General features: G+C 37.8%; 14 protein-coding genes across 37 annotated transcripts; 11 read left to right on the top strand and 3 right to left on the bottom strand.

Annotated features, from left to right (window-relative positions):
* Positions 1–7912: 7912 nt before the first annotated feature.
* On the bottom strand, positions 7913–29394 carry lmbr1l (limb development membrane protein 1-like). The gene is made up of 16 exons (XM_084098944.1): positions 29048–29394; positions 21411–21495; positions 19531–19564; positions 18609–18748; positions 17703–17806; positions 17483–17606; positions 17241–17309; positions 17053–17117; positions 16451–16523; positions 16145–16228; positions 15984–16060; positions 15819–15896; positions 15422–15586; positions 15230–15296; positions 14170–14331; positions 7913–9140 (listed from the first exon to the last, which is right to left on the bottom strand). Exons 1-16 carry the CDS (start codon positions 29108–29110, stop codon positions 9055–9057), a joined length of 1476 nt encoding a protein of 491 aa, XP_083955070.1. The 5' UTR covers positions 29111–29394; the 3' UTR covers positions 7913–9054.
* A 935-nt stretch (positions 29395–30329) lies between these two features.
* Positions 30330–33598, top strand: dnajc22 (DnaJ (Hsp40) homolog, subfamily C, member 22). 2 transcript variants are annotated; one of them, XM_084098849.1, is made up of 4 exons: positions 30330–30480; positions 31847–32413; positions 32702–32994; positions 33122–33598. In XM_084098849.1, exons 2-4 carry the CDS (start codon positions 31873–31875, stop codon positions 33302–33304), a joined length of 1017 nt encoding a protein of 338 aa, XP_083954975.1. In that variant the 5' UTR covers positions 30330–30480; positions 31847–31872; the 3' UTR covers positions 33305–33598. The 2 variants fall into 2 exon arrangements, with proteins under 2 accessions (XP_083954975.1, XP_083954976.1); XM_084098850.1 differs by having other exon boundaries at positions 30335–30480; positions 33138–33401.
* Positions 33599–34251: 653 nt separating this feature from the next.
* Positions 34252–45133, top strand: ikzf4 (IKAROS family zinc finger 4). Of its 10 annotated transcripts, none has more exons than XM_084098839.1 (8): positions 34252–34489; positions 36524–36578; positions 37083–37187; positions 37301–37606; positions 37718–37900; positions 39282–39434; positions 40554–40685; positions 41497–45133. In XM_084098839.1, the coding sequence occupies exons 1-8, from the start codon at positions 34295–34297 to the stop codon at positions 42291–42293; spliced, it is 1926 nt and encodes a 641-aa protein (XP_083954965.1). In that variant the 5' UTR covers positions 34252–34294; the 3' UTR covers positions 42294–45133. The 10 variants fall into 10 exon arrangements, with proteins under 10 accessions (XP_083954965.1, XP_083954967.1, XP_083954968.1 ...); XM_084098841.1 differs by having other exon boundaries at positions 34253–34489; positions 37733–37900; XM_084098848.1 differs by having other exon boundaries at positions 34374–34489; positions 36524–36583; positions 37087–37187; positions 37733–37900.
* Positions 45134–46034: 901 nt separating this feature from the next.
* rps26 (ribosomal protein S26) lies at positions 46035–47327 on the bottom strand. The gene is made up of 4 exons (XM_084099678.1): positions 47271–47327; positions 46500–46677; positions 46283–46413; positions 46035–46127 (listed from the first exon to the last, which is right to left on the bottom strand). Exons 1-4 carry the CDS (start codon positions 47271–47273, stop codon positions 46092–46094), a joined length of 348 nt encoding a protein of 115 aa, XP_083955804.1. The 5' UTR covers positions 47274–47327; the 3' UTR covers positions 46035–46091.
* Positions 47328–56129: 8802 nt separating this feature from the next.
* Positions 56130–62014, bottom strand: wnt1 (wingless-type MMTV integration site family, member 1). Its single transcript, XM_084098595.1, has 5 exons — positions 61397–62014; positions 60679–60784; positions 59292–59545; positions 58871–59136; positions 56130–58627 (listed from the first exon to the last, which is right to left on the bottom strand). The coding sequence occupies exons 1-5, from the start codon at positions 61404–61406 to the stop codon at positions 58136–58138; spliced, it is 1128 nt and encodes a 375-aa protein (XP_083954721.1). The 5' UTR covers positions 61407–62014; the 3' UTR covers positions 56130–58135.
* On the top strand, positions 58948–71742 carry wnt10b (wingless-type MMTV integration site family, member 10b). 4 transcript variants are annotated; one of them, XM_084098593.1, is made up of 5 exons: positions 58948–59083; positions 59395–59574; positions 67005–67267; positions 68565–69016; positions 69545–71742. In XM_084098593.1, exons 3-5 carry the CDS (start codon positions 67105–67107, stop codon positions 70034–70036), a joined length of 1107 nt encoding a protein of 368 aa, XP_083954719.1. In that variant the 5' UTR covers positions 58948–59083; positions 59395–59574; positions 67005–67104; the 3' UTR covers positions 70037–71742. The 4 variants fall into 4 exon arrangements, with proteins under 4 accessions (XP_083954719.1, XP_083954718.1, XP_083954720.1 ...); XM_084098592.1 differs by lacking the exon at positions 59395–59574 and having other exon boundaries at positions 59011–59083; XM_084098594.1 differs by lacking the exons at positions 58948–59083; positions 59395–59574 and adding an exon at positions 65526–65658.
* A 2185-nt stretch (positions 71743–73927) lies between these two features.
* arf3a (ADP-ribosylation factor 3a) lies at positions 73928–80334 on the top strand. 2 transcript variants are annotated; one of them, XM_084100018.1, is made up of 5 exons: positions 73928–74062; positions 75245–75411; positions 75599–75709; positions 76675–76799; positions 79025–80334. In XM_084100018.1, the coding sequence occupies exons 2-5, from the start codon at positions 75264–75266 to the stop codon at positions 79184–79186; spliced, it is 546 nt and encodes a 181-aa protein (XP_083956144.1). In that variant the 5' UTR covers positions 73928–74062; positions 75245–75263; the 3' UTR covers positions 79187–80334. The 2 variants fall into 2 exon arrangements, with proteins under 2 accessions (XP_083956144.1, XP_083956145.1); XM_084100019.1 differs by having other exon boundaries at positions 74035–74062; positions 75250–75411.
* A 3993-nt stretch (positions 80335–84327) lies between these two features.
* phf8 (PHD finger protein 8) lies at positions 84328–96560 on the top strand. 3 transcript variants are annotated; one of them, XM_084099268.1, is made up of 23 exons: positions 84361–84651; positions 85613–85739; positions 85893–86000; positions 86099–86184; positions 87125–87245; positions 87483–87643; positions 87755–87896; positions 88186–88372; positions 88704–88866; positions 89013–89100; positions 89189–89295; positions 89408–89499; positions 90436–90525; positions 90609–90914; positions 91207–91298; positions 91399–91565; positions 91673–91758; positions 91842–91960; positions 92082–92398; positions 92511–92606; positions 92684–92793; positions 93973–94354; positions 94436–96560. In XM_084099268.1, the coding sequence occupies exons 3-23, from the start codon at positions 85903–85905 to the stop codon at positions 94522–94524; spliced, it is 3099 nt and encodes a 1032-aa protein (XP_083955394.1). In that variant the 5' UTR covers positions 84361–84651; positions 85613–85739; positions 85893–85902; the 3' UTR covers positions 94525–96560. The 3 variants fall into 3 exon arrangements, with proteins under 3 accessions (XP_083955393.1, XP_083955394.1, XP_083955392.1); XM_084099267.1 differs by having other exon boundaries at positions 84328–84651; positions 85613–86000; XM_084099266.1 differs by having other exon boundaries at positions 85613–86000; positions 91375–91565.
* A 604-nt stretch (positions 96561–97164) lies between these two features.
* On the top strand, positions 97165–106988 carry troap (trophinin associated protein). The gene is made up of 16 exons (XM_084099801.1): positions 97165–97278; positions 97494–97568; positions 98315–98534; positions 102047–102569; positions 102704–102834; positions 103027–103075; positions 103251–103390; positions 103503–103566; positions 104377–104507; positions 104590–104653; positions 105279–105346; positions 105425–105523; positions 105615–105722; positions 105819–106128; positions 106331–106506; positions 106608–106988. Exons 2-16 carry the CDS (start codon positions 97513–97515, stop codon positions 106680–106682), a joined length of 2214 nt encoding a protein of 737 aa, XP_083955927.1. The 5' UTR covers positions 97165–97278; positions 97494–97512; the 3' UTR covers positions 106683–106988.
* Positions 106989–107560: 572 nt separating this feature from the next.
* pfkma (phosphofructokinase, muscle a) lies at positions 107561–121582 on the top strand. The gene is made up of 22 exons (XM_084099365.1): positions 107561–107731; positions 108489–108562; positions 108656–108733; positions 108969–109158; positions 109307–109472; positions 109573–109617; positions 109785–109893; positions 110480–110575; positions 110693–110785; positions 110891–111016; positions 111325–111389; positions 111500–111563; positions 111647–111793; positions 111970–112040; positions 112126–112213; positions 113273–113425; positions 116654–116818; positions 116923–116984; positions 119869–119980; positions 120056–120155; positions 121083–121188; positions 121279–121582. Exons 1-22 carry the CDS (start codon positions 107641–107643, stop codon positions 121418–121420), a joined length of 2343 nt encoding a protein of 780 aa, XP_083955491.1. The 5' UTR covers positions 107561–107640; the 3' UTR covers positions 121421–121582.
* Positions 121583–123413: 1831 nt separating this feature from the next.
* larp4aa (La ribonucleoprotein 4Aa) lies at positions 123414–137256 on the top strand. 5 transcript variants are annotated; one of them, XM_084098940.1, is made up of 17 exons: positions 123414–123989; positions 126894–127020; positions 128332–128475; positions 128644–128731; positions 128852–128988; positions 129080–129183; positions 129295–129405; positions 129491–129544; positions 129627–129839; positions 130486–130589; positions 131206–131247; positions 132086–132295; positions 132432–132483; positions 132573–132731; positions 133458–133582; positions 133673–133865; positions 134165–137256. In XM_084098940.1, the coding sequence occupies exons 1-17, from the start codon at positions 123876–123878 to the stop codon at positions 134549–134551; spliced, it is 2364 nt and encodes a 787-aa protein (XP_083955066.1). In that variant the 5' UTR covers positions 123414–123875; the 3' UTR covers positions 134552–137256. The 5 variants fall into 5 exon arrangements, with proteins under 5 accessions (XP_083955066.1, XP_083955065.1, XP_083955069.1 ...); XM_084098939.1 differs by having other exon boundaries at positions 128641–128731; XM_084098943.1 differs by lacking the exon at positions 131206–131247.
* Positions 137257–146928: 9672 nt separating this feature from the next.
* asb8 (ankyrin repeat and SOCS box containing 8) lies at positions 146929–152990 on the top strand. Of its 3 annotated transcripts, none has more exons than XM_084099795.1 (4): positions 146929–147066; positions 148957–149163; positions 150550–150654; positions 151235–152990. In XM_084099795.1, the coding sequence occupies exons 2-4, from the start codon at positions 149035–149037 to the stop codon at positions 151868–151870; spliced, it is 870 nt and encodes a 289-aa protein (XP_083955921.1). In that variant the 5' UTR covers positions 146929–147066; positions 148957–149034; the 3' UTR covers positions 151871–152990. The 3 variants fall into 3 exon arrangements, with proteins under 3 accessions (XP_083955921.1, XP_083955923.1, XP_083955922.1); XM_084099797.1 differs by having other exon boundaries at positions 146935–147026; XM_084099796.1 differs by lacking the exon at positions 146929–147066 and adding an exon at positions 147477–147846.
* A 1328-nt stretch (positions 152991–154318) lies between these two features.
* On the top strand, positions 154319–186081 carry atf7a (activating transcription factor 7a). 2 transcript variants are annotated; one of them, XM_084099793.1, is made up of 13 exons: positions 154319–154397; positions 163609–163680; positions 171934–172030; positions 173427–173557; positions 173754–173918; positions 174820–174977; positions 176128–176221; positions 178584–178673; positions 180161–180280; positions 180881–181030; positions 182482–182670; positions 183445–183550; positions 183637–186081. In XM_084099793.1, the coding sequence occupies exons 2-13, from the start codon at positions 163633–163635 to the stop codon at positions 183870–183872; spliced, it is 1584 nt and encodes a 527-aa protein (XP_083955919.1). In that variant the 5' UTR covers positions 154319–154397; positions 163609–163632; the 3' UTR covers positions 183873–186081. The 2 variants fall into 2 exon arrangements, with proteins under 2 accessions (XP_083955919.1, XP_083955920.1); XM_084099794.1 differs by lacking the exon at positions 178584–178673.
* Positions 186082–187214: 1133 nt separating this feature from the next.
* On the top strand, positions 187215–236855 carry dip2ba (disco-interacting protein 2 homolog Ba). Its single transcript, XM_084099792.1, has 38 exons — positions 187215–187465; positions 214902–214973; positions 217324–217461; positions 218025–218150; positions 220049–220288; positions 220572–220709; positions 221969–222088; positions 222541–222738; positions 222962–223053; positions 223144–223254; positions 223331–223454; positions 223556–223665; positions 223753–223855; positions 224730–224794; positions 224908–225001; positions 225127–225246; positions 225337–225451; positions 225538–225677; positions 226142–226278; positions 226376–226456; positions 226796–226923; positions 227016–227130; positions 227351–227552; positions 227907–228019; positions 228986–229066; positions 229153–229276; positions 230081–230202; positions 230495–230606; positions 230693–230802; positions 230919–231049; positions 231200–231368; positions 232083–232253; positions 232336–232397; positions 232480–232537; positions 233000–233074; positions 233222–233396; positions 234787–234910; positions 235045–236855. Exons 1-38 carry the CDS (start codon positions 187381–187383, stop codon positions 235295–235297), a joined length of 4734 nt encoding a protein of 1577 aa, XP_083955918.1. The 5' UTR covers positions 187215–187380; the 3' UTR covers positions 235298–236855.
* Positions 236856–237424: the final 569 nt, after the last annotated feature.

The raw sequence follows: 237424 nt of genomic DNA, 5'->3' as shown, positions 1-237424 counted from the left end.
AGCGTTTGCTATTAAATATGTCAGTTGCTTATTTTACAGAATATATAAATGGGTAGTTTTAAGCACTTCGCTACATAGATTTAGGTTTTAGTCTAACCAAGTCAAATGAAATGCAAGTCATTAGCTTGTTGAAAAAAATCTAAATGTAGAGATGCTCATCAATTGGATACTATGTTTGTTAAAACTCACAAAGATATTTTAACCCCTGTCATCACTCATTTAATTAACTTGTCATAGTGTTTTTCCTACTGCGTGGAAACAAGCCATTGTTACTCCTATTTTTAAATCTGTAGATCATTACGAAGCTAGTAATTACACTACAGACCCATAAGCATACTGCCAGTATTCTCAAAGGTTGGAGAGAAGATTGTTTTTGAACAACTGACATCCCATCTTAACACAGTTAAGTCTGGCTTACATTGTATGCAGTTTGGTTTCAGTGTAAATCTACTGAAACAGCTACTTTACATTTAATAGAGCAAATCAAATTTAAAGTTGACAAATGAGGATTTGCTGGTTGTATATTTTTAGATTTACGTAAAGCCTTTGATACAGTTAATCATGCAGTTCTCCTTTCTAAACTGTCTACATTTCAGTTTTCATCTGAAGCTTTAGCATGGGTAGAGAACAATTTGTACAAATTAAAGGGGTTAAGTCCTGCAATTTACATTATACAATGGGTGTACCCCAAGGATCAGTGTTAGGTCCCTTATTATTTAGTCTGTATATTAATGATCTCCCGCAACAGTGTGAAGGGACACAAGTACAAATGTATGCTGATTATACTGTTATTTTTACACATGCGGGAACAGCAGAGTTAGTAACTAAGAAGTTAAAAGCTGCTACAGAAAGAATTACACAATGGCTGGAAAAATCATGTCTTAGCTTGAACATTATTAAAACAAAAGGAATTTTTTTCTCAAAAACAAATGTTAAATCTCCTGATGTTGATATGTTTATTAATGGTGAAAAGATTATCTTGGCATAATATTGGACTCAAATCTCAGTTTTAAAAAACACGTAAAGAAAATGGTGAGGAATATTAAATATAACTTGCCAAATTTTAGACAAATTAGACAATGTCTCTCTGTTGACGCTAAGACTTTATACAATCCTTTCTCACATGTATCATTGTCTGACATGTTGGGGTTAAGCTGGTGAAACTGTGACTAAACCCTTAAAATCCCTATATAAACAGACGGTAAAAAGTTTAGATAAAAAACCAAACCATTTTCATTATTGTAGGATCATAGAGAAACCAAATTTTTTGAACTTTGACAATTTTAGACTTTTTTCAAAATTGTGTATGGTTTATAAAATCTTAAATGGCTTGGCTCCTTCTGTATTATGTGACTTTGTTCATTTTCGCTCTGAAAACTCTGTGAGATCTACCAGATTATCATCCATGAGTAATTGTCTGGTTCGTCTTTCGCAGTGAAAGCTACTAATCAGTGGAATGCCCTACCAGACGATATAAAAGGGTGTAAAGCTCTTGGTCTTTTTTTAAATCGAACCAACTCTGTAAACATTGTTGCCGTTTTATTTATTTATTTATTTATTTTTAATAGCCCTTATAGTATGTGTGTGTATGTATGTTTTTATTGTATGTTAACACATATGTATCATACATAGTCTGTGTAATTTTATGTTAGTGTTGACCTGCCTGGGGACTACGGATGAAAATATGCCTTTGGCTAAATCCGATGCATGAAATGGAAACATTTATGTTAAAAATTGTACATGGTCACTTTATAAATAAATAAAGAAAAAAAGAGACTGGGGCTATAGTTGTCACAGTTGGCACAAGGGTTTGTGTTTCAAAAGTCCAGTTACACAAATGTGTTTTTACTTACATTGGTGTTGTATGTTGTATGTTGGTATATATATATATAAAATAACATAACATACATGAGACAACTTGCCCAGGCTTCATATTTATGAAAAATACTGTCGTCCTCCTGATAACGCAGTTTAACCTTTTTGTTAAAACCTACCTAGACCCTTGCATAAATTATTTGAATTCATTTAAAAAAATCAAATTATTCTAAGAGGGGGTTTTCAACAAAAAACACATTTGAAACACAAGCCCTTGTGCCAACTGTGTGACAACTAGCCCCATATTGTAGCAAAGTGCTTAAAACTAACCATTTACTCTCAGTCCATCAGCTTGTATTTACTTGCAGGTGAGGTTCATTGGCATGAATGTACGAGAGATAACATAGTCATTCGCAACATTTCTATTAGTCATTCATTTCTCTCTCTTTGTTTTTCTCCTGAAGCAGAAGACACTGGCTGACACATGCACCCCGCGCCGAGAAGACCTCTGGGCTGTTAACACCCATATTTTATCAGCATCGTAATTTTAAACCACCTCAGAACAATGGCTCAAAATTAGAAGACAATACAAATATCTTGAGTCAATATGGAAATGCTAGCGAGAGGAAGAAAAATAAAGAGCAACAAAATATCAAAATGATTTCCGCTGACCTGCGATGTGCATTCAGACCTTTGGCATCTCAGACCATTAATTCACACACACAGATAAAACATGTAAAGGTTAATGCTGTTCGGAAATCTCTCAATCCTTCAGATTTAAACATAATGTTTTATATTAATTTTTTCTTCATAATATTGCTGTTTTAATGTTTTCAGGTTTAAATTAGATGTTTTTACACAAAAATGACTATAATAAAGCTAGATATTATTTTGTGTTCAGGTGATTTAGTTATGCAACATGTTTGATAAATGTAAACGTAATATTTTATATTCATTTTCCTTCAAACATGTCTTTGTTTTAAACTTTTAAATTACATTTTTAATTTACCAGTTTTCAATGTGGTCTCAGACTCTCAGAGATACAAAAATAGCATTATGTTGTGTTCAATTATGCAAAATGTTTAAGAAAAATAGATTTTTTTATATATTAATTTCCTTCATACATTTTTGTTTGAAACTTTTCAAAAACTTTATTTTCAGGTTTAAGTTACATTTTTAAATGACCCATTTTCATTATCTCCGACTAATATACAAAAACCATTATAAAGTAAGATAATTTTGTGTTCAAGTAATATATTTATGCAACATAGAATAAATCAAAGATCCAAGATCATGCAGTAGGTCTTCTATTATGTTCTTCTGGCAGAAAGATCTATGGTTCAATCACACGTCCCAGACACCACAAATAACAGCAAATGTGAGGAAAGGCTTAATCACAAGTGCAAATGCTTTCAAGAGCACAATCAGTGATACTGACATTCCGCCAAGGGGAAATAGAGAAAATAGCTGCCATTAAACATTAAAGGGAGGAGATGACAATAAAAATAAACACGACTGTTTCAAAATGGTAACGGTGTAATTGTTATTAGTATTTCTGCATCCCCCCACCCCGTAGCCTCTTAAGCGACCTCACTCCCCCACTTCAGGATGGGAGTATATAGAACAGTGAATGCCTGAGTTTCCTGAGCAGCCACAGCACAGAAAATGAGATCTTTCCTGCCAGAGTTACTCCAGCCCTCGTTTTCCCGTCACAGACGAATCGTGACTACACCTGGCCTTATAATAGTAAAGTACCGTTGAGCTCATGCTTTACTTGGCCTCAGCTAAATTAGATGCTGCGTCATTCGCAAAGCCCTCGATTCCAAAACTGCCTAGAATAGTCAGCTGATCTTCGGGGGTGATGGTGTTCAATCAATCATGTCAGACGTTACAGAGCACGTTTACATAACACGGGCTTGTAAATAAGGTAGAGGCACTTAGATTTAGTAGGAAAATGCTGACTAGATGCTTTAAAGAATATGTTTCCTGAAACAAAAGCTGTTGGGGGGACCGAGATGAGGGGGTCGCCGAGAAGAGTCAAGGAACTGACATCCATTATGACCCACCACCATCGGTCAATTCTATCGTCCCTCACCCTGTTATCAGTGCAGGAAGAGGCAGGGTGGTGTGTTGTACTGTGCTATGCTAAAAGCACATGATTTCTGGCTTCAGCGCCAACATACAGCTTCATAGGCTGTCCCTTACCTTAAATAACATGCTAGGGATCATGGATAAACAGGATGATGGGTGTACATGGCTACACAGTACTGCATTATGGCCTGGTTTAGTTGACACTCATGCACGTCAATGTATGCATGCTCTGCGCTTTTAGAAGATATTGAAATTTGCCTATATAATAATTGTAGTAATACAACAACTGTGACAGAACAATAGCAGATCAGGGTGGAACTTCCTGATCCGAAACAAACAGGTTAAAGGTCAAGAGAAGAGAATATATTGCAGATAATGTACTGTACCTGCTATCATGCTGACCAGATTTAGAAACATGTTTTTATAGCAGTATACTCGACCAGGAAAATGAAAGATACCATGCAAAGGACAACTTCACGTTTCACTTTTGTATGGCTAATACTGTTTAAGTATTTATTGTAAAAAAAAAAAAATGTGAAGAGCTCTGTACTATAAAAACCTTGTTTAGAATGTCTGTAAATATAACAGGTTGACAGAGACTGTCTTTATGGGTGAGTCATTGAATCAATTACTCAACCTATTTGTTCAAAAACACTGATTGATTCAATAAATATTTAAGTGACTGCATGACTGCATCTGAAATCGCATACTTCATTTAGAAGGCAAAAAAACAGTAGGCTATGTGACAAAAGATGTCAGAATTCACAGTATACTCATAAAAGAGTAGGCAAAATGTACTCGGATGACCTACTACCAGCGAGATTATGAAGCGAGCATACAATGGACACTTTACTATCAGCCACAGAAGAGGATTTGTCACATGATAATGACAACATTGCGGCTGTTACATTACATATAGGCTATTAGAACATACTTATTTAGTGGATACAAAGTAATTCTTCAAAATAAGTAGGCCTACCTGTCTTTATGAGTAAATCATTGAATCATTCACTCAAACAACTCGTTCATAACCCTAATTCATTCAACATTTAGGGCTTTCTGTACTGGGTGTTGCTACGGTTGATCGTGTAGTGGCGTAGATTGGAGCTGTATTTGTTGGAGAAACATTGTTAAATAGTGATGTCTTAAGCTTTGAAAAACACAGAGGTGTTCCTCTCAATTGTATCATAGGGTTCATTAGCCTACTCAAAGCTTGTCGACATGGTGGGCTACATACATGGTCAACAATATGAATATCACCACCTACCAAAAATGCTGTGTCCCATTACAGCTGGTATTTTCACCTCTTGTTCTGCAACCGATTCTTCATGAACATTTTGTAAGGCATAAAAGTCAAAGTGATTAGTTTGGGTGATTGGCACTAAAATACACGAAACACGAATAAAATCTGTGATCTATGTTGGTTTAACCTAACCATGCATTATTTTATTTTATTTTTCACCACATTACAATTCTTTTTCTTTTTTCTTTTTTTACTGGAGTAAGGAAACCTACGCTAGAGTTCTCTCCGCAGTCATGTGGTTCAAGATTGGCGAACACGTGCTTTTAGCAAAAAAAAACCTAAGTTTTTTTTTTCAAAAACTTTGAAACGGAATCCGATTCAAAATATATATAACCAAACTCTCATGTCCTTTTCTTGTTTTATTATTTTTTTTTCCCCGGTTATGTCGGTTCTTTTCTTACAAAAACACCTCTTAAGGTCTATGTGAGAAAGACTCTAGTCTTGAGTGTGTGAAGGGAGTGTGTCATGAGTGTGCAAGGTGGGTGTGGATGTGCCGTTGGAGGCGGGCAGCGGCCCATTATCAGTTGATTAGCAAGTCTTTTCCGGCCGAGAGTTTTCTATTTTCCAGAAGGAATAATATCTTCTAATGCACTTTGGCACACACTTCAAACAACCGCCAGGAGCTAATCTGCCTATTTCCCCCTTCATTCTTGTGTTTTGACAATAACGATAGCCTATCGCAACCTGTGAAAGACTGCCTGTCTTCCTCTTGTCTGATATGATTAAGTCATTTTGGACCAGTCAAAAATGCCCTCTGCGGACAGTGGCATGCGTCCACCCAATATTGTTGAACTAAATGTTTCTGAGGTAAACTAAAAGTAAGAAGACAAGCTTTTACCTGCCGTCATTATAAGCACATACGTTTGTTAGTTTGAGTTTTGATCAATGTCACAATTTGCTTTAAAAAGTGACTCAAATAGTGTAGAATCTTAGACATTTTCTAAACGTTTCCTTCATACTATCTTAATAGGCTATTTACATATTTATTTTTTTCATTAACTAGATTTAGAAAACTTAGAAAACTAGATTTTTCATCCCACATTTTCAATGTCCCTATACTTTTGTTAAAGTAAATAAACAATTTGCAAGATTATAATATTAAACAAAGGTGTAATATTTGATTACACAGTGGTTTAAGAAATGTTAAATATTATTTTAGCATAAATCATAATTCAATGATGTTATTTTAACTCTTGCTTCTCATGACTTAAGTGTAGGCTACTTTATAATACATTTTCAGTAAAAAAAACCTTTATGGTTTAACTGTTTGAGCAGAGGAAATTCAACATTTTAGGTCTATCAGGACATCCATCAAAGAGCACAAGAAATGGCAAGAAAACAAAAATCAAGACAGACAAATCATAATCAGAGGCCGGGATTTCTTTTTCTGTTTTAGGAGAAAAGAAAAAAGGAAAAGGAAATGAACACTCAACGAGGACAACGGATGGACGATATAGAGGTGGGGGGTGAAAGGGAGAAAGCGAGTGGCTTGCACTCTCCTGATGATGTAGGGCTTTTATCTGCCATGGGCATCCGTGAAGGGAAAGCACAGGATGGGTCAGCAGCGGCGTCTCTACGGGCCTGCTGACAGACCTGGGGCAAAATAAAGACCCTGATTAAAGCCGGCCAGCTACGGGTGGAGGGACAGCTGGGGGAAGATGTATGGACAGACAAGCACACTAACACCAGAGCTAAACATAACCACCACGGCGCCATTAAAGCAGTAGTCAGGTGCTCAGATGGCAAGAAATGTATGCTGACCTCCATGGAAAGGTCATGGAAAGCAGATCCAGAACCAAAAATGGGTTTAAAATGACTCAGAAAATGACGCACTGGTTGGAAAAACAGGTGTAAAAACATTTATTGTACTTTTCTCCTGTGGAGAAATTGTTTGTCACAGTCCCTTGCTATGCTTTAAGGACGCAGCTGGAATTATTGAAAGAAATTCAACATTTCTTTTTTTACAATTATTAATGCTCACTGTATTTTCTTTGTCATCCATAAGAGTTCTCCATTAATAATGAAGTAAAAAAGACATCCATATATGATCTATCAGTGCAGGACAGATAGTCTGACATCATGTCACTCTTGAATCCAGTTGTTTTGAGCTGTAAAAATGCTTTTTTGTGAGTGTGGAAAAACACTTAAAAGGATAGTTCACTCAAAAAATTAAACGTTCCAAACTGAATGAATGGAAAAGATATCTTGAAAAATATCTTAGTGATCATTTTTGGCAATACACTGAAAATCAATGGGGTCAAACATTTTGAACCTTCTTCAAAATATCTTCTTTTGTGTTCCAGAGAAGAAAGAAACCATACAGGTTTAGCACATGAATAATGAATAAAAGATTATTATTTTTGAGTGGACTATCCATTAAGAAATGATTTACATCCATAATTGACTTAGAATATAATTTACAGTCATGTTGCTAGATTAAAAAAATCTGATTTATGCAACTATCATGTTATTAAAATATAGTATATAAATTTTGTTATAATGGATTTGTGGTACACTGTCCTCTACTGGCCACCAGTTGGAGGACATTATAATATGTATGATGCTTCTATGTATATTGTGTTGTTATGGTACATTATGTGACCTTGTAAATTGCTCCCTGGGGACAAATAAAATGTTTGACATGAAATGAAATTGGTTTAAAATGATGCTGATACAGAAACAAATCCATAAATAAAACAATCATACAACAGAATAAACAACATCTTTATCAGCAAATAAAATGTGTACATCATAAATACTGCACTTTATAAAACTAGCGATTATCGAATCAAAAAGTCCACATTTATCAATCACATTCTCGTAGTGTCCATGAAACAGGAAACGGCCATGTGCGTTGATTGTCCCGCCACACAATTCAACCCAAAATGTATGAACTAACCAAACTGTGACCTTATTGCCCAATTTGGGTGTTCTTAATCAAAGCAAAAATCTTTTGGTCATCTGCACAAGTTTCTGGAAGGCAGTAAAGTCACATTTGCATAATTTTGTGTTAACATTTCAGAATATTATATTGCACATTAAAGTTTCACATATGAAATAACAAAAACAGGAACAAAATCCCTAAACATTCACAGTATTCTTGGCCTAAAGCTTGAAATCAATGGCAGCCATAGTCTAACTTTACAACATACATTTTAAAACCTAAACTCTTCAAAAAGTGTCTTTTTCAAACTAGAATCCCTCCATGTTTTCTCACACCGAACATATGATCTCCAAGATTAGTATCACTTGTTCCACTTTCATCACTTTTCTCAGGTTCTTCACTTTAGCTCGAAGCAGACAATCCCCATCATAATGAACTTCCTCCTATAAGGACCCACAGTACAACAGAGATTGGATTCATTGGATGACACTAAAAATAGTGATATACAAGGGGAAAGTGTGGGGGGCCCACCAGGACAGAACTCAACACTCTCATTCCACCACCAGGAAAAGGAAACGTGGTCATGGCTGTGATGTCATCCTCTGAAATAGCTCTTCTGGATGCATGTCAAAGTCCTCCAAAGCCATTGTTCATTTTTCATAAGGTGTTAGTTCAAGGCGTCCAGTGATTTGACATCCCTTTTAAATGCAGTTATATGTATAAATATTACTGAAGTAAACAACGCATAAAACTGCAGTTGCAGAAACCCACTCTGGAAATTCCATCAGTCGATATATATCGTTCAGGCAACCTTTGTAAACAGGTTTGGTGACCATTGACCTATCATGGACGCAAAATAGCTCTGGTCCAATAGGAGAAAGCCACAGAATGCGATCCAGAACCATCTCTAGAAGGTAATGGGCTTCAATATGAATGAATGAATGAAAAAGCTGATCGCTCTTCAATGAATCTTTGAGAGCCCATTGGCCAGGAGGAGTTTGAGGGGGATGGTTGAACGAGACACAGTCTGAGGCAGTCTGTGGAGACCTGGAGAAAGGAAACAGGAGAGTAAACAACATTAGAGCGCTAAACCTGCTCTAACAACCAGAAAAGGTAACTTTGGCGGGCGATGTTTGGGTTAAAAGCAAATCAATCAAAGAACAAAAGCCAGTAGGGGGAGTAACGAAAAAGAAATGCTATCTGAAGATGGTCTATGAGAGTGTGTGTGTTCACATTCAGCAGTGTTGTTTGTGTTGGGCGGAGGGCGATGGGTGTGTGTCTTTCAGAAGGAGTTTGACGCCCTGAGGTCCCCAAGGAACCCTGCTTCACCCCTTCTGTCCCCTCTCACTTTCCTGAGAGAATTGTGCTTTTTCTATCTGAGGAAAGAGACCTACCCATAGAGAAACATGGCCTGCGTGAGGAACACCTCACCCAAAGACTAACTACAAACACTGGCAAATGGCAGCATAGTGCACACCCCTTGTCCTTTCAAGATACAATGTGTACATGCACAAATCTTTCTCCTTGCACATTTTCCTTGAGATAAATATTAGAATTAACCGTTAAAAAAGGTCAATACAAGTTAAGGTCTATCGACAACATATGTGGTGTGATGTTGGAAATAAAAGGCATTAAAAGTCCAAATCCTAAAGAGTTATATGTATTATAGTGTTGTACAAAAAAGTAGTTTACATACATACATACAGAACCAGTCATGAGTCACTCTTATTCAATGGTTTTTCTTTATTTTTATTGTTTTCAAAATTGTATATTAAACACTGAAGACATTGACATTATGACAGAACAATTATGTAATTATGTAGTCAACAAAAACTTGTTAAATAACCCAGAATATATTTTATATTTTTGATTCTTCAAAGTAGCCACCTTTTGCTTTGATGACAGCTTTGCACACTCTTGGCATTCTCAGCCTCATGAGGTAGTCACCTGGAATGGTTTTCCAACAATCTTGAAGGAGTTCCCAGAGGTGTTGAGTACTTGTTGGCTGCTTTTCCTTCACTCTCTGGTCAAACTCATTCCAAACCATCTCAATTGGATTTAGATCAGGTAATTATGGATGCCAGGTCATCTGATGCAGCACTCCATCACACACCTTCTTGGACAAATAGCTCTTACATAACCTAGAGGTGTGTTTGGGGTCATTGTCCTGTTGGAAAACAAATTATGGCCCACTAAGTGCAAACCAGATGGGATGGCATGCCGCGGCAAAATGCTGTGGTAGCCATGCTGGTTAAGTCACCAAAGCCCCTTTCACACAGCGCTTTGAACCCAGGAAATTGCCGGCAAATTGCCAGAGTGCCTTCTGTGTGAACGCAAACACGACCCGGGATTGATGCCGGGATCGATGCCGGGTTGGGGACCTAGTAACATTGCCGTGTTCAGTCCCGGAATGCGCGCTGTGTGAACAAAAGCCGTAATAATGCCATGTCGTAGTGATGCCACTGAAGCCGGGATCGTTCGCCAGCTGTGAAACGGTACGTAATGCGCAAGTTTATGATCGAATCAGAGAAAAAAAAATGCACAAGCGTGGTTTCTTGAGAGAGAAATCACAGCTCATAAGCAAACTTAAGACGCTGCTGAGACATTACAAGTCACATCGATGTCACATGTCTTTACGGGATTTTTACGGGTTGTGTGTGAACGCACTCTCTGATTCCGGAAAATCACTGGCAGTGTGAATGAACCAAAATCAAACGAACCCGAGTCAAATCCCGGGTCACTTTATCCGTGTATTTTCCGGAATCTCTGTGTGAAAGGGGCTCAACAGTGTCACCAGCAAAGCATCCCCATACAATCACACCCCCTCCTCCATGCTTCACAGTGGGCATCACATTCTGGAACCATCCGTTTACCCTCTCTACTTCTAACATAAATCTCATTTACACTAATCTAATGTCCATTCTTTGTGTTTCTTGGCCACTGATCTATATTGAGAACTGGATTGCTCATGACGTTAAAAGTGAAGCCACCACGCCGCCATATTGGTATTCCCTAGTATTCACTTACATTCTATTAAATTAACAGGAAATCATCTAATCCCAGATAGAGATATATATATATATATATATATATATATATATATATATATATATATATATATATATATATTAGGGGTGTGCAAAGCAGCCGGTATTTGTATCTGTATTTGTATTTGTTGAGGGGTGAAAAGTATTTGTATTTGTATTTGTATTCGAGTAAAATTCAAAATAGGTGTAAAAATCCAGTTTTTTTGCGTTACACTTCTAATTTACGTTATAGTGTAAGTATTCTTTAATTATATCCATTATAATAATTATGGATATCCAATATTGGTTGATGTTTTTCCACAAATCCAGCAATGAACATGTAACAAGGAACTCATTGAAAAGAAAATAACATAACAGCCATTACCTACATTAACGTTACTTTGTCAACAGCCTATTGTCTAAATTACCGAGCTAACAGAGCTACTAGTGTTGTCACGGTACCAAAATTTCAGTATTCGGTACCAATACCAGAGAAAATCCACGGTTCTCGGTACCAATTTCGGTACCAAAGCTTAATTTAGATTAAATTTACATATATTAAAGTGTATATCACGGTTACAAAGATGGAAACTGTAGTATTAAAAACACTTTACAATAAGATTCCATTTGTTAGATAACATTAGATAAAATGACCTAACAATAAACAATAGTTATTTCTCCTTGGGGTTAATTTAAAAATACATTTTAAAAATCAAAAGTTAACATTATTTATGTTAACATTATTTAATGCACAATGAATGAAATGAACAAACATGACCAATCAAGTGTTTGTATTAAATAACATTCACAAACATTAATTAATGTTGTAAAAATATATTGTTCACTCAATGTGTTGATGTTAGATAAAGCATTAAGTAATGTTAATGAATGGTATCTTATTGTAGTGTTACCAAACTATACAGGAGATAAAACATGTTTTATTTGACTTGACTGTCCTTTTATTTAATCCAAAACTGCATTCATATTTAATTTTAAAAGGGCTTTTTAAACCTGCTAAGAGTTATCCAGCCAAGAATAAGCCTAGCCCTAGAACTGCTTTTCTGACGGACTGATATTAATGACATAATAACGGCTTTTTATTTCATTTCTCATCTCCATAAATATATCTAAAGCTAATGCAAGGGCTAGAAATCAATTAATTCTTTGCTGATACTTCCTCGTCATCATGAAGAGCGCAGTTCGCACCGCTTTCTCCTTTCAACAAGCGCTTGTTCTCTCGTGGCGTCTGTCGTTGCTATGCAACATGGACATAGGCGCGCCTGGAAAAACGAGCGCGCTTACCGCGCGCCTACATTTGAAATCTGCACGCGCAAAAAACGCGCTATGTGAACGACCCCTATGGCAACGTGACATTAGCCTAATCCAAAATATTTCCATATGTGGCTCTTTCCTCCTTTCTTATCAACAAGTGGATTAACAGCCACCACATCAGCAGCGCCGCCGGTCGCCATGTCTCATGAGGAAACGCAGATTTTTGATATAAAGTTTTGTTCGAAATAAGTATTCGTAAAAAACACATTATTTGTGCCTTTCCGAATACCGTATTCGGGTTCGGCTCCACCCCTAATATATATATATATATATATATATATATATATATATATATATATATATATATATATATATATATATATATATATATAAATAAATATATATATATATATATATATGTTCATGGTTAATATTCCCTGCATAATTATGTACATAGACTATTTTGATAAATGTACATTTAGATCTATTTTGAGTTACTTCAGTTATACGTGTCGGCAGTGTTCCGTAGACACACCCATCTTAATGATTACTATATATCGCTTATCCTGCAAAGTATCAGTCATATACAGTCAAAGTATCCATTAATGTACATACATACATCTTAAAAACTATTCATGTGCGATTGATACGCTGCAAATCAGGTGATTTTTGGTCGATGTTTTGGCTGCAAGTTAATGATGCACTCTGTCGGTAGGGAATAGCAAGATGGCCGCTCGAACACTTCTGGTGGCTTCACCGCCTGCTGGCAGTTTAGAATTGCAATGAGCAATCCAGTCATTATACAAATCAGTGTTTCTTTGCCCAAGCAAGTCACTTCTGCTTGTTGTTCTTCCAAAGTAATGGTTTCTTTGCCGTAATTCGAGCATGAAGGCCTGACTCACACAGTCTCCTCTGAACAGTGGATGTTGAAATATGTCTGCATTCAACTTCAACTCTGAGAAGCATTTATGTGGGCTGTAATCTGAGGTGCTGTAAATTGGCAGTTTCTGAGGCTGGTAATTCTAATAAACTTATTCTCTGCAGTAGAGGTAGATCTTGGGTCCTTTCCTGGGATGTTCCTCATGAGAGCCAGTTTCATCATAGCGTTATATATGATGTACATACTGTATATTATACATATACTGATACTGATGATTTTCTGACTGACTGACCTTAATTTCTTAAAATAATGATGGACTGTCTTTTTTTTTTACTTAACTGAGTGTTTCTTGCCATAATATAGATTTGTACAGTAGTTGTAGTAACACTAATAGGGCTATTGACTCTGTACCCACTTTTCCTCTGCACAAGACAACTGATGGTCTAAATCACATTAAGAAGGAATGTCACAAAATAACTCTAGACAAGACAATTAAAAACCATTCCAGGTGACTACCTCGTGAATTTGATGAGAGAATGCTAAGAGTGTGCCAAGTTGTCATCAAAGCTAAATGTAGCTACTTTGGCCAATCTAAAATATAAAACATATTCTGGGTTGTTTAACACTTTTTTGTTAACTACATAATTCCATACGTGTTCATTCATAGTTTGGATGTCTTCAGTATTAATGTACATGTTCAAAATAATAAAAATAAAGAACCACCACTGGAGAATGTGTGTCCAAACATTTGACTGGTACTGTATTTTCCACAGAATATTTTAAAAGAATAAAAGCATCATCAAAATAAGTGGTAAATAAATAATTAATAAATAATTAGCATATGGATCTTCCCCCAAAACTTAAACTAAATACACAAGTAAAAATATAAAAGACTAACCAAAGGCACGGATGAGTTCTCGTTGCAAGGCCCATGTGACGGTGTTGATGAGGCAGGCGGATGTGAGTCCAGCAAAAAGCATGTTGTACAGGAAAACAATGTGAAAACTGCCGAGCCAGTTAAACCGTCCAAAGTCTCCAAGCAGATCAAACCTTGTAATTCCTACATGTAGTTACATGAAAGAGGAAAATTATTAGTATTATAGTAAGTATTAGTTCAAATTGTAATACACAATGGACACATCTTGCTGAATTATTGCTAACTACTGCCGTCTTGTGGACAGACAAAAGATTACAAATTAGACTCTTGTTATTCATGAAGATTGACACATGGCCTTAAGAGTTCTTTTATTAAACATTTTCACTAAATTGAATATGCTTTGAACCACCAATACATGTGTAGTACACTCAGCTACATTTAACAGTTTAAAGCAACACCAAAGCACTTTTCCTCTTCAGTCCCCTACAGGTTGGAAGCGGAATTGTCCATTACCGCTGTCGTAAATAATTTAGCCTACCGCAGCCTACTGTCGCACACACGCTATTTGTCTATCCAGCTTTGGAAATAACGATGTCTACAGACAAGGTAGAGTATGTTGCATGATTTTATGAAAGTATGACGTATTGCGACATCAGAAACGGCTATTTTTTATATAGGCTCCACCTATCGGCTATTGTAACGCTTGCCGTAAAGCAAGTCAAATTTGTAGATTCTTATGTCTCATTCGAACTACAGATCCGCTACCCGATCTGGCAAACTTGCATTTGTGGTTATAGCCGATAGAGGGTCGCAAAGTGAGCGCAGAAGTGCCGTTCACCCTGTTACGAGTTGATGAACCACTGAAACGATTTTGGAAACATTATTTTAAGGTACAAAATAATCTTTGGTGTTGCTTTAAATTCATTCATAATAATTTAGCAGATTTTTCTCTAAAATCAGCACTGAAATTTTTTTGCAAATTGTGTCTTGGCCTACAACAGACCTCAAAATCATGCTGCTATTAAATAACATTTTACATATAAAAACATTAAATAGTGACTAATCATTTTAAAATACATACCCAATGTGCGGGAGAAAACAGGCAGGGCTGAACTGAGTATTAAAAGAGAAACACAGTTCCCAATAATCTGTGGAGAGATGTAAACAATTCAATTGAACTATAAAGAGCCACAGCATCTGAATGCGAGATATCCAGCACTATTTCTACTGTTGTTTCATGACGAGTATAGGAGATCTCTGTGTTCCTGTGTACCTGTGTGAGGGTAGTGTCCTGTGCATGTGGCAGCAAACTGGTGAAGAGTGGAGAGCTGTAGAAGCCGACGACAGAGGAGACCATGAGATACAGGATGATGACCACCTGCACTACAGCTCCCAGAGAACCGAACATTGAGAACGAGGCAAGCCCCAAGTGAGGGTCCTGCAATAGAGAAAACCAACCATTGTGAGATTATGATCATTAATGATTGCTGCACTTCTTTTATGATGTTTTGGGATGTTTTTAGTACTTCTTTTGTGTTTGCTCGATGGTGTTTTAAGCCCCCAATGGCTCCTTAGAGGCAGCTAACCCTACCCTCAACCTTAAACCTACCCATCCCCTCGCTGCCTGGAAGGCGCCATTGGGGGCTTAAAACACCAAACACCTATCTCACCTCCATCCCTCTAGGCATAGCAGATTCATCAAAGAGCAGTTCCAGCACATGGAAACAGACCATCAGCACACACACCGCCTGAGAAACACCATACATTTTGTTTTAGCACAATGGTTTAATCGTAGCCAGTATAAGTATTCTGAATTCCATAAGGTTTACTCTTACAGTCAAAGCTAAAAGTAGCAGCATGGCCACTGGGTATCCCAGGTTGCGTTGCCATGGAGATACTCTCTTCCTCATCTCTAAATTAAAGAAATAAGGATGAAAAGCAATTCATGATAGTTCAATTATCAATGTATTTAACAGTTTGACAAGTGTGTTCGTACCTAGAGCAATACGTTTGGACTTCACACTCAAAAATTCCTTGTTGATGGCCTCTATGTTTGCACTGATCCAACAGGAGGCGTTACCTAAAACATCAGATAGAGAGAGAGAGAGAGAGAGAGAGAGAGAGAGTGTGAGTATTTATAAGTTTAGGAAACCATGTTTTGGCAATGTAAATCCTAGTTCATAATGCCAGAAAAAACTGCTTTGGCAATAAAAAGAAAGTGAGAGAAAGAAAGGGAAATCTTTATAAGGTGGGCCCACTTCCTTAACAGCAGCCAGTTTTTCTCTCACATCCTGACACTCACTTTTCAACTTCCTGGACAGAGAGGCCTCTTCAAAAACTGTGCAGTTCATTGTTTCTTCCAAGTTCTCCAACAACTAAAAAAAAAGGCGAGAACACTCTTAACTTCACACTTCTAATTTCTCTTTAAATATATGCACTATAATTTAAAAGTGAGATTTTTTTTTTGAAAGATTCATCTTTTTATATAGCAAGGATGCATTAAATTAGTTTACAGTGACAGTAAAGACATTTAATGTTACAAAATATTACAGTATCAAATAAATGCTATTCTTTTAAAATTTCTAGTCAAAGAATCACAGTAGTTTACACAAAAATATAAAGCAGCACAACTGTTTTTAACATTGATAATAAGGAATGTTCATTTAGCACCAAACCAGCATATTATGATTTCTGAAGGATCATGTGACACTGAAGAATTACAGTTATATATACAAAATATATTAAAATAGAAAACTAACTAACATATATATCCATATACATACATACATACATATATACACATATACATATATATATATATATATATATATATATATATATATATATATATATATATATATATACATACATATATACACACACACATATATCTTGTCCACCTACCCGAGGTTTGACCAATAAGCTCCCAGTGACACTAAACATACGTGAAAGCCCCAAGGGTGTGCACACTGTTACAAGACAAAAAAGGCAACAAATCTATATATGAGAAGACAAAAGCAATGAAATACCAAACTACATGTTAATCATCAAATGATTAAAAAAAATATATATAAAAATGCATATACACTTACACAAAAGCAGCAGAACTCCAAAAAGTGAGATTCCAGAATAGAGATAGGGCAGGTAATATTCCCACAGGTCTGAAAAGCACAAGAAAAAGAGCAGAATATTACAAAACCTTTATCTTGCTCTTATACAATTAAGAGGACATTTGGGAGTCTAGCTGGCATTAAAAACTGTGATGTGATCCATTCAATCTAAGATACTGAACAAGTGCAGCACATAGTCTCTAATGTTGCATTGCTGCCCTTACCGTAAAGACTCTCACGGGCGGTGTTGTGATGGAGAAGAGCTGATGCCACCCACACAATGCCCAGCACCAACAGACTGAGGAGAAGCAGCATCACTGCAGTCTCATACACCCGTGCCATAACGCCCTTTAAGAGGAAAACACACAACAACTGAACAAATACAGATCTGAATTCAGATGCAATAGAGATGTGTTTACTGTTAAACTAATTACATCATTTTACCTTTTTGGACCCAGCAAATCCTTCTGATTCAGTAAAGAAGTAGGCGAATGGCATTAGGAAGACCAGAGAGAGGTTTGAAAATAAGAAGACTAGGTTCCACAAGCCTGAAACAGAGACAGAAGGAGAATGAGTGATTAAATGAAAGATGATTTTGTACTCTTCCCACATTAAAAAGCAAAAACCCCAAACTGGCATGATAAAATTTGTCTTAACACACAAAAATATTAAGCAGGACAAATGTTTTCACCAGTGCTAATAATAAAAATGTTTCTTGAGCACCAAATCAGCATATTAGACTGATATCTGAAGGATCACGTGACACTGAAGACTGCAATAATAATGCTGAAAATTCAGCTTTGCCATCACAGGAATAAATTACATTCTAAACAGTAGTACACATCAACAATATTTAACCATGTATATATAATATTTTGTGCTTCAAAAGAACTACCAGGTTAATAGGAGGAATACAAAGAATACAGTACACTTACAAACCACTAGGGGGCAACCATGTGCAGCGTATGAGATCTGGTGTTACACGTGCACTATAGAACAGCATTTCACCAAATGCCAGCAAATTGAATAAATCTGGACTTTCAACTAAAATGTGGCCTTGGATTTACAGCCAGAACATCTCATACTCTTGGCAGACTCGCTACCATGCCCATCACGTGCTAACACAGACCTGTAAGACTTATTAGTTTGTGTTTCCAGACTAAGTCCTTGTGGGAATAAAAACATTACCATTTCAGTTCAGATTGGGTGACAAAATACTGCTTGAGAACCTAATGAAGTTGTAATTTATTATATTGATAACTCTATTGACTCTTTGTAAACCGATATGGTAGACACAGAATCCAAATGTACAAAGCAAACTTAGTTTTTCATTAGTGTGTGTGTTTGTACCGTGGATGAGCGAGCCATTGAGCCACTGCATGTAGTAGCTGTGTGGGAATGTGAGCAGAACTTCATTGGACAGGATAGAGATGGGCAGAAGCAACACTGCACACGCGGCCACCGAGAGTGTGAATGTACACAGCCACAGCCTGAGGAGTGAGAAAAACAATCAAAGAAAGGCGAGGAAATGTTTTTGCAGCCATTTACTTTGACATAGTGCCAGCTGTGAAGGGAGGTGGATGTTAAACGCCACTCTGGAGACCAAAGGGCAATTTGTTCATTTACAATCATTCAGGGCAAACTAATAAAAAAAAACAAAATACTAACCAGCAGCGTGTCCTTTACTTAAACTCAGAGTGAATTACTGTGCAATGCACCATTTTACTGCCATAATGTGACATTCTGAGTGAAATGAGATATATAATTACTGAAGTAAGGTGAGAGCTGATTTTATGCATTTGGAATTTATTGGATGTTAAAAATGGGAGCCAGACTGAATTCGAGCTTGCTGAAATAATGGCTAAATAAATTTCTGGCTATTATTGTGCATTATCCAACAGTAGTGCGGCCCACAATAAGAAATTAAATTTCCATGTAATGTTGATACTTTACTTAAAGGAATAGTTCACCCAAAAATGATTTTACTCACCCTCAAGTTGTTCCAAATCCGTATGAATTTCTTTCTTCGGCTGAACACAAAAGAAGATATTTTGACGGAAATAAAAAATACTATGGAAGTCAATGGGGTCCATTAACTGTTTGGTTTCTAACATTCTTCAAAATAACTTCTTTGTGTTCAGCTGAAGAAAGAAATTCATACAGGTTTGAAACAACTTGAGGCTAAGTAAATGATGACAGAATTTTCATTTTTGGGTGAACTATCCCCTTTATTCCCCCCTTTTTTGTGCTTCTTTAAATACTGATTACTTACGCAATTTTGTTGACAGTGGCATCCTCAATGTCATCTGTGGGCAAAAAAAAAAGGAAAAGGAAATAAGTTTCTGTCCACAACACTATCCCACTGCAGACATACTGATGACTCACAGTTCAACCTTGAAACTAAATTGAACAAAATAAGATCCCAGAAGGACCCAGATTTATTATGAAGCTATTCCATGAAGGAAACAACTCAAAAATGTATTTGAAACATTTTGGGAAGCCTTCTTTGTTTGATCATTCATTATTGCACGTGCAGGAAAACAATATACATTTAAAGAGGAATGTGTCACAATAACAGGGACTGATTGAGAACATGAGGCAGAGAGAATGAAAAATAAACCTAAAACATTCTCCTGCGACAAGAGCAAAACATGCCCAGTGTGACAGAGCTCCAGGGTAGATATGAGTGACATTTCCTGGGAGAGCCCCAAACCTAATGCAGAACAGGTTTTCTGCACATATCCTTCAAAACAACCAATATGCAACTGAAGAAACAGCTTTAGCCCTCCACGACTGGTACACGTTTAGTCTATCAAATGGACTGAGTTATAGAGGTGTTAAAAATACACAAAAATTGAGCAACAAATCTTGTGCAGTGATTCTGTTTGTGTTCCTAAATTAGAATATGTATCATACCGATAATGGTTTGGCTGGAAGTACACAATGTTCCCCTTGTCTAACACAAGACATGTTCGTATGTTCCTCTGCACTATTGATCATGTAAACGTGCTAGCCGAACGCTTTTACAGGCTGCCATGACACAGGAGCTGCTGTGCTCACGGGGACCCAGATTCAAGACAGAACCAATTTCTCCTATCTCTCCTTACACTTTCCATTCCAGAGTCTGTCTCTGACCTATATAATTATTAACTTGTATAATTTAACAAATTGTAAAACAATTCTTCAACCATCTAGCAGTCTGGCTAGAAGTTATGTACAAAATGTTCCCCAAGAGTGTCTAACACGGGACATGTTCTTACTTTCCTCTGCACTATTTTTACATTTTTGATCATGTAAACATGTGGTAGAATGGACATTTCTAAAGGTTGCACTGACACAGGAGCAGCTGTGCTCACAGGAACCCAGGTTCAAATTCGAAATGATTTTCCTAATCTCTCCTTACACTTTCCTCTCCACTGATAGGAGTACCACTGTACCTAGCTGTCATAGATCAATAAATAGAACAATGTAAAAAGCCAATACATTTCTAAATATTATAAAATGTATTTCATTAAAAATATTTCAAGACCCCTGCATTCTGTTCTGCTGTACCTGTTTTTGAACAACAAGAATGCATCCTGTGTGCGCGGCTCCTAACAATTCTTCAACAGTCTAAAAAAGGCATGAGAAAACAATCCCTCAGATTTTCCACTGAGAGCAGGTTTAGCCGAACCAGGAGAGAACAGAGAGTTCAATTAAAGGGGAGTACACCAAAACATGAGGTAGAGTTCTCCTATGAAGCCTCAAGCAGTGCTCGGGCAGGGGGCCTATGTTTATCTCACGGGAACATTCCTCACCCACACTGCTGCCCTCCCTCAACGTTACATTACTGCTGTCAACAGCAATCAGAAACTTCGACTCTTCTTTTCTGAAGAAGACTTCATTTTCACAGCTAAAGAACACCAAAACTATTAATCAAATAACAGAGGAAATACAGTAATAGTGAACTATGTGAAAATAATTAGGTAAGCATTTTTGTAAAATGCAGGAGAATGATCATGTCAGGTCGTGCTGACCAACTAATAGTCAGTGTGTGTAGAAATGTTGTTCAGCTCACAGAGCAGCTGCAGTAAATCACAGGTGTGCTTTAAAGGACTGTAATACATTAAACCAAACAAGTGCTGAGGGTCCTGGGTGTCAAATTTAACTTACCGGCGACAAACTCAGCATTCTTCTTGAAGTGAGTGAGAATGAAGTGTGACAAGATGTACAGGCAAATGAAAAGCAGCACGCAAATCTAAAGCAGAAAAAAAGAAGAAAATCAGTGCAATTCGAAAACATGAAATTTGAAACATTTACAAATACACTGAAGCTTGTCTTTCATGAAGCTTTCAGATCAACCCCTTCATGGCAAGCATCTTTAGTATTTAGTAGAACACCCTTTGCTATTATGACCTGCTGCAAATGAGATGTATAACCAGACACCAGCTTCTGGCAGCGTTTCTGAGGAATCTTCGCCCATTCCTTATGAGCAATGGCCTCCAGTTCAATAATATTCTTGGGTTTGCGTGCTGCAACCGCTTTCTTCAAATCCCACCAGAGATTTTCTATGGGGTTCAAGTCAGGTGACTGATGGCCACTGTAGAATCTTCCAGGACTTCTTCTGCAACCAAGCCTTGGTGGAATTATTCTTGGGATTACCTGATACTTCTGTATACTTTTTGTATACGGTTCCTTGTTTGTGAAGGGCGATGATATCTTCTCTTAACTTTTTGGACCATTCTTTTGACTTTGCCATATTTCTAACATGCAGTCAAACGTGACACTCAACAAACCTAGCTAGTTCAGATATTTCATGTGTTCTAGTTTAAGCACACCTGGTGCAACTAATGAAGCCCTTGATTAGTTGCATCAGGTGTGCTTGAGACTACACCTGTTTTGCAGATTTGTGCTGTTGTGAGGGATTCTATTCAGGGGCTTGAATAATTTTGAGACTGCAGAAGTCATTAAAAGTTGAATTTTTAGTTGAATTTGGGGAAACCACTTGAAACATTTGTTGTGTTGAGCTCTTTCAATTACTTTTGTTTGATTTGTTCATTGCAAACAGCTGAAAGTCTGCACATTTTGCAAATAAACCTGATTTGCAATGGGGTTGAATAATTTTGATTACAACTGTAACTGAAGTGCTAGTTTTCAAGCACATTTTATTCTGAATGAAAATATTTTCTTCTTGTAAGCTCACATAAAGCTAGCTTTTCAAGTCTTTTTTTTGTTTTTTGTTTTTTTTTAGGAACTAAGATCCCCACCCTTGGCCTGCACCCAATGTCATTACACACTCTCAGGAAAAAAGGTACAAAAGCTGTCACTGGGGCAATACCTAAAGAGTGCAAATTAGTAGCTCAAAGTAACATTTGTATCAAAAGTGTACATATTAGTGCTTAAATTGTATGTCAGAACCTTTTTTTAAAAGTACACGCGTCCCAGTGACAGCTTTTGTAAAAAAAAAAATCTGAGAGTTTATGGAAGAGAGCAGTGTGAACATTCTTCAATTGAACGTTTCCTTTTATGTTCCATGATGGAATAATAACAATCTTTCTAAGAATATTGGGTGTAAATGCCACTTTGCAGAGTATCAGAAATTACATACATTCTCACAGGCATCTGCAGTATGAGTCATGCAGTTAATATGAGCAATATAGTCGTGAACAGGCAGCTACAAGACGTACTATGCAAACGCGCTGCTTAGATGTGTTGCCTGCCAATTTACGTTATCAAGAACACGTTAGACCGAGAGCATGTAATGGAGCAGAGGTCATGAGACACACTCCAACATAGACCCATTATCACTGATACACGCTGCTGTGCACAGTCCAGAAATGCCTTTATAGCTCTGTGACATAAGAACTCCTAATCAAGGACATTTGGTTCTTAACGATAACACACAGTCCCGGTGATGGGACTAGACCAGTCAAAGATGTTATAGGTGTAGATTTCGTAATATTGATAAAGATAATGGGAAGAAAGGGGTATAGCTGTGTCCTAGAATGTCCTAGCTTTTGTGTCCTAGAATGTAAAAGCAATAGAAAGTGAATCAATAGGTAGAGTGTCCCTTTTATTTTATTTTTTTTAAGCCAGCTGTCCCCTTTCTGAGGAATCTGAATTCTTAATTAATGAACACCCACAATACAGATTTAAAAATAAGGGTAACAGCACCAGATGGAGGATGAAGATTACAGCTCAAATGCAAATGAAGATTTAAACCATGCAGTTACGACTGGGATTAGATGAGTGATTACAGTAAAGATTTGGTAAAATGTAGAGATTTATCACAAGAACTTAATAATTTGTCATATTTCTATTGTATATTACTGTCTTACATCATTATCTATATAGCTATTTATATATACATAAACATTTTATATATAAATTGTCAATTGTCATAGGTGCATGTCCACTGTGAGAGACATAATCTAAAAAAAAAAAATCCAGAAATCACAATGTATGATTTTTTAACTATTTATTTGTATGATACAGCTGCAAATAAGTATTTGAACACCTGAGAAAATCAATGTTAATATTTGGTACAGTAGCCTTTGTTTGCAATTACAGAGGTCAAACGTTTCCTGTAGTTTTTCACCAGGTTTGCACACACTGCAGGAGGGATTTTGGCCCACTCCTCCACACAGATCTTCTCTAGATCAGTCAGGTTTCTGGGCTGTCGCTGAGAAACACGGAGTTTGAGCTCCCTCCAAAGATTCTCTATTGGGTTTAGGTCTGGAGACTGGCTAGGCCACGCCAGAACCTTGATATGCTTCTTACAGAGCCACTCCTTGGTTATCCTGGCTGTGTGCTTCGGGTCATTGTCATGTTGGAAGACCCAGCCTCGACCCATCTTCAATGCTCTAACTGAGGGAAGGAGGTTGTTCCCCAAAATCTCGCAATACATGGCCCCGGTGATCCTCTCCTTAATACAGTGCAGTCGCCCTGTCCCATGTGCAGAAAAACACCCCCAAAGCATGATGCTACCACCCCCATGCTTCACAGTAGGGATGGTGTTCTTGGGATGGTACTCATCATTCTTCTTCCTCCAAACACGTTTAGTGGAATTATGACCAAAAAGTTCTATTTTGGTCTCATCTGACCACATGACTTTCTCCCATGACTCCTCTGGATCATCCAAATGGTCATTGGCAAACTTAAGACGGGCCTTGACATGTGCTGGTTTAAGCAGGGGAACCTTCCGTGCCATGCATGATTTCAAACCATGACGTCTTAGTGTATTACCAACAGTAACCTTGGAAACGGTGGTCCCAGCTCTTTTCAGGTCATTGACCAGCTCCTCCCGTGTAGTTCTGGGCTGATTTCTCACCTTTCTTAGGATCATTGAGACCCCACGAGGTGAGATCTTGCATGGAGCCCCAGTCCGAGGGAGATTGACAGTCATGTTTAGCTTCTTCCATTTTCTAATGATTGCTCCAAAAGTGGACCTTTTTTCACCAAGCTGCTTGGCAATTTCCCCGTAGCCCTTTCCAGCCTTGTGGAGGTGTACAATTTTGTCTCTAGTGTCTTTGGACAGCTCTTTGGTCTTGGCCATGTTAGTAGTTGGATTCTTACTGATTGTATGGGGTGGACAGGTGTCTTTATGGAGCTAACGACCTCAAACAGGTGCATCTAATTTAGGATAATAAATGGAGTGGAGGTGGACATTTTAAAGGCAGACTAACAGGTCTTTGAGGGTCAGAATTCTAGCTGATAGACAGGTGTTTAAGTACTTATTTGCAGCTGTATCATACAAATAAATAGTTAAAAAAATCATATATTGTGATTTCTGGATTTTTTTTTTTAGATTATGTCTCTCACAGTGGACATGCACCTATGATGACAATTTCAGACCTCTCCATGATTTCCAAGTGGGAGAACTTGCAAAATAGCAGGGTGTTCAAATACTTATTTTCCTCACTGTATAAATAGTTGGTCATTTATATTGTATATTACTTGTCATACAAATATAGCCATAGAGTTTCATGACAGAACTTAAAATAGGACTATAATAATAATAATAATAATAATAATAATAATAAATAAAATTGCAGTGCTGCAATATAACAACTCTCAACATTTGAACAGAAGAGACATATGCAAGAGAAAAACAGTAAAAATAAAATAAAATCTCATTCTCATTCCCATTCTCATCCTGCCGGAGAGCTGCAGTGGGATCTGTCCACATGACAATAACCTTCTAATACCATGATTAACCTCTAACCTAATTTCAGATATAAGAAGTGAGAAGTGAAACATAAGACATGATGATTATAACTACACTTATAAGTGAACTAAAAAAAAAACATTCTGAAGCACTGTATGTCCCATAAAAGAGAAGAAGAATCTCTCTTTTCAGGAAGGGAAAGAGGGACAGGAAGCTGGGATTTTGTCTTCAAAGTGCCAACAGCAGGGAAAACAATGGATCTGTGGAATATATATCTCTGGAGCTTTGAAAGGTGTTCTCACTCATCTGTGTGAGTTGAAACAGCCAAGCTAAACTACAGAATATGTTAAAACTGAAACAAAAGATTGCTTAACAGTTGAATATAACATGAGAATACATGTCTGGTCTCAATGTATTACCAGTCAAAAGAAATTTTGAAAAATACAATTTTTTTTGTCTACACAATATAAGCCAATGGGGCCCAAAACAACACTGACCTCAACTGAAAAAACAGTTCTTGAAAATATCTTTTGTGTTCCACAGAAGAAGAAAAAATTCACACAGGTGTGGAACGTCATCAGGGCGGGTAAATGACGACAGAAATGTCATTGTTTGGTGCACTATCCCCTTTAAATCCTTTCAAACTACCACAAGGGTGGACAATGACAACATTTGACAATAAGTCCCTGTAATACCCTGTCTGTCATAGGTCATTAAACAAAGAAACTTTGCCTTAACTAATATGCAGGCAATGGTGGGCATGTTTTCAAAGCTCATCATCATCAATGGTACTGAGACTGGCCGTAAAATGTGAGTGTAATCGTAGTATTAACCAGCAACCAGTGTATTTGCTGACCGATTTGGCAGGGCTGGTTAAACAGCCAAGCTCAAACATTTTGAATCTTAGGGCTGATTCAGCTGCTCTGGGTAATCCTCGGCCCACAATACAAGACCTGGAACGAAGCCCAAGTTATTCCTTGAAGTGAAAGCCTATTTAACAAAACAGTCAGCTATAGAGCGACCACGAACTGACACAATGAGAAAACAACACTCATGGTGTGCTGGGATAGGTTGGCAAAAGACATATAGGACAAAAACACTAATAACTTGATTTTAACCGGGCCATTAAGGAGGCGAATATTTGGACTAGTGTCAGAAACTTTATGCTTTTTAAAAATGTTAGTTGGCCCCTAAAATTTATTTTCACAGTGCTTTTATTACATTTATGATATACAAGCAACACAGTGTGTTATTAACTTATGACAAGCGCATCAAATAAATCAAGTGATTTATGCCAAATTACTCAATCTGAACAATTGTAACTTCAAATTAAAATCAAACACAAAATCAGTTGTATATAAATGCACAATATATCATAATATAATACTACAGTGTATTCAGAGATACTAAACTCATTACTAGATATAATTATAGTAGAACATTTAGTAATTTCAAGACTCAAGTTTCTTTTCATGAGGAATAAATAATACAAGTCCAATCATAAAGAAGATACCTTCTTAATATTAACCTCTGCAGACGTAAATACAAAGCCCTCTATTGTTGAAGGCCAAGCGGCATGTTCAGATACGCACCTTAATAAAGTCTATTACACACACACTGCATTCCTTGCACATCTACATAGTTGGAACCGTTCCAAATCAGCTACTCCCTCTAACACGTTGGCTCTCTTGAAGATCAACCAAGTACAAAACTGTGACATAGTCATAAATTTTGTGTTGCTTTACAAGTGGGAATTCAATACTTCTGACTTCCACCCAAGAATCCACCTTCAAAAAAGTTTTTATCTGACATATTAAATCATCCAAGTGCATTCTTAGTTTAATTTAGCTTCTAATTTAAATTAAATTAATTTTATTTAGGTGGTAACAATTTGTGGTAACAATCGTTTGATATTAGTGTAAATAAATATCCGGAAATATCGAAAGAATCCGTTAAAAAGTATCACAGTTTCCACAAAAATATAAAGCAGTTGAAAACTGTTTTCAACAATGATGATAATAATAAGAAATGTTTCTTGAGCATCAAATCAGCATATTATAATGATTTCTGAAGGATCATGTGAAACTAAAGATAGTAATGATGCTGGAAATTCAGCTTTGCCATGCCATCAGGGGAATACATAATGTCTTTTTTAATGCATTTTAAAATAGTAAACTTTCATTTTAAATTCTAATGATACTTCATAATATTTTGGTTTAATTTTGCTCTATTTTTGATCAAATAAATGGAAGTCTTCAAAATACACACATATTATTTAAATCATAAATCAGTTGTTGTCATAAATCCAGTCCTGACTGGACTGGTCAGTTGCAACACAGGACATAAACTGATTTTCACACAAAAGCAAGAAAAAGAACTTGAACAATGAACTATATAGCATGGAAAAGTAATGAGGAAGAAAAAAAAAATGCAGAAGTGATTTATCAGCATAAAGTCAGGCAACACAGAGTCAAATATTCTATAGGTATTAGTCATATTACTGAGTGACAGCCTGACTTTACGCACAATCTTTGACGTCAACAAAAGATATGTGAAGCATTTTCTCCACCTATTTCTAAAGTTAAATTGATATGTTGCTACCCTAACACCAAACAACTGAGATTAGTTGCATTTTAGTATTTGCAATTTTACATTTAACGCTGATTTTCCCTGTAATCCGTGATCCTATCAGAACAGATCAAAGATGCATTTTTGGGTCAAAACCCACAAGTTAAATCACTGATTTAAATTATAAATCCCAGATAAGCATCAGTGACCAAGGGATCAATAACCATGACAGCATGAACTCGGTGGTGCCCAAGGCCTGGGGCAGGACAATAGTAAAAAGAATTTACATGATCTAGTGTGATGATCCATCTGTGCATTTCACTAAGAGAGCCATTTCACATTTTTTAGGAGGATTACAGAAGCTTTGCATCACAAAGCAGAACAGAAGCGTGTATGAATAAAAGTGAATGCCCTTAAAATGTCTGAAAACAGACTTTAAAGAACAGCTTGTTTTGACACATTATGACACATTAATATTATACACCAAACTGTTTGTTTAAAATGCTGAGTAAGATACATCATTGTGAAGGAGTAAAGGTTATCCCCCAGTGTCTTGCTGTAAGGTCCTTGAGGTCTGAAGTTCAGTTATAGTTGTACAGTTGGTGTTGACAAAGACATTTTCATACACGAGAGTGCCAAAAACTCAGCTGTTGTTCTCCAAAATGAGCTCCGGATCTCACAAAGCGGAGAAGGCTCATCTTGTGCCATTTAAAGAGTGTTCAATTTCACAACGAGCAGCTGCACCATGTCATTGTTCGCACTTAAGTAAGAAAAATACTGCCTCAGAGTCTGATTGTGTACACGTTACTCTACTTAATAATTAAATGTCTTATAAATAATAAGCAAAGATAACACTTGCACACTCCAAACTGTCTAATCACAGTGAAATCAATCAATATTTTATGAAAGAACATAAAGTAGGCTACTCGTGCACAGTTCACGGTATAACGTCACACAATCATCTAATCAATTAATTATTATTGAATACCATTAGGACAAACACAAGGGCACATTCAGATTGTAACACTGCAAACGGTACTATGTAAACAAAAGCAGCAAAGAGAGGGAAACTCACAATGGTTTCTCGGACTCGGTCGTGGAATAGTTGCTCTCTAACCGTCACGTCTTCTGTTTCCATGCTTTGAAACCATGTCTTGGCGCGTGCTGGGTTATAATTTGGAAAGCATTTGAGTCTCCGAGAAGATAATAGCTTACGTGGAAACTTGTCTCAAGTTTCGAACGAACGCTTTCCACCTCTAAACGTATTGCAGTTACTCCTTCTGAAGTCACTAAGTCAGCGAACTACTCCTGTTTTACTTCATTTAGGTGGATAGAAACTTCTTAAATGATTATTCACCAGCGAACAAGCAGCTGAACTCATCGAGTCAGCGTGTTCACAGATGCTCCTCAAAATGAATCTTCCAGTCTCTCCTCAAACTCCATCTACTGGAGAGGCTGGGCTGTGGTGGGAGGAGGAAGAGGCGGATTTAACACTAATGAAACTTGATCAATGGTGAACATTTGCAGACCATTATATTATATAAAATAATACAACGTTATAAACATGTAATAGTTTCGTTTGAGGATGATGTAGGCCTAATAGAACATATGAAATTGTAAAAATATATGTATTAAAAATATGAGCGCACATGATGTTTCTAATAATAATAATAAAAAAAAGTTATGAGGGTGATGCGATATGAGCTATGAGCGCAAATGATTAATATATCAATAGCATATTTAAAAGTTTGAGCTGTTTTAACTGAAAGGAACTTGCACTGAATATATAGCCTATATTAAAATATATCAGTGCTTTTGTTTTGTCTCGATATGCACACCAGTAATGTAATGTTTTAAGGCACATTTTGAAAATCTTAAATGTCCTAAATTAACTAAGGCCTAATCCTAGCTTAATCTAAACCCTGTCTGTGAAACCAGGCCTTTATGTCCTAATGATGGAATATTTCACATAAAAAAAAAAACATTTATATTTTAACATTTATAGCAACATGGCTGTTCCTCTATTGTTCTCTATTTAAACCAACAAAGATGGAAACAACAATAATCCAAATGTACCAATGTATACTGTTTAATGTTTAACAGCATTTATTTACAATGATTCGTACTGGCCCTTTTGCATATAGTGTATATTAACAGAAATGTGTTTAAGGTTACAGTATGAGCAGCACATGTAAGGGTTACTCTTGCAAAAACAGTTTAGTCCAATGCATTTTAGCAAATGTCTAATGTTCTGTGTCTTATTTTGTGTCCACAGATATGGTAAATCAAAGTTTACTCTTTATGACCCGTGTCATCATCAAACCAAAGTCCATACAAGCGCAAACACGGAAGTCCATAGGTTACATTATTTTCAGAAAGTGAATGATTAAAATTTTAAGTTAACTTCAAAGTTGTGATGCATTCTTACATTTTTAATGCTGACCTTGTTGTAGGAGTCGTCTAAAACTATTTGATGTATGAATGAAGCTTGATCTCTCAGTCCCGCAGGTAAGAGAACAGTGACCTGTTTGATTTTATAACTTGAAAGCCAGTGATATTGGTGATATGAGAGAGAGACAAGAGAGATTATCAAAACCATAATTCACCCCCAAAATAACAATTCTGTCATTATTTACTAACCGTCATGAATTCCAAACCTGTGTGACTTAATTTCTTTTCTGGAATACCAAAGGAGAAGTTATATACCAAAATATGCTCTTCTCATTCAGTGGAAATAAACGCAGACCAAGGATTGTCAAGTTCCAAAAAGAAACAAGCACCAAAAAAGCAATTATAAAATAAGTAATTTACGATTTATATGCTATATTCCAAGTCTTACATAAAAGCTTTGAATGAGGAGCAAACAGAATTTTCATTTTTGGGTGAACTATTCCTTTAAAAACTGTATAAGATCCACATGACATGCTTGCCCCTAATTTATCATAAAGCACTTTTCATTATCATGTTATAATCTGCTTTAATACACTGGAAAAAAAGGCCTTTTGATTTTACTCAGTTTTTTAAGGCAAGTGTTTACAATTTATCCTGATTTTAAACATGCATTTTTAGTTGTACTTAATCAGCTATGTTTTAGCCTAGTTATATCAGCTCAATTATATAGAGTAGATTTGATTTATTCAAGTCTGTCGTTTAAAGTATGGAAATGACATTCATGCTGTACATTTAAAAGTTACTGGCCATAGTCTTTGCCATAGACCTTAGTCATGTTAGACGCCATATTGAATTTAACGCTGATGAAAACGAGGCTGTGAGGGATAGACTTTCCGTCTTTACAATGGCACGCATTGCGTAAAGGTCCTAGATCACATAATTCTCACAACTTCTAAACTTGTTTAATGGAGTTTTTTCAGAAAGGCGTTTCGACAGCTGAACAATCGGATTGTTGTTAAACAACTGTACAATCCATTGAATGCACTGTATTCTATCTCTCACAGCCTCGTTTTCTTGTCAAAAATTAAGTGCTGACTAAGATCTGTTGTACAGTTATTGCTCACTGAGTGAAGCAACACTCATTATATTAATTAATGTAGCCACCTTCAACTAATTCATAAACTAGTCTTGATGATAAAAAACACAAAAACAGAAACTCAAACTGAACATTAAACATTAACAGGTATTTCCCTTTACTCAAAAACACATAAAATAACAACATTTACTCTCCTGATCCAGCCATATACAAAGCATCATGGGAACTAGTTTCAGTAAATTCAGTTCATGTCCCCAACACAAATTGATTAAGTAAACATCAATTTGATATATTTAAGTGGATTGAACAATGAAATTAAGTTGAACAAGCAGCAAAAAAAAATCATATTTTTCAGTGAAACATTTTTTCCTTAACTTCTTTTTCAAGTTCCTGTGCGCAGCTAGAATGACCTCATGGCTAAAAAGCTCCTGATCACATATGCCTTGTGGGCCATGGGTGGCCCACTTGGCCTTCATCACATTTACCTGGGCAGAGACAGCCATGCCCTTCTTTGGATACTGACCTTCGGTGGTTTCGGCATCGGCTGGGCAAGGGAGTTCTTCCGGATCCCATCGTACGTGAGCGAGGCCAACCATGAAGCAGAGAGAGCCCGTATTAGACATCCACGTGCCACTCCGCCACCACCAGTAGGCCTGATTCGATTTGCTGGTCAAATTTGTGTTGGTATTTACTTTGGCTCGGTGGCTTTAATAAGCCTCAGTTCTCTTAGCTTCTTCTACTTCCTAGTGCTGCCATTGAGCATAGGTGCAGGTGTGCATCTGGTGTCCTCTGTGGGCCAGCAGACCTCTGACCTTCAAAAGACCTTTGTTACGTGCATCATCACGTCTTCCATCTTCTACGGCAGCAATCTCTCACCTCTGCCCATCAGCATAGCTGCCAGTGTCACCGCTGCGCAGCACAGCATGTTCAGACCTCTGAGGCCAGAGCCACTGGGTGAGATGCACTATGTACATTTTGGTAACACTTTATTTACAATAAGGTCTCATTTGTTATAGTTAATGCATTAACTAACATTAACATTTGTTAAAGTCACCATGAAATCAAATTTTGCAGATCTTGTTTTAGTATGTATATAAACATATTTTGATGGTTTAACTTGTAGGGTCATTAAAAACAAATATCCCCTCCGGTCATCACTTTTGGGAAATATGTGTCAATCTGGTCTTACATCATGTGCAATAAATGTGTTTAATTAACCCGGTTTGTGTCAATCTTCCCAAGGGCCTCGTCTGTATCGTCTAAGTTTAGGTGTGCTGGCTTTCTCCGCTCCGCTGGGATACTGTGTTTTCCACAACACCACAGCCACATTGTACTACATATCGGACTGTATAGCGGCCCTGCTTGATTTCTTCTGGTTCCTTCCATGGCTCAAAGGACTTCTGGAGTATTTTCTGCTGTTGCCATATCGTCTGTTATGTATCCTGACAGGAGGGGGTTTCTACGAGGAAAGCTGGAGGAAGATGCTGGAAATAATTCTTAATGAGTATAGTAAAAAAGAAAGGGAGGCACTGAAGGTGAGTTCAGTACAGTTTTAAGTGGTCAACAGGGAATCTAACATTTATACTTTTCACTTTGTAGTGTTTTACATATAATCACAAGGTAATTGATGTTTTTGTCATTATAATGTTTTCTTACAATCAGATACTATCATTGCCAGAAGAAGCTTCTCTGGAAGAGGTCACTCGTAGCTACAGAGAACTGGCTAAAGTGTGGCATCCAGATCACAACCCCATGAAGCAAGAAGAGGCACAACAGATGTTTATTCAGATCCAGGAGGCATATGAGATACTTCTCGACAGACACAAGACGAGACAGAAAAAATAATCTTCTGAGGAAGAGGACATATACCCTTTAGAAGGCTCAGATTTAACTTTCACATACCCAAGAAAAACAGGATTTTTTATTTCATAAAGCCGATTTGAAACAAAAGAGTTTTTCATTTTTGTTCAGAGAAATTCTCCTCTTAGGACAATTTAGGATTCTCCGCCATCTTGTGGTAACAGTATGAATAGAGTTGTTTCAAATACAGGGGTCTTCCACAGTGATTCGGCGACCCCTGGAGGGTCTGTAGTGATACTGCAGGGGGTCGGACAATAATTGTTTGTCAAACAATTTTTGAAGAAAAAAATGAAAATATATTAAACAATATACATTAATAGTAAATATACCATATTAAATTTCATTGTCCCCCCACATTAAAATGTATTAAAATAAAATGAATGTAGGCTATATGAGAAAGTATATATAAGTAAATAGTAGAGTCTCATAAGTATATGACTCTACATCAAAACAGAGTATTTTGCAATGTACATTAACATTGTACTATATGCATGTTACTACAGGCCAGGCTTAAAATGCAACACTCTAATACAGTATGTAAAATGGAGCCGGTCACTTTGCCACTTTGTAGTGGATCTAAAATAGAATATGAATAATGTAGGCCTACTATAATAATAATAATAATAATAATAATCACACTAAATATATTATCAATGGTTTTACAATTTTTTAATATAATAATGTATATTTTCTTTTACATAAACATATTTAAAATAAACATAAATAGACATATATTACCTGTTTGACACAGAGAAAGAATTAGGCTAAATTCCTTACAAATTGCTTAAATAAAGGAAGTTTTATTCATGATAAATCTTAGTAAACACATACGCCACTTTTACTGATACTACCATCGAAATAGCAACATCAACACTAATAATAATAATAATAATTATGATATTAATAATAATATCATATTTGGTATTTGGAGCTTTTTGCAGGATTTTGTTTTTCTAACCTGTAGCATGAGGATCGATGCATTCGATAATCCCTCCCAATCATGGATTTGAGAGGCAGTTTTTCGGTTATAGGTTATTCGGGCCTGTATCCCGGCATGGGCCCGGAAGTTGTTTGGGGTTTCAGGTAAAAGATCCCGGAGATGCTGCCTTCGCTAGAGAAAACAAACGGCGCTTCTGCTGTATAAATATTGCAATCACAGTCGATCGTCAGGTAAGAAAAAAGATTCACCGTGCAAAATCAATGGCAGTTATTCAAGGAAAGTGACATTAGGTCAGGTAACTATGTTCGGATTGGGAGGGTTTACACGGCTAGACTCATCTGTCGAGTGCTGGGTGCCATAGCAACGCCAGCGGGCTCTCAGGAAACAGAATTCTGCTTTAGTTTGTCACGTCTAAAGATCGACTGTATTTCACGACCGGAGGCTGCCGATCGGATTGCGTTTTCAGCAACACTTGTTCTCTCGTTTGTGAGTTAGTTTAGCGACGTCTTTGCCTTATTGTGAGCTGTCACGTCTCGTTAGCTGGTTAGCAGCGGTGGCTAGCTAACGTTAGTGTTGCTCCAGACAGACCGGATTGACATGATTCTGCGTGCTGTCAGTCCTCCTCTACAGCACGGTGGTGTATGTAAAGTTACTAAACATACGAGAGCTCGTGTTCTCGTCGTCAGGCGTTGTTTTCTGGTATGACTGCAGACAGACAGGGCTGTTTCGATTATTGCGTTAATTAGACTCATTGACAGCTCTGAATTCATGAGATCTGCCTGTTGCAGCTGTGAATGGTTTAACGTTATGTCTCATACGACACAATGAGGTCTTACATTTCTGAAGGCCTGTTTGTTATTAGATCATGTAGTATCCATAAAGCCGATATAACATAATAACTCGACTCTGTAAGAGTCCATATTTGTTATTTATATGAGTCCATATTTATTCATGGCTGGAAAGAACTGAAAAGAAAGCAGTTTGTCATCTCATAGAATAATAGCATGAGCCTGCACCTGCTCTTTGTGACATCGGAATGTGTTTAAATTATGTTTTTTTTTAATCTGTGATCAATTTTGAGCCATATTGTTAACCATGAAAAATTCATAAATTATTGAATTATGATACCATAGGTCTGAAGTCATTCAGAAGGAGTTTTAAATCTGGTTCCAAAGTGTATTATAATGCATAAACAAAATATTTTCAATTTAAATATTCGTGGATAAACACAATCTGTGTAAAAAGAAATGTTGAAGACTTAGTGTTGGTAAAAGTGTCACTTTTCCTGTTTAGTTCAAACACCTTGTGCATTATTTTGCTATTAGTAAATGTATGATGTCTGTTTATCTCTAATTTTAGTTTGTGTATTTCATAATTTTCTGTTGTGAATGGAGCAGTTAAAATGAGTCACTTTTCAAATTAATTAAACAAATTAATTTATTCACACTTACGTTATGTTGTTTAGGAAAGTGCAACGGTGGTTTTTGTTGTCTTTTTGGGGTTTTATGAAGAAAAAAATTCTTGTACCACAAGTAGTCTTTAGCCCTATTATTTCCTATCATCTAGAACTGTTTGTGTGAGGGGGTAAACCTTAAACAATATCAAAGTTTTTAGGGATACATTTGATCTATAGATGTCCAGAAAACATGCTGAAAGGATGAAACTGGTTCTTCATATGCAAGTCAGATGTGACCACAGATGAGTCAAATAGTTATTTGTATAAAAACGAATTATGTAATTTTAATATGTGTTGCATTTAAAGCCTATTTCCAATACCAAAGCGATAATATGTGGAAATTTCTGAGTAATAGCAAATCATAACAACCCCTGCATTTTGTTTAGTATCATCATTGCTTTAGATGTCAGCCTGTGTTCTGATAGGTCACAAGATAAAGGGAGGGCAGTTTCTTGCACACTGCGCTCTTCATTTAAGACCAGAATTCTATAGAATGGACACTCAATTCAGCTGTTGAGTTAGAAATGAGATCTTGACCAGTGTGTATATCAATTATTCAGCTACTTAAACCGTGCAACCACACAGGAAAGGGAGAAATAACAAACTGCAAGTGAACTACCAAGTTTCTTTTTTCACCTGAATTCAGATGAGCCAAATATATATATATATGATTTAATGTTTTTTGATTGCACTGTATTATTGTAAAATGTACCAATGCATATCTTTAAAAACTTGCTTTCCTATTTGTTGGCAATGATGAAATTGTAAGTTGGTAAAACAAATGTTTTTGCATGATTTCTTGGTACAGGCAGCTGCTGTGATGATGAATGCTGACGATTGCAATGGCCGTTCGTACATGTCAGGTCAGGTATCTTTTTAAGTTCTTATTTTTTTGTTATTTTTATAGATATGCATGTAGCTAAATATAGTCGGTTCCAAATGTCAATGACCACACTGAGATCTGGGACATTTTTTATATATATCCACTGCTGTGATCCTCATGAAAGAATCCATCCAGTATATCTTAAACATATTTTATTGAATTGTGCTGGTTTAAATTCTCTTAGGAAATTATATTACTCAACAAACTGTTTTGAAGAAATTTTTTGACAGGGTGAACTCCAGAGTTTTTATTCAAAGCAAACTTAAAAAAACGTATTTATGTTCTATAAACTATTTTTTATGTTCTATATTTTTTATTATAATATTTTAAACACATTGAATACAAAAAATCCTGAGACTTTTAAAAAAAAAATTCACTCAAATTGTTATGCCGATAATATAATTTCTAGCGAAAATTTGGCATGAAATAAGAAAAAAATACAAAGGTGTATTTTAAGCCCCATTGTACTTGTACATGTTTTCAGGTAGTGGAGATTCTTCAACAGAGCGGGAGTTTTTTGCAGGGCTGAGAGGTCCCACCGTGAGCACACCAAACAGTCAACAGTCCTCACCCAGCCGCTCACTCAGTGGTCAGTGTCTGTCCATTAAACAACGCACTTTAACATCTTAGTATGAACAAGTTCTGCTTTAGGTAAAAGCATCTGCCAAGTGAATAAATGTATAACTTTATCTCCATGCCCAGCTAACTCCATCAAGGTGGAGCTCTACAGTGACGAGGAGGCAGGTGGTGCTCCACTGGCGGAAAGGAGAGTCGGGGAGAAGAATGAAGGATGGAAAGATGAAAAGGGCGAGTTGGCTGAAGATGGTGGAGTGGAGATGGTCGGAGGTACAAGAGGACAGGCTGGGAGCGGCTGTGGAGAGATGGCCAGCTCTGAGCCCGCATCCCCTGGTCCCATTCGACTCCCCAATGGGAAACTGAAATGTGATATATGTGGGATGATCTGCATTGGACCCAATGTTCTAATGGTGCATAAACGCAGCCATACAGGTAAGTGCTTTTTCACTGACCCTTGACAAAAAAAGACCAAATATATTAAAAAAAAATGTCAGTTTGAAGATATGTGCTGCTGTTTTTTTGCGCCGGTGGGAAAACTGGTAGTCTTGGTCTCGGTAGGTGAGCGGCCATTCCAATGTAACCAGTGTGGGGCCTCCTTCACTCAGAAGGGCAACTTGCTGCGTCATATCAAGCTCCACTCTGGCGAAAAGCCCTTCAAATGTCCCTTTTGTAACTACGCCTGTCGCCGCCGTGACGCCCTGACAGGACACCTCCGCACCCACTCCGGTGAGCCTTTGTGGTTTGAGAGAGGCCATTTGCGAGAAATAAAGAGAAGGAAGGAGAGAGAACTTTGTGGCTGGAAAATAAATGGATGGAAAAGTGTGTGGGATGGAAAAAGCCATTTTGATTTGCCACTGAGCATAAATGAATAGTCAAGGTCATGTAACCTACTTCTCTTTTAATGTAAGTGGTGATTATTTTTGCTGCCTAGAATTTCCTTTTAAACCTGTTGCTCTACTAGAGCTTGTGCAAGCAGACTAATAAGTGTGAATAAGACAACATCGATCGGTTATATAATCACGTTTTTTAGTCAAACTAAATGCAGCGGTCTAGTATGACATTTAGAGTATTATGAAAACAGGAAATCCTGCTTGTGTTTTTGAATGATGAAGAGCATTCACCTGTAGTGCCTAAGGTCCTTTGAATGAGAATATTGCAGATATTCAGAGAAATGACTTGATAGAATAATGAATTTCTCTGAAATGACGCACATCTCTAAAGCTAAATGGACAGATGTGGTCTGTAGTTTTTTCCTCTTCTGTTAACGTCATAGATGAGCAGCGTCATTTCATTTTTGGGGAAATTGTGACAAGGGAAATTCTGTGGTCTGATGAATCCTGTACCAGTAATTAGAGTATTCTAATGTAATTATATTGGAAATATATTATATATCATAATATATTATTATTTATATTTATATATAATATACACTGCCCGGCCAAAAAAGGTTGCTGTTTAGATTTAAATAGGCAAATACTTTATTATTGCAGTGATTATTATGTTTCTAGCGTGTTATATGTTTGTCAACGGTTCTTCTGACCCTGATTGATGGAGTAGCTTTTCATTTCTTAAACAACCATGTAGGAAGACACATCATGGCCATATTCCAAGATGATAAAGTGACAAGATGCATCAGGCTCAAATTGTGAAAGAATGGTTGGGAGGGAGCATGAAGAATCATTTTCACACATGAATTGGCACCTCTGAGTCCAGACCTTAAATTCATTTAATGTGCTGGAGTCGACTTTACAGAGTGCTGGACACTCTTGCTTTGTCAGTACAAGATCTTGACCAAAAATAGATGCACCTCTTGATGAAAATGGATGTTGTGGTGTTATTTCCTTCAATTAGAGTTAAAAGAACTGTTGCCAAACATATAACATGCTAGATGATCATGGCAATAATGGTCAAATTATTGACTCTTAAGCATTTCCCTATTTAAATCCAAACAGCAACTTTTTTTTTGGCCAGGCAGTGTATTATTAAATAACTTTACAGGGTAACACCTTAAATTAACCACAGCATCAGTACTGTGTTATTGATGTTTGTTTACATAACACATAAGCTGTGTGAAATGCATTCATATTCTCCCTCCACGTTATTTCAGTGTCCTCCCCTACAGTAGGGAAGCCCTACAAGTGCAGTTACTGTGGCCGCAGCTACAAGCAGCAGAGCACCCTGGAGGAGCACCGTGAGCGCTGCCACAGCTACCTACAGAGTCTGGACCACCAGCCTGCTCATAACACACAGCCTGCGCACGGTAATGCCATATTTACTAACACAAATGCTTGGGAGGTCAAAACTAGCAGTACTTTGGGTATCAAGTTGACACTAAATTGGATGATTTTAATGGATGTCTTTCTGCAGTAATTCGTCCAAGTGCTGCCTGACTGGCGGCTGCTTTTGAAAGCTCACCAGTGTTGTTATGTGCATGCTCTGTGAAGATCACAGCTGGTGATGTAGCTGCACACTTGAACGGTCCAAAGCACTTCTTGATTAAAATACATGCCTTAGAGAGGTATTATTGTAAACACAGAGAATCTAAACAGGTGGTTGTGTGTAAAAATATTACTGTGCTGTAGGCCTTGCAGTATGAGCTAAAATGTAACCTAATATAACCTAACCTTATGTTGTTAATATGCTGAATTTTATTCTTAATTTAAATAACCTGCTGCTCAGTCAAACTCTGAGAGCATTGAATCAATATTAATGTACATAACCAATAATCATATATTTAAGACTCTGCAAAAAGAATAATTTTAGTCATTTATTTTACATTAGACTACTTGTGATTTTCTTTTCTTTTTACTCTTATTAATAAAAGTGTACACTGGCGTTCAAAAGTTTGGCGTCGTTACAATTTTTACAATTACAATTACAATAATTTTTCACTCAGAAAAGTATCAAAAGTGACAGTAAAGACATTTTTATATATTGTTAGACAATTTCAAATAAACACTGTTCTTTTGAACTTTTTATTCATCAAAAAATCCTGAAAATAATACTAAGAAGAAGAAATGTTACTTATGTGACACTGAAGACTGAATTAATGACTTATGAAAATTCAGCTTTGCCATCACAGGATTAAACTGTGTATTAAAATTGAACAGTTATTTTAAATTGTAATAGTATTTCATAATACTGATTTTACTTTATTTTTTTATCAAATAATGCAGCCTTGGTGAGAGATTTCTTTCAAAAACTGACCACAAAACTTATTTATATATAATTATAAATTAATATATTAATATAGATAATTAATATAGTTTCAATACCATATTAAATGCTGTGGTATCAAAATTGGTGTGATATACTCAAAAAAATATAATAGAAACACCATTCTATTATAATCATGCTTCTGCGTGTGGATTGTCTTCAGGTGAAGAGTCCCATAATGTGGAGATGATGTCTGAACCACTGATCCAGTCCTCCTCAGAAAAGATGACCTTCATTGATCGGCTGGCCAATAGCATCACCAAGAGGAAGAGATCTACACCCCAGAAGTTTCTGGGTAGGCCCATTTCTTTGAATACCTATGCAGAACAGTGATACCCGAGTTGTGAGCTTGTGAACTGTATGCAGCAAGAAAGACATGAGTGATAAACATGCAAATTTGTAAGGTTCGTAAAAATTGAATCAGTCTGTTTAATGATTGGTTGTCAATATGACAACGTGTTGTTCAAGATATATATAACCTATTGTTCAAATGTTTGGGGTCTGTAAGTTTTTTATGTCTTATGGTCATAAAGGGAATATTATTACAATTTTAAATAAATATTTTCTATTTTAAAATAATTAAATAGGCAAAGCTGAATTTTCAGCATTATTACTCCAGTTTTCAGTGTCACATGATCCTTCAGAAATCAGCCTAATATGCTGATTTGGTGCTCAAGAAACCTTTATAACTATTATTATCAATGTTGAAAACAATTATGTTGCTTTTTTCTTTTCTTTTTTTGTGGAATCTGTGATACTTTTCTTTAAAGTTAGGATTCTTTGATAAACAGGAAGTTCAAAATTCAAAAGTCTCTTGTAACATTATAAATGTCTTTACTGTCACTTTTGATCAATGCAATGTATAAAAGTATTAATTTCTTTTAAAATAACCGAACCGTTGAACGGTAGTGTATATATTTTTATTACTTTTTAAAATATTATATTTTAAATAATTTATTTTAAAAAATCTCAGAGTTTTGTTTCTATGAATTAGATTTAGAAATAGTATAGTAACAATATTATTGGTTATTGCATAGATGCAAAAACAGAATAATTTCAGTGCAATCTAATGATCATTATGATTATGATGCTTCCTGGCTTTCTAGGTGAAAAGCACATGCGACTGAATATATCCGAAGCACCTTATGATCTCGACCCCAATCCTGATAAAGAAGGGGACATGTTGCTGTCGCACCCCGAGGGTGACCCCGCTGCTTTAGCAGGCATGGCAGGGCGTTTCCTGCGGGGGCCGAGAGGAGGCAGCAACGATGTGGATCCTTCCCGGTCGCTGCGGATGCCCCCCCACTCCACCTGCATCTCAGAGTTCACCCCAGTCATCAGCTCCGTCTACCCTCATATAACCTCTCTAGGGCAGCGTCTTAACTGTGCAGGGGGCATCTCCATGGGCCTGGCCGGGAGGGAGGCCGGCGAGGGTCACGAAGATGCACCTTCCACCCGCAGCCACGCCGCCTCGCCGAGCAACGGTTACCAAGATTCGACAGACACTGAGAGCATGGCGGAGGAGCAGTGCGTCATCACCTCGGTGCCACCGGGAAACTTGAACCACCGTGGGCGCGAGCGGCACAGTCCTAGTCACGCCAAAGAAACGGACATGGAGGGGGACAGGGAGAAAGGGATCCCTGGGGGTTTACCGACCAAGGCGAGCCCGCGCTCCCCGCTGACGAGGGAAGCCATGCAGGTGGTGGACGGGGAAGGGCGGCCGGTGCGCTCCTTCCGCTGCGAGCACTGTCGCATTTTCTTCCTGGACCATGTCATGTTTACCATCCACATGGGCTGCCACGGCTTCCGCCAGCCCTTCGAGTGCAACATCTGCGGCCACCGCAGCCAGGACCGCTACGAGTTCTCCTCGCACATTGTCCGCGGGGAGCACCAGGTGGGCTGAGGTGGGCGGAGGTCAAGACTGGGGGGGAGATGTACAGAGCGTTGTATGCTGCTTTGAGATGGCGTCATGGCGTCTAGTTCGGTCTGCACCAGACTGGGGCACATTAGCACTTGCTTTTATAATTAGCGGACATCAGATTTTCCGTCGACGGCTAATCGCTTAGGTACGAGCATAAAACGTGTAATTGCATCCCGCGTAAGAGGATGACAACTAAGTCATATCCTCCGATTGCACTCCTACACCAAGTCATTCATCGCAAGAAGCAGCTGTTTTGCTTTAGAAGTGCCTTACTTCGGTGGGGTTTATTTTTTATCAGTTGGGAAGAGAAATTCGAGATGTGAGATTAGGTCTATACCCATCTGTTTGGTGGCGTTTACATAGAGTCTGCCTCTTGAAGAGAGAAAGACATTGAATTGCTTAGACGTCCAAAGTCTGGACTGTTTTATCCAGAGTGGTTTTCCAAAGTTTCTGAGCCTGTTAAACAAGAAATCTATGCCTAAGAGTATTCACACTAACTTTGTGCTCTTTTAGGATACCTCGGTGGGACTGTTGAAATTAGGCGACTCAGGGAGGACACTGCTGACAGAGAGGGAATGGAGAGCAAGCAGCGTGAATTGCAAAATTGAGGCTGGAGCATTGGTATGTTAGCCATATAAGGAGCACAGACACATATTGCCTTAATCGTTGCTTTATATGAACCCTGTACGAGTTAGTTTTAGAATTGCACATGGTTTTTAATGCTGGACCATTCCGTAGGTACAATGCAGCCTGAATTCGGGTAACTTCGAAACAAAGATGATACGTCACTCTTGGGTCAAATAGGATTGTGTTTAGGCTAAGGCTCGGATAATTTTATTGCTTTCTAAAATGTATGTCAATGTTTTATTTAAGAAAGGAAATGAACTTGAAACATTTGCCTTAGTTTTTGAGTCTACAATCTCTGTCCAGAAAAGAAAAAAAAAGTTGATTTCCTTGTGCCTCAGATCTTGATTGTCGTTTCAACTTTATCTCAACCTCACTTAAGTGGCGATAAAGATTTTGCCTATCAAATCTATTGAGGTTTTTTTAAATAGTTTTTGTAGTACGAAGTCCCCGCCATCCATCCTCTGCCATGCTGCGAACACAGTGAGCCACATTATGTTTTTTAGATGCGGAAAAGAAGCCTTAATATTCTGGTGCAGACCAAACACAGACCTATGTTGCATTCCGTGAATTTGAAGACGAGTGAAGGGGAAGGGTTTTTACCTCAAAAGGAGGATTGCACTTTTTCTAATTCTGCTTAAATGTGAGTGTTTTTGCTGGGGCTGTTGGGAGGGTTCCGGACAGGCGGGGCGGCACCGGGCGGGAGCGGGATTTTATTCAAAGGCTTTAGGGGAGCAGACACAGTAATGACTGGTAACTGAGCTTTGAAACATATTCTTTTGTTTTCTGAAATTGCTCTATTGCACTGATTTCTGATAAAAATGCTATTTAGAGAAAACAAGAAACAATTTGATACAAGAACACGTTGGTTATAAAGACCAGATGAACAGTGTGGTGTTTTTAAAAACAATTCTATAAAGGCTATTTTCCTAATCATAAAAGGGGTCACGGTCATTTAAGGATTCAGAACTGAACGTTTTCTCCTTGTGTTGTAAAATTTGGTGCTTGGATGTTTGTGTGACTTCTGCCCTTGATATTGGACTTGTATCCTGTACGCTTGTCCTGTGTGGTCATGTCCCATATGAGTTCATGCATACGGTACTCTCGATCCCCACTGAGTACAAACTGCTGCTTGAATTTGAAGGAAAGGACTGAAATATTGTTGTAGAGTTACGTACCGTCCTGCCAAGATATATTGTGGCCTGTTTTATCAGCGGATCTCACTTGCACAAACTGAAACGAAACTAAAGCACCAATGAGAGAATTTTGGAGAATCTCAAAGAGTTGTTTTGTTTGATTGCTTGTACATCTTTATGTGACGTGGGCTGTGGTTAAGGGTACTTGGATGTTGTAGCATGTGTGTATCACTTGACCTTGGAGGTGGTCAGCTGTTTCCAAAACTTGCTTGTGTGTAATCCACTGACCCTACATCTTTTCAGTTACTTTCACAACATTTGTAGGCCTCTTAATACGTATGCTTGGATTCACTCCAGTGCAAGCCTACAGAGTACAGTATGAATGGAAGAAGAAGTGAAATTCAGTATTTACAAAGGTTAGTCAGTGACTTTGCACCCTTCATAGAATTTAATTTTTTTTTCTGCTGACATAAATTTATTTACTTGAAATTATGGCAAAAACCATATATGACACTTAATGCACTTATCGGTCAAAAAGAAATTATTTAATGAATTCTACCGAGTGTGTGAATGAGAGAGTTTGCATGTGTACTCGTTTGTTTGCTGGGGTTCTGCAACTGTTCTGCTTGTGAAATACTAGCTGCAATTTTCCCTATTTCCTCTAAACCAAACCAGGCTCTTTTCTGCACCATTTCATATTTCTTATCCCCAAGGTGTGATGAACTCCATATTTTTAAACGAACTGTGAAGCAACCATAATGAGCAGCAACCGAGAAAGAGAGACCTAGCATTTTGGGGAGGCAGGGATCAAACTCTCTGTCATTCTTGGGCTTTATCCCTGGGTTCAATGTTTTTAAATATTTTGTGAGAAAAAAAAAATGTATATGACAAAGAAAAACTCTTTACCTCAAATTTGTTAAAATATAAAAAACTGCCTCATGTTCTATAAAAAGGTGTGTTGGTTTCAAGAGGTATTGTTTATTTGATCTTGTTTTTAAAGAGTGTAACCCAACTTTAAGTTGAAGTAATTTTTCATGTCCAATAAAGTAATATTTGTTGTAACTTCTGTCTGCTTACAACTCTAAACACTTGTTCTCTAGTTTCCCTAATTCATGTCCAGTCTTGATCAAGTCAACAAATAATCGGTCCATGAATTGTTTCTCTACAGGTTCAATATGTGGTCAAGGTGGACATTTAAAGTGACTGCTCACCATCTTTAACTGCATTTTTTTATTTTTGTATCTCTAAATTAATATAAGGACTAAATGAAATAAAAACAATTTTAGAAATAATAATTTAGTATAGCATGTACTATAAACTATTTAGGCATTTTTTCCTCAGTTCAGCCAACTTGTTTCAGTGCAGTATTTCAGTATTACTATATTATTATAGTATTTATTAATATTTTGAATTACCTTTTGTGGAGTTGTTTTCACAATTTTAATTAATATTCAGTTTTTATTAGTATTTTTGTAGTTTTTAGTTTTAGTAATTGTAACTCTAGATTCTAGTTACTGTTAGATTCTCATCAAATTAATGTTTTTATAGTTTCTTATGATAATGCGGTTTCAATTCTATTGTAAAAAATATTGCAAGCCTTTGCTTACATTGAGCAATGTATTTTACAGCATTTAATATAACAGATACATTTGATTTTAAAATGGTTCGTGGTTAATGGTTAGTAAATGTTAAAATGACCATTTAGATTAATAAATCCTGTAAAGTATTGTTAACTAATGAACAAGTGTTTTCCTATTGAAAATGGGTTTCAGCAAACTTAAGACCACTCATGTTTTACACCATTTTTGCCTTAAATGTAAAAACTTAAAATTCAAGTTCTATTTAAATGACTAACATCAAGCAGCTTTATTTTTCCCAAAATGATACAACAACCTCAAAAACCTTCTCGTACACATTAGAGGACAACATTTTCCATTTTTGATTAAACAAAGACAAGAGAACATTTTAGGTTTAGTCATCTTTATTTCTTTACAGAAACATGTATGCAAATATCTCCAGATTACATTGGTTTTGGAGGGGGACGTGGGGGACCACCCTGAAAGAAAGAAATCAGAAAAATTAATATTGTATTGATCAGTATTATTATTGACAAAATAGTCAAAGAAGCCAATTTTTATGCATGTAATATCCATTAAGCACAATAGGCATCCCTATGCCCTAATTTAAAATGGATATGGATGCATCACTTACAGCGGGCCTGAAGCGTGGAGGAGGGGTACGGTCCTTCCTGGCCTCGCGAGAACGGTTCCTCACCACTTTGCTGTGGATGGCACAGCTGACACAGTAGTGCAGCTTCACATACAGTTTGGGCAAAACGTAGGCTGTAGAAGGACAAAGAAACAAGTTCGATAAACGTTTTAACAAGCCTGTTTGTTCCCCTCCATAAGAAGCCCAGTATCTTACTCACAGTCAAACACACTGGCTTCAGAGATGTCCCTTACAGCCGCAGCCTCCACAATATTTCTGATGACAAACTTCTTGATGGCTTTGTCCTTGGGCACACACCGGGCACAGTTTGTGCAGCGGATGGGCTGGACATGCCCACGTCCCTTCTTAGCACGACCGTTATTCCTCCTCTTCTTAGTCTAGGAGATGGAGAAATAAAGTTAGCACTGGTTTGCAAATGACAACCTTGAAATCATAATCTGTTAATGCACATTTACAAAACATTTAGTTTTATTAGTGGAAATGTAATTGTAATTGATGGCTTTGCACTTGATACTTTATACAATTTAACAATTCTGATGTGTTTTGTAATGTGTATTTGATTTATAAACCGTCTGACTCTGTACACCTATAGTGCAAACAGGCACAGTAAATAAAATACTTTGCTGTAATTTGTGGACAATAGGTAAGTCAATCCAAATTAAGATAGCAAGAAATGGTAATACGAAATTTCTTAAAATACAGAGCTATTAACGGGGGTAAAAGCTTAACTCATCGGTTTAAGACAAGATAAAAGACTGTAATGCGTGTTTAGTGTAACGTTACATGCGTGATACTTCAGGCGTAGTATCGTTAATGAATTATTATGATCAAAAACTATGAAAAACTGAGTGGTGTTTGGTTGTATACGAAGAGATATTACTCCGAAATGTGAAACGAATGAGAAAACGCACTTGTCGCAATAATAACAGGATAAAAGACGGTGTTTAGTCTGAACGATTGGTAGACTCACCATCTTGATTTAGAGAAGCATGAGAGAGGACCGGAAATACTTTTACGTCATTTATATAGTGCGCGCAGCAGCCGGACGTCTTTGGGTAATATAATAAAAGCCATTATTAATTTTAAAATAATTTAACATTATTTTCTTTGTTATTATCCTAAACTTAAGTAGAAAAATAGATTGTAAAAATTGAGTGTTTTTATGTGTTTTCAGGAGTGTTTTGTGGTGTATTTTACCTGTGATATTTGCAATAAAGACAGACGGTCTTCAACGTAAACTGGTGCCATTTTGTGGTTTACAGCCGCAAAATAACCTGACTGAAAGAACAATACAGTTGATATATTAACTTCTTGGTAAGTCCAAACAATGCAAAGTATAAATTCGTGTGCGTAGTACGTTTGTGGCCCATTAAGACTACCACTAGATGTCAGTAAAGGCTTTGTTATAGCACAGAGTACCAAGTCTCTCACCTTAATGCTTTTGTCAATGCTCAGAATTAGTCAGTGCAGATAAACCATATACCACTTAATAGCTAAACTAGTGGACAAACACCGAATATTGAGAGATACCAAATATAGAAGTTTAAGAATCAGTCATTGAGACACTTATATTGATTGACCACTAATCTAAATGGACCGGTCCTTCTCAGTGTCTATGTATGTTGGTTAGTGCTCAGTGCACAGTGGATTTCTTTATGAACACTTTTGCTGTTTAAAATACCAGTCATCGAAGATCAAACCACACCTCTGTATGTACCAGTGTTGTAATTTTTTAGGTGGATTTCTGAGATTATGGACAATGATTGACATTTGGCTGATGTCCTCTGGTTTGCCTCTGGAAGTGATTACAGAGTTGGGTTGTGGAGTGGAGCTCTGGTGAAGGGTGGGGGCAAAAGAGGGAGGTGTTCTTATGCAAGCAGCTCCCAGCATGCATGTGCAGTCTGGAAGAGTGAATGTGTAGTTCCTGCAGTTGACTGTCCCCTGTGTCACTGCACTTAGGGAGCTGTTGCCAAGTCTTTTTTACAGGGTCGCTGATGGGAATTGAAAGGATAAAACTAGGGCCCACCTACGCAAAGGTGCATTCAATCAAATATACTCCCTCTCATTTTACTTTGACCTTGTAATATGGCATTTAAGATATTCATTTCGGTGCTGGGACTTAGTCATACTTGAGGGAAAGTTTGCTGTGGCTATAATATTTGCATTGGTAAATTGAATTTGAGAATGGAAAGTGCCTGTCAGTGTGTGTGCAGAAGCTGAATAGTGTTTTAAGCTTTCATGAGACAGAGAAAAAGGGAGAGATGGTGACACAGGAATGTGTCAGTGTTCCTGTAACCACTATGCCCTTAAACTGCAGCAAATAAACATTCCTCCATTCATGTGTCAGAGCTGAACACTTGCCCACTGTTGCTGTAAAAACATAGGCAATAATTAAAACCAAAAACCCAATACTTTTTCCTTTGTCTTAAACAACATTTTTCTTCCAGTGGATTGCATTTCGACAATGTAACATTCATATATATTTTTTACCACCAAGACTGGATAGTATGGAAGTGTGCAAGACACTGCAGATTACTATATATAATTTGCATCCACACAGGCAACTTTAGTGATGGCCATGCTGGAGGATTGTTAGAATCCAGTTAAAACTTATTATGCAACTATTTGGGATACTTGATTCTGATTGGTCAATAGTGCCATCCAGCGGTCAGATATTTCCTAATATTTACCACTGTCTGTGGTAACACTGTATATATCAAACTACTTATCGGCTAACTGAAACCGTTACTTTTATGTCTCCTGTATTACACCATGTATTCTTGTTTTACAAAAAGACCTTTGAGATAATATACAGGTAAAATGATAAAATATTTTATGTCTATATATTTTTGGTAAGTAACAACATTGCAAACAACGTTGGACCCTTATTGACTTTCATTGTATGGACAAAGTTATGTTCTGAAGAAAAAAGTTATGCAAGTTTGAATCAGGGCACATAACTGATGAAGGAATCTTAATTTTGGGGTGAACTGACCCTTTAAGACTTTTTTTCCCCCTGAGTCAACAGTAACAATTCACTTTTTTACAGCCATCAAAAAAAATATGGCACCATTATATTTGAGTTTTGTCTCTGTCATCATGTGGTTGCAGAAAGTGATTTAGCCTGGCTGAAAAACAGGCCTACTGAGAACCGCCCGTCGCCTCAATAGACTAAATCAAGAGGTCATGGTCCATTAGTGAGGGGGGTCGATATTGCCACCTAAATCATTACTACATCAGGCCTGTTCGCCCACACACACGCCGACGTACACACTTGCACAGACATACAGATATTATCATGCAGACTTGTACATTACACAGGCAGACTCCACTCACACATTGCTCAGTATTAGCCACAGATATCAGTCTAATATTTTATACCACAGACACATCCTCAGGAAATAAGTGGATTGAAGATTGTCACAGCTCCTATTTCTGTGGATATAGACTACTCATACACTAAATAATGCAATACACTCTCTCTCTCTTTGACCTTTCATGTCAATCTCATATCCTCAGCTCTGTTAAAAGCAATGTTATGTGTCTCAACCTCTTGATTTGTGCATTTTCTTTCATATGCTCAAATATTTTGTACTGACACAGGAGGTTTGGACAGACATATCAAAGATCTAAGTTACGTCACAGTCATCAAACACAATTTGGTATTTGGTATTTAGGGATGGGGAAATGTGCGTGTGACCCAGAGTGCAAGATAAGTAATCAATGTTTTCGTTTGTTTGTTTTTTCTATAAGAGCAGGAATGTACATTTTAAATGTGTATATACATTAATTTGGTCGATATTTATGAGTCCACTAGCATAGAACTGGCTTCCGGCTATCAGATACAGTGAGGAAAATAAGTATTTGAACACCCTGCTATTTTGCAAGTTCTCCCACTTAGAAATCATGGAGGGGTCTGAAATTGTCATCGTAGGTGCATGTCCACTGTGAGAGACATAATCTAAAAAAAAAAAATCCAGAAATCACAATGTATGATTTTTTAACTATTTATTTGTATGATACAGCTGCAAATAAGTATTTGAACACCTGTCTACCAGCTAGAATTCTGACCCTCAAAGACCTGTTAGTCTGCCTTTAAAATGTTCACCTCCACTCCATTTATTATCCTAAATTAGATGCACCTGTTTGAGGTCATTAGCTGCATAAAGACACCTGTCCACCCCATACAATCAGTAAGAATCCAACTACTAACATGGCCAAGACCAAAGAGCTGTCCAAAGACACTAGAGACAAAATTGTACACCTCCACAAGGCTGGAAAGGGCTACGGGGAAATTGCCAAGCAGCTTGGTGAAAAAAGGTCCACTGTTGGAGCAATCATTAGAAAATGGAAGAAGCTAAACATGACTGTCAATCTCCCTCGGACTGGGGCTCCATGCAAGATCTCACCTCGTGGGGTCTCAATGATCCTAAGAAAGGTGAGAAATCAGCCCAGAACTACACGGGAGGAGCTGGTCAATGACCTGAAAAGAGCTGGGACCACCGTTTCCAAGGTTACTGTTGGTAATACACTAAGACGTCATGGTTTGAAATCGAGGAAAATAAGTATTTGAACACCCTGCTATTTTGCAAGTCCTCCCACTTAGAAATCATGGAGGGGTCTGAAATTGTCATCGTAGGTGCATGTCCACTGTGAGAGACATAATCTAAAAAAAAAAATCCAGAAATCACAATGTATGATTTTTTAACTATTTATTTGTATGATACAGCTGCAAATAAGTATTTGAACACCTGAGAAAATCAATGTTAATATTTGGTACAGTAGCCTTTGTTTGCAATTACAGAGGTCAAACGTTTCCTGTAGTTTTTCACCAGGTTTGCACACACTGCAGGAGGGATTTTGGCCCACTCCTCCACACAGATCTTCTCTAGATCAGTCAGGTTTCTGGGCTGTCGCTGAGAAACACGGAGTTTGAGCTCCCTCCAAAGATTCTCTATTGGGTTTAGGTCTGGAGACTGGCTAGGCCACGCCAGAACCTTGATATGCTTCTTACAGAGCCACTCCTTGGTTATCCTGGCTGTGTGCTTCGGGTCATTGTCATGTTGGAAGACCCAGCCTCGACCCATCTTCAATGCTCTAACTGAGGGAAGGAGGTTGTTCCCCAAAATCTCGCAATACATGGCCCCGGTCATCCTCTCCTTAATACAGTGCAGTCGCCCTGTCCCATGTGCAGAAAAACACCCCCAAAGCATGATGCTACCACCCCCATGCTTCACAGTAGGGATGGTGTTCTTGGGATGGTACTCATCATTCTTCTTCCTCCAAACACGTTTAGTGGAATTACGACCAAAAAGTTCTATTTTGGTCTCATCTGACCACATGACTTTCTCCCATGACTCCTCTGGATCATCCAAATGGTCATTGGCAAACTTAAGATGGGCCTTGACATGTGCTGGTTTAAGCAGGGGAACCTTCCGTGCCATTTCCAGCCTTGTGGAGGTGTACAATTTTGTCTCTAGTGTCTTTGGACAGCTCTTTGGTCTTGGCCATGTTAGTAGTTGGATTCTTACTTATTGTATGGGGTGGACAGGTGTCTTTATGCAGCTAACGACCTCAAACAGGTGCATCTAATTTAGGATAATAAATGGAGTGGAGGTGGACATTTTAAAGGCAGACTAACAGGTCTTTGAGGGTCAGAATTCTAGCTGATAGACAAGTGTTCAAATACTTATTTGCAGCTGTATCATACAAATAAATAGTTAAAAATAGATTATTTTTTTTTAGATTATGTCTCTCACAGTGGACATGCACCTACGATGACAATTTCAGACCCCTCCATGATTTCCAAGTGGGAGAACTTGCAAAATAGCAGGGTGTTCAAATACTTATTTTCCTCACTGTATAAATGGACCCCTGCACATGATATGCAGGAAAAAAAGCGAATTAAGAATTTGTTACCTCTACTTAATAATTTGTTCCCTTGTATTAGGTAAATCCTGACCACGTTGAATAAATTCAATCCTTGTCTTACAATAAATCATTGAATTCTGAATTCTTAATCAAGGCCAAATGACATATGTGGGGCTCCATAGCTATAGACTAAAAGCCACAAATCTCTTTGTAGATGGATATTTTGGACAATTTCATGTGTTTTTGTCCATACTATGAAAGTCAACAGGGTCCAGTGTTGTTTTGGACCCCATATTTCAAGATATCTTATTTTGTGTTCCACGGAAGAAGGAAAGTCATTCAGGTTTGAAGCGACATGAGGTCAAGTAAATGACGACACAATTTTCATTTTGAGGTGAACCATCCCTTTAAATTAAAGTTGTGCCCATATGAATCAAATCAAATGATCTGTTAGATCAGTGATCATACATCTAATTGCATTATGATTTCTAAACAATGATGCCAACTAATGCCCTGTCATCTTTAACATTTCTCCTCCTCAAGGAGCAGTTGCAAGGCAGCGTACGAGCGCATGATGGAGATGTTACAAGACTAGAGCCTTTGTGATGTAAGATGGCAGTTTCTCTGGAGCCACCATCTGCTGAGAGGGTCAGGCAGCGTGTAGGGTTCAAATCTCCTGGATTCTGCCTGCTTCCCAGCTGCCATGCCCAGGCACTCCGAGATCCACACACAACCACACTTACACACCTCGCAATTATCACACACACTCGTAGACGCGCATAATCCCAGGCATGCTGCGCTGCCGAAACCATTCTCATCAGGGCTGACACTAAAGAATGTTGGGATTCTTGTCTTGAGGTACCAGTGTTTTTTCCTCCCTCTTTGGGTTTGTGCAAAATCCACACATTCTGTTGAACCCATGCGCCCACACTGCATCAGCCCTGCATGTGACCACTGCTCCACTGTGCTCCATTCAGCACGGTGACTCGAACTTTGCTCACATTCCATCTCTTTGGTCCATTTTGCCCGTCAGCCTGTTCCTCAACCCTTTGAATAGGCCCCGAGCTTAGAGGGAAAACAATCTCCCCGAATTTTTGGAAGAAGCTGCTTGCCACGTTTTTTTTTTGTGGTCCATAATATCATGTACCTGTTTGCTGTACTGTTCCTTTGAGTTTAAAGTGACTCTTTTCTTTCCTCAAATGGAAAGTAGTCATTCTACAACAACATCGCTTAGCCAAACTCTTACTCAGTCCAACCCAGTGAGGTTTTGTTTTGGATTTTTATCAAGTGATTTAATTTTTTGCCATTATTCTATTAGCTTCAAACCACGACTGGAAGGTTAAGTTTCTCGAAGTTCTTCAGAGACTCTCAAGGGCACTTATCGAATTAAAACTTTATTGCTCAGTTTTGGAAAAAGAGCAGAGCGCTCCAATTAAGGAAAAAGGCAATTCATAAACCCTCTCGACCATGTTACTAAATGGAGATGTAGAGTGTTAAAGAGTTTTCAGCTTGCGGTTTTACATGTATCGCAATCTGCGACTTTGTGCTTTTTGACTCGTCGGTTGCATATGTCCATCACGCTCCTTATTGGCATTGAAAGAGAAATGAATTTATTTTTTTCTTGTGTTTCGAGATGCCTCCCTTTCCCAGCCTCCCTCCCTGCTTGCCGCCTGGCAGGCCCGTGTGTCAAAGGTGGCTGCTGCAGAACAGACTGTGGGAACAGCCGGTCAGCCTCCCCTGTCCCCTATTCCCTAACCAGAGGGGCAGCCATCAATCCAAGCCTGCTCGAACCCCTCCCGGCGCACACATCTCCGCAACCCACACACTCGCTCCCCAATAATCCGCGGAAGCAATTTCATCTCGACTCGGGTGGCGGCCCATTGTCGCCAACTCCTTCAATCTTTCCTAATTAACTCTCGCTTTGTCCCGCATCCGAGCTTCTGGACTCATCTCTACGACATTCCGATCGGGGCCGGTCTTCACACTCCCGGGCAACCCTCGGACCCTAATCCCACTGCACCCCTCCCTCCCGAGTAACTCTTTCCATTTTTTTCTTTCCCCCAACCTGCCGATCACCTACTTACAGAGTTAGGTAGGGGCATTAACTCCTTGGGTTTTTTGAAAGAAGAGGACGAAGGAGGGGGCGAGGAGGAGATGGCCAGAAAGCGACTCCAACCCAGACAATTAGAACAATGGGCCGGGCCTGTAGGAGGCTAACTCGCAGCGTCACGCCTGGACGGTGGGGTATTTTGTCGGTTTAATGAATTGTCCGTCAGTCCCTGGCTGCATCACAGGCCGTGTAGAGAGTGGACAGCAGGGACCCAGACACTAAGTCGGTATTTATTACACTGCCTTTGTCACTAATTGAGCTAATTATCAGTGACTCTTCAGCACTCCCACAATGACAGTAACCCTCCACCCTCCGCCTCCCTCATCCCACCAGTGCCTGGGAATGCAGCCTGACTTTGCTTCTTTATCCCCTTTTTTTATCCTTCTCTCCTTATTCTCACTATATCTTTACCATTTTTATTAATGCTTCGTATTGTTTCATTATTTTGCCTTATAATGCACATGCATACAGAAACTTCCTGTAAAGTCAAAGATCAGTTTCATTTGTTATTTCTATTTTATTCAGCATTATTTACCATTCAAGTAGGGAAGCTTTTTAGTTATATATTTTTTGGCGTGTTGAGACAAGAAGTGAAAGGACTATGATTGGACATCGAGCTAAGATCCAAACTCAGATCGTCGGAGGCGCTACTATGCAATATGTAGAAGTGCAGCCCACAAGGTTACGGCTTTCAAAGAAAGTATGTATAACGTGCATTGTTTTTGTCTCGTATAACTACACCACCAGTCAAAAGTTTGGAATAATTCAGAATTTATTTATTTTTGTTTTTTTAAGAAGTCTTTTATGCTCACCAAGGCTCCATTTATTTGATAAAAAAAAATACAGTAAAATAGTAATATTGTGAAATATTACTGCAATTTTAAATATCCATTTTCTATTTGAATGAATATATATATAATTTTATTTATTTTTATTCCTGTGATTGTAAAGCTGAATTACTCACATGAATGTCACATGATCCTTCAGAAATCATTATGCTGATTTAATGCTCAGATTTGACCAATTATTATTGCTGCTCAATTGTTAATGATGGTTCTTATTATTATTCATGTTGAAAACAGTTTTTGCTGCTTAATATTTTTATGGAAACCATGGTGCATTTTTTCAGGAATCTTTGATGAATAGAAAGTTTAAAAAAACTGTATTTATTTTAAAATAGAAATCTTTTGTAAAATTATAAATGTCTTTGTCACTTTTGATCAATTCAATCCTTTTGGAATAAAAGTATTTGAATCTCAAACATTTGAGTGGTAGTGTATCACGGTTTCCACAACAATATTACGCAGCAGGACTGTTTTCAACATTTATAATAAGAAGGAATGTTTCTTGAGCATCAAAGCAGCATATTAGAATGATTTCTGGAGGATCATGTGACACTGAAGACTGGAGTAATGATGCTGAAAATTCATCTTAGCCATCACAGGAATAAATTGCATTTTAAAATATATCATAATAGAAAACAGTTATTTTAAAATGTAACAATATTTCACAATATTACTGTTTTTACTGTATTTTTCATTAAATAAATGCAGTCTTGGTGATCATAAAAGACTTTCAAAAACGTTTTAAAATTTGTATTTTATATCATAAAAATGTTTAATCTATGTTTATATTTATTATATCTCTGTGTTTTTTTTCCCCCCTTTTCTTTCTATCAGTTATAAGCTTTCTCTTTTATCCTGTCAGCATTCCAGATCCTATTTCTCCTCTCATCCTCTCCCATCGCTGTGTGTTCTGGGATGCGGATGTGACGACTACAGCGGTGCTGCACTCCGTCTGGCTGACCTTCAGTGGCCCTGCGATATGTTGCGGTGGGTGAGAGAAAGAATCGTCTGCCTTCATCCAAACTCTTGCGGTCGCGCTGGCCTCGGCAGCAGGGCGGGGACAACGCAACCTGTCATTATTTCTAATACCATTTCTTTATTTTGTTTCTGATATTAAGTAAGTGAAGCAAAACCGCTAGTGTTTTGAAAACATACAGATTTAACGCTGTGTTACACCACTGCCCAAATTCCCTCAGCGGTTACTGTGGATTTAGGGTGCTTAACTGTTCGATGAAGAGGGCTGGTCTTGTGCTTTTGGTGGTGGGAATGATGTTTAGAGGAACGGATATACTTTGCACACTCACATTGTTGATTTTAGGTTAAGTGCTTTAGACATACCCTGTCATACCAGGTTGTGGTTCTGAGAAATGATTGATAGATCATAAACTAAGCTGAGGAGAATATTCTGTGGAACATATGGAAAGACGAACCTGTTATTCTGCTCAAATGAGGGGTTCTCTGAAAACACAGATAATGAAAATATAAACTTTATTGTGCTATTACTCTATATGAAAACAACTTTTCTAAACTGAGCTAAAATATTTCATTTTATCAGCGTTTTTACCTTTTTCTAACAAAAAAAGCCATCATACAATAATAAATACTTTTCATTCACAATATTAAAAGATGGTGTTCAGTGCATGTAAAACACAAGTGTCAAGAGACAAGCAAATCAGGCATTTGACAAAGTAATCATGTCTCTGAGATGTATGTGGCCTCGTTTTGATCATCCATTTGTGACCATCTGTATAAGTTAGCACACAACTGGATGGAATTACTCATAAAATTGTAAATAATAATAGTGTATTCACCCCACTTTCAGATTAAGTCATTTTCTCACATTGCAAGTTGCTGCATAAATATATAGATCATATCTATTTATAATATTTACAACATTTTGGTCATGTTAGCTGATATACAAAATACAGTTTCCATAATTGTGGCTCTTTCAAAAACATAAATGTGAACTGTTTGTCCACTGTAAACTAGGTAGTAGGGCATTTACAGGATTATCTTTACACACTTTTTTTAAAACTAGTATGTACTTGTGCGTAATCGATGTAGTGTCTTTGACAACTTCTGACAGAAGTCTTCTTCTGTAATAGTAAACATAATTCTGTCAAAGCTGAATCGACGAGTCAATCTCAGGTCAATCTTAATTTTTCTCTTCCCAATACTTTTCCATCAGTACAATAACATGGTATACCACATAATAATAAATGGTATTAAAAAATGGCAGGAGACTCAAAGCAGTGACGGGAAGTATGGCAGGTCCGAATGGGAAATCACGAGAGGTTGGGCCGAGTTCGGGATTCCGCTACATAGTAATCGGAAAAGGAAGCCCCATCCCTTGAGAAGCACTTCACACAGTTTTATGTGAGACGAGTAGGACTGCAGCTAAAGAAAACAAAACGCTAAAATATTTTAAAGAACCGCCCTCTTGTTAGAATTTTGCACTGGTTTATGAGAGAGCATGCTTGTGGTTCGCTAACCACAGGAACATCTGTCAAACTGTGTCCAGTTACTACTTTCTAGCTTCTATGTTCCCCAGAGTACCAGAGATGGAGATCAGGAGAGGAAAAGACAAGCTAGAACCTCAGGACTTGGTGGTTCAGCACCCTAAATTTTAAATGGGGCCTACGTGAACGCTTTTTTCTGCTCATAGTTGCGCAGTGTGTAGTGGTTCTCGACCCATTTCTTACCATTTGAAGCCCTATGCTGTAGTAACATCACCAAAATATTGTTTTTCAAGACCTACCATCAGCTAAGAGTTCTGCTCATGAACTTTTGAACTGTTCTCAGTAGTTAATACATTGAATATACTTGCCTATTCAACCAACAGATTGTGTTCAGTCCCTTTTAACCTTGCCATCCTGTCTCTTTTCTCCAGTATTTAAACTTAACATGTTTATTCATTCCTCTATAACCTCCAGATACCCCAGTGGCCCCTTTTTTTTACCCAGCTTGGGACCCTTTGTCTCTGGTTTCTCAGTTTGTTGTGTTTGTTCATCATAGACACTGATGGACAGTCTGTGTACTGGTGCAGTTGAGGCAGCTCACGTGACAACACCAGTGGAAAGTACAGTGGCATCTTTCTGTGACCTGCTCCATTCGAGTCTTGTATCCCCTTCCACAACACAGCAGCTCGCACCCATCCAGCGCCGGCGAGGAACTGTTGCAGGTACGTCCCGATGTGCCATGCGTGCCTGTTTTGCCATTGTAGGAACAGAAGTTGGGCGACTTTTCAAAGTAGACCAGGTCCCGAACCGAAGGGAGCTTATGTGCTGGATTCTCCGGTTCCAGGTGGCGGGGGTCGGCTCGATGGGATGCACGATTGCTGCCTTTGTTGCCGTACACGACTCGGGATGCGCCATCGAAACGGTCCTTGAGAAAGTCTCCCACTACGCGGAAGCTGGGCAGTCTCATCCAGCACGTTCGCACAGTGCAGGACCCGGACATCCCATGGCACTTGCACTCTTGTTGCATTTCTGATGCGACTGTCTGTGGGGAGAGGAGAGAAAATGAATGAATCTGTTGAATACAAGAACAACAACAGCAAATACTGTAATAATTTATACATTTATATTGAAATTCTGGACATTTTGAACTGATAAAACTGTTATTTTAGTAGCTTTCCATCTGTACTTTTGGAAAATCCATTTATTGATAAATCTATTTCTGACATACTGGTAATTTGATGAGACAAATGGCCTCGGAGACTTGAGTGTTTAAGGGGTCTCTTACCATTCTTCCTGCTTCATTGTTGTGCAGGTTGGTCAAATACCGTAGATCTCTGCCCTTCTCACTGGAATCCACAAACTCTCGTCCGAACATCCTGCCAAATTCCACATTGTCGCTGCAGCCTCCCCAGTGCCAGTCTGGCCCTCCAGGACCTCGGCGCCGGTAGTCGCAGGTGCAGGACTCAATGGCCCCCTCAGAGCAGGACCGAGCCACAGCGTGAGTAACACCAGCACTTGTGATGGCAAACACAAATGCAGTCTCACGGCAACCTAACAAAACAATAAGCACAACTTACAATCTCGTCTCCATCCAGATAATATTAATGTGTAATTATATATTCTCTTATTTCACGGTATGAGATATGAACAGTGTTCAGCACATCGTTTAAAGCTTTCATACTGCCACTCTGAGAAACCATGCTCACCTCGATTGACAATTTTGCCAAAGACGTTGGGGCTGTGGGTGGTCGGACAGTTCCAGCGCCGGTTACGAAACTGCCATTTGCATTCCTTGATGGCTGTATGCAGGCCTGCTGCAATGGCGTGCAAGATGCCAGGGTTTTGTCGGATCAGTTTTCTCTGACGACGACTTAACAACGCCAAGCTTGGGTCCAGCACCAACTGTACATTCTTAGAGTTGGTGAGGAGATTGCCTGAGGATGCCACATTCACAATACCCCTGGTGGAGAAAACGAAAAATTTAATTTGGTAAGTTGGAAAAAGGCCATTTCTCATCTGAATGGACAGAAATGCTAAAACTTTGTAAATTAAGGTCTTGGGGCTTTAGACCATTTTATAAGATTCTCATTTATTCTGTATGTTTGCCTTTTGGTTTGTGAGATAAATATATATAGCCTATACGTATGTATATAGGCTATATAATATATATATATATATATATGTATATATATATGTATATATATATATATATATATATATATATATATATATATATATATATATATATGTATATATATATATGTATATATAATCAAACTGATTATAATATAAAATAATATATACATTTTTATTTATATAGGTAAAAGAAGGAAGAAGAAAGAAGAACTTCATCCTTTGTAGTGTATCAATCAGCGTTTATCATTTTTAATTTTTAATTCCCCCTTGACCGCTATTATGCCATATACGTACAGCTTTAAGGCTTTGGCTCATATGTCGTGTCTAGTTTTAACCTACTCCGGAACGCTCAGCACATTACACGAATTCGACCCTGAAAACGACCTGGAAAGGAACTGCTCCCAGCCATAAAATAAATCCGCATTTAATTTATCCCACATTGGATTGAAAAATCTTGTCCCGTGTTCAAGCCACACTGTCAAAATGACAGAGAGAACCCGAGTGAGGGAGAGAGAGAGAGAGAGCGTGCGCGCGCAAGCAGTGGCTCTGAGTAAACAGGCTGAGAATGCATTCATTTGTTTGGGAAATTAGTTTGACTTATAATATATACTTATAATATTAATAATATGTTTTTTTATATGGCCTATATAAAATAAAATAACAATGAAGCTCCGCATATGCCCTTCGCATGCTAACACAGTGTTTCACTTCAAACAACGGAATGACATTATAAATCTTTAGCTTGTCTAATATCTTTGATTGTTTAATTCGGGCCTACTACCGTATAATGCACTAAGCATCTAAGAGACTTAGATATTTATCATAGACATTGTGCACCAGCCAAAAGAAAAAGAGCACTAATTATTCACATTCTAGGATGTACATGCTATACAACTATATATACATGACACTAAATGTCATAGTAGCTAAATATATTAAAGGCCTGCTGTATCTTACCACCACCGGCCGCTGTTGTTGACCGCCCCTGTGCCAGTGAGAGAGGAGACCAGGAGGACACATGCCGCTTTGACTGCGAGAAGCAACGCGAGGACCCGCATGATATCTGAAAGGGCAAAGTTAACCAATTAACCTCAAATGACATTCCTGCAATAATACACGATGTCAGTCTATGTTATGTCTTAATATATTAGAGGAGCTGGTGAGCATCTTAACAATTATGAAATTAATAAAAATAGCAAAATAATTAGTGTAGTGCAATGAAATTATGAGATTTATGTTTTATTTTAGCCTTTTAGCGCATGGCGAATTTATAGAAATACGCTTTTGTTTACATATGTGTTTTATAAGTTTTACACGAATATCAAAATACTAATGTCAGGATTCTGTATGTGGCTCAACTAAAAATAGTCTGCACTTATAAAGAAAAAACAAACTTTAAAGGTTTAGAGCCAATATAGTCCAGATGCCATACATTTCTTTAGTTCTTTCGAACACCATATGATGTTTTAAAGAACATAGGAACTAATATGCTTATCTAAAGAACCCAACATCAAGAAGTTTTTAGTCTCCAAAGAACCATACAGCAACACACGAAACCCTGTACTGTCCAAAATGATTTTTTTGGTGCTATAAAGAACATTTATTTTTGACATTCTAAAATTAAATAATAATAATAAATAAACAAGCAATTTGGTTGCATTACGCATCCACTTACCACTCCACATTCCAGTGCGACTGACAGCGCGGGTCAATGTTTATTCATAAAATCAGTGTAGAAGTCACAGAAAGGGTCCTGGATGGGATGCCAGTGCAACTGCTGCTGCTGCTCTTACAGTCTGTGTGTTAGTGATGCTCTGCTCACAGCACTGAGCGCGTGGGACAGTCCCGAAGACCTGATCCCCTCGGTGACTGATAGGCGACACATTGTTCACTTATTGAACGCTACAAGATGAATAAAAAAGGGATTTGCTGCTCTCATCTCCCTCTGTTTTTTTTCCTCCCTCCTTTTGAGTGGAACTGAATGGACGGATAGCTTAATTCTTCTCATTGGGCACAATGAATACAGGAGGCAAAACCCGACATAAAGGAGAGGAGATGAAGAAAAGATCCGTTATAGGCGCTTTAAATTACATATCATTTTGTAATCCTCGTCTAGAGATTCCTCAGATACATTCAAGCGAAATCATATAAAATACAGTTCCTTCAGGCGTCTTCAGTATATGCAGAGCAGATTTATTCCTTCTCATTGCAGTGAGTGTGCGCGCGCGCGCCATTTGTGTCTGCAGTTCCTTCTGCGTGGATGCTGTCTCGACACGGTTACTGTAAGAAGGGAATATAAAACATCTAAACTGGCTTTTTTTTACCCGGAGTGCATGCATTACTCCCTTAACTGCGTCTCCTCCCTCTTTGTGCGTAAAAAGTGTTTTTATAGATGTCCATGCTTGCGCTCTGCACTCACCCGTTAGTACTTTAGCCTGAATAAAGCACATCAAGTGGAAACGTCATGCTATGATTATGGTCAAAAATCTGGGCTAAATGAAACGGAGAATATTAAAGACATGGGGCAGTTCTAATGCTGCTTCAGTTTCTCATTTTAAATGAGGATTGACCGGAGAGTGTAACAATCTTTTGTTTCAAACAACTACTTTTTTGTGTTGTGTCTCAGATTTTTATATATTTATGCATATGCCTATTGCCTAGGCTATATTTGTTTGCTACAAATTAAATGGGTTAGATGTCTACAATTTATCACTAAACTTTGTAAATTAATGTCAACTTCAATGAGGGATGTTGGGTTGTAACGATACGTTGATTGTAACAGTAATAGAAAACGTGGACATTTTAAATTTTGCACATTTATTTATTATGGTTATCAAATGTATTTGTTCAAAATAATTATTCCATCACCACCCCATCCTCATTTCATTTTAATCATTTAATTCAAAGGTAAATAAATGCTAAACATTTTATAAAATATAGGCTATAACTATACAGACGATGTTACACACCTTTTAACCTCAAAATTAATTCTATAAATCTTTAATTGTTTTCAGAGTCTTACAACTTCTAATAGTAATTTAACCCCATGCAAGCTCATTTCTAATTGGTTACACTGATGGTGTTACAACACTCAGTAATAGGCCATTCTTCGTCGTTTGCGACAACGAATAAAATAAGAAATTGTTACAGATAAATAACTCAACACATCTGAGTTTACAGTGTGACACCACAGGAGAAATAGTCATGATAAAACTGTTCACCATCTGGACTGCAGACCTCCCTTGATCGCATATGGTCACTAAAGGCACGAATAAAATAGTATCTTGCTGTCAGTTTTGACTCCATACATTTGTGGTATGCAGTCGTCTGCACAAAGAATTATGATCAAGTGGCAAATATTAAATCAACGTGTTTTAATCATATATATAAGGTGTTTGATGTCGCCATGAAAGAATCTGGGAGAAAGAGAGCGCACTTTTTTCTCTGAGGGATTGAAGTAAATGGCTAACTGAAGGAAGTGCGCTTTTGTTAGTGGTATTTAATGAGGGCTGCTTTTCTGGGCTTAGCCTGCTCTTATACTCTTGAAGGATCTTAAACAGGTTTTCCTGAAACACTCATGCGCGATGCGGCGCAGATTAGCGGCAATCCGGTTAAAGGGACGCCTTTTATATACAAATCAACTTCAAATCACTTTTTAAGCCACTTAGATATACACGCCATGGCAAAATGCTAATGCACTTTTCATTGCCAGAGCTTAAGAAGAGGAATAGAGGTGATTAGCTCCAATACAAGAATTGATCTTCCAGAATAGGAGGTGATTAGCCCAAAACCAAGAACTGTTGTCAGGATTCTGTGTTAAGTATGGTTAAGGGTGGATTTAACTCAATTTCATGACATTAATCCCAATTCTACTACTGTTAATAGTAATATTAATAAAGATAAGACGCAAGATGCTCCTATAGGGTCAGTTAAAGAGTTTTTTTTTTCACCTGCTGCGCATAGTGCATAGCTGACCACCAACACGATAATCCCTTAATCTTGTAAACTGCTAATGCCTTAAAAATTCTGGTTTATTCATACATTCAGTGTTCAGGTCTTCTTGTATCATATCACGTCTCAACTAGAAAAAAATAAAAAACACTGACAGCTTGTATATTGAACAAACTTATTATGTGCATTATGCATAATTTGTTGGCCCACTATGTAATTGCGCATCCCTTTCAATGAGTCTTAACAAAAAACCTCTCCATCATGGTCAGTTATGGGACTAATTATACGCACAAACTCAGACGTGTAGACAAACAAACGAAATAAGTCTATTTTCCAGTAGTGCTCTAGGCTATCTCCGGCAGCAACAGTCAGCAAAGCCTTCTCATTAAGAGTGTCGGGGAAAATGATGAATGTGGGCCTAATTAAAGTGAAACGTCACTAGGGCTGCACGGTGAACTGTTGAACTGATTCGGAGTGGGAGGATGGGCGGACACATGAACGCGCACACGCACCTCGCATTGTTCGAGAAGAGTCGCACGCCTGCCTGCTGCTGCCCTGCTCATTGTAGCCTATATGAATGACTCTTAGTTTAGTTTAGCTTATAGTTGACAAACATGTTTACGGGGTAGCAAAATGTCTTTTCACAAGTTCTGCAGTATTGCAGGTCAGATAATAGGCCTACACTGTAAAAAACAAAAACAAAACAAAAAAACAGAAATAGACAGCGGACAATATAAAAATTAACAGCTTGCAAATGGTAACACTTGACAACGGACAAGTTCTAGAAGTGTAACAGCGATGCATCAAGTTACACACTAGAGGCAGTGTACACCATCAATTAATGTAAATTTACTCGATTTAATGAGTTTGCATAGTTTCAACTCAAATGTTCATCATTAATTCAATTCAAAAAACGGAAACGAATTTATTGCAGATTGTCATTGGGCACCAAATGAATGTTAGCCTAGCCTACTTCAAACTTAAAGCTGCAATTAAAATCTTATTTAAATTTTTTAATTGACTATTTATTTATTTATTTACCTGAATTATACTTTTCTATTTAATCAGGTATACCGATACATGGCATCATTTGGGGGTTCTTCAAAAACGGCACCCGAGAATGCCATTACAACACTTTAACAGGAAACAACAGTAATGTAAAGCAAATTGCATATTATATGTGGTTGGCATAAATTACTTACATAGCAGCCATTTATTTTCAAGTGATCAACAAGGAGCCTATTGCCCGAAACAAAGATGACAATAAATTCGCCGTTTAGATCGTAACAGTTTTGCATAAATGTAATGGCACAAATAGCCTAGTAATAATAGGCTAAACAAAATGATAATCTATTTAATGTTTTTACTGTGTAAAAAGTAGAAATAAATACAACCAATTAAAAAAAAAATAGGCTGTGGTAGCCTAGGAAAAAAAAAATTGGATGGTAAAAATAGGCTTCCATTGACAACATGTCTATTGTCAGTCACGTGTTGTTCAATGCACTTGATACCAAACAAGATTTAAATATATTCAATGTTGTCAATATTGTTTCAGTGGCAGTGTTGGAGTGTGGCTACTGAAAACAACCAATAATTGGTTTATTCATAGCCAGATTTATACTCTTTCAGCATGAATAATATTGGTAGACATCACATCACATGCAGTTTCAGGAATATGGAGAATTTGACAGGCCTCGCTACTTTTTCATCGTGTTTAAAAACAAGCGCCTCAGGCGATGTTTGCCCACCCCGACGGCGCCCCCTCCTCCTCAGTGACATACACGCTCCAGTCCCAAGCTTCATCAAATGCTGCTTGCTCAACTCCGCTCCTCGCACAAAAGTCATTTCCAGTTCGCCCATAAAGCGATCCCACAGGTGTTTTAATGTCCCGTCGAGAAAAGCTTTCAGCGCAATGGAGTTACCTCACAGACAGTGTTTGGGACGAGTCCTGATTGTGACTGCTGCGCTTCTGTCACCTGCGTTCACGTAAGTAGAAAGGTATAGATCCCTTTCATGGGATCTGCTGGAGTAAATCATGTTTGTTTTGGAAAGCCAGGGATTCAAAAACATGATTATGTACAATAGCCTCAAATTGTCATTTGCATGATTATTAGCTATTATTATTTAATAAAATATGTCAGGTAACGTGTAACAGCGGTAGTAGGCTGTCTAAAACTAGTAACCTCCTTAGTAAACTACTTATATCTAAAACCAACTAGTATCTATTTTAATGTAACTTCGGTAACACTTTGTTTTACAGTGTTATTGTTACACGTTACATGTAGTTTCTAAAGTAATTACTATAAATGATGCATAATTACATGCAAATAATCCCAGCCCTAGTAAGTACATGTAGTTAATTAATATTACTTAGTACTTAAATGTATTATTACACTGTAACAAGGACACCTTAAAATAAAGTATAACCGTAACTTCTATATTAATGTTACTAGTATTTGTTTTTAATTATATTTTAGTATTTGTTTTTTCCAAGTATATAATTTTCAAGTCAATAAAAGGCTACTGATTTATTTACATAGTACTTATTCCTTTGCTACTAGACAAGTGACTCCTCCATTGTTACTGGAAACAAATTGCACATGCTTGCTTGGCATTGAATAAATGGGAATCTGTAGTTCAGATACTGTTCAGTTGTATTCCAACTGTTGCTGGTACCTTTTTCACTCATTTTAATAGTAACAATTCATTTTGGTTTTCCTACTAATAGAATAGACACAATTCTGGTAATTGTTACCAGAAAGAGTTTTAATTTTACTGTAGCTGTGAAACTTATGTAAGCTCTCTCACTTTTCTCAAAACTGTCAGTGGGCATAAAGTATTTATTAACATCAGTGTGTTATGATTTGGATATAGTACTTCCCACAAATCTTTTCCATATAGTCATTTTCTCATCAGATTATCTTCAGGCATGCCAAGACACTGATAGAAACCAGGGCGTTTGAATATTCATAGATGTTTTATGTATGCCTCTTGCAAGGTCACAGCCTTGTTTGAGTGGCAGTGCACTTGAACTGCTGAATCTCTAGAATTTGTCACTTCTTTCTTTGCCATATTTAAAATGTTCCAGTAAGCATGTATTGATCACATCATTTGAAATGAATATGGCACCATAAAAACATCCATTCCTTTTACAATCTTTCCTGCGTCTCGCTAATGACTGAATTCATTGTCATAATTTCTTCACATATGTGAGTCATTTAAAAAAGACCACATGTGATGCTAAGTAACACCAGCCTTCTGCAATATTTACTGCATGCGGTGTTACTTCATAATGATATCACTGCTATAAAATTAATTTTCTCCTTTCTCAGGGTGCTGGGCAATGACATCCTTGGCCTGAAGGTGGCAGGAGAGCCAGTGCTTACCCCCAACGCAGTGTGTTTACGACTGGCTGGCCTGACCAAAAAACAGATGCGTCTGTGTGTGCGCAGCCCTGATGTCACAGCCTCTGCTCTGCAGGGCATTCAGGTTGCTATTCACGAATGCCAACACCAGCTCAGAGACCAGCGCTGGAACTGCTCCTCCTTGGAGAACCATGGCAAGTTGCCCCATCAGAGTGCCATTCTCAACAGGGGTGAGTGGATGGCAAAAGGGGCATGGGAAGTGCTGAAGCTGAAGTTGTAGAGAGAGCCAATACAGTCATAATCCGGGCATTGAAATGCTACAAATGTCAGAGAAGCAAATATCAGCGTTGAGTCATTGTTTAACGCATTTGCGCCATGGAAAACATATTTTATGAGATTTTAGATAAAGATCATATAGATAATTATATCACCAGCTGGCTCGTGCGCACTTCACTTTCTGAAGGCTCTGTTTACTCTCTTGGCAGTTTTATTTGCTATGTAAAGGCCCATTCACACTAAGGACCATAACTATAAAGATAGTTTTAAAAATCGTTCTAAATTTATTAGTGGGCACACCACAACTATAACGTCACAGAGGAACTATATCATTGGAATCACTTTTCAGGAAAAAAAACCCCCAGCCAATCAGAATCCATCCAACTTTAAAATTCTTAAACATTTAAAGAGGCAGACGACAAAACTGCAGCACAGCTTAGTCAGGTTAGACGCCATATTGAATTTAATGAGGATGAAAATGAGGCTGTGAGGTATAGACATTGGCTGCGTCCGAAATCGCATACGCTGTTGAGTAGGTACTTATTTTGAATAAGTAATTACTTCACAGCTGCTAAAAAAGTATGTTCTATGTAGTATAAGTGTGTGTAGTATGAATATAATCTGCACATACTACATTAACCATGCTGTCATTATCATGTGACCTACCAGCGTCAGTTACTGTACGTCACTTCACTGCTATTCATAAATCCTCTCCCGTGGCCTCATGGGAGAGTAAAGTGCCCATCGAATGCTCACTTCAGAATATCGCCGGCAATTAGGTCATCCGGGTACTTTTTGCCTCCTCTTTTATGAGTACCGTAAATTCAGACATACTTCTTTTATCACATACTGTTTTTCGGCTACTATATAGTGGGGAAGTATGCGATTTCGGATGCAGCCTTAGTCTTTACAGTGGCACACACAGTGTACAGGTCCCAGATCACGTAATTGTCACAATTCACAACTTGTAAAACTCTTTTTAAGTTTTATTGTATTTTATTTTTTTAGATGTTTCATCAGCTGAACAATCGATATGTTGTTAAACAACAGTACAGTCCATTGAACGCACTGTAATTCTATCCCTCACAGCCTAATTTTATTTCCTGTCAAAAATGAATATGGTGCTACCCTGACTAAGGTCTATAAACAGCATGTTATCGTCCATTAATGTATACGCTAATATCGTTGTCTTATCGTTGGCTAATTGTCCTTGGTGTGAACGGCCCTTAAAAGTGCTCTCTTTCATCCCAGGTTTCCGAGAGAGCGCCTTCTCGCTGTCGCTGCTGGCTGCAGGTGTCATGCACTCGGTGGCTTCGGCCTGCAGCCTCGGTAAGTTGCGCGGGTGTGGTTGCGAGGCTAAACGTCACCTGGACGATGACAAAATCCGTCTCAAGTTAACCCAGCTCCAACTTCAGACTTTTCAGAGGAGTGGAGTGTCCATAGCAGGTGCAGGAGAGAACACACCCGAGTTCAGTTCACTCCAGGGCGGTCTGCCGGCCAACCTGCGCTCGTCCCACCCCGTCAGTCTCCTCAAACCCTTACCAGATGAGGTCACAACGTTACAGGACAGCTGGGAGTGGGGAGGCTGTAGTCACGATGTTCGTGTTGGCGTGCGGTTCTCTAGGGATTGGCTGGATTCCAGAGGATCTCCTCGTGATATACACGCTCGTATGCGGATTCACAATAATAGAGTGGGCAGACAGGTGTGGTTTTATATGTTCAAATCTAATAATCATTTCTAATAATCTGTATTGCATTATATGGTCTTTCAAACAATGACAACTGTGTCCTAAACGGGCGTGAAATAATAAATGTATATTGGAGTTTTGGGTTGGGATTGTGGGTCAATGACACTGTTTTTTAATCTATTCATTTATCCAAAAACACATGCAAATGCAATTTATACATCCAAATGTTTTTAATTTCTGAATTTAAATGTAACTTTTTTTGGAGGGACATGAAGTAAAAAATGCATTTTTTAAAACTTGGTGCATGTGTCACTAGATTTTTAATAGATAGATAGATAGATAGATAGATAGATAGATAGATAGATCTTGTTTTAAACTGCTGTCTCAAACTTTTTTTTCTTATTGTAGACACTATCACTAGTACTTGTCAAATTGCTTGTTGGATCACTCATTCCTGGTTAGGACACGGTGTTAAGCATTTGATTACTAACTTTAAAATACACATATACTATATTATTTTTATTATGTTTTTGACCTTAACAGGTAGTTACTGACAACATGAAAAGAAAGTGCAAGTGCCATGGCACATCTGGCAGCTGCCAGTTCAAGACCTGCTGGTATGTTTCTCCTGAATTCCGGCTGGTGGGGTCACTGCTACGGGAGAAATTCATGACCGCCATCTTCATAAACTCTCAGAACAAGAACAACGGGGTATTCAACTCTCGAACTGGCGTGAGCGTCGGCTCAGATCAGCTCAGAGGCGGGCGACGCAGCATCTCGCGCGAGTTAGTGTTCTTCGAGAAGTCCCCTGACTTCTGCGACCACGAGCCCGAGGTGGACTCGCTGGGCACGCAGGGTCGCATCTGCAACAAGAGCAGCCCCAGCATGGACGGCTGCGGGTCGCTGTGCTGCGGCCGCGGACACAACATCCTCAAACAGGCACGCAGTGAACGGTGTCACTGCCGCTTCCACTGGTGCTGCTACGTGCTCTGTGAGGAGTGCAGAGTTTCGGAGTGGGTTAATGTGTGCAAGTGAATGACCCACCTTGGTCCAAATCTCCATTTCCTTGTTTTTGCACCGGGAGGCAACAACCTGTAGCCTGCCATACCGAATGTGACTGCCTGTGTGTTTGGCTCTCCCACGGTGTGTCTGTTTATCCATTTCTCTCCTTCTTTTAACCTCCATCATCTGGGATCCATTTGAGTTGTGTTGCTGTTGTTATTCTCAAAATGCCAAGTCAGAGATTGAGGAGGAGGTGACTCATGTCATTTGTCTTTTTTTCCTCACTTGGAATCTTCAGCCTCCAGCATGCAAAAGGCCCAAACGCCATCTGCACTCCTCCAAATAACAAGGCACAACAGCAGGAACAAATTATTCCTGCAAAATATAGGCACTGCTACGGTCTACCTTGAAATGAGTTTTTTCAAAAGTGCACTTAATGTATATTCCTTACTTTTGGCAAAATGTTTGAGAAGTTTATGTTGTAATCATTTACGATGGTGAAAAACCATCTGAGTTGGGTTGAGGTTTCAAAACATTGTATCTTGCAGCGTTATGATCTTTGCCCACGTTGATCGTGAAGAATCAGTGGCTCTGATAATTGAATGGAACATTTCAGTGCCATTTCATAAGAAACTTTCCCAAGTCTGGAGCAAATCTTGGCCATCGACAGAGAATGTGCCTTGTGTAGGGGTCTGAGTTTGGTTGGTTTTTATGAAAACCAGGACAATTGTGAAGTTGATATGCTGTGTAACCCCATCCTAACCTTTATAGAGACAGACCAATCAGAAAACGGAGATGGATAGAGTGAAGGAACGACTGGAGAACACTTGTGCCTCCCGTGGATTTTTTGCAGCTGATTAAAAACAGTCACATCTCATCTCATACTGCTGAACAATATTGGATGCCAGATGCCTTTGATGCAAGAATGGAAGACATTCATACTCTAAAGTCCTGTGTTAAGCTGTATTTAAACAGTTGCCATTACTATCTTATTACAGTGAAATTGATGTATACAGTCTTAAAACTTTCATTTTGATTAAGCGATGCTTAGGAAATCAAATGAATTATATGGATAAATTAACTTTCATATATTGCCGCCTTTTGCATTTTCAAGGAGAGTGTAGAGAATTTATTGTTGTAATATGTTAAGAATTCAATCCTCAATTTTAATGTTAAGGAACCTTTCTTGGTTTATTGTGTGTGTATAATCACACTGGTTTTAGAACCATAAAAGACCCTCTAGAACAGAAGAGGGGTCATAGATCGCCGTTTTAGATATAATTCTTCTCTTCTGGAGATTTTTTTTTTTTAACTGAATCTGACCTCTCATAATGGACAACAGGGATAGGCTTTCATAAGAGTTCTATAAGCAGATTAAGGCATGAACCTGTCTTACAGGGATCAGCTGTCCAAAGTTGTGCCATGTGCTGCTGAGTACTGTTTGTCCTTGTCTGTGAATCTGCATCTGCAGCCGTCAGAGACTGGACCACTGTGATTTCCTAACTAAACACAGGCCCGCTTCTGATGTCTACACTCTGTCTGAGTTCTGTGATTGCACAACAATCACAAACACCTTAAGAATAAATGAGTTTTTCTGTACGTTTCCTCACGAGACTCTCTAATGAGGATGCGCTGTGGCGGCTGGCGATTGAGTGACGTGACCACCTACGGTCTGCTGGCTTTATCGAACTCGCTTCTTGTGGTATTTCCTCTGGCAATAAACGATGGGAGTGAAAGAGAACTGGAGAAAGAGTGGTGTGGAATGATAAAGCACTAGATATCTGGTTTGTATTTCTTTATTCCTTTATCATTTCACCCTGGAGCTGCTGCAAGAGGGAATTTCCTGTCGCTGTTTCTCCCATGTGTGAGACAGAGAAATTGGACGGCCATAGACACCTCCCCCTATAATGCAGTGCAGCCAATCACACATACAAAGCAACATACTGACAGCATCAAGAATAATGACAACCAGACTGCCACAGTTAAGACAAAAGGGCATTGAACTAATGTTGGGTCATATGAAATATTTCGGTTAGTTACCATACATACAGATAGATAGACAGACAGACAGACAGACAGACAGACAGATAGATAGATAGATAGATAGATAGATAGATAGATAGATAGATAGATAGATAGATAGATAGATAGATAGATAGATAGATATGTGCAATTGAAATAAAACATGAGATATTGGTAGAAGCGGAAATGGAAATATGTGAATATATACTTATGGTACATCAAAAGAGAAGGAAAAGGGAAAAACAGCTGGAAACATCTGCTTCTGGGCTCCTTGTCCAGCTACCCCTTCCATTTTTGATGTGGGATAGAGAGAGAAAGGGAAAGAAAAAACAAGGAGCCAGTTACCCAGAACATCAAAGCCATTGCCTAAATGTGCAAGCCCTCATTAGTTCTGCAAGCCTAACCAACCCGACTTATGATTGTGTTTGCTGGGGTGCACTTTGGCAAACACTTCAGAGGAGAGGCTCCTTTAAATTATAACTCCCACCACCCCCACCACCCCCCAGCCCAGCTTTCCTGCTCCCACCCCTACCCACTGTAGCCTCTTCTGCCCACCCCATAACCCCCAAAACTCCCAGTGCACACAAACACAGCACTCCCCCCCATACAGCACTCCACCCTATAATCTGGTGTGCAGCTGCAAGCATCTGCTCCACTCCCTCTCTCTTTTCCTAACCACTGAATTGATAAACACATCGATCATAAACCCACTGACACACGGTGGACCAAGTTTCCTTTTCATCTGGACTAGGTCTGGCCAGGCACTGTGAGCACAATTACTGTTAAAAAATCTAGATGAGCACAGGCATTTTAAACAAATGTATTGATGTACAAGCACAACGCAGTGACAAGTCCTGTAATAATTAGACCCATTAAGATTTTAAGCATGTCATGAAGCTGTGTGTATTTCTTGTAGTATTATATGATCTTTACTCTATAAAGAGTGATATTTTGCCATACTGATAATCTGGCATGCAATCTCTAAGTAAGTAACTACTGAGTTGGCAGCCTGAGGAAATCAGTTACTGCCAAGTTCTGTAATTTGGCAGCATCTAGTAGGTTACTTATTCATTAGGTTCAGTCATAGCTGAATAATTAATCACAATATGGAAATGTGCTTCCAAACATTTGCAGCAACAGATCCTTCAGTTGTAAATTATCACATAATACACATTTCTGGAGGAAACATTATGTACTAGCTCACAGATTATTATTTTTTGAGACATGAAACAATACAACTTTACCTGCCAACTTAACCGGATAAACAACATTTCCACTTTAAAATGATTTAGAGATCATCAGAATGTTCTTTACTCACATGCACAATTTAATTTGATTTATTATAGTTTGTTTGTATCAAACTTATGCCATTTACATTAATTTACTAAAACCACCTGTCCTTAAACCAACTCAATGCTTGAGATAGCCTATATTATTAAACCTAACAAAAAAAAAAAAAGGCATCTTCCATAGGAACAATAGTAGGCTACTATTTCCTGCTTTAACAAAAAGTACTTACACCTCTTTTTATTTATAAAGTTTCACAACCGTGTCCTCTTTACCGGTATATATTTATGAAATATTTGTAAAAAATCATAACATTCAAATCTGCTTTCATCATGCAGGTCCATGATCTTCTTTAAAATATAATTTATCAGTTTAAGAAAACACATGTCACATGTTAGTGAACTCTGGTGAGTTTTCTAATCACATTTAATGACATGTGCTTATATTTTGTTACAAGCATTGTTGGCTATATCAACAAATTATATTAAAAATAAAAGTTTGGGTAATTTTCTATACTTATAGGTAAATAATAATTTTCCTCTGTTCATTTGTAGAGATCTTACATCCTCGTTCATATAGAACACCGCTTGCATGAGTTAGGCTCGGCTACATTCATTGACATTTTGAATGCACATACTAGGATGTGCCTCAAAGATATCGCGAGATATCATCTAACACACTCTTGCTCGTTCCGCTGATATCGCGAGACTGGAGTGACTTGCGTGAAATTATCCGGTGTTCGTCTCCGAGGTGAGTAGGGATGCTGGAAAACGTGAAAGAATAGGCTATAATTTCGTCTAAATTACGTAGACATTGCTGGCGAAATGGTATATGTTACATTTAATTTACATTAAATACCTGAGTAATTTATGATTTGTCAATACGCAGGCCGGCTTTTGCTGCTATAGTAGGCTATTTACGTCGTGACAAAAAAAAAAAAAAGATGTTTAAACAGTATCACTGCCTGATGTGACTTGCGCCGGTTTACCATATGAAGGCATTTCTGTTTTGTAAAATATACAATGGAATTTGAGCATCTTTTGCATAGCCTATTCATCAGCAGCCCACATATGTGTAGGCTGACATTAGGAATCAATTCTCATATCAAGGTTTTTCTGATTTTAAATAATTGTGTCCATTGTGTTAAAACCATATCTGATTCTGAAACCTGAATGTGAACTGATCTGGGCTTCAGTAGTTCTGTTGGATTTAAATTGTGATACAAATCAACAGTCTCAGATTTTCTGGCATTTAAATACTCACTCATGATGTGGATGTCATCACCATTTTATGGAGGATGACAAACCCCTCCCTTACAAACACATTAAGGTCCATGGTGCGTCTCAGTCTGTCTAGCAGCACCTGAAATAAAGTAATACTTTGTTAGTTTTTCTAATATAGGTGTTTCAAATTGGATATTTTAAAAACCGATGATGCCGGACTGGACTAGGGACATAGTCTTGTATTTATTGTAGGCTACTAACTGAGTTTTTTATGTGTAGTCTATTGTCCTTGACTCAGTGTTCCATACACATTTATTTAATCAGTGCATGATGACAGTTATGAGTCATTTGAGATGAATTTGCAGATTAGTGCTCTCACTGCAAGGCTAGTTCAAGATGATCTTACATTAACATGACATCTCTGATATACATGTGCTCTGGTTCTGTTATTTTAAGGATTACATTTTGTTGCAGGCTCTAGTAACAGCTATATTTTTCCAAATACAAAGTAAGCTTTATTAGTAACGTGTGCAAATTCCGAGCATGAGTTACCATACTTGGCCTTCACGTCATGCCATATTTTCATCTGTACTGCTATGCTATTCTAGAAGAGTCTATAAGTGGAACATTGTGATATTTGTAAGGGTCAGACAGGTAAGACAGTTGTCATTTAAGAAAACTGACCCAAGATTTTGTCTTTTTATATAAGTAAAGGCTATCCAGCTACGATGGGGAACATTTTTGGCAACCTTTTGAAGAGCCTCATTGGGAAAAAGGAGATGCGGATTTTGATGGTTGGGCTGGATGCAGCTGGGAAGACCACAATCCTGTACAAACTGAAGCTGGGAGAGATAGTGACTACCATTCCTACTATTGGTAAAGCACATTTTCAGGCTTAAAATGTTTAATCGCTTAATTATTATTGTATTATTTTCCTCTTACACAGAGACAAAGTCTATGTGAAGTTATAGACAATGTCTACTCTACTCGTAAAGAAGGAAGTCATGTTTTACGAATCTTACCAGCTTGTAATTTGTATCCCATTGTGCTGTTTTGTTACTAGGTTTTAACGTAGAGACTGTCGAGTACAAAAATATCAGTTTTACAGTGTGGGATGTTGGTGGCCAGGACAAAATCCGACCTCTGTGGCGTCACTACTTCCAGAACACACAAGGTGAGAAGAGGACTCATACACGCACACACTCACACACACTAAACACAAATGATTTTAAATAAACAGCCAATACACTTTGCAAATCATGAATCAAGGATGTGACATAAACTAAAGCCTAAAAAGTGTACAGTCAGTAAGAAAGTACGTTTTTTAATACACACCAAGGCTGCATTTATTTGATCAAATATACAGTAAAATGATCCATCAGATATCATTCTAATACTCTGATTTGTTCAAGAAACATTTCTTATTGTTATCAATGTTGAAAACAGTTAATATACTGCTTAATATTTCTGTTGGAACTGTGATAATTTTTTTTCATGATTCTTTGATGAATAGAACTTTCAAAAGAATAGCATTTATTAGAAATAGAAATAATTTGTAACATTATAAACAGTCGCTACCTCCATTTCATCTCTACTTAAATATCCACCATAACGTAAAAATAATTATTGGCTGTATCAAATCTCAATAGCAGTGCATCCCCAGGTTCCTTCAGGGAAAACCCATCACTTCACTCCAGAAGGTGTGTATTAACCCACTGGAGTTTTGTTATGGACGGATGTGCTTTTTGTAGCTTCAAAAATTCGGGCACTATTCAATGCCATTACAAAGCTGAGAAGAACCAGGATATTATTCAATATAACTCCGATTGTGTTCGGCTGAAAATAAAAAGTCATAAACACCTAGGATGGCTTGAGGGTGAGAATTTTCATTTTTAGGTGAACTATTCCTTTAACTGTCATTTTGATCAATTTAACGGATCTCTGCTGAATAAAAGTATTCATTTGATTTGTAAAAATTGTACATACATCAATAGAGGAAGGAAATACCTAAATTTTGCATTTATATTAGTATAAAGATCTCATATTGGGGTCCACAAGGGTCTTCATTGTCCCCTGCCCTGTTAATAATTACTACCTCTCCAAAACCACATTTCACATAATTTCCCATGTATTTTGAAGGTCTGATCTTCGTGGTGGATAGCAATGACCGCGAGCGAGTGAATGAAGCCAGAGAAGAGCTGATGAGGATGCTGGCTGAGGATGAACTGAGAGACGCTGTACTCCTCATCTTTGCCAACAAGCAGGCAAGAGCTTCCTTATGCTTCTGCTGTGGTCTTCAAATCAGAGACAGTTTATTAATGTTAGCATTGTGTTTGCCATCTACCAATATAACTTTCAAAGCACCCCTAAGTGCATCAGTTTCTATAACCTATGTTGTTGACAGTGGAAACCCATTGAATTATTTGGTGATGTCCCTGCTGTGGTCGTACATTAGTGGACTGGTAGTTAGAAGGGATTATTGTAGAAAACGTCAGTGATCAACATTTGTAAGATAGAAAATGTTCCTCAGCGTGCCTGTGTGTGTTTGCCTCCATCTTCCAGATGGCAGAGGTGAAAACAGACTATTTTTGGACTGGATGAGCTCTCTGATGATTTGGAGAGCTCATTGCCGGTAGTGGTTGTTGAGGTCTACCGCTGATGTGTTGAGCAGTTTTGAAGGTCTCTTTGATCTGATGATGTGCAGCTGGTGTATCATGGTGTGATGCAGTAGGACATGATGCTCCCATAGCTCCCACAGTAGCACTGATTCTGTAAAAGTTCTCTAGAGAAATGTAGGCTTTTCGGTGTGTGCAGGAATTATAGACACATCCAGGAAAATGAGTTGAGGAACTATGGGAAATCCTCTTTGATATGGATGCTGAGGAACTTAAAGCTGTTTTCCTATATGCTTACTTGTTAACTAAGAGAGATAGTCAGACTGTCTGAGGTAGGAATACTGATATTACATTATTTGAGAGCTATTATGAAGGTTCCTTTACGGGATGCACAATATATCCAACGCTATCTCACGACCAATTCGTACGAATTCGTACGAATGATAAAAAGATGGCTAATTCGTACGAATTCGTACGACCTCACTCGTACGAATTTGTACGATTTGTCTAAACCCACGTGATGGGTAGGTTTAGGGGTGGGGTCAGGGGTAGGTCATTCGTATGAATTCATACGAATTGGGTAATTCGTAAAATATGTACGATTTTGCAAAAATCGTACGAATTCGTACGAGTGAGGTCGTATGAATTCGTACGAATTAGCCACCTCGTAGAATTTGTACGTTTTCCCGTGAGATCGGGTTGATATATCAGTACAAAATATATATGCATGCTCATTTCACTCTATTGTTACACTTAGGCCTGGTTTCACAGACAGGGCTTATATTAAGATAGGATTAGGCCTTAGTTCAATTAGGACATTTAAGTAGCTTTTATAAATGTGCATTATTGGTGTGCATCTTGAGACAAAACAATGGCACTGACATATTTTATTTAGGATATGTCAGTGCAAGTTGCTTTCAGTTAACATGCAGTTTAGTCTGGGACTAGCTTAATCCTAATCACCTAATACTCTCATAATGCTAATATTTAAAAACATTAATATTTTTAATAACAGTTAAATGGTATCTTTAGCTAAACTAAAAAAAATAATATCCATTTTCAGACTGCACATTATAATGTTGTGATGCCTTAAATCAGTGTGTTTATTTAATTTTTTGTATTTTATATGTAATCATTTTAAATTATAAATGTTTATTTTTTTTGTTTTATAATTTTAAATGTATAATTTATTTAGACAAAATAATATAGATTTTTTTATTTCCACCATAATATGAAAATAATTATCAACTATGCTGGCCAGAATTTTAAAAGCAGTGCATCCCTAGTTCCTTTGTGATTCGTTATAATTTAATTTATATTTAGACAAACCAGTATAGAATTATAGTGTAGAAGTCGGTATGAAATTAACCTTATCTATTTTGTAAATGCATGTTATAGATTTTATTGTGAATCATTCATCCTTCCATTTATATGATTCATTTTTCATTTTCTTGTAATGTTTAATCATAACTAGATCTTCCGATGAAAATGACTTCTCTGTGGTGACACATGCCGGACTTCTCCAAACATTTAGTCCGCTTAACCTTGCCCATTTCTTATAATCAACTGCGAGCTCACAATCATTTTTGAGTACAACGGCCGAAATCCAATCAACGACCGGTGGATAGAACCAAGTCTCCGCCTCACATTTTTTCTTTTTCTGCTAGTCCAGACCCTAACCCTAACCCTAACCCTAACCCTAACCCACTTGTCACAATGCGGAAGAAAAAATCAGTCGCTTTCTCCATTTCATTTCTACTTTAATGTCCACCATATTGTTCCTTATGTCGCAACTAAATCACAACTAAACTATCTATGTAGGCTGTGTACATAGTAAGATGTGTAGTTGTGTATGTTTCTTTCTCACTCTACAGGATCTGCCAAATGCAATGAATGCTGCAGAAATCACAGATAAGCTGGGTCTCCACTCCCTGCGCCATCGTAACTGGTACATCCAGGCCACTTGTGCCACCAGCGGAGACGGCCTATATGAGGGTCTGGACTGGCTGGCCAACCAGCTCAAGAACAAGAAATGAGGCAGGCTGGATCCATCCAAGTGGAACCGGTGGGAAGTGGCAGCTCATCAGGGAGCACCAGTGGTTTCAAAGATTCTTTCATTCCGTTTACAAGTTATGACCATCGGGAGTCGGGTCATCTCAGACAGTGTAACCCCTCGCTACGCCCCACCTAACAGATCCGTGAGATGACTGGGGTAGCACTAGCACCCCATGATTCATATTCATTCTTACAAGTGAAGATGTTTTACTATTCTTATGTGATTTAAACATCTCCGTTTCTTGTGTCTGTACACTGTAAATGTATAAAAGACAGGGAGTGAATGAAAAGCTTTTACTTATATACTTCTATGGAATATGGAGGTGTCGCTTAAATGCAGGTCATTTAAACTATATTAACTGCACTGATAGATGAGAAACCTGTTGATTCAGTTTCCTGAAATATTTAAATAAAATCAAGTGAAATAATACTCTGAAAACTGTCGAGAAACATGTTGTGATTTTTGCTATAGTGTTGTTGTTTTGCTACTGAAAATGAAATAGAAATGCATTGTGATTTATTATTAGCATATCAGCCAGACTTCATGACTGTCAGTGTTACACAGGGGTGATGATGCTCTTATTGTACTGTATGTATCCACACAATAACCGGTGTCTCTGCACAGGTTGCTGAGTAAGCTTTGGTTTGTAAATATATGCTGTGGATCTCTTCCTTCGGCATGCGTATTTAATAGCACAGTGTTCCATGCACAAGAACTACATTTCTTTGTGTAGCTGTTTCTTTCTGTTGTGTGTAGCTAAATGCATGTGTTTGACCGACTATATCCGCTGCTATTACATGTTCGTCTGTGTCGTGCCGTGTACGTGTAGACATGCTCATTGAACGCGTCATCACTTGTGTTGCATTTATGTTAGTGACTTTTTGCTAGTGTTGCATGGGCAAATCTGAGGAGAAGAACAAGGGTAAATCTCTATAGCCATGTGACTGGTGTAGCTGATTCAAAAGCATTTGGTAACTTCACACAAATGCTGAAAAGAGTGTCAAAGTGACAATACAGTATAGTCACAGGTACTAATAGACTCAAATATGGTTGTGTGTGTACGCTCATGAATGACTAAGTGTGTTTATATATTGCACGCTTAATAAAGTATGCATTTAGATAATTTAATGTGAATATCTATTATTTCTTGTAAAATGTGTCCAGTGTCTATACATTTTTTTTTAATGTTCATTGCATTGAGATACGGTTCATTCTGCAAGCATTCAAATCAAATTCTAAATCAACTTAAATAGTTTTCCCAATTTTGCATCTGCACACAAAATCATTTTCAGTTATCCATACTTACATTTATCCATTAATTTGAATTAATTTCAATAAAGCTGAAATAAAATATAAATAATAAATAAATAAAAAACAGGGTTTTTTTATTGCCTTGGCACAATATTCACAAGCAATCGGTCCAAACTTGTGTGTGTGTGTGTGTGTGTGTGCGCATGAGAGAGAGAGAGATTTGCAATTTGTGGACTGTATAGCATTAGATTGATCAGAGATACATCAGAAGAAGGGACACAAACAAATGGCATCAAATAACAGCATTTTACATTACAGTATGCCATGTGATACTGTAAACAGATTACCATGGTAAAGACGGCCACATTACTGTAACTCACCCTTCCTCTGAAAAGGTCAACTACAGATTCAGTCAAATGATACAGTGAGAACATTTACTGTATTGGCTTTATTTCAGCATTATGCAATTCTGTTATTCCAATTTAATGTACTTACGTTGGGTCAACTTAATTTATTAAGGTTGATTCAACTTATTTACTGTGGTTGGACACAGCTTAATTTAATAGTGTCAGCCCAACTAATTTACTTAATTTGCATTCAACTTATGTGTTTGTTATTTTCATTCACCCATTCATATTTTATTTATTTTAGTGACACATAATTAATTGAATAGACTTTAGCTAGCTATTTGCTAGCAGTAGCACATATTAGCATCTTAAATGCTAAGATTTACATGCTTCTTCAACCAAAGCAGTTAAAAGTAACCAAATCAGTCCACAGCCAAACAAAATGCTCCACACTTCTCCACAATGGTAACCCACTGTATTTTAAATGGTTCTAATAATTCCAACGTAATTGAACATTAAACACAATTACACACTATCAAGTCTTCCCCTTTTCTCATTTTCTCAAAAAAACATAAAATAACACTTAATTTGAACATTTATTCTCTCTTAATTCAACCATATGCAAAGCATGCTGGGAACTAACAAGCACTGCCCAGTTTCAGTTAATGCAACACAAATCATTCATGTAATCCAACACAAACGGATTAAGTAAACAAGCAGATTGAACACAATCAAATTAAGTTAGGGCAAAATGGCAGTTGGCGTCGCACTATACTGCTACCCTCTGGATGTAAGAATTTTTTTACTTAACATAAATGGTTTGTGTTTAGACAACACGTTAGGATTTTGTACTGTTAAGTTGAGACATAATTACGTGGACCTTAATAGAAAAAAACATTTCAAGTCAACAAACACAATTATTATAAGTAAACTAAATATAAATATATTATGTAAAGTGTACAACCTTCCTAGTTCATTTTTTTGAGTGCACAAAACCTCATGGCTGTGTCATACACCTTTTGATAACACACTAGATAGATACTATTACAAACTATATGGATTCAGTTACATAAGTTAGGTTATGTAAATGTATTTCTGAAAAGAAGTTTTGAAAGAATGACTAGCTGTGATCATTTTGGATTTTTGTACAAAGAGTTTTGAAAATGTACACCTTCCTTGTGAAAATAGTACAAAAGTGTTTTCCAGTTATTACTCTCCAAAATGAATCATTTTAATATATGGTGGAAAATATGGTGGAATAATTATATATAAATTCATTATATGTGATTTTTTCACTATAATCTCAACACAGCCCGCAATCCCATTCAGTATTATTTTAGTATTGTCTATACACTATTATAGTATTTATTAATGTTTTGAATTAGTTTTTATTTTCATATTTTATATTTTCATAAGTTAAGTCATTTTTTATGTGCTTTTGTCATTTGTATTAGTTTTTGCTTTTTTATGTATTTTACTTAATTTTTTTAATTTGAACTTATTTTTTAGTTTTAGTTAACGACAACACTGATCCCATTTAATTAAAATTAAAGTCAGAAGTGTTTAAGAGTTAATATGACAGGTGCTTGAGTACAAATTATAGCCTATGAGAAAAAAAGGTATTAAATAATACAACAAAACCACTCAAAGTCTTGAACCCATATGGCTGACGAAGTTCATCTACTATAATTGCTTCCATTCTAAGATCTTTTTTTTTCTTCCAGAATTCAGTTTATACACAGTCTCTTCAGTCATTCAGTGGTTTAGTATACAATTATAAAATTTGTTTCTGCATTCTGATAACTTTATCTGACACCACGGATGTGATAAATCTTATCTCTGTGCGGTTTTGGGTTTGTGGAAATTTAGAGCGTATTGACAGTGCTTCATCTGCTCCGTGTGAACACTTATGGCTCAGAAAAGCCTAGAAATAATAAGAAGGGAAGTCTGTTTGTTTAGCAAGATGCCCAGTACCTCACCCCCTTATTCTGTGGCAAATCCCACACACCTCCCCGCCTGCCCTCACAGTGTGTGTCTCCAGGGGCGTGACAGCAGTATGTGGGTCAGGGCTGCTCCCTGGGTTGCCAGCCCCAATGGTCCCCTGCAGGCCGCTCATAATAGCGGCACCATGGCGGGTGCCATAGCTGGGATTCCCTCCCGTAACCGGGGCGCCCTCGCCCAGGGCACAGACTCACTGGCAGCAATGCTGCAATCAATTCATCAATCTGTGATGGGAGCTGCGACCGCTGAAGCCAGGCCAGCCCACTCCTCATACAGGCCGGACTGGAGAAATCAGGAGCTGGAATGGCGTACGGATGATTGTTTAGGGAGCTGTTGAGTGTGTGAGTTGGTGTATTCAATCAAAGTGAGTCAAAGCCATAATGAGAGTTGTTTCACTTTGGGCAGGTCCTGAAACAGGTGAAATTAGTACATGGAGTGGCAACTGGCAAGCATTAACAAGACCAAATACACACGCATGTGAACACAATAATAAAGTGGTTTATTAATTTATTTTTGTTCCCCCTAATCTTGAATATTTGGTGACTTTCTCCATCAAACAGTAAAAAAAGTAAATAATAATGAATAATAGCCAATAATAATAATTATTATTTATTAAAAGTAGTATTAGTAATAGTTTGCTTATTCAAACGGTAACAAACACAAAATGTAGGCTATAATAATAATAATAATTAGAGTAGTAGTTTTGCTCATTCAAAACACTAAAAGTAAAATAACAGATGGATGGATGGATGGATAGATCAAATCTTAAATCTTTCTCTGTAGTCGCTCCAAGCAACCATTATAACTACAAATTCATCTCAAACTGGCGAAGATGTCTTAGCTACATCCTTCAACATTTATCCGATGTCTCCATCTGCTGGACAACAGACTCTAGTGTGACGTCACTCAATTGGCTCTGGATATTTACTCATTTTCGTTTATGGATTGGTCTACATTTTGGAAAGAATATACAGTATTTTGCTTCAAATCTTCCACATAATAACTACTGCTGTTTGCTTCAGACATGATATAACAGCCCTTAAGAAAAGTTACCTTGGTTTTACCCACTGTAGCACACTATGTAAACAAACAGTAATAAAACTTAAACTATGATAACATTTTTGGTAGTAACATTTTAGATTCGTGATTTAAAAAATCCCTAGCAGATGTATAGTTTTTTTTCCCATAATGAACAGGGTTTTTTTTTTTAACACGGTTACTTTGAGCTAACCATGGTGGTGAGCTATGCATGGTTATAAATAAATAGTTAATGGAATAAAAACATAAATTTGTAGTTGTTTCTATATTGTTTAAGCTGTAATAAACACGATTTCCATTTTTGGAAACAATAGTTACATTGAGCAAACCTTGATGAGCTATTCATGGTTTAGACTACTTAACTTACTTTACAAGAACCAAATAAATAAAAAAATTAAGTGCTAATTAAATAGATTTTCCCCCATTTTTTTTATTTGTATTTTTTGGCTCATCTGAAGTCTCTGCCGTCCGAAGGAAGACCGACAATGCGAAGCAACTTTATTGTTCCCTCTCCCGCAGACAGTGGTCGCTGCACGGGCGGATTGGGATGGATTTATAGCAAGGGAAATCGCTGCGTTATGAATTTCATAAAATCTTTGCTTCTCGGTTGTGGACTGTATTCTTTCGAGATCTTTCCAGATTTGTTTACTCACTCTCCTCTGTTGAATACGTAAGAACGGAAGAACTGTACGGTTTTTGAAAACATCTTGTTGTTTGTAAAGCAGGCCGCGCAGTCCTCGGATTTTCCAAAAAATTCGTCCGGCATGGTGCGCTCGGCCCTCGGGACACTCGCGGCATTTCACACCCGGTAAGACCCGATACTGCGCGCGCTGCAACAAGTCCTTTTGTCTTGCTATGGGTCGTATAATCTCAACTCCATATTTCATATTTTGGCTACATTTGAGGTTAGATTAGTGAGTTTGCTCAGTAACGTATCGTTGTTGTATTGTAAACACAAAGATTCATGTAGTTAGACGTTGACGAGCATGCTAAAATATTAGCAGCTAAGCTAGCTACCAGCTCTTATGTTTCAACAAACTGTTTTCTGCTATCACAGACCGCGTTTCTAAACACTTCCAAAAATATATATATATTTTTTTTTCATTTACAAATCTAGGGGATAAAATTAAAATAAGTATGCATTGCAAATTATAGCTTTTATACTTATCGTTCGCATCGTCCCAGTGGAAGTCAGCTTTATCTCTGCAGCTTTAAACTATACGATTTAACAAGTAATACAAAGATGAATATTTAGTGTTTATATTATTACTTTGCTATTTATTTGATTATTAATTAATTTTAAGTGTCGCTTTCATAAAGGTGTAGTTTTTTCTACTATAATGCATAAAATGTATATTGTGCATTAAAGTGTTATAACTCCAATCCCAAATACCTCTCTATCTGTAACTCTGTGTAAATGAACAACAGGACCAGATAGTCTAGGTCCAGGTGTTTTAGGGATAATATTTAAAATTCTGTACAATTTGATCATACAGTATGTAGTTTGCGCTGTTTGCCTTCATTGTATAGAGGCTTGTTTGAGAATGAATAGGAACTTGCTTATTTTGAGTCTGTTAACCATAGTAAGGCAGCTAGTGCATTTATGTAATATTTTAGCCAAGCAAATGAATTGGTTAACCTCTGACTGAAACAATTTTGCCAGATTTTACTATTTAATGTAAAGTGCACTTAATTTTTTTCTGCAGTTTGGGTACAAGAATGATATTTCTTATTTTTTCTCAGCAAATTCTCCTTTGCTCTCTCAACAGGCGCCGAACCATGGTATGCACCTAGCGTCCAGTTCGACTGCAGTGGTCGTACTAGTGAAGCTTTCTAATCTACAATTGACTGAGAGCTGTTGTCACTGCCAGCATACTTCATATACAACACTCTTCTGTAAATACAACAGTCTTTACAGCACTGCAAGCTGATTTGTGAACCGCTCTGAAGTGAAGTTGACTCTCCACAGAGGCAACTAACTGAACTGTGGTGCCAAAACAGAAGCAATACTATATTATTTAAGACTTTTTTATATTGACATTTGGCCAGGGACTTTAGAATGGCATCTGTTCCCGTTTACTGCCTGTGTCGTCTCCCTTACGATGTCACCCGATTCATGATTGAGTGTGATGTTTGTCAGGACTGGTTTCATGGCAGGTGAGGTTGCCTTTTTGTAAATTACAATTTAAAAATAAGTCACCTTTTTTTTCTGATTTAAATGATTTGTATTGCATTTACTATTTGATCTTCTGTAGTTGTGTTGGAGTGGAAGAGGACAAAGCGGCTGAAATTGATCTGTATCACTGTCCTAACTGTCAGGTGTCACATGGACCCTCTGTCAGTAAGTGTGGCATACGTCATAAAATCTGTAAACATTGGCTATATTTATTTAAATTCGTCATGAAAATAAAGTTCTGATTGTCTTTTCTTTCCTATTGTGATGTATGTCCATGTAAAATGGCTTATTGAACAAGAAAAAATGTAGGGTGGGACTTCATTTTGTCACTTGCTATTGCTGTGTCCCGCCCTCACGGCTTTTTGATTAAAGATTACGAGGGAACATGAATTAAAAAAAGTATTAATGATGTGCAACGATAAAGGATTTAAAATAAACTGCAATATTTCCTAAAAAAAATTGTCAATTTTGATATCATGGTGACTTTAAATCAAGCGTAATGTCAGTTCTGGCAGGTCACGTTAGTCAAGCTCGCATCAGCTGACTCTCAGCTGATCCATGTCTACCTATAGGAATACGACGCCTATCAATGTATACATATATAAGCTCCTTCAGTATTATCAGCAGCCATCGCATTTCTCAGAAGCTAATTACCCTCCTCCTCTCGTCAGTCAGGATTTGGCATTCTGATTACCCCTGAATCAGACTAAAATTCTCTAATTATTTTGTACATTAAAATCTTGAATTAATGATATCTGCATACATTCATGTTGGTTCTTTTCTGTTTACCCTAAGGGGGGTTATTGCTGTTCTCCCTGCTCTTATCCATGCTAGGCTGCATGGATGCGCAGAGAGTTCTTGCGCAGAGAGTTCTTGCCCAGAACAGAACCATACCGCCAATCCTAACTGTATGCTAATTGTCAATCGTATTTGACGATAGTGGTCCTGGCAGAATTGGTATTTTGTTGACTTAACTTTGTTGTGATAATTAATCAAGCTCAGCGAGTACTAAAAATAGACAGCAGAGCCATTTACACCCTCATTGTGGAACACAAACAAAATAAGCTTGCATGATTGGTAACTATGATATCTTCTTCTCTCTAAGTGCGCAAACGACGGGGGGCTCCTAAGCATGCTGATACTAGTGTGGGGAGAGAATCAGGACGACCTGTGAAGACGGGCAGTGCTCAGTTTGTCAGGGAGCTACGCAGCCGCACTTTTCCCAGGTATGGTTTATTCATGTTATCTCTTACTGAGTTACAGGATGCTTATGCAAGGTCAAAATTAGGCCACTAGGTGACTCTGCTTTCTTAACCCAGATTAATTTAGCTCTGATCAGACTTGAAGCGATGATTCATACCACTCAGATTGGGTTTGCAGTCTCTGGTGTTATTTGATTAAAAAAATGTTTCAAAAATGCACAGTGATGAGTATGCTGATATTTTTAAATGTTTGTATTTAAGTGCTGATGAAGTCCTGCTGAAGCCAACCGGGGCCCAACTCACCGTTGAGTTTCTAGAGGAGCGCTCTTTCAGCGTCCCGGTCCTGGTCCTCAGGAAAGATGGCCTGGGCATGAATCTGCCCCCGTCGTCCTTCTCCGTATCGGATGTTGAGCATTATATTGGTAAATAACTCTAATCACATCTGCAGTGCCATTCTGTGCTACGTTTCCAGTGGTATGTTTGTGAAAAGTCATGTTTAGATAGGAATTTAATGTCTTACAATTGTGTCATAGGAGCTGACAAGGAAATTGACGTGATTGATGTCATCCGTCAAGCAGACCTGAAGATGAAACTGGGAGAGTTTGTGGAGTACTATAACAGCCCAAACAGAGACCGAGTGCTGAATGTGATCAGCTTAGAGTTCTCAGACACCAGGTGCTTTTTTGGGATGTGTTAATTTAATCTGAATGTGTACGGCTGTAGCAGCGGTGCAAGTCAGTTTTCTAAATGCATAAATTAATCATTACTGCTTTTTTCTTTTTTACCTTGTAATTTTTAACTTTTCTTCCTGTGAAACGACAACAAAAGAAAAATATTTGTTGCTGTTTCAGCTACGTCTTTAAAGGGGTTGAATTTAAAGAGTTAAATGAAAGAATTTAAAGGCAACTTTTCCAAGCGGATTTATCTGTGCAAACTGTCTAACGGTTTTTGTGTCTGTTCTTAGGTTGTCAAATCTGGTGGAGACACCAAAGATCGTGAGGAAGCTGTCATGGGTGGAGAATCTCTGGCCTGAGGAGTCTGTCTTTGAGAGGCCTAATGTGCAGAAATACTGCCTGATGGGAGTGAAGGACAGTTACACAGACTTTCACATTGACTTTGGAGGAACCTCTGTGTGGTACCACGTACTCCGGGTCAGTTATTCTCTTTAAATCGTGTGCATTACGTTATCTGTTGAGACGGCTGGAAATGTTTCTATGCATTTGAGAGGAGTAACTGCATTTCACTGCTATAGAAAGCATCAACGTTTGTCTTCCAGACATATAAGGAACTCCCGCACACTATCTTAACTTGCAATTTAAATTATTTTTTTATTAATGCACAACGTTTCGGTCCGATGTTGAAACAACCTATTTGGTCTTATTATCCTACGCATCTATTACTTACAGGTGTGTGATGGAGTTCGTGCACTAATTGTCTTCCAGACAAAAAGAGGTCTTATATATTTGTTTTTATACATGTCAGGGTGAGAAGATCTTTTACCTCATTCGTCCCACTGCTGCTAACCTGTCCCTTTTTGAGTGCTGGAGTTCATCCACCAATCAGAATGAGCTGTTCTTTGGGGACCAGGTAGACATGTGCTACAAATGTTCAGTTAAGCAAGGAAACACCCTCTTCATCCCAACAGGTACGATGTCTGTTTCTGCCAGTAGTAAGATGCACTGGGATTAATTTCAAAATAAACTTTTTGTTTTGATATCCTTTGTGACTGAGAAACTACATTTAGATTAATAATGTCGATTCTTTCTTTGTACCTTAATTGTTTGCTGTCAGGGTGGATTCATGCTGTCCTGACCCCTGTGGACTGTTTGGCATTTGGGGGAAATTTTCTACACAGCCTCAACATTGACATGCAGCTTCGGTGAGATGATGCGTCTGTTCATCTCCTTACGCTAAACAGTTGTGCTCTGGGCTTTTTCATTGGTCAATTTTCCCTTTCTTTTCATCAGAGCATATGAGATAGAAAAGCGTCTGAGCACGGCAGACTTATTCAGGTTTCCAAACTTTGAAACGGTGTGCTGGTATGTTGGCAAGCATCTGCTCGACACCTTCAGAGGTGAGGCTTCTCCTCATAAAGCAAATGGATGTCTTCTTTACTGCTTATTTTTGTTTTTAAAACAACAGTCTTTCATGTACTTTCATTTTTGTGTTTTTCCAATCCACTTAAGGTCTGAGAGAGAATCGACGGCATCCTGCCACTTATTTGGTCCACGGAGCCAAAGCTCTCAATAATGCTTTCCGTAGCTGGACACGGAAGGAAGTACGTTTAATTATATTACATGTAGGACTTGTGATTAGTATGGTATATACATTATATACCCATGATATATTCATATATTTAAAGTCAAGTAAAAAAAAAAACCATGAATCAGTTCAAACTTTCATTTAGTTGATTAAAAATTGTAGTTCAATAATACACTGTGTGAATATATGTTGGTAAATATTGTTTATATTTGGAGCCTATAAATGGAATATTAAATATCTTTTTTTTTTTGTTCTTTTAGTGAAATTTTACTGTATTTTACTTATTTTCCGGTGTAATTCGATTGGGTGTTTGGCTGAAATTGTTTCTTTTTATTGTAAAAACTCGCTTATTAAAGGGATAGTTCGCCCAAAAATGAAAATTCTGTCATCATTTACTCACCCTCAAGTTGTTTCAAACCTGTATGAATTTCTTTTTTCTGCTGAACACAAAAGAAGATATTTTGAAAAATGTCGGTAACCAGACAGTTGATGGACCCCATTGACTTCCATAGTATTTTTTTTTCCTACTATGGAAGTCAATGGGGTCCATCAACTGTTTGGTTACCGACACTTTTCAAAATATCTTCTTTTGTGTTCAGCAGAAGAAAGAAATTCATACAGGTTTGAAACAACTTGAGGGTGAGTAAATGATGACAGAATTTTCATTTTTGGGCGAACTATCCCTTTAATATTAGGATTACATTAAATTTTGTCAAAAGGCTAAAATATATATATATATATATATATATATATATATATATATATATATATATATATATTAGAATCATATCACAAAGAATATCATATCTGTCAGATAGCCCTGAATTGGATACTAAATTTATGTAAAATTAAAAGTATTTGTTTTACCATTGTTTTATACCATCGTAAACCATTTCATTGCAATTATGTGTGAGGACACAAAGCTTATGTTGGTTGTTTTTGTGATATTCAGTCCCTGGCTGAGCATGAACATGAGATACCGGAGACCATAAAGATCCAGCAGCTAGTGAAGGACTTGGCCAAGGAGATACGGCTGGTTGAGGTGAGAGTAGCTCTGGCCCCGATCTTCAATGAAAAAGGTAGTGATTTATGTCCTGCATCTAAATTTTGTGTCTCTTTTTGCAGGATATCTTCCACCAGAACATTGGCAGGAGTGGGGCACCCTTTGGTGGCTCTCAGGGTCTTCCCTCTCCTCACCCCAAAGCTCCATTGAACACATCCTTCACATTTGGCCAGCACCCAGGTAAAAAGAAAGGTCCCAAGCTGAAGGACGGATTTGGAGGAGTGGGCATAGGCCCTCCAGGAGCAAAGAAAAAGAGCCAAAAAGGCAAAGAGATAAAGACAGAAGCCGGAGAGCTGGACCTACTCGAGATTCATACTAAACACACGCTCAAGAAGTTCCAGCCAGGGTGCAAAGTCAAAAAGAGCAAGGTAGAATTTCTAAAACATTTATATTTATTAATCATTATAATGTTTGTTACATATTACAAGTACTGATCCCAAGCTTTTGAACAGTAGTTTAATAATCATCATAATACTTTGTATTGTATATATTCTGTCTAATATAGTATTATGTTGGGTTCAAATAAAGGATGTTCAGATATTTTTTTTTTCCTTTTTAAAACAGAAAAACAGATTAACAATTGTTTTTTTTGGGCAGTGTAAATCTTTAGGATGGGAATAAAGCTGAAAAATTGAATTTTGTACTTTTTTGTCTTTTCAGCTTGAGCTGCCTGATGACTGTCTAGATGACTTTGAAGAGAAGATCAACAAGAGCAAGCTCAAGCTCGTGCTGACTAATGGAAAGATACAAGGGTAAAACAGTTGTCTTCACCCATTTCCCTGACACACAAGTATATTTAATGTTGTGCTGTGACACCATTATTTTTAGTATCTCCTCTTCTTCCTGTTTTAGGAAGAAAGGTCGTGCTGGCAGTGCAAATGGAGCCGGGAGTTCACTTCAACAGTTCCAGCCCCACATGGCTACTTTGTCCGACTTTGATTCTGAAGATGAGCTTCAGATTGATGAAACCCCTCCACCTCGCCGTAGACCATCTCTACCAAGCAAGAAGAAATTAGCTGGTAAAAGATTTCCCCCATTTATTTTTTATGTTTAACTAATAAGGTTAATTTAATAACATCAACATCTTGGTACAAACTAGTCATCTTGGCTCAATGGTCTCATTAAGGTCTACCAAGGAAACTACCTCGGGCCAAACCATGCAGCGACCCCCACAGAATCCGTGAGCCGGGAGAAGTGGACTTTGATATTGAGGTATGCAAGTCTCTTTTAGGCAAGCTTTAGATTCATCTCTAGATGTCTGGTGGTCACTGGTTTTGTATCTTGTTGTTAAATAGGAGGATTACACCACAGATGAGGAGATGCTCACAGTGCAAGGTGTGAAAGGTGGAGCAGGTGGGATTTTAGACTTGCTCAAGGCAAGCAAACAGGTGGCGGGTCTTGATTCTGCACTGAGGTAATTCATATGCACACTTTATATACTGCATACTGGCACTTATTAGTCTTTATGCCATAGTGAAAGCTGAAGATGTTTGTTTTTTATATTCACTTCTGCTGATTCTCTTTGTGTAATCAAGTGAGGAAGCACCAGCCTCCCCCAGCACCCGTGATGCTATCCAGGGCATGCTCTCAATGGCCAACCCTCCATCTTCCTCATCTTCTTCCTCCTCCTCCTCTCCTCTCTCTATCTCCGGAGGAGGTGAGATGCTGGGGCTTTTGAAGGAGAAAGGCGGGAGAGCTGGGTGGATAAGTGGAGGAAAGAAGAACGAGAAGAAGTCCACCATTCAGAGGCCAGGGAAACGGCCCATCAAGCGTCCAGCACGGCACCTCAGTGATGAAGAAAGCTTGGATGAACAGGAGACCTTGGGTACCTGTTTTAAAGACTCTGATTATGGTGAGTTCACAGATTCTTGAATATTTACACCAGGGTTGTTAAAATGCGTAGCAGAGGAAATACTGTGAATCAGAGTGATTCAGTTTAAAAGATCATTTCTACATGTCTACAGTGTATCCGTCACTAGAATCGGACGAGGAGGACCATTTAAGCAAGTCCAAAATGAAAAGAAAGAGAAACTGGGATGATACACCCTGGAGTCCTAAAGGTAACAGCATGAAATGAAATTTTTGTAGCATTTTATTTCTAAACATTTCTGAACATCATTTCTTCACACGTCCTCAGCCCGTGTGACCCCTACACTGCCCAAGCAGGAGCGACCGGTAAGAGAGGGTGCCAGGGTGGCATCTGTAGAAACTGGGCTTGCAGCTGCTGCTGCCAAACTGGCACAACAGGTGAGCTTCTGTTCCACACTATGCCAGAACCTACAATTAAGTTGGATGTGTACCTTTTATAAGTGTTCATTTTATCTTTTCAAAATATCCTTTAAATGTAGTCAAGTCGTATTCATTCAAGTCATTCATTTTACTGTAAAATGACATCTAATTTTAACTTTAAGTTGACAAGGACATGCAAAATTAAATTTTTAAATATTTTTTATATAACATTGTATGTATATTAATGAATAAATTAAAACACATTTAGCAAAAACAACAATGTTGAAAACCTGATTGATTGATTTATTAGTTTAGTTATTCGCTGTCTGTGTTTTATGTGTTTTAGTACATTGAGGAAAGAGCGTGTTCACAACATGAGCTACACATTCTGATTAGCATGTTTTGATTGGATAATTTGAAACAATGAGATATATATTTTTATACCAAAAACATGGCAATGTTTACACTTTTTTAAAGGTTTGGGGTCAGTTTTTTTTTTTTTTTTTTTAAAGCTACACTGTCATTTTTAAGTTAGCAAAAAACACTTTGTTCTTTCAAAATGATATGTGCTCATTAATGTGTAATTACTTCTACCAACTAATCAAGTATTCTCGTAAATGTAGAATCTGCCATTTAGAATACATACGAGCGAGTCGCTCGAATGGCGGCAGCCATGTTGTGCCTCCACCTTGAAAATACATTAGCCAAAGAGGGACATACCTGGAAATTCAAGCTTCGCCTTTCGCATTTTTACACTCAGTGGCACCGTGACGAATGCGAGGGGGAGATTACACGCGACTGCCGGCAGATTTGAAATAATACGACCACCGTAAGAGTTAAAACGCCCTCGGAATGGGTTCCTAAACCTAAAAAAGGTTACATAGTGTTCCTTTAAAATACAATTTTATATATTTTTATATAAATATATGTTTATTTATACATATTGTTAGCATTTTCAGCATCATTACCCCAGTCTTCAGTGTCACATGATCCTTCCGAAATAATTCTGATATGATGATTTGGTGCTCAAGAATAATTTATCATCATTAATGTTGAAAACCATTGTGCCGCTTAATATTTTTTGGTGGAAGCCATGATTTTTTTTTTTTCAGGATTCTTTGAATAGAAAGTGCACAGCATTTGAAAGAAAGAACAGCAAAGGATTGAAATTGTAATCTATTGTTGCTTTAATATCAGGAACAGCAGAAAACCATAACCAAGAGAAGATACACCAAGAAGAAGGTCCCTCAAGAGAAAGTACATTCTGCAGCTGCCCAACTCCAGCGTCAGCCGGACTCTGCACCCGTGTCTCCTCCTCTGCCCTCTGAGCCTCCTGTGGACTGCATAGTTGAAGAGAGGAGAGTGGAGGTGTACTCTGCCAGCCTGCTGGACCACGAGTACACAGCAGGACCAGGTCCGTTCAGCCCTGGGGGTCCAAGAGGAAGCGGTGCCATGGCCCCTGGCGTGTTCCTGACTTCAAGACGCCACTCTCTTTCCCCCCAAAACAGCAGCAGCTACTCTCCCTCTGCCCCCTCACCCGGAGGTCTGGCAACTCCAACACCAGCAGGAGCGTGTCAAGGTATTTAGAATTACAGCACGGTACCTTTAACGGTGATGTGCTTGGAATTACACTGAAATATTATCTGTTTCTTTCTCACAGGGAAACGTCCAAAGAAAGGACTTGCCACAGCTAAACAGAGACTGGGAAAGATTCTGAAAATACATCGAAACGGCAAGCTTCTCCTCTAGATTGATATGGAGAAGAGACTGCAGGGAACAATAGAGGTGGAGAAAACAAATGAGGATGAGAGGACCTGAATGATAATGGAGTTAAATTATGTTCTGCTTGACTGGCTTTATTTGCTTCATCTGGGCGGAAAGTGAAAAGAACAGTAACTTGCTGTGAGAAAATTCAAGTGAAATCCATTTAGCATGTTTTTTTAGAATAGAAATTCTATTTGAAAAGCAAATAGAGCTAAACAGACGGATACATTAAACAATTAACGGATACCAGTGAGTGATGGCTGTATTGCTAAATTGCCATTTTTTCCTCAACATTTTCAGTGCTCCACCTCTAAAAATGCGAACATGTACACTCCACCTAAACCCTCTTTGTTTCATAGTTCATTTTTAGTTTTAACATTGTTTATTTCTAGAAAAAAGCTCAATTCTGAGGAGCACTTGATGTTAGATCAATTTGCCTAAGGCCGTCGGAAAAAAAGGATTAGAACATTGTTCAGAAGATGTTTGAATGGTTTCTTTGGAAATTTGACTTCCCAAAATTGTCTTTTGGTCTGAATTGTCCCATGGAGGAGAGATCATCTAATTCTTCAGTCATCAGCTCACCCATTCTCAATGCTATCTGTCGCAGTCTAATCTCCTCCGAAAGCCATGCATATTGTTTGTTTACATGCTTCATTTAGTGTGTGTTCATATCAAATTGTTTTATACCATAGAAGGCAATTTGATACACCATCGTAATTGCTGTAGATGAAGTCCTGTAGTAACGTCTCTTTGCTTGTTAAATAATGTTTTTACCATAGTTTACTAACTCATTTTTATCAACAAATGTATTTTAGATGTGTATATATATTTTATATAAGTTTGTCTTGTTTTGTTTGTTTGTTTTCCACTCAGCATGGGCAGTATAATGTCCTGCCACCATTTGGCCATGGTTGTCTTGTTGGCCTTTCCATCTATAGTACAGCTCCGAGTTTAACTAGGGTTGAGTTCAGTGGTACACATTTTAGTAATTGTAAAGAACACGGAAATTGATTTTAGAGCAGTTTGAGATCTGATGGCTGATTTTTGTAGGTTCAGTGTATATATTTGATGTTTTATTTTATTTTTTCCTCGAAAGAAAGAAATTGCATTGGAATCTTTCTTGACACACCTTGTACAAATATACTCACATGTTTGGGTAACGGCATAAGAGTTGTTTAGTCAGTTTTATTTGTATAGAATAATTATGCTGTTATTTTTCATCGATGCTTATGATATTAGCAATGTGATAAAGTTAATGTATTCTGTTGCTATGTCAATGTTATTGTTTATTTTATTTTTAACCCCATTTATCAATAACATTAATTGTATTGTCAATATACTTTAGTTTTGCTTTTTTATATATAAATACTCCATTCTAGAAGAGTTAAATATAACATTTTCTTGTAATTTTAATGTAATGGCAAAATTACTTTTTTAGTCTTCTCCCTTGACCATTATGTCCATAATCAGCACCAAAAATATTGATAGATCAATGGGCCAGTGTAAATATTATTTTACTGTATTTTTTTTTTTTTTCTGAAAATGTCACAAATCTTCACCCTGCCGAACTGTCACCATACCATCTGAATGTGATTAGAAACTTGTTTTAAAGTGGTTTGTAGAAAATAGTATTGAACATGAAATAATAGAAGACAGTTGTTAGAATATCCTGTTTAAAATTTTTTAGACGTTGTATTCAGATGGTTCTGAAATTCAAAAGGATATTTCTGGAATATTTTGAGGTTTTTGTACATTTGTTTGATTTGACTATTACTTCACATCATCTCTAAATGTACACTCATATTTTACTAAACATTTGTGCCTTCAGTAATGTCCCAAACATAGCAACCTCTCTTACTGAAACTTCTACTGAGACGCTATTCAGGATCTCTAGAAATTGACAGTGAAAAACAGGAATGATGTGAAGCAAGCTGCGCAACAAAGAAAGTGTTCAAAAATCTCAAAATATAAGAGGACTGGCTTTTAAAGATGTTTTTTATTAAAACATTTAATTAAGTTATTATCTTCTTTATCGTCTTGAGTTAATTGTGTGGATTTTAGGATTGAGTTATCCTTTAACCTTTTTCTTGTATGTTGAAGTTTATTTTGAACAATTAATGTTGATCATACAGTTCCTCTCAGGGTTTATTTTGTATCTAATATCATTTTGATAGAGCAACAGTAGTGTTAGGAGTAAACATTCAGGACCACTTAAAAACCAAGTCAAATTTCAACCCATTTAATATTTATAATTGGACGTTGTCTTTTGGTTTTTGAAACGGCTTGAGCAGTTTTTTCCAAATGACCTCTATTAAAAAATATTTTTAAAAAATTGTTTGCATTTTTTTCTTTATAAGCCTGTTTTCATCTACAAGTCTCTCACGCGCTTAGTGGGTCAACTCAGCATTTACCCGCTTCTTTGTCTCTTTCAATGGTCTATATTTCTATTGTGTGCCAGACGTTAAAAATAATGAACCCCTGCAAATTGAATAAACGGGAGTCACGTGATTTAAAGCCGCATCTCTGTTGCCATAGTGGTGTCAATGGCGGTCAGCTATTGGCTGATGGCACGTCTCCGTCAGCCAGTCAAAATGCGCGCTTTTTACAAACTACTCCGGAAGTCAACACGCAACTAAGCGTTTTCCCTGTGCCAGTGAAGAGTGGCTTGATGTGGAAAGTCCTGTAGCTTGAAAACAACATAAAAGAAGCTGCAGTTTTTAGATATAAGCTGATTTCCTGGTACGTATGTGTGTGTTAGTAAAATTGTATGCCTATCGATTTATTCACATGAATACATAACAATTAAGTTAAGTACGAAGAGCTTGCATAGTAACTTACTTTGCTGTTTTCTGATGTTGTACACTGCTATAGTGTTATTTATGATTGAGCGAACACTTCTTCGTTAAGGAAAAAAAACATTCTTATTATTAATCTCAAGATCCGTCTTGTTACAGGCACTGAATCCCTGTCGAGATGGCGTCCTCTAACCCTCTGCGACCCCAGAACAGAAGTCAGCAGGATCAACCAGGGTGAGTGAGCTGATCATTCACAGTAACGTTAACTTATATTTATATCAGCTTTCTCCCCCTCAAGAACCAGTGCATTTAAATGTAACAATATCGCTTCCTTAATTGATTATTTGACGGGACATTTCAGAATAAAATTTTTTTTTTAATGCTAATTTTTGTTTTTGTCAATTTTTTTAATTGTTTAACAGCTTTAAATGTATGTCTTTAATCCATTTAGCAAGTAATTATGTAATTATATGGGTGGATCTTTCTACACTTGTCAAGAAATGTCCATGGCAAGCAGTGTTATTTTAGTATCTTTGAGATACCATACCATAATAGTTTTTATTTATCTTCTGAATTTTTATTTTTATATTATGTTTTCACTTCAATCTTAGTTAAAGTTTTAGTAATTTTGTTGTTTTATGTCTATTCTTTAAATTTATTAAATTTTATTTCAATTTTATTTATTTTAGTTCTAAATGTGAAAAATAATAAATCATATTTGACCTATTTTGCATTTTAACTATTTTCAGGACAATTAAGCCCTCAATTCTCATTACTATAATGGTTCTTGTACTGTCTTCATCATTATTATTTTAATGATGATTCAATATTTATATTTTTCATTTTTTGGAATTATTTTTGTAAATTCAAACCAATAATAATCAATTCAATTACTGAAAAAAATATATATTTTAAAAAAGTTTTATTTTACAGTGATGCTGTTTTATTAATATCTGATCCATTATATTCAATGCAATTAGGACCTTGATGAATCAGGATTTGAAGACTAAGCTCAGTGCTTCCTCCTTTAAAAGAGGATCTGAGAATCTGGACCCCAATGCTTCTGCTGAAACTGGAAAAGGAGTCAATAAACTGAAAGCTGTCAGCAGGCTTCCAGTCCTCGCCAAATCTCTGCAACCAGCCCTAAGTGAGCTCTCCCAAAATCCCAGTCTCAACAGATGGGAACAGAGGCCTCTTACGGTAAGGACAAGTGTTTCTGATCATTACACAAATCTGAAATAAATCACATGTCTACCAAGCAATTTTAAAGGAATAATTTACCTAAAAAATACAAAATCGGACCACATAAGTATTATTTATGTACTATTATAGTATTTATTACACTTTTAAATGACAAAACATTATTAAATAAATTTGTTTTTTTTTAATTTATATTTATTTTAGTTTAGTTTTAGTAATTTTAGTACTTCAACTTCTACTTATTTCAGTTGAAAGTTTTGTTTATATTTTTCTAATATAGTATATATTTGAATATCTATATTATACGCTCACCTAAAAGATTATTAGGAACACCTGTTCAATTTCTCATTAATGCAATTATCTAATCAACCAATCACATGGCAGTTGCTTCAATGCATTTAGGGGTGTGGTCCTGGTCAAGACAATCTCCTGAACTCCAAACTGAATGTCAGAATGGGAAAGAAAGGTGATTTAAGCAATTTTTAGCGTGGCATGGTTGTTGGTGCCAGACGGGCCGGTCTGAGTATTCACAATCTGCTCAGTTACTGGGATTTTCACGCACAACCATTTCTAGGGTTTACAAAGAATGGTGTGAAAAGGGAAAAACATCCAGTATGCGGCAGTCCTGTGGGCGAAAATGCCTTGTTGATGCTAGAGGTCAGAGGAGAATGGGCCGACTGATTCAAGCTGATAGAAGAGCAACTTTGACTGAAATAACCACTCGTTACAACCGAGGTATGCAGCAAAGCATTTGTGAAGCCACAACACGCACAACCTTGAGGCGGATGGGCTACAACAGCAGAAGACCCCACCGGGTACCACTCATCTCCACTACAAATAGGAAAAAGAGGCTACAATTTGCACGAGCTCACCAAAATTGGACAGTTGAAGACTGGAAAAATGTTGCCTGGTCTGATGAGTCTCGATTTCTGTTGAGACATTCAGATGGTAGAGTCAGAATTTGGCGTAAACAGAATGAGAACATGGATCCATCATGTCTTGTTACCACTGTGCAGGCTGGTGGTGGTGGTGTAATGGTGTGGGGGATGTTTTCTTGGCACACTTTAGGCCCCTTATGGCTCGTTTCCACTGAGCGGTGCGGTACGGTACGGTACGGAACGGTACGCATTTATTTGCGTTTCCACTATCAAAAGTTGTGAATGGTACCAAAATGCCGAACCGTACCGTACCACTTTTTAGGTACCCTTCCATTGGGGTACCTAGCACAGTGGTACGGTACTAAAAGGTGGAGCTAGACTCACTGCAGGACGTTGATTGGTTGACAGGGAATCGTCACTTGCGCGTGCCACAAGGGGAATGACAACATAAGAAGCGCCATTTTTTTTAATATACAGTTTAATATAATACTACTGTTACTGTATCACGAAATGTAATTTTAAGAGTTTTTCAGGTGAGAATGTAGTTGTTTAAAGCTCAAATCTGTGGTTTATTTATAAAGATGTTTTTTTTTTCCCCCGGTTGTGAGATCCATGCGGTCAGCGGGCGCTCGGCGCTCATGTTTCCCGGCTGGATGAGCCTTTCCTCGGCTAGTTCTTCTGACGTTCGCCGCTGACGGTAGTGGTTAAACATGAGATATAATTCGTCTTGTGTAGACCTAACGGGCGATCTTTGGTCTCGTGAATATATAATTCGTTCCCTGTCAATCGTTTTGGCTGAGGGCTAAGTTTAGTTTCATATTAACGTTATAGGCTATTTGTATTTAACTTTACTGTTGTAATGTTAGACTAGAGCGCTGCATTTGGATATTTGACTGAATTGTTTGCTTTATGTCTTATTGTATAGCTTCTAGTACCTTTTACTTAAACTTTTATATTGGCTATTATTGATAAAACTGAAATTTTACAAAAAGAAATATGGTTTCTTGTCATTTTTTTATTACAAGATTATCACTGATGTTTATTGCAACATTTGTACAAATGCATATATTGCCTGAAATATGTTTAATTTTTTTTTTATTTAAACGAAAAGAGGTAACGTTAGGGTTGTGTTTTAAATTTCGTTTTGTTATAAATAGAATAACGAATAACGTGCAGTGAATAATCAATATGCGTTGCGCATGAACCACATTTGTGTCCCTATAATGTTTAATTTATTTAAATGAAAACGAAAAGAGGCAGAGTGGTGTTTTATAACATATTTCGTTTTATTGTTGCTTAAAATGTACATACAGAGTAACAGAGATAACCGGAGTAGCAGAGCGACGCTTTAAGAACGCGCTGTACCATTTGCATGTAGGAGTCGCACATGGCAAGTACGAACTTTGCATACTTGATACACAAGTTTGACCCATGGTTTTTTGCTTAAGGGTGAAGATCCAACTCTATGCATGTTTTGTAAAATTCCCTTATCTGTTAAACATATTTTATTGGATTGTCCTGGACTTATTACAAGCAGAATGCTCTTTTACAAAGTTACTTCACTTAAGGACATATTTAATGAGATTATGCCTGAAAAGGTTTTGGAATTCTTATCATGTGTTAATTTAAAAAATCTCATATAATATGACTTGCTGTGTTTAATTGTTTTGTTTTTTATTGTATTTATATGATATTTGTATTTTTGTAATTGTATTTTTGCCATGAAAATAGCTTTGAGTGCTGACATGGCATTAAATAAAATAATCTGAATCTGAATCTGCATACTTGATATTGAGAAAAGCCTAATGTCGGCGCTTGTCTTCTTGTGACAAACATGTCGAGGAGCAAGAACAAGATCTGCTGTATGTCATCCATTCTAGTTTACTATGTTCTTCTTCGCGCGAAAATGACGTCGATCGAAACACCACGCCAATCAAGTAAGGGTACTGTTGGCAGTGGAAACGCTAGCCAGATCATGGTTAACAGACCCGAACCGTACCGTACTGTCCCGTACCGTACTGCTCAGTGGAAACGAGCCATTAGTGCCAATTGGGCATTGTTTAAATGCCACGGCCTACCTGGGCATTGTTTCTGACCATGTCCATCCCTTTATGACCACCATGTGCCCATCCTCTGATGGCTACTTCCAGCAGGATAATGCACCATGTCACAAAGCTCGAATCATTTCAAATTGGTTTCTTGAACATGACAATGAGTTCACTGAACTAAAATGGCCCCCACAGTCACCAGATCTCAACCCAATAGAGCATCTTTGGGATGTGGTGGAACGGGAGCTTCGTGCCCTAGATGTGCATCCCACAAATCTCCATCAACTGCAAGATGCTATCCTATCAATATGGGCCAACATTTCTAAAGAATGCTTTCAGCACCTTGTTGAATCAATGCCACGTAGAATTAAGGCAGTTCTGAAGGCGTAAGGGGGTCAAACACAGTATTAGTATGGTGTTCCTAATAATCCTTTAGGTGAGTGTATATTTATATATATCTAATCTAGTATATTTGATCTTATTTTAGCTTTATTTTAATTACCGAAAACTATTTTTTAATCGTTTTAGTTTATCAATAACAACACTGCTACATGCATAATGATTACTTTTTTTGTTTTGTCCCTAGGGTAAAGTGCAGAAAAAAAGGACCTGCACCAAACCAATCCCTTTCAATCTGTCCCAGTCACGCTCACGCGGTCAGAGAAACACAGATATTCCTCAAGAAAAAGCACCTCTGACGCATTCTGCCCGACTAACACCTGTGGCAAACATGAGGAACTTAAATCCAAGTGCCAAAACTGAAACTCAGAGCCATAAGGCTACTACACCAGGTGTCCTCAGGGCCCCAGCAAACAAGTCACAGCGATTGCAGCCTGGTAGTCATGTAGAATATGTTGCATTAAATAAAAACTTCACTGATGTTCACCCACCTTCACAAGAATCCAGATGCTGCAGTCACACTGATTTAAGTTCACGTTTAGGTAGCATCACTCTTGGACAATCTAAGCTTCCTGAAGACTTAGGTTGGAGTCATTTATGTAAAACTTCACTTGTTAAAGTAGATGTTAATTCTGATAATCAAGCACCAAAGGACAAGTACTGTTTCCAAACTGTCCCTTCAACTACACAAAGCCATATAAGCTCTAAAGGTGAGTGGCATACTATCAGATATTTTCTCATTGTGTCAATCAATTCAATGTTCAAATTGTCTTAAGTGTTCATGGTTCTTTGTTTAATTTATTCATTAGTTGTTTATCATTGATGTATGTGCATGTGAGTACAGGATCATCATCAGATCTTCCATCAGCTGTACGCAATGTCCTTCCATGTGAGGGATCGAGTGCTGTTGGAGCACAATGCATGATGCCGCGTTTATCTACCTGCCCCCCTGGACTGGGAACCTCCAATCATGTGGTTAGAAATTATAGAAAAGCCCCCGTAATGAAACCAAATTGTTTGCTGACCCTTCATAATGATCATGCCAGTTATCTTTTCAGTCTAGTATGATGATGTAATGTTAATTTATTTGCTCCAGATAGCATTATGTTGATCTGTATGTTTCTGGATAGTTGGTACTCAGGTTTTTTTTTTTTTTTTTTTTCTTAGCCTCAAAGAGTTGTGAAGAAGAGTCATCATGGTGTTGATGGCACCGCAGGTTAGTTCACCTTTAAAGACTTTTGCCCCCGGTTTCACAGACCCGGCTTAAGCCTAGTCCCAGACTAAAATGCTAAGCCTAATTCTGACTTAATCTAAACCCTGTCTGTGAAACCAGGCCCTACTTTTCTCACCGTCCATAGAGGGTGAGCTTTTTATTTTCCTTTCATTTCAAGACAAAGCTGGGCCGTTTTCCCCTGACCCATCAGCACTACGTAGTATTCTACAGAGTGATGGAATGAGACTGGAGGAGCCTGTTGGAGCAACACCCAGAGTATCAGTCTGTCCCACTGGCAGAGGAACTTCTATTTATTCAGTGAGTCCAGTCCAGTGAAATGTCATTCACACAGCGTTTATGATATTTTACTTCTAAATGGTCCATTTAGGCACAACATGTTGTGAAATAGACATGACCATGTCCACTTTAGGCTCAAAGAGTACCTGTCAAAAAGACTCAAAAAGAAGCTCCAGCGGAGGCCAAAAGCACTACAGGTATGTATTTTTGTTCATCATAGTGATTTTAGCAGGACTATTTAGTCTTATACACTAGCATACAAAATGTTGGCCTCAGTATTTTTCTAAATGTTTTTGAAAAGTCTCATGCTCATCAAGGCTGCAGTTATTTGATCGAATACAGTAAAACAGTAATGTTATGAAATGTTACAAATAAATTAATTGTAATATGTCATTTAGTCTGTGAGTCTGTGAGTGTTTCAATGCAGCTTCAAAGGGCTCTACACGATCCCAGCCAAGGAATAAGGGTCTTATCTAGCGAAACAAATGGTTATTTTCAACAACAACTAAATTTATATACTTTAACCACAAATGCTTGTCTTGCACTAGCTCTGCATTAGCATTACGTAATCACATTGGAAAGGTCACGCGTTACATTGGCTGGAAAAATTCCAACTTCAAAATCATCCGACATCGTTGGTTTCCTTTTTTTTTTTTGTATTTACCATTTGACTTAGTCTTTGCATATTCGCTTTGTAAACAGTGGGTCGATTCTCTCTCTCTCTCTCTCTCTCTCTCTCTCTCTCTCTCTCTCTCTCTCTCTCTCTCTCTCTCTCTCTCTCTCTCTCTCTCTCTCTCTCTCTCTCTCTCTCTCTCTCTCTCTCTCTCTCTCTCTCTCTCTCTCTCTCTCTCTCTCTCTCTCTCTCTCTCTCTCTCTCTCTCTCTCTCTCTCTCTCTCTCTCTCTTTTGTACTGTGTATTCTGTTATAAAAATATTACAGAACTTTGTCAAAATTATGCAGCTCTTTTCATCCAATAAGATTGATTTGGATGTTGTGTGATCCTTTAGGAAGTGCCGTGTCCTTCTCCCCTGACCCTGCAGCCCTGTGCAGTATTCTAAGGAATGAAGGTGTGTGGGCTGCTGGAGCAACACCCAGGGTTTCAACCTGTCCCACTGGCAGAGGAACCTCCATTTATTCTGTGAGTCTGTTCAGAGTGATTCAACTTTCAGTTTTGCACTAAAATTAAGGCATTTTTACTAATGGAACTGTATTTATCTCAGGCCCAGAGAGTCCCAGTGAAGAAGAATAAACCAGAAGCCACAGCGGCATCAGCAGCATCTCACTGTAAGTTTCACTAGCTATGCTTCCGTCCACCTTTTTTCAAGCTCATTTTGGGAAATTGCATTAAAAAAGCTGAATGGAAATGCCCAGATGTGTTTAAACTACGATGGAAGCACATTTTCTGAATAAATCCCTCGATGTGCAACAAAAAACTCACATGACTTTGCCTCAACAGTGGATGTGATTGGATAACTGGACTAACCAGCAGACCAATTTCATTCCACAGCATCTCAAATGTTGGTTTGATCATTCTGAAATGCCTGAGCCAAAATCTGTCATCAAAATGATTTGGATTAATTCTCTCCCAGAAGGATCTCACGTGATTGCATCCGATTGTAAGATAACATGACAGCGTTTATTGTGTTTTGTTTGTGCGCTCTGAGACACAAGTCATTTATAAAAGAGGCAGTGGCTTCCCCGATTGCAGCAACTTCCATTTTTATTACAGATATTTTGTGCCAATTTTTCAGGAAGTGACTATTTATTTTCTCTTAAACACATGGAATGGAGACGCTACTTGATTCGGATTTTTTTTTTTAATGTGATATTCCAATTTTGCAAGATTCGCAACTTCTCCTTCAGCATCATGCTTTCATCTCTATGTCACTGTTTTTCTATTGTGATGCAGGTGCAAATAGAACACCAGTGATGAAATGGACACCGCAGCGGGTTGCAAACACTAAACCACAGTCAATGGTGAGTGTTCTCTTGTCTTGGTTTGTATTTTTTGTTTTGAAACTATCCCAGGCTAATGTTTACTGTTTCTGTTTACAGAGGAAGCTCTGTACCGGCCAAAAGATGTCCAGTGTAAGGGGCTCTCCAGGTTTGCGTGGAGCCCACGACCCCAGTACTGGACTCTTGATGTGTCATGAGGTAAAACAAGCCCATGATGCAGAACCTTTGTCGTTTACTTGATCTTCATGATAGAATGGCAGGTTAACACTGGGTGTTGATTGTGTTGTAGGGGGAGGATGTTGTTCAGAGGTTATTTGAGGACCAAGAGCAGATGGACGATGACCGGATTGACCAAGATGACGTTACTTCGCAACAATTACTGAAAAGTCACCAAACTGTATGATTGCTTTAACTGTAAAACGTCAATTAATGCATCACTGGGCAATTTTTTGATGGTTTAAAAGTAATCTCACATGGTCTTTTCCTCATTCAGGCTGAAGCTCAGTCAAGAATGAAAGAAAATTCAGATTCAAATCATTGCCACACTGAGAACAGAGGCAAGAAACCAGCCCAGCCGTTCATACAAGCAGCACACAGAGGGTCAGTCATTGTTTTCTCATCAAGCCAAAGACTCGGACCAGACCGGTCTCAGGATACTCTGAAGACCACTGGAGCAGACGTCCCTTTGCAGCTCTATGTAGACCGGCCTACATCCCATAATGCACTACCACTGCTATCAGACCAAAGAAATGGATCACAGATCAATCCTAGCTTAGACCTGACTAAACAAAGCCAATCAAAAGGTAACCATGCCATCTAAAGTGAAAATAAAATCAACCTTTTTGTCGGTTTTCTTCCACACAGTGGTGTAAATGACCATATCGGTCTAATGTTGTAATTAATGATGCTTAAGCAGACATCCTGAAGACTTTAAGCGTTTTTAGTAGTGTGTACTGCATTAAATGTGTCCTGATATGTTGGTAATGTGTATCCATCTGTCTGTAGCTCCTACTGCCGTACACTCTACCGCTGTGTCTGCTCTGCGGCGACGTCATACGCCTCTGGAGGAGATGATTCTGGATGAGGAATGTGCTACGTACACCTCTCGCCTGCTTTCCTGCCCACTGCAGCCCCGCTGTGGCAACCCGGTGGCCACCACACTTCTGTTTAAAGACTGTTCTGTGAGTGATTGGTCTGTTCTGAATTGTGCACAACAAACTAAGCTGGTTGTCAAGTTGAATAGCTGTTGATGCATCTTGTTATTTCTGTCCTCTCTTTTTAGAGTTTTTTACCCATTGGCCTGTCCTCACCGGTACATTTGAATCCAGTCCCTTCTGGTTCCTCAATCAGAGCATAAAGGCAGATGTCCCACAGCATATTTCTTGAGTAGCTCTGTGTAAAGTTATGTAATACCGTCTGAAACAGTATTTCTAGTTACACTTTTGAAATGGCATGTTGTCATACAGTTAGATCAGCAAAGTCTTGGACAGATACAATGTTTGATGTGATTCACTGTTGACAGCGTGACTGAACTCTCTGTATACTGAACACTTTCATAATTTTTACACTGAACTTGTCACTAACTAGAAACACTGTGTGCTTTCAACTTGTCTCTTGTGTAAAGTGTATAAAAAATCTATATATAAACACAAAGTTTTACATTAAGTTTTTTCGATTTGTTCAATCATTCGTTCTTTTCCTGAATCATACAAGGTTCTACATGCAATCACAAATGATTATGATTTTTATATATATATTAATATATGCATACATACATGCATGCATACATACATGCATACTTGCATATGAGTGCTTTTTTTTGTAATATGCAGCTTTAAAATGTAAAGTATATAAATCCATTGATATTATTTTGTGAAGGAGATCTAAAAAGAAAAAAAAAACATTTTACATTACATTATGTAATTTCTTTTACATAAAATTATTTCAGTTGTGTAAAGTCTTGGTTTTTAGTCAAGCCACATTTAAATAATCTATTATAAATAAATACTCAAATAAAACATAACATTGAGACATGGTAAACTTGATAATAAAAAAACTTTTATTTATTGAGCATGCAACCTTTGCGGTTGGTAGCATCCAACCTTTCAAGTTGATACTTTATATTTAGCTGAATCAGGGGGTGTGTGACTGTGGTATTTGTGAAATTAAATCCAGGGGGTGGGCACAACTTACTGGACCACTCCTATAAAACCCTTCCTTCTGGAGCCCCTTGCTTTGAGAGACTGTGCTAGCACGTCTTTCATTTGCCTGCTTTTCCAATTCCCTCTGCCACCAATTTCTGGAATTCCTGGACCATGTCAAACATAAACACAGCTGTGGTGGACCCAACAAACATGGGGGTCGGTCGGGCCATTGCTGTACTGACGTCAGGTGGTGATGCCCAGGGTAAGTAATGATCTAGTTTTTTTGATATATGGTGGTTTCCAAGAGGGTGGTAAAAAAAACATTCCTGTGTGGATAATTAGATCATAATACTTTTGGTGCAATTTTTGGAGTATGCTTATAGTATACCTAATGCAAAAGAGGGTTTCCCCCTCTGATAGACAATTTCTATACATATATAAACTATGGCGAGGAACTGAATATAACAAGAACTGTACTGATTTAAATAAATGCCACAAAAAATTATTTACAATTAAATGAGTTAAATACATGTTCTGAAGCAGAACAAAAGCACAAAATGTACTAACAAAAATAAATCTTCTGTAGTATTTTGATTTGCTCAAGTCTGGTCCATTAATGTTAATGCTCTTGTAGCCTTTAGCTTTAGCCTCTAGCTCTTGTACCCTGTTGCTCTTGTACCCTGTCTACCTATTTCCATAATTGAAGGCTAAATTTATCTCCAGTGACCTTTTTCTGAAATGACATGAGGTTATGGAGAGTAGCAGGCTGTTCCACAGCTGCTCACTGTTGAAACTAGAGACACTGAGAAGGTTTTTTTTTCTAAAACACCTTGAGCTTTACTGATGAGTTCACAGAATTAAGATACCTCAGACACTTGCATAATTCCTCAACCTGTGGAATGAAATGTCGTGAGGTATCTCTTTACTTTCCCTGCAGCCCAGTGTAGCTTCTTGTATCTCTACAGTTAAAGATATGATTATGATATGAGAACAGACAGAGGTTTTCTTGTCTATTGCAGGGATGAATGCAGCCGTGAGGGCCACTGTCAGGGTTGGTCTTTACACTGGAGCCAAAGTCTTCTTTGTCCATGAGGTATATTGAACTTTATAAGAATAAAAACAAACATGTAGCCAATCATATCAGTTAACAATGTTGTTACATTTCATGTCTGTTCGCTGTTTGTAGGGCTATCAGGGATTGGTTGACGGAGGGGATCACATCCGTCCCGCTACATGGGAGAGTGTGTCCATGATGCTACAGCTGGTGAGCCTGTACTTTCAGATGACATTCAGTTTATTTATTTTAAGTTCAATTCTAATACAATACTCATTTGCTAAATGAAAAAAAATATATATGCTGAAAGAATATATACTCATTAAAGATGACACTGGTGTTGGTCATTGATGGTGATAAGATAACATCCAAATTGAGTTTTTCTTTCATTTGCACTATTCTTTATGTAGTGTCCTGATTGTCTGAATTCTTTCTGTGTCTGAAGGGTGGCACAGTCATTGGCAGTGCCCGCTGTATGGATTTCCAGGCTAGGGATGGGCGTTTGAAGGCTGCCTGCAATCTCGTGAAGCGGGGCATCACTAATCTCTGTGTAATTGGTGGCGATGGCAGTTTGACCGGTGCCAACATATTTCGTACTGAGTGGAATGACTTGCTGAAAGATCTAATCAGCAAAGGTAATGAACGATCTGTGCTGAAGGTACTATTGAAACAACTTATTGAAACACATTAAATCGTGTAAACATAGCCTGTGTACATTTGTTTTATTGCTTAAAGGCTGGAATCCCTAATTCTGATTAAACTGAATTGTCCCTCTGCGCACAGGTAAGATCACCAAGGAAGAGGCCAAGGCTTCATCTCATCTGAATATTGTGGGTATGGTCGGCTCTATCGACAATGACTTCTGCGGAACGGACATGACCATCGGCACAGACTCTGCCCTACATCGCATCATTGAGGTGGTGGACAGTATCACCACAACAGCACAAAGGTCACAAATATGTGTAATTGATCAAATATCAGCAATCAGTGTTTTTTTGTTTAGACATTTGTTGCTAAATTGTGATTTTGAACTCTGCTCACACCCACAGCCACCAACGTGCTTTTATCCTGGAGGTCATGGGAAGACACTGTGGGTAAGAATGTGCTTGTGTATGTGTGTTTGCTTATACACTGAAGTCAGCTTATGTGCGCAGACCCTCTAAGACCCAAACCCAGAGCAAAACCAGACCCCCTTACACCCAAATCAAATGGTTTAGATGCTGGAATCTCACATTTAATTATGTGTGTGTTTCTGTTTCAGTTACCTTGCTCTAGTTACTGCTCTTGCATGTGGTGCTGACTGGGTGTTTATTCCTGAGATGCCCCCAGATGACGGATGGGAGGAGCACTTGTGCAGAAGACTGACTGAGGTACAAAGCAATAGATGAAAACACACATTTTTGACAAACCACACACAAAAATTATATAATTGTCAGTCACATAGTTCAACATCCTTGACATATTTAACCATTTGGGATTGGTTAGACTACTTAAAGTTTTTGAAAAAAGTGTTATTTTTTTTATTTACATGTCTTTACTGTCACGTTTGATTTAATTGAATGTTTCCTTACTGAATAAAATGATTCATTTCTTTAAAAGAAATTGTACTGACCCTGAACCTTTTGAATGGTGTAGTGTAAATCTACTGGAAAAGCAAAACTGAAAAAGTTTCATTTAATTTAATTGTATTATTTTGATCAATTGGAAATAGTTTTTTAATATATGTTTTAAGCATAAATCTAACTAAATGTTGTAAGGTTTGTGGTTAAATCAAGATAAAAACAAGTTTTTTTCCTGTAGGGCATTACAAATAGTTTAATTCAAGATTTTCTTACAATATCTATTATTATCTTGTTACATGTTACATAAAACACAGTACTGATAATAATCAAAGACTTTATATACAGACTTAAGGAGACTTTGCATTGATTCATAATTTTATTTCTCCTCAAACAGACCAGAAATGCAGGTTCTCGTCTAAATGTGATCATTGTAGCTGAGGGAGCGATCAATAAAAAAGGGGAGCCAATCACCTGTGACCAGCTGAGAGATGTAACTTAACTCCTTAACTTACTATACTAATCATGCTCTTGAAAGAGATGCTCTAGCATAGCGATGTAACTGCTGTCTATAAGTGCACTTTGATTATGTTTTTCTGTTCTCGTTCAGCTGGTGTCAAAGAAGCTGGGCTTTGATACTCGTGCCACTATCCTTGGACATGTGCAGAGAGGTGGCACCCCCTCAGCTTTTGACAGGGTGCTAGTGAGTCCCTCCCTCTTCACTCCTTCACATTTTCTCAATTTTCCCTTTGTATATTCCACCCTTTTTGTATTTCGGATGAGTATGTGCATGTCTGTTGTATATCAGGGCAGTAGGATGGGTGTAGAGGCTGTAATGGCTCTGCTAGAAGCCACTCCAGAAACTCCTGCCTGTGTGGTCAGTCTCTCTGGAAACCAGGCTGTCAGACTCCCCCTGATGGAGTGTGTGCAAGTGGTGTGTATACGCATACATTTTTAAAAAATATTTATAATAATTTCATGACTTTCTACTTGAAATTAGGTCAATTTTTTTTTAGTAATGTTTACGAACTGTTTAATTCGTACAAAGTAATTACATTTTTTAATGAATTAAAAAAAATTATAATAATAATGCATTAAAACTAAATCCATAAAATGATCCCATGATGGTAACCCCTAAAAAGGTTTTATATCTGAAGCACCTGACAGAACCCTTTTAAGGCTCTATATAGAACCTGTTCTTCTAAGAATGTATAGATTTTTTTTTTTTTTTTCAAAATATAGACCAAGGATGTCACTGTTGCAATGAAAGAGGGACGATTTGACGATGCTGTAAAACTCAGGGGAAGGTATGTTCAGAAATGTCTCTTTTGCTCTATTGTTTTATTATTATTAGTAGTAGTAGTAGTAGTAGCATTGTAAACTTGTATTGTAATAGTATTCAGTGATTGGTTTGCAGGAGTTTTGAGAATAACTGGAACACATATAAACTCTTAGCTCATGTGCGCCCCCCGGAGACAAAGGTGAGGAGATTCATTCATTTATTCTCATTTCTTATCTTTTTATTCTCATTTTTAATCATGCGTTTCTTCATTTTGTTGGCCAGGGTAGCATTAATGTGGCTATTTTAAACGTGGGTGCCCCCTGCGCTGGCATGAATGCAGCAGTACGTGCAGCCGTCAGGATCGGACTCATCCAGGGTCACAACATGCTGGCGGTTCATGATGGCTTTGAGGGTCTGGCTCAGGAAAAGGTAAGCAACATCAACGAATCGAGCAGTGTTTCAAAGTTTTGGGATTGGATTTTTTTTTAAAATGTATCTTATTCTGACCAAGGCTGCTTAATTGATCAAAAATATTGTTCAAACTATATATGATAGTATAACAATTCTGTTTTTCAATTCAATATTCTGTCTAACATAATGTTTAGATTGAGCCCATCACTTGGAACACTGTTGGAGACTGGACAGGGAAAGGTGGATCTGATTTGGGAACCAAAAGGTACTGATCACTTTAGATTATTTTTCACTTTACATCATTTATAGTTCTGCAATACTTGAAAGTATTTCATATTCTGTTAATGCAGAGTGTTACCTGGAAAGTACATGGAGGAAATCAGTTTGAATATTGCCAAGTACAATATTCACGCTCTGATCATCATTGGGGGTTTCGAGGCAAGTGACTAAATATGTCCATGTCCTATTCTGTCCACATTTTGTTCAGGCCACATTATAGGGTTAGGGTTAATGAAAATTCAGTCATTTATTACTCACCCTCATGTCAGTCCTTTCATTCAGCTTCGGACCACAAATGAAGATCTTTGAGATGAAATCTGAGAGCTTTCTGTACTCTCAATTGACAGCCTACGCAACTGACACTTTGACCCTTTAAATCCATATGAATTGAGTGGTGTTGTAAAGTTTTCTTTCATCGAAGCAGAAACCAGGAGACAGTTGGGATCGCGTTCAACGGAAGTTATTCTTTATTGAGAACTCCGCTGTACGTTGCTGCAGTACTTCCAACATTATCTAACTCTAATACAGTATGCATTGTAGTTATATACATTCCAAGGGGGAGGGATTACATAGAGGTGGAGACTCTGAACAAAGCATGCAAATTAAGTATACAGGTTAAGGAACCTTAAAATGCTAACTTCAATGTACTCAACTTTTACTGTTGCAAACTAAATTAAACATTTAATAAATTTGTAATCCAAATTTGACTAAGTGGTTTAGTCCCAATTTTCTGAAGAGACAAAATCGCTTTATATGATGAACAGATTGAATTTAGGCTTTTATTCACATATAAACATTGATCAGCGAACATAAACAGAAGCTCAACAGAACCTGCTTGACACGCGAGAACAAACTGGTTCTTGCAAAAGATCAAACGTTCTGCGTAACACAAGAATAAACCTCATTGGTTCTCGCACGTCAAGCGGACATGCTTGAGCTTCCGTTTACCACAACTGATGTGTGAGTGGATGAATGTTTATATGTGAATAAAAGCCTAAATTCAAACTTTTTGAAGCATCAAAGGGGTAGTTGCGTAGCTGTCAATGTAGGGACATAATTTCCTCAGATATTGTTAAAAACTACCTTCATTTGTGTTCCAAAGACGAACGAAAGTCTTGCGGGTTTGTAACGCCATGAGGCTGAGTAATTAATGACAGAATTAAAATTTTTGGGTGAACTATCCCTTTAAAACTGCAGTCTTCACATTCCCGTTTGTAGGCATTTTCGGGTGGACTAGAGATGGTTCAAGGCAGAGAGAAGTATGAAGAGCTGTGTATTCCCATGGTGATCATTCCTGCTACTGTATCTAACAATGTGCCTGGCTCAGACTTCAGCATCGGAGCCGACACCGCCCTTAACACCATTACCACGGTTAGAGATACAGCACACACACTGTCTACATTTTAGGGATGCACAGTATTTATCAGTACCGTACTGATTATCAGCCAATATTTTAAATTAATTTGTTCATTTTTAAAAAATATATTTAGTTATGTATTTATTTATTTCAATGTTTTGTTTTTACTTAAATGTAATCTTTAGCAAATCTCAAAATGAATATCTATTTTACATGATGTACATTATAAGGCTGTGATGCCTGAATGGACTTGATGGCAAGACACTACAGGCAAAACCATTGTTTTTTGTTGTTTTTTTAGAATTTGGGCTATTTTGCTTCTATAACTTGTCTTCTTTCAGACTAGTGGAAAGAAAACACCCAAAATACACAATTAAGTGTTTATTTTATTACACTATTACATCTATTTGCGCCTTTATTTTCAATGACAAAACTTTGCACATTTCTCAAAATGAGTTTTTTTCTCATGCACTTCAGTAGCCCTTACATACACCAAACTTTACAGTTTGATTTCTATCTATAATCTGAAGTTTTTTACAGAGGGATTTGTTAATATATCATTCACCTGATATTTTATTTTTTTATTTTTTTTACAAGGTAAGAAATCAGTGACATATAAATACAGAAGAGAGAGAAGAACAAAAACAGAATAACAACAACGAAAGAAAGAGAGAAAAAAAAAAGAAGCTCAATATCATTGTCAATATTTATAATCAATAATAATATATCAATATTAGTGGTGTTATTATCGATGATAATAATAATCATGACAATAGTAATAGTGTTAGTTTTAGTAATTTATAAAAAATAAAATAAAATAAAAAATAGTAATGATAGTATTAGTAACAGTAATAATAATAACAACAATACATTAAGATCAGTCCATAAGCTATTGTATATTAGCTCTAAACTCTAGGTCAGGGGCTGATCCACAACTGCCAGTGAGCACAACCAGTTTTTTTTTTTTTTTTTCTCCATGGCTTGGACCATGGTGTGCACTGGTTAGCTACCCAGCCAGAGACACCATATCCAACCCAGGTATCAATCCAAATTATTTTACATGAGGGAGGGATTTGGCCAGAGGCAGTGAAAGGGAAGGGTCAATCAAACCACTGAGACTATAATGACCATGACAACAGGGCATGCCAATCGGACCCACCAACAGCACTTAGAACAGACGCCCGACCCAGACCGTTTATATAATTCAAATATATATATATATATATATGTGTAACAATTTAATATTTATACTTAACATTTTGTTATTTATATAATAAAGAGAGGATTGACTAATAATTATATTATAATATTACCAATATCACTATTCTTAATACCACCATCACAAATAAAAATAATTAGTAATAGCAATAATATGCAGATTTAAATAAAAGAAAAGTATAGCTTATTGAACATCATACATATATCTACACACATATATTGGGAGAGTGCGTGGGTCCGGTTACAGGCTGCTGAATTATATGAAGATGAGTTAGGAATGGCTTCCAGATATCAAGAAATGTAGATATAATATTCTTGTTAGTGTATGTTATTTTTTCTAGTGTGATGTATTCTATAAGAAGATTAGTCCAGTGATTGATATTTATACAGTTTTTGGACTTCCAGTTTTGCAAAATTACTTTCTTGGCGATAGTTAGAGAAATGAGGAGTGGATTTTTGTATTTAATTGGGAGATGATCAACTTCCATATAGTTATTGAGTAAACAAAGTGACGGAGATGGAGGGATTCCACAACCCATGATAACGGAGAGTTTTGTGGTCACTGATATCCAAAATGAGTGAACTGATTGACAGGTCCATAGGACATGAAGATAGTCGTCTGTGCTCCCCATTGTGCACTGTGAACAAATGTCTGTGTCCCTCAAGCCCATTATAAACATCTTTTTTTCAGTGATGTGAATCCTGTGAATAATCTTAAACTGTATGAGCTGGAGGTTAGTATTGTTAGTCATTGAAAATGTATTGTTACAGATTTCCTTCCAGAGGTTGGTGTTGGGGGATAAGGCTAAATCATTTCCCATTTGTTCATGGGTATTATAATTGTTATATCATTATTTAATATAAGTTTACGTAGTTTGGATATTAGTTTGTTGGTGTTAGTAATTTTCATTATATCTTCCATTAACTTAGAGGGATTAAGTGGGTTATTAATTATGTTGATCTTGGATTTAACTATGGATTTAATTTGTTGGTATTGTAGAAACTGTTCTCCCCCAAGACCGTACCTCTGGACTAGTGTTTGGAATGATACAAATTGATTATTTTCAAATAAGTGATGGAGATGAGTAATTCCTTTTTGTTTCCAGGATGGAAAATTGATAGGTTTATTGCATAATTGGAAGTCAGGGTTGAACCAGATGGGGGTGTGTCTACATGATATTAGTGATGAGTTATTAATTTTATTTACTTTCCACCAGGCTGTCAGAGTTGATGCAATTGTAATATTATTAAAATAGTGCATTTTTTTAATTTATTTTGGTAGGAAGGCGAGATCTGAAATTGAAGTATTTTTACATTGATTTTGTTCTAATTCCATCCATGAATTATTGTGATTTTTATTATGGATCCATTTATATAAATATTGTAGCTGGTTTGCTAAAAAGTAATATTGAAAATTTGGAGCTTCTAGGCCACCTTGTGATTTTGTCTTTTGTAATTTTTCTAGTGATATTTTAGATGTTTTGTTTTTCCAATAGAAGTGAGAGATAAATGAATCAAGTGATTTGAACCATTTATCGCTGGGAGTTGTTGGAAGCATTGAGAACAGATAGTTGACATTCACCTGATATATTTGTAACATTTTATTCCTAAAAACATGGCTGTTGACAGCTTTCTTGAGTGATGAAAAGAGAAATCCAAAATCTCCAATGTAAAAACCCTTAACTCTAATGTCAACAAAACGAAACAAATTTTTAACCTGGCTTCATCCATTGTTCAGATTTCAGTTCTGGACGTTTATGCAAAATTGTGCCTCATTTGCATATTTAAGAAAACTTGTCCTAATGTACTGTGATATCTATTAGTTAAATATTTACCCTATTCACCTGAGGTGTCTTGCCTGAAGCGTTTTATCTTTAATTTATTTCAACAAAACGATCATTTATCGGCTATTGAACTTAACATGAAAAATAATTATTGGCTTATTAGTTTCAGCCAGAAGTGTAATACTGGTGCATCCCCAGTATATGGTTATTCTGTAGTGTCCTCACATGAGGCCTCTGTAGACCTGTGACAGGATCAAGCAGTCGGCTGCAGGAACCAAGCGCCGTGTGTTCATCATTGAGACTATGGGAGGATACTGCGGCTACCTGGCCACCATGTCTGGTCTCTCTGCAGGAGCTGATGCTGCTTATATATATGAAGAGAAATTTGGCATTCGTGACTTAGAGGTAAACAAGCAACTCGGAACAAATAGCAAAGAAAATGGACTTAATCAAATCACTCAAAACGAAACTGTTCAGTTTTAATTTCTCCAAATAATTCATGTTTACAGACAAATGTGGAACATCTTGTTGAGAAGATGAAGACCACTGTTAAGAGAGGCCTAATTCTCAGGTTTGTCCATATTCGTAATATGAAGACTGTTTTAGTTTGTTTTTACCTTTGAGGTGAGACTCTTTAAAGGGGGGGTGAAATGCTATTTCATGCATACTGAGTTTTTTACACTGTTAAAGAGTTGGATTCCCATGCTAAACATGGACAAAGTTTCAAAAATTAAGTTGTACGTTTGATGGAGTATTTCTGCATAGATATCATATATAAACGCTAGATGTCTTATGGCGCAGTCACTTCCGGCATCACCGTTCGGCCATCTTATGTCAGTGCTCTGTGCATTAAGGTGAGTGATCAGCATGCACACAAATCCTCATATCTCGCTGAAATATTGACGGATTTACAAACGGTTTGGTTTCTTACAAACGTTATTAACGTGGCTATAATTCCGAATGCTTGAACATGTATGTTATAATTTTTCATATGTATGCAGTGTATGTATGTAGTGTCATAACTACATCTCTGACGTTTATAACAAACCAAACCGTTTGAAAATCGGTAGAAAATTGGGCAAGTTATGGTTATTTAAAAGTATTTGCACCATTAAATGAGTGAGCGAGCGCACTGCCGCAAGATGGCCGCCACGTGCGGACGTCGACCTCCATTGGCCAGCAGCGCGCACGAGACATCTAGCCTTTATATATGATATCTATAGCTGTGTCTGAAATCGCTCCCTATCCACTATATAGTGCACTATTTAGGGTGTCGGCCATTTTGTAGTGGTGTCCGAATTCTGAGTGAACGACATCATTCCCTACATTCGTTCACTACTTTTACCCACAATCCTCTCTGAATTTGAGTGTACATCCGATGTACACTTGCTGAGACACTATTTCCCACAATCCAACACGATAAGGCGATAGAGCGCGAATGAAAAAAAAAACAAAAATGTCACCATGGCAACGGCGCACGCGAGATAGAAAACAATAATTTATAAGACCAGATGCCTGGTTATTTATTTATATATATACCGTTATATCTATATTTGAATAAACAAATGTGCTGTGTAGTGTTTTGATCTCTTTTATTTTCACATATAAATGTAAAAAGTAAATAAATATGATAAGTGTTTTTATTATCTTTTTTTTTTTATCAAATAACGCAATAAACGTGAAAAATACATACATACAATTGTTACATACAATTCATACAGCCAAAAAAGGAAATATTAAAGATGGGTAGGTAATGTTTATGACGAAATTGTCCGAGCTCTCTGGCGCGTGATAATTATGTCAGCGTCCGAATTCGCTCACTCATTTTCGTTCACTCTTTGCTGATGTAGTGCACTCAACTGCCATTCACTATGCAGGGATTAGTGAATGAGTGAACGAGTGAGCGGTTTCAGACACAGCTAATGTATTTCTGTACCAAAAATACTCTTTCCGGTTTGTCACAAGTTTCGGAAATTTTTTTTCGAGTATGGGCATGTGTGACGTCAGATGGGGCGGAATTTCCTTATACGGTCCTAAGTGCTTTTATCCTGGAAGGGCGCGCGCGCACCCGTAGACCAGAGCGAGAGAGCGAAAGCAGTACCTCATCTAAGCGCTGTGCTCGCTGCAGTCACAGGACTTTGTTTGTTCCCTGCATTTCGACGATGAATGTTTTATAAACAAGGCCCAGTTCGACGCCGGATTTAGCAGTCCCAACGATAAAGGTTCACGGTCGTGCGTTGGAACCGCAGGCGGTGAGTAAAACTCATAGACAAACTGCTTCAAATGTCTGTGTTTTGTTAGCTATCGGCGCGTAAGCTCCGCCCACACGGCACGCCTCCAGCCGCTCGTTTTTTTCCGGAAAGACTCGGTACAGCCTATCTTTCTTTTATAAATATAATAAAACCAGAGCCCGTCTACGGAGAGCCTACCCACTCCCTATTAAGCTCTATTGTACCGAATTTTGGTTGTAGTTCCACCAGAGTTCCACTGGGGGCGATCGCCATGAGTGCAGAATGAATGGGAGTCAATGGGGCTAGACAGCTAAATTTGTCTCTTTCACCCGATTGCCGTTGAGAAATCTCAGATCTGATTGTAGATTTTGCAAGTTCAACATGGGGTTTAGGTCGAAAGTTGAATGAACGAGTACTTATGTCCTTTCGATTTCTTACAGGCTGAGTTGTTGTTGCCCATAACACGCTAGCATTCTGCTAATGAACGCTGATTGGTCAGTGAAGGACTGATTACGACCAGAGATACCGCTTGATGGCATCGTGGCATCCGAAGCGGGACCAGAAACAAACAAAACAAAAACTCTTCTAGCACGTGTGTTTACCTGTGTCAGCTGTGTTGTCGATGCCTCGAGTGAAAAGAAAGTGCAGAGCGCGAACGCACCAGAGTGAGTGAAGGATTGCCGTGAAGCAGTATCTCTGGTCGTACATGTGTATGACGTCATTGACACTTTAAAAGACTTTTTAAAGCAAATAAGTGACTCAAAAAAATCTAACACCCAGCAATGTGTAATTTATTTGCATTTCCTTTCGAATACAACATTCAAATTACTAGACAAAAAATTATATCCTGAGAAAAGTGGATTTTTATTGGTATAGCGCCATAGACCTCCATTCATTCTGCACTCGTCCTGTGAGCGCCCTCATATGGAATCAGAGAGGAACTGCAGCCAGTTCAGAAGCCGGAAGTGTACTGAGTGAAACTTCTCGCCATATTAGACATTCTCTGATAAAACTAAAGACTTTTTGGAGATATGAAGGATGCAATACTACTCTATAGATACTCAAGATTAACATGAGATTGACTGAAACTGAGTGCCCCCCCCCCCCCCCCCCCCCTTAAAGGAATAACTAAAAACAGCATCTTTAGCATGCATCGGTTACTTCAGCAAATAATAGTAGAACATGAATTGTCAAAATAAACCTTTAAATGAACATGTCTTGTAGAAATGAAAACTGCAATTCCAATTACACCACTGATTTCATCTTCAACCTGTATTCAGAGGAGGGAAAGGGTGTTTTTGACTGCCGTAAGAATGTCCTCGGCCATATGCAGCAGGTTAGATGTAATAAGCCCTGTTTATTTTAAGTATTTTTTTTTAAGTATTTTGTCTCACATTCATTCTTTTTATAGGGTGGCACCCCGACACCTTTTGACAGAAACTTTGCTACCAAGATGGGTGCTAAGGCTGTTCTCTGGCTGACTGAGAAATTAAAGGATTGTTACAGACATGGTGAGAAATAATGCAGTCTGATATTTCCTTATATTTGCTGTCGTCCGTGGCAAAGCTATAAATCAGTCTGCTGGAAACCACTGCTACATTCATGTTGCTTGTATCACATCGCTCTCTTGTTTCATACAAATGCACCATTAATATTATTGCAAAATTGTTGCAATTGTGTTATTTTTGTTGATTTGGCCAATATTTTGTACAGTTGAATGGACTAATTTTTCTTAGCGGAAGATTTAATATAATATACACTATGACTCATAAGTAAAAAATAAAAAAACTTTTATCAAGTAAGGATGCATTAAATTGTGACAGTAAAAACATTGATAATGTTCAAATAAATGCTGTTCTTTTAAATTTTATACTTAGCAATATATATATTGCTTCATGGTTTCCTCAACTTTTCAGCAGTATTACTGTTTTTAACTAATAATAAAAAGAAATGTTACTTGAGCAGCAAATCTGCATATTAGAATGATTTCTGAAGGATCATGTGACACTGAAGACTGAAGTAATGATGCTGAATTCAGCTTTGCCATCACAGGAATAAATTACATTTTAACATGTATTATATAAATAAAAAAACAATAATAATATTTCAAAATAGTACTGTTTTTGCTGTATTCTTGGTCAAATAAATGCAGCATTAGTGAGCATAGGATACTTCTTTCAAAAACATTTAAAAATCTTACTGACCGATGATCGATTCTAAAATTATTTCTTCTCAAATCAATATTTCATGTCCACGTATGTATTTATTTGGTCAGAAGCCATGTTATAAAGTTCAGTCAGTCAGTCAGTCAGTCAGTCAGTCGCAAAGTAATATTCATTTTTATTCAATTATTATTTATTATTTTGTGACAATGACTGGCTGGCTGTACATTATCCCTTTAAATAAAACATGTATTTCTGATTTGACTGTCTGTACAGGGCGAATCTTTGCTAACACCCCAGACTCTGTGTGCGTGTTGGGCATGAGGAAGCGAGGACTTGTGTTTCAGCCTCTGGCTGAATTGAAAGAACAGACAGATTTCGAGTAAGAATCTTCCTTTATCATGTGCATTTAAATGCGTATCATTCAGACGTTTGTGACCCCACTAATTCATTTTTTATCTCTTTCGCTCAGACACCGTATTCCAAAGAGCCAGTGGTGGTTGAAGCTGAGGCCTATTATGAAGATCTTGGCCAAGTACAAGATTAGTCTGGACACCTCTGAACATGCTAGTATGGAGCATGTCATAAGCAAGAAGCATCCAGTGCACATGTAATCATAAGCAAAAATGAGGACAGACAGATGTGACTGACTACACAGAGCATTTTAACTATCGTGTGAAATGACGGGTGATCATGTCTGTGTATTATTCTTTCATTTTGTTTGTATTTATGGAAATACTGTGTTGCAATATGCAAAATAAAATACTCTTATCAAATGCCCTTGGTTTTCTTTTATATATATATATATATGTATCTATCTTTTAATTTAGGAAGGGATTTAAATGTCAATATACCAACAGCATGTAGTAACATGCATTTTTCTAGTCTAGTAAACCTTCAATGATTATACAAACAAACACGCAAACCAACAATTTTTTGTGTTATTTATAAATATGTTTATAAGTAATATAAGAATGAACAACTAAAACCATAACGTACTATTTCATCTGATACCAAAACTGACATAAGGAATATATAGTGTAAATTTAAATTTTGGAGACTCCTAGTCCTATATAACAAATAAACTTTCCCACAAGTCTCCAATCAAAGAACTATGTTCACCACCAGGGGCCCGTTTCAATAAGGAGGTTCAACCAACTCTGAGTTGACTTACCCTGAGATGGGAAACTCTGAGTTTTCGGTTACAGAACAGCTGAAATGAGTTAGTTCAATCAACTCTGAGTTGACTGACTCTGAGTTAAGCGTGTGCACCACAACTATAAAAATCCATTATCAATGGAGCGCAGATATTGTGAGTCACCATGGCAACAGCGCCAGACAAAAAGAGGTCTGCATGTTTCTCACCTTTACATTTTAATTAGTTATACAGTGTTGGGTGTAATTAATTACCAAGTAATCTAAATACTGTAATTTAATTAAAGGGATTACTTTTAATTCTTCTGTAATTTAAAGTAAAATCTGATGTAATTGCATTAGACTATAGAACAATTCTGTATATTTAACATACATTTTTAAAAGGTAGGCTATATTTGTTATGTAACCTTCTCCCTCTTGGTCAATTCAAGAATAATTCATGCAATTGTATATTGTTTATTTGAAAGCATTAAAAGTGCAGTTTCTTGTCTCTCCTTGTATTGTTCAAGTGGTTGAGGTTGATATGGGATTTAGTAATTAGTAATAAGTAGACATTAATCTAATTACACTGTTGAATATGTCATTTGTATCATTGAAAGAAACTCTGGGTTTACCGAAGAAAACCTGCTCCTGACCAGGTTAGGTTCACAGAGTAAGTTACCATGGTAACTGACTCCGAGTATAAGTTACCTCTCTTTCAGAAACAGGCTTGACTTACTCTGCTTTCTCAGGTTTAACATACCTCCCATTCTGAAACAGAAAACTCAAGAGTTTCCCTTATTTCAGGGTTAACATACTCAGAGTTTTCACTTAACCTCCTTTCTGAAACAGGCCCCAGATGTCATGAATAGATTATCTTTGATCTGCTGTATTACATCAGTATGTTTATACATTTTCATCCTCAGATTATAACAATAATCACCAGTTTGGTGAAATGCTCCTTTACACTATTAAACTTCAGGCCTACATTTTTTTCTGATTGAAGAGCCTTTGATTGATTAGTGTCTGCCTGTTAAAGCACCTCTGTATTTTGATGGGAAGAAGCAAGAATGTCTATCAATATATCTGAATAAAATTATACTATTCTAATGGCATTTAAATTATCCCAGTCACCCTCTCTCATCGGTTACTTTTACTGCGTAGAAATAAATGTCATAAAATTGAACTGAGGCTGTCAGTTATTCTGCCTAACATCTTTTGTGTTCCACAGAAGAAAGTGATGAGTTTGAAATAACATGAAACTGAGTAAATGATGACAGAATTTTCATATTGACTATCAAATAAAATAATAATAATAATAGACTAAGTATAAAAGAAATAAACAAGAAAACGTGGGACTGTTGTGAAATGAAACTTTTATTAAGAAAAATACTTTTATTTTGGCAGACAACCCGCAGTCAGCCGTTGCTCCAACCGGAAGCTGAGCAGATCAGCTTCAGAGGATATCAAGAGGTCGCAGAGGAGTGTGGGACGGTGGCGGACTGTGTTAATGTCTGTCTACTCATTAATAAGGTGCGTGTCCCCTGTGTCCGCTTCGGTCGCCCATTTAGGAATGTGCCCTATGGCACTGGAGTTTGTGTAAATCGCGAGGAAGGCGCGTTTGGAGCGAATTCGCTATTTTCGGCGCTTGCGCTGTCATTTTCACCCATCGGTTGCCAAACGTCGGAGCCTGAGCCGTATTTGTCGCTGCATTGATAGCTAGTCAGCTAGTTAGCAGGAGAACTAGCTCATTCGGTAGCTAGCCAGCTCGCACTCTGAGCTTTCATTACCGAGCACTCAATAAATTCAGCTTATTTAACCGGACCGTCATCTGTGCGTATCCTGGTGTACTAAAGAACTACTCGATCAGCAAAAAGGGTGAGCCGAGGGGGGCAGGGAGAGAACGACGGAGGCGCGGTGAGCCAGGAGCGGCCGATGAGTTCAGACCAGGGCGGAGAGCCGCAGCTGCAGGAGGAGGCTGAGCCGGGACCCAAAACCCGTGGGGAGGACGAGATCACACCCGGGACCGGGGGAGACTCAGGCGTCATGGTGAGTCGGGGCCTCATCACCCCTCCCCAACAGGACGATCGGTCTCTGGCCGTTGCCCTTCTTAAAAATAGGGTCATAGGAAGTATGATCGCTCGCTATATAAGGCCATCGGTCGGTTCACACAGCTTGCAAGCTTGACATCACCTAAATTGCAAGCTGGCCATCACCTAAATTGCAAGCTGGCCATGTTGTTGAAGACGCTTCTTGTTGTCAATTGAAAGGATGATTCATTAATCTCTGAGTTGGCCCGCTTACAAAAGACATTTCTAATCTGCGGCTGAACTTTGCATCATGTTTGTGGTTTTAAGATTGCTCTGTCGCTCTCAAAGACGACAGTTCGCCCAAAAAAAACGTAATTTCGTCACCATCGTGTTGGTCAAATCCCTCATGAACACAAAATGAGATGTTAGGCAGAATGACAGCAGCATTCACTATTCGCTTCCATTGAAAAAAAAAGGTGCAACGCAAGTAAATAGAGACTGAGGCTGTCAGTGCCTCACATCCTAACCAATATAAGGATTTGTTTTCTAAGATGGGCCCAGAAAACAATTTTTTATAGCACAGACGCATTTCATCTTTTCATTCATCTTTTATAGAGTTGTTTATACAAAATGTTCTACTGAGTTTATTTTTTTAACAACGTTTTATGACATTGTGCTGCTTGTATCTGTATCTGTCATGAAATAGCAAGCTGATATGACAGTAAACTTAATTCCTTGGTAAAGGTTGGTTGTTTGTATTATAGGAACACGACAGAATTTACATTTTTGGGTGAACTGGCCCTTTAAGGCATTCGAGCATGACATGAGTAACCGGGTAAATTAGCCCACATGCTAGCGAATGTTCACATATTAGACGTTTGTTAGTTATAACTTAATTCACTTTGGCTTAAGGACACTGATTTTAGTCAAATTCTCCAGTAAACCCCGCTGTAATTCGGCGACATTCATTCAGGGGCCTGCTTTCATAAGCTTATTCACGCAGTCATATGACACACGTGAGCTCACACGGAGTTAAACCCGACTAGAACAGACGAACTCCAAATAATGTTTATAACATTGGCTTGGGAAGTTGATATGGTTTTCTGAGTATTAAGTAGCAAATATTTGTTTAAGCTTGAATAGTTGTGAGCCGACGTCCTTCTCTTAAATATACCAAACATGTCCTTCACTTCAGGTTGCGAGGACCCGTAGCAACTGAGTTTTTCAGAGAATGACAGTAAAGACTGCTTTCGGCCAAAATTATGTCGTCTTCTGGCTGACATCCTCCATAAACACTTAATCCTAGAATCCTAGAGGATCTTTTAGTGTTGTTTGTGTTACAGGCGAACAAAGCGTAACAGCTGTTTTTGATAGTTTATGTGGAGGATGAGGTTTAGGAAGCAGGTGGCTGTTCCCAATGGCGCCCCCGTGGCCATGTGAAATGAGCAGGTATGAATTATTTTGGATGCACAATTTGTAGCCAAAATATTAAACGTGCAATAAATGTGCACATGGGAACCTTTTACATTTCACCTGCTTCAGTAAATTCCTTTTAAGTGGGAAGACTTTAGATTCACTTAAATGAATGATATTTTAGTTTGAAGGGGAGTCTGTTAAAAAATAATTCTTTTTTTAACAGTTTTGCGTTTCAGTTCTTTTTAAAGTTTGTTTTTCCACAGTGTGTTAAAATAGAATGAAAAATGTTAATGACCTGTTATTACAACACTGTTTTCTGTCGCTTCGAGATCACTCGTGTGTGGGGGGAGTGAAAATTGTAAAACTCGGAGTGGAGCTGGAGCAGAAACGCTCTGCTTTTCTCACATATGCTGTTCCAGACCGGCTTTGTGACACAAAACTAAATTCTTTAGTTTTTTTTTTTTTTTTTTTTTTTTTTTTTTTTAGGTGGAAATTGGAGAAGAATTCTACAGACTATCTGGCCAGGTTCTGTCTGAAATGCAAGTTACTTAATATTAATTGTTTATTGAACTGTTAAATAATAGCAAAATCACACTCGCCATTGTGCTGTTGTACTAGATCAGCTCTTATTGTGAAAGCTGTCTGTTGTTAGGATGAAATGGTCAATCTTTCCCTGTCTGGCAAGCAGGGTGGACTGGCAGAGAAAGATTCAAGCTCTTTTGCAGAAACTGATTCTGTCTGTATTGACAGGCCTTGTGTTGTGACCAGTGGGTAAAATGCAGTTTTGGTCGTTCATGTGTTGTAGACTCGCCTGTGTGCTTCTGCTCACTTGTGCTCCCTTTGTGTCTATATGTATTGACTGAAGGTGGTGACTTTAGTCCATTCTCTCAGCAAAACATACCACTAACATCTTTTCTTTTACGTTTGCTGAAGTTTAAAAAAAAAATTATTTCTCCAGGACCAAGTAGATTCAATTTCTGTGCTTTTTTTGAGAGGAGAAAGAAATGCGTAAGCACTCTTGATTTGCCGCAAAGAGAAATCCCAGCACAATATTCATATCCGTGAGAAATAGGGTCCCATTTTCTGTGTTATGGTTTGTGGAAAATGGAAAAATGTAACATTTTCAAATTATTGTCATTGACTGAAGTAGCATCTCTCATGTCTGGTTAAGCACTTGGCTTTTTCTGTGGATATTTTAGGTTGCTTTTGAAGGGTAAGTGATGTGGTGTCAAGGAAACTTGGGTTAAGTTGGCTTGTCTGTCATTGCTCTTAGTGTCACTCAAGACATGTAAACAAACCTCAGTGTCATGGGAACGACACAGGAAGCGTTCTACACGTCATGTCTATAGAAAGAGACCTAAAAATGTTATAAAATCAGTTATCAGGGCCTTTGAATGAGGGATGTCAATATTCTCTAAACATGCTTGTATTATAAAATGTCTCCTGAAGATTTTAAAACACATCTTCCAGTTTAATGATTTCATTGCATTTCCTTCTGTTGTGCTAGGTCACTGCTAAAGGAGCTGGTCTGAACCCTAATGCCAAGGTGTGGCAGGAGATTCCTGCAACACAAAATGAAGCTCCTGTGGATGGCACTGTGGCCTCCCCCTGGTCCCAGAACAATACGACTGAAGGCAAGTATATTTCCAGACATTCTTAATCTTAATAATTAATCACTGTGCATATAATAATTTATAAATAATTCATTACATTTATATAGCGCTTTTCTCGGCACTCAAAGCGCTTTACATAGAAGGGGGAATCTCCTCAACCACCACCAATGTGCAGCATCCACCTGGATGATGCGACGGCAGCCGTAGTGCGCCAGAACGCCCAATAGCTTATTGGTGCCAATTAGTGTATATGTTACCGGCAAAGTGTGTAATCCGGCATTCTATAGAATGCCTAGGTAATGTATAGAATTAAGTAATGTATTTTTTGCAAAAAACATCAGGAATTCTATACATTGCCTAGGCATTCTATACAATACCGGGATTTCACACTTTGCCGGTAACATATATATATATATATATATATATATATATATATATATATATATATATATATATATATATATATATATATATATATAAATGAATGAATGAATGATTAGGAGGCCATGATGGACTGAGGCCGCTGGGCAAATGTGACCAGGATGCCGGGGTTACACCCCTACTCTTTCGAAAGACATCCTGGGATTTTTTTGTTACCACAGAGAGTCAGGACCTCGGTTTAACGTCTCACTATAGTGTCCCCGTCACTTTACTGGCGTTAGGACCCACACAGACCACAGGGTGAGCGCCCCCTGCTGGCCTCACTAACACCTTTTACAGCAGCAACCTGGTTTTCCCAGGAGGTCTCCCATCCAGGTACTGACCAGGCTCAACCCTGCTTAGCTTCAGTGGGCAACCTTGGGCTTGGGCTACATGGTGATATGGCTGCTGGCCATATGTGCTAACCATATGTGTTATGCAAAATCTGTAGGTTTCTTTTTTGTTAAGACGGTTAGTTCTGGGAGGAAAAAGGTTATAGATAATTAGCCTTTTTACTTTATTCTTAATTCCGTTCCATTCAGTTTAATTGTTTTATTTTTTTGGAAAGATTTTTGAAAAATGTCTTCTCTGCTCACCAACGCTGCTATAGTGCAGAGGAACAGCTTTAAAATCAAAATATTTTCTAACATTATAAATGTCGTTGTGGTCATTTGACCAATTAAATGCATCCTTGCTGAGTAAAAGTATTACTAGCCAAGTATTTGAACGGTAGTGTCAAAACATTTACCTGCTACAGATTAGCAGATTTTTTTTTGACATCCTATCATACAAAGGTTGCAAAAACAAATGACAGATGCAAATATATAAATATATTTATTTGTATTCATTTATGTATAAAAAAAAGATGTATTTTGATTTGTCTTTGTCATTTTTGTTTCTGCATTCACTTAGATACCTCTGTAGGTAAACAGTACACGTCTGGCTTCTCTGCTCTCGAGGACAACAGCACCTCTAGTACAGTAGTAGGTGTGGTGAATGGTATGGACCCCCCTGACCAAAGCTTCCCGATTTGTGAGCGCACTACAGCAACTAATGGTAAGTGATTTTCATAATTGTGAAATATGATAGTTCACATCAATCAATGCACTTGTTAGCAAGATCAATAGCCTAAATCCATCACTGTTATCTATTATTGGTGTTTTCAGTTAGCAAGCATGTGCCACACACTTACCTTTAATGTTTACATACATTGTTTCCAAGCAGTGGAGTCCAAGCTCCCTGAGGAACAGCCCGTCTCTGAAGAGACTTTGCGTGAGTCTCTCAAGAAAGAATTGGAGTTCTGCTTCTCCAGGTAAGTGCAGGCCTGTAGTGCGACGTAAGCTTTCAATTTAATGCAAATAAGTAAACAGCACTTTACAGCCACTCTCCTCCCATCAGCTGCGTTTACTGATGCTCGTCTTTCATCCCACAGGGAGAACTTATCTAAGGATCTTTACCTAATATCTCAAATGGACAGTGACCAGTTTGTCCCCATTTGGACTATTGCCAGCATGGAAGGAATCAAGGTCCTCACAACTGACACGGACCTCATCTTGGATGTCCTGAGATGTACGTGCCTGTTTTGCATTTTACATCTATGCTCGAATTTATTTTTTATTTAGTCAAAGTACACAATTAATATTGCTCTGACCGCCCACAGCATCTCCTATGGTCCAAGTCGATGAAAAAGGGGAAAAAGTGCGGCCAAATCACAAGCGTTGCATTATCATTTTGCGAGAAGTCCCTGAAACAACACCTGTTGAGGTAAAAAAAATAATAATAATAATATCATGAAATGGGATTGCTTGGGTTATTTTGGATATTATTGGATCCTCTCATAAATGTATGTGTTTGTTTGTTTGTTTTTCTCACCAGGAAGTGGAAGCCTTGTTTAAGAATGACAACTGTCCCAAGGTAATAAGTGTGGAGTTTGCACACAACAACAACTGGTACATTACATTCCAATCAGATACAGACGCTCAACAGGTATGAATTTCCATTATGATTTGGAGATGCAATAAATTGCTTGCCCTTGGATTTTAAACTAATTGTGGGTTTTGCCTCCATCCAGGCATACAGATATTTAAGGGAAGAAGTGAAGACTTTTCAGGGAAAACCAATCATGGCAAGTTCTACACTAAAATGTGTGGCATTAAATTTGTTTACATATCAGATGGGTTCTTACTTTTTGCATTTCCTATTCTTAGGCCAGAATAAAAGCCATCAACACATTCTTTGCGAAGAATGGTTATCGAAACCTGGACTGCAGTGTGTATCCTCAGCAATCTCACACTCAGTCGCAGTATAGCTCCCCGCTCTTCATGCAGCCTGTTTACAGCCCCCAGCAGCAGTACCCACTCTACGGCATAGTACCTCCTACTTGGACGCCATCTCCTACTCCATACTTTGAGACTCCCCTGGTAAGACTTGATATTTTGACTAAGGATACACCCGATACAATAAGCCAATAATTTTTGTTGTTATTAGTTGTTTTTATATTTCATAATTTTAAAGTAGCCCTGTTATGCTTTTTCGAATATTACCTTTCATGTAGTGTGTATTCTATAGCTGTTTGTGAATATAAAAGGTCTGCTAAGTTTTAAAGATCAAAGTGCATGGCAAATAAAGTTATTGTCTCATAAAAGAAAGAATTGATTCTGAACTGCCGAAATGAGTTGTCTCGTCAGCCATTCCACTCTCACTTCCTGTTACATACCCATGTAACAAATTTGCATAATTCCAGCCGAAATTCAGATATGGTAATAAGCGTTTTGTTTCTGACACGCACTGTAAGCTTTAGACCAATCACAACTGACTTGCCCGTCTGACCAATCAGAGCAGAGTATGCTCGTGAAAAGGAGGGGTTTAGAATCTTCAAACAAACCGTTTTCATACTCTTTGAGAAATTAGATGATGTGCAATGTATATTATGAGACAATTGAAGCATTTTTTGACCTTGGATGCAAATAAACCTATTGTAGGAGACCTCCAGAACAAAATTAGGAACTTTTAAAACCACATAATAGAGGCGCTTAAGCTGATAGTGACATGCTGTGTTTTCCACAGGCACCTTTTCCCAACAGTGGTTTTGTTAATGGATTTAGCTCACCTGGACACTACAAAACTGGCTCAAATTCTCTAAACCTCAGCCGTCCCTTCAGCAGGAACCGGTAGGTTAAGTTGGGCCCTTTCATTCTACCACCTGTTTATTTTGCATTAATTGACTGTATAGCTCTAACCTCACTATAGAATAAACAGCCGGGTTCCGGAAAGTAAAAATCTCCCATTATTTCCCATTAATTTTTAACGATAACTTTTATAAACCTTTAAAGACAGACCTACTGTGAGCTATGAGGTTGTTAATCGATGGTGTGTGATTTTATTGAATCCATCAGCCCACATTATTTCAGCTTCTTATTTTTCTAAATAAAGTTTTGTAGTGGAATTCCAAATACTTTTTGTTTCAAATCAGTGTTTGTAATATTATGATTCAATTTCTGTCTGTCTGGTTGGTTTGGTTCATGTCTTGTACTGTAACATTTTAAAAATCCCTATGGGAAAAATGAATGGAAAAATTACTTCCGGAACCACGGTCACTTAAAAAAAAGTGGGCAGGCACTGTTGCACTCTATTGTAAAGGAAAATGAAATCTAAAATTTGAATTTGCATATTTTATTTGTTACAAGAAGTAGGAAAGTTTCATTCAAGTACAAATTTCTTTTCTGTAGTGTAAGAATGTAGGCAGTCATAGTAGATCACTTGGATATTTTTTTACTGTTCCCACAGTGTTCCGCTCTATTCAAGAAAGAATGTAATAAATGCCTTCAGGTACAACTTCAAATGTCATGTATCAACAATCATCAAGCCATTCTTATTGTCCTCTCCAGACAGCTAAATTACCTGCTTTGGTGTTCAGCTCTTCAGCTCAGAAAATTTCGGTTAACTAACAAAACAACTTGGGAATGGTTGAAGGAAAATAATAAATGAACGGGGCGACACTACGATGATTATCGACTTAATCCAAACAATCTTTCAGTCACACAAAATGCATATTATGCAACTTCTGTCAGAAATAGAATTACCCTTCATTTATTAGTGCGTCTATTTCACTCACATTAACTTTTCATAATTTCATTAACATTTTTGTTTAAGATGTATTTTTACTATATTGGTGCTCAAATCATCACACTAACAGCTTTTAATGTTGAATGATCTACTTCAGCAGTGTTCAAACATTTCTGTCTCTGTCTTATTAATTTAAAGAAACATTTAGATTGAGGGCTGTCAGAGGTAATGTGATTTGATTAAATTGTAGTGCATGCAATTTTGCATTTAAATTAAATGTTAAACTTACTAAAAATGCTAACTAATAAATGTTGATATTTACAGCCCTAATTTAAATGCCTGAAGTGGGTTTACTGCAGACAATAAACATAAAACTAATGTAAGCTTGGATACTAATGTAAGCTCACTGGCAGGAGGAAGTATATTGGTTTTAAAGCCAGAAGTTTGTCCATTTTTTGTTTTGGAGCCATTGCATGCTGCTTGTAACTTGAAAGACCGTCATCTACATCCACGCTTGTACATGTTTAGTGAAAAATGTTTGTATGGACAGGAGACACGGCAGCAAATCTCACGTAGGGTTCTGTTTCTGCTTTTCGAGTAGGAACCATGTGAAGCCTCAGACGAGGGCTAATGATGGACTCTCTTCCACTGTGTCCCCGGTGGCTCTTGTGGATGGACTGTCTGGCCTGCACAGTCCCCAGCCTCCCTCCAGCAGTGGGCCGGTGCTGTCATCCACCGAGATCAACTCCTCTTTTTCACACCTATCTTCCAACGATCCAACTGATGATGGCATCATGGCGGGACGTGGAAGGTTTGTCACCTTTTTCTTTAAACTTTTGGCTCATTTTAGTTTAGTTTAGCTAAAAAACTATTGTGGAGCGTTTCATTATTAATTTAAATTCATTCAGATTGCACATTTAGTAAATTGGATTAATCTTTTGTTTTAGGAGAACAACATACAGAGGCACTCGAAGGCGGCGAGACGATGATCGCACAACAGTAATTTCTAATTATGTGTTGCCATTTACAATTAAGACCCCTTTCTATTTATGCCCTCTTAATTTTTTATTTTTTATTTGTTTGCATAGAGACCAGTTCCCCTGTCTCAAGTGAAAGTACCACCCCCCAAATTTGACCTGGCCGCCTCCAACTTCCCTCCGCTGCCTGGCTGCTCTGTCAGTCCGCAGGGGGAGCCTGTGCTGGAGAACCGCCTCTCCGATGTCGTACGGGGCCTGAATAGGGAAAAGGTTTGTTAAGCATAAGACAATAGCATTTTCACTAGGGCTGAACAAATGTGGGAAATTATCTAATTGTTTTTTGTTTTTTTTTACCAATATTGCGATTTGAGATTTAATATGCGTTTTTTTTTTAAGCTCTTTTCTTCCGTATTATTCAACAAAGACAAGCAATAAATCAGTTAGTAGGGGTGGGAATCTTAAGGCACCTCACGATCCGATCCTGGGAGTCATGATCCGATTTCAGAACAATTCTTGATCTAGGCTACTTTTTTATTAATTAACCTTATTAATAAAACTTAATGTCTTTGTAATTCGCTTCAAGCTTTCCGAACTTTATGAAAGATTATTTTATGAAAGATGTGTGTGTGTGTGAGGAATTGGAAGCAAGCAGAATACTGGTGTTTCTAAAACACAGCATCATTGTGCATCTGTGGTTAAAAACTAAGCTCAGAATCGTTGGATAGAGAATCTTTTTTTCCCCCACCCCTATTGTATAGTATGACCAACATAATATTTAATTAAACATAAAATGTTCTTTCCTGTAGGCCAGGCCTATATGCATAGTGTGCCAAGTTGATGGTCACGTGACCAGTGTGTAATTGCAGCCTTTGCAGTTAAAAAAAAATCGTTTTATCATATCGCAATACTATCGCAAATGCAATTAATCATTCAGCCCTAATTTTTACACCACTCAGATTGGTTTTGTTCATTGCTTGTCATTTTGTTTCTCTCCAGCACCAGGATTCAAGCAAAGAGTCCACTGCGTGTCCCACAAGCCCAGCCTCAGAGGAGACTGTCTCCAGGCCCACCCAGCCTGTAGCCAAGATGACTGCTCATGTTCCTGAACCCGTGACCTCCAGGTAAGCGATTGTTAAAAATGGCTAGCATACAAAAACTTGTTTCTATCAGTGTGTGATTTATTTTATTTTTTTGCTACTTGTGTTCTATAGCTCCAACCACCTGGAGAAGAAACCGGAGAACGTGGAGCCCCCGGTCTATAAAGAGACGCCTGTGACCCCTACTCCCGTCGCAGCCGTGCTGCCCACCCCTGCCCCAACAGCACCTGGTCCAAAGCTTCAGCCTAGCTCGGCAACGTCTGCAGCCCCTCAATCTAACACTGCCCCCTCCAGCACCCCGGCGCTGGTGAGTTATAGCTTCCCTCAGGCTGATGATTAAAGTTAGAATGGACAACTGGTCAGTGTCTTGGTCTTCCTGAATTCTGGTTTCTGTTCAGTGGGATGCAGGCTCAACCTCCCTCCATCTTACTCGAACCTAAAAGAGACACAGATTCAATTAAGTCTTTAAGACATTTTTACATGCCACTGCTTTCTAAAGTTCTGTAACCCATCCTTGATAATGCCGATCCAATGCGTCTCCCGGTACTTGAAGACTAATGCTAAGTGAGAAACCTTCTACTAATTCTTCTCTTCTCTTCTCTTCAGGAACCTCGCAAGCTCAGTTACGCTGAAGTATGTCAGCGACCACCTAAGGATCCCCCTCCTCCAGCATCCACTTCCAGCCCTAACAATGCAAGTGCACAGCCTTTGAGAGAGCTGCGTGTCAACAAGGTGGATGAGCAGCCCTCCAGCCCTGCAAGCAAACCGGATCGGCCTCAGGAAACGGGGGTCAACTGCAAGGCCAGGGAGGGCCGGCCGGCCCGCGACTCCCAGGGCTTTTCTCGCAGCAATGGACCCCCCAGAACCAGTACGGGGGGATTCAAGCTACGAGAGCAGCAGAGACGCCCCCCTTTCGGCCATCGCGGCTCACCCCAGGGAGGTTCCAGACACACTGGAAAAGAGCAGAACATCCCTCCCATATCGCCAAAGTAAAGACTCTGAACAGAAATGCTTAATGTATGAATATTTACACACACACATACATACACATGCGCACACACATACACACACGTGTGTGTGTGTGTATATATATATATATATATATATATATATATATATATATATATATATATATATATATATATATATATATATAATGAGATGAAATATGATAAAAGTCAAAATTTAAAATGGTATTCACCTCTCCTGCCTGGAGCACTTCCAGAGGAAAAGTCTCATGAAGTGACAATGCACAGACTGGGGTATCCAGGCAAAATGGGCATCAGAAATTGGAAGCATTTGTTGCTTGCTGAAGGACACCATCAAATAGGAAAAAAACAAACATTTTATGCTTCTAACTTGACAATGTCCCTTCAGAATGTAAATCCATGTGAATTTTTTTCCTTGAGAGGTGGGTGGCCTCTCTTAGCCCTGCTCGGGAGAGGTGTGGAAGTGGGCAGTTGGGTGGCCCTGATGGTGGTCTGCAAAGAGCTTATGCACTAAGAAAAGGAACATGCATAAACAATGTCATGTACCTATACAAAGATATCACTTTGACATGCAATGATTCATCTTTCTTTTCTTTCATTTTCGGTTGATTGATTCGCAATTAAAGGACAATGGGCGCTCGACCCCTGGGGTGGTTTGACTGTGTAAATGAACCTGTGTGTGGAAGGATGTGGTTTGCTTTAGAGTCGATTCATCTGGGATTTAGATCCCGTGTAGAATATGTGGCGCGTGCTTGAAAGTGGATTATTTCGCGATTATCTTTAGGGCTGACAGTGCGTTTTGGTCTGGAGTTTTGCATTAGTTTGCGTGACATACTGTAGCTCGTGATTAACTCTGTAATGGGCGCTCGGTTTTACTTACGATCAATTTTGGAGCCTTGTTAATGATTCAAATATATAGCCTACTGTCACTTCATGAAGTCAAAGCCTGCCAATTATGATGCTGTTATGTCACAGATTTGCTTATGGGTGAATCTTTTTTTTTTCTTTTTTTAATTTTATGTGTGATTTGTCATTGTTTTGTAGTTAGTTTGAGTAATCAACAGCCTGTGAATGATAACTTTAACAGTCAGGTACATAGGCACTCATGAACTTTGTGTCATCTCAGATTTGTTTTGTTTTTGTGCATTCTCCTTCCTGGACTGCTTTGAGCATGCTCAAATATCCTGATGATTAGTCAGGTTATGTTTACAACAAGGTGATGGTGGTTTGGGCTAATGCAAGGCAGAGTCAAGAATCATGATCATTAAGTGGATTGGTTTCCTGTTTTCATAATCATATATTCAGAGTTGATTAATTGGAAGGAGCTGTTGGTCATAATGATGATATAGGTCAAGCAGGTCTGACGTTTAGTTTCTATCCATTACATTTGAAATGATAATATGGTTACCACTGTTATATAACAATCACATAAGTGATTGTTTCTTAAGGCACATTCATCACCATCACCTCTTTGTTTCAGTGGAAGAAATCTGGTGATTATGACCTATTGGGCATTCGAAAACCAAAATCGGCAGTACTGGTCTCTTTTGAAATCATTTTTATGATGATTTATCTGTGGAATGAATGCCCAGAGTGGGTTATCTGGCTCAGGGGTGACATGTCTCATCTCATTCCTGTCAAATTAAATCCGTTTCTGGTCTCACATTTATGTGAACTTCCAATTCGGTCATTTCATGACGTTTTATATTTTCAAGGAGATGATATTTAAAGGAGAATTGAATGTTAGATGCTTGGTATCACCTGAATGTGTCCTCCATGAATTGTAATACACACCCCTTATTTAAACGACGACATTTCTTCCCTAAACAGAGCGTTTTGACTGTTGGATAAATGACAATATCAGTGCAAAATGCTCTTGTAATGATTGCTGCAAGGTTTCTTATAGCTTTGCCATGGTTAATGTGAGCGTCGTCATTGCTATGCCAATGCCAGCGTGTTCTTTTGATGGGGTGGCATGTGTATGGGTGATTAGAAATTGTTGCTTTGGTAGATGGTACCTGATAGTGACTAAGTTGGGAATATGAATAGCAGGGATGCGTTCACTACAAAAAAAAAGTGCTGTGGTGAATTGGTGCTGTAATTTGAACGTTTAATCAGGAGGATACAGTATTGCTGTTCAATTCAATGTAAAGTATTGCTTTTAAAAAACTGATTTTTAATTTATTTTAATTCTGATGTCCCCCCCCCCCCATGCAACCCCCCTGTCCCTTGTAAGTTTATCATATGTACAAAAAACATTGGGAGAGAGTCACAGATTTAACATATTTGTATATTTTTTTTTGAGATTTCAGCAGAGAAAATACTTGATGCATTTACTAGAGGCTTAGTAATGCGGTAAATAACAAATCACTGGGGCTTTTTTTTTTTTTTTTTTCATTAATGAATTTGAGCAGCTAGTGGTTTAGGATAATGAAATGCACTAACTTGTTTAAAAAAAAAAAATCTTGTTATGTAATGTGAAATTATATTAGGAGCATAAGGTAATGATATTGATGTTGACAGGCTTGCAAAAATCTACAGAAAATAGCAAATTTCTCTTTAATGTTTGGGTTATTACTGTTAATTGATTTAGGGATTGGTGTGGCAAAGGGAAGAATTATATAACAATGGATTGAAGTGAGAGACTAAATTCTAGCTGTCTGCATAAAATGTCACAAAAAGAAAATAAATTATTTTGTTTTGGCCTTACTCTTGACTGGTTCATTTGCTGCATTTTTTTCCCCCAATTTATGTTATTGAACTCTTTTGTGTTGCTTTTTGTCTGGTTAAGAAGAGATTTGTAGTTAGTAAAAAACATTTACGGATCATGGATTTATTTTCCCTAAGAAAGAGTGTTTAACAAGGTACTGAATAAAGTACTTTATTTAAATTATTTAAAATATTGGTAAAGCGTGAGTTTATTACTTTTTTCCCACTTTGTTATCATACACCACCACAGCCATATCACACTGTAGCCCAACACTTGGTGCCCACTAAAGCTAAACGGATACCTGTACCTGTCCTGGATGGGAGACTTCCTGGGGAAAAATAGGTTGCTGCTAGAAGAGGTGTTAGTGAGGCCAGCAGGAGGTGCTAACCCTGAAGTCTTGCTCAATTATGGTGATGGGGACATTATACTGTACTTCGGATGAGATCTTAAACCAAGGTCCTGACTCCCATGGCACTTCTCGTAAAGAGTAGGGGTGTAACCCCGGTGTCCTGACCAGATTGCCTCCATTGGCCCTTATCAATCATGGCCTAATAATCCCCATCCATTGAATTGGCTCTATCACTCTCTCCTCTCCACCTATAGCTGGTGTGTGGTGAGCGCACTGGACCATGTTTATACGGTCCACTTGGATGCTGCACACAGGTGGCGAGAGACCACCTGATATGATTGTAAAGCGCTTTGGATGTACAATAGTATATAAGAAAAGTGCTATAAAAATCTGTTTGTTCGTTTCATGTCTGTAAGATATTTTTATATCTTAGAATTTAAGTCTCTTATGTGACACCAAGGCTGCATTTATTTGTTTGAAAATAGTAAAAACAGTAATACTGTGAAATATTAATAATTAATAACTTTTTTCATATATATATTTAAATATGTAATGTATTCCTGTGATATTAAAGCTGTTTTCTACAGCCATTATCCAGTTTTTAGTGTAGTGTCACATGATCCATCAGAAATCATTTCAATATGCTGATACATACGCACGTACGTATATGTGTATGCATTAACCAAATGTAAATTCATGTCCCAGTTACACTTAATGTTGTCAAATGTTCCTGGTTAAATAAACATTACATAAAAAAAGAAAAACCAAATTTGTCTTTTCACATGAACTATGTAATGAATGTTCTATTCATTAAAACCAAGTATAAATCTCAAGTTCGTTTTAAGCATTTTTACATTTATTCCAAAATAACTAAAGGCACAATTTAACAATTTGAACAATATTTTTTATTTGTGAACTGTTGTTCAGCTGTTCTTTTTATCTGTCAACTTGTAACACTGTCCAACACTGCATGTATGCATGTGTGTGTATATATATATACTGTATATAACATTAACTTTTTTGCTCACCATCCACTGTGGCTAGTGGTTTTCTCTCTCTCTCTCTGAAAAGTGAAAGTTACATTATTGCGCCATTAGATAGCAGCACTCATAAGTCTTTATGAGTGAGTCAATAGCAAAGTATTTTATATTGAAATGGACTGAAACAAGAAAACAAGGACGTTGTTTTTGACTTTAAACAACTCCTTAAGACGCAACTTGCACTGACAAATGGGATGTAAAAAAAGAATCTTGCATCACAATAAGTGTATTGTGATTGTCAAAACATTTTAGTAACTAAACTGAATTTTATTAGGTTTAGAGACAACATGTTACAATGTTTATATGGTACAATTTCTGGTAAGCTATGTTTTTTTTATTATTGCTTGAAACAAATTTCAGGATTTCAATTCAATCCAGTTCTTGTGATTTGATTTAATATTGACTAATTTGGATAAATATTAGGTAGGCCTACACAAGATAGGCGTTAATTTTTCTCAAGAAAAAAAAAATCTCACCTAATGCTGTAAACATACAGAGAGCCTTATCAGCTGGTAGTATTATTTAAGGTTAAAAATAACTCAAATTAAATATAATGCGTTTTTTTATTATTATAATAACAACTTTATTTAATGATATAAGTAAAAAATAATAAATATGTAATATAGTACACATATTTAGCAAAATACTCTCTATAGCTCTTTTTTTCTAGCCAACTAACGTGCTATAGCCTATATTATGGTCATCAAATGGCTTTCCTGAGGTAAATGTTATGTGACATAATTGGTCTCCAGCTGTTTTATTGACACTTTCCACGGTTGAAAAACACTGATTGATCGATATTATGTATGATGAATATACATTTCTGTAAGTTGTACTGTTTCTTTTAACATTGTTCATTCGTGTTTATTTACTTTTAGCTATAGTGCAGCAGATTAATGGCATATTTCAAGAGAATCGTTCAAATTGGTATAAAAGCATGAAATTTGGCACAGATACTCTCTAAGGGTCACTTTTTGGGAAAAAGGCGTTGGCCACCCAAAAATTCAACATGGCGGCCATTTTTTCAAGATGGCCGCTATTTCTGTCAAATGCTCATTATGTCAATCGTTCAAACAGTGATGTAGGCATAACATTTTGTGAAAATACTCTCTTCAGAATGTTTTTTTGGAAAACGGTGCTTGTCCCTCAAAAATTCAAGATGGCAACCATTTTTCAAGATGGCCGCCATTTTTCTTGAATCCTTAAAAAAAAAAATTCAAATGGTGATGCTATCATGAAATTTGGTACAAATACTCTTAAAGGAACATTATCATGGAAAAAGATGTGTGCCACTCAAAAATTCAAGATGGCGACCATTTTCAAGATGGCCACCATTTCTGTCAGAGCTCAATTTAATGTGTAAAGGAAGTTTTTGTTTAATAGAGTGAACGTCATTACACAACCAGTGCACACTGGTGACTTCACTGCTGTGGAACTCAGCATGGGGTTCAGTGTCAGCTGATCTCTGGTGTCACTGTAGTTCTTGACTAGTAGTAATAGTATAGCTAAGTTTAGTGTCCCAAATGCTGTCTAACAGCCCCTCATCAATTAGCTAGTAATAGATGTAGTTAGATAGCCGCACCTGAATTGACAGGTTGTGCCAGTGCGGGAGAGCCGAGCCAAGGGTAAGTGGGGCAATACATGACTTGTTCATGTATGCTTACCTGGAAGGTGTACAGATCACATGGGACATAAATGGCACTGGATGAATGATTGGGCTAGGTGTAGGTGACTCGTACTTAGTTGTATCCCATACCTGAATATGAACTATGTCTATGATTGAGGTGGTAAAAGGATAACCCCTCGGCCTTAATCAGACAACAAACCTCCAAAATGGCAAATAAAAATCGGATTGGATGAAATGTTGTCTTTGTCAGACAGACACAAAGGAACCCCTCCAATCACCACCTACCCATCATGTTTCTCAACATGATGGCTATAAAATGATTGCCACCAACATTCCACTCTTTCACAAGATGAACAAAATGCCTGGAACGATTGGATGAAGGTGGTGGTATAGAAGCTACTTTGAGAAGGAACCAAGCGAAGTATCACTACAATTGTCGACTTCAGTTCAACAACACAAAGTTACTTTGTGCCCAGAAGCAACAATCCGATGCTCAATGTAGTGAGACAGATCAAGGCCAAACAAAGCATCGCAGAACCATGATGCAGAAAAGTCTAGATGATCAGGTTTGCTTTCTTTGTGGTAACATATCTCCTGAATCTGACCTACGTCAGGTAATGACACTGCAACTGAATGACAGACTACATGAATGTGCACAAACACTGAATGATGCTAAATTATTGTCTCAACTAAATGGTGCTGATGCCATTGCACAGGAGCTGAAATACCATCATTTGTGTCTCATTCATCTTTACAACAGAGAGAAACTCCACCTCAGAAGGCTTGAGAAAGAGTCACAGAGTGAAACAATTCAACCAGCCATCTTTCCTATGGCTCTTTCTGAACTGGTCACCTATATTGTTGAAACCAGTCTCAATTCTGATGGTCCTTCCGCCTTCCGTCTCGCAGATACAGTGGGGAGAACAAGTATTTGATACACTGATGATTTTGCAGGTTTTCCCACTTACAAAGCGTGTAGAAGTCTGTAATTTCTATCATAGGTACTCTTCAACTGTGAGTGACGGAATCTAAAACAAAAATCCAGAAAATCACATTGTATGATTTTTAAGTAATTAATTTGCATTTTATTGCAAGACATAAGTATTTGATACATCAGAAAAGCAGAACTTAATATTTGGTACAGAAACCTTTGTTTGCAATTACAGAGATCATACGTTTCCTGTAGTTCTTGGTAACAAGTTCAAACAGGTGCAGTTAATACAGGTAATGAGTGGAGAACAGGAGGGCTTCTTAAAGAAAAACTAACAGGTCTGTGAGAGCCGTAATTCTTACTGGTTGTTAGGTGATAAAATACTTATGTCATGCAATAAAATGCAAATTAATTATTTAAAAATCATACAATGTGATTTTCTGGATTTTTGTTTTAGATTCCGTCTCTCACAGTTGAAGTGTACCTATGATAAAAATTACAGACCTCTACATGCTTTGTAAGTAGGAAAACCTTCAAACCAAAACCAAAATCAGCAGTGTATCAAATACTTGTTCTCCCCACTGTAACCTGTACCAGCAGCGTATCCTTTTTTCTAACAGTGGTCCTTCCTCTCTGTGGACTACACCTTGCCGTGGTGGAGAGGCTTGTGTACTCCAATGAACCTGAGAGCAATGCCGGCGAGGATTTTATATCCCTGGCAAGTTTAACTAAGCTGGACAGGTCAAAGGAGAGGAGGCAGACAAAGCAGACATTATGACTATTTGACAGAAATGGTGGCCATCCTGAATTTTTTGAGTGGCACATACCTTTTTCCAAAAGAATGTTCCTTGAAGAGTATTTCTGCCTAATTTTATGCTTGCATCACCATTTAAACAATTCAAATAAATAATATTCGACAGGAACGGTGGCCATCTTTAATAGAAAAAATCTTTTTCTATTAACATGTCCTTTAGAGAGTATATTTGTATCAAATTTTATGCTTGGATCACTGTTTGAATAATTGATATAATAAGCATTGAATAGCAATGGCCGCCATATTGAATTTTTGAGTGGCCAACGCCTTTTTCCAAAATAGTGGCCCTTAGAGAGTATCTGTGCCAAATTTCATGCTTCTATACCAAAGTGAACGATTTTTTTACTAATCTGCTGCACTACTAGTAGAGATCATCGGTTCACGTGCCGCTATAGGGATCTGTCACGTCACATTTCAGGGCTGCCAACTCTCACGCATTGAGCGTGAGACACACGCAATTGACACTTTTCACACGCTCTCACGCCACACATCAATTTTCTCACGCACAGAAAAATTGCGGAGCAAAGAGGTACTCGTAATATTAAACTAATTCTCAGCTCTTAGATTCCGTCAATTTTATTACGAAATTCAGACAAAAATACGTTTGGCGCTTGTAAATGTGACGTGACAGATCGCTGAGCGCCTCAGTTCAAGTGCACGTTGAAGTCAAGTGCTCGGTTCGATCATCTGTTACTTTTTTATTTAAAGATGCAGTACAACTTACCGAAAGTATACATAATATCGACCAATTAGTGTTTTTCAACCACGGAAAGAGGTCAATATAACAGCAGGAGAACAATTATGTCACATAACGTTACATTTACCTCAGGAAAGCCATTTAATGACCATAGCATGTTAATTGAATAGAAAAAATTGCTAGAGAGGAGATTTTGCTGAGCACTATATTACATATTTATTATATTTTTACTTATGTCATTAAATAATTGTTATTATAACAAAAACTGCATTATATTTAATTGAATTTGTTATTTTTAACCTTTAATAATACCAGCAGATTGGGCCCTCTATGTTTACAGCATTAGGTGAGATTATTTTTTGAAATAAAATTTAAAATAAACATGTATCCAAATTAGACAATATAATATTGAATAAAAATCGGAATCAAATCACAAGAATGGAATTGAAATCTTGAAATTTTTGTCAAGCAATAATAAAAACTGTATCCTACCAGTCACTGTACAATGTAAACATTGTAACATGCTGTCACTAAACTTCATAAAATTCTATTTAGTTACCAAATGTTTTGACAATCACAATTACACTTATTGTGATGCAATATTTTTTTTTTTATTTTTTTTTTTAAATCTCACTCCAAGCTAAACTCAAAAGTTGGCAGCCCTGCATTTACAAACGCCAAAACGGTATTTATTGTTTGAATTTCGTAATAAAATTTACAGAATCTGATTTTTTTTTATATCATAACTAACCTGCTCTGTCTAGTCTGTCGGTTTCCGTGTCCTCTTTGCTTCGCGATTTTTCTGTGCGTGAGAAAATGGATGCGTGGCGTGAGAGCGTGTGAAAAGTGTTAATTGCGTGAGTCTCACGGTAAATGCGCGAGAGTTGGCAGCTCTGCATCAGCCAGGATGAAGACGAGAGAGCTGAGAAAAGCAATTAGAGCTGCTCACAAATATTGGGCATAGCCAAATCAGCAGTTTGGAATGTCCTGTAAAAGAAAGAAACGTTCTGCTGACTTCAGCAACCGTCAACGACCGAGTCGGCCAAGAAAAACAACAGCAGTTGATGACAGACAAATCACAAAAAAAAAAAAACTAAACTAAAATAACTGTCAGTCAAATGATCAGCAACCTCCAAAAAGCTGGGGTGATGATGGTCTCACAATCTACTGTTCACAGGAGACTTCGACTGAAGAATTACAGAGCAAAATTCAATCTTCCATCAGCACCAAACATAGAAAAACCAGATTGGAGTTGGAATGAGACAAAGATGAACCTTTATCAAAGTGACGGGAAAACAAAATTGTGGAGAAAGAAAAACGGAACTGCAAATGATCCAAAGCGACCTCATCTGTAAAGTATGGTGGAGGTAGTGTCATGTGCGTACATGGCTGCCTCTGGACCAGGCATGACTGTGGCAGCAAAATTAATTCCGAAGTGTACAAGAAAATGCCACCAGGCTCAAGTGCTTCATATTGCAATAGGAAAATGACCCAAAATACGATGATTTTCACAAATTCAATGAGTAGGCTATGAGAAAGAAATGGACCAAGTCATTCTCCAGATTTAAATCCAATTGAACATGCATTTCACCAGTTTAAGAGGAGAACAGGAGACTAAAGGCAGAAACTCCCCAAAACAAGAAATGGATGAAAACGACATCCAAACGACAAGCAATCCAGCGGTCGGAATCCGTTCCCCCACCCAAATGATGAGAGATGTTGATGTAGTGGCTTAAAATATGCTGATTATATCCTCTTTGTGCGTGAAACTTAACCAGCACCAGTTTGATAAATATTGGAACATCCTTGTGTAAGAAACCTGGGGGGAACAGAATCCGACTGCAAACAATCCAGCTGTCTGAATCCGTTCCCCCACCCATATGATGAAAGAAGTTGATGTAGTGGCTTAAAAGATGCTGATTCTAGTCTGTGTGAGGATGGATCTTAACCAGCATCATTTTAAGATTTTTTTTGCCGTTTTTATCCTGATAGGACAGACTGAAACAACGTATGAGAGAGAGGGGGGATGGGATCATTAAAAGGTCATAAACTTGGTTTCGAAACCGGGTCTCCTAAAGCAGGGGTTTTCAAAGTGGGGGCCGCGGCCCCCTGGGGGGCCGCCAGGGGGCGCCAGGGGGGCCGCAGCAAGTTGGAAAAAAAAAAGTAAAAAAAAGTAAAAAAATAAATATTTGCTAATATGAGTATTGTTATGAAAAAACATTATAATAATTTGTTGCATAGCCTATCTGATATCTGATTGATCGGCTAGTGACAAGAATTGGCCGATTTTCACTGATATTCAGTCTGACATATGCCAATTCAAATGCACTCGGGCGCCGCATGAATAACATCGCGCAACATCAACATCACACATGCACACAGAACGCACAGGAAACCTTGTGAATTACGGCCGTTTCAGATCGCGAGCGGCGCGTGAGCAGCGCGAATTTTTTTCGGCGTGCATGTTCAGTGAGTGCATTCACACCGCGAGCTGGAGCAGCGGGTGAGCGTCAAGCAGGAGCGTCGCATGAGCAGCAGTGAAGCGGAGGGTTTCGACGCCGAGTCTATTTTTGTAGCGCTGCTCACGCTCAGTTAAAGTGAAAGCACACTTTTGATGGACAAAATAAATATGATTTCACTCAAACAAAATGCACATAATTTGCATGTATAGTGTGTTTTAACAAGGAGTAGGCTATGTCAGAAAAGAAAATGAAGACAAAAATATTTATAGAGAATGTATCCATTTAAACTTGTTTTTATTAACCAGTTTGGGTAAAAGTGGTGTTTTATTATATATATATATATATATATATATATATATATATAAAAATACATAGGCCTATTTGTGTGTGCTGTAAAGTGGTTAGAAAAAATGAAATCAGAATCGGCTTAAATCTGTATCGGCAGGTCAAACTCAATGAAAAATCGTAATCTGCCTTGAAAATTGTAATCGGTGCATCTCATCTTTCTGATTGGCTGGTATCAAACACCATCACATAATCTGATGTTCACCTAGATGTTGTATTTATTTATTTCTACATGTGCCGTGCCATAGTATTGTCGATGGGTTCAATACGGGGGGCCTTGGCCAGAACCTAGTGGTATTTGGGGGGCCTTGGCATGGAAAAGTTTGGGAACCCCTGTCCTAAAGCACAATAGCGTTAAATGACATGCACTTCCTACAAGGCCATTGGTGCCAACTGTCAGTTTTGTAAATATTAGAACCTAATTTTCTACATATAACATAGGGGGAGCAGAATCCGACAGCAAGCAATCCAGCTGTCTGAATCCGTTCCCCCACCCATATGATGAGATAAGTTGATAGTGGCTTAAAAGATGCTGATTCTTATCCTCTTTGTGCGTGAAACTTAACCAGCATCAGTTTGATAAATATTAGAACATCCTTGTGTAAGAAACCTGGGGGAAACAGAATCCAATGGCAAACAATCCAGCTGTCGGAATCCGTTCCCCCACCCATATGATGAAAGAAGTTGATGTAGTGGCTTAAAAGATGCTATGTAACAATTTAAAAGTCTTTACTGTCACTTTTGTTGAATTTAAGGTGAGACACTACAGGTGAATAGGGTAAATTTTTTAAATAACAGATATCACCATGAAACTTCCTCAGTTGATTACTTACACAAGTATATATAAAAAAGTATTACAAGTTTTTGAAATTTGTATGTTTAATTATGCAAATTAGGCATAATCTCATTAAATATGTGTGATTTTGCATATATTTTTGGTAGATAGATCTGAACATATGATAAAGCCAGGTGCAATTTTTTTTTTTTTTTTTTTTTTTTACACACAAGATGAAAAAAAAAAAAAAAAAATCAGAGGGATTTCAGGATTTATGCTTTCATGACCTAGGAAATCAAAATATATTGTCCATAGCTTTAAAAAATAAATTTTCACCATATTTTTTTGAATAAAATATAAAATAAATCAGGCCAGGAATGATTTATTAACAAATCCCTGTGAAAATATCTTCAAAATACTGCTAAGTGTATAACTGGAAAGTTTGGTGTACATAGGTGCTACATAGCCTGAGATGTTTATACTGGAGAATGACAAAAAACTAATTTTGAGAAAACGGCATTTAAAGATTTAATAGCTCTAAATGAGATTTCGTCATTAGCTTTAAATCCCCCTTTTATTTGGACATTCACGATTGGTTACTGATAGAAAGGAAATGCCCATATTTGGGTTACATAGCGTTGTGCAGGAGACTCACAACGAGACCGGTCATGACAAGACTTCAGTAAACAGACGGAACTCGGCATGTCGCGTTGGAATGCTAACTTCTTGGTAAATTCGGGAGAAACTTATCGCCGCAAGTAAACAAAATGTAATAAATAAACATCTTAATGTATATTTTCAACGTTTTCTTTATAGCAGCTTGAAAGAACATTGAAGGAGTAAACTAGCCCAAAATCTCAAAACTGACCACTGCATGAAAAATCGATGTTTTTGCCTGCCGTGTCTCGACTTAATGCATTTAAAATACTTACAGACCCTGAACTTTTGAGCACTAATGTGTTGAGGACAATGTGCAGACAGTGTAAATTACAATGTAAAACACTAACAGTGTTACATAAGGCTGTCATATATAATATTGGTGCATGCATAGGCCTACATTACACCACTTTGACTAATTTAAGCATTATGTATCTTTTGGACAAGTTTATTTAAGTTGTTCTGTAACATGGAAACAATGGGGGTGTGAGGGCACTGAGGGACGTAAAGTGACATTCACTCAGGGGCCGCAGCGCAGGGCCCATCGTGTCTATATTTGGCACGAACAGTACGGTATGTGAAGAATGGCGTCTCACACATACAGACGCGCACAACTAATTTTAGCTGTATTTCTAGCCGCAATTACACGATACAAATGTCTCTCGCCAATGAAAACAAACGGATAAATGGCGTTTTAAAATAGTTTGTCACTTCCTCTCGTGACGTCACTGTGTTTGTGTTGAGCGAGCGGACACACACACTGGCAGATTAGCTCTCCAAACCTGCAGCTGGTTTCACTTCTTACAGTTACAGTTTTAGCATTTAATCGTCTTCGATTACACACTTTACACTTCCCTTTTTTTCGTGCACTTGCACCTAAGAAGATCCAGAGGTAAGAAAATGTTATTTCACGTCCCGGGTGTCGAAACTAGCCCCAAACGGCTAACGTTAGTTCACTCCGGTAGGACACATACAGAAAGGAGTGATAAACATGAGCACAACACTGTATTTTGTTTTTCTTTTTTGAAAGCATTTATTTTATATGCAACTAGACTTTTTTTTTTCTAGCGCTATTAGCTGCTAAGCTGTCATGTTTTAGACTTCATTTGCTTGTCAAATGTTGTGTGTTTTTGCTAGCTGATCTGTCATGCGACCTTTTGTTGACAGCATGACAACAAGACGAGACGAACAGCAAGCAGCCCGTTTGCCTTATTTATCTGTATGACCCAGGCTGTATGCATATTTTGATCAACATTTATAAGACTGGGTCGAGTGTGTCAGGCACTTGCTACACGCAGAATACATGTATTTTACTAGTATAAACAATATGTCAATGCTTTTCATGGCTGAAGCTCCATTTAACCCACCAGAGTATTACCTGAACCTAGAAGGAGTACCAAAATTTGACAAAATTAAAAATGAATGAATGAATGAATGAATAAGTGTTTTGAAGAGATGCATTATTTACCCTCATATCATATGGACAAATAGAAATTAATGAATGAATAGAGTTTGAAATTTAAGAAGTGAAAGATTAAATAAATAAAGGCAGAAAATATAAATAAAGGCAACAATAAAAAGCGGGTACAATTAATGTACTTTTTTACATTAAATTACAGGCAAATGGAAAAACAGTACTAGTATGAAAACAAAAATGTGTTTATCTTTTATTTATTCATTTATTATGATTAATTTATTGACATCTATTTTTATTTCATTTTAATAATTGTCAAGTTAAAAATAATAATAAATATAATTTACATAATTTTTTTATCATTTGTTTAATATTTCTTGACATCTATATAATTTGACAATTGTCAGATTATTAGTCTATTATTATCATTAAATAAGTGGCCGTAAGAACACGCTCATTGTCAACCAGTACTAAATACTAAATTGGTATTAAAGAGAATAATGATTCCTAATGTAAAGAAAGATATTATTTGTTCTGTCAACATCATTCTCTTCTTAATAGATTTTTTTCTCTTTTTTTTCTCTCTAGGATTATTTTTTCACTTTCACAGCCATCTCATCTCGGTGTGGCGTCACCCAGCCTGGGTGAAATGTCCTGTTGTTCCACATGAGCTCTACTATGTGGTACATCATGCAGAGTATTCAGAGCAAATACTCATTGTCGGAAAGGCTCATTCGAACCATAGCGGCCATTCGCTCCTTCCCACATGATAATGTGGAAGACCTTATACGCAGGGTAAGTTGTGTTACCAAAGCTTTAGAGAGTTGTTTCGTATATACAACCGCAGGGATCTGTGTTGGGCCCTCTGTTATTCTCAATATATATGATGCCACTTGGAAATATTATAAGGAAACATGGAATTAGTTTCCATTGTTATGCTGATGACACTCAAATATATATTTCATCACGGCCGGATGAAAACGCTAAATTATCCAAATTGACAGAGTGTGTTAAAGATATAAAAGATTGGATGACGCGTAATTTTCTTTTATTAAATCCAGACAAGACGGAGGTAATACTTATCGGTTCAAAAAACCGCCCACAGAACCTCTCACAATACAATTTTAACATCGTAGGATGTCCTGTTACTTTATTCTCTACAGTAAAAGACCTGGGTGTTATACTCGATTGTAACCTGTCTTTTGAAAATCATATTTCGTATGTTACAAAAACAGCCTTTTTCCACCTTAGAAACATTGCTAAGCTACGTAATATGCTATCAGTTTCTGATGCAGAAAAGTTAGTTCATGCATTCATGACCTCGAGACTAGATTACTGTAATGCTTTATTAGCCGGTTGTCCTGCATCCTCAATAAACAAGCTACAGTTAGTTCAAAATGCCGCCGCTAGAGTTCTTACTAGATCAAGAAAATATGATCATATAACACCGATTTTATCATCACTACATTGGCTACCTATAAAGTTCCGTATTAATTACAAGGTATTGCTACTGACTTATAAAGCCCTAAACGGCTTAGCTCCAGTCTATTTAACGGATCTTCTATCGCCCTATAATCCATCGCGCTCTTTAAGATCAATAAATTCAAGGCTTTTGGTCATACCTAGGATATCCAGATCAACCAAAGGAGGGAGAGCATTTTCACATTTGGCTCCAAAACTCTGGAATAGTCTTCCTGATACTGTTCGTTGCTCGGACTCGCTCTCCCAGTTTAAAACTAGATTAAAGACGCATCTTTTCGGCCAGGCATTCATATAATATTGTTAATCTCACAGTTTCAAACTACAATCCGGCCTCTAGTTCATAAATGCCAGAGGAGAACTGGCCCCGACTGAGCCTGGGTTCTCCCAAGGTTTTTTTTTTTTTTTCTCCATTAGGTCACCTGATGGAGTTTTAGGACACCATTAGGTCACTTGATGGAGTTTTTTCGGTTCCTTGCCACTGTTGCCTTTGGCTTGCTCAGTTGGGGATATTTTGGGGATATTTAATTTTATTCTATCAATCAATAAATTCCACTAGAAACAAACTTTGTTGTATTATTTTATTTTAATACTGTGAAGCTGCTTTGATACAATCTGTATTGTGAAAAGCGCTATACAAATATACTTGATTTGATTTTGATTTGATATCACATTCTGAATGAAAACGTGCTCCTTTGCCAGGGAGCAGATGTGAACAGGATGCATGGCACGCTGAAGCCCCTGCACTGTGCCTGTATGGTGGCGGATGCTGATTGTGTGGAGCTCTTGCTGGAGAAAGGCGCAGAGGTACATCATATAGCTTAGAAACCAACCATTTCCCTAAATTCAGCGTTTTGACAGTGTTTAAATATTTGTAAAGGGGAAATAATTCTATTTACAAATATCAGAAATAATTAATTCATAAATAGCATTATGTTTTTGGGAAGTCACTCCATAAAATATTTTAAAAGCCTAAACCAACTTTTTATTGTCATAATTGGAATGTTAGATTTTCACTTGGATTGTCAATAATGAGTGTGTGCAGTGGTCCTCTCTATGGTCCTCTTCATCATTTCCTGTTTTGTTTTTTGCTTTCTTGCATATTATTGCATGTAGGTTGCACCACGTGACTTTGATTTGGCAGACAAAAGCTTTTCAAATATTAATAAGAAATTAAAGTTTTTTTGTTAAAATCTATAGATGCACAACTGTATAAACGTTTCTTTTTTTTAAAGAAATGAAAACTTTTATTCTGAGTGTGTTCGAAAACTGTAAAGACATTCAAATGTTTACAAAAGACTTCTATATCAAATAAATGCCATTCTGTTGACATTTCTAATCTTCAAAGCATGCGCATTATAGAAGATTTATACCATTTCTCACATAGGTAAATGCCTTGGATGGTTACAACCGCACTGCCCTGCATTACGCAGCAGAGAAGGACGAGGGTTGTGTGGAGCTGCTTCTAGAATACGGAGCCCTGCCAAATGCGCTGGACGGAAACAAGGATACCCCACTGCACTGGGCCGCCTTCAAAGATAACCCAGAGTGCGTACGGGCCCTGTTGGAGAGCGGCGCCTGTCCGAACGTCCGCGATTACAATAACGACACGCCCCTCAGTTGGGCGGCCATGAAGGGCAACCTGGAGAGTGTACGTGTGCTGCTCGAATACGGCGCTCAAGTCCACGTCACCAACCTGAAGGGCCAGACGCCCATCTCGCGGCTGGTGGCGCTGCTGGCTCGGGGCCTGGGCACGGAACAGGAGGAAGAGTGCCTGGAGCTGCTTTGCCGTGCCGCGGGGAGGTTCGAGATCCGCAGGGCCGACGGCTCCTTACCGCGTGAGCTCACTAAAGATCCTCAGTTACTGGCTCGACTCACTAACCTGGTAGCCCAGCCGCCCTCGTTGCGAGCCTTGGCGCGCTGCGCCGTTCGTAATAGCCTGGGAGTCCAGTTCCTCCCGTCTGCGGTGAAACAGCTCCCGCTTCCAGAGTCAGTGAAAGAATATGTGCTCCTCAGAGACTGAGCGAGAAGACTGTCCTTAATGTCAGACGTGGTCTTCTGTCTATGTGAACATGTGATTGTAATCAGACTGCGATCTGAAGTGTGTCTGTCCATATACAGAGTGAATATGTAAGGAAGTTGCCCATTTTTTGTTTTGTTGCCATAATGTCATCAAGCAAATTCAGACTTGGGTTGCAGTACGATTATGTGCTTTGGTGCAGAGAAATAGCGATCTGGTAGGAGAGAGACGTCGATAATGCATTTATGAACCCATAATGTTAAAATAACAGATGTGAAATATTCTAAAATGCAAAGACACAAAATTATTTAAAAATATTATTTACACGTAAATGCAGTGGAAACAAAATAACACTTTAACAGCACTTAAGTTATAATCATATATTACATTTTTGCGTTTCAAACTTCTTTAAGTTCGTTTTTTTAATTTATGCTGTAATTTTTGGTGTTTTTAAAGGAAATAACTGAAGCCTTTAGATGAAGTTTTAAAGTCAAATAAATATTAACATTTTTGTTAAATCATTTTATGAGGTTTCCCAGTCATCGAGAATAAGTACATCCTGGAAAAGTTGAGAAAAAATTGAGTAAATTTGCCACAAAAACAACATTGTTTTACATTTGTTTTCTAATCTATGGCATTTTGAAGTAGGACAATGTAAGAACACTTTATTGGATTTCAAACCAATGTCTTTTTCTGTCCCTCTATCACTTTCATACTCATGATGCATATTTCTCTGATTTAGAGTGTTGGACTGTATTATAAATTTTTTTTTTGGTGCTAATGATTGGAGAAAATGAGCTGTGCTTTTACGTTTGAGATGAAAACATTACGAACCTTAACAAGAATCTTCTGTGTCAATATTGGGAATGTTCATTTTCTTTCAGCCTCAGTGTCACGTTAGCATGATCATTCCAAATGTTGGCAAATTGTAAATGGAATGTCTTAAATGAATGGACGTCTACACTTGTGTCACATCTTGTGAACCCCAAGAGATTTTTTGCAGCTCTATTTTCATTTCTCTTGTTGTTGTTGTTGTTATATTGCTTGATTAAGAAGTATGTAGTGCTTACATCTAGTTTTATGCATGCAGACTAACCAGTAAAAGACTTCATGCATTGTTCAAGCGTTTTACTGCAGTTATTTCCCCAAATCAAGTGAACTGTGAACATGATCAAGGGCACATATCAAATGCTTTGTCAATGACACAAGACCTTATTTGAACTATGTGTATAATTTATTTTACCAGTAGAGGGCGCTGGAATACCACATTATATAAAACAGTCAGATAAAGCTACAGAATTTTGTCAATTGCCTTGTTTGTAAAATACTAATAATAAAAATAAAAATTTTACATGAAAGAAAAAGACTGTTACATACAGTATCAACCCTTAAGGAAAAAATACCTATAGTTTTAATTACCTATATTTAACCTACTTACAAGTTGCAATAGCTAAACATATCTATTAAGACTATTTTACATTAATTATATTAGCTGCAAAAGCAAAAATGTACATTTGATTGTTTTTTAGCATTTGCTGTATGGTACTTTTTTAAGATAAAAAAAAAAAAAACCACTCCGTGAAGCCATATTTTTGTTTTCTGAATAGGAAATTTGAATAATTTTTATTGCATTTTATCATTTCAGTTCCTTATTTCAGCAAGCACTGTTTGTGTTTTCCATCATGCTTTATTTAAACTCCTGTGGAAGCACAGGATGTCCTCTTTATGAGAATGCAAATCAGTCAGGAAGGAAACTACAGTAGGACTGAATAAAATAACCTTCCTGTCCTTTCAAAGCCGTCACCTTCAGTTTACATCACAGTTTTCATCTTCATCATTGGCTCACAATAGCAGAGGATTGAATCACTGAACACTTGTGAAGAGAGACAAGCCCAGAGATGGGAACCACATTTGCAGAATCACTGTTAAAAGAACAAAGAAAACGACTCTACAATCATTTTTTATATTTTATGTTATTAACAGAATCTTGGAAAAATAGATTCGAGTTTGATATAATGTGTTATATATTATTGTTTAATATATTTCGAATATTAATATTAAATATTCATATTAAACTGGTTAGTTTAGTACCTTACAAAGAAATCTTGCAAATTAAATTGCATAATAAATTTATCCTACGAAATACAGATGGCAACAATAAATTCTAGACATTTATTTTTAGTTATTTACAAGTTAAAATAATCTATTTTAGAGTAAGAACACAAATCTTCAAATCCACAAATAAGTTCTTGCCACAAACCTTTAACATTATTACAGTCAGAGTATTATGAGCTATAATTCTTTCATCGACATGTTTCTGTAGCATCATACAGAAAGCATCAAGAATGTCAGCGGAATTACCAATACCAACTAATGAGTTGACAAGATCGTAAACACCCCAGGTGAGGGACGCCACAGACACGCTTGTGTGACGCCAAAATCTCGCGATACTTCGCTGGGAGGGGCGTGTCAGATTCCAAGAGAGGAGAGAGAGAGAAAGAGAGAGAGAGTGGGATAGAGGGGCGCTGTGGTAAGTTTGTAAACATTCTTATTCTGTCAAAAATGTGAAATCGATGATTGTGTGGGTTTGAAACAGTGTCCAATCGTTATTTATATTCGTCAAAAAGGTCTGTCTGTGATCGAGAGTAACTTTAATGAGGCGGCTGTGAGGCTGTCAGATTGGCAGTGGTCTTCCACCGAGGTCTGCGCGTACACTGCAGCTCGTTCAGGGCTCTTGACAAGCGAGGGCAGAAATTTTAGGAATAAGAAAAGTGTCAAGCCGTCATTTATTACTACTATATACTATGGAGATGTGTTTTTTATTTGATTTGTGTCAATATATACGTTTTATTACTTATATAAAATGGCAAATTAGATACCACAGTTACTTTATTTGCTTTAAAGTACTCTTTGCATACTTTTGTTTCTAGGAGGGGATATGAGCCTGTACTCTCTAAGTCCGTGAATTCCATTTTTGAGTGGAATTTCCGTCCGCCAATGAGACGCAACTAATAATCATGATTGGCGTTTATTGTAGCCAAACAGCAATTACATACATTTGATTGACGTGCACGTGACCAATCAGAACAACGGTAGGGCGGGCACATGCGGGAAAAGGCTGGCTTTAAAGTTGGCATGTCCGCAAGACATCAAGTTAGCATGGGTTTGCTAAATAGTTAGCGACGTTTATTTTCGGCGAGGGCACTAGAAACGAACGTTATTTTATGGTGTAATGCAGCAATCCAACATAAGAGGTAGAAATTGCACATTAAAGTGTCAGAAAATTATATTTAAACAAAACCCGGCAACTTTTGTTTTTAGTTGCCATAACTGTACATTTGCCTTCAAAAGTTTCTATTTTTGTTACCCTAACGTTACACATAGAAACAATCATGAGTTAAAGTAGGATACATTCCAGAGATGTATGAGTAACTTAGTGCTGCTTTTCATATTTTTAACTAAACTTTTTGCTAAAGGTTTAGTAAATGCTAAAATTACTATTTGATTAGGTTATTATTATTTTTTTTTTGTCATGAAGAAATAAAAGAGGTCAACCCCACACAAATGTCAGCATTCTAAATCACAACATTTGCTTGCCAATTAAACAAACAACACTTGATTATGGCTTGTTTGTATGATATATAAAAATGCTATACAAAACAAGCACCTGCTGTTATCCCAAGTGTTGTGTATATTTGGCCAAGATCATTCAAATAAAACAAAAGATAATGTGAGCATTTCACATCTTTGTTCATAATGCATGTAGAGCGTGAAGAGACACCCCCCAAAACCGCTGATAACCATCAACTTTATTTCTTCTGAGCATGTGAATGTCCTATCGTAGAGTGCCTGTAAACACCATCTGCACATCTGAGGACCTGTAATTGTATATATAGGTCATCTTCGCATGGCGCTTGTTGAATTCCAATAATGTTACTCTTTGGAATGACTGTACGTCCCCATATAATACATCATCCTCTCAGTAGACATATTTGCTTGTGCACTAGTGGACATTTTTGCAGCTGTTACAATAATTGCTTCTCAGCGACTTGATTAACGAGAGCTCGGAGCCTTGCTTGTTGCTTTCACCTCTGCTATAAGGAATCTGCTGTAGCTCATGGTGAAGACGCAATGTGAAGACGTTTTACAGGAAGGAACTTCATATGCAAGTTTCACATGATGAAATAGGCTCTGTTTCTGACTTGTTAAAACCATGCTCTGTGATTAAACGTCAGTGAGCTGTGAATGAAGGATTAGCCTATGTTATGATTATGTAAGTTGTCCTGGCAACAGTTTTATACAGGATAATGTAATTGACACAGCACGGTTGTCCGGATGCATCTATTGAGTAATTGAGCAGACCAAATAACACTGTTTCAATTTTCCAGCAGACCAAATAACCGACTGTTCAAATAAAAGAGACAATAAGGGTAAACTGCCAGCCGTACTTGAGTTGATTCTGGGCATCTGTGCTCTTCTAATGTTATGTAATATTTGGTCTGCTCTAAAAGGTGTGACGGGCCCATGAAGTACTGTGAGAGAGCTCTCGAAGATTGAGGGAGATACTCCATTTTAGAAAAAATGAATGGACAGCATGGGTGGCTGGAAAATATTTTCATCCGATTTTGGCAAACACGTCAGGCTTGATGGATTGCTGTGATTTCGGGATCGTTAAAATATGATATTCACATGCCATCATGTTGCTGTAATGTTTAGAGAACTAGTAAAATATGCCAAAATTTAGTTGGTATGTCAATTATAATATAATTAGCAGCTCTTTCAGAACATTGCCATACTCGACAGCAATCTTGATATTTCTTTTCAGCCTTTTAATATAATCTTGATCTGTATTTGCTCTGGAATTTCTTTAAATGCTTTTTTTGGAGTCATAGGATAGGATCAAACATCTTGACCATACACTAAAGTTTAATGCAAGAAGCAAAATATGGTAAAAAGTTCAACATTTTTTTGACAGTTTTGCATTAGTCATTACTCCAGTCTCCAATGTCAAAAATGGCTTATTATTAGCAATGTTGATGGATATTTTTCTAGGAACACCATAGAAAGTTCAAAAGAACAGCATTTATTTTGAACAAGATATTTTTTGTAACATTATAAATGTCTTTACTGTCACTTTTGATCAATTGAACGCATCTTTGCTCAATAAAAATATAAATTTCTTAAATAAAATCGTACTGACCCCCAACTTTACAATAGCAACATTTAAATTTGAATTAATTTAGTGTTGCATAATACTATATACCAGCAAAATCATTGCAATATATTGTGGATATTTGATATATTAATAAACACTTTTGGCTTTTGTTGACTTGTAGCATGTCCAACATTGTTGTAGCAGAGTTTTTTTTACAGAGGGGGACTTTGGAAGGGCGTCCACATTGTTCTTAGCGGAGTACGGGCCCTGGGGATTGCATTGGGCTACATTGTGTATTTCCTCACCATGGATTTAGCACCGGGCACACTGTAGACATGCAGACATGGATCTAAAGTTTCATTTGTTCCATTTTCCAAAGCTCAGGTTCACTAAGGTTACATAAATCCAAATCGGCCACAGAACGCACCCCTGATCCCCGACACTATCCGCAGCACCTTTGGCCTTTACCTACGAGTTACCGAACACCCTCCAAAACCGTTCGTTCCATTCTCTGCTCCCTGTCCCACTTTTCTGTCGCTCCCTTTTTGTGGGGTCTCCCTTACTCTCTGGCAGCTCACTCACCAGATTCCTCATTCTTGGCTCCAGCTGGAGCTATTAATACAGTTTGTTTTGTCAGTTTCCTAGCAGACAGCATCAAACAGTGCACGCCTGAGGCAGATTATAGCCGGACCTCGCTACACGTCCACCTGCTGAGTAGGAGAAATCCAAGTTAACAGCAGGATGCTGCTTGTCCCCTTGTCGGACCCAGTTGATTCTGAGGAACCAGGCTTTGATTAAAAAAATTCATGGATTTTGGAGAAAAAAAAGACTGAATTTTATCAGTCTCTATAAAATGATTTTAAAAATCTAGTTTTTGTTTTTTTTTAAATCTAAAAAATCTAGGCTAATGAGTTATGGAAAAGTTATTGTTTACAAAGGGTATCTCTAATAATGCTAGTTGTTCCTGTATGATCTGTTAATATACGACTCATCATTTTTAAGTAATTTTGGATAAAAGCTTCCTCTTAATGATTCAATGTAAATGTAAATGCAAAAGTCATGGAAATCGATTGGTCGAAAGGTGCGGGAACCCTGAGTGCATTGCATTTTTAAAAACTCAACCAAAGCAGCGCACTGCTAGTACTGTCAGCTCTCTTCCTGTTTAAACTGTTGATGATAGACAAACCCAGCTGTTTGATTTTATCTTCAGTAGTACAGTCAAAGATGGATGTTGTCAGAGCCGTGGCCTAGCAACTAGCACTAGTGCGGGGACACATTGAGCTATGATTCTCATGTAGGAAACTCTGGTTTGAGTCTGGTTTTACCAGTTCCCCTTTCTCGTCATCATTTTCTGTCCTGTTTCTACAATCGCTATCAAAACAAAAAGTGACAGAAAGGCCAAAAACGTAGCATTTTCAGCAAATAAAGTTTAGATAATTGGTAATTGAGCTTGGTATGGTGTTGTGTTCTCAAGTGATAAATTAAACCAGTCATAGTAAAGTTCTTCGGCAACTTTATCAATATTTCAGCCAAGCAAATTATACAGATTGCTACTTTAACATCCTTTTTTTGGTCACTGTAAAGTGTGTCCAGTATCCACCCAGTTATTTTTTAGTTTATCCACGTTGTGTTCACGGTAATATATAAATAAATGCTGACACGGTTAAAATGCGAAATTGAAAAAGCGCTGTTTAAACGTCACCGTTTCAGTCAATGGTTTCGGCCCGCCAAAACTATTTCATCCAAAACCCCCAGCCAAATATTTTTGTTTGCCAACGTTTTTTGTGTGTATTTTTTAGGTGCAATTTTGTTAATGCAGACTCTTTGAAATGTTAAGAGAATGATGTCTGATTAATAAAGGGTTTTATTTAGAATTTGTTGGAAATAATTCAGTACAAACGTTCAAATGCTTCCCATGCTTTTATATTGCAAACAAGTCTTAATCATAACAGGAAGTAGTCTTAGATTACTCCAGAATGTCTTTGTTAATAATCTGTCTAGGCTCTATTTTTGTTTTGGATGGTCAGTTGTAGCACGCATTGATGCAGGTGGGCAGATTTCTGTTTGTCTGATTTATTGTGATGGTAAACTTCAGAGAGTGCGCTCCCCTAGTTTGAGGCTTACTGAGATGTGGACACTTCACCCAGGGTATAACGAATGGGTGGTTCTCATTTGTATATAGTCACTCCGTGCATTTCTCTGACCAAACTGTCTGTGTGTATTGCAACCAGACCGAAAGCTCTGGCACCAAGCTGTTGGCTCACTTGTAGAGCGTGTGAGGTCTGCAAGGAATCAAGCCGCTTAGCTTGTACGCCACTTTGATCTCGGTCGTAATGGGAAGGGCCTTTCAGGGGCAAACAAGATGCAGTTACTTTCTTTATGGAAAACAGAGCAAGGGTCTTGGCAGTGGCTGCTAATTTCAGCTTGTAATAACTGCACGTCCCTCCACACGGGACACTTGAACACTAACACAATTGAAATAGTGATATATGGACATTGGTGTTAATGTTTAGTTCTATTCTATTCCATCCATACATCCGCTTATCCTATGTAGGGTCACGGTATTCTATTCTAATTAAAGTCTAGGCCTAATATTTAATTTTATTTATTTAAAAAATATAATGTTTTTTATGTAAAATATAATATATATATATATATATATATATAAAAAAACATTTTGTACTTTTTTTTTTTTGTACTTTTTTTTTTTGTACTTTTTTTTTTTTTTTTTTAGTTGTGCCTTTATATATAGCATGTTGACAACTTGCACACTAAAAAAAAATCTTTGGACATTAGCGTTTTTTTAGGGAGGCACGATACATCGGCCATCATATCGATATATGTTCGTTTTTGATTTTATTGTTATCAGCCCCATAAGAAAATTTGGTCGATATATTAAAGCTGATAAATAATGGATTATTTCCTTCAGCTGAGACACTTCAGATGTGCACTGTTTGCCATGATGGTTTTAAATTGCTTGAAATATGATTGGAATCACTTCAAATAAGGAAAATACAGTTAAGCGCAAGTCTGTCATATAGGCTACATAAAATTATAATGAGAACATTATAATTGTGTGCTTGGGACATGACTTTTAATGATGAGACTTTAATCAGGCTCTCAAAAATTATATAAAAATTTGGATTTAGATTTATCGGCCAATAAATTGGTTATCGGCTTTCAAATATAAAAAGTTATGGGTTATGGTTTTAAGACAATGTGAAGTTAAAAATAGTCCTTTAACCTTAAAAAAACTTCATCTTGAGACCACAGCATTGTTTAATTCGTTTGTGCTCTGTCCATCTGTACACAAGGGCTACATTTATCTAATGAAGTAATGTTTTGTAAACGCCTCCTAAACCGCATGTGCATATGAGTAATAAATGTTTCTTAAAATATGTATATTTTTTTGTACATTCTTTGGCACATTGAGAGCAGTTGCTTTTGTTTGCTGTAAACTTTACAGCGCCGGTGTTACATAAGTCAAGTCAAGTCATCTTCATTTATATAGCGCTTTTAACAATGTAGATTGTTCCAAAGTGGCTTTACAGAGATACAAGGATAGTTTAAAGTAACAGAGATTGTTTTGGCTTTATAGCAGTTCTTGAATAAAGTTATTTTCCAGCTAAAGTTAATTTGATTGATTCACTTCCGTCGCAACGATCATTAGTTATTAACTTAAGAGCCGCCGGCGCCAACACGACACCGTTTTAACAGGAAACTCTACACAGACTTTAAATGCGAAACCTGTGAGAATATCACATGCGTATTACGAGTTTAGTCTATTGGTATGCGCGTTTGAATATGTGTGTGCAGGTTTTTAATTCCCTACAAACCAAGCCTTAAAAAACTACTTGTCTGGCCTTAACATTTTTGATACAGATTTTTATCACTTCGGGGTAGATGCGCGAACCGAATTTTCCCGACAACGCTTTATCTGTAGAGTGGTAAAGGGATGCTCCATAAGGAGAAACTAGTTGGCACTTTAGCACCCCGCTATGACATCGGGTCCAGGCGCAGGTCCTTCATCAGATCTGGATACAGCCTGGATCCGGCAGGCTGCGGGAAAGCCTCGGGATAAACAAAAAAATTAAATTGGCAGCGACTGCAGACGCTGCAGACCTGCCATTTTAAATGGCTTTTTAAATTTTCACAGATGACAACGCAAGCTTAACCCATTTAAATCCCTGCTGTTGTAGTCAGGGAAGATGTTTGGTTCATTCTTCACCTTTTGTTTGCACTGGTGATTGTGTAACACACCAGACGTCATTCCGAGCTGGTGGGGCATGTTGAAAGTTTAATGAAACTTCCCTCCATTTAAATTTAATGAACGTGTTACTTTTTCCAACATTCCCAGCCTCTCCACACGTGGGCCGTTGGGTTTAAAGGAGTGAGAGTGTAGATTGCTGTAAAGACAGATTCAACCATCCCAGTCAAGATGGCTAAAGGCCACCACTACTAAATATAAAACGCATGTATAATGATACTAAACATGTGTGTCATACATAACTAGATTTAGAACAAAAGCTGGGTAATGTATTGAATATTTACTGTATGTTTGTGATGTTGTCAGTATAAAAGGAAGCAACATTGTGAAGATTATGATTATGCTCTTTATTTGGCCGAGAGGTTTTCTAAGGACCTTGACATAGTTTTATTATTTTTCCTAATGGCTGGAATACACTAGACAACTTTCCCCCCGATTTGCAGTCTGAAGGAGTCGCCGCTGGTTGCCACATTAGTCTTCACATTTTGGGCAGTCAGAATTGACAGATTTGACGTAAAATTACGTAGTGCATAAGGGGCCGATTGTTTTGTTGTTGTTTCAGATTCAGATTTCATCCAGTTGGAGGATAAAATGTTAAAATTCACGTGAATCAGTTCAAACTGTCTGTTACAGTGAATTGATTCAAAACTCAGATTCAGAGATTCATTTGCTTCACTTAAAGGGATAGTTCACCCAAAAATGAAAATTGTCATAATTTTCTCACCCTGATGTTGTTCCAAACTTGTGTGAATTTCTCTCTTCTGATGAACACAAAAGAAGATATTTTGAAGGCCCCATTGACTTCCATAGTATGGAGAAGAAAAATAAATACTATGGAAGTCAATGGGGCCCATCAACTGTTTGGTTACAGACATTCTTCAAAATATCTTCTTTTGTGTTCGCCAGAAGAAAGAAATTCATACAGGGTTGGGACATCTTGAGGGTGAGTATATGATGACAGAATTTTCATTTTTGGTGAACTATCCCTTTAAAAATGGTTTGAGGTCTCCATGTTGAATTTTTTGTAGAGCTATATGTTTGTAAATGTTGCTGTCTAACGTTACTACTATGGTTGTATCAGTGTATATAAATGAAAATTAAGATTAAATATAGCCTATATTTTTGTGTTAATTAAGTGAAAAGCAAAACACTTTGTTTTAAGCCATTTCTGAGCAAATATAGCAATTCGCATGTTGAATGTTGTCAAAAGATATATTAAAATATTTTAAGATGCACAGAATCCACATGTTCATGGAAAACATGGACGTTTTTACATTTTAAAATTGTGATTTCCAGGCCTGGAAATGTCATTGAAATTGTATTTTAAAAAGTCATGGCCATTTTTGTAATGACTACTAAATGAATAATTAATCAAACTAATACATGATCTAATTAATAAAAAAAAAAGGCTAAAAATGGCTTTTTGTGAGAATAACCTGCAATCAGAAGTCATGAAAAAAAACCTGGATAGTCAGTGCTATTCTGAACATAGGCTAGACTCTATCATGGATCCAGGGAAGCTTTGGTTTGGTTTGATTACAGAGTAATGTCAAACATGCGTGTGTTTGTGTGGAAGGTGCTGGCAGTTTGTCTGGAATAATTGCAGTGGTTCAGCTAATAGGAAAAGAGGGAGTGTCTACAACGAGCCAATACACACGCATGCCATTTCCCTGGATCAGAGCGGCTCATTCCAGACATGTCTCTCCAGAATTACCATTAGAGCACTGCCCTTCCTTCATTTACAACACTTACACTCATTACACTCTCTTGAATTAGATGAAAATGCAATAAATTGATCTTATCTCCATGGTAAATCAGTTCCCGGCGTCTGGCAAAACGGTACCAGCACAACCTCTCGATGTCAGTGTAGATGTCTTGAGTTCCTGTGAAAAGTGATGAGCGTCTGGGAGTGTGGGTTGCTGATATTTGATCCTGAGAAACGGGTGGAGGAGTTCAGAGAATGACTGCGGACAAAGGTGTAGAGTGGCACTAGAGTCGTCGCCGCAGACGAGCTTTGTGGAGATGGTGTCAGGAAGACTACAATGAAAAGTAGAGGAGGGGCCAAAAAGACTTTGAGCAAATCTCAAACACCGCGTGTCATTGGTCTGCCAGATGCCCCCAGTGTGAAGAAACTGTCACCGGGGAAACTTGTGATTGCTGCATTAACATGCATGTGCTCGTTTCTTCTCATTGTTTTCAAACACCCATCGTTTCCTGAGCCGAGCGAGGATCCAGGCAGAAGCATCCCTGGAAACGACTTTTCCTGACTTAAACCTCTAGGAAAACTCTTCAGTAATGTTCTCGTCTTCTCTTCCACAGTTACATTGCAAAGCCTTTGCAAAGATGGGGGATGACAAGCCTTTTGTGTGCAGCGCTCCTGGCTGTGGGCAGGTAAGTTCACTTTCACTTTGTCTTGGGTTTCAGGTGTGGGTGTTCTTTGCTGGTTCATTCTCCTCTGATTATTGAAGAGTGTCAGCGTGCATGTCGTCCTCACAGCTGTACGGTGGCAGCACGTCTGCCCGGCGTGTGTGTGGAGGGAGGTGTGCCTGCTGTACCGCTCTGTAAACATGTTGTTTTTGTCACACCGATAGAGCTGATAGCGCACTTGTGAAACTGCGTTAATGTCTCTTCCACTGTCTGACTCACTCACAAACTTAGCCAATGACTAATCTTAGCTCAGTTATCGTCTACACTTGTCTGGTTTGAGTCAAAGTCCATGCAGACGCTATGATGAGATTATTGACTAATACGTAATACTAATAAGTGCGCTTATGCTGGTGAAGTCAGTCAAGAGGTTTCTGTATTTTTTTTATTTTTTTACAGTAAAAATATCTAATACTCTTTAAAAAAAAAAAAACGAAAAGCAAAAAATGAAATAAGGAAATGTAAGAAAGTAAAGAAATGTTTTCAGAGAATGTGTGTGTGTGTGTATATATATACATGTGTGTATATTCTCTGAAAATAAGTTATAATGTCTTAAGCAATTTTGCTTCTCAAGTATTTATATTTTCCAGTGTAAGAAGTGAAAAACAATGTGGCCTTTGGAGGCTTGTGGTGCTTTGAGGGCATTGAAAACCGAAAGAGGAAGTGATCGAGACCCATCCTACTCAGTGAGACAGTGATGTTCATTTTGTGGTTTTGATCTGAATGTTCTCCGCTGCAGTTACGTAGAAAACATTGTGAGAAATGTAGCATGGACCGAAATGAGGCAATTTAACAGTTACACCTTGCCTCTCCAGTACTGAATGCAACAATGATTATTTAACCGTACCGTTAGCAGCATAATCTTGAGAATTGAGAGGAACAACATGAACATGATGAATAATTTATGCAAGTTAGTTGTTTGCAGATGTTTCTTTCTATAATCCACAGGGACTATGACTGTTTGCTACTGCTTGCTCTGACCTAGCCAGACTTCCTTACGTAAAAGGTGCTTTAGATATTGGAATTTTCAAATATCTCTATTACTATTGCTTATATTTTTTTTTTGCAGATGATTAAAACAATCTCATAGACTTGTACTACCGTTTAAAAAATTGTGGTCAGTAAGATCTTTCAATGTTTTTGAAAGAAGTCTCTTATGCTCTCACCAAGGCTGCATTTATTTGACCAAAAATAATCATATTTTGAATTATTAATACAATTTAAAATAACTGTTTTCTATTTTAATGTATTTTTTTATGTGATTTATTCCTGTGATGGTAAAGCTGAATTTTCAGCATCAATACTCCAGTCTCACATGATTCTTCAGAAATATGCTGATATGCATATATAATATGCTGATTTTCTGCCTCAGAAACATTTCTTATTATTATCAATGTTGAAAACATATATGCTGTGGATATATTTTTGTGGAAACCGTAAATAATTTTTTTCAGGATTCTTTGATGAATTAGGAATCCAAATCTTTTGCAACTTGATAAATGTTGTTACTGCTAAGTATTAATTTCTTTAAAAGTGACCCCAAAGAGTTTTGAATGATAGTGTACATTGAAGCATCATAGCAGTATCATGTTGTCAGGTGAAGACATTTTTTAAAACCACTCAGCTCCGGTAAACCAAAACTAAAGGCCACATAAAGGGAAATAAAGAAGATTGGTTGAAATAGAGATCAGGTTGTGCACATCTGTCAGGCTTTGTTGTGATGCTTAGATGTGTGTAGCTGGATGAGGGGAGTGAGGATTTACTCTACTTGAGGTATTGTTCTTTTGTTGACGAGCAAACGCTGTTTGCGTCATACTGAAGTCTATAGGGGTTTAAGATTGTTTTGCTCCATCCCAGTGAACCAGATTTCCATGTGACTCCACTGTTTTGGCAACCTATTACTGAAAAATAACACTGAGATTTGAGATTATCAATGCTAGTGCTTGTCTAAAGATATTTTCAGAGTAAATTAATCCTTTTTAATGTACTTTGATTATAATATCTGATATTTTACACTCATTTCTTCTGTATCGCAGTCATATGAATATAAAAAAACATTGTTCAACAAAATTAATATTGGTTTTAACTAAAGGCTACACTTTAGCTAGTGCTTGCAAGTCAGTTTGTGGTTTAGTTTTTAACAGGAATTCCTGGACATAGACTACCGTTCAAAAGTTTGGGGTCAATAATTTATTTATTTATTAAAGAAACAATACTTTTTACTAAAAAGAAAGAAACATTAAATTGACAAAGTCACAGTAAATACATTTATCATATTCAAAATATTCAGTTTTCAATTAATAACAATTTTCAAAATTGAAAAATCATTTTAAAATATATTAATAGAAAACAGTTATTTTGAATTGTAATAATATTTCACAATATTTTGACATGCCTTTGCTAGGTATGGTGTAGAAAGAACAGGAAACATGGGAATAACTAATGGGAAGAAGCTCAACATGTAGGAGCATCTGTACTAACCCTAGGCCAACAAAAACTGTGATTTTATGCATGGATGACCATTTCCTGCTGGTAGAACTTGGTCAGAGTATTTATACTTTAGTTGACAAATACCATGCATTGCTTTCTGCGTTGCTTAACATGAAGAAAAGAGAAAAGGTTCTATATAGAACCTTAAAGGGTTCTGTCAGACACTTCATATTATATAGAACCACTGATCTATATAAATGACTGGATTGCTCATTGCGCTTTAAACTGCTAGCCGGCAGTGAAGCCACCAGAAGTGTTTGAATGGCCATATTGGTATTTAATAGAATATGTGGGAATGCCAATATTGCAGCGATACAAATGTAATAAACAGTGATTTTCATGTTTTTCAGGTAGGTCTAACAGTAGTTTTCAGGTACAAAAACTGAATAAACTGGGCTTGAAAATAACTTTTTACTTGGTAGCACTGGTGCTCCCAACTTCAAAAAGTTAGGAGTACAAGCAAAGATTTAGACTGATCATGAATGAACATCAGAAGGAATGTTTAAAAGATAAAGTACAACTGAAATCCATATCATGTCTCATGTAATCGCTCAATCAGTGTATCAACCGCGGACATCAATAGAACAGCTTGTGAACCAGGGGTGCCCAATCTTGTTCCTGGAAATCTAACTTCCTGCAAATTTCATCTCCAACCCAGATCAAACACATCTGAAGCAGCTAGATCTTCAGGAGCACTTGATAATTACAGGCAGGTGTGTTGGATCAGGCTTGGATCTGAACCCTGCTGGTAGGTGGATCTCCAGGAACAGGATGGACACCCCTGTTATAAATAATATGTCATGTAATATTACATTTACCCCAGAAAAGCCATTTAATGACCATGAACTTATTAGTCAGCTGGAAAAAATAAACTCTAGAGAGGAGCATTTTGCTAAATATATGCACTATATTGCATATTCATTGTATTTTTACTAAAAATGTTCTTCAATGTTTAAAGGGGTCCTATTATGCCCTTTTACGAAGTCTTGATTTTGTTTTTGGAGTGTACTAGAATATGTTTTCATGCTTCATTTTTATTATTCATTATTTTTCACATTTTACCTTATTACAGCTCCTCTCCCAAGTCTGGTTGAACGTGTCGTTTTGGATGAATGTCACCTACCCGGGAAGAATCTCGTTGTAGTCCCTACCAGCCGTTTGTTGTAGTCCTTCAAAAGCGACTTCTGTAAAATAAAATATCTCCCTTTGGATTGAACTTTGAGCGTCGTAACTTTGCAGATGTTGTTTACGCTCAAACAGCAACATCACACACTGATGACATTACAAAACGCTGTTATCATGTAAATGAACGGCAAAAACGTTTTTGAAACTTTTTCTTTTTCTTTTTTAGTTGAAAATGGTGTCGTGTAAACGGCCCCTAAATCTGACTGTACTTTGCTGTTTGGTGATCATGAAACAATCAAACCACATTTACAGTATAATTACATATATTCTTCTCTGACACATCACTTTTATAAAACTTTTTAGTTTTCTTCTCATCATGCAAGCATGTTATCACTTCGAGAAAACTAATGAAAACAGAACAAATTATTATTTTATATATATAAATTAGGGCTGTGAAAAGATTAATCGCGATTAATCGCATCCAAAATAAAAGTTTGTGTTTAAATAAATATGTGTGTGTACTGTGTATAATTATTTTGTATATATAAATACACACACATGCATGTATATATTTAAGAAAAATGTGTTATTTATATATAAAAAATATATATATTTATATATAATATAAATTATAAATAAATATATACAGTATATGTATGCAAATATTTCTTAAATATATACATGCATGTGTGTGTATTTATATATACAAAATAATTATACACAGTACACACACATATTTATTTAAACACAAACTTTTATTTTGGATGCGATTAATCGCGATTAATCTTTTCACAGCCCTAATTTATATATATTATAAATATTATATATATTTACAGATGACTGTACTATTTACCGAAAATAATTCTGTGTGAACCATGTATGTTAAATATGGTCTGAAAAAGAGGTCTGGAAATTTGAGTCTGGAAAAGTATAGAATTTTGAAATGGAAAATGTGTAGGAACCCTGTAATAGTGATGCACCGATTATGACTTTTCTTGGCAAATTCCGATACCGGTTGCCTATTTTATTTGTTGTTTATTAGCTCTATAACAGGCTAAAATGGCCTTAAAAAACAACCATCTGTTGACATTTGAAATTAGAGGCAACCACTGCATTTTAATCACGATCCAAACAAAGATGCTACACACATGTTTTTGATTTAAATTAGATTGCACAATTTCAAGACTTAGAGTGAATACAGAATGGTCTGAGTTTAGCTTTATGAAATATGTTATATAAGACAAAATATAATACAAAATATTATTTTTAAAAATAAAATACAAAATATAATTTTGTGCTTTTGTTTTTAAGCACAAAACAAAAAGAGATGGACTGAATGAAAATGCCACTTCACTATCTGACAGCAGGTGGCGCTTATGGAAAAGAAGCGTTTCTTTACACAAAGGAGCTGTGCTTATAAACACTACTTTACACTACTTTGGGAAGAGGAAAAGAAAATGCCATCGAAACTGTTCTAAAGACAGTCAGTTCCCTTCAGAGATCCATTCATATAAACCCCCACCCCAATTTAATATTTATATTTTTCTGCCCATATTTCGAGCATCGCGAACTGTGATCTTGCTGTGCCTGGTATTTTCTCTGTTGCGCGTCTGCGCTCTCCTCTTCAAATCAGTCTTCAGCATGTCCCGTCTCTGGCCTGTTAACGTCCTGTTAACAGACTTCATTATAATTTCACATGAATGACGTTGCGAGAAATGATTGCAATGCAGTTTGTGCGCAAGTCCAGAAAAGAGATTAGCCAAAATTAAACTAAAAACGAGCCGGTTGCCGATCGTGTTTTTAGAGCAAAAACCGTCCATTTCCAATTTATGGGCCGGTCGATTGGTGCATCTCTAGAAGAAAGGTCGTACCACAATAATTATTTACACTCGCACAAATACTCCCAAATAAATTTTGAGGTCGCATTTAATTTCGGGAGCATATGCAACCAAAATGGTCGCAATTTTGAGCCTTGATAATGTAATCAAATGTAAAATAACACTGCATATAATCTTCACTGTATAAATTAAATAAAGATTAAGCCTTATTAAAGTTACAAAAGTTATTCAGTCAAGAGCAGTGAGAGATTTCTTTGTTTTTCGATTAACATTAAAAACAGGCAGCAGCAGCAATATTTGGCTAATATCAGCGGCGCGTCTCCTTTGTTTGCTATGCCGAACTCCAACGCTTTTGTCAACAATAGATTTACATTCTAACAGATGATAGGGTAGCTACCATCACTTGAAACTCATCTGGAGTGTATTAATTAACAGAAACATACATTAGTGGTCTATGCATTTTTTTTTTTACCTTAATATAGGTAACGGTTAGGGTTAGGGTTAGCCCTCATCAGATTTGATATTAACAGTGGTGCAAGTGTGTCGAACCATGAGTGGAGAACGATGCGGCTATTCATTTATTTTTTTTACAGAGAAACGTTACGCCCAATTTTTAGGTCAGTTAAATACTAAACTGTGCCGCTATATAACACAATTCATTCTTGACTATTAGAATAGCACTATTTGTTGCATTTCACGATTGTCGCATTGTTCTTTCTTAGAGGAAGATACAAACATAAGATATGGCTACTAAAGAGGAAGTACAAAAATGAAGACTACTGCATGCAAGGCAATCTAGCTGCATTTCTTGTTTGTTGGTGTTAATTAGTTTCTCTGTTTGCTTCAGTCAAGCTGTTGTCCTTGTGTTGTCATCATGTGTTGTCCTTGCCAGAGTAACATTTAAGTTGAGGGAGAAGCTATGAGACATGCAGTTGTTTTATTGGTGATGCTGGCACAGCTAAAAATAAGCTTCTGACACTTGACTGTGTTTCCACTTTGCGCTGTCACTGCTGAACTGTAGCCATGACACGGAGCCAGAAATAATCTGAAGAAGACTGTGGAGCCCAGTGAACATGGTTTTGAGTCATGAAATCCACTCAGAAAGAGGAAAAGATAATCCTAGAGGCTCCACCTCCGCATGAGTTGTTTTGGAAAAGCCTGCAAAGATTCAGTAGTCGAGGTGCTTCTTCAAACAACTGTTAATTTCGGCAAACGTTCTAAAAAAAAAACCCTGATCCGATTCCAACTCTTATGAGCTGGTTATTTTTAATGAATAAAACAAATACAGCACAAGTGGAGTCCAAATTCCTGAACAAATGACACTTTTTTTTCCCAGTCAATCAAAAACATGCATTGCAACCAGTGTAGTCCGAATGCCAAGCAAGCTATTTTGAGCCAGTTATTTTTATTGACTCAAAAACATAACACAACGTGTGTAGTCTGATTTCTGAACAAATCACTCCTTTTAAATCAGTTTTGTTTTACTGAATCAGAAACATGGGGCTCAAACAGTGTTGTCCGTTTACCAAGCATATATCTGTTTTGAGCTGGTTCTTTTTAGTCAATCAAAAACATACATCGCAACCAGTGTAGACCGATTCTTGTATTAATGACTCTTGAAAAACCATGCAGCGCAAACATTGTTGTCAGATTATTGCAAATTATGTCAGCAAATAATTATTTTAAGTCAAAAACATAATAACACGTCCAAAGTAGTCTGATTCCCAAATGAATTACTTTTATGAACCGGTTCTTTTTAGTGAATCAAAAACATACAGTTTACATCTTACTGTGCAAAATCTTATGTTGTACTTACTCCTGTTGTTCATATTATATTATTAATGCAATTCATTTATTATGTAGATGACCAGATGAAAATAGGCTGCTTCTATAAAGACTGAGTAAAGTCATCAAAATGACTGTGCAAATATCTTTTTCAAGAATTGTTGTAAATTTATAACCAGAATTATTTCATTAGATTAATTAGATTCCCATTCCTACTTAGCACAGCTGTTTCACTGCTATCTGTCAGATCTTAACATTTTAATTAATCATATTCCAAAAAAGCATCTTTAATACTTGTGGAAATGTTTTTTTACATATCCGTGATTCACTAGCTGTGCACTAGCTCACGGTTTTAACATCAGAACAGCTGTTTTGTTAAATATAAGGTAAATATAAAAGCACATTGGAGAATGCATGATTGCCTGTCATAAATGTTAATTGAATACATCTGTGTAGTTTGCTCAGCCCATGAGCTGCATGCATAACATCATGGTTTTAAACCTTGAAACCTTGGCATCAGCACTTTTGTCATTTGCACAATGTATTTTTGGACTGTTCTGAAAGACATTTTTTATTGTTTGACAAATGTGGAAGTTCAATACTTACAGTGTAATGCTTTAGCTGCACTTCTGAACGGAAGCGTAAAGAAACGTAAGCATTGTAAGCCTGGAGGTTGTATAAGGGTACAAAGGTCAGCTGTGTAACAGAAAGCCACTTCTACTGTAAGTCTTTGACACTGACACTGTATAGTTACATCCTATACCTCAGAGACATTGAGTAGGGCACGGGTTTGGTGAAAAACGATCATTATGAAGTCCTCTCTGGCCTACATTATCTGTTTCGAAAGACAAATCTTGTCAGTGCCACTCCCTCTAGATTCCTTTGGAAGTGTGTCTCTGCCCTGAGGTCATGAAAGGCTCCTCTTTCTTCTACTGGCCAGATTTGTCTCGTAATCCATCTGTTCATCTGTGTCCCTCTGTAGAGGTTTACTAATGAGGACCACCTGGCTGTCCACAAACACAAACATCAAATGACGCTGAATTTTGGACCCGCCAGAACGGACTCAGTCATCATTGCAGGTACTTTGCACCCAGACAATATGAAAGTATGAACGCACAGTGACTCAAACATATTCATTTTACCATTTCATTTGTCAAAATAAAAAAATAAAAGTTCGGTTTAACTTGAAGAAATTTCAAGTGATATTATTATTATTATCACTTCTTCAATTGATAATAATAATAATAATAATACATTTTATTAAAACACACAGAAACTCAAAGGTCTTCATTACAATCCACCAAAATAAAAGTACGGTCTAACTTGAAGAAATTATGAATGAAATGTAATGCTATTGCACAGTACAATGTACTTCTTAAAGTAATAATAATAATAATAATAATAATAATAATAGAAATACAATCTATAAAAACATTATTTTTAAGAAATATTGCACAAGTTTTCATACATGTTTTAATTTAAACAGTAAACTTAAATTTAAAATTTTCATTTAATTAAGTTAATTTTATAAATAGATTTGATAACCACCCTATATTGAAGTGAACTTGTATTTGACTGTATAATGTTTTTATATTATATGTACTCCTGACAGTAAAATAACCCACAATAAACCTATATTAGTGTTAGTGACATGTAAAGGCCAAGTGTGGTAACCCTTACTCGGAATTTGTCATTTGCATTTAACCCATCCGTGTTAGTGCACATACTTTTACTTTAGGAGTAATACACACACACACACACACACACACACACACACACACACACACACACACACACACACACACACACACACACACACACACACACACACACACACACACACACACACACACACACACACACACACACACACAGTCTGACACTCCAACCATTAGGCCATGACCGCCCAACATAAAGGCCCAGTCATGAAAAGAAAAAAAGGGATGTACAGTGAAACCGACAGAATCTTAAAATGTACCGTCATACATTCTGCATTATTATATTAATTAAATAAATATTGATAGTGATTATTAATTTGTCTTTGGTAGGTTCATGTCCCTACCATCATCCATCCCCGTATTTACAACCATGTTTTTGTGTGTCACTACTTTTGTGGGAAATGGTAACCAGGAATGCTGGTTTCAGTGGCACTGACAAAACAAATAGTGTAGAGATTTAACAATGCAATTTGATATCATTACTTTATAGCTATTGAGTGAAGCTAAAATCCCCTTAAGCTAGTAATTATAAGGGGGGGGGAATTTCTCAATGTGCTTTTTTTTGTCTTGTTAAACCTTTGGGAAAAAAACTCAAATGTAATAACCTTGAACTCTCACAGATTTATCATGTTAAATCGTTAGCAGATTTGGTTTGTACGGCTGCGTACAGCCATTTGGCTGCACTGCAGAGTTTATATTATCCATGTCTTTCATAAGGAAACAATGAGATCTCTCGGTTTCTCACTCTCTATCCCAGACCAGACGCCGACTCCCACTCGTTTCCTGAAAAACTGTGAAGAGGTGGGCCTTTTCAATGAGCTGGCCGGCTCGTTCGAGCAGGAGTTCCCTAAAGGCCAGGAAGATGAGGACAAGAGGGCCAAGAACCCGGTGAGCTGCGGGACTGGGTGGAGGGATTCAGTCATACAGTCAGACGTGCTCCAAACATAAGGAGCTCTGGCTGCCTGCTGCCAGAACTCAGATTTATGGACTGCAGAGTTCCCTATCAGTTCTTGTGTAACACTGTCTCGTCTAGCCCTCTCTCCGTCTATCACATTCTTCATCTCTCTTTCTTTTTTCCATGTAGTTGCCGGCTCCTAATTCGGGAGCACTAGACATGAGTTTGCAGACGCCTTCAGATGTTAAGGTGAAGGAGGAGGACCCCGTGGAGGTGGACTCCTCTCCGCCTGACAGCCCTGACTCCTTCTCCAGCATGTCAGATAGCAGCAGAGAGCCCATAGGCAGAAGACAGGTAACAGGCTTTATGCAAACCAAACTGTGCTAGAGCAGATACAGTAAAGCCCAAAAGTCTAAGACCACACTGGATATCTGCAATTCAAAATTATTTAAACTTAAAATGTTATAAATGTTTTATAAATTTTAAAATGAATATTTAAGATTCTGTATAATTTCTAGGTCACTAATCAGGTAAATGTGTGACACTGATCATGTGAATCTCTGTACAGACAAATCAGATGATCTTGCATTGAAGCACAAGATGCTCTTTGGATTGTTTTCAAATCATGCTGGAGAACATGATCCTAGGTTTTACACAAACTTGTGGAGTTTATGCAGCTCAACACTGCTGTCAATAAAGCAAAAGGAGTACAAACTGAATACTATTTCTGAAATTCATGTACATTTTTTAATTGAAACATTCACTTTTCACTTCAATGTTAAAATATTAATTTTAATACATTTAAAAAAAAATGTTAATAATTGAATTTAATAATTTGTATTTATTATTATTTTATTATTAACTATAAATGTATTTGTATCATTGTATTTAATCATTTATATAATTATCCAAATAATGCATTTCATTTATTAAAGCAAAATACATTTAAAATTAAATTAAAACTAAAGCATTATCACTAGTTTTTTTGTAGAATACATAGAATATAAAAAAATATAAATAGTTAATAGTAACGTATGCTAGCACACATTTGGCATTCACGTGGCCACTGAGCTGTGGAGACCATAATTATACATTTCACTAAACTATGTATTTGGCATTGAATGAACTAGATGTGTTGCATCACTAAACAAACAATCACGACTGGGTGACATCCATTTTGGAAGTAAACAGTGTTGCTTTTGAATTAAATGCTATGAGATGTTTGTGCTTAGCTGGCTGATTATCTACCTTACAGGATTCTCCTCCAAAGCCTGCCTTCAGTTCGGCTCCCACCCCTGCCATAGTGCGTCCTGGCTCTCTCCCCCTGCACCTGGGTTATGATGGCCTACAGCCCACCATGCCCTCTCCTACCTCCGTCATCACACATACCCCACCGTCCAACCGCACACTGGGGTAAGAGAACAGCCACAGCGTATCAATGAGGAATCGTTGCTTTGGGCCGTCAGCTTTATTCTCTATGACTCATTTCTATATGACTCACTGTGCTGCTTTAAGTTGGTGTGGTAGTAATTCTTAGGAAAATGTGGGCAGCTGGCTCATTTTAGATGCCATACTTGACGTCCCAAGAATGTTTGGTCAGATAGTCGACAGGAAGAGAGCAGAACTTGCCAACAGAACATTACCAATCCAGAGTCTATATGGAAGCCAATGAACCTTCCTTGGAAATCAGACGACTAAAGTTGGCTTTACAATATCAGGGCTAAAAACTTGAAAAATCTGAAAAGCACTGTTTATTTCATTTATATGTTTGTTCTTTTGTATTTATTTGTTCTATTACTCGTAATTTGATTATTTGTTCCTATTTTATTGCTTAATGTTTCCTATTTTATTACTTAATGTTTAAATGAGTTTATCTAGTAGCTTTAAAATAATGAAAACAATACTAGGCTTATTTTATAGGCCCATTTTCTTTTCTTTTACTTTTTGTTGTGGGGCCAGTGAAAAGTTTGGCAGGGCATGTAAAAATTTGAACCACTGGCCCGACCGGTCCAGTAGAAAAAATCCTTAGCGTTGAGCCCTGAATATGCAATCAAACTTAAAACAAATAAGGAAGATACAGACTATTCAACAGTTTTTTCAAGTCAGCATTCAATAATACGTGAAAGAAAGCCAAGTTACATCCGTCCATTTGGTCTACACATTAAAGCCCATTTGGAGAATCTGAAAGTGGATTTAAACAATTTGGAACAGACATATTTTTGCAGAATTTCAAAAAGATCAAAATCTATCTGGATTTAGCAAGAAACCAAAAGTCCAAAACCCATCCGAATGATTATAAACCAGCAATTTTTGGACATGAGCAATGTTCCCACAACATACCCTGATATACATAGATAGATCTAAATCTGGAAATCAGCTGGCAGTGCTTTTGCAACAAATCAACAGTGTCAGTGTATATGCATCCCTGACCAAAGTTCAGTTTTCAGAGCAGAGGCAAATGCTCTATTATTGGCATTGAATGAGAGAAAAAAAAGAGCAGAACTTCAGTTTGATTTGGTGTTGCTGCTTGTGCAATCTGGAAATTTCTCTACTTCTCTTTCAGGTCTCCCACAGTGCCGTACCCAATGATGATGCTTCCCAATGGTCAAACTGTTCCTGTGCTTCCAGGTCCTATGCAGATGCCCTCTGTAATATCTGTAAGTTTGAAGTGTATTTACTATAATTCATTTGAACTTATACTGTAATCAGAAACAGTATAAGGCAGGGGTGTCCAAACTCGGTCCTGGAGGGCCACTGTCCTGCAGAGTTTAGCTCCAACTTGCTTCAAGTTTCTAGTATGCCAATAAGACCCTGATTAGCTGGTTCAGGTGTGCTGAACTCTGCAGGACAGTGGTCCTCCAGAAGCAGGATTGGACACTCCTGGTAAAAGTAGATGGACAACTCGAAGGAAAATAATTGGTGAGACTGTAAAGGCCCGTTCTATATTTGCGTTTACACCAAAGCATGATATCATTCTGTTTATTCTAAGCATGTGCTGCAATTTTGTCGTCTGCCACTTTAAATGCTCAAGCTCTTTTAAAACAGGATGGATTCTGATTGGCTGTCAGTTTTTCTTTCATCAGCTGAGAAAAAAATCTTTCCGAAAGTGATTCCAATGATATCGTCTCTACAGTGAGGAAAATAAGTATTTGAACACCCTGCTATTTTGCAAGTTCTCCCACTTAGAAATCATGGAGGGGTCTGAAATAGTCATCGTAGGTGCATGTCCACTGTGAGAGACATGATCTAAAAAAAAATATCCAGAAATCACAATGTATGATTTTTTAACTATTTATTTGTATGATACAGCTGCAAATAAGTATTTGAACACCTGAGAAAATCAATGTTAATATTTGGTACAGTAGCCTTTGTTTGCAATTACAGAGGTCAAACGTTTCCTGTAGTTTTTCACCAGGTTTGCACACACTGCAGGATGGATTTTGGCCCACTCCTCCACACAGATCTTCTCTAGATCAGTCAGGTTTCTGGGCTGTCGCTGAGAAACACGGAGTTTGAGCTCCCTCCAAAGATTCTCTATTGGGTTTAGGTCTGGAGACTGGCTAGGCCACGCCAGAACCTTGATATGCTTCTTACAGAGCCACTCCTTGGTTATCCTGGCTGTGTGCTTCGGGTCATTGTCATGTTGGAAGACCCAGCCTCGACCCATCTTCAATGCTCTAAATGAGGGAAGGAGGTTGTTCCCCAAAATCTCGCAATACATTGCCCCGGTCATCCTCTCCTTAATACAGTGCAGTCGCCCTGTCCCATGTGCAGAAAAACACCCCCAAAGCATGATGCTACCACCCCCATGCTTCACAGTAGGGATGGTGTTCTTGGGATGGTACTCATCATTCTTCTTCCTCCAAACACGTTTAGTGGAATTATGACCAAAAAGTTCTATTTTGGTCTCATCTGACCACATGACTTTCTCCCATGACTCCTCTGGATCATCCAAATGGTCATTGGCAAACTTAAGACGGGCCTTGACATGTGCTGGTTTAAGCAGGGGAACCTTCCGTGCCATGCATGATTTCAAACCATGATGTCTTAGTGTATTACCAACAGTAACCTTGGAAACGGTGGTCCCAGCTCTTTTCAGGTCATTGACCAGCTCCTCCCGTGTAGTTCTGGGATGATTTCTCACCTTTCTTAGGATCATTGAGACCCCACGAGGTGAGATCTTGCATGGAGCCCCAGTCCGAGGGAGACTGACAGTCATGTTTAGCTTCTTCCATTTTCTAATGATTGCTCCAACAGTGGACCTTTTTTCACCAAGCTGCTTGGCAATTTCCCCGTAGCCCTTTCCAGCCTTGTGGAGGTGTACAATTTTGTCTCTAGTGTCTTTGGACAGCTCTTTGGTCTTGGCCATGTTAGTAGTTGGATTCTTACTGATTGTATGGGGTGGACAGGTGTCTTTATGCAGCTAACGACCTCAAACAGGTGCATCTAATTTAGGATAATAAATGGAGTGGAGGTGGACATTTTAAAGGCAGACTAACAGGTCTTTGAGGGTCAGAATTCTAGCTGATAGACAGGTGTTCAAATACTTATTTGCAGCTGTATCATACAAATAAATAGTTAAAAAATCATACATTGTGATTTCTGGATTTTTTTTTTTGATTATGTCTCTCACAGTGGACATGCACCTACGATGACAATTTCAGACCCCTCCATGATTTCCAAGTGGGAGAACTTGCAAAATAGCAGGGTGTTCAAATACTTATTTTCCTCACTGTATGTGCCATTATTGTTAAAGTTAACAATACACGGTGTGGATTAGTGTGGCCATTCTTTTACATTGAGAAAGATTTATCTTTCTTTATCATTATAGTTGTATATCTTTATCATTTATAGTTATCGTCATTGGTGTGAACGGGCCTTAACACTCGAACGACTTTTTGTTTACTGTAAAACTAGGGGTAAACTGTAAACTGGGGTCTGCAAAATGGTGCTGGGGGTCTGTGGAAATTTCAGTGTTGTTATTGTTAATTGAAACTAAGGCTGTTTCTCAATTCCAAGAACGGACTTGCGTTCTCGTGGAGGCCGGTCTTGCCAGGCTACTTTGAAAGAACGAACTCGGAAGGACGCGAGGACACAGAACGCATCCTTGTGAGAATTGAGATGTGCTGTGATCTTGTTGCTCAACTGACCGTCCCAGCATATTATAAGTAGCAGCCAATGCACTATAAATACAACATAACATCACAAACAAATCTCATAAACTATTAAAACATTTATTTCATGTTATTATAGACATTTATTTTCATATAATTTTAATCGTTTTATTTTACCGCATGTATTTGTGAAAACGAGCATATATGTTTAATGTTATTTATGCTTTGTCAATGTTAATTTGTCTTTAATCTTTATCACTTTCTTAAAATGAAGCAAAACAGAATGATAAATGTTTACTTTCACGAGACGTCTTGCATTTGCGAGCTTGTAGCGGGAATCTCTTAAGTGGGAACGAGAAGTTTAAAGCTTATAGGCTTCTGTACGTCGTCGATTCTCTCAAGTCTGCATTCGATGCAACCTCGCTATCAAAAACACATCCGGGTACTTTAATGCGCCTTCTGTACTTGCGTTCTGGAGTATTGGAATTAAACTTCGACGGTTGATGATGGCGTAGTATAAGAACACAAGGATGCAAGATCGCTTAAGAGCGCATATTGAGAAACGGCCTAAAACTATTAAACCATGTTTTTGTTAATTGAAATAAAGCTTTAAAAGTTAAAATACTAAAATTACTAAAACTGAAATAAAAATAAACTAAAGCTAAACAGAAATATTAAACAAAACAAAAGCTAATAAAAATGACAAAGCATGTTACAAATGTACTAAAAACTACCCTAAAAATAAAACAAAATATAAAAAAAGCTAATTTAAAAATATTAATAAATACTCTAATAGTATATAAATAATACTAAACCAACACTAGAAAAACAGAAAGTGCTATATTTACATATTTTCTTTATTGTTTAAAGCACTACATTTTAGTACAATTCATATCTGTTATTTGTCTTTATAATATCATATTACGTATATAATGTTAATATCAAATTAATACTATTGTTCTCACTCTTAAAATATACTGTAGCTGCCTTTATATTTTGAGAAAGGGATAATTTGCAAGAGAATCATCATATTTAGAGGTCCTTAAGTTAAAACGCTTTCTTTTAGCATATTTTGAGTTAAAGAAGCAAACTTTGTTCTGATTAGAAATATATCATTGAAATGTAATCCCGACAAATAGTTTTGGAGCTTTCAGTCCTTTGATCTCACTGAAGTACAGGAATAAATTGGTACAGGAACTGTACCTTTATACCCATTACCTATATATAAAATAGCTGCTCTGGTCCATTACCAAGATGGACACCAACTGAATTGCCTTAATGGACTTTGCTCTGATTCAATTTTAAAGGCCAAGTGTGTTTTTTGTATCATGTAACCCCCTTGTTTCAGCACAGTGCCAGTTGTAGCTAAAAAATTATTCACTTCTATTTCAATATGATGTTTCTGTGAGCTGTTATTTTTGATCTCTGGAGTCATTTATAATTTGCTTCATAATATGTTTTGTGTTTGGCTCTGTGGTGCAGCTGGCGAGGCCCCTGTGTATGGTGCCTAACATTCCAGGAATTCCCGGGCCTCCACTAGGGGGCAGCAGCAGCGGCTCTTCTTCACCTTCCGGTTATAACCCCCACACTGAGGCAAAGATGGTGAGGGCAAGCTTTTTTTCTTTCTGTGCCAGCCTGTGGATCTTTATGCAAGACGCTCAGATGCATAGCTTTCTCTTAGTGTTCCTATGTTGAAAGTCTTAATCCAGCACGTCACATGGGTGATAGTTTTCACAACAAACAAGCACTGGCTGTTGGAACTAAGCAGCTCTGTCATTAACAGTCTTTATTTCAAATACACTTGTTATCCAGGGATATGCAAAAAATACATATTTTCATAACAGACTAGTTTGTGGGTGGTTTGAAGGCTAGTCGGTCTGCATAATTAAGCTGATTTAACGTCCACCAGATACGTTTCTTAGGACGTTCACTTAAGATTCAAGACGTTCAAAAAAATCTACATGACCATTCTGACACATAGAAATAAAATACAGAAGTTCACACGTGTTTATTTCCTTTCTGTCACATGGTTTCTCTCCTCAGTGCTTGATGAGTTGTGGTTCAGTTTTATGAAATGACTTTTCTTGCCATTCCACATGAAAGAGGAATAAAATTGAGTGTTTGGGCTGTAACAGCTGTCTATAATTAGACAGAATGCCATCTTGTGCCACATTACCATGGTTTGTTTGTTGTTGTTCTCAGAGGTTGAAGGCAGCATTATCTCAGCAGATGCCCGCTGCTCAGGGTTGTCTTGGTGTGGCGATGGGGTCCAGTGCGATGGTACCTCAGAGGGTTGAGCAAAGTCAGCTGCTGGTCCAGCATCCAGACGCCCCATCCCCTGCTCAGCCACAGGTATAGCACGTTTTCACACTCGAATTGTCTGAACTGTAAACATTAGGGGCCCTATTTTAACGATCTAAGCGCATGGTCTAAAGCACACGGCGCAAGTGCAGTTAGGGCGTGTCTGAATCCACTTTTGCTAGTTTAGCGACGGGAAAAATGGTCGGTGTGCCAGGCGCATGGTCTAAAACGGTTGTCCCTATTCTCATAATGAGTAATGGGTGTGTTCTGGGATTTACGTGCAATAAACCAATCAGAGTCTCATCTCCCATTCCCTTTAAATGCCAGTTGCGCTCGCACCATGGCGGATTCGCTATTTACATGACGGAATTTGATAGTGGAAAGACCGCAAACGGATCTGCTCGTGCGCGAGGTAAAAGTGCGCAAGCTGATCATCTACGGGTCATGCCGGATTCCACCATATCTTTATGTACACAATAATAATCTTTTACATTGTATCCTTTTATTTTTAATATTTGGCATGTTTGTGTGCTGCTGTGCGTCCCTGTGTGTTTAATAAGCAGAGCAAAATTTCGTCAAAATTTCAGATTCAGTCCGGCATTTTAACATGGTTGTCACCCATGAAAAATAAATATTTATTTTAAATTATTAATGGGTTATACACAGAAACTGAGTAAAGTTATATAAAGAAACTGTGCAATCAACACTGCAAATACACGTAAATAGAATTTCTTTCACATACCCCTTTTCCACCAGGATGGTTCGCACTAGAGCGACAAAATGAGCCAGAGATAATTTCAGAAATTGAAGCCAGAGCCTGTTCTTGGCCAGGCGAACCGGTCGCATGTTTCCACAGACTTGGAAGAACGAATGGTGTTGGTTACCTGACTATAACCAGTTTAACTTAAACAGTGTGTGTCCTGGTGTTTGTGCAGACAGTGCGGCACTTCTGTTTTGCTGTTCCAGTATCGGGAGTGATTCTAGCGTACCGGCAGCTCGCATTAAAACCCGGTCCTCTCTTATGTCCTTTTTGGAGATGTATTGAAACTGAAACCATTGATTCACTCATGCTCTCGCACGATGAGTCTCTCTCGCACCCACAGTTTTATATATTTAGACATAAAGAGCAACGTTGCATACATATTTAATAACGTTGCTTATTTAGATATGTCTTGCAACATTATTAAATTGCTCAGCAAGACTGCCATAGACAGCAACAACATTTCTTCACCCTCTGCTCCCCGGCTCCATTCGAGACCAGCAAGTTTTTAGGGCTGGAGTTCTTTCAAAACAATCTTTCTGGCTAGGAACAGTTTGAGAACGGACACAGGCCGGGAACCCGCACTGGAACGGTGTCGGTGGAAAAGGAATAAGGGAGTGCTTACACAAATATTCACGGGAGCGTTTCAAAGCAGAGCATCATGTTTGTCAGGGAGCATCTTTCACTTTGCTGTGGCATTAAGCAGTAAACATCTGTGTTTACTCTGTCCTGCTGTGTTCAGGTGTCACCCGCTCAGCCCACCGGGGGTCGCAGGCGGAGGACGACTGATGACGACCCTGATGAGAGAAGGCAGCGCTTCCTTGAGCGGAACCGAGCAGCAGCTTCTCGTTGCAGACAGAAACGCAAGGTGTGGGTCAACTCTCTGGAGAAGAAGGCTGAGGAGCTCACATCCATGAACGTCTCGCTGTCGGTTAGTGTGCATGAAAAATTCTTTGACTTGTAATTTGATCTAAAATCAGGGCTGTATGAGCACTGAAATATTGCTTATAGCAACTCTAGCAAAAATGTGTTAGAAGTGGTTCCTCCATGTTCTTCAAAATGTATGCAATTCATGGAGTACCTACATTTTCTTATACAAGATGCATGCAACCAGAAAATACTGTGTGGGAGACCATATCCCACAATGCAATGCGTTTGTCTTTAACTTCTATTTAAAGAGTCAAGACTGAACCAAAATCAATGCCAACTGTGATATTTTGTAATCTCTTTAAGTGGCAAATGTTAAGATAAGATAAAGTTAGAGTTAAAAGATACATTTTGTTTGCACAAAATTGCAACAAAAAAAGGAAGCAAACATTTATTTACCAGATAAATGTATCTCACTTAATGTAAATAGGTTATAAGGTTATGATGAGGTTATACTGTTTTAAATACTGTTTATTGAATTATTTTAAATTTCTTTTATATCTTTGCATATACTGCACTATTGCTATTATCTCATTCCAAACATAGCCTATTTTATTATTATTATATAAATATTTTTGATATATTTATTTATTATATTGTTTTCTCATTACTTATTTTTTTTTATTATTTATACTATTTTTCATTGCTTTTGTTGTGTGCATTAATGGTTTGGCATTGTTGTATGTACTTTGAAATTGAGTAGATGCAAATGTGTTTGCAAGTTTGTGTCCAAGTGTCATGTTCACACTTTGTTTTCACTTATTTGTATGTGTACAAGAATGAGGTGTCTCATCTGCGAAACGAAGTGGCTCATCTAAAGCAGTTGCTGTTAGCTCATAAAGACTGCCCTGTCACCAACCTCCAGAAGAAAGCCGCCTACTTAGGTAAGTGGAGCTCGAGTTGTGGTTCTTTCACTTTCATCTGCATGATCTAATCTCCTTTTCATTTCTTTTTTTTTTTTGTCTCTCAGGAGAGGAACACATGAAAGAGACGTCTGAACCCACGGGCTCCCCGGCACCGGTCATTCAGCACAGCTCTCTGGCCCACAGCCCCTCGTCTACAGTAGGGCCCAACGGCCTGAGCTCCCGTGCTGCGGCTGAGGCGGTGGCCATGTCGGTGCTGGCAGGGATGGGCAGCCAGCGAGGGGAGAGTGGTGGGCCATCGCATGTCATCATGGCCACACAGTCCCACCAGTCCAGCAGATGATGAGAGCAGCTAACAGTCTGCCTGGGACTCTCCGCATCCCGGGAGAGGGGGCAGATCTGTACACACATAGAGTGAGACGGAAGGAGATTGTTGTTCACTATGCCATAGACAATGGGGGCTGGACTCCAAACCGTGTTCTCCTTTGCATCCTCTGTAACTCTTGCTCCTTCCTTCAACTTCCTCCTGCTCCTCCACTGGCTGTAGGACTGCAAAGCACTTCCTGTCATTAAACGTATCCCCATAGACATATGCACATACACGCTGCAATAAAGACATTGCCTGAATTGTGACGGTGCACTCGGTGTATGTGTACATGTGCTGTATTGCACATTAATTCACACACATGCAGGCTGCGTCTCAAATTTGTGACGATGCAATACTTTATATATTCTTATATATATGTATTAGTATGTGTGTGTGTGTTTGAGAGAAACATGATGCTTTAATGTTCTGTACGATCTTTTACCTTGCTATTTTAGAGGTTTTTTTTTTGTTTTAAAGTGGCCACCCCCCTCATCTGACCCTCGCTCATCTTACCTCATTTTTAACCTGTTATATACGTTTATAATCGACGTGTGCATGTGTGCTTCTTGTGTGGGTGTACAGTGATGTACAACGGAAAATAGCAGTTTGTGAAGGACTGATACACTAAGACCTTGTTAGCATGCAACCTTTTTGCTATATATAAACTGTATTGTATTGGCACATTGCATTCAGTTTGGGCTACAGAACCTCATAGTTGTCGTTTGTTCGGTCCTATCTTTGTTTTCTTGTGTACGACAAACTCGCAAAACGCAAATAGCATACTGTCCGAGGTCATGTCCCAGGACCCTTGCGCGCAGTCCAGTGTCTTGAAAAATCGATGTCTTTCCAAAGTTAGCCATTTTCTTTCCCTGTGATCACAATGTTTTAAATTCAACTTTAGATTGAGTTAAGTTGGCCATAGAAAAAAAAAAGAAAACTCATAATAATGAGATAAAAATTCACATTTATGGCGTATAAGTCATAATTATAACAAAAACTCGTAATAATGAGATGAAAATGTACAATTATGACAAGTTTAAATTATGAGACAAGTCAGAATTATGACATAAAAAGTAGAACTTGTGATAATTTAGAATTTTGTCATAATTTTGACATCTCATAATTATGTTTTACCAGAGCATTTTATTATGTGGTGGAAATGGACTTCCATAGTTCTCCGCCTCACTTTTACAGTAATACTGCCCTAGTGCCTCTATAACCTCCCGTTCAGTCACTTTCACGATTACCAGACTGTTAAAGTTGATATCCCGATACTTTGTAACACTATTTGTTTCTCTGCTTCCTTATCCGCTCATAAACATACACAGTCCCTGATAAAAATTTAAAGAGACATGGATTCTGCCTTATGAATCACACGAGTGCCTCTTTATAGGTTATCCTCGTGCGATAGGTTATCCACCTATCGCATTCAGGCATCTGTCAGGAGATGTTAAAAGCTTTATCTGAATCATCAGTCCTGAGGTAATGAATTAACAATAATGCCTTTAAACAGCCAGAGAGCACTGCCCTTAATTTTGAGCATATTCTATACTGCCACCTGGATGTAAGAGGGTGCTATTGCATCAAACTAGAAGGCTGCAGGGATCAAAGAGTATCCTAATCTACTGTTGTTCCAATGGTTTTACCTGTACCCGATGTTTATCCAAACACACGGTCTTGTCTTTTTTACACATTATCAGACACTTTCAAAATTAAGGCAGCATATACACAAGGGACTAAGATGTACTGTCGTTGCTCAGTATGTAACTTGAATTCTCCATTTTCTGTCATTATTTGCAGTTTGAATACAATATCAGTCCAAAATGTATATAGGCCTGTTAGAATGCACTAAAAAGCAGTTTGGGTTATTTTTCTGTTTGGTGTCTCAGAGATTGTCAGGTTTTCTTTCAAACAGCATATCAAACTTCCCACTTGACCAATATCTCATGAATGACTCCTGGTTTAAGTGTTAACCCTGGCTTTTCTGTTATATTATGTGCTGGCACTGTAATCGTTCAGCAGAACCCATATAGAGGATTGTTGACCTGAAATGAACAGAATGGAGAATTTTTTGCCTCACTGGCACTTTTTAATTTTAATTTTTTATGTTTTTTTTCTTTTCTCATTGTATGCTGCCAGGACTATAGAAATATCTATAATAAATCTTTTTTTGTGTGTGTTGTAAGATGTAAAAGTAGAAATTCTTTTGTAGACTTTCTTTTCTCATTCTCTTTTTGTTCTTCTAACACTTTGTACTCAAATATTTGTAGTTATTTTTATTTGTAAAGATTAATGAGGATGCCTTGAGACGGTCCCTGACTGATTCCCCCCTCTCACTTTAATCACTTTAAAGTTATACCAGATTTCTCTCTTGATGGACTTAATGATCCATTATTCCAACAAAATGCACAAATAATTTATTATGGAATTGAAGTAAAATTGAATGCAGTTTCCCTGAGATAGTCTGACTGAACAAAACAAAAGTCCTTTAGAATAGGATGATTTTATAGGCTAAAGAAAAAATTATAAATGGTTGTTTAAGAGTATGTCTTTTATGGGAAATAGCCTCACTCCAAGTTGGACCGATAGTTTTTAAAATTGTCCCTTGTAATGTACATATGTGTACCATATATATTTACTATTTTTCATGCATGTTGAAGTGAAATACTCTGAACACAGTGCTGCAGTTTTGATTAAACAAAAAACAAAAAAACAAAAATGTCTTTAGTCTTATTTAGGCACCACGAAAGATTATACATACTTCACATGTTTTATATAATTCTCTATATAATTTTGTTTCAATATAATACAATTGGGCAATGTTCCACTAAACTAAAAAGTCCTGAAATTATTTTGAGCCTTTCTTTTTATTAAAGGCTACAAAACGTTTGAAAGTGTAACTAATACTATATATTTAATATACATTATATATTTATGGTCTATTTATTAAAAATAAACGAATAAATAGGCAAATATTAAAAATATATATGTAGGTAATAACAAGTAATGTTTCTTATGCACCAGTTTTTGATGGTGCACAATGGTGGAACAATGATCTATCGATTGTAATACCATAGTAAGTTACCCTGCTGCTGAATGATTTCCATATTCAAATATTTATATATAATATATATTTTTATTGTTCTAAAGAATACCATAATACATGTTCAAAAATCACGTCAGTATCACATCGTGTTGTCGCTAGAGGGCGCATGCGTGTCGTCTCGAGGTGTGTGTGTGTGTGTGTGTGTGTGTTTGGGGGTGTCGTTGATCTCACAAACAGGCACACAGGAGGTAAATGCGATCACGTGACCGCATAGTGCAGTTGGCGTTGGTGAGTTCTCACAGCATGGCGGAAGGAGTAGTTGTCCGGATGGATTGTTACTCACCTTTTAATTCATGTCTTCTGTCTTGACGGGAGGATTTTTGCCTTTCAAAACGCATTTCTTCACACTTAAAACAACTTAAGCGCATTCTCACTACGATGGCAGACCGCGGTGTGGATTTGGCAGCTCTACCGAAAGAGGTTAGAGAGCAGTTGGCGGAGTTGGAGCTCGAGCTGTCTGAAGGTAAGAGATGGAGTTATCGCCTTAACCTTAATAATGTTTAATAATATTAACCTACTATTTAAATCCCATGGTCGTATGGCGCTAAAACAGTCACATATATACTCTCAAGCAGACAGTGTCTACTGCTTTGTGTTGGTGTTTGAAGGTCCTCTGTTTCCCCTCAGAGAATTTTTTGAAAGAGGCTGTGTTTCAAAAACTTGCGAGCTGTCTACCTAGACAGAATGTCTGGATGCCTAAAATGCCGTTTCTAACGCATCTGATGCCCAGACATGCTGTCTAGGTAGACAGCTCGACGGGTTTCTAGACACCGCCAGAGTGTGTTGGAAGAAATTATGATTTTCCACCATCAAATATGCTTTTAATCTCGTGTAAATGAAAGACCCGAACTAGAAGAACATTGTTGCTGAATCCGGCCGTTTGTTTCACCTCGAGACTGAGACTATTGTTTGTTCAGTGATCTAGACCTCAAAGAAAAGAGAGCCCTTGACAGTTTAGCTAGACACAATACCGTAGTACAGAGACTGTCAGTAAGGCAGATCGAGTTCATGTGGTTTTGGATGTTGATTGATTGTATGTTACGATCGCTGTTCTTCTCAAAGCCCTTTGTTTTCATTTTGGAGACGTTTTTAAAGGGGCATCACTTTTTGCTGTACGAGTGTGTCTGTTCTTTAAAGCAAAAATCAGTGACAGCATTGGTTTATTTCTTGATGTCCTGTTACCACACAGACACGCCTTCTCTGTAGACACTTCCTCTCATTTATTAAAATTTATCATTTATTCCTCTATTATAAAATGGTGATTATCCAATCCAACCATAGTTTATCTTGTAAACTATATTTGATGTGGAGATGCATTTTTAGTCAACTCATTATTTAAAAAGCCAAGGACTAAGTTACATTATCACACAATATATTTTTCTTATCAGTTACTACTTTAGTTCATTAAGATTTATACTTAAGTTCATTCAGTTATATTGGCTAGATTATAAATAGTTCTACATATCTCTATCACAAATCTCCTACAGTACCTTTCAGCCAGACAATAAAATAGTTTCATGCACAGCTAGCCTTGGATTATCCCTTACTTAATATCTTTGAGACCATACATAGCACCATATTGAGTGCTATTGTATCTTAAAGGGTTAGTTCACCCAAAAATGAAAAATCTGTCAGTAATTACTCACCCTCATGTTGTTCCAACCCCGTAAGCCTTTCATTCGTCTTCGGAACACAAATTAAGATATTTTTTATTAAATCTGAGAGCTGGATCTCTCCTCCATAGGCTTCTATGGGATCGAAACTTGCCGGGCCAGAAAGAAAATACAATGTTTAAAATAGTCCAAGTGACTACAGTGGCTCAACCATAAGTTTAATACTTTCGTGCGCAAAAAAAACAAAAATAACGACTTTGTTCACCTCTGACGTGAGTTCACGTAGTGTAACAGTGCAGCGCTTCTGTGTTGTACGTCACACGCATCACACACATGACCAGAGTCGGCCAATAGTGAGCCTACGTGCTGACGACAACACAGAAGTGCTGCGCTGTTACACTACGTGAACTCACTCAGAGGCCCATACTGAAGAAAATGAATAGTAGAATAAAGTCGTTATTTTTGTTTGTTTTTTCCGCACAAAGTATTCTCGTCGCTTCTCGTCTCCATTTAAAGAGGCCTTTTAGTGATGCTAAATGTTTAGCTGTGTTACATATTATTCATATTATTAATATACTTCTTTCTTTTTTTTTACAATATTATTTGTTTAATAATAATAACAATAATATAAAATGATAGTAAAAATGGTGTTTTATCAGAAATATCAGCCATTTATGTCTATTCACAGGGTTTAGAAGTTCATTCAATGTTCATCACAGCTATGGTGTTTCATGCACCGTCATGCATCTTCAAGCATCATCTCACCGCCGTGTCATCCGTCTGTGAAAGACGGTGTCGTTCTACTCATTCACTCAGTCAGAGAGCACTATGTGGGGGGAGATGTGTCAGTTTTCAGCTTAGTAATAGTGTTACACAACTGGAAGTGTGTGGGCCACAGTCTCAAACAACTTGTTGATGTGTGCAGCTCCAGGCTGCTTATCAAGAAAACCAGCCATAGACACTGTAACCGGAGTAACACAACATTTTATGACCGTATGATGAAATACTATAAATTATGGACATATAATTACTGATGACCATTGAGCCAAGTTTTTTTTTTTTTTTTTCTTCATCCAGCCACACTATAAAATATCTGCTGAGTGCAAAAGAATGTAATGGAATATTTTACCCCAAAATGAAGGTTTACTCAAGTCATACGAATGCAAGTCAAATTTTTTGGGTGAACTAGCTTTTAAACCACTGTTTTGCATGTGATCTAGAGGTCTGTGACTTTTGAGAGTGTGTGAAAATAACATGAAAGCTCTTACAACTGTGTGTTTAGTTTAAGGGTTTTAGTGCCCTTGGGGCAGGTGAGTGATCTGGAGTGTTTGGTCAATTGGAGGGCGGTTGCAGGCTCGCAGGCTCACCCCCTCACCCCCTCCTCCCATAGGAGCAGCTGCCAGTTACGGCTGTCGCCTCCCCGGACGGTCACCTCCCCACTAGCGCGTCACACTCCTGTCCTTGCTCTCCTCTGCTTGCGCCATCCCTTTTTCTCTCTTTCTAGTTCTGGGGCTGACTAGTTCTTGCAGATATGACTCAAATGAATCACCACTCCCTGACCAATCAAAATACACCTTAATTCAGCACAAGCACTTTAATCATCTTATTTATACCAGTCAGATAAGTTGTCAAACTTTTAAAAAAAGTTGTCGATATTTGATTGTGTGTGTTAATTTTTACATTCAAATTACTTTTTCCAACATGTACTCACTTAAAGGGATAGGCCAAAAATGCAAAATTTTGTCATCTCTCATGTCATCTCATGCTATTCCAAACCCATGAGACTTTCATTCATCTTTGAAACACAAATAAAGATATTTTTAATGAAATCTGAAAGTCTATTCATCAAACTCTCATGGCTCGAAACGTTCATAAAGAGATCTTAAAAGAAATCCAGACAAATCATACTTGAGCTTACGTTTTACCAAATATGAGTGCTCCATGTACGTTTGCTGATCAATGTTTATATGTGAATAAAATGCTTAATTAAATCTGGTCATCATATAAAGTGTTTGTTTCTCTTCAGAAGAGGTGAGCTTGATTCATAAAATTGATTTCTTTTATAATCTCTTTAGTCTTTATGAATGCTTTGAAGCGTCATGAGTGAATAGACTTTTAGTGGAGGGACAGAAATTTCGCAGATTTCTTTAAAAATATCTTCATTTGTGTTCATAAAATGAAAAAGTCTTTTGGGTTTGGAATGACATGAGGTTGAGACGATGACTATTTTTTTATTTTTGGGTGAACCCTTTAAAGTTAATCTTTAAAAATTAGAATAACACCTTTAATCTTCAGGAACTTTTAAAATTAATATGCATTGTTCATACTGTACATTGTAATATTGTGATGACTAAATTTAATTGTAGCATTTAAAAAAATATATTTTAAGTTTTTTTTTAGTGTTTTTCTTCGGAATGAATGTAGACACAATTGTCACAACTGGCCATTTTTTGGTTATCAGCCATAACGTGAAAATAATTAACGACTTATCACCATAGAGTGGTGCAGGTATGACATCACTTTGTAGGCCAATAGCGCGAAAGCGTGTTAGCGTTTTAGCACTTCCGGTTTCATCATCCCGAAGTCAATTTTTGGTTAAAAGGCTTTAAGGCCTGTGGTGAACACAAGCTCAAAACACTTTAACGTTTTATTCTATGACATAAAATATATCAATATGACTATGACCCCACTTGTGATTTATTTTTATTTATTGTTTTAAGCTGTTATGTGTCTTGAAAAAGGTGGTTTCTGACAAGTGGCTAAATGGTACTACAGAGGCAGTCGGGTACATTAAACGTCATCACGGAAGCTTAGTGATGGCGACGTTGAATTCGTGGGACCGTGGTGTAGTTCTTTTATAGCCTATCTATAGCTTTTTACTTCTGGTGACTGCATTAGGCTTCAAAATTCATAAAAGTTGTGTTCATCTGTGATGATTATCTTGGACAAAACGTGTAAGTATCATAAACTTTTGTTGATCACAGACCTTGTTTTTAGCGATAATCCAAAAGCCTATGGGAAAATCCTTTTTTATCGAGGGAACCAGTGTGATGCTAACTGCCGGTTGGCCTACTACGTGACGTCATACCTGCACCACTGTTGGCCAGAATTGCAGTATCTCTTATCTGCTAGTTGTTTGTTCGGCGACTAGTTGACTATTATGACCTGTTCTGTTCCTAAAACCCATTTCCCCTCCACCACTTGAAACTAGGGCTGCAACGACACATCGACGTAATCGATTATGTAAATTAGTCGATTTGCATGGAGTATGCCGATTCGTCGCTACGGTTGAGTATCGTTTGAATTTTAACGATTCCAATTTCGATTCTGCTTATCGATTCCAATTCTTTTTGATTCCTAATTTTGATTCCAATAAGGTATAAAAAAAAGCTGAATATCATGAACAAAAATCATCAGGCTAGAACACTTACGCAAGGCCTGTTTGTTCCCCAATGATGGCGGCTCCCGGGCATGCTGAAAATCAGCCATTATTACAAAACTATCGAGCCCGATCTAAAGTGTGGGAATTTTTTAAACAGAGACCGAATAAAATGGTGCTCTGCACATCTGTAAAACTGAAATGGCATAGGCCTACCACAGCAGCAACTTCTATGCAGGAGCATCTAAAGAAAACATCCAGTGCTCTCTTGAATCTCATGAATGTCTGGACAAATCCTGGAAAGCTCATGGAAAAGTTCTGAAAATGCACTGGTCCGAAACTGTGGAAAACCCGCTTTCTGATTTGCTGAAAAGGTGTTTATGCTGTTGTCATGTCTTGCCTTTAATTCTGGATCCATGTGTGGTTTCCACAAGGGCACATGTTGACCTTGGAGGGTAGAAATATTTCCCATTGCCATGCTCTGCTGGGGCTTTTTACAGTGGAAAAAGTCTTTCCAAATGATCTCCTACATAATGACCCAATTCTGCAGGATTGTAGTGATCAGAGTAACAATAAGCACCATTGAGCTGATCTGGACTATGGTGGTTCTGATCTGAACTGGCATTTGAGGCTTTCAACTGAAACCTTTGTGTCCCAAATGAGCAGATGAGATATGGACACAGTCTGGGAGAGAGAGAGAGAGTATTTATGTGTGTGTGTGTGTGTGTCTGTGTGTGTTTGTGCATGTGTGTGTGCTTGCATCCACTCTATGGCTTCCTCACCAAACAAGGCATCTCCTCAACATCTGTGATAATAGATATAAACAAAAATAACACCTTGATAATCTCTGTAATCCGAGTGAGACCCTAATTATAATTCTTCTGTCTAGTTGTACACCTTGTAATAAACCAGTGCTGTCATCTGTGAGTCATGTGAAGGTGTCACAGGAAGTCAAGTGCAGCCTGAATTTGCTCTTGAGTGTGTGCCACTCTTTGTCTCTCCGGCTTAACGCGGAATTGAACTCGAACAATAAAAAAATCATTCAAGCTCCTGGTGACGTTGTTCAGAAGATCCTTAGCACTGTAATCTCTTCTAAATAGCTTATTGTTCTTTTAAAGAACAAAGGAAATTATCCTGCTATGCAACCCCACGTTCTGAGCAGCATGGACGGCTCCCATTCCATGCCATCTTATTAAATTACTTCAGTTACTTTAGGGGGAGTTCTTTTAAGATGCAGGATTGTTAGAGGCCTCTGTGGACGGCTGTGATGTGGAGCTAATGTGTGTAGTTTGTAAGTATTGATTGCTGTTATGAAGAGGGTTGAGTTCAGGCTGTCAGCAGTGTGGAGACTCAATGTTTTACTGCTGCCATCCTGATGAAGGGGTGCATGTTATTGCCAGAGCCTTCCTATCTAGGGCACTGAATGACCGAACATGGACTGAACCCTGTTTATTTGTGCTCTGAGTGCATTCTCTCTTTTTCTCTCTCGGTTAAGCTGTCCTCTGACCATTAAGGGAAGCCACAGACATCTATTTTTACAATTAAGTTGTTCCCCTTTCCCCTTTGTGTATCTTATTAAATTGTTCCAAGCGAGACTGGGAAATGTTGTTTCCTGCTGATCACGTTTGAGTAAAAACAAAACATTTTCATAACAATTAAGTGCTATTATTCTGTCAATTCTCAATTATCTACTTCAGTGTGGTGAAAATATGTATTTTTATTTATAATTTAATATAATCATAAATATGTGTATTTTATATAAAGTATAGCCTACAATTTGAATGTGCATTATAGTTGTTTTTGTATCACCTTTAATGTATGCTTTATTTTAAAATAAAACACAAAATAATGTTAAATAAAGAAAATTATGAAAATAATAATGTAAAAAATCTTGTTGCACTACAAATAGGCCTAATTTCCTTTATGCAAATGTTATTTCTTTTCTTTTGACTTTGGGGTTGGAATTTGACTCAGAAATGAGATTCACTCTGAAGTTGAGTGAATTCATTTAAGCTCTAAAACATTAAGACATGATTTTCCATAATGCTGCTTTGAAACGTCATGGGTTGTGAAAAGTGCTATACAAATAAAATTTACAATATGGTCATTAGACTATAGGCAGTTTTTGTGTGGCTGAGACTATTTGCGTGTGTGTATATACCCTGACCACATGAGTATACCGTCACAGTTCCTCTTTTCTGTAAAGGACCCTTTGTTACACATTCTGTGGAGGAAAGGTTTGTCACAGGCTACTTGTTACGTAAACAAATTCTTAGCTTACTAAATTTGGCCAAACTTAAATCTATGTGAATTTTATTTCATTTTGTATCAAAATACCAAACCAAGTTATTTGCTATAAAGATCAAGCAAAACAAGTTTTTAAACTATAAAACAATACATACACATATACAGTTCACGTGAAGGTAAAAAAGTGTTGGACACTTTTGAACGTTTTGGACACATTTGCTTACAGATTCCATTTGTTTTTATATTTCATCTAATGCAGACAGTTAGTGTGGCTTAAGTGTCCAAAAGTGTCCAAGCCCCTTTTTGGGGCCACTGTATGTGACCAAGTGCTACCAAGGTTTGCATGCTTGTCAAACTTAACCTCCAATCTGTCCGCAAGTACGACCTCACGGGAATCAAACACAAAGTGCTTTCTTCGTGGGAGCATCGTATTTATACAGAGTGCTAAGCATAGACAGATGGGACATGATCAGATGTCCAGGGTTCACACAGATTCCCTTTCCCTCAAACAAAAGCCCGGAGCCTCTTCTCCTGGTACTGGGCCCACTGGGTCTGCTCCCTCAGCGTGGGTTGTATAAGGAATTGGTCCAGGCTGCCCTTGGCTGTGAATGGTTAATGTTACATCGCTGTTGTCTTACAGGGTGCTGAGCCTGAATTATTAACATGCCTTCATTAAATACCATGAGGCTTTGCTTGTATCTCCCTTTACTGGCACTATGTGAACCAGGGTGTGTACGGGGGAAGTGCTGTCACATATTCCATAAGTGAAAGTTAGTGTTGTGGTATGACGAAGCTATGCGCTACCAAGGGAACACTCATAACTTGCAACACAATGTGCCATCCATGAACAGGATGTGGTCTCCTTACAGGAATGATATCTCAAAATATATCCTTTCCTTGGTTGTTTGAAATAAGAATTGCTAGAGCCGTGGCATAGCAGTTGGCACACAAGCTTGACATGTTATGTCATGGTACTTATGAAGGTAATGTTAGGGGTCAGTAAAATTTTATATATATATATATATATATATATACAGTGCAATGCATAAGTGAATACACCCATGCTAAAGTTGACTAAAAAGAGGAATAAAAAATCATATTTTGGAAATTGAACTTAATGCCTTAATTTAAAAAATTAGGAAAAATCCAACCTTTAAGGACACCAATTTTCTTTGTGAATGAATAATGTATCGTAAATAAATAAATGTTCTTCCTTAAAATACATGGTGCATAAGTGAGTACACCCCTATGTTAAATTCCCATAGAGGCAGGCAGATTTTTATTTTTAAGTATTTATTTTTTATTTTTTTTAGGATACTATGCATCCTGATAAAGTTCCCTTGGCCTTTGGAATTAAAATAGCCCCACATCATCACATAGCCTTCACCATACCTAGAGATTGGCATGGTTTTATTTCAGTTAGCCTAAAAGCTAGTTTGATTTGCATTGAGAGATGATCTTATGGAAAGTACCCCATGCCAATCTCTAGGTATGGTGAAGGCTATGTGATGATGTGGGGCTATTTTAATTCCAAAGGCCAAGGGAACTTTATCAGGATGCATAGTATCCTAATTTTTTTTTTAAAAAAATACTTAAAAATAAAAATCTGCCTGCCTCTATGGGAATTTAACATAGGGGTGTACTCACTTATGCACCATGTATTTTAAGGAAGAACATTTATTTATTTACGATACATTATTCATTCACAAAGAAAATTGGTGTCCTTAAAGGTTGGATTTTTCCTAATTTTTTAAATTAAGGCATTAAGTTCAATTTCCAAAATATGATTTTTTTATTCCTCTTTTTAGTCAACTTTAGCATGGGTGTATTCACTTATGCATTGCACTATATATATATATATATATATATATATATATATATATATATATATATAATTATTTTTATTTATTTTTTTTGGAGAGAAATACATTTTTCAGCAAGGATGCATTAAATTGGTCAATTTACTGTAAAGACATTTATAATGCTACAAAAAACTCTGTAGTATTATATTTTGAATTTTCTATTGATTAAAGAATCCAAATGATCAGTTTCCACAAAAATATTAAGCAGCACAACTCAAATCAGCATATTATAATTATTTCTGAAGGATGATGTGACACTGAAGACTGGAGTAATGATGCTGAAAATTCAGCTTTGCCATTACAGGAGTAAATTACATTTAAAAATAATTTAAAATAGAAAACAGTTATTTTTAAATGTAATAGCATTTCACAATACTGCTGTTTCATTGTATTTTTAATCAAATAAACACAGTCTTAAGCATATGAGCATAAGAGTTCTTTCAAAAACAGTAAAAAATCTCATGGACCCCAAACTTTTGATTGGTAGTGTATTCCTCAGAATTCTGCAATTTTCCTACAAAATCAGTGCAAAAACATCTACAGAGGCCTGTATATTACCACACACTTTTTCAGCAACGTGTCAGTGAACGCATTGAATCAATGCCATTGGTCTCTATTAAGTGAAGCATCAGCTTCAGAGTTACCCATGTGACGCAATGCTGGTCAGCTGAGCCTTGAAAAGTGGAGCTCAAAGTTAAAAATAATTAACACCTTGTTTCATTACATCTATCTTTTTTTATCCACGTTTTTGAACGTGTTTATTGAATGAACAGTTTAAAGGCCCCTTGAAATCAAAGTTTAAGTTTTTTAACTTTTAGTAGGAATATGTTAAGCTTAAGGTTATGAATAAGCTGGTCTTTTCCAAACCAATGACAAAATTTGCATTTAGGAGATATAAGCATTCAAAACTTATAGTCTCACACTTCCACTAAAATGGATCCCGGATTTTTATGACGTCACAGCAGACTTCAGCTTCTCATCACATCTTCTGTCCAATCAAATGCTCTCTAGAATCTAAAGCGCCCCGCTCCTTCTGCTATAAATACCACCTGGCCAAAGCGACCATCGTTGACACACGTCGCGGAGCAATATGGGTTTTTGCCAGGCGCGATATTGTCCCAACCACTTTTTGAAACATCTTGCAGCACGGATGTACATAATACTAATAAATAAAACATCTCAAATTAACTAGCAGGGCATTCATTTTGTTCATTTGTCAAATAAGAGGCGTTCTAGCGCTGAAATGTGTTGTCTTTTAAATCAAGCTGCTGAGCTCGTTGCCGCGACTATCAGTTGCATGGATACAGTGTTCTCTTGTGGCTCGCGCACAGTCTTCACTCGGACACACTCTTCAATCTATCGCCGTTGCGGAGACTCTCTATTCGTTCCGCTGAAATCACAAAACAAAGTGCACTCAAATGTGTCCCTGATTAATATACAACCACTGATTAACATATTCGGTTTAGCGGGTTAGAACCCCGAACCTCTGACATGCTTGGCAAAAGTTCTGCCACTAGCCCATGAACACTATATATTAGTAGATCTCATTAAATGGCGAATTAAACCCAATGTTCTATCGAAATTGATTTTTGGCCATCATAATGTTATTTTTTCAGAAAATTGTTATTGTACACATATTGTACATGTATCTTAGCATTCTATAGCAACCTCCTTTCCCCCACTTTTTAAAACAAAATTACGCCACTGGTTAGAGATGCTTGTTCGGTTGCTTCGAGTTTTATTCTGTTTTTAATTCCCTACTGTACATTGGACTAGGAATGAAATGGCTAGAATTTCACACCTCTATTAAATCCAATGTATCATCAGCGCTCGGATTCGATTCCATGGTGCTGTCAAGTAAGACTTGCTAAACTAAATGCTATTGGCTATTTGAAAAGGGGGAGGAGCCATTCAATATGTCCCAACTTAGCTTCCTGTTTCAGTGGAAATGACGTCAATGCATCATACAAAGCTGCGCGTTCCAAGGCACTTCAGTGGACCTTTAATGACTCACTCAAAGACAGTCCGTTGCCGTAACAATGTAACGGCGCGCTGAGTGACTGCCTTTCAATGCGCAGAGACGCTGTTTAGTTTCCGTTACATTGGTTACTGAAAATGTCCTCGTTTTTATGCATGCTGACCACATCATAACACTTATTTATATAGCAACTAATAAATATAAGTAAATAAATGGCGATAATACCGCATATCGCGCTATTGAGCCACTCAAAATTACCGCACTCGAAATTCCTTCACCTCGACAGCCCTAAAAATAGCTCCTTTTTGGGCTAGAAAGCAGCAAAGTCCTAAGTTGACCTATGTCTATATATTTAGCAAGTCATCAGCTGATACTGCCAAAAAAGTAAATTTTGGATTATTTAAAATTTGTCAAGACAAAGTTAATCAAAAAGTTTTGTTACAGAAAACATTTACAGACAAATTCTCCATTCCTCAGTCTGCTGCTGTTTCCAAACCTCAGCCTTGTTTACAGCTTTTATTCAAAGCACCCGGGACACTCCTGTTTTTGTAACCCTCCAGCCTGAGCTTTCCTCCAGGGAAAAGCATTTCACACACATTCAGACTGTGAGAACCTGTTTTCCCTGCATTTGTCCTGTTGTTTGCTTGATTTGCACACATGCTCTGCACTTTTCCCCGAGTAAAAACACCTTGAATGAGCCCTTACATTTCAGGAAAAGGGGAAATGTACCTTCAAAATTTAGACAAGCACTGGATTACCCTGAGTTTTGAGCTCTTGATGCCTGACATTTAAGGTGCAGAGGTTGTTTTGCTGCTGTTGCTCAACCACACTATTGTCTTGAAGGCCCAGAGTTAGTGTGAACTGGCTGACAAGTGCTGACAGATCCCTCCTGAAGTCCTAAGTCACGTTCACTGACTTCAGGTTTCAGTCAGGGCTTCTTCTAATGAAATGGCAGTTTTCAAATGTTTGTTTGACTTCATGATATAGGTGTAGTGGAGGTTTTGGGTCAAAACTTGGTAGGTCTTGCTGTTCCTCTCAGATATTTGCATGACTTTTACGACTGGCTTGTGGAAGTTATTGTCTAATATGTTATAAAAACACAGCATAGTTCTGTTTAGTGGTTGACCAAATGTGCTGCCCAGATTCCAGGGCTTTTTTAGACTAAAATTGCTTGCCATGCACCACTAATGAATTTCTATGTTACAGAAGACACAATTTGAAGCTAGAAAATGTGCATTATTCATTGACGAGGCTGTTGATTGATGTCATTTTGGTGAATTGGCCCAGTGGGTTTGGTTATATGATACCATTAAGCTCAAAATGTCGAATTATTGGCTGATTAATCAGTCAGTCTATCTCTAGTTTTATTGTTCTGTCAGCATATGACCCGGTCGAGATTGAGTCATAACATTCACGTTCCCGCTCGTTCTGTTTCTTGTCTTGTCTACTTGTGCTCGAGTTGTTGTGAACAGAATTAAACCCATGAGAAATGAAGAACAGATTTAAGGAACAGTCTACTCCAATAAAATAACATCTCTCATGTTTTAACAAAAGTTCAGCTCTAATCCTCTCTCCCAGATCTTCCTCCCCTCCCTCGTTTCTGTCTGTTCGCCATGCTTCATTGTGCTGGAGTCAGGCCTGCTGAATCAGATTATGAGCACTCGATTGTTGGTGGAGGGTGTTGCAACTGTTAAGCGTTTTAACAGCAGCTCTTCACGGTCTAATTTTAAATCCAAGAGTGACCTCATAAACCACAGAGGGACTCTCAAGAGGGCCAAAACTTAGTCAATGTCATTAGCAATGTCAATATATTACTATTGATCTAGGGATGAAACGAATACCGGTTTCACAATAAACCACGATAAAATGTCCTGACGGTTGGTATTATAGTTGAAAATTTAATTATCATTAAAACCGTGTAGCCGGAGCTGCTACTTTCTGTTTATGTCTATGACGAGTCACGCAGGTACTGGGCTACTCCGCAGTAGTACGACCATTATCAGTCGAAAATAGTCAGAATAAGGTGTACTCTAGTGATTCAGGATGAGACAAAAACACGGTTTGGAAAATGGATTCATGATGTACTTGCTTTTTATATGAATTTTGTACATTTTGAACAAAAAAGTTACATACTGCAGCTTTAATGTTTATGCTTAAAAGAAGTACATAGAGCTGCTAATTGTATCGCACAGCCCTATGTTTAAATTAATATAACGTATATGTATCAAGATTTTGCGGAACGAAGGTGTCCCCTGTCGGACTCCTATGCAAAGGCGTGTGTGAGTCTCTACAGTTGAGTCTTCTAAGATTACAGTAGAACAAAAGCTGGAGTTTTTTTAGAGGTGTGGTTGCACAGATCCCTGAGCTCTGTCAGCAGTTGAGACGTCTTGACACTTTGCCACGCCATAAAGCTGTCAAACATCAAGGTTGTTCTCCATATGCTCTAATTTGTTGTAAACGCCATTAAATCTGATGACAGAAATCGATTCACAAAAATCAAAAACAAGGTGGGCTGAACAGCCAGTCAACTGTTTTTCATTTGCTCTTTCTCATTTCCTGGAAGATACTTCCCATGTATGTGTCCCAGACTATCTTATGCCTCATCTAGTTGTTTGCGTGTCAAATTGCTCATCCACTTGTCTATAGATTCCACCTAAAAGTGAGCGAGGGTCGAGGAGATGTGATGTCACAACATGGCAAGAAATGAATGAGGATCTAGCATGTGCTTCTTTCGCAACGAAAGTCCCTTCCTCCCACTCTTCTACCGGCAGACACACCCTGTTGCTCAGCGACTTGTTCCATGTTTCCAATGCGTTGGATGGAGACCAGGACACGTCAGAGCTTGGCAGCTGAACCAATCCCATGCCGTCTTATGATAGACTCTGATATAATGATCAGCCAACCTTTGCATGTATCACTGTGTATTTTACAGCGGTCTGAGTAAACATATCCTGAAAGCAGGGCTTTCCCCTCCTGGTCATGTTTAATCAGCTATTTTCTTACAGGGCCGGCCTCAATGATGATGTCACAGTTTTCCGAGTAAACAGTTTAGAGTGAGCAATGCCTCTCTTGGGAAGCCTAAAATCCAGTATCTTCCCTCTACAGTTAAAGATTCGTTCAAGTTTCTTGAGAAGAGAGGCTTGAGAAATAACTTCAAGGCATCACTATTTCAAAAAGTGGAATTAAAATATAGTTTATATTCTTATTTTTTAATCTCTGCTGTTTACAGACTATGCCCCAGCTGAACATTGAACTGAACATTGGGTTTTCAACTTTCACAGACTCAAGGACAAAAAGTTTCTCAGTAACATTTTATAATGACAGGGATTGTATGATATATCGGGACTAACATAATATATAAAATAATAATAATACATATATGCAATATACACTATATTATATATTATATATATATATAATATATATTATATCATATTAGATCATATATTATTTATATATATACATATAATCCAAATCCAGCCCTATCCCTACAGAACTTCTGTTAAGGGAACATGGTGAGGATCGATGCACCCTGGTTTTCACAGTGCATTGTGGGACTTTTTAGGGAGCAAACGTTTCAGTGCCCTGGAAGGATTCTGCTATTGAAACAGCCCTTAAAATGGCCGACTCCCTGATCAGTGCCCTGACTACTGAACTAGGGAGCTGATTGAGACGCACCCAATGCTAATAAGGCAGATCGTCACCAGTCATGTGCGGGGCTTCCTCCTCCTCTTACCGCTTGTTTGGAGAGACTGTTTATGATTTATGGGGATTGTAAAAAAGGAGTGGGTGGATTTTTACTATTATAGGCTGGTTGTTTACACACTGTGGACACACATTTTATAAAAGGGAATTTTGCATAATAGGTCCCCTTTAATGTATAATAATATAAATTAGGATAGAGATAGGGCTGGATTTAACCCTTTAAGAGCATTATATTTAAGAACGCTTCAATTAAAGGGACTTTCTTCTCATCTATTCAACATTCTCATCAATCAAGTTATCTATATATTATGCTGTATCTTATGTTGTAATGCCTATAAATTCAGTTAAGCATCAACGTTTATCTGACTTTTTTTTTATAATAAATTTTTAGTTATCAGACATAAATATCATTAATGCTATTAACAAACATTATTAACTTCTATTGTGCTTAATCGATGCAGATGCTAGAAGCATTTGTCTTCATGAACTTGCATAGAATAAGTTTTGGGCCATAAATGTTGGTAATGCAAAAAAATAAAAAATATATAAATTTGGATTTTAAATTTCTAGTAATGTATTAGCTGATAATAAAATGTCTTTTGATTGACACTATTAAAATACCTGTTTTGATTAGAAATTGCCTGAACAGAGAAGAGGAACATGTGCTCATCACCAGCTCCTGCTGTTTGTTTTTATGTGTGTGTGAGAGGTGGTTTTCCCACAGCTCTGGTTGACTTTAACTGGCCTGTGTTGAATGTGTTGCCCAACTGTAGTTCTGACCCACTGGATGGGATTGTCTCTGAATCTGTGATCAGATATCGCAGAATCTTTGACTCAGTGATGCCGTGTTGATTCCACAGACTGTCACGCCAGACATGTCTCGAAAACAAAGCCCTCCACACATCCAGTTGCGGCATCAAATCTCCCTTTTCCGTTTAAAGATCTAGATTTCATACATGCACAGACACATTGTGGGTGTCATACATGAATAAAAAGTAGTAACTTCTCTGTTCATTAAGCACTTCTCTTTTCTAAGCATCAATGTGTACAGTATTGGTTTAGCTGCAGGGCAGAGGAGTGTTCTGAATTTGTGGATGTACTTAAGTCAGAATCACAAGTTTTCCCATGACATTGCCTCTACTATTTTCATGGTCACAGAGGTCACTGAAGCCTTTTTATGACCCTTAGAATCTGACCTTTAAATGACTCCTGTCAATCCTGGATGAACCGGACACTGTTTCAAACCTAGTGAGCTGCCTCACTCAGACAGCTGTAAGGCTAACACCTTAAGTCGCTGATTTGAAATTTTACATAGGCAAATAGCACTCCTCATGCAAAATGCACTCAGAAGTGATTTTAATTTAATTAGTGAGGTGATACTGTAAGTGTTAATATACATGATGGAAGTTACTATAGAATATACATTACTGCTGGGCATCTTATTAGGTTTTAAAATGGAGCAATAAACTCCTTACAGTCCCATTACAGCTTCTTTATGAAATGAATCATCCATCACGCATGGAGATCATATGATGAATGTAGCATTGTTTACTTGTTTTTTCTTGTCAGTGTAATGCATTATTACTTTTGTGAAAGTGTTTTGGGGAACTGATGTGGGACTGAGTAGGTTTGGCAGAAGTTAAAGCACCATAGAGGTTTCATGGAGGAATCTGGTCTGGTCTCATATGAATGCTGTGGTTTGGGGAACGGGCTGATGTTTTTGTCATGGAGACCAGGGGAATTTATGGAAGAGAGAATCGTGCTGACCCTCGGCAAATTTAGCTCCAGTTCAGGCTTGTCCGTTTCTCTCACGGCCCCACAACAGAGCCGCCCCCCTTGGGGTCTGTGTTAATTTGCATTAAAGAGACTGTAACCCGCACATGCACGAACAAGTACGCACGCACACATGTTCTCAAAGTCTCCCAAAGCCGCACCCTCACATGGCCTGTTCATTAGTCGCTTTGGGGAAGCTTACCAAGGTGTAGTGTCCTGATTTAGCCAGTTAAATGAGGCCGAAGCCCCTTTGGGAAGTGTCTGTAATAGACTTAAACACTGACACACATAATTTTTTTAACTGGATGTGCTGCAGTGCAGCTGATGGCTAGATAGATGGATGGATAGATAGATGGATAGATGGATAGATAGATAGATGGATAGATGGATAGATGGATAGATAGATAGATGGATAGATAGATGGATAGATAGATAGATGGATAGATGGATAGATGGATAGATGGATAGATAGATAGATGGATAGATAGATGGATAGATAGATAGATGGATAGATGGATGGATGATCAAATTCAATTAATTTTTATTTAATTTCAGTTTAGTATGAAAATGTTTCAGCTTAGTCATGAAAATGTATTCAGTTTAAAGTTTTTCCAGTTGTTGCTTTGTATTTTCATTTCATTTAACACATTTTTTTTTTTCAATAACATATTGTAGGATAAACATATTAGTAGCTTACAGTCTTAATTCTGTTGTATTGCTTTACTTTTTTCTACCAGTATACCTCACAATTTTGTCTGCCCTCCTATTGGTAGTTGCAGCACATTGAATGAATTCAAACCGAATGACTTGCAGTTGCTTTGTCAATGCAAATCGCTGGCAGTGTGAACGCCCATGTAATGTGGTGACTCAGTTTTGTATCCTGTGTTTGATTTACAGTGGATGTTCCTCCATCTATGATGTGTTCATATCTGGTGAATCATACCATTCACACAGTCGCATGTTATTGTTTAAGGCCATTCGATGGAAAGGCTCCCCAAACTTTTCGTTTATTTAGAGGATTAGTGACTAAATTCTCATGTTGTTTAAATGGTTAACATTCCCCTGGAGCTAGCACAAGCTTGTTGGGTTGTTTCATTGTTACTGGGACTGCAGAAGTTTTACTGAGCCGTTGATGGCCGTTGAACTACCTTGATGTGTAAATATTGAAAGTAGGAACACATCTGTGAGCACTTCAGTGATGGAGAGTGGCAGCCTGCTGAAAGCTAGTGACACCACTCTTTAAACAGTGTGCTTTAAACAAACCAGCAGATCTCAAAGGTCAGTGTGATTTATTGATTTGTTTGGTGCTCTAACTATGACAGATCTCACTTATTTGACTGAAGACCAACCTGCTACAGGAATGATGGTCACTCTGTCTGAATACTGAAGGCTTATCATAGACAAATTGAAATGCAATGTAAGTTGCTTTGGATAAAAGCGTGTGTGTGTGTGTGTGTGTGTGTGTGCGCAATATTTGTCATATTAATATTTAAGATTATACTATATTATTAGATTTATGTTTTTAAATATAAGATTTATATTTTACACTATATTTGTATATTATATTGTATATAATATACAAAATAAAGTAAAATGCATTTAAATGTAATATAATTTTTTTTTTTTAAATAATGCTTATTTTATTTTAATTATATGTATATATTAATACTATACGTAATGAGAGTTTGAAAGTTAACAACAAACACTGTCATTTATTAGAAGAGCAGTTTTTTTCTTTTCTTTTAGACTCTTAGTTCTTGAATTTTGGCAGCTTCAATTCTTATGTTACAAATTGTGGCCAGTCGAACATCTTAGCAAAATCAAAAGGCCCCAAACATGCTAGAACCGCTGTGGGCTGTTGGTTACCATTTTGTCTACTTTTCATCCTTTGTAATGTTTTTTTTTTTTTTTTAAATACTGTCTTCAGTTCTGAACATTTATATTGAAAATAGACTATGACTGTATTATTTAAAACCTGAGCTACATACTTGGACAGCGAACAAACCTATGCAGTCTAGGTTGGAAGCCACTTGATTTTAAGACACTTGGTGTGACTTCTCTCTTGGGAATGATCACTTGTCGTGACTTGACAGAGTTTTTCTTCATTTTCTAGTCAGCATCCAATCTGTTTGTCCATCAGTGCTCTAGCACAGCCCACGAGGAGCTTTCTCTCACCCCAGAAGTTACAGACTAGACTGTTGCCCATTCATGAAAAACAGAAAATCACCCACTACAATCAACACCTTGATTTGATTGTCCCCCTCATGTGATCACAAATTACAGTGTTTAGTGTCATAACACTACAAGTGAGGGTGAGATTTACAGTGTGTCCCTGCTGCTATCCTGCTTCTTAGTTGATTCAGATCATCTCTTTGAACTGCAGACACAAAAACAAAATTAGGATCGATTGTTTCCCGGCACCGCCACACTCATTTTACCTTTTAAGTGCTATAGACTCCTTGATATCCACACTGTTAACTAGAGTGGTTTTAAATGAGAAACAGCATGCACTGATGGGTTTGCATGTGACGCGGAGGTGGTGGTGAAAATAGTTAACAGAGCTGACAGGAAGTGATGTCAGTACCAGACACCCCGTCTTTAGGGATGCACTGAAAGGAAACTGAAAATTCTCGATGCACTTGGCCCGAAACCGAAGCCGAAAATGACTTACTAATTCAGCTTAGCTAAAATAATTACTAATTCCTTATTTTAAATTTAATTTTCTGTATTATTATTATTATTATTATTATTATTATTATTATTAGACTTTTAAATTAAATGTAATTATTTTACTGAATCTGAATTTTGAAAACTACAAGCCAATAAAAGAAAATAACCACACTTTTATTTAAAGTCACACAAAAATTGGACAGAAAATAGACCTATATTAAAATAATATTAAATATCAATATGTTGTTCTTCATTCAGTTCTATGCAACAGAGTCAGATTTAACAGATTTATTTTTTGACCAATTATCAAAATAAAGTATAGTCCTACATAGGGGTGTGCGATATATATCGTCTGCGATAATATCGTAATTGTTTTAACAATGTGCGATTTGACATTATCGAGTATAGCCTATCCCTCACACACACCCAGAGAGTGCATGCATACTCTGTGATGTAGTCTTATAGATTAGACTAGTGCTGGTGTGCATTTAGAGTGCACGCTTTCACTGCGTGATTTAGTCTTTATTATCATTTAGTAATAAATATCACAAGAGTGCAGTTTTTCTCCAAATATCAGCAGCATGATAACAAATGTGATATTGATTTTATACAAGTTTAATAAACAAGAAGTTAATATTAAGTGACTTACATTTTAGACACCATATTGCCTGTTTTTGCTCTATTTTGCCAATGAAAATAGTTCAAAACAAAGCCACACACGGCGGTGTTTCCTTACTGAGTGAATCAGCTTTTTGAATGAATCAGTTGACTAGGATAGATTAAAGCTGCAGTTCGTAGTTTTTCCTCTTTGTCGCCAACTCTGTTCGAAATCTGCAATTGCAGTTATTTGCGGAATTATCAACTTTACGTGGATTGTGCCTCGGCATGGCACAGCGCGGATGAATCCAATGTTTTGAGGAGAATGTGTGGCTGTCAGTCACCGCGCCGATGTGGAGACTGTCATTCGGAATCACAGATTCTACTTTTTGGAAGTATGACCAACCAGTTTTCACTGGAAAATGTCACCTGAACAAGTAACATCCACTTTTGTTCTGACCAAAGGAAAAAAAGAATTACAGTAATTTGCGCTGATTAAATCTAACGATCGCTTATCATATCACGTCAAACCATGCAAATTATAGCCTACTTCGTTCTCAAATTGTTAATGTTAACAACATCGGCATTGCGTGACTACATTTAATGTGTATTAGGGCTACCTGTAGTTCAGTACTCCGTAACTGTATGATTTAAGCGAACAAGTGCGCTACTGTTACATAATTGAACCATTGAAATGTCTTGCATGTCTAGCAGAAAAAAAGCCGTCTCTGCATTCATTTTGAACCCCTTTTTTCAGAGGGGTTCAAAACGAATGTCCTGAGGAAATCCACCAGTACCACTGGAATTAAAAACATTATTACAAGCTTACCGTTTTGAATCGAGCTACGTCAAGCAGGTAGTTTTGAAAACTGGCTAGTTATGTACTTGCTTAATAATTTATTTTGGATCAATTTTAACCCAAAAAAGTTACGGACTGCAGCTTTAAGATAGTCAAATGCTTCTTTCCTTAAATGAATCAGCAGTTTGAATGAATCGGTTGAATGATTCGCTCATTAACAGTGACTTGCTGTCACTGCTGTGAACTGACCACCACACAGAGTATGAAGAATATCAAAAACTTTAGGAGTCGACTGTCCACGACAGTCCTAAACCTGCCAAAGTACCAACACAATAAACACACTCAGCAAAATATTGTCTAATAATTGTTATTGAGAAAATCCTAGAAAATATCGAGATATAATTTGTCTATATCGCACACCCCTAGTCCTACAAAGCTTATCAGAGCATGTGAGCAGATAGCGGGGAGCGTGATCAGTGAACGAGGGTAGTGTCGTTTTACCAGCATTGCCCAGCACGGCTATACACACACCATGTTACAGCTCAGTATAGGGCTATTGCAAACAGAAACAAGTCTACTACAGACGCATTAAACGCTTATGCTTTTGTTTGAAGCGGTTATAAATATAAAGCAAGTATGTTTCGGACAACTTGGATCGTGTACCTTCCCTGGAGCAGCTAACTCTGTCTCTTCTATTTTCCATATGCTTTTGTCCATAGAAATGGGTCATTCACTACTGTAACGTGACATGACTGGCTGATGGTTTCCCTGGCACAGTGCACAGACGCGTCTAATCGATAATCAAATTCGTTGTCTATTATTTTCATAGTCTATAATAATCGATTTTATCGATTCCAGGGAACTACACTAACCTTTTCCACTGGTGGCACTTGCGCTACTAACTTTTTCAGTTACTGGCGCAAAACATGATTTGGTCGCACAAATTATTTATAGTAAGCCGCTCTGGATAATAATGAACAATAATGAAACTGTATTGCATACAGATGTGCTTTTTATTTTACTTGCCATCTTTTAAACCACATACCTTCTTGTTTTTGTTTTCTTTAACATTGGTTGGGATAGATTTACTGCAATAGAAAATACAGTACACAATAAAGTGCAAAATGGATTTCAACATGCTATGGTTGGCACAGATAGGCAGACTCCTGTAGTGATGCACCGATGTGAAAATTGTGGCCGATACCGATATTAATATTGCTGTTATGGCCGATACCGATATTTACCGATGTCGATATCTCTGTATAGAAAGCAAATTTACTGATAATCAAATAAAGAGATATTTTCCAAAACACTTTTTTTTTTTTTTTTACTTTAGAAATGACTGATATTGGGCACCTTTACCTGTGTTTGCAAAATATGTCTCACATAGTACACACATGCATTATATTGCATTGCATATAATGTGTGTTGGTCAACTTGTCTAAAATTAAGAAACCCCTAGAAAACAGTAAAAAATAAATAAATAAATAAATAAAAACAGGAACATTGTGTACAATTAAGATAGGCTACTTAATTTATTATTCCAATATCCAAATATGATACTAAATAGCACAGGGAAAAGGGCTTCTATTTGTGACGTGCTGTCTTTGCGTTTGAACATTGCACATTTTAAACAGGACACGCATTAGCTGCATAAATGTTAGCCAATACAAACATATTTATAGAAAACAGTTGACAATGAATAGACAGGAGTCCAATAATAGAATCACTTATTCTAAAAATAATATCAAGTATAAGTTAGACGAATCCGACATATAACGAGGGCTGTGTTAACAGTAAAACGTCCGTCATTTAACGAATTTTAAAAACATGGATGGATAATACAAAATGCTTCCTGACATTTTGACAGAAAAAAAACAAGCAAGAACAAAATTTAAACTATAGCCCGTCAATTTTCATTTTACAATTATCTTCTCTCTCTGTGTGCGCGCGCGTCCGTGTTTGAGAGAGAGCGCGAGAGAGAGAGCTCGCGCAGCACTGATACAATGGTACGTTTTAATCTAAGTAACGGTCGCGGGGCTGAAGCCAACTTGATGTGTTGAATGCTCAGAGCACGTTATAAAACGTATTCTTAAAATACACATTTCTGTTTTAATAAATGCTCATAGTAAATCATAGCATATTGCCTAAAACATAGGTAGCCTACAAAAATAATCAGTGATACATTTGCGACCCATTAAAAATTAGGGTCGCATTGGCATTTCAAAAGGTCGCATATGCGACCATTTTGGTCGCAGTGTAGTTCCCTGGATTCGTTTTTGCAGCCCTAGTCCATATATTGTGCGATAAGTCCATATAGTAAATATCGCGACAGGCCTAGGAAGCTCGCAACTTATTTGCCTTTTTAAACTTGGGCCTCACATGGACCAGCATATCACAAATAACAACCCTAATCATAGTGTTAATTCGAAAATAGTGATTAAAGCAACACAGGTCTATCACCAAACCCTGTACCATATGGATGACATATGGATTTAAAGTGTGTTGAGTGTGTGCATATGGGTGTTCGCATGTACAAGTGTAATTCCACACATTCCATCTGCCTAGTTGGGCCCTTTAAGTCTGTTAATATCTGCACCGGCTCATCACATAGCCTTAATAACAGCTGATTCTTTTGGACTGACCCCTGCACCCTGTGACATGCATCACCAGCTAAATTTGACCCAATTGTGGCCGTAGTTAAATATGCAGCAGTGTGCATTCTTCTTCTTCTTCAATGTTTTTTATGAGTAGCAATGAACGACTGTTAAACGGCTTTTTAGGGTGTTTATAAAGAGGCCTCTTAAATCAGTTGGACTGTATACAGAGCTTTGAGTGTTTTCAGTGTAGGCAACAGTCGTTTAGGGTTTCTTTTATTTGGAAGACCTACTTGTTTCAGTGAACCAGTTCCAAAAGAATCAGTTCACAGACTTGAGTCATCACTGAGAAGTGTTCCCAAACATCCCTTTGCTGGTATTTTGTTGTGATCATGATGTTTTTCATTATATAGATTGCCTAAAATACGTTTACCAACATGTTGCTTTCCTGACAGTTTTACTACTCAAGTTCCCCCTTTAAGGGTGTACACACTGACAGCGATTAAATCACTGGAGGTCGGCAAGTGTCATGCATCATGAGGCGGATCATATGAGCCCCATTTTCTGTAGTGGTGTAATGTTTGACTCGTTTTCTTGATGCATTGATTACAAAACCTGCCGATTCAAATGCATAATTTGATCCTTGAATTGTGAATTAAATTGATTTGATGTCTATCCACTTCGCTAAATGTCTGCATTCCCATTGGTAGACACCACTTTAAATCACCACTCATTTAAATGAAGTTAAAATGCTCAGCGTTGTCAAATTCCCAATGGATTTGTTGTTTGCCGACTCAAATTGCCAGCTCTCTTTGAAATTGAACAACTTGCAGTCACAATCAATGTGAATGCCTTTGTGCAGTTCGGTGTTTTACAAATTAAGCAAATTGACAAAACAGTTTTAATGACAATTATCACTACACTGAATTATTATTAATAGTATTATTATTTCACTTATAATTACAAAAACCGGCATGTACTTAATTTTGACTTGACCTCCACCCAGCTTTATTTATAAGGTGGTGTAGGAGTTAAACGAGGACGTCACATCAGCAACTGATTAACCATTGTGGAATGAGAGCCATTAGCTGATGGGAATTAAGTTTTACATTGGCTAGTTTATGAAAAATAATCAGGCAAGTTATTTATATTCCTGTCTTTCTCATGGCCGTTCACTTCATTTTAGAGACCGCAGAAGCCTGAAGCCTAGCAACCCGAAAGAAAAAAACACAGCACTCCTGTGGTGGGGTATTCAGCACCCTCTTAGTCGGGTTCTTTGTTTTTGCCCTCATTTTCTTGTGTGTGTGTGTGTGTGTGTGTGCGCGCGTGCACGTGCACTTCCTCCCTTGTGCTCATGGGTTTTTCCAGTCACCCTGGGGCCCGATGGAGCAGGAAGCCCCACAAACTTATCATTTCCTCTGCTACTGGCTCTGCCTGAGCCTTGTGTATGGTAAACACACTCTCACACACAGATCCTGACAGGCTTGTAGGGTAAATTCAAGTGCTGACACACTGACACAGATAACACCGTGGATGTTAAACAGGTATTTGTAGAAACATGCACATCGAAGCCCCTCACGGTGAGCTTGTGTGTCTGTTCAGTGTGAAGTCTGTTTTGAGTCCTGAAGGAACTGGCTAGCTATCCCTTTTGGCCACCGTTGCCTTTCTGCTAGCCAGTTGGCCCCGGTCATCATCCAATCAGCACATTCCTCCCAATGAATACACTGGGACCAGTTTTGGCAGGCCACGCTGGGTGGGGTAATGTTCATATCCTGTGAGCTGACCCTTACACACACACTTGTATGAGACATCACAGCCGTCACAATAGACCAAAGTTTCTACTTTCTAAAGTTTGTCAGCCAATCAGTTACATGCAGGCATGATTCCTCAATCCTTAAATAGACAGGTATGTGTAGACACACAGATGAAAGGAAGTGAGAAAGGGAGGGAAAGAATAGCTCTTTAGAGCAGAGCGAGTGGGCACAAAGCTCCCTCAGTGCTGGAGTGGCACTGCCAGTTTGTGCAGACCTGTTGTTGTGTGAGCACAGACCCTGCTCTGTGTGTGTGCGTGACCCAGCTGCCCTCCCAGCATTACATCAGTCTCCCACATCACCCACACACACAATGAGACTCCAGTCAGCCATTCCTCCATATGCCCAGCACGCTGCCCGCATGCAAAAAGCAGCTTTACGCTCTCACACGTGTATGTGTGTGTGTGCAGTGTTGTTAGCTGAGCTATTTATTAATGATGTTTGCTAAGACAAGTATCCCTATTATTGTTGCTGTAATTTGATTGGATTTGGATTTGATCAAATTCCTAAACCTAAGTATTAAACTTTTGGCATGTAAACCGTCCTGCGTTGTTTGTGTTGTAAACACTCAGTGTCATGATGTTCCAAACCAGTATGACTTTCATTCTTCTGTGGAACACCAAATATATTTAAAAAATGTTTTGGACCCCATTCCCTTGCATTGTATGGAAAAAATTGTTCTTCAAAATATCTTCTGTTGTGTTCCATGGAAGAAAGAAAGTCCTAGAGGTTTGGAACAACATGACGGTGAGTAAATGATGACCGGATTTACATTTTTCTATGAACTATCCCTTTAATTTAAGCACCACCCTGAATACATTATTAACACCACAACATTCACATTGCCCTGGCAACTACTTAGAACACCTTAGCAACGCCCTGGAAACTCTCCAGAATACCCTATTGGCACTATTGCAACCAAATAGCAACATCATGGCAACTCCTTAGAACAGCTTAACAGCTACCTGGAATGCCATATCACCACCCTGACAACTCTCCAGAACACCCTATTAACACCTTAGCAACCACATAGTAACACTACCTAGCAACTACCTAGAACACCACAGCAACGCCCTGGTAACACTCCAGAACACCAGAGTTACACTATTGCAAGCAACCACAAAGCAATGCCCTGGCAACTAACACCATAGCTACCATATAGTACCGCCCTGGCAACAACCTAGAACATCATAGCAACACCCTGGTAACTCTCCAGATCACCCAATTGACACTATAGCAACACCCTAGCATCTACCTAGAACACCATAGTAATGGCAATTTGGCAACCATGAGCTACAAAAACATTTTTCAGAAAATGTTACAATAAACAAATCAATTTTAACTCATGTTGATAAAGTTTGTTCTGCTTTAAGAGGTTTTAAATAAGGTATTGTGTTTGTGTGTGTGTGTGTGTGCGTGTATGAGCTGTCACACACTGAGCAGAGTGGGCAGGAAAAGACTGTTGTGTTTCTAGGCCACATTCTTAAGCAGAGAGAGAGTAACCAGGCATGAAGTCTGCGCTCAGCGCGGCCTGTCCCCACAGAAGTGGCATATCTCTCTCTCTTCTCTCTCTCTTCTCTCTCTTCTCTCTTCTTTCTTCTCTCTCTCTCTCTCTCTCTCTCTCTCTCTCTCTCTCTCTCTCTCTCTTCTCTTTTCTCTCTTCTCTCTTTTCTAGCTCTCTTCTCTCCTCTCTTTTCTCTCTCTCTCTCACTCACTCACTCACTCTCTCTCTCACTCTTTTTTTCTCCCCTCTTATAGCAGAACTGGCCCACTTGGCCCCTCTGACCTGCCTCCTTTTCACTTCTGTCTCTGCAGAGTTCATGCTGACATGTTGCATGTTGATTTTTCAGTATAAACACCATTGTGTGTAATCTTATCACCTGAAGCTGACAGCTGTCTCCTAGACAGACCAGATCTGGTTTAGAAAAGAACCAGGAGCCTGGTTGTATCCTATGGAGTCAGCAGATCCGTCACTCCTAGTTTTGCTACTCAAATTTGTCTGTGTAATGTGTGTTGCCTCAAACTCTCTGCAGGCCACGAGGTGTGATCCTCATCCAGCCGTGTGTCACTGGAGTTTAGGAGCTACTTGTTTGTCACAGATTAGAGGAGACATGTGTGAGTACAAGTTAGAGAGGGGTGTTTTGTTTGGCTTTTAGGGAGCGCTAACGGCGGACATAACCCACAACAGTAATGGTAGTAGGCTTGGCAAAAACTGCTGTAAGAGAAACGAAAAATTGAACAGGATGGAGGTGGATCCATGTGATTGACTCACATGGCCATCCTTCTGTTTTTTGCTTGTTCTGTTTGGTTTTCTTAAATTTTATGGAACTGTTAGCCCACAAATGAACATTGTGTAAGTATTTACTCACTCTCTTGTTATTTAAAACCTTATGACTTCCTTTCATCTGTGGCACACACAAGGAGAAATGTTGAGAATGTACTGGCCACTGTTTACCTTGAAAGTGAATTGGGATCTGGGCTGTCAAGCTCTAAAATGACTCAAAAGCACCATAGAGGTTTAGAAAAGAAGTCAATATATTTATATTTTAGGTTTTCTGAAGCTGGTGGCTTTATGCGAGTAAGAGACTGAAAGACATGCTATTTTGCCATTTTGCAGCTTGGCCCCTTCATTTCACAGTTCTCTTTTTGTGTTTCACTAAAGAAAGATGAAGTTAACCATAAATATGATAAATAGTTGTGAAGTTTCTCTCTAGCAATAATCGCTAATTTTAAAATGCGCAGAGAGAAACTTGTTATTGTGTGCTCACCAGTCACACAGACCGACAAGCTCAGTTTGTGGAAGTAGACGTGTGGTCCCATCATGTCAAATATATATTTATATATTTGTGTCGTTTTGTGCTCTTACAGGTGACATCACCCGCAAAGGCTATGAAAAGAAGCGAGCTAAACTTCTGGCCCCGTTCGTACCACAGACCCAAAGTAAGACTCCCCACATAGACTTCCTGTCTGCTAATTTTCCACCTCCTCTCTGATTCTTCTTTTGTTTTGCATGCCACACAATGCCATCGTCACACTGATCTGAGTCAAATAAATGATTTTCTATAGTATTTTTATATAAAGGTATTTTCATGTTACTGCTGTGTTTAATTTTCTGGAAACCAAATCCAGCTGAAGAATATGATGTAGAGGTGTGACATCTGTCACATTGCGTTAATTACGTTGCACTAGTTCCACAAATGAAGAGATTTGTTTTGTTTTTTCTCTTTTATTTGCAATTGTTTGGCTCCATGCTGCATTCTAGTGGTGATAAGTAGAACTCTACCTGCTGGAGTCGTCAGCCTCTTCATTAAGAGAACGCACTTTAAAAAATAAAATACCCTTGAAATAGTCTTGCGACCATTGGTAAACCACCTTCTTATCTGGAAACTTTGAGTAATTCAATCATCAGTCAACACACAAACATTGCTCTTCTCAGGCTCTTTCCGGCCTATTAATGTCCACACACACACACACACACACACACACACACACACACACACACACACACACACACACACACACACACACACACACACACACACACACACATATACACACATATACATATAGGCTTCCAGTAAGCAGCAGCCCCCTGCCAGTCATGAAGGAGGAACTGAAACAGGTGAGTTCACTATATTGGTGGATTTTGACAGTTTAGTGACCTCAAAACTGACTTCCTTGCTCCATAGTTATGAGCCATTACATACTGGATAGCAGGGACACGTTTACACAATAGGTCTGACCTTCAGATATAGTGAGATATGTCTAAGACACATTTGTTGCATAGATATGTTCCTATTTGAAACCCCCGATCAAATGTGCCATTTTGTCTTCAAAGGTGCCATTTCAGTGCTTTGAAGTTAAAGTTCACCTCCTGCTGTCCGCTTCTGCCCTGTCTCTGTGTTTCTGAGGTTGACGCTTCCTCAAACTGTATATATAACATAAACATGTTATACCAAATACGTTTGCCCAAAAATGAAGTTTCTGTCATTTACTGTCCTTCATGTTGTTTCAAACCCTTTATTAAATGATCTCTTCTGTGGAAAAGAACCATGTTTTTAAGAAATTGGCTTAAGTAAATATTGACTTATAAAAGGGACCTATTATTCAGAATTCACTTTTGCATGGTGTTTGGACATAAATGTGTGTTGGCAGTGTGTGTACACAACCACCCTAAAAATCCACTCCTTTTTTTTTAATCCCCATAAATTATAAGCAGTGTTTCCCAACGACCTGTTTGGAGCCATGGGGCTGGTGTGATGTCACAACAGCCACAGGCCCCGTCCACGAATGTTGACAGACGCTGTGGTTTTAACATAGACCTGCACTGATCGAGTTCACAGCGAGTTGTACACATCTGCCATTGCTGCACTGACGAGAATGTAGGTGTTGTGTGGCTGGATGTATTAATCTACATAGCCCTCTCTCTATTTACTCCTGAAATCTGAGCCAGCCGCTGAAGACGAGGTGGATTAATTTTGTTTTCAAAGAAAATGCTCCCTCAACTCTACCGAAATTACTTTATGTACTTGCGCACTTCTTATACTGTTTACTCAGCTCTTACGGTGATTTTCTGGAGTAAAACTGACGCTTCATCTTTTGTGTGATGTACAATAAACTTTATTAAACTCATCAGTATATTTTTGGCCATCATTCGGACGGGGTCCTCTACAGCAGGCTTAATAGTGGATACAAGCAATGACATACATTATAACCGTAATTAAAGTAAACTATACCTGTTCCATCTCCATACAGCATATATTCTCTGACTCTGTAGGCATTATTGTCCGACTCCGGGTCGAAATAAACACCGTTACTGAGAGTTTCTGTTTTGATATTATCATCATTCTGTGAGATGAGATTGTTCTGACACTGAGCGCGAGCTCGTGAGGCTCCGCCCCCTGTGGCGTGCAGCAGCAGCTCATTTGCATTTAAAGGGCACACACTAAAACAGCATGTTTTTCTGAGCCCCAAAAAGTGACAATTTAAACATGCTGTAAAAAATGATCTGTCGGGTATTTTGAGCTTAAACTTCACATACACACTCTGGGGACATCAGAGACTTATTTTACATCTTGTGAGAGGGGGAATAATAGGTCCCATTTAAGTTTTCATCCAGCCTATTCCTCAAACAAAGATGGTTTCAGAAGACTTGAACTTCATTTTTGGGTGGATTATTCCTTTAATATGTGTCTATATAATATGCATTTGGAGACAGACCAGAGACTTTGCACTTTCTGTTGATGTTGTCTGTGTACATGAGTTTATTTATGAGCTGTGATCTTTATAGATATGGACGTGAGTATCAAGTTGACCCCGGGCCATCCTTCAGATCCTGCTTCTAGCCCTAACGCCATCCCCATTGCTGCCCCACGGCAACACCGAGCTCACCGCAGCGGAGGAACGCGGGATGACCGCTACCGATCAGGTAATGAAAATTTGTTTGCCATTTATGCATTACTGTTTAAAATTTGGGATCGATAAGAATGATTATTGAAAGAATATTGTGAAATATTATTACAATTTAAATGCAATGTTTTTAAAAAAAAAAATATATGTATTATAGAAATCATTCTAATATGCTAATTTGCTACTCAAGAAACAATCCTGCTTTTTATACATTTTGAAAACATTTTGTAAGTAAATTTATTTATATATGTATTTATTTATATATGTCGTGTATATATTGGTTGTAAAAAAAAAAGTATTGTCAGTATAAGCAGCTATTTAGGAAAGCTCATCAGTGGAGAAAGATGCTTTTTCTCCCCTGATTGTGTAGTTACGGCATTTACATCGTGCAACTGTAATGTGTTTGTCACCACATAGAGACAATTCTCTGTCTCTACATGAGTCAGTCACTGTTTGGTGACATTGTTGGATGTCTCATCTGCCTCTTGTCATGTGCTATTGTGTAATTGTTAATCTCTTTGTTTGTCTTTCTGTACTCTTCGTTCTCTCTTCATCTCATCGTTCTTTGTGTCCGTCTGCTAGATATCCACACAGAGGCTGTGCAGGCTGCTCTGGCCAGGCATAAAGAGGAGAAAATGGCCCTTCCTATGCCCACTAAGCGTCGCTCAGCCTTCGTCCAGTCTCCGGCGGAAAACTGCACTCCTCCCGGTAGGTCCTGCATCGCCCACAAGCCTTCTGCTTCTCCTTCTGTACAGATCTCACTGACCAGCAGGGTCTCGGAAAATACAGGCACACCCGAACCTTTAGCGCACACCCTGGCCTTCATACGAGAAAATTATAAAAAATATCTTAACAGGGCTTAAAAAAATATATAATTATCGGGCAGAAACTGTATATTCGTTCCGAAAACGGTTTGATTAGAAAAAATACCGGTTAATAACTTTATTTAAAATATACTGTATATATATTTTGCCTATACTTTATATCAGAGCTTGAACTGAAGAGCTTGTTACTTAACCTCGTGACTCCAGTGGATCCTCAAACTCGGCAAAACCTCATACAGAAACTCCACCCGCCTCAACACATTTTGGAGACCGTGTTTGACCTCTGCTTGTTTGCTGTGCAAGGGTAAATAAAAAAAATAAGTACCACAATTTCTTTATTCAAAACATGATGTGTTGTAAAGGCTAATGTTTTATGTATTTGAGGAGCCGAGAGGAGTGTCTTAGTCTGGTATTTGCCATCTAGTCATATAGCCAATACAGCATGTGTGTAACACTTTGTCTTTTATAACACAAGCTTTTTGACAAATATATTAAACAACAGTAGCCGCGTTTCCATTACCCTTCAAATTGCGCAAATTGAAATTGCGAATTGAAAATACTCCCAATGGAAAGATGTCAATTGCGCAAAAACTCCCATTTATCGCAAAAAAGTTTTTGCGCTCGCATGAGGTGGTTTTTCAGGCAATTCGAAAAATAAATATTTCGCAAAACTCCAATGGAAACAGTTTTAGCGCATTTACAGGTCACCTGGCGTAGATGACGCGGTATGTTTGGACAGAATAAGAGAGTTCTTTATTAAATTCATAAAAGACAAAAGAATTACAGGAATACTGGATTCTAAACCTCAAAGAAATGCCACGATCAAGACCTCGAAGCAGATATGAGGGAGAAACACCCAGAAAAACCTCATATGTGCCGCTCTCAAGTATAAGGGTCTTTCCTTACCATTAATGATTGGATAACGTGTACGTCTCTTTCTATTAATAATAATGGCTAGTGTGGCTGGGATACATAAACCTACCAACGTCTGTTGCCATGATTTTTGGAATGACTTTTCGCGAGAGGAAAAAAATGAAGTTTTAGTCGCATAACATCGGTTAATGGAAACGCCGTCATTTCGCAAAAGTTTTTTGTCGACATTTAGAAAAAATCGCAAAAGTTTTGCGCAAATCTGTAATGGAAACGAGCCTAGTAAAAACTGAGCAGCCACATAGCTACAATAACGTTTGTAACTTGCAAGTTAATAACTTAATATGATGCACTTACTGCCTCAATGCGACCGTTCTAATGATGGACAAATCTCAGACTTTCGCTTGTGAAAATCCTCGTAACTCCATGTGAGCTTGATTTTGGAAAAATGTCTGACCATACATAAAGCCACAAAACTAACTTTGACAGTAGGGTGTTTAATTATTTTAAAAAACACTACTTTATTTTTTAAATTTCCTAAATAGTAGCAGTTTTTGCACTAACCTGCTATTTTCGCTGGTTTCAAAACACTGCTGGATATCGGAGCCCTGTATCATATATTCTCTAGTGATATTCTAAGAATATATTAATTTTATATTAATTTCCCATATAGGTCAGGATGATATTTGAAGCAAATGTTGGATAATTCCATCTTTTCTATTGTATACTAACATGTTTGCCAAATATTTATTGTACTATAACCACAATTTCAGTATCACTGCTAATACATCATATCAGATTCATCATTTATTTGTGTCTGTCTTTTGTGGCCTTTATCTGTAAGCATTTTTAAAAGGTTATTTCTGTGCATAAATAGCTGCTTTAACTGTTGTTATATGTGTGTGGCCACAGATACATCATCGGCATCAGAGGACGAGGGCTCCCTGCGCAGGCGTCAGGCTGCAATCAGTGCAATGCTGGCTCAGAATCTCCAGAGTCCCGAGTATTGGATCAACCGCTCTGTCCAGGGCTCCTCCACCTCCTCCTCTGCCTCCTCCACGCTCTCTCATGGAGAAGGCAAAACTCATAACCACAACCACAGCCAGGGCCAGACCAGCATGCTCGCAGATGTGCTGGCACACACCCGCATAGGTACTGCAAGATAATGAGTCACACGTACATACATGTTCAGGTGCTGAATCATAGACAACCACTGATACACACACAAAAGAGCCTCAGTTTTATAGGTCTGACACTTACGCAAGCACAATTTAACTTCCAATGAACTGGTCAGGGCAAAACAAAGCAATGAAAATCCAAACCAGTCAGTGTGGATATTGACTTTTCAAACCTGTTTGTTCAGTTGTGTTTCATATTGAGCATGAGCATGGGTTCACCAGATGAATCACTGTGCTGTTATGTGTCTTCACTGCAGAGAGCAGCAGCATTCCTCCTGACGTCACATCCACAGTGCCTCAGGACAGGAACTCCAGAGCGGACCTGCCACCCAACATCGTAGTGAAGGGCATAAGCCGCGTCCAGAGCCGCTCCAGCATGATGGAAACTGCCGGCGGTACAAACAACATCTCACACAGCTCATACATGCAGGGACCTTAAACCAAACCAATTGGTTCTCAACTCAAAGGCCCACCATTGTGCCAACATACCAAGATATGTTTGGTATTTCTGCTGTTATTTACCAAGCAGAAACTGTGTATTGATATATTACATTTAATAACATGACACATTTTGTGATTCCATAAGTTAAGAACTGTATGTCCTTCAATGAAAATAGTTACTGAGGGGAGAAACTTTTTTTTTTTTCATCCATTTTATGTAATTTAATTTAAAGTTATTTTAATAATGATGTATTCATTTAAATGTGGCACCTTGGCTGAGAACCACCGATCTACAGTAGGTCAGAGTTGAATTTCCATAGTTAAAACATTTGCAAATGTTGTACAAGCAAAATTTGTATGTTCTCTTGTGTATTTTTTTCATAAAATAACCCTTGATACTGCATTGCATATTAACTAATGTTAACCTTAACATTGTCTAGCTAGCGTCCACTAGCCTGTAAAAATGTAATGGAGGTTGCCACATTTTGCATAACAATTGGAATTTAGGAGGCCCACGGACATGGGAAAACCTGGAGTTTTACGATGTGTTGTTTCCAGGGCAAAAAAAGGGGGAAGGAGATAGCTTCAAATATCTTAAAAATGTCATGAACCTTTTGTTGAATATAAAGCATTCTAGTTAGCTCAGCTGTTAAATATTTTGTTTGCAACAAATAAATAAATCCAGTTATCACAAAATAATATAATACAATATATATATGTAAATATAATGAAATAATGTAAATTCATTGATTTGAATGGCTTTTTCACTTCCAGCACAATATTGTTGAGCTGGTTCAGAGTGTCATTTGGTTTACCACTTGTTTATTCACTTCCCAAATAAGCAACAGAAATCATTTCCTCTCCATGTCTTTTTTTAGAGTAATCATAAATGAAAGTAGTTGTCATGCGTTTCTGCTAACATTTTAATGTTTTCTTCCTCCTTTGTCGTGATGCCATCTGACTGTAGGAAAAGGTAGGGGTGGATGGGTGTTTAGTGCAGTGTAGTGACACCCAGTGGTTTTGTCCTCCCTAATTGATCCTGTATGATTCTGTGTGTCATTCCAGTTTGTTGTTCACTTCTGTGTTGTGACAGAACCTCTTCCTTATTGAATCCTCCATATTTGCTTTGGCTCTGTCTGTTTCATATGGTGTCCATTGACCAGCTAATTTTTCCGTAATCTGAACAGGTGAATGAGAATATCTCTGTCAACAGGTGTTCCAGCACACAGTCGTGTCTCCACCAAAATACAGCAGCTGCTCAACACATTGAAGAGGCCCAAGCGGCCTCCTCTCAGCGAGTTCTTCCTGGATGACTCTGAAGAAATTGTGGAAGGTGTGATGCTATTTCTTGGGACATATATTTCATCATATATAATAAAAGCTTCAATTTTGCTTCTAAATTATTTTCTAATTTAATGCAACATTTTTGTTACAAATTATAATAGCAGTTTGAGTGAAAATCAATTTTAAAATTAACATGAATTTCAGAATGTCTTAGTCAATCTGTCCTCCTTTTGCTTTAATGATGACAGCCATGTCAAGCTGCATGAACTTCACGTGTGTGTGAAACCTGATTATCTTTTTCTCCAGTGTGATTTGAAAATACCACATACCATCTTTACAAAGAGTCACGTGTCATAGATTTACCTTATTAGTGTCCTAGAATTGGTGCAGAATAATAAATATTTCTTCTTAATTTTACGTCATAATATTTCTTGATTAAATTAGATTTTTGATGTGGCATTAGATTTTGAACCCCTCTATAACCATCTTCTCCACTTGCAGTTGCACAGCCAGATCCCAACACACCCAGGCCAGAGGGCCGACAGATTATTCCAGTAAAGGGGGAGCCGCTAGGGGTGGTCAGTAACTGGCCTCCAGCTCTGCAGGCGTCACTGGCACGTTGGGGAGCCACACAGGCCAAGAGCCCAGCTCTCACTGTCTTGGACCTCACTGGCAAACCACTCTACACCCTCACCTATGGTGAGATGTCACACTGTTCGGATTGGGACAAGCAGTTTTCCAATGTTTTAATGGGATAGTTTACCCAGAAATACAAATTGTGCAATTAATTACTCACCCTGATGTCATTACAAACCCATATGCTATTATTTTTTTCGGTGCAACAAAGTAGTAGAACATTTTGAAGATTTCTTTTAATATATTTGGTCTTTAATAAGCTCCTGTCACCCCTTGATCCCTCTAGGTAAACTGTGGAGTCGCAGTCTGAAGTTGGCGTACACGCTGTTAAACAAACTCGGCACCAAAAACGAACCAGTTCTGAAGCCTGGAGATCGAGTAAGATTTCAACACAGTGCTTGGCACACTGCAATCGCATACTGTTCTCAGCTCAAGGCTATTTCTGATTCTCCATATTTCTCCATTTAGGTGGCATTAGTTTATCCCAACAGTGACCCTGGGATGTTCTGGGTGGCCTTTTATGGGTGCCTTCTCGCTGAGGTCATTCCTGTCCCGATAGAGGTGCCTTTATCTCGGAAGGTATGAGAGAAGATCAAAACCTCTAAAATGACATTAGCTTGTTGAAGTGTTTACAGTTGTTCGTGTGATTTTTTAGGATGCAGGAAGTCAGCAGATAGGCTTCCTGTTGGGCAGTTGTGGTGTGGGACTCGCTCTCACTAGTGAGATTTGTCTAAAAGGACTTCCAAAGACCCCGAATGGAGAAATACAGCAATTTAAAGGTTAGTTCCCTGTTGCTTTTCTTATCACCCTGCTTCCTCACATTTATCATAAACTTCTCTTTTGAGGCTGTAGAATGGCAGTTTAACCTGTTTTTTTACAGGATGGCCTCGACTCAAATGGGTGGTCACTGATACCAAGTATCTTACCAAACCCTCCAAGGACTGGCAGCCGCACATACCTACTGCAAACACTGACACTGCTTACATAGAGGTGAGTGTGGGTGTTTACAGTAGGTGAGTAAGAATCCTTTCAGTCTCTGATGTGTGTGTGTAATATGTGCGTGATGTGTGTGTTCAGTACAAGGCCTCGAAGGAGGGTACGGTGATGGGAGTGGCTGTGTCGAAAATCTCCATGCTGACACACTGTCAGTCTCTAACACAGGCCTGTAATTACTGTGAAGGTGAGTGCTACACTATTACTGTAGAACAAATGCATTGAAGTATTCCTGTTACTGCAACAGCACAGCACTGAGCAGCCCCAGAATTAAGCAGTGAGATTAATTAATTTATAGCCAGTGCTTAGTTAGATTATTTCATTAGATTTGTACTAATTAGATCATTTTTCTCAATAGTAATTTGGAGATGACTTGCTTTCTATGTTATTTTTTCCCATTTGATTCTCTATAAAATCCTTGTGAACGTTGAAAATTTTTTTTGGCCTGTTTACTGGCGTGTCTCAGTTTATCAATTTAAGTCTAAAATGATTTAATATTTACCATCAGTGTTATTTTAGTATAATTTTTTTAGTGGTGGATGTCATTTTACTAGTATATGTATTATTATATGATGTATTATTATTTATTTACATTTAGAATTTTCTTACTTTTTTATATTTTCACTTTTCTTTTTAATTTTTGTTTAAGGTTTAGTAATTTTGTTATTTGCTTTTGTCATTTGTTTTATTTTAAAAAAAATATTTTTATTTAGCTTTGTTTTAATTTGTTATTTAATTGTTTTAATTTGTTTAATTGAAGTAATTTTAGTTAATTTTAACTTAAACTTATGTTTTTCAGTTAGTTGCCAAGGCAACGTTTCTAATTTTTATTTAATTGTTTCCGTCTAAATTTATATTTCAGTTTTATTTCAATTGCCAAAAATTTTTAATAGTTTGTTAACAATAACAACACTGAAATTATAACAACAACAATACCATTATAATAACTCTTAATATATTTTTTAATACACATTTTTTTCATAACATAACACCCATAACATATAGTTCTTGATTAAGAAATATTCTGACATTATAAAAATGTTTTCTGTGCTCTTTCTTAGGAGAAACACTGGTTAATGTCCTGGATTTCAAGAAAGACTCAGGCCTTTGGCATGGAGTTCTAACGGTGAGTGCGATTCCTCTGAAAATTTCTGTTCTGTGCATTCTTTTCAGTTTCACAGACTTGTTGCTACATGGTTGCTGTTTTTTTAACTTCCGCATGTTTGTGCATTCTTACAGAGTGTCATGAACAGGATCCACACTATAAGTGTGCCTTACTCTGTCATGAAGGCTTGTCCACTGTCCTGGGTGCAGAGAGTTCATGTTCACAAAGGTAAAGGCATCCTCAACATCTGTGCATGTAGTTTTGTTATTGTGATCTGGACAATGGCCAATCATGTTGAATCAGCAGTTCTGTGGTACAGTGTCTAAAGTTCTTTCATGTTTGTTTACACACAGCTCGTATGGCCTTGGTGAAATGTAGAGATTTGCACTGGGCAATGATGGCTCACAGAGATCAGAAGGACACCACTCTTTCTTCCCTGCGCATGCTGATAGTAGCTGATGGAGCCAATCCCTGTAAGGAAACAAGCTAGGGGAAAGAGATTGCTGTATTTCTGTGTTTCTGTGGCTTTAAGTGCCAATAAATGGTCCATATTTCTGTCTTAGGGTCTGTGTCGTCTTGTGATGCCTTTCTGAACGTGTTTCAGTCTCATGGTCTGAAACCTGAGATGATCTGCCCATGTGCTTCCTCCCCTGAGGCCATGACCGTAGCCATCCGCAGGTACCTGCATGTATTAAGAGCTGTGCACATCATCTTTCTATACTTAATTGCCATAGATATGCTTTAAAGTCACTCTTTGTGTTTAGGCCTGGTACTCTAGGCGCTCCACTCCCTGCCAGGGCCATCCTGTCAATGGCAGGACTCAGTCACGGGGTGATTCGGGTCAACACAGAGGATAAGAACTCTGCCCTTACCGTGCAAGATGTAGGACATGTCATGCCTGGAGGTGAGACTCCATTTGAACATTTGACTGTAGATTATGTGAGTGTGGTGTGAATCGTTGAAACCAGTTTCTACCTTGGAAACAACTACTGGATATTAGCAACTAATTTAGCATGTGTTAAATCAGCAAAAACTTTAATTTTTGCTTTAACTGATTTATATCCTTTTAGTAACCTGAACAAAAATAATGCACAAAATACAATGTTTATGAACCCGACCCAAACCACATCCACGCATCGTTTAAAATGTTTCCGTATCAATGCAATATAGTGAGAATAATAATAAAAATCTATATTATAATATTTTATGAATATAAATGATTGTATAGGCACATAAGTGTCTTAAATGTTGGATTTTGTTTTTATTTCAATTCATTTAATAATTACAGATTTAAATATTTCAAGATTTCAGTACATTTCAAAAACATTGTGTTTGAAATCATTTCTGTCTTGTCTTTCTGCTCCACAGCTCTGATGTGTATTGTGAAGCCCGATGGGCCGCCCATGCTCTGTAAGACTGATGAGATCGGGGAGATAGTGTTGAACTCGCGTGCCGGAGGCACCATGTACTACGGCCTGCCCGGGGTGACCAAGAACACTTTTGAAGTACGGAAAAAGTGCATGGAGAGAAATAATTCTGCAAGCAATACACAGAATACACACATTTACTCAAAACATCTCTCACTGACCTTATTGACTGCAGGTGATTCCTGTAAACTCAGGTGGTACCCCTATAGGAGATGTTCCCTTCACGCGCACTGGACTGTTGGGCTTTGTGGGTCCGGTAAGTAATACTGTAGTAGTTTAGTTTTTCTATATATTTGTAAATGATTTGAACGCATTAAGGATTTTGAATTCATTGCATACTTTAACACGTTAACGTTGACAGCCCTATATTTGAGGGGTTTTTTGATAAATACTGTTCTTTTGAACTTTCTGTATTAAAAAAAATCCTGAAATTATCAAAAAATCTTGATTAAATAAACAATTCAAGAAATTTTAAAATCCTTTGAACAGTAGTGTACATATAGCATGGAACAAAGCCTATTTGTATTTGCAGCTACTAAGATTTGTAGCACAGTATTTTGTCTTTTATTGAATGAACTGTTCTCTGTGCCCTCAGGGAAGTTTGGTGTTTGTGGTGGGGAAGATTGAGGGTCTGCTTGCAGTCAGTGGTCGCAGACACAATGCAGATGACCTGGTGGCCACAGCACTGGCGGTAGAGCCAGTCAAAACCGTCTACAGAGGGAGGTACGAATGACGCAAAAGAAAAAACAAAAACACATTCAAATTACAGGTGGAAATGTGATGTGGTTTTGAAAGTGTGTGTGGTATATATGCAGGATTGCTGTGTTCTCCGTCACTGTGTTCTATGATGAGCGAATAGTGATCGTGGCAGAGCAGAGGCCTGATGCCAATGAAGAGGACAGTTTCCAGTGGATGAGTAGAGTCCTACAGGTAATACACAAACAACCAAGTTGTTGTCCTCACTTAAAACTGATTTAGTTTAGTCTGAAGTAGGTCATTGAAATGAATGGACCTGAGCCAGCAGGCTTAATGTAATGAGGCAGAACACAATGACAAATTGACAATATCCAATGTTGCAATTATAGGTTTTGACCCTCTATTTCACAGTAATGGGTGTCATGAATTCCTGTCCCTGTATGCTTTTCCACAGGCAATAGACAGTATCCACCAGGTGGGATTGTATTGTTTGGCGCTGGTGCCTGGAAACACGTTACCCAAAACTCCTCTGGGTGGTATACACGTGTCCGAGACCAAGCAGCACTTCCTGGAGGGTTCTCTGCACCCTTGCAACATTCTGATGTGCCCTCATACGTGTGTGACCAACCTCCCAAAACCCAGACAAAAGCAGCCAGGTACTGAAAAACATATCAAATCCTGAAAAATAGTCACGTTTCTCAGAAATGTGATCAGTTATCTGAATTTGATGAGGGGAATGAACTTTAAGCATCAAGTTAATTGCCATTAGTTCAAAGGAACATCCTTAGTTGTTTTATTAATATGTACTTTATCTTTACCTGTTATTTGTTTTTTGTTAAACATTTTTATGTTTTATATATATATATATATATATATATATATATATATATAATTATGTTACTATTTTAATGTTTTCATATTTCTCACACCTGTTCTTATGAATCTGCAAAATACTTTAAATTGCTATTATGTGTGAAATTTGCTAAAAATAAACTTGTCTTGTCTTGAAGTGGGAGTTGGTCCGGCCTCCATCATGGTGGGCAACCTGGTTGCAGGAAAAAGGATCGCACAGGCTAGTGGGAGAGATCTTAGGCTCATTGATGACCAAGAACAATCCAGAAAGGTTAGCCAAAGATTACTAGACTACTGCCTAGTAAACTCTATTGATATCCCTGCATGATATCCCAGGACATGAAGATTTCAGTAATGCCTCTTATCTCTTATAGTAGTCTATAATAGAGTAATACAATCTTTAAGTGTATTATAATACACAATATTATAAGTATTTTGCAACATTAAGCCTCCAGTTTCTAGGTACTTGAAAACACCACAGGATTGCACCTTGATATCTGGTTTAAATGATAATATCATTAACTCTAACTCAGCATAAATAGTTTAAGGAGAAGTGGAGATGAAGAGTTTTTTCTCGTCTCCTCTAAGCTTGTGCTCTGGTCTGTCTTTCTCTCTCGTGTGGGGGGCTGTAGCTCTGTGTGTGGCCCACTAACATGGTAAGGCTGAATGCCAGCAACGCTCTGCTATTTGTGTGTGCTGAGCTTTAAATCCCCATTGCTACCAACAACAACAGCCACCTCAGGGCCTTACAGGGACCATAAAAAAAAGTTTATAAAGTATGAATTTAGTTTTTACTTCAAAATGGAAGCAAAATGGACCCTTTTGTCAGAATAGACTAAATTGACTTAATATCGCAGAATTGTGACTTAATTCATTGTAATTGCTACTTTTGCATCTCAAAATGTGTTTTATGTCCTACAAATGTGGCTTTAATTCAGATTACATAAACATTACATTTCAGAAACTGTAGGCACACTTTTACTGCATGGTGTGGTCATTATTGCTGCTGCCTGCATGAGTCCTGCTGTGTGTGTTTAAAGACAGACACACTATGTGAACTATCACCTACCCCTGATATTATAAACCTTACACCTGTTTTATTTGCTGGCTTAATATTGCTGTTTGCTGAAATGCTATGAGCTGATTTGTGTCTTCCTGTTATGTTAAAGACTAAGATTACTCTTGATCTTATTGTGGTTTATATGGATAAGTTGACCTGTCCTCTTCTGTTCTGTAGCATCAGTTCCTGTCTGAAGCCCTGCAGTGGAGAGCACAGACTGATCCTGATCATGTTCTCTATATGCTGCTGAATGCAAAGGTGACACGCATATACAACCCCCATCAAACTGATTATGTAGTCAAACCATCAGCCCGTTCTGACTTATTTTTTGCTCTGGCCTGCAGGGTGTAGCAGTGAGCTCAGCCACATGTTCTCAACTGCACAAAAAAGCAGAGAAGATCACTGCAGCTTTGCTGGAAAGAGGAGGAATTAACACTGGAGACAACGTAGTACTGCTTTATCCTCCCGGTAATGACATCCATCACAGCTTTCAAAGAACATGTTAAAGTGCTGTCACATTAGGAAATGTCTGTGAAATTTTTGCAGGCAAAAAAAACAAAAAAACAGTCCATTGTCTATTGGCTGCTCACACTGAAGTGAGTTTCAAATACAGTGAATCCGCATGACCAACTTGCAAGGGAAATCTTTAGCCCTCACACAAAATTCTAGATCAAATAGATTCCTAATGAAAACAAAAATTCACAGAACAACAGTAGATGTGACCTCACCTCAGTTAATATACAGCTAGAATGAACGCATTAATGCACAGATTTTGTTTTTAATTAAAATTATTAGTAGAACTTCGGCAGAATCTTTTATATGAACATACTATGCAGTTATTTTGCATTTTTCAATTGTTTTTTCTTTTCTTTTTTTACAAAAGATGATTCAAATATATGGTAACTTCAGTGCCTGTTGGCCACATAGAAAATCTATTGTTTTAATCCAGCGGTCACTGAAGTTGACATGCATTTCCGAGCACCTTAAAAGGATAGTCCACCCAAAAATGAAGATTCTGTCATCATTAACTCATCCTCATGTCGTTCCAAACCTCTACGACTGCCTTTCCTCAGCTGAACACAAAATATATTTTGAAGAATGTTAGTAACTAAACATTTTCAATTTTCCATTGTATGGATGAAAAAAATACAATGGAAGTCAATGGGAACTGAAACTGTTTGGTTATCAACTGTCCCTTTAAAGACCCAGAAATAACAGCATGAAATACCACATGACATATTATCAAGAAAGATGTTTTCTTCTTTCCTGCAGGCATAGATCTTATAGCCTCCTTTTATGGATGTCTGTATGCCGGCTGTGTTCCAGTCACCGTCAGGCCTCCTCACCCACAGAATCTTGGTGCCACTCTCCCCACAGTCCGAATGATCATTGATGTGAGTCTGTTTATTTTGCACATGCCATCCATTTATGATTTTATTAGAGCAGGGGTAGTCCGCGTCAGTCATGTAGTGCCACAGTCCTGCAGAGTTTTGCTCCAACTCTGATAAAATAAAATAAAAACTTCCTGTAGCTTTTCAAGTAACCCTTAAGACCTTGATTAGCTTGTTCAGGTGCGTTTGATTAGGGTTGGAGCAAAACTCTGCAGGACTTTGGCTCTCCAGGACTGACGTTGACCACATCTGTTAGAGCATGGCATATAAATCTGTGAAATGTCGTCTGTATCAGGTGAGCAAAGCAGCATGCATCCTCACGACTCAGACCCTGATGAAGACTTTGCGGTCTAAAGAAGCGGCAGCCAGCGTGAACGTGAAGACGTGGCCGAATATCATAGACACGGGTACAGAAATTAAAAATATTCCAATGGCTTTTATGCTTACTGATGAAAGATCGGTATCCCTGACTTGACTGCTCTTGTGTGTTCAGATGATCTTCCCAGAAAACGGCCTTCACAAATCTATAAACCGCCCACTGCAGAAATGTTGGCCTACCTGGACTTCAGTGTGTCCACCACAGGCATGCTGACCGGAGTTAAGGCAAGACTCGTCTCTTTTCCTCTTTTTTTTTTTTTTGGCAAGAACAAGTGTGTAGTATCTTTCTCTTAATTTTGTCTGGTCAGGTCCTAAACAGCTTGTTTATGTGTTTCTTTCAGATATCTCACGCAGCGGTCAATGCTTTATGTCGATCCCTCAAACTGCAATGTGAGCTGTACTCCTCCAGACAAATTGCCATCTGCATGGACCCCTACTGTGGCCTGGGCTTCGTGCTGTGGTGTCTGTCAAGGTAGTACACACAGTGTATTGTGATTTTGACTTAACCAGACGTAACGCAATAAATCACATCTATTCCATGTTAATCTGAGGTTAAGCGGTGTCTGCACCTGGTTAGGACAATTTATAGAATACCCATTGTAACTTGTATCTTTTTGTGTAGTGTTTATTCAGGTCACCAGTCAATCCTGATCCCTCCCTCGGAGCTGGAGACGTCTCTGCCCCTGTGGCTGAGCACGCTCAGTCAGTATAAGATCAGAGACACCTTCTGTTCATACTCGGTCATGGAGCTCTGCACCAAGGGCCTTGGCACACAGACTGAAACTCTAAAGGTGAGTCAGCAGGATACAGATTCACTACCGTTCAAAAGTTTGGTATGTTTTTTTTCTTCTCTAATGCTTACCAAGAATGTATTTTTGTTCAAATAAATGCAGTATTGTTACGCCTGAGGCTGTATTTCGGTGCGTGTGTTTCTCTCCCTCCGTTGTTTCCACTGTCTCTCGCCCTCTGGGGATTTTGCGTCACTCAGGCGTAACAGTAAAAACCGCAATATTGTGAAACTGTATGCGTCACATGCTCGTGTCATTCTGAACCTGTATGACTACAGTGCAACACAAAAGGAGTATTTTTAAGAATATACTGGCCATTCTTTTCAGCTCCAAAATTATGAAAAAATATTCCAAGTCTTCTGATACCGATAATAAGTTCGACAAGATCGACCTAGCTCACAAAACCAGCCTGAATGATTCACTTACAAAAAGGAATGATCCAGTTCTTGATTTAAACACAAATCATTCATATGGAATAGAACAATCAGCAAGTTGAAAAAAAAGAAAGAAAGAAAGAAAAAGAAAGAAAGAAAGAAAGAAAGAAAGAAAGAAAGAAAAAGAAATCATAAGGGTTCGGAATGACACGAGGGTGAGTAAATGATAGAATTAAAAATTTTGGGTTAATAATCCTGTAATACTGAGGACAACAGACAGGGATGGTAAAGGTAAATAAAGTGTGGACGTGTCTATAAAAGCTGATGAGAGATGTATGTGCAGGCGCGCGGCGTGAACCTATCATGTGTAAGGAGCTGTGTCGTCATAGCCGAAGAGAGGCCTCGTTTGGCTCTCACGCAGTCATTCTCCAAGCTCTTCAAAGACCTGGGCCTGTCTCCACGCGCAGTGAGCACCGCTTTCGGCGCCAGAGTCAACTTGGCAATCTGTCTACAGGTTGGGCCAATAAATATATTGCATCAACTGTGTCATGACACAAAAGCAAAGCCTTATTTAGATTTCTGTCTCCTTCCATCAGGGCACTGCTGGTCCAGACCCGACCACTGTCTATGTAGACATGAAGTCCCTCCGTCATGACAGGTATGTGTGAGATGGCAGTGATGACTTGAAGACAGTCTGTACATGCTTATATTGTGACGTTGTCCTTCTTTCTCTGTCATAGAGTGAGACTGGTGGAGAGAGGAGCTCCTCAGAGTCTGCCACTGATGGAGTCTGGGACTGTAAGTCCATCCTAGTTCTAGTTCTGTCCTAATTTATCTTCAGTTCTGGGTAGATTACTTGCTAATTATAGTCTGTTACTGATTACAAATTACATGACGAAAATTGTGGTTAGTATTTGAATCTGTTATTTTACACATTTTAAGGAATGTATTCTATTTTTTGATTAATTTTAGATTACTTTTAACTCGTTTATCACATAGATTGGATTGGATTGTATCATATTCATATCAGAAAATATATTCTATATATATAAAAAATAGAAAATATAATATATAAAATTAGAAAGAATGAAAATATATTCCAGTTTTATCAACAACATGAAGGATCCCAAACTTCAGGGTGTTCATGAGTTGATGAAAAGTAAATAATATATATATATTAAAGTGAAAAAATTATATATATATATACAATTATATCAGACATATCAGTCATCCCGTATTGTTTTCTTTGCCTTACCTCAGATGCTTCCTGGAGTGAGAGTAATCATTGTGAACCCAGAGACAAGAGGACCATTAGGAGACTGTCATCTAGGCGAGGTGACCAAACATATTTAATTGGAGTAAACGCACAAATACAACTTGTTTCAGTGATGTACATTTCTCTATATAGGAAATTTCTCCATATTCTTATCATGCTCTGTGTGACAGCTGTCATCTTCATCACTTTCTTGCCTTTTTTTCTAGATCTGGGTGAACAGTCCTCACAATGCCAGTGGTTACTATACCATCTATGGTGAGGAGAGCCTGCAGGCCGACCATTTCAACACACGGCTGAGCTTTGGAGAGACCGAAACGCTTTGGGCCAGAACCGGATATCTGGGATTTGTCAGGAGGACAGAGCTACTGGATGCCAGTGGAGGTCCGTAATAGCAATTTAAAAGTTTGGTGTCAGAAATTTGAAAGAAATTAATACTTTTACTCAGCAAGGATGCATTACATTCAAAAGTGTCAAAATTGACAGTAAACACTTTTACATTGTCACGAAAGATTTCTATTTCAAATAAATGCTGTTCTTTATTGAAGCTTGTTTCTGGCACAGAATAAAAAAATATAATAGGTAATTGCAACTTTTTATCTCACAATTATGACTTTTTATCTTAAAGAATTGCATGATATAAAGTCAGAATCGCGTGATATAAAGTCGCAATTGTGTGTTATAAAGTCAGAATTGTGAGATATAAACTCGCAATTGCAAGAAATAAACACGCAATTCTTACTTTTCTCAGAATTGCATGTTTATATCTCTTAATTCTGACTTTATAATGCGCAATTGGGAGATATATAGTCAATTGCATGATATAAAGTTGCAATTACGTTTTAAGTCAGAATTATGAGATGTAAACTTGCAATTCTGAGAAAAAAAGTCTTTTTTTCTTTAGAATTGGACTTTATAACTCGCAATTGCGAGTTTACATCTCACAATTCTGAGAAAAGATGTCAGAATTGCGAGATATAAATTCGCATTTGCATGTTATAAAGTCAGAATTGTGAGAGAAAAAGTCAGAAATTGCAAGTTTATTTCTCGCAATTCTGACTTTATTACACGCAATTGTGACTTCATATCACTCAATTCAGACTTAATATCTTGCAATAAAGTCAGAATTGCGAGATGTAAACTCGCAATTGTGAGATAAAGTCGCAATTATATTTTAAAATGTTTTATTCTGTGGCAGAAACAAGCTTCCATTGTTCTTTTTCATCAAAGAATCTGCAAAAATATTAAGCAGCACAACTGTTTTCAACATTGATAATAATAAGAAATGCTTCTTGAGCAACAAATCAGCATATTAAAATGAATTCTGAAGGATCATGTGACACTGAAGACTGGAGTAATAATGCTGAAAATTCAGCATCTAATCACTGAAATTAATTAAATTACATTTTTAAATATATTAAAATAGAACAGTTTTAAATTGTAATATTTTACAATATTACCGTTTTTACTGTATTTTTGAACAAATAAATGCAGCATTGGTAGGCATAAGAGACTTCTTTTAAAAATGTCTTACTGACACTAAACTTTGTAGAACAGTAGTTTACAATTTTCACACATACACTGTAAATATAAGAAAGTTTTTCCACTTATAATTACACTGGATATTCCAAGAAGCTAAATTCATAACCAAATGTCACAAAAAATTTTTTTTTAAATTGCAAGGCATAAAAATATACATGCATTCTCAGAAATTCTATGATATAGTGCTGGTCCACTGTCTCACACCTTTTTCTTGTGGTTTATCATCCACCAGATCGCCACGATGCTCTGTTTGTGGTAGGTTCACTTGATGAAACACTGGAGTTGCGAGGTTTGCGTTATCATCCCATTGACATTGAGACTTCTGTGTCTCGGGCGCACCGCAGCATCGCTGAGAGGTGAGAACCTCGAGATCATTTACGCTTCCTGTCTGCGTGTATCAGTCTCTAATTACTGCACTAAATGAGTTTTATTGTAGTTACTATAAATGATAGTCCCTGTCTCTGATTGGATTGTATGCTTCATCGTACAGTGCCGTCTTTACGTGGACCAATCTTCTGGTGGTCGTGGTGGAGCTCAGTGGTTCTGAGCAGGAAGCTCTCGACCTGGTTCCCCTGGTCACTAATGTTGTGCTGAAAGAGCATCACCTCATCGTTGGTGTAGTGGTCATCGTGGACCCCGGCGTCATACCTATCAACTCAAGGGGCGAAAAGCAACGCATGCACCTGCGCGACTCCTTCCTGGCCGACCAGCTGGATCCCATCTATGTGGCGTACAACATGTGAGCCTAAAGTGGACTAAAGTGCTTAAAGCTCAACGTGTGGCACCCAAAGATCCACTCACAACACAGCTGTTCCTCTGTGCCATTAGCACGCAGCTGGACACGGAGGAAAAAGCTGGCTAGGCCTCTTTCTGCCTCTGCGCTGAGCCTTGTACATATTTTTATGTTCTCTTAATGTGATTGTGGCCTGTTCGACCAATGGCGGTCACCCGGCTTAAGCCATCCAACCCTCCCTGGACATCCGGGAGGGTGGTGCTCTTCTTTTAGAACACATTTCTGCCCTTTAAAACAGGTGAAACCACATTTTCACAAGTTGCATTGACTTTGATGTCTAACTTTTGGTGCCACTTCCGATATGCCTCTTCCATAGAGCAGCGCTTGTGCTCTTGCAGTGAGACCTGAGGGACTTACATGAAGCTTTTCTGCGCACTTTATCTCCTCTCCTGAGCTAGTGCTCAGAGGAGAGTCCTTCAGTTTTCATTCTGGAAGTGCTAACTTAGTTTTATGGATCAACAGTATCACCAGCAAAACAAACATATCTTCTTTTAATCGAAACTGCTAGTCATTTTAATGGTTTTAAAATAAATGCACCACATTTTATTGTTGCATATAGTTTTTTATTTTACTGACATTGCCCACTATAATGCACATCAATAGTGAAGTCTGGTGAGGAGGAATTTGTGGAATTGTCCTCACTGAAAGCACAGCAATTTTAACAGAATACATTTGTAACTTGACATCTATATGCATTAAACGTGTATATTGAAGGTGACAGAAACGTTTCAAGATGAAGACCGTTCTATGCCTAAATGTATGTTTCTGTCTTCATTTCGATTGTTGTGTGTAAAGGGACTGGAACGATGAATAGATGGAAGGTGTTTGTGTGGAGTCTATATATTGTAGTGTCTCACTGGTGTTACTGTATAAACAAATGGACCTTATTATCCGGTCCTACAAAAACTTGACTGATATTTCATACTTGATGGCAATTTTCAGCATAATTTGCTCAAGAACACAATGCAAAAACAATACAAATATTTTACAAATTACAACGATCACAAAATAGATAATTTTCACGTTTAATATCTGTTTTGTCATTCTGTTTCTCGTAAGCCCTGTTCACACTGACACTAAGGTCGCCGAGTGCTGGGCCATGATGTTGCTGCAAATCTGTCAGTGTGAACAACCCTTCAATGTTGAATGTGTGTGTGTGAGAGAGAGTGTGGTAGAAAGTAAGAGTGTTTTAACCAAGGCTTTCCAACATATGGGGAAAAAAGATAATGTGAGCAAAGAGAGATCTTTTCTATCCTAATAAAATTACAGTAAAATGTATTAGCACCTAACATGTCTATTTCAAAATGGCCTTAGATATCAATTTTCTTTCTTCCTGCAGATTGTTTACATGTGAAATTCTGTGCAGCTCTTTAACAATGCACACATTCTCATAACATTTTTTTTTTTCTTTTTGTATTTTTAATTCTCATTTCTTAATTGTCAAAATATTGTTTGTTGGTGCAAAATTTATAAAGTTTTATGTTAATTAAATTTATTGTTGTCATCAATGAATCTTTTACTGTCTTTACTACAGTAATTTCAGGTGAGCATTGTGCAAATAAGGAACTGTTGAATGAGCCTCACACCGTTTCTACACTGGACGAGACAGTGAGAGTAGAGCGAGCGCTTTTAAGTACATCAGAAATAGACTGGGCCATCAGTTTACTGTGGGAAATTTGTCGGGTTGCACCACATCCGGTGTAGACGGTATCACTGATTATAATGGGTTCTATCTGCTTCGTCACGTGTGTCTGGTGTAGACCGTGTTAAAAGATTTAGTGCTCTCAACCAATTCTGTGAGGAAAAGGCAAACTAATCCATTTATATTTAACAGCAAAACTGTACTGCACATCAATACAAATTTATTTAAATTAATTTGAGCTGTTTTTAGGTTTTGTACTGTCCTGCATTTATACCTTTATTTGATTAACATTATGCTTAGGTATAAATGCAGGGACAGAAATTATATTAATGACCTCAAATAATTGACACATACTTTTAGGAATAATCCACTATTATTTATGACAACTGAAAAACCAATCCATTACAGCTTATCAGGAATCATAACATAAAACCT

The sequence above is a fragment of the Abramis brama genome (genome assembly GCF_963993115.1).
Source record: "Abramis brama genome assembly, chromosome: 22".
Classification (NCBI taxonomy): Eukaryota; Metazoa; Chordata; class Actinopteri; order Cypriniformes; family Leuciscidae; genus Abramis; species Abramis brama.
The sequence above is the reverse complement of the archived record's forward strand: the minus strand, read 5'-3'. Positions and strand labels throughout refer to the sequence as shown.

Coding starts and splice junctions, on each gene's coding strand:
- lmbr1l (XM_084098944.1), bottom strand. CDS start 29,110: ATGGAAACAGAAGACGTGACGGTTAGAGAGCAACTATTCCACGACCGA. Junction 19,565..21,410: donor GAATGCTGAGTTTGTCGCCG/GTAAGTTAAATT, acceptor TTTTGCCCACAG/ATGACATTGAGGATGCCACT. Junction 15,587..15,818: donor CTATGCCTAGAGGGATGGAG/GTGAGATAGGTG, acceptor TCTCTATTGCAG/GACCCTCACTTGGGGCTTGC.
- dnajc22 (XM_084098849.1), top strand. CDS start 31,873: ATGGCTAAAAAGCTCCTGATCACATATGCCTTGTGGGCCATGGGTGGC. Junction 32,414..32,701: donor TCTGAGGCCAGAGCCACTGG/GTGAGATGCACT, acceptor AATCTTCCCAAG/GGCCTCGTCTGTATCGTCTA. Junction 32,995..33,121: donor AAGAAAGGGAGGCACTGAAG/GTGAGTTCAGTA, acceptor TCTTACAATCAG/ATACTATCATTGCCAGAAGA.
- ikzf4 (XM_084098839.1), top strand. CDS start 34,295: ATGCATTCGATAATCCCTCCCAATCATGGATTTGAGAGGCAGTTTTTC. Junction 37,901..39,281: donor ACACCTCCGCACCCACTCCG/GTGAGCCTTTGT, acceptor ACGTTATTTCAG/TGTCCTCCCCTACAGTAGGG. Junction 40,686..41,496: donor TACACCCCAGAAGTTTCTGG/GTAGGCCCATTT, acceptor CTGGCTTTCTAG/GTGAAAAGCACATGCGACTG.
- rps26 (XM_084099678.1), bottom strand. Junction 46,414..46,499: donor TGAAGCCAGTGTGTTTGACT/GTGAGTAAGATA, acceptor GTCCTTCTACAG/CCTACGTTTTGCCCAAACTG. Junction 46,128..46,282: donor CTCCACGCTTCAGGCCCGCT/GTAAGTGATGCA, acceptor TCTTTCTTTCAG/GGTGGTCCCCCACGTCCCCC.
- wnt1 (XM_084098595.1), bottom strand. Junction 59,137..59,291: donor TGGCAAAATTGTCAATCGAG/GTGAGCATGGTT, acceptor TTGTTTTGTTAG/GTTGCCGTGAGACTGCATTT. Junction 58,628..58,870: donor ACAATGAAGCAGGAAGAATG/GTAAGAGACCCC, acceptor CTCTCCCCACAG/ACAGTCGCATCAGAAATGCA.
- wnt10b (XM_084098591.1), top strand. CDS start 66,910: ATGCTAAGTAACACCAGCCTTCTGCAATATTTACTGCATGCGGTGTTA. Junction 67,268..68,564: donor GAGTGCCATTCTCAACAGGG/GTGAGTGGATGG, acceptor CTTTCATCCCAG/GTTTCCGAGAGAGCGCCTTC. Junction 69,017..69,544: donor ATAATAGAGTGGGCAGACAG/GTGTGGTTTTAT, acceptor TGACCTTAACAG/GTAGTTACTGACAACATGAA.
- arf3a (XM_084100018.1), top strand. CDS start 75,264: ATGGGGAACATTTTTGGCAACCTTTTGAAGAGCCTCATTGGGAAAAAG. Junction 75,412..75,598: donor GACTACCATTCCTACTATTG/GTAAAGCACATT, acceptor TTTTGTTACTAG/GTTTTAACGTAGAGACTGTC. Junction 75,710..76,674: donor CTACTTCCAGAACACACAAG/GTGAGAAGAGGA, acceptor TGTATTTTGAAG/GTCTGATCTTCGTGGTGGAT.
- phf8 (XM_084099266.1), top strand. CDS start 85,903: ATGGCATCTGTTCCCGTTTACTGCCTGTGTCGTCTCCCTTACGATGTC. Junction 88,373..88,703: donor TGTGGTACCACGTACTCCGG/GTCAGTTATTCT, acceptor TATACATGTCAG/GGTGAGAAGATCTTTTACCT. Junction 91,961..92,081: donor GGTCTTGATTCTGCACTGAG/GTAATTCATATG, acceptor TGTGTAATCAAG/TGAGGAAGCACCAGCCTCCC.
- troap (XM_084099801.1), top strand. CDS start 97,513: ATGGCGTCCTCTAACCCTCTGCGACCCCAGAACAGAAGTCAGCAGGAT. Junction 104,508..104,589: donor GAGGAACCTCCATTTATTCT/GTGAGTCTGTTC, acceptor TATTTATCTCAG/GCCCAGAGAGTCCCAGTGAA. Junction 105,723..105,818: donor TACTGAAAAGTCACCAAACT/GTATGATTGCTT, acceptor TTCCTCATTCAG/GCTGAAGCTCAGTCAAGAAT.
- pfkma (XM_084099365.1), top strand. CDS start 107,641: ATGTCAAACATAAACACAGCTGTGGTGGACCCAACAAACATGGGGGTC. Junction 108,734..108,968: donor TGTCCATGATGCTACAGCTG/GTGAGCCTGTAC, acceptor CTGTGTCTGAAG/GGTGGCACAGTCATTGGCAG. Junction 111,564..111,646: donor TGCGCCCCCCGGAGACAAAG/GTGAGGAGATTC, acceptor TTTGTTGGCCAG/GGTAGCATTAATGTGGCTAT.
- larp4aa (XM_084098939.1), top strand. CDS start 123,876: ATGAGTTCAGACCAGGGCGGAGAGCCGCAGCTGCAGGAGGAGGCTGAG. Junction 128,732..128,851: donor TTGGAGTTCTGCTTCTCCAG/GTAAGTGCAGGC, acceptor TTCATCCCACAG/GGAGAACTTATCTAAGGATC. Junction 133,866..134,164: donor CCTCCAGCACCCCGGCGCTG/GTGAGTTATAGC, acceptor TCTTCTCTTCAG/GAACCTCGCAAGCTCAGTTA.
- asb8 (XM_084099795.1), top strand. CDS start 149,035: ATGAGCTCTACTATGTGGTACATCATGCAGAGTATTCAGAGCAAATAC. Junction 149,164..150,549: donor TGGAAGACCTTATACGCAGG/GTAAGTTGTGTT, acceptor CTCCTTTGCCAG/GGAGCAGATGTGAACAGGAT. Junction 150,655..151,234: donor TGCTGGAGAAAGGCGCAGAG/GTACATCATATA, acceptor TTTCTCACATAG/GTAAATGCCTTGGATGGTTA.
- atf7a (XM_084099793.1), top strand. CDS start 163,633: ATGGGGGATGACAAGCCTTTTGTGTGCAGCGCTCCTGGCTGTGGGCAG. Junction 163,681..171,933: donor GCGCTCCTGGCTGTGGGCAG/GTAAGTTCACTT, acceptor GTCCCTCTGTAG/AGGTTTACTAATGAGGACCA. Junction 173,919..174,819: donor AGCCCATAGGCAGAAGACAG/GTAACAGGCTTT, acceptor TCTACCTTACAG/GATTCTCCTCCAAAGCCTGC.
- dip2ba (XM_084099792.1), top strand. CDS start 187,381: ATGGCAGACCGCGGTGTGGATTTGGCAGCTCTACCGAAAGAGGTTAGA. Junction 223,666..223,752: donor CTGACACTGCTTACATAGAG/GTGAGTGTGGGT, acceptor GTGTGTGTTCAG/TACAAGGCCTCGAAGGAGGG. Junction 230,803..230,918: donor GCATGCTGACCGGAGTTAAG/GCAAGACTCGTC, acceptor TGTTTCTTTCAG/ATATCTCACGCAGCGGTCAA.